Below are 219,676 nucleotides of genomic sequence, written 5' to 3' on the forward strand. Positions count from 1 at the left end.
ATATTGAGCACACTCCCATCTGCTGGCAAAAAACACGAGTCACAGTCAAAATCAATATTTCTGAGATACATAAGCTTTTCAAAAATACCATTTAGTAAATTGGGATGGTTCCGTTTTGATCAAATCGGGGAATAAAAATTTGCATATATCTCAGTTCAAATCCATCTATTTAGATCCAGCAAGGAAGACAATTTATATTAAGGGGAAAGGACAAGAAATAAAGGAGGTGATTTATTGACAACCTCTCTGTTCATTTTTTTTCCTTTGTATTTTAATTTCTGTTTAGTTGTGGTTGTCTCTCGCTATATTTTCCTTGTACATTTTATGTTAATGGATTTTGTGGACAGGTTTAAATTATGATCCTAAAAATAAGATACCAAGCAAATAATAAAAATGGCTGGGAGGGTTCAGCTTAAATAAATGAAAAATTGTGAGTGAGAGAAGTGATAAAAATAGCTGAACTACAAATACCTTAGCGATCCGGGGCAAAATGCAACAGCCACACCGATAAACATTCAGGTAGTGACTTATTAAGTTTTATTTGACAAAAAGTTTCTCCGCCCTCTCCCCTGCCACAGTACCACAACTATGTCCAGCACAAACTTTATCCTCGATCAAGGACAGTGCAGCTTCTTTTCACAGCACCGTGTGACGCAGGTAGAATTTCATGCACTCTCTCAGTTCACCCAATATGTGTGCTGTAACACAATACTTTTGGTCGCAGAGCTGAGACTCCAAGGACAGATGTTGGTGCTGACATGGGCATCAGAAGCCATATCGCCCCACTGGATGGATGATAGTAATCAGCTTAAGTAATTGTATATACTTAGATCAAGACTGCCTTAGCTTGGTTTTCTGCAAGTGTATGCAGTAGATATCTACCCACGCATCAATATATAATGACTGAAGACAAGGAAGGGGGTTCACTGCAGGGCACAGGGACAGCAGGCAGACAGCCATAAATCATCTAAAATGAATAGTTCACTTCAGTCTCACTCCACCAGAGCACTTTGGTGGCCAAAAGAGTAAGCAAGCTACTCATTCAGTTTTGTGTTGATCAGGGTTTTGGCATTGTCCATCTAAAATGTGCTGTCCCTCTGAAGGACTCATCCTATCCTGATCCTATCCATCCTCGCCACTCACAAAGAGACCTCAACATCTTCACCTCCATGACCTCCAGCTCTGCTTCCTGTCTTTTCATCATTATCACTGTCTCTACACCATTGCTGGTCTCACCACTGTCTTGTACTCCTTTCCTTTTATTTTGGCTAATACTCTTTTATCACACATTCCCCACTGACACTTTTCTCCATACATTCCAACCTGCTTGAACATGTTTCTCCCCTCCCAACAACAATCTATTCTAAGCCACCCAAACTATAGGGGATAGGGGAGAGCATTCAAATTTTCTTTAGAATAGAATACAATATAATATTCCTTGAATAATCTCACAGTAAGGAAATTCACACACAGCAGAAAGAGGTTGCTCATAATGAGCGATCACTAAGATATATAAATATGAAAAAAAATAAAAAATAAAAATAAAAACAAAAAAAAAGTAAAAACAATGAAGATAAATAATATATAATGAGCATAAACATGTGCGAATAGTGGCAACTAGCAGCGTACAACAATACGTACAGCAGCAACATCTATGGGTGTCTGCTTGAATGGATGCATGGGTGAGTGAATGAATGAATGAATAAATAAATGAAAGAATTAATGAAAAAGTGTGTTCAAAGTGGAGCTGGGTGTTAAACAGCCGAGCAGCTGGAATCTCTAGTTTAATCATCCAGAAAAACACTAATCAAAGAGATGTATTTTCAATACATATATATATATATTAGAACAATTCAATCCACTGTGGAGAGCCTGAAATACTGTGGACCTGATCGGCCCGGTTGATTTAACTTGGTTTAGAGCTTCCTCTGCTGGACAGTTTGCTGCTCTACAGTCATGCGCCCTCCTTTTATTGACCCCGGAAGTGATAGGACTCGCTGGCGGTCGATTACTTCCGGGGTCAAGTGGTTCCATGGTTTTGGAGAGAAATGGCGGATATGGATGAATTGTTCGGGAGCGATGGAGACAGCGACAACGAGCAACGAGGTACACACGCCGGCTACGAGCCGTTAAACTGCCGACTTTATGCATTTTGTTGGTATCCTCGTGAAGAAAAAGCGTTTCGTTTCACCCGATTGATTTCACGATGCTCTGCTATGAAGCCGTCAGATTCTGTCAACATCCTGCAACGCGAGGAAGTAGTTTAGTACAAGTCAAGAGGGATCGATCGTGATCTGTTGTTGGTGTTGTTCTTTAATAACCTCGGAGGTGATGAACAAAGTTAACCGGCCACTTTGTTATAAAGCTTCTGATTATGAAACATTACTCTGGATTAGGGCGCAGTCGAGGTTGAACGCAAAGCGGTTGTAGTGTGTTTTTGTCTGCAGGCAGTTTTGAAGTGTCCTCGGCGCGATGTAAACGCCTGCTTTTAATCCGATTGTTACCAGGTTGACAATTTGTTTACTGGGTCAAGATCGTGGAAGTTTATTATTAGTGTGACCTCTTGTGGCTGCAAGAACAATTGCATCCATATCGTCACCAATACATTTATTTTATTTATTTTATTATTTATTTGGTTGGGACAGTGCATGTTAATGAACACACATGAGACATGCATGTAAAAACATCACTCCGGATTGTAGCCATGGGCTAATTTGCATCTGTTGTCCCATAATTGCGCTCACAAACACACTCATTCATACTGACCTATTGTACATGTTTTTAGTGGTAGGGAAAACCGAAGTACCCGGAGAAACACAGAGAGAATATGCAAACTCCACACAGAAAGGCCCTGTCAGGCCCGGTAATCGAACCAAGGACCTTCTAGCTGTGAAGCATGTGCACTAACCGCTGCACTACTGTACTATATCACTCTGATATCAATTTGACAGATTGTTTGTTAAATATTCAGTAGGTAAAAATCCATGCTCTGTACCGCAGATAAACCCTGTCAAGGCCAAGAGCCAATTATAACATGCAGAATGACAGCCATCGTAGATGTTTGTGATATGCAGTTTCAACACTATTGAGAAAATGGATGTTTAATATACAAAGCTCATTGATTATTGCTAAGGAAAGTTATGAAACTGCCCTGAGGTTAAGGACAAGTAAAATTGAATATTCTGGGATCTGTTCCTGTTTCGGCCCTCGATTCACCCCTTATCAAGGCGTCATAAAAACGACTGCACTGTCTTAGCGTTGTGAAGGACACACTGAGAAACAGTTAATGTGAAATGTACAGAAAACCTGCGGCCTGGAATTTGATCTGCCTTAGGGTTTCCCTAATGGGTACGTTTCTGAATCCTTACAACGTTTGGCTTCATCACAGACCTTCACCCCAACTGGTGCTAGTATTTGTTGATAAACCAGTGCAGTGCAGACGCTGAGCTGGCAAACAGCCACAGAATGAGCAGGTCACAGCGGAAAGCATCCGTCATGCCGGGAACTATGGTTGACAGGCTACAGCTTGCACAGTGTACCTGGAGTACAACGGGCCGCTTTGTATTTTTCAGACTCCGGTTCCGGCTCCGGTTCCGACTCAGAGCAGGAGAGACCTCGATCTGCAAGCAACGCCTCTGCCAGCGGCAGTGACAGTGAGAGAGATCATGACGATGAGGAGGAGGAAGGCCAGGAGGGCGGAAAACCCAGCATGAATAAGGTGCGTTTGAAACAAACAACAAAATGATAAAGAAACAGCTTTAGTAAATGACAGACAATTCACAAAATGATACCACCACCCATCCTCAATCTCAGGAATCTTAAAAGTAGTCGCTATGCAGTTGGCATACATTGATTCTGGTGTGCTTTGTGTAGCATGTTTACCTTCCACTGTATTATCTCAGCCTTTCTTATAGTTGGACACAAACTGTGTGATCGTCTGTATTTGCGATCGACCTCAGCCGAGTTCTGTTCCCTCTGACCCGCCAGGAGCTGTTTGGGGACGACAGTGAGGACGAAGAGCGCAGTCAGCACAGCGGCAGCGACAACCAATCCGAGCGGTCGGGCAACCAGTCGGACGCCAGTATGCACTCGGACCAGGGCGAGAACGATCACTCGGACGCGGAGCAGCACAGCGGCTCGGAGCGCGGCCATCGGGACGACGACGAAGATGAGGAGGACGGGGGCCGCCGGTCGGACGGAGGAAGCCCGGCCGACAGCGGCATGTCTGGGGGGGCGAGCCCTCACTCTGAGAGGGGCAGCGTCCGTTCAGACAGAAGGTAACAGTGCACACTGACTGTCTGAGGGATGAGGGACCGTCCTCTTAACCTCATGTCGGATTTTTTCGGTTTGTTTTTTCCTTCTGCCAGCGTTCACAGCGACCTGGGAACCCCCCAGTCAGGACCGGGCACCCCTCACTCCGACGGCGAGGGCTCTGGCAGGGAGAACCAGTCCGATGACGAGAAGTGGGGAGGGGGTGGGAAGAGCGACCAGAGCGAGGACGAGGAGGAGAAACGCCATTACTCAGACGAAGAGCGAGAGAACTCTGACGACGAGGGGCCGAGGAACAGAAAGTCAGGTACCTCCAGGGTTCGGTATCATTAATTCGAGTGTTTTTTTGAACATGCTCTTGATCACGAGGTCCCCGTGTTAATCTGGGCACGCCAGATTTGGTGAAAGAGGATTAGAGCCATATGTGAAATATTTTATCTTGGACTCGGAGCTTAATCTCAACTCTGGAGATTAATGTGATTTTATCTGATAGACTGTGGAGGTGATCCCAGTCCCCCACCCCTCCTGGGAAGCAGAGTTAATTACCTTACGCTTAAGTTCAGCGGGGATGAGAATTAACACTTCACGTGGACAGAGTCAAAATTTGTCCGAGTAAAATGACAACACGTGTTAGTGTGTGTGTCCGTCCCTCCCTCCCATCACGGGCAGCGCAACAACAACACGTCATGTGAAATCATAACAGCTGCTTAAATGAGTGCTCCTGTGAATTCAAACAGTCTCTTATTAAGTTCTTGTTTGTGCTTGCGATTTCTCACCACGCTGCAGCTGGTGTTGTCCTTTCCTCAGACTCCGCAAAAGGCAGCGACACGGAAGACGACTTCATTCGACAGCGGAGCAAAGCCAAAGCTGCGTCGGACTCGGATTCCGACAGTGACGTCGGTTCAAAGAAAAGTAGGAAACCGCACAAGTAAACTTTTAGTCACTACGAACCTGTCGGGCCCAGACCGGGTTTATCCAAGATAAGTGTCTTGATGAAGTTTACCCTCCCACAGCAAAGAAGTCAGCGGCGGACGACTTGTTTGGGGAGGCCGATGATATCTCATCAGACAGTGATGCAGAAAAGCCCCCGACCCCGGGACAGCCCCTGGTATTCACCTTCATCTCTTTCTACCTCATTGTCTCAATTTTTTTTTTTCCCCCCGCTAAGACTCTCCCAGCTAATCCCCATTAGCATGGTTCAGTGACAACTACAGTATTCTCTGAAATGCTCTCCCTTTTTTTTTTTTCCACGTACGTGTATGTGCGCTAGGACATGGAGGATGGCATGGAGGGCGAACAAGCGGAAGAGGAACCTGCGCCAGAGACTCGTATTGAGGTGGAGATCCCCAAAGTCAGCACCGACCTGGGCTCTGACCTTTACTTTGTCAAGCTGCCCAACTTCCTGTCTGTAGAGCCCAGGTAAGACATATGTATATATAGTGGATTATAGTGCATTGTTTACAATACGATCCTTTTTAATCCCACTTGCTGTCATGGTAAAAGATAATTCACCTCTGAATATGTAAGCCCAATTTAATTCCAATTCCAATTCCACCCCCCATCCCCACCCCCCCCAAGACCCTTCGATCCCCAGTATTACGAGGATGAGTTCGAAGACGAGGAAATGCTGGACGAGGAGGGGCGCACCAGACTCAAACTGAAGGTATGCTACTGGACTTTGTTCGCGCCGTCGCCCTGCGTCTTTAGTTGAAGAGCTGATGACGTTTTGTTCGGCCCCTCAGGTGGAGAACACTATCCGGTGGAGGGTCAAGAGAGACGAGGAGGGAAACGAAATGCGGGAGAGCAATGCGCGGATTGTCAAATGGTCGGATGGCAGGTGCGATGCCTCACCGGGCGTCTTCATCCACTAATAGTGGCTTCCCTATACTGTCCCTCTAACAATTGACACTGTCTTCACAGTATGTCCCTCCACCTGGGCAATGAAGTGTTTGACGTTTACAAAGCCCCCCTTCAAGGAGATCACAACCACCTCTTCATCCGACAGGGCACTGGACTGCAGGGCCAGGCGGTGTTCAAAACCAAACTCACATTCAGGTAACATCTGCTCATGCCGTTTGAAAAAGTATTTCTGTGGGGCGACGCTTAGCGTTCCTCCTTCTCCTGGAAGACGGACTACCTGCTGGAGCCATGTGAAAATGTGACTTGATGCAGAATGGTTTCTTTTTAAGTGACCTGCAAAAAAAAAAAAAAACAATCAAATCAGTCAACAGAATAGCTGATTACAGAGAATGTGTTTTTCCCGCAGTTCTAAGAAAGTCGGATTCTCTTTGATCCAAAGGAATTAAGTTCTTGGCTTCAGACTGCTGCACAAAATGTACTGCAAAAGTCCAGGAGGAGAATGCAGGGGGGGCCCTGCTAAGTTCCAAATTTCAAGTTTGTGGGGATGCTCTTTGTCTCTCTGGCTCCCTCCGCGGGCACATACTAATTCCAAACAATAACAATAGCGGCTTTCATTCAAGCCTCAGTCCAAAATGTGCTCAAAGTCCTTGGATCACCTTGCGCACCCTGCCCAGGTTTCTCACAATAAGCGGCGTGTAAGCCTCTTATCTCACCCAGGTCCACCTAGATGTTCTGTCTTCTCAGACCACATGGGACTCGGAGGACCCCGGCCAAAGCTGCTTTAACACACGAGTAGCAGAACATTGCCACTTTCTCCTCGCTGAGCAGAGTAACCGGAGTGCAGTTTTGATCAGGATTAGGCCCGAGGCGGCTCAGAGTGCAAATGGTTCGGACACATGTTTTTAAAAGGGTATCGTAAAATGTCTCGGCTCTTTAAAAAAAAAAAAAGAAAAAAGCGTGGACACATTTTTGATTGCATCGAGTACAAATGCCTCGAACCCTCTGATCATCAGACATAATCACATGTTTTGGTAGGAAGAGCGGCCTAGGATTATTTTGCTGAATCTCCGGTAGCGCAGATGGAATTCTCCTCTGGCAGAGTTTAAAAATAAAAGGCCAGAAGGAAGAAGTGTCACCGGTGTGTGTGTTTTGTTTTTTGTCTACAGGCCCCACTCAACAGACAGCGCCACTCACAGGAAGATGACCCTGTCGTTGGCCGACCGTTGTTCCAAGACACAGAAGATCAGAATCCTTCCCATGGCGGGTCGAGATCCGGAGTCCCATCGCAATGAAATGATAAAGGTGACCAGCCTCTGCGGTCTATTTACTGCTTCGCCTGTGTCCGCGCCTACATGCGCTGCTTATCACTGCGTGTGCTAAACAGGACGACAGATGAAAGTATTATCCACAAAGACCTTGTATAATGAGGTCAAATAGTGATTGGAGTGGAAGAGAGATGGTTTCAGAGTCCAGCGGCGACGTGTGCGTCCGTATTTTCAGACGACGGACACGTGAGCTCATTTTAACAGCAACCGATCAGAACAAATAAAGCGTCAGGTTCTTCAGAAGTCCAACCAGTGCAGGTGAGAGCTGCCCACCGGCAATTTGGCAGGCAAATCTGAAGAGTGGAAGTAAACAGACGTCATAAAGATAAAGGGAGTAAAGCTTGTCGACATGAGTAAGAGCAAAGGTATTTGTGTTAAAAGTGTCTGTTAAGCAAGAGAAGACGTCGCAGCAACACCCATAAATAATTAACAACAAATCTGTAAACACTTTGAAATGTTAGCTGATGGCAGTGTTTTAGTCAGAAATTCTCAAATCGTAATTTTCTATAACTGGCCATCAGTCATTTCTTTTTGAAGATACAACTTGCTTTCCCGTACCTTTACCGAAGAACTCGCACAGTGGTTCATTTTGTTATCGTGCAAATGATGCAAATATTAAACCTCTGTCCCGGCAGAAAGAGGAAGAGCGTCTGCGCGCGTCGATCCGCAGAGAGTCCCAGCAGAGGAGGATGAGGGAGAAGCAGCACCAGCGAGGCCTGAGCAGCAGCTACCTGGAGCCGGACCGCTACGACGACGAGGAGGAGGGCGAGGAGGCCATCAGCCTGGCGGCCATCAAGAGCAAATACAAGGGGGGAGGAGGAGGCCTGAGGGGTGAGGACAAGAAACCCCATTCTGGTTTTTTTTTTCGCTCTGTCTCAAAAGCCGGTAGCCGAGGTACAATGAGCCCGTGTTTCTCTGCCATCCTCCCCCCAAATCAGAGGAGCGAGCGAGGATCTACTCATCAGATAGTGACGAAGGCTCAGATGATGACAAGGCCCAGAGGCTGATGAAGGCCAAGAAGCTCGACAGCGACGAGGTAGGTGCAGTTGGCCGCAGGGCCGAGGGGGGGCAGTGCGGTGCAGGAGGCTCGCTGGGCTAAGAACTTAAGATTTTCCCACATCACCTGCGTGGGATTTGACCAAGACAAGAAATTCTGTCATGAATGATCTCCGTTCTGTACGGACAGTCTCTGCAAAGTCAACAAATCTCAAAATTAATATATAAATAAAGAACCTCAGATCTCGACAAACCTGAGCACTGAACGTCCACTGCTGTTGGCATGCGTCTGACTGTGTGTGTGTGTGCGTGCGTGCGTGCGTGTGTGTGTGTGTGTGCGCTTTGTGCAGGAGGGCGAGGGATCGGGCAAGCGAAAGGCGGAGGATGATGATGAAATGACAACCAAGAAGGCCAAGAAATATGTCATCAGTGATGAGGAAGAAGAGGATGAAGAGGATGATGAATAATTCATTTTTTTAACATTCCACTGTATTATCAGTGCACGGCCTACACGGCACATAAACAACTCTTTTTTTTTTTTTTTTTTTGTATATTTTTAAAGCTGTGTGTATGTGTGCGTGTGTGTGTGCGTGATCATATATTTGCTTTTTTTATGTTAAGAACTGCTGAGGTGAGAAATAAAGAAGTGGTCGTCTTATGTAACCAGAGACTCCCAGGGCATGTTTATGTTTTTAACTAAGTGATTCATATGTATGAATCACACTGTTGTTATGAAACATGCTGTTTGGTCCAATTTGTAAACAAAGTGAAGGTTAATAGGATAACAGAAGGGGACAAGCAACACCTGCTATTAAGAGCTGACTCTGCCCCTTCTCTCTTTTTTTTTTTTTTTCTTGATTTAATATTGAAAAGACACTGACTAATGTTTAGCCTTGAAGATCCCTGCAGAGGTGGATTAACCCCTGCAGTCATTCATCTAATATATTTGTCGATTATCCAGCCCCTGGGTGGCGGCTGGGGCTGGGGGGTTAGAGCCCGTCCCAGCCGTAACTAGATGAGAGTTGGGGTTCACCCTGGACCGCTCGCCAGTCCATCACAGGGCCAAATTGTGCGATGCATAGAGACAAGCATCCATTCACTCCCCCACATCCTACACAGACACACATTAACCTGTTCACTCGCATTCAAACATCTGGGCAATTAAGTCTCCAATGAACTCTCGGTTGAAAGAAAGCCACCAAGATATATGGCGAACGTGCAGACAAAAAGGCTGTCAGACTCAAACAGGGACCGCCTTGCTATTCATACTTATTCATGCCAGTCAAAAATATGAATGAAGAGAAATTTGAAGAAAAAGATAGAAATACTATGTATTGGAGGGGGTACTTGGGTTTGGACTAAGTCACTTTCACTATCAATCATCAGCATGAAAAACTAGTATTGCCAAACATTCGTCCTTCTTTCGAAATGATTCACGTCTTTGTTTTAACTTTGCTTTCTAAATCAAGTGAGCCTCATTTTTTCGATCTGTCGTGCTGCATACGGAACACGTTTAAAGGTCTTCGAAAGGAGTCACCGCAATCCATCCGATTAGAAAAAAGATCCCTCGTTCCATTGGCCGACTGACATGGAACTCCACATGAAGTCAGTGTAACTTTGCCCCCGATGTCCGCTCATGCTTTGCATGGCGGTGTCACTCAGGCAGAGGCGTCTCGGGTGAAACGGCGTAACACCCGGCGCTTCAGTTGGATCACGCCACAAAAATGTCCCGCCTGTCTTTGTGTTCTTTAGTTGCGGCCGTGACAAGGAACCGCCTGAACTGGCTTAGTGAATTTGATAGTGGCGGCAGCGACAGCGGCATCTGCTTGCCACGAGTGAAAGGTGCTCGTCTTGGTGTGATTGGTGCTGACTTGAAATGAGTACTTTTTGAGAAAGGAAATGGCGTAAAAACTTGACGATTTATCATGAGGTACATTTGTTTACGCAAGGAAACCAACCCCGCTTCTGATTATGCATGAAACAATCCTTACTTAAGATACTACCTGCTCAGCCCTCGTTACATAATACAGGCCGCACCGGTTGTAATGCTAATGCGGACTGCAATTAAGGTAAAAGGCAGAGCATTTGCTGTGCAAAGAAACAGACTTACTGTAAAGAATCCTGCAAAAATAATGCCCTTGTATATGATATGACTTTGAGATATTTAACACAAGGATGTTGAAAAATCCCAAACATGCCAAGAGGCCAGGGACGTCAGGACAGCTGTGAGAGCTGTGAGAGAGCAGGACGGGTCAGATGAGGTCATGACTTGATCCCGCCCGTCGAGCCGCCGAGTGAGACGGGCTCGCAGAGGACAACGGTCCTGGTTACTGATTTCAAGTTCATCCGCCACAATGACGCACAGCGTCATACACTCCCTCACCCACACACATGCACTATTAACCGGCTTCACAGAGATAGATAACGTGTTATCAGAGGCCCCTCTGCCCCATCCAGACACAACCGCCATTGTCCAACCTGAATACAAACCAGGGTAAACACTACCTAAGTGATTAAGTAAGGGTTACATAAATTGGTTGCATTCTCTTTCCTTACAACAGCCTCTCTGTGCTACACACAAACACAGCCCACCGAGGCGTACCTAAGACCCTTCAAGTCCTCTTTGGGCCATATTTAGAAGAACTTGTGTTTTCTGATCTGTTAAGAATTGGGGAGCAATTCCCTGAAAAAAAAAAAAAAAAAAAAAAAAAAAAAGATGAAGCTGAGAAAGAGGTTTCTGTGTGACTCAACCAACCGTTGCTGAGGTCGATGTGCTCAGCAGGTTTAGCACTTTAACATCTTATCCAGAGCAGGCCCGTGTGTGTGTTTGGGTTTGTTTGCGTGTGCATTTCCTGCTACATGCTCTGCGTCTGCAACCCACTGCAGTGAGCAACGCCATGCCTTACCCCGTTTAGCACATGGTGATCTGGTGATCTATATATAGGCCGAGGCATGAATTTTTAATGCAGTTTCATGCAAATGTGAGCATGTCTGTTGTCTTGAGCACGAAGGTGTTGTCAGAAATGGTGTGCTGCGCTATCTCAGACTGCAGTGGGTTATGTAAACCCAATTCCACACAGTAAGAAGCAGGAGGGAGGGAGGGGCTGGGGCGGGAGGCTCCGCTACACAGTCAGCATGGAAGTTTGATGAGACAGAAGGGAGGGCTGCAGCATTTTACCCCCTTTTTGTGATTTGTACTCACCCCTCCTCCTGCTCTGATGTTCCTCTCTTTTCTTGCTGTACCCTCCCACTGTCCCATCTGAATGTGAACTCACCCTCACATTACCGGTACTTAGAGGAAAAAAAAAAAAAGAGCAGAGACAGTGACATGGCAAGACATGCTGAGACTCGGGGCTAGATCAGTATTAGTGCAGGTGAAGTAAACAGATGTGTTTTCATTAGCCTCGGCATCCTCACTGATTTCCGGCTAGGGTGCTGTGCGTGCATGTGTGTGTGTGTGTGTGCGCATCCACACATACGCTATCCCTGTTTTTGTAACTGTATTTCCATTGCATAATCCACCATCTCCACTTCAGATTTGCAATGGTCCGCTTCTAAAAAAACTGCGATTTAATATTGAGTTCACAATGAGCATAAAATGTCCGACCTCGGTCTAAAATCATTTTACACGAATGCTCAAGGGTAGTCATTAGATCTCTCAACTTCCTGGTTTGATTCCAGTGGCTGATGGGGTTCCCTCTATGTGGAGTACGCGTGGTTCTCCAGCTTCCCCCCAAACAGTCCACAAATGTACAATCGGACAATTTAAGACTTCTAATTGTCTGTCTGTTAAACGGAAGAGCAACTCTGGTATTCCTCTCTTTCGCCCCGTGATTGACAGGTCAGTCAGGGATGTATCCCGCTTCTTGCCAGTGTCAGCTGGGATTGACAGACACCCCCACGCCTCCCCTGCAACTCTCTCTGCAGGATACATAATGTATGACACTATTGCTGCATACTTTTTTATTTTATTTTATTTTTTAAATTTTATCTTAAAAATAATCCACTCAATCATAATATATATTATTGCAGATTTAATGTCCCTGCAGACATTAGACAAAGCAGACGTGACGCTCTATGGATGCTGTTTTCATGTGTAGCACTCTCACTTCAACACGTGCAGCCATGAAATTCAAACCTGTGTCAAATAATCTCCCCTCCACACTAAAACTCTCCATCAAGATGACCATTTCTTAATGTTACACTTTATTCAGTGTAATTCTGCAGATCCCAGCTCACTTGAAATCCAAGCCCGTGCACCCTGACTGTATTTCATTGCCTGGTGCTCTTTAGCCCTGTCTCAATATGACTCCTTCCCCTGCTGGTTGCTTACATAAGAGGCTAATAAATAAAATAGAAACACAATACTCTACTCTCACCGCAGGAACCTCAAACACTCACACATGACACTGGCCCGGAGACTGCAACCCAGCCGGGCTTAGCAGGAACATTTTCCCTTACGTACAAGCAGGTGTGCATAATTCACACGCATGGACACACAGGCACACAACATTTCAGTATCTTCTGTTTTTTGTTTTGTTTTTTTCTTTTCTTTGTGACCTTACCAAATTGGGTCAGCGTGTTCCGGGGAAAGAACAGGGATTAATCTGGAAAACAACAGGTTACCTTCAGCATTGAGCTGCTCTGTGCGCAGATTACATTTGAGTTTTCCCAAAGGCATATTCAAAAAACAAAACAAAACAACAAAAGACAAAAAAACAGAAGCAAAGTGGCCCTTGTTGATACGGCCCCTTGTGCACAATCGGCTAGTTTTAAATTAACTCAGTAGAGGAAGCAAGACCATCATCAAAGAAGCTGTTTGACAATATGTTTATGGACTTAGGTTAGTCTGTCTGCGTTAAAGATTACAAAGTATTATCATTTGAAACAACAAAGTCTGAATATACAACAGAACCAGCAGAAGTAAATTATGACGTATCGCAAGGAAAAGACGAGAAAATGAAAATCAACCATTCATTACAACACATTATCCCTTTACTTTCAAATTTCTGATCTTTTCATATACAATTATTTATTAACTAGCGATAATTTTCGGCAAGCCCTTCCAAACCTGGTTCTGAGATATAACTAAAAATGCAAAACGCAGAGTTCTCCTTTGCCACACAGCGCAGCTCAAGCATTTGTGTAAATGGTTATTAGCTTAAAGGTTCAGCTTTCCTTTCAGAAGAAGCGATTTGAGGAGAGCAGTGTTTTGTTTGGGAGGAAGGTGCCGAGTTCAGGTGTGGGCCCGGGGCTCGGCCAGTCTCCCCTGCCTGTGGTATTTCGTGGCCCGCTGCGACTCACAGCACACGGTGCTCTGCTTCTGACCTTCAGTTATCTAACCATCCTGCCAACACTTAGCCAAATCCCCCCCCACCTTCCCTTTCTTACATGTCCAATTTAATATCCGTGTCACCTATGATTCACTACCGTTGTTAGATAACTGAAGCAGGGGAACGATTGGCTAAATGGGACGGATATCACTCGAGCGATCAAATACGTAAATTGATGGTTGATTGTCTTGAAACTTGAATCTTTTCACATTGCCGTCTTAAGCTTGGAAGTCTCTCAAACCTTTTCGTGATGCAACTGGTCTCTGACCACATTTCATAACTGTCACAGTAACATTAATATCAGCTGCCATTCTAAGAACAGTGGGATCTATTCTAATACCCAGCCTAACAGTATCACATTTGTATTCCCATTTATGATCCAGGTTAATTTCAGGGACACACTCACAAACACAGGCACACACCAGCTCAGGGGTTACACCAAAAAAAGGAAAAAAAAAAAAGATCACTGCAACTGCTGTCACTGTAAAAATCCACTTGCAACTTAACTTTTTCTTGGACTTCTCCATTACCTTACTACCTCATCACACATGAGATTATTTATAATTTTTTGTTCTTCTGCATCATGGATCTTAGAGAAATGCAATTTCAATCCTCTATGTGTGAAACATATGGCAGTATTGACAGTAAAATTGATAATATTTTTATTCGGACGTTTGCTGTGATTGATGACATGGGATCTGCTGCCCTCCTTAAATACGCGCACACACATACACACACACACAGTGGAGCACTGACAGCCACTGCAGATAAAGCACCCTGTTTAGGTTGAAGCTGAGAAACTTTGGCTGATTTATGTGTGTTTTACCTGAAATCTCCACATAACACTTGTAATATTTGCTTCCAACTAATTGCCCAATTTCTCCATCCCATCCCCATCTCTCCTCCCTCTCAGCCATCTGCAGTGATACGACAGTAATACAAAAATGTACAATATCTTAAAAGTCACTGATCGCTAATCGTTTAAATATGTCAGTTTCCCTGGGTTTTCCTCGCGCTTCCTTCACAGTGTTTGCGATGTGCATCTGCAATTGCCTGGACTATAAACATCCTGTAAACAGTGCCATTAATGCTGTGGGCTGCTGGTTATATAATGTGCTGAGGAAAAGCAAGTAAAGCAAAACACAGCCGTCTAAATCATGGAGGGAATGTACAGCGACACGTTTCACTGCAAATCCAAATGACCCTTGAGGCCTGACTTGGTCTCTGTCTCCTGTCATGTCGTTGTTCACTATTCTGATTTTTTTTTCTGAAATGTTTTAATTTCAAGCTTTTTTTTTACATTGTGCATAGACAGATATGAATCCACTTATCCATCCGGTTCTTTCCAATGACTGCAAATCGGTATTGCTACAGACACAAATAGAGCATTACGTTAGCGTACATAAAAAGGAAGTGTGAGGAGCAGCTGGGCACGGGTGAGGAGTAGCGACACGACCTGGTCGAGACGAAATGGAGAGGGGCTCTAAATGACAAGCAGAGAACCCTTTACCTCCAAGGTCCCATAAAGTGCAGCTATCTGACATATCAACTCGCGGTGCTTGCAACATCGCTAACGTGCTTGAGCAATGAACTGCAGTGGTCACTTCCCAGTCAAATGTCTTCATGTCTGAACTTTGATTGCTCAGAGCCACTCCCTCGACCTATAATGTGAAAGACAAACTGTCCAGAGACGTGGACATGCAATATGCAAGTGCAAGACTATCTCATTTCAAAATCAGAGCAAACAAAATTCCCCAAAATGGCTGACTGGCGATTAGCGTTTACTTCATGCCACTGGGCTGATTAAAAAATGGCATTGATGAGTCCATGCATTTTAATCAATGGAATGAAGATTCTCATATATTTGGAATGAAATGTACTGTAACATGGCTATAAATTGACTTGTCAGCCATGGCATTACTTACATTACAATGTATAAAATGAACATTACATCATTAATATTTTTAGAGATACGCGCATGAATATTTCATATGTATTATGTTGGTATAGTTTAGCTTATTTTCAGGCAGAGTTTAGAGGTAGTCTTCTGTCTCTGCCACCTCTACTCCAGGCGTTCTACTGCCCACGACATTCTTTACTGCGCAAACACACTCAGAACTTTTCTGTAAGTTTGTTTTATTACTTTATTAAAAGAGATATATGCTGTGGGTTTTCTTTCTAGTGCTGGAGATTTGTTCTTGTTGTGTTTCAATCCATGGAAAGCTGCAGGGGGATGCAAAACTAATGTGAAAAGTAGTGCGGGAAATCACTTTCCTCTGGGAGTAAACAAGCAATGCCATGAATTACTTGGTTTTAATTGCAAAGTGTTTTTTTGAACTGACGACAACATCACTTTTCAAATGGGCAATGATTTCTGCAAAATGTGTCACTGCAGAAGCAAGAATGTCCCCATAACACGGCTGGAATACCAGACATGGGGAGGGGGGGACAATGGCCTGGTAGGTAGTCTCTTTTCAGGGCCATCACATGTGTGATCTGACCTACTTCTTGTGTCCTTAACAGTGACATAGCAAATATGTGAAGCCATTAAGGAGAGTATTTGATGAGCGAGGAGAAAGGGGTCAAAATGAGGGAAGAATTTGATGAGGGTGTTAGAAATGTTCCAAATCTATACTTTCTGTTGAAAGGGGATGCTCTTGAGAAATGATTGTCTACCACAAAATAGATTTTTTTTGCTGTGATTCCCTGGTGAAATGCAAAAAACTTCTGCATAATTTCATGCACAGAAATGCAGTCTTTTCTGTGTCTGAATTGAAACTTGAAAAAATCAGAACTGAACTGAAAAATCAGTCCAAAGTTCCTCATTTGTTTGAAACGGTTTCTCAGAAGACAACAGCAGCTGTCTTAATCAGCGCTAAAGCCACGCTTGTTGTATAACAGCATGCGGCTGACCTGTAGATGGCTGCAGGGGGTACAAACACTGGTAAAGATTTAATCAGTTAAGAGGATTGATCTGTGAGGTTACATACTTGGGTGGAGGATTTTCTATTTCAACACCATATCAACAATCAGTGCTCAGTGGAACAAACTGCAGGCTGAAGAACTTTTTCATTGGAAAACTTTCATTGCCAGAAAAAAAATATACTGAAAAATAATGCTTGATATTATTAAGTCAAAGCTAAGGAAAGGTCAAATAGATAAGTGTAAGTTTATCAAATGGCAGAATAGAAAGGAGGCTCATACTGAAACTGAAAATCTTGTAGAGCCAAATAATGCATGAGGTGCACTTTACTGATGCACTGACGTCCATTTTGCCATTACAGGCCCCCTGAATAATCTTTTCATTGCTACTCAACTTTGGTTTCTTATTAAAGACATACATTTTGTGTCTGAGGGGTTGCTTCAGATCTAAATGTTTGTGGTGGATTTTTCGGATACAAGTCGTGAGGATGGGGTGCCCAAATCTGCCCTCCGCTCAGTGTGAAAAAGTGTTGTTGGGGAACGAAGGACACTGGTTATGTCACTTGAGCAGGGGCTTAAATGGGGGTTCGCTATGTTAATGTCACGCCCCGAGTCGCCAAGTAAGAAAAGGGTCTCCAAGTGGGTGTTGGTCTATCTGGGGACGGATCCTCGACAGTTAATCTCCCACAACGATTGATCTCCTCTATATGATGCCAATCAGGTAACCTCACAGCAAAGTCCACTGACTGCACAGTGGAAGTTAAAACACAGGCCTCATGATTACGGGTGCCTTTGGTTATAGGCAAAGGTATTATGAAATAAGAAGCATCGCCATTCATGTAATTCACCATTCTCACAAAGCATCTTTTCTCTCTCCGCATTTCAAAATAACTAATTGTCCCTCTGGGCGGAAAAGAATCCTTGTTTTTTTTATGTTTTCTGTCCGCTTTTGGCTGCAGCCTGCTCTCTGTGCTATTTTCTGTCATGGTTTCATTTTAACTCCTTCCTTGGCCAGGAGCAGATCCCACCACATTCTTGGTGACCATTACATGTCTCCTTGGTTAAGACCCCCACACACACACACACACACACACACACACACTCGAAAGCCCTCATTATTTCCAACCCTTTATTTCTTTCCTGTCAACCTGTCCGCTAAATCTGCTTTACTTTATTTCTCAGAATAATTCCCTTCCCCTCACCCTTATGGTATGTAGACTAAAGGTCCTTGTAGTCAGAGTCTGCCAAGAGACCAGAACAGAAGTATAGCAGACGCAGCTATGAGACGGGGCCTGTGGAACCGTGGGAGAGGGTGGACTGAACAGAAGGCCGGTCCTGCACATGTGAGAACAAATGCACTTCTGGGGAAACAAAGAAACCGAAACAAATCTCACAGATTGTGACTCACGGGATACCAGATTTACCTGCGTCTCCCTTTCCTTGCCTTGCGCCAACACGTTTTGGCATTAGTGAAGTCTGATGGATATAATGTTCATTTACACCCTTCCACAGTCAATAATGGGTCACAGTGTAGTAGAAATAAAGTTAATAATGTACTTTGCTGCGACATTGGGAGAATAAAAGCAGGAAAAGAGAGCCAGAGGCCTGAGTCAGGGGGCACGACACCGGGGAGAGTACAGAACACCTTATTCAGATTGCACCGAGAAGGCTGAATCGGTGTTCTCGGGACATCCATGCACAATAGGACACCAGTAATTATAGTCATGACAGTATCCAAAGAACATCCGTGTCAGCCCAGGACCACACCACACTGTGGGACACTGCTGACAGAAACAGGCTGATGTGGTGGCGGCGCTTAGATACACCAATCTCTGTATGTCTACAGCTTTGAGGTTCTTAAAAGAGCCTCTCATTTAAACAAAAGCCTCACTTAAATGCACCCCACTGGCAACTCTTTTCACTTGAGGATTTTACAAAATGAGACAGATTCAATCTGCAGAGAAAAAATAAACAAAAGCCACTGAAATGTTGAGCAACAAGGCGAGAACCTGATTATTGAACTGGCTGTTCTTGACCTACTCTTATTTTGTCAGCTGAAGACATGATCACTTTTTAGGTCATCTCTCTTGGGACATATGGCAATGAATCCATCCATTTTTGTCTGCTTATTTGAGACTGGAATGTAGCAGCAGATAGAGTACATTGACCCCGGTGCCCTGCTCCCCAAACAACTCATGGGGATCTTCAAGACTAACGCAGGCTAGATGATATACCCATTCCTCTGGTGTTTTCTAGGTCAATGGCAGGGGCCTCCCGCCATTCACTTTTCCCACACAACTCATATGGGAGGCATCCAAGAGGTATCCTTACCATAGATATTGTCCCCGACGTCTATTTGACTCAAAGTAGCCGCGACAGCTGGACACCACCCGGACAGTGGATGTCTGGATCATCGCCCTGAACCATTTTGGTTCGGGAAAATGGCCCCGGGCAGTTCAGCTCACAGGGACCGACAAATTCCTCCCCATCGGGATGAGAAGTCAGTTCGAATGATGAGACAACATTACACGCATCTGCCAGTCATGTTATTTTGATATGTTTTTGTTAAACTTGTTCTTAAGCAAATATTAAATTTTGTCAGCAAAATAAAAGTGCAACAGCATACTTCAATGTTCAGAAAAAATTAGGTATTACTCAAAACTGATCCCATGTTTATATAAAATATAAACAGTAATTCAGATGGCCTGAAAGAAGGAATGATTTGCCTTGAAATTTGTGTGAAAATTACACAAAAGGTGTTGAACTAACCAGTTAATGTGTAATAAACAGTATAATATACAACCAAAGGTTTTATTACTCTTAAAAGACTTAATCTTTCGTAATATATGTTGATATCGGAGGCACAGCTCGCAGACAGTGAGATGTGATGCTTGGTGACATGAGAAGCTGCACTGTCTGTTCCAATGCTCTTATATTATATAACTGTCCAGGGAAGCCTTGAGCCAGGCGTCGCTGCATCACTATATGTCGGTCTGCAATGCATCCTGGGTAGAACGTGCATCTTGTGTTAGTGTGAGTGATTGTCTTTGTGGCTGTTAGTGTGGAGATGACACGTTATGACTGTCATTTGTGAACTGTGTGTTTGCATATGTGTGTGTGTTTAACATTTGTCAAGCTGATCAGCAGTCAATGCAGCGTCTAAACAGAGATTATTCTGTAACACACCACAATCCACAGTCTATATAACTGTGAAACCTAGAGCTCTAGATCTCAAGGTGGTGAAGCATCAACCCGTAACCCAGTCTACGTACAGGAAATCAGTGAGCCGATCGAGGAGCAGTTCAGCTACTCTTCTATCGCTCTATTCTGGCTCCTGTTACATATATATATATATATATATATATATATATATATATATGTGTGTGTGTGTGTGTGTGTGTGTGTGTGTGTGTGTGTGTGTGTGTCTGTGCATACATACTGTACACGTACACACACACACACACACATATACATGCATAGATACATACACACACACATATATATACATGTATAGATACATACATATCCATATATTTATACACACACACACATATAAATAAACAGCCATCACATCCTCATTGGTGCTCCTGACTTCCCCCCAGGACAGGATCCTTCAAGATAACCGTGACGAAAGTGTTTCATTTGTCTTTGAGCTCTTTACATTTACTTATTTAACTCTGTCTATTCAATTAATACTTCTTGTTAAAATATCAGCCTCAAGCAGGTTTTTCTTTTCTGTCTTTGATTTCTTTTTTATGTACCAGTAATATGAAATGGTTGAATTATCAATCTCAAGTAGTTCTTTTCTTTTTTATTTTACTTTGTAAGCAATTTCTTTGAACTGAAGTACTTTTCAACTCAACCAGGGCATGACTGATGCTATCTAAATAAAGTTTATCTTTATAATTAGTACTGATAAATCTATGTAAGCATTATTTACATATGTGTAAACTGTGCCACTATTGTGAGTCCCTGCTGGGACCTGTTGTAATATAATGTCTTTATTTTGCTTGACTATCAATAACTGTTGAATATTTACCTGGAGGTTTCTGTTGCCTTAATCGCATTAATATGATTATTATTTATCAGAGAAGTGTTTTCTGCTTCCAACAAGAATTCAGTAATTTCTTATTCAATACAATGCAAAATAAAAAACAAATAAAGGGAACTTTATTATTGAAATCATCAGGTGTATTTGTCCTATTTTCTACAAAAACTAAATTGCTCCTTTTTTGTGAAGCCCAGGTTTACAATTTTCATTTGTTACGCATGCAGAATCTGGGTCTCTGGCCTGGCCATCTCAATAAAGGAAAGGGAGGCAATATTTGTTCATGTACAGCCTCTGAGAAGAGCACGCACACACACACACACACACACACACACACACACACACACACACACACACGAAAGTTGGTTTTGCCAACTGAGCCCCAGGCCCTCGCCTAGAAACAGAGAAATGGGGCATGTTTGAGCTTCTTTGCCCTTTTAGACTTGCTCTTAGGAGACAAACCATATGATTTTACTTTTTAACACCTTCAAAATTCTATGAAGGCAAATCATTTGAGCGCTGTACTTCTTATCCTGACAAATAAACACACACTTGGATGATACACAGAAACACAAATAGACAGTGGTTTCATTTATCTATGGAGGAAATTATCGTCAATATATTTGCTCAGGTAATTTTCACAGAAGGTGCAAATATGGCCAAATGTGCCGGTGATACTTGTGCTTCCTAAACAAACCCAGCTGCCACTTCAACTCTCCTTTGCAGACTGAAGAATACAGCCTACAGTTAGGCTGCTCATGCATGACTAAGACAGGTTATGCAATTAAAAAAAAAACATCAATTGAGAACTCTCTTCTCTCCTGTCCTGATCCACCCCGGTGAATGTGAAGGGTTCTTGTTACCTAATAAAGTATGATTCCTTCTGTCATATACAAATACATATATTGACGAGTTGGCATCTCCTAAAAGATGCAGCTATTTAAATGATGGAACGACTCAAATTGTTTTGGATGACGACTTATCAACAGTTGTTTTACGTTTTCATCAGCAGAGCAGTTGATACATATACATTTTTTAATGTAAATGCAGAGGAAAAAAGGGAAACTGTTTGCATCCTCCTTCATTTGCATCGACCTTTTAAGCACATTCCTGAGTGTCTGAGGTGAGAAGTACAGCGGTGATAAAAATCAGAGCTGGCTGGGCACCGCAGTCTGTCTGTGGCACTCATACGGTCATCCATTCATACCAGCTATAAATAGAACATGCCCCTCTGCGCACACACACACGCACACACACACACTCAGAGAAACAGTGTGTATTGATCCATTGTATCAGTACTGGAGCGTACAGTGACATCATAGGAGGAGGTAGGTATGTTCCTTTGGACAGAAAGAGTAATAGCCGGCCAGTGGATATGGGGCAGAGGGCCGCAGGTCTTATGTAACAACCGCAGCACAACAAGGTCCCCATTTCCCAAAACCCCCGGGCTCTCTTAAAAAGATTTTTAAGCGATCTCTGCGTCACCCAATCTCCCCAAACTAATCCTTCCTGATAAGACTGGCAGGCTTCGAAGAATTGCTTGGCAGACGCTAACTATAACAGTAATCCTGTTTCAATACCATTAGAGAAAAATGAAATATATTCCTCAGCCATTCAGGGAAGCTGAGATGTCAGTGGGGGTGAACTGTAAAAACCCACTCTCCAAAACACCCTGCTCCCACCTTTCAGCCCACTACGGTAAAATACGCAGTGCAGCTGGGAAAACAAACACACACACACACACACACACACTCCAGCCTAAAGCTTAAAAACAAACACATCAGTTTGTCCAAGAGATGTAGCGTGACTGAGAATTACATATCTGCAGAAAAAAACCTGGGTTCATTGTCCGCTGGTTGGAAAAGCGTCTGTTGCGGCCAACCCATGAGCAGTAAGGTGTTTTTCCACTCTCTTTCATATTGCACCGTGTCATAGTAGCACAGGTTAATGATTGATACCTACATAGAACAATCAATAGAGCGTCGTGGGACTGGAAAATCCCATTTTCTGAGCTGTGCTATGTGGCCATTAGGGTGGAAGTCGTATTGACTTTCAAACCATGGCATGTCTTTGAAAAATTCATCCCAGATAAGAACCCTCAGCATTTCAGAGGCCTTCGGCCAGGGATGTGAAGATAACCAACTGAAGCAGAGACCTACAAAATCCTTTTATCCATAATTTGTATGCAGTGGTGGTCAGAGAGCAGTGACAGCTGGACTAGGTCAGGCCAAGACTTGCCAGACAGGCTCCCCATTAAACCTGCCACTCTGCCGATTGGACCGAACATTGTGTGCTTTTCCTCTGCCCTCGCAGTGCATCGATCTACAGTCATACACACACACACACACACACACACACACCCACACACAAACACACATACACACAAAGTCACATCGGGGAAGCAGAGAAGCTGGGTAGTGAGAACAGCTGCAGTGCAATTAACTACCTCGAGCCACATCTACAAGACGGGCTCCATCCCATGCTGGAGCTTAATACCATTGGTTTGAAAACCCCTTTTTTGCTACGCATCGCTGCACCATCTTCCTTTAGCTGGTGAGGACTCGAAGAGAGGTTCAGGTGGAACTATTGTTACGATCGGAAAAGGTGACAGAAACCCACCGAACATTCTTACATCCACCTCTGGTGGGGTGACCCTACGGGAGGTGAGAGGCTCTGTGTATTCATGAGTTGCAAATGAAAATGTGTCTGTAAGAAGAAAAGATGGAAAAGACAAGGACACCGAATCATATTATTTGCCGAGAATTAAATCCCATGGTTGTACCATCATTATGACCTTGAGATATGAAGACACATGCTCGTGTGGATCTCAAAAAGCACGAGTGTTTACATACAGACACACAATTAGCCGGTCGCTCCCAAAACAAGCAGATAACCGGCAGGAACAACAGCATGCACAGAGAAGACAAATACAAAAGTTATGAAATACGTTCAGACTGCAGAATGCTAACACTAATGACACATGATGTCCTTGAGCTTATTTGAAGCCCAAATATTATGAGTAATAAGACCTTGTCGGCAGTAAAAAGAGAGCGCGAGGACAGAGGTGCTGATTCAATACTATCAGTCATCTAAATGGCAGATAATCTTTCCCTCTCCATTGCAGCAGTGTGGACGGAGTGTTCTTGCTACAATTATCAAGGTGTTACGATCTATTTTTTATACAGTGGACAATGACGTGAACACCTGTCAGAGAAAGCTTCTTTACTTTGACCTTGTTTTCTAATCTTTCTTTTTTATGGCAGGAAAACCATAAAGTTTTAGAGCTGAAAGATATAAACTCTTTGGGTCAGATTTTTTATCTAAATTTATATTTAGGTCGGAGGTCTTCTGTCCTTTGCTTGACGGCAATACTCTGCTTGAAAAAAACGGATGTTTTTTTTCCTGGATACAAGAGAATCACGTTTGAATTGTACAATTCATCGGAGTTCATGCCACTTAATGAGATTTGAGCTGGAAGCACAACACTCTGGATCATTACCAATGTCTGCATGCGTGCAAAACAGGGCTAATTGAAATATTCCTGAATTACAACAGATAATTCACAGCGATACTGCCTAAAAGTTTTTGGGCAGAGCACATTTATTTTAAACAAAAAAGCAAGTACAGGTAACAGGTTTCCTCACTGGTCCTCTTAAGAAACCTCCAAATTCCAAAGCTGTTGATCCTCTTACATCACCGAACACCCAGTTTTATCTCTGACCCCATACAAACAAATTCAATCGCATCAAACGCACAAAGCACACGGTACACACAATGTCCCTGGCAGACAGCTTAATCGTTTTTCTCGACAAAATATCCACAGAATTGACTGTTTTTTTATCATTGGTCTGGGGACAAGGAGGAGGCAAAGCAGGTTACATTACATCAGCAAGGAGGGCAAATTCTACCCAGCACACACACACACACACACACACACACACACACACACACACACACACACACACACACACACACACGCCTTTAGGTCTTGGGATGCTTCACTCACAGATGGTGAGAGGACAGCAAAGCAAAGACAGACTGTCTCCTTTCCGCTCATCTCCATGCTCGGTTGGTAAACAAGAATCCAACGTCTTCTATACTTCCAAATCTTAAGATCGTGTAAAGTCAGACTTTAATACCATTTGATATTTTCTTTGTTTTAAGTCAAAGTTTGGATTAGACAACATGGCTATCTGCGTAAGCGATAAATTGGTATTGTCATCTCTTGAATGGTGAGGCGATGTCAGACACCAACAATATCAAGTGAAGAATTTGGGTTAATTTGGGAATAGGGTTCAAAATATCACCCGGTCTATCAATATCCAAGCTTATTAATCTCATTCATAATCTTGTCTTGGGCTATATGATGGGCTGTCGAGGAAATAGCACGATTGAAGGCCAAGACATTCAATAACAGTCTGAGTTTGTCTTGACCTAATTTACAGTATTTGGCTGTATCCTTTTGATCAAACTTGTGAACCATATGGTCACATCAAGGCTTAGAAATGCAACTGTGGGGAAATAAGGCATGTTTTAGGGGTTCCACGAAGTGTGAGGACACATGATTTGTTGGGAGGATGGGCTGGCTCCTCTCCCAGAGCAGCTACACAGGTGGGACAGGTCTGTTCACACTGCAGACCCTCCACAGGCTGGCCTCAACCCAGATCTGAAACTAAATCACCAACTCTACGTCATCGCATGTAGTGACAAAAAGAGCTAATTTCAGGCAAGTGGTACTGGGACAATTGTGGGTTAAAGCGGTCACATCCCACTCGCATTATCCTCTCATAGTGCATCCTTCAGTCCAGCTAAGTCTCATCAGTCCTGGACACACAAATGCGCTGCAGGAGTGTGCACGTTTGTTTCCTCACACACAAAAGCCTACCTTACCTTTGAGCTGCAGTGCGTGGAATTTTGCTGTGCTGACGTATGAAGAGACGTTTGCTGGAACTGAGAGCAGTGAGATGAAACGGCCAGTGTACTCTTGAGTTAATGGGCACCGGCGAAGACGCGCTCTCCAAAATCCCTGTCTGGGACTGAAGAGGTCAAGTAACACAGCCAGAAAGAATTTCTCGAGAGCACAATCATTATCACCCCTTTCTTAGATCCAATAGGCAGAGCTGGTCCCTGCCACTCGAGGACAATCACAGTGGGGGTCGAATGTTTCCAATGAGTGGGCCTCTTTCACAGCACCGTGAAATACCCGTGTTGTGTGGTACAGGACATGAGCGGGGTGTGCATGAATAACACAGTTACTGTGAGCTCAGGAATAAACGAAAGGTGCAAGAATTCTTGATGCATCTTGATTGGTTCTGCACCTTGGCTTCAGGTCCAGTGACACAGACTGTTATGTAAGAGAAAGCAATATGCTTAAACAACAGAGGCATGATAGATTGGTATCGGACGGTGTGAGCCAGTGACAGAGGTCAAGCTTTATTGCACTATATTAAGTTACACAATGATCTTTAACTGAATCTACTCTGTGTGATGGATAAATGATAGAATTGTGCATGTTTCACATTTGCATGCAAGCAAACCAGCACCAACACCCAGATTGGCATTCCAGGCGTCATCCAGTCAATCTCCTTGGGAAAAATGACAAAGAGGTGCCGGTGTGACGAAAAACAAACTGCAGCCAAAAAAATCATTTCCTCATTTGTCTATTCAAGTATTGTGATAACACACAGCTGATTTAGAGCCTGCAGTGGCCAGGTTTAGATATCAAACAAGGAATGCGTGCGCACATCTTTTTCAGTTGTGATGGCCAAGACCTGTCATACAACAAACAGGTCAAGGCAGAGTGTTGCAGACAAGGCCCCGACCCAGAGTTACCAGGCAAGAAAGCAAACAGGTCTCAAGAAGGAAAGTATTGACAGTGTTATCAAAAGAAGCAACTGATACTTTCTGTTGCATTTGCATAGTTTCCAGACTCCCCCGATACTGTCCATTACAGCAAACTCCAAAGCATCAAATAGTCAGAAGACATGGTGGAAACAGTGCTACCTTCCTGTAGAAACACTGCACAACTCTGTGAGAAATAACAAACAAAACAACAATCAAAAAAGTAATTAGTTACTTGTTAGTGTTCCAAAGCTGAGTCCCTACTCATAATTTAATCCCAGAGAAGGTGGGGTACATAATCAATGAATCACAAGAACATACTGTTCTCTATTTATTCCCATCTTTATAAATGATGGTGGCAAAATTATATAATATTTATTTCCTTCCACCCTTCCTTTTCTTTTACCCCCCCCCACACACACACAAATGAAGTTACCCTCTGATTTAGCATCTGACATGATAAAAAAAAAAAAGAAGGATAACCAGAGGTGATTAAGCAAGGCTCTTTCACACACACAGACAACCATGAAACAGGGAAAAATCAAAAAAGAGATAGGAGGCAAAACAGAGTCGGGCAGTGTTGGTGAGAGTGGACTCTAATGGTTGCCGGGCTGACACACTGACAAGCCAAGCCATAAACAGAGCAGTCTCCTCCCCTCTCCGGCCTGGCCTATATCAACTCTCTATTGAGCTCCACCTCACAACCAGAGGCACATGGAGTAGGATAACACATCACCAAAGCTCTGAGAACACAATCACAGACATACTGAGGGATATACTTGAGTGTACCGGAGCCTTTCCACTTGTCTGCCTGTTGCAGGAGCAGAGAAGGATATACAGCGAACATTCTCATCAATGGACTATTCAGTTTGATACCATGTTCACATCTCAGGAGATTTCCAGCCTTGGTGAGTGCCAATGAATGGCGGTAGGACCATTTGTGCTTTTAACTTAGGAGAGTGGCTGACAGAGAGTAGCCGTTGCCATAGAGAGACAGAGAATTGCAATGCAGATGCCATGTAGGTGTGTGGGAGAAAGTCACGCTGCCACCAGCAGCGGATGAAGGTAAACAGTGTCACACAATCTGTGCTCGACAAATAAACGCCAGGACTGGAACGGTTATGAATTTAAGCTGGCTTTGACCACAGAGCACTGGGTAAGAAGACAGACAGATGACATTGTACTTTTTTGTTGATTTTATACTCAGATGTGCATGATGCGAACTCTTTGTCCCGTGATGTATGTGGGGAGGGAGCCAAGGATGGGACAACTTTGGAGGGGAACCTATTCACAAGACAGGAGACAAATGGGGTTCTGGTATATGTGTGACGTAACATTGCAAAAGTTGAGGGGGAATCGTCTCATTAGCATAACAGTGAGGACGCATGATATGCAGCTTTCTACTCTGATATCATTTCGTTAAATCTAGCATACAGTAACCAGCAAGTGACAACACTCCTCTTCTACAAATCTGAGGCGACGTAATTAGATGTGATCAGGCAATGGGGGTTTAGATGAGACTGTTAGGAGGTAAAACATGTGCAATCATTTTGTTATGCCAGTGAAAGAAACTGCCCTGTGTTTTGGAAGCGTTTCAGCCAGCAGAGCGGCGTGGTACAACAGGGGATTTAAAACTATCTGACCACAACATTATTGTTGAAAACCTGTCCGGTGAGGTGAAACCCATTTAGTATCATCTAGTTAGAACACCAAGAAACAGAGGAAAGAAAAACTGAAATGAATGTAAACAACCTCAGATATGTACTTTTGCAACATTTGGCTTGTCTTTGGGGGAAAGCAGACACTCGTCCACATGTACCATAACATCACCCCTAACACCTGAAACAAAGGACGGGCTTCACTGGGATGGCATCACATTTCTCTGTGTGCTTACCTAAAATGCCACTATAAGCCCTCAGGCTATTATTACATAACTTTACTCTTCATGTCATGAGGCAATGCCAGCTAAAAAACCACGGATGTCCCCCTCGACATTCCGACCAGAGCTGCAAAGATAAACTCTGCGTGCCGTTCCTCCTTCTTATGAGCATCCCTCTGCAAAACCCAATAAGCCGAATGTGTCGCATCCCAGTCCGCATGCAGTGTCGCTACGGTCTGCATCGCACAGCCCATCCCGGCCTGTGGGAGGCATCTGCATTCTCGGGCACATGGTCCCTCACATGGTGTGCCTGCGGATGCTGATGTAGCCTGCTGCGGCTGTGATGCTGCCTCCTGCACGCCCACTCATTCACAGCATCCACGCAGCGAGAGAGAGAGGGAGAGAGAGAGAGAGAGCGAGAGAGAGGGGGAGACTGAAGGACCTGGCGATTGAGGACGTGGATCGCGGCGTGGACCAGGGACGTGGGAAGGGAGCGAAAAAAAAAACAAGGACTGCCTCCACCGCGACTTTGTTTTGATGGAGCATTGTGGATTTGCGATGTGAAAGCGGGCGCTAGAATAGGATATCCTGCGCATCTTGGTGCCAGATGGACTTTGTAAATCCGCAAGCTGCAGTGAGTGACCTACGAGGGGATTTAACTCATTGACACAACTAATACCACTTTCCGTAAAAACAGCATTTTAAGCCAATGATGAGCAAAAAAAAAAAATCACGGGGAGTGACAGATCGTGGGTTAAAGTGCAGCCTATTCACAAACACGAAGCCAATAACAACAACACGTAGCCGGCCTATAAATAAGAGAGGACATTCTTTTGAGGCGAAACCTTTTGTTTCCAGTCTCAGTGTGGCCGGGTTTGGAATTTCATCTTGTACTAGACAGAATTGTTGACAATTTGGGCATCGATCGAGAGGCAAACAAAGATTAAAAAAACAGATTTATTGGCATGTCATCACAACAGTTATATGAAATGAATGGTTATTTATTTACAGAACCAAACGTCACTCCCCTGCGAAATACGATACAAAATGTTTATTTCTCTAGATTCGACCGTGATCCTCCTTATTTTAAAACCATGCCATTTTATCAGGCTGCAGGCACACATGCCGTGCTCCCCTTTGACAGTATCAAAGGGGTATTTTGAGGAAATACGAGGAATCGGAGCCTTGCATCAGCAGAGGCGTTTTTCGACGTGTAAATAAAACATTTGGATTTCGAATCTACCGCGATCACGTGATCGTCAAACACGGCTTCTCTCATGGGTGCTTTCAGGGGTCACTCGAAAATTCGCAAAATGAATATGAACGTTGAATATATGATATATATGGATATGTGATAGGTATTACAAATATATAAATAAGTATATTTACAGAGAGGCGTGTGTGGAGAGAGTGGGGGGGAGAGAGAGTGTCTTTATCTAGTACTGCTGCACAGATGAACCCAGGTTCACGTCTTGCAACCAATATTTTCCATAGCATGCCAACACTCCGAGGTTTATTTTGATTTTTGGATGTGGTGCAGAACAACGGGGCGGCTAAGGAGAGAAGCTGTGATATAAGAGGAGAACGGGTGTCCCTGACAATACAAACAGATAACTCACCCAAGCAGCGGTGGAGGTGGGTCTATTTACTACGGTCCGTGAAGGAGTCACTGCGACGTCAGTACTGCCTTCGGATCAGCCCAGCCTAAATGGCGATTGCAACAGAGTCGCCTCGCTCGAAGCGCACTCAAACCCCAGCAGGGTTTGATTAATCATAATACGACACCAATGCGACGAACAAGGACTGTAAGTGATCTATATTCTCGTTATTTACCACGTAGTCGTGTCACCGTAACGGACGGCCGTCTTAACGGTTCAACCGATGTCGGCTTTGTGCTGGTTGTATTCACGGAGGAGAGCTGTACCACGTAGTCAGCCGCCTCCGCCAACAACGGCTCCTTTGTCTGTCGAAACTGCGGCTCTCGTTACAAGAAAACGTTTTTTTTCCGTGGGGGTCTCGTTTTTTGAGTTTTCAAAATGTCTAATCGGTGTACGTTCGTGGTCGGGCTAATTGACACGATTTTATCACGGAAAACGTCGACACTGGGTTTCGGCTCGCCGGAACGCCGCCGTCCGAGGCTTCTTTCTGCCAGCCGGTCACCGAGCCCAGGGAGGCCGGGGAACAGCCGTCCCTCAACGCCGAAACGAGCTCATATTCCCACCGGTCCTCGTCCGTGCGGTGTTTCGGGGATATTTCTGGGAAGTTAATATGAATACACGAAGTCTTTTCGAGTTAAGGGTTATCGTTTTTTTTTCCCATTTTAAACGATTCTCGGAAGCCGGGCGGGGGAGGGGTCTATGCTAGCCGTATTTAACGGCATAACGTTAAACTGGTGCTAATTAATTGGACTAATTGTTAGCTTGCCTACGTCTTTAGCCTCTTTGGAAACTCCCTAGTTGCCTTTGTAACAAAGGTTACCTGACAGGAAAAAAAATGTTGTCAAACTCAGCAGTTGAGCTCAAGCATTCATGTGTTATTGTATATTTTTCTTACATTGTTTTTTTTTTTCTTTCTTGTCTTTCAGGTTATAGCCAAGTAAAATGGAGGATAGTTTTGATTGCGACTGTGGCGAGCTTGAGCCACCTGATCACTGAGGGTCAAAAACATCTTTGAAGACTCAAGGCCAGGCTCCTTAATCTTTGTTTTGATCAGGTGACGCTACAGGAAAAATTACACCGCCAGATAATTGAAGAAAACACAAAAGTGCATCTTGGCACATTTCACATGAAGCTGCTCAGGACCAGTCATACACTGAATGTATCTGCACTGTGAGGATGCAACTACATGCTTTTAGAGTTTGACATAGTGCAAATGCGTTTGAATTGGCCTAAACATCATTCCATTCAATTCTAATAACACTAGTCTACCCGCATCAGTCACGTTGAATATTTCCACCCCCAGGACTGAGGTGGAATTTAATTTTGAGAATTTCTAAACCTACTCAAGATGGAAAATAAATTGAACTAGGAAGGGGAGGAGGGGGGAACTGTCGGTAGTCATCTATACAGGGGTTAGCTTTTGAAGCAGTGGGGGATCCAAGAGATAACTTCTTCTCTTGGCTTTACTATTACGTTTGATCCGGTTAGAGATCAAACATCAGATCACAAATTGTTTTAAAAAAAAAAAAAAGTCGTCATGGCAGAGAAATTTGAGTCATTAATGAACATCCATGGATTTGACCTGGGTTCTCGCTACATGGACTTGAAGCCTCTGGGCTATGGAGGGAATGGCCTGGTGTTCTCTGCAGTTGACACTGACTGCGACAAACGTGTTGCCGTGAAGAAAATTATCTTGACCGATCCCCAAAGTGTCAAACATGCCCTCCGGGAAATCAAGATTATCAGACGCCTTGACCACGACAACATTGTCAAGGTAGGTGTGCACTCCGAGCTCAAATTCCTTTTTTCAAATCCATCTGAAAAAATGAATTTGTGAATTTTGAAAATGCTTTCTGTATGAAACCTTGTCCTGCAGGTGTTTGAGACACTGGGTCCTAATGGTCGCAGGCTAACAGAGGATGTGGTTTCCCTGACCGAGGTCAACTCGGTCTACATTGTGCAGGAGTATATGGAGACGGACTTGTGTCAGCTGCTCGAGAGGGGTCTTCTGTCTGAAGGCCATGCTAGGCTCTTCATGTACCAGCTCCTCAGGGGTCTAAAATACATCCACTCCGCCAATGTTCTGCACCGTGACCTCAAGCCTGCCAACCTTTTTGTCAACACAGAGGACCTGGTACTGAAGATTGGCGACTTTGGTCTGGCCCGCATAATGGATCCGCATTACTCCCACAAGGTAGAGCATCTACTCAGACTATGCTCTGGCCAGACTTGACTATGACAAGAAAGGTTGCATCGTGACATGTTCTGAGAAAAACAGCCATAATGTTGATTGCTATCTCTGCCAAATAGTATGTGCTGTTGCTTTGACATGTGATGTTTACGTTGTCAGTAATTTGGTCCTCCCAAGGGTGTTGCAGTTTGGCAGCAGGATGTAGACAGGCAGGATGTGTTTCCTTGCGGTAATGTCTGTTTCCATTCTCAAAAGAAGTGAGGCTGTGGAAACCACAGTCCCATGGTCTATTTTTTGACATTTACAATAGTATTGAGTCTACGTGTCCAAAATGAAAGTCATAGTGCACCTTAAACTTGGGCCCTGATCAGTTCTGAGTCTTAACATGATTAAGGATTTGTATCAGACATGCTGAATTACAAATTTATTCATATCTTGGTGCCATGGTTGCCTTAAATTAGAAGCTATTTAAAGTAAGAACAGTCAAATGGTTTTGCTTGAGGCATACGCAAGTATCAGACATAAATCAATGAAACAGCAACAAGAAAAACATGTTGTTGGCCATGTTCAAAAATTGCATGTGATCATTTATATCCAGGCTATAAGCATTTGTTCTGGTGAAGTAGTGTGAAAAATATTGTCAGTATTAATCTTCACCATGTCAGTAGGATGTCTTACCCCAGGTAACTGTTGCCAGGTGGAAGGCCTGTATTGTCTGTGTGTTCCTCACCTTTTTATAAAGGGACGGGGAAGAAATTCTAGTTGAATGCCATATGGTGATGTTCATTTCTTAAAATGTAGGCTGGGAAGGGCCTCTCTTTCTCTGCAGCTGCTTGATGGCTGTGGAGCACTGAGACAGTTACACGTGTCATAGATTAGTCATCAGTGTGTCTGAAACGGGCTCACGCGATGTGATCCTTCTGGCTCGCAAAGCTTCATTCATAGCACACTTACTCAGCTAGGATCCTGCCACATCACACACACACACACCCTACTTTTACTGACTTACACTTGTTTATCGTTACAGCTCTTTTTCCAGCCCACTATTACAGTTTTAGGGAATCAGTCACATTTTATGCACTGACCTCTATGTTCTCACATGATTCATATTATGCACTGAGATAATAAGTGCAATATCAAGAGGAAGGCAATGACTCAGACGCTCAAGTCATGGTGGCCAGCCTTCTGGCATTACTGCAGTCATCCCCTATATCAGGATTTGCCATGTAGGATTCTTTCCCCCCCATATTAAAGCAGTTTTTTTTTTCTATTTGGGAGGCATGTAGGAAAGACAAGTATTGAATGGTTGTCTTGCTTAAGTCAGCTGTTTAGTGTTAGAAAAGATTGTAGATTGTAGGCTGCAGAAGTACTACAGTAGTCAACAACTATCAAAGGAGTCTCTGTCAAGGCTGCCTTTGCTTCAGTCCCGTAGTCCTTCTGACATCAACATAGCTTGACCCCGCTTTTCTGAGTTTTAGATTTGTTTTGTCTGTCTACTACAATAACTGAGTAGGTGTTGTGGGGGAGGGAAGACCGCGGATATCTTCTCTAGCTGGTTTTCCATGGCACCTTGTCATCTGATAGAAAGAGTCTCATGTTTCAGACTGAACAGGGCTTGATTTATAAATGAACCTATTGCCCCCAACAGCAGTAAGCTGCTCGCTGGAGTGTGCAAGGGTGAACAGTTTGTTTCATTGTTGGCAGGGCGTTAGGCCACAATTACTGAGTGCAAATTTGCTTTGACACACACCCTCGACGTTTCACCTCAGTTGGGGAAACCAGAGCATCCAGGTTCTTGTGTTTTTGTTGTTGTTTTTTTTTTTGTTGTTTTTTTTTAATAATGTGGCTGCTAATTAAAGAGGCACTCTTTCCAAGTTTTAGTAAGTTTCAGTAAGCTACAAGACATCTAAAGTCATAGATCAGTGCTGTAGGAAATGTCATTTATTCCAGCTTCTCTCACTTTCCTGCCCTTTGTCTTAGCTTAAAGCAAACATGCAGCTTTTGATTCTCTCCTGGCCCCAATTAATCCTGCTTGGCTTTTCCATGGTTGTTTTGTTTGAAGCTTTTCAAGATTACCCGGTTGTCTGAGCTATCTGTTCTTTGTTCTGAGAAAGCAGGGAGTTTTGCCTCTGTGAACCTTGGTTAGCCCTTGTTGTGGCCCAGGATCAAGAATGACAAGAATTCACGTGCAGTCATCCAACTTCTACACCACTGCACCCCGCCCCCCTTCTTTTTGCTCTTGTGGAGGCCCTACTCATGGCATTGTTTGAAGCAGAACTAATAACCTGTGTCCATTTATCAGTCTACCCCTTTAAATGGATGGGGGAAAAAGGATACTATGTAATTGTTTTAGGATTTTGTGATGCTTTTGGGGAGCATTTTTGCCTTAACCATTCTGGTGTCAAATGTTTACCATGACCAAGAGGTGTTGTTAGACATTCAGTGTGTAAATATTTTTAGTAGACTGGAAGTGCAAGATAGGACTTGTGCGTTATCTAGAGATGTGAATGTTAATTATTTGCAGAAGTAACCATTATTATAAAATGGTTTCTTGTATAAATGTACCATTAGCTGATTACTGTTTGCTCCACAATTCTGTTGGCAGTATTAGGTATAAGAAGACTCCAAACCAAATCAGCAAGACCACCGAAATGCAAAGTTTTGGGCCAGTTATACTGGCTTGTGTTCTAGCAGACATGAGGACCCAATGGGTTTGTTGTGGATTAAAATATTTAGTCAAGACAACTTGTTAATGTTTCTTCTCCAAAGATCCCGATATAAAATGTTAAAGCCTGTCATTAATAGTACTTTAATTGTTCTAAAAAGTAGGATGGGAATGACTGCATGAAGTAAACCCAAAACTGGTTTATCTAACAGTGAAACCTATGTGCCCTAATGTGTTTAGACCCCAGTTACCGCTATTCTTCAGTAGTTTGCATGTCCTGTAACTGCACTATAAGGAAAAAACTGAAATGTGATGTTTTTGGCCACGAGTTCTCATAGAGTATTTCTGTTTCTGATGGGAGCGGCTGGGGGTGGGTTCATTTAGTCATACCTAGTACCTAGTACTGACATCAAGCTAGAACTTCTCGTGTGGTATTGTGAGTCACTACATTTCTGCAGGGGCAGATCTAGATCAGAGGGTTTATCACTAGTGGTGCTGTATTGAATAACGGTATTGAATGAACTCTCTGCCTATTTATCATGTTTAGTGGTATATGTCCCATTTACAATGCAGCAATGGTAAATAAAATATTCATTCAGTGCTTTTTGGTTTTGGCTGGTTGGTCAGTGCACTTTGTTCACAGAATTATCCTTGAGCAATGATCTGACACCCTTTCAAGCAACTTAATTTGCATTTCTGTGGCTGTTTTTATGTATTTCATAAGTTAATGTTGCAGTGATAGCAATATTACTTCCCACCTTTCAGTGGTTATAGCTTTGTTTTTGTTCCTTTCCCCTTGACCTGTTAGTACTACCTAAGTAATGCCACTGTTGGCGTGGGACAACTTAGTTTGAAGGAGTTCTGTCTGAACTCTGTATGGCATGTCAAATGGCCATTAAGTCAGGACTGTGATGCACTCCAGCATAGTGTGTCATTACAGCTAAATTAGGGCAGAAACAGGAGCCTGTCTCGGTGGTGAGCGAACCATTTTAGTCTGGCCACAAACTGCCACAGCATGAAGGAGAGAGGGCAATGAGGGTGTTGTTTTACCACCTTCCCACCTCCAGTGTGTGTGTGTCTGTGTGTCTGTGTGTGTTTACACACACACAGGTCAGTCTCTTTTGTGCTCACTGCCCTGTCCCCGCGGCACTCTGACTGAGGAGTGCAGATTGGTGTCACTGGTGTGGCAGTCGGGGATTATCCTGCTCTCAGAGTGCTGACAGGGACTGCACATGTCTGATCACTCCCTTCCTCTGCCCCCCCAACTGTCTCTCTGGGTTCTTTGTCTTCACGGAGTACATTTGACTCACTAGGATCCAGCAAAGGGCATGGTTTTTAGAATCCACTCGAAGTCCAGCTTTGCTCTGGAAAATGTTTCTTTCGCATATACTGATTTATCAGACTTTCCGATGCATAATGATCCAGAGAAGCAGTGTGCTTTCATTGGCCGCCATAGTCCTATGAAGAATAATTGAATGCAGATCTTTTTCCAGCCTAATTTTTGGTTGAACTCCTTTACTTACAGGGCCATCTCTCTGAAGGTTTGGTCACAAAGTGGTACAGGTCTCCCCGTCTTCTGCTCTCTCCAAACAACTACACCAAAGCCATCGACATGTGGGCTGCTGGATGTATCTTTGCTGAGATGCTTACAGGGAAAACCCTCTTTGCAGGTAAATGAGGATAAAAACCTTCAAGGTAAATTGGGAAGCCATATAGAAGATGTTTGTCCTCAGTGTATCTATTATGCTGAATGGAAAGAAGCCCAGAGAATGCCTTTTACTGTCCTTAATGCCCTCTTCGGCATATCCAGCTGGAGCTGGTCAAAGCGGTGTTGCAGATTTACTGTGCTCTGTGAAACTGCCTTGAGCTCAACACAAGGCAAATATCATCTGTTCCCATGATCTGCTGTTGCACACAAACTCACTTATGCAGAGTTTGAATGTTGCGTAACTGTTTGAGGAAGGCCACTGATGTTGACTCGTCTTGTGGTTCAGGAGCTCATGAACTGGAGCAGATGCAGCTGATCCTGGAGTCGATCCCTGTGCTGAGAGAGGAAGACCGTCAGGAGCTCCACAGCGTCATACCAGTCTTTATCCGCAACGACATGTCAAAGCCTCACACACCACTGGCCAAGCTGCTGCCAGACGTCAGTCCCCAAGGTACGAGTTGATTTAGTACCGATGCGCACTGTTGAAGAATGTTTGAATTCCGTAATAAAGATTTTAGTCATGGACGCTTCGTCTGTTTTCTTACATTCTCCCCATCTTCTCTTTGCAGCCCTGGATTTTCTAGAGAAAATTCTGACCTTCAACCCCATTGACCGCTTGACTGCAGAAGAGGCTCTAGCCCACCCCTATATGGCTGACTACTCCTTCCCCCTGGATGAGCCGGTCTCTCTCCACCCCTTCCACATTGAGGATGAAGTAGATGACATCTTGCTCATGGATCAGAGCCACAGTCACACCTGGGACCGGTAATCTTCTTACAGTTTTTCCATTTCTGAAAAATCATTAGCTTAATTTCAAATCTTCATGTTCTGATGAAAGATTGCCATTGTTAACTTCATTACTCCTTACTTTTAGTAGATTCGTAGGTCACCCAGTCAGAAAGGGTGAAAAGTTTTTCTGTATTTTGAAAATATTCTTTTAGGGGCATTTAGAAGTGTTATCCTGAATATTTTTGAACTCCAGTTATCTCTTTTTCAATAGTTATCATGAAAGCCAGCTGTCAGAAGCTGATTGGCATTTGCACAGCACCCATGACCCAGAAGAAGTTCAGGTGGACCCAAGGGCTCTTTCCGACGTAACAGACGACGAGGTGGTACAGGTGTGTTAAAGCTTCTCGTTCGCACCTACTTTATTTTGACTCGGTGTTTGTCGTCAGTTTTTTTAATGGCTTTACATAATGCAAGTTTAAAATACAGTCCACGCTATGATGACGAAACATTTCCCACTGGATTTTAACATTCTTGCTCAGGACACAAGCGTTAAATGTTGTCTGGTGTGTTTGCAGGTTGACCCTCGCAAGTATGCAGATGGAGATCGTGAAAAGTTCTTGGATGAACCATCCTATGACTATTCGACACTGTTCCCACCAGAGCGATCTTGGCAGGATGACCATCATGAGAATAAATACTGTGACTTGCAGTGTAGCCACACCTGTAACTACAAGGCTGTCTCCCCCTCCTACCTTGATAATCTTATCTGGAGGGACAGTGAAGTCAACCACTACTACGAACCCAAACTCATCATCGACCTCTCCAATTGGAAGGAGCAGCAGAGCAAGGAGAAGGCAGACCGCAAAGCGAAGAGCAAATGCGAGAAGAACGGACTAGTGAAGGCCCAGATTGCTCTCCAGGAGGCCGAGAAGACTCAGAGCCCAGTGGAGAAGGATAGAGAGCAGGAGAAACACCAGACACAGCCACAAAGCCAACAAGGCTTTGACTTTGATTCCTTCATCGCCAGCACCATCAAACTGAGCCTGCAGCCGGAGCCCTGTCAGGATGTGGCTCTAAATGAGGTGGGCCTCCTGAACGAGCTTAACTCCTCCGTCTCCCAGCTGGAGGCTCCACGCTCAGGCTCTATGTCAAAATCTATAAGTCAAGAGAAGGAGGAGAAGTGCCTGGTAAATCTCGCGCAGTTAGGCGGAGGAGGTTTGGGAGTTGTTGATGATGATTGTACCTGGCCAGTTCACCCTTGGGAGAGCTTGGGTTCTGGGGATCGAGTTGGCGAGAATGGCTGTTTGATAGATGAAGCTTGCTGGGACATTCGCAAAGAGGACCACTTCCAAAAAGAGAGCACCTACACCAGCTATCTGGACCGACTTTTCAGTCGAAAGGAAGAAGGAGTCGGAGAAGGTGTGGCCTGCCCAGACACGGAGCCCTCAGAGGGTACAGAGCGAGAGATGGAAGAGAGCTTCCTTTGCAGGAACACGGAGATAGTGCTCAATATGCAGCTGGACTCTCTGGCCCTGCCTGGCTTTGACAGCACCGACGACTTGCCTCTGAAATCCATCCAGGCGTCTCTCACCCCCTGCGCTGTCAAATGCTCCCCACAGATTGCCCACAAAACATACAGCAGCATCTTCAAACACCTTAATTAAAAAAAAAAATCCAGATGCAGTTCAAAATCTCTGCAGTTTTTCAGTTATTTTTAAATGATATGGTATATTATTGTACTTGAATCATTTCATATTTTTTTTTACTATTATGGTTATTTTAAAGAAATTTTTAAGAGTTGAGATGGGTGAGTTAATATATTTAATGAGTTTTGGTCATCACTCTGAGCCTTGATCACCAGGCCTTCATGGGTTAATGTCTACGCCCTTGTTGCTAAACTGGCCTGTCACTCGCACACTTAAATACGTACTGTAGTCAAAGAGCAGAAAGCAGGCGAGAAGTAGTGTGAAAGATGGACAGAAGAGAGGATGGAAGACATTGGGCTGTTGGCTGTGAAAAGAGAGAACGGTAGGCGATAACATTGCTGTAGGTTTTTAAAGTGCTTTCAAACAGCCCTTCCTGGGATGGGATATAGAGGAAAAATCGGGATGAGTCCCCCCCCCAAACAAACAAGCAAACAAAAAAATCATTTATGACTCAAAAGCTTCCTTTGTAACCCTTTCATACTGTAAATCTGACACATGATGCCAGCAGCAACCATTATCGTAGGCGTTAATGTAAATGTGTTATCTACCTCAAGGTAACAGCCGCGAGAGACACTCGAAGCCGCACTAGTGCTTTACACACATGACCATCCTCATACCGTGAAATGAAGTGGTCGCGTAGACGAAATCTGTCTCACTTAAGCATTTAACATAGTGGGGTGTTTCAGTAATCATTTATTTATTTCTAGGAGATGTGCGATATTTATTTTATCAATGTGTTATTTCAATGTGATTATTGAAGATCTCGGAGTTGGACAGACTTCCATTTTCATTTCGGCACTATATGGGCATCTAAGTGTTCCTTTTTGTTTTATGGTAGGATGCAAATTCATTCATTGTTATAAACTAAGTTGAGGCTTTCCATTTTCCATCAATATTGTCCTAATGGATATCATTGTTTTTTATTTTTAATTTATAGGTGCATTCTGTCTTTAGTGGAAAAACTTTATGGTTCAAAGAAGCACCTAAAAGTCTTAATTTTTTTTATCTAAATGTAATGTTGAAAAAAATGCGTGCATGGAGGAAGGAGAAAGGTACATTAAAAGTAAACTTCATGGTGAGTATAATTAATGTACGTCAGTTTTAATTGTACATTTTTTCTTTTGTTAAATTTCTATGTACTTTTTCCAGGCAAGCATGATAAATTAGGTTAAGGTGTAGCATGTAGAACACATGAACTTTTTTTGTAAGCATTGGTTCCCCTGTTCTACAAAATATCTCAATAAAATTACCGGCAAAGACCTTGGTCTATGTGTCTTATTTAATTTACGAGTGTTAGTGATGACTAACCTCATGCCCCTGAGTTGAGTTATGGACAGTGAGGCCCTCGAGAGCCTTGTCGGTGTCCATGCAGGCTGACCAAAGTGCATCGAGCGGGCAGACAGCTTTTGAATCACCAGCTAAATGTAGATCTGGTTCCTGAAATTTGAGTCACCTTGGTCCCTCCATCCAGACAGGACGTCAAATATTACAGCTTACCTGTTGCACAACGTGATGTCACTCTTCAACTGAAGTATGGAAACACCATACGATGCATTCGGACGTGGGTGCGGTAAAGTGTGAGCCTGCAACTGACACACAGCTGATCCCTGTAATGACAACATACACAATTAGTGCTGAAGATAATTATATTTTTTTTTCTGGTCTTACAAATTTTAAACCGTTTGCAATGCATGCTTTAGATCCCCATAGAGCCTATCAGCTACCAACACAGACAAGTTTTTAGAACTCGCCCCTTGCACTGAAATGTTGGGGATGTCCAATAGTGAGGTGAGTTATGACAAGTTCAGTAGTTCATGTTCATTAAAGCACTATCCTGTGGGATACTAGTTTTGAATCTACTCATAAAGTTTCCAGTTTATTGATCAGTGAAAGTAATTTTACATAATATATAATTTCAAATCGGTAACTGCTATCTGACCAGCCAACTATAAGTATTGTCTTCAGGTTTGCCAGTTTATCCAGAATACCCGGGAAGCCTGATGTATAAACTGTTAGGGCTCTAAATGTGGTGCCATAAAAGTAGATTAAGCCTAAATGTGCTACTAAAATAAAGTTCAGCTGGACAGGTTAAGTGTGAATGTATTCTGTTTTCTTAATACAAGCGCCAGGGGATATTCCTTATCATTTAAAAAAAGGATAGACAGAGTTCATTTCAACAATTCGAAAAGTCTTCTATAACCTTTTCTAACAAATTGAAATCATGTGATTTGGTCATTTATGCGCGCATGATCTCAAACAAAAAAAGGCTGTAGTTCAAAGGTTGGCGCTTGGTCTTCCACAATCATTAGCCACAGCTGGCCTTTGGGTTTTTCACTACCGCTACTTCCTGCTGTGAAAAAATGAGGGCAGCTATGTGGTGTTGTTTTTTTGCTCTCTGCAACAAAGCAATCTGCTGCCGTGATTAAAACCCTATTTTTCTGCTGTGGTGGAGTAATGCTGGGCTCAATATGGGTCAAACAGTTACACAAAACGTGCAGTACCAGTACTGTCCAAATCACTCCACCCTCTCTGTACTTCCCCTGCTTCACTTGAATAAACATGAGAAGCTATTTCATTTTATTATCTGTCTGGAGATTTTTACACACTTTTTTAGTGATTGCCACTTTTCTCGCCCTCCTGGGGTCTCCCCTCCGGGTCCAGGGCCTGTCAGGTGCTGTCAGGTTTAAAATAAAACCCAGGATCGCACAGATAAGCAGCTCAACTCACCACCCATCAGCTGACACCAGCTTAACGCACCGACTCCTAATTCAAGGTCATGAATGCTGTTCTCTGTCCTACAAGGTCAGTCAGAAGCCTCTCGCTTATACATTCAAAATTAATTTGCAACAACAAAAATCCACTAAGAGGGGGTTGCTGACATGTTTGGGGTTTTTTTTCAACATGCAAGGGTCTGCCGGCCCGAGGTCATTGCATCGGTGGAGTCAATGTGGACACGGAGCTCCAGCTTCTCCCGAGGTCAGAGCTTGACGGCTGTTCACTGTCAGGAGTGTGTGTCCATATTCAGAGGTAGATTTCGCTGCCCACACGCTAATGTTAGAACACAAAGTGTGTTTTATAAATAGAACCAGCTCCAAGGGACCTGCACATCGAAAGCTTCAGTCATTGCTTAGGTTACACCCCGCTGACACCAGATCAGTGTCATTAGGTTTGACTTGTGAGCAATGTGCAGCTTCAGATCCCTCCCATCGCCTGAGGGCACACGCAACTGGCTTCCTGCAACCAACTTTGGTGTGACTTTTCACTGCATATAAGACAAATGCTCTTCAGCCTCATAAAAACAGCTGAATGCACCTCAAAGTTGCTCAAGCCCTTTACAGACTTTTCTCAATTCCAGTTCATCTTCGAGAAGGTGGCTGATCAAGAATCACTTCAAGCACCAAAACCAAACCAAAAGTATCCTGGGTCGTAACTATAGCAAGCCTTGTCACATAACATACAATAAAATACATGTGTCACGCATTTCCTTTCTCTAACTCGCATCCAGAAATATAACACCACAAGCAGTAAAATTAACTTAAAACCAGTGAGTTTTCCTCTTCCAACAGATTTGTGTGGGAAAGTTTAAAGAAAACTACCAGTGGATTTACTGTATCTCAAATACAGACGGTTTTACACCAGTAAAAAAAAAAAAAAATGAACAATTTATCAAATTTTGCATGCAATATTTTCATGCTTATATTAAGCATCATCTTAATTTTGCTCAAATTTTTTTCGCAGGAGTTAGAGTGAGAGACAGGTACCTGAATGTTTAGAAATTGTCATTTTATACACCCTTGGTTTTAACGCAATGAAAACGACTCACTGTTTATTTCACACATCCACTGATATGGGCACTATATCAAAACAAGTTTCAAACTATTTGGTTGTTAACACTAACACAGTTTCTATTTTTGCCTTGAAAAGTTAAATGTTTTGTAACTGTCTTAGTAGGCCTGGACATCAACAATATCAACACCTGACTATTGTCTATAAATTACTTGGGATTGGCAAGGATCTTGAGTTAGTGTTATATAAGATATAAGGTAAATGTAACCATATGTATATTAATGTGTGTTAAATACAGCCAACTGAATGGCTATCACTTATCGAGATTTGGACAAGCTTAAGAAGGGTAGTTGTCTGCAACTTCTGGTGATATAGACGAATGTTAAATGATACAATAAGATACATGAACTGCAAGCCTCACAATTAGAAAACGTGTCTTGTATTTCTACACGTGGTAAGAAATAAGTACATATTTGAAATATGTTGTTTTAAACAGAGATTCTGAGTTTTAGAAAAAACATTTTTCTGTTTTAATGGCTTATGACATAACTTTAAAATGAACAAAAGAGGGATTTTAATCCTCCCAGGCAGGCCAACACTCACTCATCTGTACATTGTCTTTTTATTACTTAAAAACAATGAACATCTAGGATCAGAAAAGGTTTTTCCTTTCAGGACAAAAGCAGCTCTGGGGTCAAGTGCATGAGAAAATCACTTAAGTGTTTAAAAACGATCCTCCCAGAAAGATCGGAGCAGATTTACACATTAGTCATCATCTTTGTTGAAGTTACGATTCCAGGAAGTCGGAGTAATTTCAGCACTTCAACAGTAAGTAGCCAGAATTGAAAAACAATGAATACAAGAAAATGTCAAAATGTCAGGCTGACAGACCAACGTGAGATCTGGACCACTTTGGCCTCCCACTTTCAAGCACAATAATATGGACTACCATCCACAAACTTCAAGGTATCAAAACTAAACCTTCTATTGGCTTTGTCTGGAAGTTTCATGGATTTCCGAGATACCAGAGGGGTCAGAAGGTGCTGCCACTACGGTTCGGCGTCTTAAAATGTTATGGAAAGATGTTCAGCGATGCTAACAATGTGGTTTCAGGCTCATTCTCTGATATGCTCAGATGGCTGATGATGAATTTCAAAGCATTCTTTTGAAAGAATTGGCACTATGCATTACAGACTGAAGATGTAAAGTACTCTTCAGACCAAGGCTGGAAATAAGCCCAAAAGCAGTATTTCTTGAAAAGAGGTCATGTCGGTGCCCCCAGCATCGCTAACTCACTGCAGAGTGAATAAAGATGTTTTTTTAGCATTTCAAGTTGCCCTTCAGATAAGCAACTTTTCCATGGATTACTGCACACATTACAAAGGCCATCCACTACAAAGTGGGTGTCACAAATGGGCAAAAGTTGACAACAATGTTTGATATCTAAGTAAAAGACAGCAGCTCCATTTGAATGCTGCTCAGAGCTAAAAACTATCTTCTTGAGTAAAAGGCAGGATTTGAACTCAACAGCATCTGTCTATCACAGGTCCACATAAGTGTGTTGATATCAAATACTTAATGCAAAATAAATTACTTTTGGGACTTATTTTATTTTAACATACTGAATGGTTTGTATCCATAGAGACAAAGCTGTAGATATTCACGATACCTCAGATCACCTGAGGGGAAAAAAAAGGGATGGGAGGGGAACGCACGGGACTTATCACTTGACCTCATTTTCCACTGTGTGGCCTTTTTTTTTTATTCCGAGCGGCGCTGAGAGACAGACTGGATACATTCCCACAACAATAAACCAGCCCTCCTGTTTTCCAAAACACTAACCTTTAGGCACAATATTTCCAGTCACACTCTAGCGTCCACACCTGTTTTCACATGGGGTTGGGGCTCTTCATCTTTTCAGGAGTTTCACACCAAGTGACTGATATACATTTATATATATATATATATATATATATATATATATATATATATATATATGCATATTTTATTTTTCATTCATCGTGAACTATGGAATATTCTGTTAAGACAACAGCTTGCTGGGGTGAACCTGCTGGGGTGAAGAAAACAGCGCCAGCTCAGCAGGACCTGGTAACTCCGTGTTCTCCACAATACTGCTGAGGCTTCTTTAAAGGTACCGCTGATGCAGCTGCATTTCTGCTTGATGCTCCAAAATGGATAGCTGCAGGAAGTTTTCTTTCTTTTTTTCAGCCAATGCATGTGGCGAGACGAGCTGACACTGTGCCCGTGGTGCATTCAGAGTCACCTCCCATGACATATTTACAGATAAACACAAAGGGCATGTGGGCGTGTTTGGTCCAACGACTTGCATTGCTTTCAAAGTTCAGAGGATTAACATAGAGGTTCATACACAGAAGAACTGCGGCCTATTTATCATAGCCTTCACCTGAGGATTCTCATTGATTAAATTTTCAGGGAAATTCTGTAACTTGTACACACAGTTTCACACAGATTGATCATATTCCTGTCACAAACATGAACTTAACAACTGAATTGAAGCAGTTGTAGCTTCTGGACACCTGTGACACTTTTTGTCACTACATAATGATACAAAATTACAATAATTGAATGTATCAAACTTGTCAATTAAAATAATACAAATCAGTTGGAGTAACTGTACATGAAGTTACGACTATGTCGTATTTCGACGCTAGCAAGATGGTTGCTAACCCTGAAGCGGATGTTTGCTAGCTTCGATGATGACGCTTGCTAGCTTAATAGCACAGCTCCCCAAAACTTGGTTTTGACCTCTCATTTCAGAACTAACTCAAATGAAAGATCGTTAGCCAACTAAAACAGTAAGCAGACTTGGTGTAAACTATCTCAAGCAGCATTTTGCGTACCTGCGGAGCAGCCAAAGATACTTTTCGTAGCTAGTATGCGACGCGGGCGCCATATTTATTCTGTCGTAAAACCGACCAATGCGCGCTTGACCTCGGCGCCCTCCCACCTGTGCTCGATCAAACAGCGCCCCCTAGCGGTGAGAAATAGTATCACACCACTTTTGTTGGCTGTCAAAACGAAGGTTATTTGGAAAGTTTAAGCAGGTAAGAGCGTGTTTGTGTATTAGTGTGTGTGTGTGTGTGTGTGTTTGACTTTCCCTTTATTAGAGGCCATTCTTTCAAATAACTCATACATCAAAGGCGTCAACAGTAAAATTCCCATATGAGAAGGTTTATTTTCATCTGTTCGATTTGCATATTTTCATAATGAAGCAATGAAAGACACAGAGGAAGATTAAGGAAATTTCCTCTTCAAATCCAGCCAGGCCTTCCTATATAAATTTCATGGTTAAACTTCCATCAGAGCTACGTCTGAACAAGTCGTCGCGGTCCGTCTTTCACCTGAGAATTCTCCGCACGATGAAAGAAGGTACTGCAAACAGTTACCACAAAAGGATCCTTAGATGTGTTTATTATGTGCTTCTTTTTGGGTTGATACCTTTTGTTAGAATAAAAACACACTGCTCTCTACTTCGTGTACTCTTGCTTTGACTCCCCTTTAGGAAAAAAAAAATTGCAATTAAATTTGCATTGACATCACAAGTACACTTGGATTTCACATGTTATAATAGAATTAACATGAACATTGAAGACAGGGGAAAATAGGTGTGATTAGGAATTGCAGAAATGTCAAAGGCTATTGCAACAGAATGAATGATGCCCTTTGATATTAATGGATTTGCATATTTGAGCTTGAAAAGAGGGTTTGAACAATGCAAGCGAGCTCCGCGCACCCTCGAGCTAATAGTGTGATTGTTCCAGCCCGTTGAGGCTGCAAGTTCACTCGATAAATGGTGGAAAAACACTTTGAGCTGAGCTGAGATACTGATCTATATAGTCTTTGTTTCACACAATAAAACATGACAAAGGTTGGTGTTGCATCATTCTGGCGTTGTGCTTCAAATCCCTTTTTTAAAAGATAGAAATAAAAACTAACCTTGTACCAAATGATTTCCCTTTACCTTACAAAAATACAAAGCGAGACAAGTATTTTAACATTGCCATCTAAGGGTTTTTCCACTCGTCCATTAACTGAAGTTTTAGTTTAAATATTTGTTTCATCCATAACTTCACTTGGCTCTTTTGGGAAAACAGGAAAACTGTTTCTCAGGTTTCCTGGAACATGCGAGAACCCAGAATACAAGAAAAATCCCATCACCGGTTTTGATGTACAAACGCTAGCTCCGATGTTGGGGGAATACAACGATTTGCAAATCACTCAACCTAAATTCAGTTGAATACAATGACAATATATTTAATGTTCAAACTGATTAAAGTTATTGTTTTTTTTTGGCGAATATTCAATCATTATGAACTAGATGCCAGCAATACATTCCAGGGTGTGTTACATCCACTTTCCTTTTAACAACATTCAGTAAGTGTTTTGGAACTGGGGAAACTAATTCTTTACGCTTTGTAATTGGAATTCTTCATCAAATTCAAAATGAGTGGATTTTCAAAAAAAAAAAACGTAACGTTTATCAGTTTGAAACATTAAATATATTGTCTTGCTATCTCATTGTCATCTTCTGTCTTTCCATTTCTATTTATACTCATTTTTATTTTCCTTTTTTTTTAACATGACTATTACGCTGCTGTGACAAAGAACTTTCTCCGATGGGGATCAATAAATTTTATCTCATTTTATCTTATCTTATCTTATCTTATCTTATCTTGTCTTTGGGGTGTATTCAACTGAATATAGATTGAAAGTCATTTGCGAACCATTTTATTCTGTTTTTATTTTACATTTTACATAACGTCCTAACTCTGGTGGAACTGGGGTTTGTATTTTTGTGACAAGAACCACAAATAAGTTGAAATACATTTCTGCTTTGCTTTGATAACCAGAAAAGTACAAAAACGGGAGTGATGCGTCCGCTCACGAGAGTATTCGGACTTGAGTCTGATTCCTGAAACAAACGGACAGCCTCTATTGTTGCTGTAAATGGCGCCGCTAAATGTCAAGCCAAACCCCGGAGTCATGAACTGAGCGACGAAAAAACATGCGAGGACAAAGTGCTGTTTACGGGTTGCCGAGACACAGTTGTCAAGCTGCGGAGGATCCCTGGTGACGCGCCTCAACAGTAGAAGCCCCAGCGTGTCAGAGGACACTTTTCACCTGAGAGCAAATGAAACACACACACACACACAAACGTATTTAGGTGACACTTTGCCATGCCCCCATATCGGATAAAATGTTTTGCATTATGCGTCTGATTATTTTCCCCTCTAACGGTGAATCGGACGACTCTTCAACTCTTTTCATGTCCCGGCAGTTTCAGAGCAGAGGCCTTGGCTGTGGGAAAGGCCAGAACTCACCGGCAGTTTGCTGCTTCTCAGATTGAGCAGAGGAAAGGGGGGGGGGGGTCAAGATGAAGGCCAGGGCTTTGACGGTAACCGAATGTGCCTGGATGTCAGAGGAGTGCCACCTGGTGGACGAGCTACACGGAGGCTCGCAGAAAGACGGTCTGTGTCTGCCGAACATCTTCAGGTCCAAAAAGGTGAAGCCCCTCGCCAGGAGTCGGTCGGGCCCCTCTTACCAGGTGTACTACACGGCAAGAGAGCTCCTGCTGGACGTGCTGGACCGAGGAGCTGTGCGGGAGCTGACGAGAAGAGCCGCTCGACGACCGTACGGTCAGGCCAGAGAGACGAACGCGGATCCCTCTGAGGAGGAGTACGCTGAGATGCTGACTTGGTTCTCCATCGTTCTAAAGGGCGGCCTCTCTGTTGGAGAAAATGGCCAAACCGGCTCAAAGTTGACCCTCAAGCTGGATGGATGGCAGGGGGTCCTGAAGAGAAACAGCTTCCAGACAAGCCTCATGTCTCTGACCAGACTGGAGGATGCAGACAAGTGGGAAACATTGTCTGCCTTCTGCAGCCACTTGAGCAGGCGCTACCAGGTTTTGTACACGCCTGGTCAAATCCTGGCGGTGAAGAAATACTCGCTTTGCTGTAAGCAGACTCTTTTCCCTCCGCACCTCGCCGTCCTCTGTGATATCAGCTCGGGCTTCATCTGCAACATGTACTTCTACAGTCCTGAGCAGCTGCAGAAGCAAAGCAGAAAGCCAGTAGTGGCGCAGGTGGTGTGTCATCTTCTCAGACCTTTCAGCAGCCACCGGCACCTGGTTCAGTTGGACAGCTCTGCCTGGATGGAGGGGCAACTCACAGATATCCTTTTCCAATCAGGAGTAAATATTCAGTTTGTTCCATCCGTGCAGAGGACAGACAGGAAGTTGACGTCCTTTTCGTTTCCAGCTGCTACGCCGAGGCATCGACGAGGATCCAAAGACTCGCTCCCCCATCTTGCAGCTCATCTGCAGGGCTGGACCGGACCCGCTCTGTTCCCTTGGTCGGACCCGAGGGGATCGGCGGTGGACGTGTTCCTCCCGGGCCTGTGGGTCACTCTGCACGTGATCTGCATCAATACGTTCGTGCTGCACACTCTGCAGAGCTCGGGCCGACGCGTCCGTCTCGCCGAGTTCACCAGTTCTCTGGCCTCGCAGCTTGCCGTCGACACCAGCGTCAGCGCGCCCGTCCTGCCGCGGCTGCACAGCAACTCACGCTCAGAAACAAGACATCTTTCCAAGCAGAGGTTAGTTTCACCCCTTCAACTCAAACCTCCACTACAAGCATTTTTTATTTTTCAAGATTTTATTTAGCATTATCTTTTTTGCAGTAAAAAGGGCTGTGTGCAAAATAATTGTCGGTAATTACACTACGGAATACAAGCTCCCCTAAAGAATATCAAAATTCGACTTTCTCGGTTCAAGAGTGTATCCTTCCCTCAAAGCTATTAGTGGAAAGCCATTATTCATTTCAATAAAACGACATATTTGTTCATGTGCATGAAAAAAACAAAAAAAAATATCAAAATTTTTACATTTTGTCGCTGACCCTGTGAGAGGTTGTCTCTGTTGCCTCTGCAGAAAATCAAGCCATGGTGAGACGATGGCGCGTAACCCTGCGTTTGGGCTCCAGGGGAAGGACCGACCGGGGGTGTGCGGTTTGAACAACTCGGGAAACTCCTGTTACTTCAACGCAGTCTTGCAGTGCCTCTGCTCGACGGTGCCCCTGGTGGAGCATCTCCTCCATCCGGAGACTCGCACGGAGCTGTCAGGGTGAGGCGACAGTGTGCGTCTGCTGAATATGATCAGGGTTTTTTCAGTGGTTTCGACTCGACTTGTTCACACGCACGTAGGTCAAAGTGCCGGGCGGCGCAGGCTTTCGTCACCCTGCTGGAGAAGATGTGGCTGGGAAGGAGCTCCAGCTGTGCCCCGTTGGAGGCCAGGTCTGTGCTGGGTTCCATCCTCCCCCAGTTCGACAACCATTCCCAGCAGGACGCCCAGGAGCTTCTACTCTTCGTCCTTAACGTACTCAACGATGACCTCCAGAAGGTGCTACTCAAAATTAACAATATTCAGAAATTATTTTGTTCCACTGATAGTCATATCTCAATATCTGCTGGAGAAAAGAAAAATCTCCAGCCAGGTTCAGCACACCTGGTTTCTCCATCTTTTTATGGATAAAAAGCTTCTGAAAACATCACTCAGCATCACAAGGAACCTTACAAAGCACCAGGCCTCCCCACCTGTCAATAATTACTTTCAATAATTTGAAATCATATTTGATTCAACATTTTGGTCACTATCTAAATTAAACATAGATTTAAAAATTTGTTTTCACTGTTTTTTTAGTTTTCCTTTTCATGCTGTGTTTTTGGAAACTTATTGTCTTAAGTTAAGTTTGGAAACTTATTGATGTTCACACTGGAACCATCACATTTATATATCAAAACCTCCATGATAAAATGTCAATTCCTTTATTTAAACATATATATATATATATTTATATATATATAAATATATATACACACACACACACATATATATATACATGTATATATATATATACATATACATGTAAATAGATACGCATATATATACATGTATATGTATGTATATATATGTGTGTACATATACATACGTATATCTATATACACATATTTATACATACGTTATATATATGGCTATATATATGTATGTATACATACGTATATATCTATATATGAATACATATATACACGTATGTATATATATACACATACGTATATACCGTATATGTGTATATATGTATATATATACATATAGGGTTATATACACATATGTATATATACACACATACGTATGTATATATACATATATACTGTAAATATACACAGGTGTATATACTGTACATATATATGTATATACGTGTATACATACGTATATATCTATATATATATATACACAGTATATGTAGCGGAAATCTCATAGTAACCTTGATGTTTCTGTTGGTGAGGCGGGAATGCGCTCCTCGGTGCGACAGCTCGGACAGGACCAGGGCGTGGCAGAGACCACCCTCATCTCCAGGCTGTTTGAAGGTCGTCTGAGCTACACAACGCTGTGCACGCACTGTGACCACCAGGCGCGCAGCACGCAGAGCTTCACTGCGCTGTCCCTACCCATCCCAGCGGGAGTCAAGTGCTCCATCCAGGTACGACCGAAGGCCGCAGAAAGTGAACATCCGGCACGGTGAAGACATCGGGTCGCTGTCTTTCCTCCAACAGGACTGCCTGTCCTTGTTCTTCGAGCCGACCTTCCTCACCGGAGGAGAGCGGACGCTGTGTCCAGTGTGTGAGATGAGGAGGGAAACTTCACTCCTCACCTGTTTGGACAAGTCTCCTGAAATCCTCACGCTGCATCTCAAACGGTGGGTGAGACGAAGAGACTTGTGTGTGACGAAAAACGTGCCGTGTCTCATTCAACTTGACGCGATGGTTTGCAGGTTTGGCTGCAAAGGGAGAAGCCAGGTGAAACTGACAACTAATGTCATGTTCTCCATGAAGCTCAATCTCACCCCATTTCTTTCCGGCGTGGCCCCGAACGCCTCGTGTTCCTCCTACCGTCTCTATGCAGTCGTGGTGAGCAAACACACACATCCACAGGGAGGCAAAACAAATCTAAATGTCCAGATGTAAAATCGGGGTGAGAGAGCACATTTCTCACAGAACTTGTTTAAAATAACAAAAGCGTGCGTGTCAGCTCGTTTGTGTTCATGCCTCCAGAACCACGTGGGTCATCTCCACACCGGTCACTACACAGCTCTGTGCCACAACACGCTGACCCAGACCTGGCACTGTTTCGACGACTCAGCCGTCAGAGAGGTCCAGGACGTCTGCGTGCAATCTCCGGATGCCTACATTCTGCTCTACAGCCGCAGGCCCTTCCAAAAACCAAAAATCTACGGACTTTCAACACAAAAAGCCTGATGTTTTTAAAGAGGACAGGGTGTCTTAATTTTCCTGTCACATAAAATCTTGAAATGAATGTTATTAGCCAGAAGAAAGATTGATGTTGTTTTAAAATGATTAAAAAAAAAAAAAAGGGTATTTTAGCAAAAATAAATCAGCCTGAAAGAATTCCCACTTGCCTCTCAAGACTTTGAAACTTGAGGTACATCAAGAGGGTTCTTTGCATGCAGCTGAACAGGATTTACACACAAACACAAATTCAAGACGGTTTTAATAAATAGTCATATGAGCTGGTTGAGGTTAATATATTTGTTATAGCTGAAACAAAATAGACAGCATAAAGAAATTAAAATCAAACATGTACAAGAAAAATAAATCGACTTTCTAATCTCATGCTAGGCAAGAAAAACCGGGCCGACGGTGAGTCGGGCCCTGCCAACTGTGGCCTCCGGTCCGCCTCGCGGGGGAAAAATTCTCAAGTCCGTTTTGTGCTTGGACTTGTTAATCTGCCGCACGCGCAGGAAGTGCTGACGCTCGTGTGGCGGGGGACAAAACGGAGACGTTAAACCATTTATCAGCGTCGGTGGCAGACGCGCGCCGGTTATTTCCCGTCCAAGGTGACTGGACGGGGTGTTCATCCTGGGTCAAAGACGCAACGATGCATTTACCGGCATATGTTGGACAGAGAAAACAGCAAGCCTCATAGAAGCAGGAAGGGTCACGTGTCCCCGGCAGGAACCGAGGAAGGCTGACAAGATCTCAGCTTCGGTGTCGCTTTAAAGCATTCAGAGTCGAGTATGGATGTAAGCACTTAAATGATGTGTTTTATATAAACGACTTACAGTGATTGCGTACGGTGTGGTTGCAAAAAACGTGGCTAATATGAACAAGCAACAATCTAATTTCTCTCCTACTAGGAAATATGCTAAACTCATGCTCCCATCCCTCCCGCTGATGCAGGTCTACGGCGCTCATTTTCTCCTGAATGCTCCTCATCTCAAGAGAGCTGACGTGGCTTGTCAGAAAACTATTCACAGGAGTCTGCAGGCCGGGCGTGTTCGGTCAAAGCGGTTAATTCACGGGTCGGACCTTTATTTGCAACCTTGTCAATGATTTATATGAATACTTCAAACATAGTGTGAAGGAAAAAAAATGACAAGCATATTAGGCCTCCTTTAAATATCATTAGATTGATATAGTAAACCCTTTAAACAAAATGTCTGCGTGAGTATGGCGATACTACAATGGCAGCTACTTTTAACATTATAATTATTTGGTCACTTAACAGGTTATCACTTTGCTCTCCACTATTTACAGGTTGAATGTGCAACATCAGCAGTAGAAGTATATACACGCCGTCTAACTGTTAAGCCTGGTGTACACGCAGTACAAGAAAGCCGGGGATCAGTTCGGACGTACGGCCGTCTACGCCGCGCAACGCAAATGAGCTAGGTGCATCTGATCCAGCGGTCAGCCTCACAACACATCCGTCGGGATAATGTCAAGTCCCTAAATGACCGGTTCTATGAACAGAGGGCTTGTTTTTAGCAGCTACCGGTTTCTCTAGAGCGCAGCGGGGACGCCGCCCTTTCCGCCTTTCTCAAAGGCCTGCGTCGCCTGCCGTCGCCGGCTGCTTGAGCACTTCTTCGTGTGCCCTGGCGTGCATCTTAGCTGACCCCGATCACAACCATCAGGCCCACAGAGCTTCGAATTTACCGATACCAAAAAACAAAAAACAAAAAAAAAAAAAAACCTCTAGGCCGGAGCTTGGTTGCTCTAGTGTAGCATCTTCTCTTCGCATCTCTTCATATCCTGCTCATCCATCAGAGAGTGGAGTAAAACAGGATGTAGGCAGCAGAGGACTTGACGGAGGAGGTGGAGATTTCAGACACCTCGTGGTCATCAAACTTGTACCAGCGCTGTTTGAGGATGTTCTTACAGTAGGCTGTGTAATGGCCCCCATCCAAACCTCCGTAGTGGTTCTGGTTGTGTAGAAGGGGGAGGAAAAAAAAAAAGGCAATCATTCCAGTTTATGGATGCAGTGCTCAATACCTGCTGATCAAAGGACTCAAGCATGACTTCTCCTTACAGCTTTTCTTAAATGGGTCAGTTCACCAGAAGAAATGGGTTTGTTTAAAACCTTGTGATGATTTCCATGCCTGGAAGTGCGAGTCTATTCTTAGTTTGAATGCTTAAAATCGTTTGAGAAAGAACTGGTCACAGGAACCGCACAGGATTCTCACCACTTTGACAAACCGATAACAATGAAAGGCCTCTTTTTAATCCAGCATTTCCTAGTGAGTGCTGATGTTACTGACAAACTGCTAATGAAGGCTGGGGTTTTTCTTTGCGTCTACTCACAGAAACTCCGTAAAGGTAGTATCTCTTCAGGCTCTGCTTGGGTCCGATGACATACTGGGTCAGGTCCAGGTTGTCCAGGGGAAAGTCCACGGATGTCTGCAGCTTCTGTTTCCAACGACCCTCGTAGGAGAAGCTTCACAAATTTGGGAGAAAAAAAAAAAAAAACAGTCGGGTCCGTTAGACACGCTCATGTTTTGTCGCATCTCTCTGCAGTCCAACATAGCCTCTAGTATTTTTCCCAACATTCGGCAGATTTTTTTTAAATTAAGAAAAAGAGGAAACAGGGAGCCTATTCTTTCTGTCTCATCTGTGCAGGGATAGGTTGAAAGAGGATATGGCAACTGCATTCCACTGATTACTGCAAACAAGAATTTCCATGTAAATATGTTTTTCCCCACTTGCATATTGTTTCTGTAAAATAATTTTGGACGACATAGACGTCACCTAATATTTGTTTTCAGTCCGCGTGGTTAAATGTAAACAGGAGGAAGTGAGGTGGCGCAGACCGTTTCAGGTGAACCAGGACTATGGGTGGAACCTTCCAGATCTCCAGTTTCTTGGTGGAATCTCGATGAGCTTTGCAGTGTCTGCAGAAAACCTTGTTGTTATCAGTCAGCCTCTCCTCCTTGGAGAAAAGCCTCAGACAGTCCTGCCATACAGAGGGGGAAAAAAAAAAAAGATTTGTGTCAGTCCGCTGTAACTGCGGGAACCCATTGATCTAATTTCAAGCCGTATCCAGGCTTTTTTGAATAAAGAGCAACATCTGCTAACAAACAAATCCCCTAATAGTTACATACCCTCCAATTTAACATTTGAAATAAAAAAGAAAGCAAGCTTGACAACTCCAAGCTTGCAAATCGTGACTACAATATATTAAAAGTGAAAAAAAAAACATGTTGTCAAAATCTCAATCTACTTTTAATTTCACGAGGAGAAATGGCAAAGGTATGTTATGGAAAAGACAACATATTTTCTGAAAAGAAAAACTTGATTTAGAGGGCCATAATATTTTTAGAGTAAATAAAAAAACAAAAACAAAGGGGGGCTATTGAAACAATAAAAACACACAAGTGATAGGATTTTGTTTTCAAACTTCTTTTCCTCTGTCCGGCCCGTCTGAGCGGCTAATATTACAACATTAATTCCGGCTGAGCTTTTGATTGATAAATTGAACATCCCACCGACCTGCAGGGAGCACTTGCTGGTGGAGGCCAGAGGCAGCGACAGGTACATGAAGGTCTCGAAGGTGCGGGACTTGCGGTGGCAGGTCAGACACTGCACGGTGGACTTGAACTGACCCTGGAACAAGGCTACGATGATGGACTCGTTCAGGAGCTTGTGTTTGCTCCAGGCCAGGTCAGCTGCTGTCTGATCGTCCAGGTGGTCGTTCTCTTCCTCTTTATACCGCTTTCTGTTGTCAGCCTGACGACAGCAAAGGGAAGATAATGTGACCAAACACAGGAAGGGCTTCGGTAAATTCATGTGAAGTATCCTGACGAAAAGAAGTATCCTGATTATAATTTAACTCTCTCTAAAAAACAAAGTTCGGTGACTCCGGAAATAAATCCTGAACAGTAGTGTATTGGACACAGATCTCATCTCTTTTCATACAATTCATCAGCATCCCGTTCACTTCAGAGTAAAAGCAGAACATTGTATTACTGGCGAATACCAGCCCGACTCAGCTGCAAGTAAGCCGGGGGGACAAGGCCAGCCTGATGGCAGAGAGGTCTGAATGTCACACACAAGGGGTGTGATAGGATGGAAAGTGTGTCATGAGTAATGCAAACCGGTAGCTAAAATATATCCTACCTTTTAAGGGAGACTAATTACACTAAGTGATGATGTGCAGCTAAAATAAGACAAATCTATGGAAACTTTTCCCGGTAATCTCCCAGCTGCCTGTTCCTTCCAAGATCTGCCTGCAGCGGGCTTAGCCAATTAAAATGACATGCTAGAATTGCTGTATATATATATGTATATACAAGAATAGATGTAAAGTTACCACATAGTATTTTTGTGTCTTCATTATGCGAGTCCTTTCCACATTAAAATGGACATAAAGCCAATAATCAGTTGATACAGGCGATGAGGCATGTTTTGGGTCTACATGCACAGAGGTTCGGACTGAGCATCAGACCGGACAAATGTAGACGCACACTGCACGCGTGTACACACACACACACACACACACCTGCAGGAGGGCCAAGAACACATGGCCATTTACTTACTCTCTAATTTGCCATCAAAATGAAAACCCAGTAAAAAAAAAAAAAAAAAAGAGGTACAATCATAGAAGGGCTGTTTTATGGTTTTAGATAAATTGTCAACACACATGGTAGCCTAGGCCAGAAAGTTATTTAGTCAATTGACAGTGTTTCTTTGCTCTGAACATATATTCACTTTGTTTATAAATCAAATGTCGCGCTAGTCGTCCTATCTTAGCATTCACGTGCCTACCTTGTTGAGGTCCTCGTGGAGGCCGTCCATAAGGAACAGCAGCAGCTCCTGGGAGTCTTGCTGGTCGTAGCCGGCAAACTGGTCGTTGATCTTGCTTATGGTGATCTTGAAGTCCCGTGGGCTGATGAACTTGTACAGGCCAGCCCAGAGCGCCTTCATGATCACACCAAACTCCTCCGCCACTTCCCCTTTGTGGCCAAGGACATTGTACCTGCCAGGGGAGGAGAAGAAAAAACAGACGAGATGAATTTTCTTCTCGCGTTAACCCTCTCACTGGTAAAGTTCCAATAGTCAGACGGCAGACCTGTTGATGTCCTCCAGGTAATAATTGTTGTTGAAGTAATCAGTCATGGCAGGTGTGTTACAAAGACACTGCAAAATGGAATTCATGTAGCATGTGTTGCCAAGGTTACGAAGACCAGTCAAGGATGCCCCAAGACCTCCAAATGTCGGATTGAGATTGCGGAGTTTGGCGGCTGAAGGTCGAACAATGTCCACTTTGGAATAAACTTTTGCAGTGGGGGGCCTAAAGACAGAAGGGAAGGGAAAAGGATTACCACTAGACAATGCAGTGGTAGACACTAAACATTACATTACATTTACATTACATTACAGTCATTTAGCAGACGCTTTTATCCAAAGCGACTTACAAAACACCATGAAAGCACAGATAAAAAGAGTATCTTAGAAGTCAGACATGAAAGAACTATCTTGCACCATATTGTATGCTGTGTACCTTAACACCAGCACTGGTATATGGAGTTTATGTGAATAAACAATTTAGAGAACAGCAATTCTAGAACACTGTTTTGCAGAAAAGACAGTACGACATTACAGTAATCATTACGGCACAGATGATCAATTTATATACATGAATCTACAAGCACACGCCGTCCCCTATAGCTCAGCATATGATTCGCAGATGCGACTGGAGAAACAGTAAACCGGATGATGATTAAAAAAATCGTGGGTTCCTTACTTGGTGTCTCTGTTGATGGTGGGTATGGCGGCTGCGGCGGCCGCAGCTGTGGCCGCGGCTGCAGCGGCCGCAGCTGTGGTCGAAGCGGTGGCCTTCTTCTGGGCCTCCTCTCTCAGGTCCTGGCTGATATCGGGGGAAGAATAGGAGCGTTTTAATTTGGACTGTTCCCGCTCTCGCTCCCTGTTGGGATCGGGCTCCGCTGCTGTTGCTGGTGGCGGTTTCTGCTTGGCTGTCGGTGGTGTCGACGGCGGGGTCTGAGGAACCGTGACCTCGGGTGGGTACAGGTGGACGCGGTTCGTCGGGGAATGGTAGTATCGGTAGGTCCCAGTCACAATGTCAAGAAACTAGCAGGAAAGAGGAAAGTTATCATGAGAAGTGTTGCATTTATCAATAATCATCACTCACAAGACACTTCTAAATGACATGGTTACTGCTACTCTCAATTAACTTAAGTTTGCTCCACTTGATAACACTGAGATTCATCATTTACCTTCATCCAACCGTCAGGCAGGCCTGGAACACTCCTCCCCATTTCCTCACTTCTGGCTCTGGTCAGTGGCTCCCTCTGTGCAATGAACACACACATGCACTGGAATCAGTGAGTCACCAGAGAGTGATATCAGAGCTCGCTCCTGTCTTCAGTGAGGGCTTACACGTTACTTTACACGTTACAATTTTGTGCAAATTGCATAAATTATGTTGATGTAGGGTGAGCCAAATGGAACGCTCGGTAGTGATTAGAATTGTCTGTATGTAGAATATACCTTTATTTCACTGACAATATGGTTGGGAGCAGGCGAATCCAGGGACATACTCTTGGAGGGGGTATCAGAGCTTTGCTCTTTCAGACGCTTTTCTTTATCCTCCCAAACCCTGTTTTCTTTGTCGTCCTCCTCCTCTGCCGACTGCCTTTCCAGCCTCTTCTTCTCTTGATATCTTTTCTCCTCCTCTTCTTTCTTCCTTTTCTCAGTTTCATCTTTTGTCAGTCTCTCATTCAGCTCCCTCTCACGCCTCTCCTCCTCCTGGCGACGCTCCTGGACGCGTTTCTCCTGCTGCTGCCTTGCTTTCTCCATCAGTGCCACCGTTTCAGAATGTATCTGACTTTGCTCCTCTTTGGACAGAGACATGCCGGGATTCAGCGGTGGTTTGCCTGAGCGGTCTGGGATAACAGGCCCGTTCTGACCTGCGTCCTTGTCTGAACCGTTCAGGCTGGGTTTTGGCTCCTCTGACATCTGGACGGAGGGTTTCTTGGTTCGGTCAAACTTGGACATAAACAAGATAAAATTCTCAACATTAGTTAACAATTTCAACTGTTGTACAACGCACACATGGAGTCTATTCTATTTGCATTCACCACCAGTGAACACTCCAGTACCTGTGGCAAGGCCTTAGCTGTGGCAGCTGGCTGGCTGGCTGCACTCGTCACAGGTCCCTTCTTCCCCATGTCCAGTGCAGAGTTTTTAGTGGCTGAGACTGGAGAGTCAACAGTGTCTGGTAATCCGTCAGTGCCGACAGATGTTGTCGGCATGGGTGATTCAGCTGAGGCAACCCCATTGACCAGTGAGGGAGCTGACGGTGGGTTTGGCTCAGATTTAGCCTCGGGTTCTGGCTGAGGAGGTGCAGGCTTTGGGTCCTCGAGGGATGGGTAGCTAAAGTTTACTATTCAAGAAACAAAACAAAAAAACAATGTTAAAATCCTTCCATTTCTTGGATCGACCCATGGCATGATCAGGAGACACAAAGACGGACTGTGTAAATATGTTGTCATGTAAATAAGACTGCATAATAGTAATAGAAATGAAAATGATTCCCCTCCAGGATTGCGATATTATATACCACATTTAAAGTAACCTCTTCCTCTATTTTATGCCATCTTTTCTCTCATCTTCCACTTTGCTTCGTGCTGATTTATAACAGTGCAGCTTGAATAAAACCTTTCAACTAACGGACATAGTTGATTTTGCCATTTTGATCTGCATGTGGTCCAATCTGGACCAGGAGCCACATTCAGGCTCTACTCAGCGGACAGGGGCCGTGGTGAAATAAGAGGTAGGCGATTTATTTTTTAATTTGATTGTACTTTATTAATCCCTTGCGGGAAATTCCTCTCTGCATTTAACCCATCATGGATGAACCATGAGCAGTTGGCTGACATCGATGCCAGGTGAGCTGTTAGGACCTCAGTGTCTTGCTCAAGAACACTTCAACAGGCTAGTAGGAATTGGAAATTAATCTTGGAATTTTCGGTTCCAAGGACAACTGCTCTACCCCCCGTGCAACACCGCCCCTTATAGCCTATTATTCATAATTTGTTGCTGCGGAATTATAGCTCTCAATTTTCTAACTGCCAAAATGTTTGCTTTTTTTTTCCAGTTAATGCTTTCTTGTCCCTTTTCAAGGTGTCAAATAAGTCGCTTTTTGATTTGCACCAAATAAAGTGCCAAGACAAAAGAGATATTGAACATAATAGCAGGTACAGGTAAAGAAGCACACCTGCCATGGCCCTGCCAGTGAATGAAGGAAGACCGAGGTCCTTTTAGGTTGGTTTGCCTTGTTTATCTGATTTTAAAATTTCCCAAAATATAATACAAAAATACTTGGATAACAGAAAAAAATACTCAAATGCCAGAACTGAAGAAACTAGTCAGACAAGAGATACTCACACTGCGGTATTGTGCTGATAATGGTTTGTTTAGGGGGCTGTACTTTAGCTTTCGTTGTGAACATGGGATAATACAACAGCCAGTTCTCGTAGCCCCCTTCGAGCACCAGTGGCTCGCTACGCAGGATGGTTACGCTGTCCCACTGTTGGACGTGCAAAAATCAATTAATTATTAATTCAGAATAAACAAAAAAAAGTAAAATGTATCATACATGTGCGTGCAAAACAAAACAAAAAAAAAAACCCACAAGTTACCTTGTAGAGGGCATCTTTGAGGCTCTGCAGCGTTGTGCCCAGTGCAAGGTCTGACACTGAACTGAACCAGTCTAAGAGGACTACATAATCCATGACTCCCCGCTGCTTCCAGATCTCTTTAGTCACATCCGGCAGCTTTGCCTCAATTTGATTCACAGTGATTCTGAAATAAATCAAGACCACACAATTAAATAAAAGGACACAGAAAACGTACAGGGACGAAATGGGACTTTAGGGAGATCTATTTTCTAGATTTGATGAGGTAACTGACAGCTTAAACTACTAAACTAGGGTCTGAAGATGAAATCAGAACTTTTTGCATTGTATTATCTAAATATATATGATTTTGGATTTCAATGATGTAAAAAGCTGATGTCATTTCAGTTATAGTCAGTAAAGGAATCAAAAACAACATACAGGTTAGTCTATTACAAGAAAAATACTATCATGAAAAGCACCAGAATCATAGTAACTGATATATCTAAAGACTGGTTTGGAAATGGCCTGTTCAATGGTCCGTACCCTGGGCTGATGGCCTCCTCAGGCACACTGATGCAGGCCTCAGCTGGACCATTGATGTGAGACTCCTCAAAATCCTTCTGGCTTCTGGCGTCCATGACAATTACAGTAATGGTCTTGTCCTTCATCATATGGAATAGTTTCTCAGCTGTGATTCCACCCGCTGGTGTCACTACAACCAGATGATGTCACATCGTCAACAAACAGTAAAACTGCATTGCATTTTGAGTGCCACCAAGTGAGCTGGTGGCTGAGAGAAAATATTGCAGTGATTACTTGGAGTCACTCAAAAAATGTTATTGAAAAAAGTAGGGATTTTGTTTTTATTGTTTTTGCGAACACAACTATGAACAATGGCTTCCATGTGTTTGTCTTTTCTGCTTACCTTTGGTATTCTTCATCTCATTCTGCTCTCCTTTTATCTGACATGCAGAAACAAAAATAAAGGATGAGTCTCTGCTCTGATTTAAACCATTCCAGTTAGCTGCCTAACAGGCACAAGAGAGATGACCCCAATAACTACCCACTGACCCCAAACAATTAGGGGCTAAGACTTTGAATGATTTGTCCAAGGATTGGACAAAATGACTACAAACAAAATTATTGTTTTGACCATTTTTTTGAAACACACAATTGTGAGGCATTTGGCTGGCCTATTTATGTTTCTTTTCCTGCCCTTCCATTGCACTGCAGAAACAGCAGGTGACGCCAAAGTTAAAATGCTGTAAAAATGCTCTAAAATCAGCTATAGTGTGATTTACATGATAACATATACAACACTATTTTCATTCTTCTACTTTACAGTCAACCATACCGCATTCAAATACACAAATACACAGGTATGTCTAGCTGGAAGACAATAAATTGGGATATGGATGGGATTACTTCATGCATTTTGAAGATTGTAATATCAACAAACGCAAGTGTGTGTATGCAGATATGTAGGTAAGGAACAAGATTTGGAACTAAAAGGCCTTCTCCCCACCACCATGAGCCAATAATATTGTATAATGTTGATGTAGCGGCTTAGTTCAATTGTATTCATATTTATCACTCCAGTCGTGCAAGTCATCTTTATCTGTGATCCCCAAAGTCATTAACTTGATGTTGAAATATATTTAAAAGGCACATGGATAAGATGCCTTGACCTGGAGGTGCAATTTAATGACATTCTCAGAGCTTAATCGCTAACAGATGGGACAAGAGCTTCTCTGAAGCATCAAGCTAGATTTTGAGGATTCATTCATGTCACACACCCAGGTATGTAAAATGCATGAATTACAGTAAGTCTGTGTGGATGGATATATTAGTTATGATTCATTGGTTATACAATTTAAATGAAAACATGTCATTAATTCCACTGATAAAAACCTTTTTGCTGTCCTTCTTGTTTAGGGATGATGATTTAGGAGAGCCTCGACCACCCTCTATCTGAGATAGCTCTTCTCTCCGTTTTCTCTCCTCTTGTCTCTCTTTCTCTTCCAGTTTTTTTCTGACCTCAACCTCCTCATACCTATTTGAAATTTAGAGATTAAACAGCTGACTGAGTATAAATAGAGAACATGTTGTGTAACAATTCATGCATTTATAAGTTACTAATAATCAGAGGCCGCCTTCTGACCTGAGTTTAAGGCTTTCAGAGAGTTTCTCGGCTTCTTCAATTGCTCTCTTGAAGCTGTTTGGCCCAAGCATGGTCATGAAGTAATCCTTCGCAGATGGAAAGTAACACTTTGTCAGCAATACATTACGTCTAAAGACCACACATCGTTTTTGTACGAAACAGGATTATATGTTGTCACCATACCGGTTGCTGCTTGAAATCTGGTCTTTTCTTAATGAGGTCATACACAGTGAGATACTTCATATAGAACACATAAGCTTTCTCCTCATCTTGGTCCAGGCGACATTCCTCCGCCGCCTTGAAGATTTTGCAGGCACTCTGCACATAGCTACATCGAGGGAAAGGCATAACAAACTGTCACAGCTGATGTTATGATTGACAGGGCAGTTGAACAGGCATGTTAATAGTGACTTCAAGAGTCTTCTACAATGATTTGCAGATCTGGAATGTTACCAACGAACATACCTCCTGGTGCTTATCTTGTCTGGCTTGATTTCAGCCTTCTTATTGAGGTCACCAAGAGAAGTGGATAAATACAGTTCCTTGACCCCGGTGGACACTGCAGGCATCTTGGCGGGTGTGTTGAGTCACAGCACGATATTGGGCAACCATTCACTGTCCTACACAGAATCCGGACATCTCTAGCAAACGTTAGAAACATACGATGCTCCCCCCCCCCCCCCCCCCCCACTCAATCACAACAACAATTACTTCGCAATCGCGCAGAAATGTTAAAAGGACAAGAGTTAGGACACATTAAGGTGTTAGCATAACTGTTCGTCCATTTAAGTGTCGTCTAGCAGTCAGGTGCTGACTATTCCGCCACCGTTCGCACTTCAACTGTTGTTGGTAGGTACACGAATTGTCAGCACTGTCAACATGTAACGATAACAGTTTTAAGGCTAACGTTAACCGTAAGGACAGGGTGTCCGCGGGTCTGCTAATGCTCAACTGAAACACCGTCGTCTAACGTCAAAAGAACACCACTCGTTAGCCCTAATGTGACTGTAGCGCGACGAATGTCAGCTAATTATTGACTTGACTTTGTTCCCTAGCGAAGTTAGCTTGCTAACCTAGCCATTTAGGTTAGCAAGCTAAGCTGTCAGCTCACGCACTTACTGATAGCTAATGAAAGCTGCATAACTTCAAGAAGGTAACGGCTAAAATAACAAACACCGTATTCGGGTATCCTCTGGCAATAATGTCCACACTTACAAACTGCCTGACATAATAATACATTGTTTTAATTTCAAAGGTTACCTTATTTTGATACGGTGTTTTCACTTGGGCTACTTTTTGGCAGCTGATTCCTGATTCCTTATTCCTTTTCCACTTCCTCTTCTTCTTCCTCTTCCGTGAAATTTTGCGGCAGCTTCTTCTCTCAGGAATGCTTTATCTCCCCCTGCTGGAGATCCGGAGCACCGTTTCTTATTTACAAAAGAAACAAATATATTGTCAAATAAAAAAAAAAAGAGAAAGAAATATATGTGTTTCTATATATATATTCATATACAAAGAAGTAACACCGTGCTATATATGTATATAGCATATACTGTACTCTTGTCAGTTACAATTATGTTCTATCTATCTATCTATCTATCTATCTATCTATCTATCTATCTATCTATCTATCTATCTATCTATCTATCTATCTATCTATCTATCTATCTATCTATCTATCTATCTATCTATCTATCATCTATCTATCTACATTAATAAGGATTGTTCTGATCTGAAAGTTTGAGACAGTTTCTATGTTTGAAAGTGCACACCTTGGATGACGCAGTTACATCAAAACGGTCAGTGCCATTCTTCTTTTTCGAAGATTAGCTGCAGTCATCACCCAGGGAGAAATGTCGCTGCCTATTCCCAACTCTATCGTTTCTAGTCCATCCATCCATCCATCCATCCATCCATCCATCCATCCATCCATCACTCCTTCTATCTCTGCCATCACTTAACAGCGGCAAGGTTACATCGCCCAGTGACCTCACAGCATCGCAGCTTCCTTCACAGCGAGGCGACATTGAATTGTACCTCTATGACTGACTTTATTTACTAAGATGTTCGGAGTTTTTTTTTTTGGCCTTGTTTGCTGAGCTTCTCTTAATGATACAAAAGTTCCTTGTCTGTCATAATCAAGTGGACTATTGGGGCCTATCACCCTTCCCACAGGCCCTATATACACATTTATACACATAAGGTGTGTATATATATATACTGACCTTCTCTCCTAAGTACTCACTGAGCCCATATACATATATATATATATATATATATATATATATATATATATATATATATATATATATATATTTTTTTTTGTGTGTGTTATATATGATTTATATAGTAATAAAAAAGGGAAGAAATAAATAAATGTGGTATGTGTGTGTGTGTGAGTGTGTGTGTGTAGCACCATCTTAGACATTTCATTGTCTACTATTCTGTCAGTGACAAAAATGTTTAATTTATCTATCTATCTATCTATCTATCTATCTATCTATCTATCTATCTATCTATCTATCTATCTATCTATCTATCTATCTATCTATCTATCTATCTATCTATCTATCTATCTATCTTTCTGTCTATCTATCTATCTATCTATCTATCTATCTATCTATCTATCTATCTATCTATCTATCTATCTATCTATCTATACATACATACATACATACATACATACATACATATAACTATGTTTTTCTCCTGCCTTCCACTCACATCCCAGCTCTGGTTACATCATAATCACTCAGGTTTTTTGGGGGGAAGTAGCAGCTGCGCTGAGGCATTGCTGTGGAGGACGGTGACCTTTGGCCCACTTCTGGAGTGAAAAAACTTCAGTCAATAAAGTTTTTTTGTAGAAAAACCAGATGTGCTATAATGGCAAAGTAGTTTTGAGTTATCAAACAATAAAAAGTGTTTATTGCTTCGATGAATCCCTTTTGTCAATGATGATGAGAGGCTTGTTACCATGCTATGCTTCCAAAGTATTTGGGGAGTTTAAATTAAACAAATTCATATTGTCCCCTTTGAATCATAATTTAATTTTTTTTTTTATATTTACTTATCTTATCTTATCTTATCTTATCTTATCTTATCTTATCTTATCTTATCTTTTTCATAAAACAAAAAAGTCATATGTTGAATAAGAAGTTGATTTGGGAAAAAAAACATTTGTCAAAAAATGACTTAAAAAAATTATTTTCAGAGGTTGACGATATATTAGAAAAGCTTCAGAATCACAGTCAGAATAAGGTTTTTTGAGGAAACGCTTTACTTTGACATCATATAATGAAATATATTCCACACGCTTGCCTGTTAAGTGTCGAACATGATATAAAAATATTCCATTAATGATAGACTAAATAAATAAGAATAGTAAAATTACATAATAATAATGATAATAATGATAATAATAATGATTATTATAATTATAATAATGATGATGAATTTGAGCCCAGTGTTCTTTTATTGGCCAGCTAAAGTCATGAAAACATACCAGGTTTGAGGCCCATTTGCGTAAAAAGCAGCAGATCGGGATCCATCATGCAGCACTTTAACTTTGATGTCACAATGCTGCCTCCATTTGCACAATTACGGTTAAATCTGCTTTCATCAGGGCCGGATTCACAGACCTAAAAGGCACACAAGGAGCACAATGGTCACACTGTTCTCCACTACACAGTACATAATACTTATTTTTGTATTTTTGTGCGTTATGTGCCATGCACTGTTGTTACCCACCTACTAGTCTTTTATGGGACTGTCTGGCTTCAGCGCATAGTTTGCTTGGATTTTAGATTCGCGACCTGTTTTCCCGGTTAACCTCCTTCCTGTCTGCCTCTTATAATGTGACTTTCATATCAAATGGGGTTTAAAGTTGACTTCTTTTTTCGAGGAACACTGTGTATTCTGGTGTCTTATTTAACATACCGTGACTCTGTAATGTGTAACAGAAAATACTTCACCTGGGCCTAAAATGAAGCACTTCTGTCATCCACATTTGTCCACGGATTGCAAAGAAACTGAATTAATTTTGAAATAAATGTATTTATAAATCAACTCTCCCATACATGTAGAACTAGACTCCACGGTGTAGATTTCAAAACGTAATTTCTGCAAATCTGCATAAAAAGAATAAACACCAGGGCCCACATTTTATTTCAAATGAAAAAAATAAAAATCTAAAAGTTTTCAACAGATTTTCCATTATTTTTCTGGATTCAGTGGATCTTGGAGCACAAAATCTCATAAACTCCACTACCTGGTTTTGTCATTTGTCAAATTGCAAAAGCAGTAAATCTATTTGCATGTAAAAGCAACACAGGAATTGCAAACTACAAAAAAGAAACTCATTTGAAATCAAAATATTAGATTAAACTATGCACACATACAGGGACAATTCAGGTTTTGCATCCAGAGGTTATTAAGTTGCACATAAGATGGTAAACATAGTTACGCCAGCGATACTTCTGAACCTACTATGTAAATATAGACATATTGGACCATTTTTGAATGGTCTCCAACATCCGATGGTGCTTTTGTTGGTCTGGCTGAATCCCTCCGGTGTCATGAAGTGATTATCTTTATCTGATCATTGCCCTTCTTGTGAGCCACAGACATCGGGATGACTCCGACCGCTGGTGTCGTTTGGAGCGGCGGGGTGGGCTGGGCTGCCGGACAAGAGCTGGCAAATGTCAAGAACAATCAGCGGGTAAACAGCTCAGTGTGTGACCAGTCCAGGTGCTTCTTCGGCTTTTGTTGGAATTTCAAAAGGCAGCGATAAGCTGAGCTCCACCTCGTCGTCCCAATACCCAATACTGTGTGCAGGCTCATTGTTTCATTTTCATTTATTTATGCAGAGTCAACATCCAGAACCAATTTGGCTCTGCTCTATCAGGCGTCCTCTACCTTGTAATTCGGGTTAAAACCGAAGGGTGGAAATGCCAACTGTATCCAGTCATATGTCTTTTTGTAGTTACGCGACACTTGTTTGTCGCAGTGGAATTCAGTTACAACATGACGGTTTTCTCTCTCAAAATTGGTCCCGAACATCTCGCACGGCTTCAATACTCGGCCTGATCGCAAAGCACGGAAACATCAGCCAAATTTTTGTTCGAATATTACAGGATCAAGTTCACGATCGCTGCGGGAGTCCATATCTATCATCTGTATTATTGCTGAAGACGCCCCCCAGAGGTTCAATACATTTCCATAAGAGATACAAGAGTCAATGCATATCCAAATACAGGGAAACATATTTCTACACTGTGCATGTGACAAAAAAACCTTTGAATCTTGAATCTTTAAGAGTGGAACATCATTATTCACATATGGCGATTTACTTTCAGTCATGAGAAAGAGGTTATTTTCCAGAGATGAAGATGTTGAGGTTCTCTTTGGGAGCGACGAGGAGGAGAATACAGAGAATAGGATTAGATAGAGAAGGTTGATTCGCTGTGGCGACCCCTGAAGAAAAACCCAAATCAAAGCATTGGATTATTTTTTGGATTATTCTGAACATTAACATGGATGTAGCTTTTGATCATCGAATTTCACATAGATAAAGGATAACCTCGCTACCTCACCCATTCACACATGTCATGACCTAACTCCGTGACTATTTTTATCCTCAGCCCATTCACATCCTGCTTGTTTTTCTTTATTTTTGTCATTGCTATTGTCACTGTTTATGTTCCTATCCTTGTTGTCGTTTTGGTTCTCTATTCTCACCCTTGCTGTTTTCTTTTTTCCAGTCTGTTGTCCATTCTTATCCTTGATGTTGTTGTTGCTGTTCACTCCTACTGCCTATTTGCTATCTTCTAATTGTTTATTTATATCCAGATTCATATTTATTGATACTATAACTTACACTGCTGTGACTAAGAATTTCCCCTATGGGGATAAATAGAGTTGATTTATTCTTATAATTGTTATATTTATAAGGACCATCCTGTGAGAGGAGAGGATAAATAAACTTTTATTTGCCAAACAAATGATGATGCTGTTAAAAGAAATTCTCCTGACACTATAATTACCCTAACATGTTCGAGTAATGACTGAAGTAGTGATGCCAAGGACTATTGACATGATAGATCGGACATTTGCGTCACCGGTTCGAGGCGTGTTCCTCAGTACGGTGTTTATATAGTTCTTTGATCTCGGCTGTTGGGCGCAGACGGCATCCCGGCGGCATCGTTCCACCTGTCGACAGCGAGTTTTTACACCGAAACCTCCTCTCTGGGCAAACATGCAGGCGGAGGAGTACAATCGCAGAGGTAATCGTGGCTCCTCCTGTACTAATTGATTCATCTTGCCCGCGTGGATGCTCCACTGCGCTCTGCTCCATTAACAGCATCACGCGGCGGCGATGTTAAAAACAGGTCTGACCGAACAGGTAAGGAGTTGGTGGACTACATCACGCAATACCTGGGCTCCATCAGGGAGAGACGGGTGATTCCAGATGTAAAACCAGGTTACATGAAGGAGCTTCTTCCCGACTCCGCGCCCACGGAGCCCGAGGACTGGGAGAGCATCTTCAACGACATCGAGAAGGTCATCATGCCGGGAGTAAGTCCCTGCCGCCGTCCGTAAAAGAGATCGGCAGAATCATGGTGGGATTGACTCTCAGCAGGAAGATGAGTGTTTTTTTGCGTAATTCTGCAGGTGGTCCACTGGCAGAGCCCTCACATGCACGCGTACTACCCCAGTTTGACCTCGTGGCCCTCGATGCTCGGGGACATGTTGGCCGATGCCATCAACTGTGTGGGATTCACCTGGGTAAGGGGCCAGAATGATCATTTCAGACAAGGACCTCCGACCGTCCTGATCATTGCTTTGTGATCGATGTCTTTGCGCAGGCCTCCAGTCCTGCGTGCACGGAGCTGGAAATGAATATGATGGACTGGCTCTGTAAAGCTCTGGGTCTCCCTTCCTTCTTCCTCCATTACCATCCTGACAGCAGAGGCGGGGGTATCCTCCAGGTGTGCCAGCTCAAACCGGTTTCGTCCTCCGACGCCAACACACCGCAGGACGCTCACCACCCCGTTTCTCTTGTCAGAGCACCGTCAGCGAAAGCACGTTGGTGGCCCTGCTGGCCGCCAGGAAAGACAAGATTCTGCAGGTGCGGTCCGAGCTCGACCAGGACTTGGACGACTCGGTTTTGAATTCCAGGCTGGTGGCTTACGCTTCGGATCAGGTCAGTCCCGGCTTCGCCGCTCAGACGGAGAAAAAGGAAAGAGAGCGAGGTGGTGTTTCTGCGTTCGCAGGCTCATTCCTCAGTTGAGAAGGCGGGACTGATATCGCTGGTGAAAATTCGATTCCTGCCCACCGACGAGCAGCTGTCTCTGAGAGGAGACACTTTGAAGCGAGCCGTACAAGAAGACACGAGGAGAGGACTGGTCCCTTTCCTGGTGCGTGCCTCGATATACCGCAATACTGAGCGCCATTTGGCTAAGCAACCATGCTAACTATTTAGCATTGCTGCAAATCACCGCTTGACACATCCGCATTCCACCTTAATCATTTAAAACAGCTTCCAAATGTCGTGAGTCTGCAGAAGCTGAACCGTGCAAGTTTCTCTGGCTGCTGACAACCAGCACGTTCTCCAAGAATCATGATAATATGATATTCAGCAGCCAGCTGCATTCGGTCCACTCAAAAGGTCATCATTTGTTTTTGCAAATAGATGTGGGTCTATTTTGGCACGCTCTGAACGTTTCAAAACCGATTAATCAACAAATACCAAACTGATTGCCTTCATGTTGTCGTCACTTTACTCATTCATTCATGCATCCATTCATCCATAGCTGTTTTAAATATATTTTCAGTTATTTTTTTAGGCTACTTTTTAACTTATAATGTTTATCTACTCACTGTATTTTCCAGACTGTCGAGCACACCTGAATATAAGCCGCACCGGCTAAAAATAAACAAATATATGTGTACATATATAGGCCACACTTGTTGATAAGCCGCAGGTGTCCACGTTGTAAAATTTACACCGACTTATTTTTAACTTTTAATTAAATACATAGGGTAACATCCACAAATACGTGTTGGAAATACTTTTTTTCTGAACAGTGCCTGTAACACAGTTCATGAAAAAGATTTAAAGACCGTCTTCTTCGATATCAGAATTGAACGGCCTCAGAATTTCAGTCATTTCATCGGTCCGATGTGACGAGGCTAAATGTTTTGGGATCCTATGACCACTGTCTGCTTGATGCGGTGTAAATTGAAAATTCCCCACCGTTACACAAATAAAAGGCATATTCTATTCTTTTCTATTCTAGTTTCTATTGTTGCAGCTTCAAATGTGATTGAAGGTCAAGCTCGATTTAGCTGCTGGTGCCATAATTGTGTAAAAAGGGCGATGCATTATATTAAAACATATTTAAAACACGCACAAAGACCTGGCAGTGGGGACATAAAACACGAAAAACATTTGGATTTGGTGTAAATTCATAAAATGCAGCTGTACGGAGGTGAATACTGACATGAATGTGTATTTCGTGTTTAGTTGTGCGCCACTTTGGGAACAACAGGAGTGTGTGCTTTTGATCAGCTCTCCGAACTGGGACCAGTGTGTACGTATGCGCTTTTATATTTTAACGTCTTCAGCGCCTCTTTTTTAACATTTTTTTTGGAAAACACAAATCTCTTACGATTGTTGAATCCATTTTCGCAGGTGAAGAAGAAGGACTTTGGCTTCACGTGGACGCCGCGTACGCCGGCTCGGCTTACTTCTGCCCCGAGTTGCGCTGGTCCCTCAAGGGCATCGACTTTGCCGACTCTTTCGTCTTCAACCCGTCCAAATGGATGATGGTCCACTTCGACTGCACCGCCTTTTGGTAATCCAGCGCGTCGAGGCCTACTTCAACTTTGAATCGCAATTGTGGAGTAAAACACTTTTGTTTTGCTTCAGGGTGAAGGATAAATATAAGCTCCAACAGACGTTCAGCGTTGACCCTGTTTACCTCAGGCACGAAAACTCACAAAAAGCGACCGACTTCATGGTATTAATGCCTTTACCGGAACTCAGTGTCAGTATCTCCCCTTTGCGTTTAACAACATCGTTTTTCTCCGCAGCACTGGCAGATTCCCCTCAGCCGCCGTTTCCGTTCTCTCAAGCTCTGGTTTGTCCTCCGCTCCTTCGGGCTGAAGAATCTCCAGGCTCACATCAGACATGTACGTACCGTTGTCGTCCAGATGATTTTGTGTTAAAATATCAAACGTCGAAAGAGACGAGAGCCTTCTTTCACAGTGTGTGTCGATGGCGGACAATTATTGGAGACCCTGGATTGTCCAAACGTGTGATTGACTGGGTGAACCCCGCCTTCCTTCGACGACAGCTGGGATAGACTCCATCCATGATGAATGAGTAAATAACGCAAACATTTGTTTTTGTGATTTCAGGGCATCGAGATGGCCAAGCTCCTAGAGGCTCAGATAAGAAGCGACCCGAATTTCGAGGTCCCCGCTAAGAGGCACCTCGGCCTGGTCGTCTTCTGTCTTAAAGTATGTGACGCAACCTTGACGTTGCCATTTAATTAACGATAAAATATCAGTCATCCAGGTCATGGTGAATCTTCTTGTCGTGTCAACTGGATTTGAATTTCTTCACTTGATCCGAGAGGCTTCTTCAATTCTAACCACCCGTGGGGATTTCTGAATACAACTGATTATATTCGGTAATAAACTCCCCACAGGTCATCAGAACTGAGGAAGCCTCTGGGATGAAGGGCGAAACGTCTTCAAGCGAAGAAATTCAAGTCCAATTGCCACGACAGGAAGATTTTGACAAGAATTCATCCGTGCATGGCGACGCAATTCTTAATGGCTAATGATTGTTGAGATTTATGAAGGTTTATAGTTGCGCCTTGTTCAAAGGTGAGTCGGTGAACTAGCTCGGCTAGTTTTATCGCGCACGGGCGAAGGACAGCCATGATCACAAACAGCTGTTATGTGTGCGGTGCTGAATATAAATTGAGCTTTATCTAATTCTAGGCAGGAAATGCCTTGACGCAGGAGCTGCTGAGGCGTTTGACCCGATCCGGCACCATGTACCTGATCCCCGCAGACATTTACACCAAACGTATCCTCCGATTCACAGTGACCTCACAGTACACCACCGCAGAAGACATCCTCAAAGACTGGGGAATCATCTCCAGAGTGGCTTCCACTCTGCTGGCCGAGACCCAGGCTCCAAACCGCGTAGCCCAGGGCAAGATAGTGCAAGATGAGGTGATAGGAAGAGCTGACGAAAACAAAGATGCGCCGTCAGGAGGGGCAGAGGATGCTGCCTCCAGGATGGATAGGTCTCAAGTGGAGCTGTGGATCGACAAGGCCTGGAACAGATCCAGGAGACCGATGCGCTCTCTTAGCTGCAACAGCGAGCCTCTGCCTTACAGTTACCTCTGCCCCCTCTTTAGCTACGACTCCGAAACAGACCCCGATAAAGACGAAGCGCTTGCCTTTACGATGGACCAAGGCTCGGCGGTCCAGATCAAACAGCTACCCTCAAATCTCCAGGGTAAACGGATCGTGAAGAAGCTAACAAAGTTCAACAGCGTGCCAAGCTTCTGCCACCAGTGGGTCCAGTGCGGCCGTTACCAGCCCTGCCCCGCCATCAAGGTTTCCCAGGGGCCTCAAACATTCTTGTCCTCCACCTGCAGAAGAGTGACTTGTATGTCTTCCTCACCGGTAGCCAACGCGACTCCCTCTCCTTCCCCGGTGGAAACTACCGGGGCGCCTACGCTCCTGTAAGGACCTTCGGGGCAGGTTACTGGAGTTAACCAATGGCTGGTCTTTACTGAAAAGAAAATCCGATTCCTCTAAGGAAAAAACTTTTTTTTTCTTTGAGCGGCTTGCTTATCTCCAATATTGATTATACTGCACGGCCCTCTGTTCGTCCATACAATAATTCAACTGTTAATAATCAAATTGTTTATGACTGATTATTAACTGTGACTGAGCATTTTTGCGGTGCCCTCGATTAAAGATCACCGACCGATTTAATAAACAGAGACTCGCTCGTGGCTATGTTTTCTGATCTGTTATGTTGGCTTCTTTTATTTGATCAAAAGCACCGAATGCCAAAAATGATTATCGTCAAAATATAATGATTATCACAAAAATATTTTCCAGTGAATCATTTTGCCTCATCAGGCTGCAGTAGCTTGGAGAAGGATTTTGAAATCACACGGAGCATCTGGAAACGATAAAAGTGTTTGTGGTCCACAGCCGATGGCAACGTTCAAAGCCTGATCGTTCAAAGCCTGATCGTCCCGTCTGCGATGGAGTCGTATATCTCCTGAGTCATGGGTACGTAGCCGTCGTTCTCCTCCAGGAAGAACATGGGCTCCTGAATGACAGCCGGGTTGAAACCTTCCTCTGCCAGCTTCCCCTTCAACTGCTTGTATGTCCCGGTCAACTGTAGCTCTTTCTGGAGGGATAAAGAGCGAGTCCTTACCGGCATCTAGCGACGACTTTTCTCCGGTTGTTTTTGGCGGGCCGAGCTTTACCTGGACGCGGATGAATCGCGGCCTCGCGTAGCTGGGGAGGTAGTTCTTGACGTGCTGACATGCAGCTTTGCCGTCGAAGGCCATGCTTTCCTTCAGGGTCACCGCCGCCATGCCGATCCTCCCCTCGTGTCCTGAAATGGCAAGCGAACAAGCGTTATTGCAAAGTAGGCGGATTCAAATGTCGATACACAACGCAGGCACAGATACACGGAGCAAACTTGCCAAAAAATTATTCAGGATTATTTCAAAAAGTGGGACAATTAGAAAATTATAGGACAATAACTTGTAACATGATGTTAAGGTTTAAACCTGGAACTCTTTGTTCTGCATCGCTGGACTTCTTGTTCTAACAAATTGGGGATCGTTTAGACGTTTAAACTTTATTTATTATATTTTCACCAGTTTATATATTATAATATATAATATAATACTTTTTTGTTGAGTGATAATTTTTAACGACTTGATATTTCAGGAATAAAATCCAGAAAAGAATGGACATTTCTATCTAATTTTGGTATTATACTTTGAGATGAGATGAAATGTACTTGAATGATCTCACAAGCTATAGAAGTTGTGTAAAAGTAAAAAGTATAATCTATAAAAAAAAAGCTCACCATATTTACCAATACATAGGAATAAATTATGAGCAATGTGAACACCACTAAAAATCATAACTGCTGTATATTTTTTTATTTTTGTTTTTTCGATAATTAAGTGTTTCATCTGCCCTGGGTTTTAACCATTTAATAATAAAAAAGGAAACTTCACCGAAAACACTTAAAGATCACAAATATTAATTGAGATTCAGCAATTCAAAGACCGAAAAATATCAGTATCAGAATGAACGATACCGGCCCCGTATTTACTTGGTATCAATCAATGCCAAAATATGCAAATATCGCAAAGTCACTTGGTTGTTGTGGTTGAATGTCTCTATCGTCCTGAGTTCTGGCGCCGTTACTGCAGGATGTTACGGTGCGTGGATTCGACGACGAATGATTAATGGGCTGGTTAAAGTCGAAAAAATCCCCCAAACAGACTTTCTGCATTTACAGATTTATCTTTATGTGTCCTACTGGACATGCTCTCTAGCGTGTCTTCACCTGGGACCTTCACACCGTAGACATTTGCCTCCTCAATGCAGTTGAACATGAGTAGAAGATCCACCACCTCCGTAGTTGCGACGTTTTCTCCTTTCCATCTGTGTTTAAATACAACGCACGCACTTAGTAAGCGGAATATAGGAATTACCGGTATATCCAGAGCATATATCACTCAGCGACAGTAATTTGATTACATTTCTTGTTTTTAGGCAGTCCGGAAAACAACGATGAACAAATTTCATGAACTCATGCTTCAACTTATACAGCAAATAATAACTACGATTTCTGAAAAATTTAATTCAAAATTTAATTTATGGATTGTATTTCATTTAACAGAATATATGCCATCCTGTTACGTCTATATCATTCCCTCTCACTGACACGTTTGAGCCATTTTTGGTCTCCAGTGAAGCTCCAGCATGTTTTTGTTTTTGCTATGAGGCGGACGCGCTAATCGCTTAGCAACCGTACTTCATTCCCCAACTACAGGACTTCAATAATCAAGTCTGAGAAGCTTAAATATGCATCTCCTGAGGGTAATACCACTCCTTGAAAGTCAACGTTCGAGTTTGACAAATTCATCACAAAACCAAAATAATATTTGCTTTATCAAGTCTATAAGCAGCTTGTTTGAATGGCAAACCTGAAAGTGTCTCCAATTCGGTCTTGGAAGTAGACGAAGCCTTCGCTATCGATCCTGAGCAGATCCCCGCTGTTAAAGTAGAGGTCTCCCTTTACAAAGACATCCCGTAACTTCTTCTTCTCCGTCTGTTGGTTGTTCTTGGCGTAGCCAACGAAAGGGGCCTTGTTGCTAATCTTAGCCACCAATAAACCCACCTCTCCTGCGAGGTGAGAAGAAGAGTTTGAAGACGATAAATCTGACTTGGGTGACTTGTTTTTGGGGGGAAGGAGTGGTTTCACCTCTGGGAACTTCAATGCAAAAACCCCGCGAGTCTTTGATGGGCTCCTCTTTCTCAGTGTCGTACTTTATGAGGGCGTAAGGAGTCCCCATCTGAAATATCGTGAAAGCACAAGATTGATGAAGCGGTCGTAAAATTACGAACTGAAGGAGTTACAACCTGTGTGAGAACTCTGTATGGCCGATCCAGACGGCTAATCCAAGCAAAAATTAAATAATCAGTCAAACTTGGAGGGTAAGACTTTCATTATTCTTTATCTGGCGCTGCCAGAATAGTCTTTTATTGTCATTGCATTTCAAAACACAACAAAATTGTAGTGCTGCTCCATGGTGTAGGACAGGGGTACCGGTCCGTGAAAAAAATCTTTCTTGATCCAAACGATAGTTTTTTCATTCGACCTTCTGGATCTCATTTTGAAAAACGACTTGTTTCAGCCTTTGCCATTTTCACACAACAACTAGCAAAAGCTAGCCCTTGAAAAAAAGAAGCTAGTAACAAAAGTTGCTGGAGAGTTTTTTCGGGAGGAAACAGTGAGACCACAGACGACTGCCAGCAAAAAGAAAGCTGCATTTGAAGAAAATATCAAGAATCCTACCTAAGTTACGGGTTCATCGCAACAGGTGATGCGTAAGCTCGGCACCTGCTATGCATTATTTGCGATGAACGGCTCGCTGATGAAGCTATGAAACCTTTAAAACTGTTTTGACACATTCAGAAAAAACACCTTGTGCTAAAAGATAAACTTTTTTTTTAAAGAAAAAAAGGTCAACTTGAAGAACAAAAGCGGTTAGAGGGTCACCATATTGTTGATATTATAGTGCAAAATTAATGTAATTGCCTAAAATAAAGTGTAATCGTTGAATTGAGATTTAATCTTGTGAACTAACAAAAGTTTTTATTCTAACCGGTGCACGGAAACATTTTTACGTCTAAAACTGCTCCCTGGTACAAAAAAAGTTGGGGACCACTGTTGTAGGGAATAAAAAAATCAGGGGAAGGTAAAATTCAACGATAAAATTATCAGTAATAAATTAAAAAAAAAAAAAAAACCGATGCAATAAATTCTGAAACCGGCTTTTTGAAAGTTGGCGCTACTACCGTTCCTAGATTCACCTTGTGGAGGAAGTGCTCCTTGCCGATGGCGCCGACTTTCCCAATGTAGTTGACGAAACCGATATTCCCCTCGGTCGCCCCGTAGCATTCGCAGATACGAATGTCCCCGAACCGCTGGTGGAAGTCCGCCCAGGTATCGGCCCGGATCCCGTTCCCCAGAGCCACTCTGACCTTGTGATCCCTGTCGTTGTCTCTCTGTGGGGAAGGGGGTTCGCGAGGGCAACGTGACGTCTCGACGCGTACATCCTGTCCGAGCGCGGCAAACGTTTCACGCGGCCGAGCTTCACCTTTGGCGCGTTGCAGAGGTAGCGCATTATCTCGCCGATGTACTGAATAACAGTCACGTTATACTTCCTGCAGTCGTTCCAGAAATGCGTGGCGGAGAATTTGCGCCTCAGAACCACCGTGATTCCTAGGAGTAAAAATACCCGTGTGTTAGTGATCAATAATCTCCCGTACACGTGAACTTTAGCCCTTTGAAAGACAAACAGTGGAGGTCAATTACCTGCTCGTGCGCTTTATATGAAACCAAGAAAAACAAAATGGATCCAGGCTTTTTCTGTGGCTCTGGGCGGCAATGAACGATTTCATTTCGGGAAAAAAAAAAACAACCCACCTCTCTCGATGCCGCCGCACAGCCCCATCAGGAAGGCGGCGCTGTGGTAAAGAGGCATGTGCACGTAGATGACGTCGTTGGAGTGCACGCCGGCGATGTACTGAATGAAAGACGCCATCCAGAGTCTCTCGTGACTGACAATGGCCGCCTTGGGAAGCCCTGCGAGAAGAGATGAGGTCAAGGATGGCCGTTATCTTAAAGTTCAGACATCCCCGGTTGTGAGTGTATTTCGGACGGACGTGCGTGCAGCAAAGAAAACCATCCGCGAGCAAATAACTTCAGACCAAGTTGTCTGGAACTCACCCGTGGTTCCTGAGGTGTAAATGTAGAGCGCGGGGCTCTTAATGGTGATGTTGGCCCTCAGCTGGGCGGACAACGGTTCGTCCGAAGCCTCCCGGATCTTGTCGGACAGGTTCTCGGCGCCTTCCAGCTCGCAGCCCTCGCCGAGAATGAACACGCGGACGCCCTCCTGCCGCAAAGTGGGCAGCACCTCCTCTACGGCCTCTCGGAGATCTAGGAGGCAAAAGAGACGGGTTGGTGCGGGTAGGAAACTGCGCATGAAGGTACGAATGCAAAAGAAAATTCAATATTTCTGATTGCAAACGCTCCGATGAAGTTCCCCACAGGATAGCGGTGTGGTTTATTGATATTGTGCTTATTTTTAAGATGTACTGTTAACGAACCGAACCCTAGAGGACAGCCTCAAAGAGCTGGCTCTCCGCAAACATCTTTTTCCGATTCCTACGAACAAAAAAAAACAAAACAAAAAAAAAAATGAAACATCTGTCCAAATACTTCTGAACGTTTCATCAATCTTTGGTGTTGCCGCAACAGCAACTAGCAAAGTTCCCCCTCTGACGCCATCTGGTCTGGGTCATTTAACAGAGGCCTGCAGGAAGCGTGGGGGGGTTCTGCGCAGGATCCTGGCTGCTCCCAGGATTGCGCAAGTTCTGCAGAGATTTCCGAAATCATGCGTTTTTTGTGGAATCTGAGGACGCCATTCTCCCAACTCGGGGGTTACTGCTCCAAATAACAACATATACAGTGTATCGGTCGCGTGAATGGTTGTATGTCTGTATGTGATGTGTGAATGAGAGAGTGAATGGTTTATTTTTCGACTTTTTTCGTGTTGTCCCTAAAGAGAAACAACATCCTCCTTTTCTCTCGCACCAACTAACTTCATGTCCTCTTTCTTTGCTTCTTTGAAACAATTTCCCAATCATTAATGTACATTTCATCATCTCATCCCTCCGTACATGATTCACCTCCTGCCTCCCGGTTCCAACCTCTGCATCCTTCTATCACTATCCCTCCCCCGCACACAGCCAAACCATCTCCGTCTGGCCGTTTTGATGTCATATCCAAAACATCTAACATGTGCCGTCGCTCTGATGGACTCATTCCTGATCCTATCCATCCTCTTCACTCCCAAAGAGAACATCAACACCTTCATCTCTGCATATATATGAATTCCAGAAGAGATGGAGTTCAATCATCCAGAGTTGGCCCATGCTCGAATGATCAAATAAAATTAAATTTTAAATTATTGAACTCATTACCTTGGCAACCCAAATGAATGTTGTCTTAAGAGTGTAAATATAGTGGCATTAAGTGCATTTTTACTTGAAGTGGAAAATGCAGCTAAGTAACAGAGCTATATATATTTTTAACTCCAGACTCAGTCTAATGATAAAAAAAAAAAAAATTTTTAAGAAAAATAATGAATTATCTTTGGAAAAAAATGAAAGGGCATCCAAAAGCAACAAAATAGCAACATAAAGTGCGTTATTACTCAAAATAGAAAAAGAAAAGTAACCAAGTAACAGAGCTATATATATTTTTAACTCCAGACTCAGTCTAATGATGAAAAAAAAATTAAAATTTAAAGAAAGAAGTAATGAATAATCTCTGGAAAAAAAAAAGAATGGGCATCTAAAAGTGACAAAACAGCAGCACAAAGTGCATTATTACTTGAAGTAGAAAAAGAAAAGGGGCCAAGTAACAGAGCTACATACATATATATATATATATATATATATATGTATATATATATATATTTACCTCCAGACTCAGTCTAATGATAAAAAAATCAAATTAAAGAAAAAAGTAATGAAAAAAAAACAATGAAAGGGCATCTAAAAGTGACAATATAAATAGCAGCACAAAGTGCATTATTACTTGAAGTAGAAAAATAAAAGTAGCCAAGAAACAGAGCTATATAAATTTTTAACCCCAGACTCAGAGTCTAATGATAAAAAAAAAAAAAAAAATCAAATGTTAAGAAAAATAATTAATTGTCTTTGAGAAAACAATGAAAGGGCATCTAAAAGTGACAAAACAACAGCATAAAATGCGTTATTACTTGAAGTGGAAAAAGAGTGACAGGCCCCCCGGGGGGTCCCGGAGGGGCCCCAGCGGCGACTCACCCGCCCCGGCCAGCAGCACCCGGGCCCCGCAGCAGGAGAAGCAGTGCAGCAGCGACTTGCCCCGGATGTTGCAGTTGAGCAGCGCCGCGGTACATCCCAGCTTGAAGAGACCGAGCCACAACCAGACGAACCCGGGCTCGTTGCCCATGTAGATGGCCACCGCTTCCCCCTCGCCCACCTGGCCCGCCAGGACCCGGGCCACCCGGTTGCTCTCCCGGTCCGCCTGGGCATAGGTGAAGCTGCGCTCCTCGAAGACGAGGAACGGCTTGTCAGGCTGCCGCCCCGCCCGCTCCAGGAAGCAGTCCAGCATGCTGAAGAACGGCCTCCGCTTCCAGAGCCGCCGCAGCCGCACGGCGACCCCCAGGGCGGCCGCGGCGTAGCGGAGGTCCTGCACCAGGTAGGGGTTTCTCAGGTAGAGCAGCAGCGGCAGGACGGCCGAGGCCGTGACGACGACGGACAGGACGTAGGAGATCATCGCGGTCGGTTCTGCGGGACACAGCGACGCTTTTACACTCAACGTGGACTTTGAGCATCAACTTTTAACCCACACCCTCCGCCGTGGGTGGAAATCCGTGGGAAGGACTCCGACACCAGCGCTGCAACAACAACAACAAAAATAATAACAACACTACTACTACCACTATTACGAACAACAATGATAATAATGGCACCATCAATACTACTACTACCACCACTAAAACTACTACTTCTACACCAAAATGATAATAAAAAAACTGCTACTGCCACTATTTATAACACTAAATAATTATAATAACAACACCAAAATAATGAAAAAACAGTATTGCTACTACTACTAATCAGAACAAATAGTTATGCTACCAACACAAAATAATGAAAAAATAGTATTAGTACTACTACATTACTTACCTCCTACCACTGCAAATAATAATAATAAATAATTATAGTAACACCAAAATAATAAAAAACAATATTACCACTACTACTACCACATTATACTTACTACTACTGCAAATAATAATAAATAATTATAACACCAAAATAATAAAAAAAACAATATTACAACTACTATAGCTACAACAACTACTACCACCACCAATAATAAATAATAATTATAATAATTATTTAATAATAACACCAAAACAATAAAAAAACAATATTACTACTACTACTATCAATAAATTATTATAAAGACAACACCAAAATGATAAAAAAAACAATATTACAACTACTACTACTATATTATACTTACTACTACTAATAAATAATTATAATAATCATTTAATAACAACACCAAAACAATAAAAACAATATTAGTACTACTACATTACTAACTTACTACTATTTCTACTTCTACTACTACTAATAATAATAAATGATTATAACAACATAAGAATAATAAAAAACAATATTACTACTACAACTGTTACTAACAATTACAATAGCAATAAATAATAATTAAAATAACATACTACTACAATGACTACTACTACTTCTAATAATGATGAAAATAGCACAAACAAATAAAAAAGTAACAATCACAACTCTTATACTATTACCTAATTATACTGTACTACTACTATTGTACTGTACTGTTATTAATTAAGATGATAACAACTAAAAGTAATGCTTGATCAATATGGAACTTTTTTCATTTCTTTTTCAGACTCGATGCTGATCCACATTATTGAGTTTCATCTGTTTTTGGCTGAACTTACCTTCATTAAAAAAAAAAAAAAAAAATCAAAAACAAACTGATATGACAGTGCCTTGGCACTCAGAGGGCTTTACTTCGAAAACCAAAACAGAATGATTAAAATCTGATGTCTGCTCTTCAATAGACGAGAGTACATTTAGTTCTCGCCTGTCACTCACTGGGTCTCCACTGTGATCCACAGCGAGTCAGGTCAGGGTGTGTCGGCGTGGGATGAAAACCTGATATATGGACTGGTATCAACTGATATCATCATCAAGAGAATAGCGTCTCTGTGGATTCAGAAAAATGCAAAACTACAGCTGCCTGCAGGGTGAATGAATGAATGGCTGCAGAGGTCGCTGTATGTGGGATTGCCAGACGGGACAATGAACGAATGTGAAACTGCCTGTAACATAAACCGCAAAATCCCCATACAAACGGGTTGGTTTCAATGATGTAAATGTGCACGGATACATACTGTCTTTAAGTTGCACGAAATATATTATGAACTACTTGAATGTTGAAACACAAATTAAGTTGTTATATTTGTGACACTGCTTCAAGTAATTTACCTATTTTGAAAGTACTGGCAAAGCTTGCAAGGTGTCTTTTTTTAATCAAACCTTCAGCTGTAAAATAATACATTTAATGATAGGTTACTTAATACTACTATGGGTTTTAAAGTGTGTAAAATGTGTGTATTTGTCGCCGCCTTTTGGCCATTTCATGTTCTGCACATTTTAAGCAGCATTGACAGGGCAGAAATCAGCAGTTCAACCACAGGCGAGTACTTGGGCTGACCTGAATTATCACTTTATTTTCTTAACAAGAATATTTTGTAGATATTGCCAAAGAAAATGCTTTTTTAAAAAATACATATTTGGACATTTTAAAAGTTCTTAAACTGGTATAACAACACAGACGGCAAATGAATAGCCATAAAATATGTTGGATTTAAACAAAAAGCATTGCGAATGTCTTGTCACACACACACACACACACACACACACACACACACACACACACACACACACACATACACACACACACACACACACACACATCTGCAACTGCATTTCCACAACTATAGGAATGCGTTTATTTTAAGTGCTGAGACCTGTTTATTTCATATTTACTGTTGGGTATTTTCCTTGTATTCTTTTAAACGAACACTTAATTCACACTAATTTCTTGTTGAATTAATTTCTAACAGATTCCTAATAATAATAATAATACTTTCTGGCAGATTTTTAGGTAATTCCTTCTTCTGATTTTTTTCCCATGATTTTGACTTTTGCAAATTTAGTGGTTTTCTGTTCTTATTCTCAAGTTGTTGACCCTTGATTTTTCCAGCAGAAAACATACATTTCAAGAAAAAAAGACCAAGATTTTTACCGGCACGGTCGGATACACGCAGTCAAAATATACATTACAATTTTCAACATACAATAAATCCACTAAATGGTTAAGAGTAAGTCAATGTTTGCATTATAACTATATATTAATCAGCCGGGGTGCAAAACCTTTCCTTCCTTACGACTGCGTTTAGGAATGTGTGTGTTTCTGCTGGGAAATGACGTGAGCGTGAGCTAAACACGTCCGCTCGGTCCCTTAGCGGCGTCTACGTCACTTGAAGTTCAAACTGCACGCGCAGCACAGCCGGCTGGAGCTTACAGTCTGACAGTTCCAGATACGACGGCGTCGTAGATCTCGGCCGTGAGCGGCACGTAGCGTTTCTCATCGTCGTCCAGGATGTAGAGCGGGTCCCGGATACGTCCCGGATCGAAACCCTCCTCCACCAGCTTCGCTTTCAGTTGCTTGAAAGTCGCGGTGACTTGCATTGCATTCTTGATGTAAAACAAAAACAGAAATAAATCATTCGCCAAACACGCTGTTTTTCTATTCCAGTGTTTCCCAGCCTTTTTTGAGCCACGGTGCATATTCGATATTAGAAAAGATTCAAAGTGTTCGGTTGCTGCATGCTGCCCATATAGATGGACGTACAAAGACATAATTTGCATTCAGTAAATAATTTTTGGGCCAATCATGTGAAAGTAGGCATTTTTCCACGTCACACAAATATTTGGCGGCACGGCGGCTGGGAAACAAATGCGAACGGAGGCTGCAAAATGAATTTACCTGAATCCTCATGAAGCGCGGCCGGGCGTACGACGGCAGGTAGCTGGTGACGTGATCGTGCATTCGCTTTCCATCGAACCGGGCGCCTTCCTTCACCGTAACGGCCGCCATTCCAATCCGGCCCTCGTGCCCTGCGGAACGCCATCAGACATCGTTTCTTTTATTTTAAGCGCGGCGTGATTATGCATGCGAATCGAGTGTCCGTCCATCACCTGGCACTCGGACACCATAAACGTTGGCTTCTCCGAGGACGTCGCTGATGGTCAAGATGTCGGCGACTTCGGTCGTGGCCACGTTTTCACCTTTCCACCTGAAAAAATAAAAGACATTGGGGTTTTTGACGACTGGCAGCAGGCAGGGGAGGGGGGAAAACACTGCATGACGGTGAGTCAGGGCGTGAGGGGGGAGGCCTGATGGCCTTTTCTGCTTCTGCACAACCACACTGACAGAATCCATGTAAACGTCCCTTCCCGAACATATGAATGAATGAGTGAATGGTTGTATGTCTTTAGATGAATATACATCACTGACATGTGAATGAATGAGTGGATGGCTGAGTGTCTATATACCATAAAAATGAATGAATAAGAATAAGAATAACTTTATATATCTCGAAGGAAATTGCTGTGCCAGAGTTTCCAGTAAAACATAACAATAATAAATAATAGTAGGAAATGAGTAGAAAATGAGTGAGTGAGTAGCTGTATGTCTCTATATGACATGTAAATGAATGAATGAATGAATGAGTGAATGGCTGTATGTCTTTAGATGAGTGTATATCGCTGACATGTGAATGAATGAGTGAATAGCTGACTCTATATGATATGTAAACGAATGAATGAATGAATTAATGGCTGTATGTCTCTATATAACATGTAAATGAATGAATGAGTGAATGGCTGTTTGTCTGTATATGACATGTAAATGAACGAATGGCTGTGGGTCTTTATATGACATGCAAATGACCGAACGAATGAGTGAACGGTTGTATGTAACTATATGACATGTAAATGAATGAATAGCTGTTTTTCTATTTGATGTGTAAATGAATGAGTGAATGGCTTTTTGTCTATATGAAATGTAAATGAATGAATGAGTGAATGGCTGTTTGACTATGTGATATGTAAATGAATGAATGAATGAGTGAATGACTGTCTTTATAGGACATGTAAATGATTGAACACTGTATTTCGCTATATGACGTAAATGAATGAATGAGTGAATGGTTTTATGTCTATACGAAATGTAAATGAATGAATGAATGAGCAGGCAAATGGCGGTGTGTCTCTATATGATATGTGAATGAATGAATGAGTGAATAGCTGTGTGTCTCTATATGACGTGAATGAGTGAATGGTTGTACGTCTTCATATTTGTTCAGGGTGAATCTCGCGTCTCTTCCAATAACAGCTGGAATAGGCAGGATAAGTGGATATTGAAAGAATTGTTTTCTTAAACCACTGGATTAAACAGTAATCACATCACCCAGTCAAAAAACCTGCGAAAAATAAAAACAAGCTGTCAAAATAAAATCCCGGCAGGCCGGTTACCTGAAGGTGTCACCAACACGATCCTGAAAGTAGATGTAATTATCTGTGTCGATCCTCATCAGGTCCCCGCTGTTGAAATAAAGGTCTCCCTTTCTGAAAACGTCACGGAGCCTTTTTCTCTCGGTCTGCTCCTCGTTCTGGGCGTAGCCGACGAACGGAGCGATGTCGGTGATCTTTGACACCAGCAGGCCCGTCTCACCTTCAACAAAGAGAGCGGCGTGAAAAAAAAAAAAACACCTCCGCGGGCAGTTAGAACACGCCGACGGCGTCTTTTCCCCCCCACGCTCACCTTTGGGCGCCTCCACGCAGAGGCCGCCGGCGTCTCGAACCGGCTCGTCACACTCCGTGTCGTACTTAATGAGGGAGTACGGAAACAGTTTCTACCGGGGGAAGAACATCGGTGGAGTTTTAATATCAGCAATGGGATAGAAGCAGCGACAAATACCTTGTGTAGATATTCATAAATATTCCCAGTCATATATAGCTAAGGCTAAGTAACATTGGAAAACACACACACACAATATCCATGTTTTTGCAAACGTCTGAATTATCAATACATTCATTTATTTTGCTTGTATTCACGTCTTTGCACTTCATATTTGCACCCAACTGTCCATTTAACTGAACTCTTTATTCAGCTATGACAGTCTCCACTTTTAATACCTGCATACGCATGTTATCAACTCGCACAGCCCGTGAACGCAACTGTTTACATTTTTATTTGCTCACATTTCAGTTTGCGCAACCTGCACATCCTATCAATACTGTTTACATTTGATAATAATAATATGTTTTATTAAAAGTGACTTACTCGACACTCAAGGATACTGTGCATATAGATATACAGGACTGTCTCAGAAAATTAGAATATCGTGATAAAGTTCTTTATCTTCTGTAATGCAATTACAAAAACAAAAATTACTTTTTCATGATATTCTAATATTTTGGAATATGATTTTTGAGTTTTCTTAAGATGCAAGCCATAATCAGCAATATTAAAATGATAAAAGGCATGCAATATTTCAGTTAATTTGTAATGAATCCAGAATTTATGACATTTTTGGTTTTGTAATTGCATTACAGAAGATAAAGAACTTTATCACAATATTCTAATTTTCTGAGACAGTCCTCTACACAAAACATGGAAAATAAAAACAATAAATGTGACAAAGAAAAAAAAAATCTGCATACTTTATATCGCATTGAAATAATTTGCTTATTATTAATTGTGTTTTTTTTTTGCTTACTATAACAAATTTCATTGTACAGGAAAATCCACAATAAACACTCTGAATCTTGAATTTCCCAAATTTTAGATTCTACTTTTCCTGCATTTTTAAAAGGGCGATTGATAGTTTTACTCAAACCCCAAATTTAGAAACAATTTCTGGTACGTATTTAATTCGAAGTAAAAAAAATAAAAATTCTGTGTAAATATCTCATGTTGCAACATGGACACCTGTGGCCTATATATTATTTACTTTTAGTTGGTGCGGCTTATATTCAGGTGCGCTGAATAGTCCAGAAATTACATTATATATATTTTTTTTGAGAATCCTCGTTTGATATCAGCTTTGCACATTAGGTGTGCAAAACAGAATTTCTTGGATACAATGTGATTTTCCTCATCCAATTCTTTGACCGTCTCCTCGTTGGTGCAACTGCGAAGCGTTTTGCCGTCTCGCACCTTGTGCAGGAGGTTGACCCGGCCGATGGCGCCGATCTTCCCGGTGTAGTTGACGAACCCCACGTTTCCCTCCGTGGATGCGTAGAACTCTCGGACCTGAATGTCGCCAAAGCGACGAAGGAACTCCCGCCAGATCTCTGCTCGGACGCCGTTGCCGATGGCCAGCCTCACTTTGTGGTCCTTGTCATTATCCCTCTGCATTTGGGGAAAAAAAAATTATAATCAAGAGTTTTGAATAAAGACGGTGGTCGACGTGGGATCTGAGTCACAACCAGTTGGTTGTTTTTCTAAAATGCATTTTTTTAACGTAAAAAGAAAAAAACAAAAACATTTTTGTTAGCAAGTTGTGATGCAAGCTTTCTTCAGAGTGATTATCACCTTTTATAGATTATAAATCTACCCATAATCAAGACCTGGGAATTTTTCAGCCCGCGGGCCACATCCGGCCTGTTTTGCTTTTTTAAACTATTTTCTTTGAATATTTTTACAAGTAATTTCAATCAATATGGAGACGCCTTATTTTTTCTTTTTGTTTAATTTTGTGTGGATGATTTCATACAAAATAATATCAGTACATTTATATGATCATTACTGATTTTAAAGTAAAAATAAAGTGTCAAAAAATGTAAATATTTCAATTGCAATTTTTATTTTGTTAAATTTACATGATACCCAGTTGGCCTGCCCATAAAAATTGAATAGGAAATGTGGCCCGCCAGTCAAAATAATTGCCCACCCCTGCAGTAATGTACCATATTTTCCAAACCTTTGAGCACATCCGAATATCGGCTAAAAATATATATGTGTACATATATAGGCCGAAAAACATTTTTTTCTTTTTTTATTTTTAATCAAATACACACCAGTAACTTCCACAAATATGTAATGGAAATGCTTTTTTTGCCCCCAAACAGTGCCTGTAACAGAGCTGATGAAAAAGATTAATAATAAATAAAACATTTTCCATCCCTGCTTTGTTTCCCTCTAGCTGATCGCTATTTTTGCGCACTAAAACCATTAAAGCTGTTTTCTTCAACGTCGGAATTGAACGGCCTCAGAATTTCCAGATCATTTATTTGGTCCGACGTGACGAGGCCAAATGTATTAGTGTCATGAAACTTGTTAGCCCCCCCCAAAAAAATCCATAAATTAGCTGCATCATTGTTTAAGCAGCAGTGTTCAAAGAGTGTGAAAAAGTAGCAGCTTACAGTCCGGAAATAACACTAAAGTTCTTTTTTCTTCGCTAAATGCTGGTAACGTTGAACGAGCGAATCGGGATTCGTTACGTTTCATAATCCCGCCAAAGTGAACGCTCGTTTCAGATTTCAAGGCAATACTGACAATTACTGCGAAACTGGATTTACAAAAAAAAAAAAAAATTAAAAAAAAGGAAAGTGACCCCGAAGCCTTAACCTCTGCCACAGTGACAGAGGTGGATACGGTTGCCGAGTTATTTGATCCCATCTTCCCAAGTAAAGGCCAGCATCTATTCCGAGAGGCGACCAGATACAGACAAACCAACTACACCGAGTGACACAGGGTCACGACGTAAATTGAGACCGTGCTACATGTGATGCAAGAAGATCCTATGAATGGTCACATGTGTGAGGGGAGTATTTCCACGGTTTATTCCGAAAGGCCGCAGACGCAGCTCAAAAGGCACCACGTGACTTAAGCGGGGTATTTCCAACACGGGCGCCGACGTTCGAAGCGGTAACTTTTAAAAATGGCGCCTACAGGGAAGACGCACGGAGGCCGGAACCCGATAGTCGAGATTTAACGATTTCTATCTTGGTAACGGCGAGCCAGCTGTGGCTCCGCTGCGGGGACACACACACACACACACACACACACACACACACACACACACACACGAAACGTACAGATTTGGAAAGTCGTCTCATGCAGGCATCCTGCTTCAGCCGGATGATCTGCATCTGCAGCTGTCCGGAGCTGGGGTTTAATATTTATTCTGTCTCAGCACATAGGAGTAGAAATCTCACGTGTAAATGTAAAGACTCGCTCAAACAAATCAGTTTTATTATTATTTATTATAATTATTATTTATATTATTTAAAATTCATGGGGAGTAGAAGCAAAATTGGAGTATTGTATTTTTTTATTTTATTTTGGTAATTTAAATTCTGGCCCTGAAATGAAAGACAAGCCAGGTTGTGACCTTTCAAAACTGTCTCACTGGTTTTCAGGACACTCCTCGCTGACCTTATCTGTCACTTCACCCGTGCCATTTTTCCACGGTTTCTATAGAAACCGAGCCAGCGGAGACGACCAACGCTTAACTTTACAAAATAAATTAACGTCCAGCGGGCGACACGGTGGACGGCGGAGGTTCGCGCTTCAACCTCACGGCAAGAAGGTCCCCGGTCGGCTTCCCACGTCTCCGCGTTTTTCTAGTATCTGCGAGAACTGCGCGTTCTCCGGTTTCCTCCCACAGTGCAAAGACATCGCAGGGGGTTTATTGGAGATCCTAAATTGTCCTGACAGGTGAATGGTTACATTTCTCCATATGTGAACCCGCCTCTCGCCCATCACAGCTCGGACAGGCTACAGCAAAACAATTTAGGGTCGCCGGTGAACATGTTAACTGTTTTTGATCGCGGAGGGGATCCTGGGGAGAACCCACTTTAAAAAAAAATGGATTATAAAAATATATAGGATAATATAAAAATAATGTGTTTTTTTTTTTTTGTTGCATATTATCTGGCTTTACTGTGGACAGCAAATTAGGGATTTCATTGTACAGGGAAACATGTTTCCAGATTGTATTTATCACAACAAACACTAAAAAGTTCCCAAATTTTAAATTCTATTTTCACTATAGAAAGCAAATTTCAAACTTCAATGTCAAGGCACATTTCTAGACTGGAAAATATCACAATAAACACTATGAATATTGAATTTCCAAAATAGATTCTATTTTCCCTGCATTTTTAAAAAGACAATTTACAGCTTTTCTCAAACTCTAATTTTAGATATTGATTTTTTTCTTAAATATCCCAGTTAAAGATCATTATTTCACCCAATACATTAGGTGTGTTTCATTGACGTATTCTTCTGATAAATCTCCAATGTAAATAAATGCAGCCACAACACAGCATGTTTTTGGAGGACCCTGGAGAACCCGGGAGAACCCATATTTAAAAAATGGGTTATAAAAAAATGCTTATTTTTGATTTTTTTTTTTTTTTTTGCTTATTACCTAGCTTCACTTTGGGCAGCAAAATTATGAAGTCCATTGTACAGGGAAGCACATTTCCAGACTGGAAAATATCCCAATAAACACTTTGAATCTTGAATTTCCCAAATTTTAAATTCAATTTTTCACTTTGGAAAGCAAATTTCAAATTTCATTGTGAAGGGAAACACATTTCCAGACTGGAAAATATCCCAATAAGAACTTTCAATTTTCCAAATTTTAGATTCAATTTCCCCTGCATTTCTTAAAAGGCGATTTATAGTTTATCTCAATCCCCAATTTTATATTTATATTTTTCTTAAAAATCCCAATTTGAGACCAGTATTTCACCCAATACATTAGGTGTGTTTCATTGACGTATTCTTCTGATAAATCTCAATGTAAATAAATGCAGCCACAACACAGCGTGCTTTTGGAGGAACATGGAGAACCTGGGGAGAACCCACTTTTTTAAAAAAAATCTTCACGGTCATTCTGAACTTGCACGAAGAGGGCGTTTGCGTACGGACCTTTGGGGTGCTGCACAGGTAGCGCATCACCTCCCCGATGTACTGGACCACGGTCACATTGTGTTCCCTGCAGTCGTCCCAGAACTTAGAGGCGGAAAACTTCCTCTTCAAAATAATGGTGGACCCTGAGAAGAGCCACAATAAACAAACAAATCAATAAATATGTAAATAAAAAAAAATATTAAAAAAAAACAAAACTTCACAATATATGACAAAAAATGTTAAATGAAGAAGAAGTTTTAATGGTTTTATCTTGAACACACACACAGAAAAAAATTTAAAAAATTCCTTTTACTATTATACTACTCACTTTAAGGCTCCACGTTTATCATTTTAAAATGCATTTATTTATATGCGTTTTGGGAAATCATGATAATTGTATTGCCACGCGGTAATGTTAGCCGTTGATCCATTACCAAATTTCGATGACGTAAAACACGTGTACTTGTTTTTCATTATTACTTAACCGTACGTGCAAAGTGGGGTTTTACCAGTCATACTAGCGGTGTTCAATCTGGCCTATTTAAGGAAAAAAATAAACAAATAGAAATTAGAGCTAATCCCGTCTTGGTAGAACCGGTCTGTTCAGACAGGGGAGGGGGATTACGGCTGACAAAAGCCTCATTCTTTCAGTTTTCCAGGGGCTCGGAGGGGAATAAGCCGACCCGCGAGCAGGACCCGAGGTGTTTGTATCATCGGCCGGCCCGCAAAACAATGCGTTGTCATTTTCCAGAAAAGACGATTTAATAGACGTCTTACCCGTCTCAATGGAGCCGATGAAGCCGACGATGAACCCGGCCGTGTGGTACAGAGGCAGGTTGAGGTAGATGACGTCTCCCGACGACACGCCGTTGGACGAGAGAACTGCCAGCGCCTTCAGGAGGCGGTTCTGATTCACCACCGCCGCCTTGGGAAGGCCTGAAAACAAGGCGGGAACACTATAAAACAAATACATGGAGATATATCCACAAAAAGGGCTTCCCGCTACCTGTAGTTCCCGAGGTGTAGATGTAAACCGCCGGGCTTTTGAACGTGACGTGCGACCTGAGGGAGCGGGGGAGCGCCGCGTCCGACGCCCGGTCCACTTTATCGGAGAAACTCTCCATCCCGGGCGTGTCGCAGCGCGGGGCCATCAGGAGGACGGTGACGCCTCGCTCGCTCAGCGAGGGCAGGACGTCCTCCACCGCCCCCTGCAGATCTGAGGGACGGATATTCATCAGACACGGCGGTTTAGACTGGAAAAAACGTGACATTTTTGTCGTTTTCACACATCAAAACACAAGTCGATAAATGGAAAAATACCCCGAATAAAGGCAAACGTCATCGGAGACACAATTTCACTACAAATAACAGCTGATTCGCGCGGTTATCAAATATATTGGTCAGCCGGTGTCACATGAGCCCTGGAGGCGTTTTATGTAAGGTTTGAAAAATGTTTTCCTGCAAGATGGTTGCATCGGGAACGTGTGCAGGAGAAAGATCGTCTCCGGCTGCAGGGCGCGCCGCCATCGTACGCGGGGCTTCGATCAGAAACGCGAATGAGATCGTCATTTTAACATTTCAGCGGTAATAAAAGAATTTTCGGAGTGCGGTTGTCTGCTGATGCCCTTGGGGGAAATCTGTATCATTTCCCCCACATACTCAAGCGAAATATTCCGATATTTTGAATATATAAACACAGACTAAATGAATATTAATCATAATTATATAAATAACACCTCCTGTTACAAAACACCTGAAAGTTTTTCTGTTATTTCTTTTTTACACTTCTTAATCTGTATGCGATGAACGTGGCGACGTCGAATCATAATTCATCTTTTCTTCAGCTTTTAGTGCATCTAGATTAGTTTTTACACCTTCTCGGGTCGGCGAATAACTCAAGAGAGGGTGTGACGGCAAGTTTTTCGGTTGCGTTTCACACAGATTATTGCATTTTCAAAACTGAAATTGATAAAAACCTATCGCGGTTCGACTGAGCGACCTGGCCGTTCGAAAACATTGAAGAATTTCTCACGGTTAATGGAAAAAAAAAAAAAAATCAGGTGTTTTGTGACAGGATGCATCAAAAATTTGATAAATATTCATTCGGTCTGTGCTTATATAATCAAAATATTTTCCTTTTTCAGAATATTAAACCTTTCACTTTAGTATTTAAGGCCAGTGAGAGCATCAGCTCTGCACGCCACTGGGCCCAGGTGACCCTGCAGGGCCCCAATGTCAATAACATCCTGCAGAAATGAGTGTGTGTGTGTGTTTGGGGATGGAGGAGGGGGGCTACCTGAGGCCACGATCAGCACCCTGGCCCTGCAGCAGTCGAAGCAGTGCAGCAGGGACCGGCTGCGGATGTTGGTGTTGAGAAAAGCCACCGGGCAGCCCAGTTTGGCCAGAGCCAGCCAGGCGAACAGGAAGGCCGGTTCGTTGCCCATGAGGAGCGCGACGGGGGCCCCTTCGGAGAACCCGGACTGGCCCCGCAGAGCCCGGGCCACCTTGTTGCTGCGCCTGTCCGCGTCCTCGTACGTGTACCGCTCCCCTTCGAACACGACGAACGGTCGGTCCGGATGCGACGCCGTCCGCTGCAGGAAGAGGTCCAGGACCAAGAACGGGGGCCTCCTCAGGCGCCGGGACGCGAAGCGCACCAAGATCCGCAGCAGATCCGCGTAGTAGCGCAGGTCCGCCCACAGGAGCGGCCGCAGGGTTCGGAGGGCGGCCGGCAGGACCAGCAGGGTCCAGCCGACCGACAAGACCCACAGCCACATGGTGCGTCCGGTCCAGAAGTCGGAGAAGCGCGCAAAAAAAAAAAGGGGGAGCTGCTGCTGCTGCTGCTGCTGCTGCAAACAGCGGGGAAAATGCGCTGAAAGGAGGGGGATTTGGTCCAAAGAGGCGGGGCATCCCACCCCGAGAAGGAGAACTTGGAAAACAAAAATAAATCCATGTGATCCGGTCAAAATGTAGGTACCGGAAGTCAGGGAGTTGACCACTTTTGTACACTTTGTTTATTATTGGGGGGAAATCTCTGCGTTTAACCCATCAGGGGTGCTTAGAGGTCAACAGCACTTCGGCAGAATCAGAGGGAATCCAACCGATGATGTTCGGTTTCGCTCGACGCCCCTTGCTGCAAAACTCCGAAACTGCAATTTTGGTTTCCGACCGCAAGGCCGAGACCTCCTTTTATTTGTAGGCCTTGTTTTCTGTCCACTAACCCCTCCAGCAGCCAGGTGGCGCTGTGTCAGAAAGGCGAACCCTCTGGAAAACCCTTCGCGGATGTGGGTCAGCATTGATTCGAAAGGTCCGGGTCATTTTCGAAAGCAGCTTTAAAGAAAACAAACATTAATGTGAGTCAATGTAAGTCACCAGAGAGGACGATTTATAATTGTTAAATATTCAGTTCTGCACGAAAGGAAATATCTGATCGGAGTCACGGCTGGTATCGTAGTAGTCTCATTTTATTTCATTTTACATCCAAGGGTTCTGTTTGATGAAATGCAAAAATCGATTTGGATGAAAACCCGCAAATCATCAACATCTCTAAACTATCCCGCCTTAATCAAATCAAGGATATGTTTACGTAACAGGTTCCCCTGTGACCTCTGATCGCAGTCACCTCTCGAACTAGTTCGGCTCCGTCTGCAGCCTCCAGCCCGTCTAGATGATCACATGTTCGCTTTCATTGATATTTATATTTATCGATATTGTCCTGGTTGCGCTGCGGTGACAACTAATCCCCTATGGGGGGATATCTTATTCCTGATCATTTCTTTAATTGCTGATCTGGATTTAACAATAAAATGTCCAAAGTGAGGGGTGTTTGGTGCCTGCGGGACCCCGGTGCCTTTAAAACAACATTCCTATATGTGTGTCATGGACCCTGAACTTTAGACCCGCTCTGACCCGACGTGAAACGCAAGCTGAAGATAGCGTCGCTTCGGGGAAGTCGACTAACCGCACCCGATCCTCGGACACGAAGACGGCGTTTTCAGTTTCGCCGAGTCGATAAATAAGTAAAAAAACTCACCGTGGATCAAACCGAGCAATCCGGGGCGACACAAAAGCCACCCTCCCAAAAAAAAAACATTTATGATTAAGACGAGAAATGCTGTTTGGTTCGCCGTCGCCTAGACGTCGGTGTGATGCCGATCCGATGCATCGGGTAATGTTCTGGTGGAAAAACCTCGCTGTTCCATTGGACACCCTGCATGCATTGTAGAGGGGAGTGGTTTGACGAAGTTGACATGGCGTCCAAATAACCAGATCTTTGGGTTGTTCTCGCAGGAAAAAGTCCAAAGCCCAAAGAGGTTTTAACGTCAAAGCGTTTTAACCTCAAAAGGACGACACATAAATGGTCATTGATGAGTACCCTATTTTGCAGACCATAAGGTGCACCTCATTATAAAGCCCAATATCAATGAGCGGGTCTATTTTCATATATAAGGCGCGCCTCATTATAAGGCGCATGATAAAACATATGGTATATAAAGCAAAACAAAACAGTCAAACTTTATTCAACTAGCAAACTCTAACAGGTGCCATTTTTGGGGGTCCTCAAACACAATATGCACAGTACAAACAGGTATTGGAAAAAGTGTGTTGTTCTCTGATTGGTTTATGGTTACTTGAAAGTAGAGCGATGTTGGAACAACGTCGTCCAGCTCTACATAATTAGTCATCTAACGAACGTGATATTCAACCAAGTACCAGGTGGGAACGGTCCGAAGCGGCTTGGTCGCTTACCAAAGTCACATTCAAACATTTTGACAGATGTTCAAGCGCAGTGTACTGAATCAAATTGGTCGGAGATCTTTAAGCACAACATAATATACCCATTTTGCTGTTTTTTGAGAAAACGTAAGGATTTTAAGTGCGCTTTAAGTGCGATTTTAAGTGCAAAAATTCCGGTACGTCTGTATCGTCATCCCTCAGGAGGAGAGCGATCAGTCCAACTCCTGCCACAGTGCCCTTTCTTCAATCTCCACGTTCATTGGTCCGCCGGTTCCTAACAAATCAGCGTTCAAGAGATACCGCTGTGAGAGACAATGCATCTGCGACCGCGTCAATGAAATGACGCGCGTGGTGAATTCCACGATAATGCCGCCAAAATTGGATTATAAACACGGGCCAAGACGTGATTTGATGTCTGAGATGTTTGATCAGCTGATGGGCAGCGTCAGCCTCCGACAGGACGTCAGAGTCGAGGAGAACGATTACTCAAACAGACGTCGCTTGATCATATCTCGTAACGGCTTTATCAGTCACCCGATAAGCTCAGTCTGGTGAACGCGAGGCCGTATTTCCACGGCCATGTCTGAGCAGCAGGCTTTTACACGTGAAAAGAAATGATGTCATTTCTAGATTCGCTTTTTTTTCTGCTAGCAGATAGTAAAAATTAACACTGCTCATCGCTATATGCCAAATGCTTAACAAATGGGTGAGCTTGTGTGAGACTGTTAGCAGAGGAACTTATCTCCCCCCCAACATCTTGGGGGTCGGACCCCCCGAGAGTCGATAATATTTCAATACGGCCCTTTTTTGCTGCAACGGATGACAATGTGAACGCTAAAGCGGGTTGCGAAACTCCTGTGAGCACAGTTCGTGCAGAGCATGTCGCGATACGACTCTCCGGTGGGCGTCTGTCGCTTCTGAGGGCAGGGCAATTTCAGGGTCACGTAGGTTGTGAAACTCTAGTGAGCACAGTTCATTTGGCGCTGAGACTTTTTTTTTCTTTATCACATTTTTTTTTCTTTCTTTTTACACATTTTTTGTCTTTTTTTTTCTTTTTCGCATTTTTTCCTTCTTTTTTGCAATCTTTTTCTTTTTTATCTTTTTTGCAATTTTTTTTCTTATTTTTTTCTTTTCACAATTTCGTCTTTCTTTTTCGCTATTTTGTCTTTTTTTTCTTTTTTGCCATTTTTCTTTTTTGCAATTTTTCTTTTTTTTTTCTTTTTCACATTTTTTTTCTTTCTTTTTTGCATTTTTTTCTTGTTTGCTTTTCTCTTTTGCATTTTTTTTCTTTCTCACAATTTTTTTTCTTTTCCCTTTATATATTTACAATTCAGTCTGGTTCGATTCCCAGCTTCGAAGTGTTGTTGAGCAAGACACTGAACCTGCAACTGCTCCCCTGGTGCTGACAGACGGCAGGCAGCTGCTCATGGTTCATCCATGCAGAGAAGGAATTTCCCACAAGTGATTAATAAATTATTGATTATTATTTCACTCGATGTATTGCAAATAAATAAATCCTGCAAAGGGTCTCAATAATCAATGTGTTAATCTGATTTTTTTTTTTTGAGTCACATTAGAGAGGCAAAAAAAACTCCCTGTTCTTCATTTTGGAAGTGGCTCCAACAGTCTCCCTTTTAATGCCTGAAGAATTTCCTGATGAAGGATTAATACATTATTAATTATTATTACCCCTGGTGTATTTCAAAAATAATAAAAAAATTAAATGAAAAATCACCCATGTGAAATATCACACATCATAAGGGTCTCAATAATTAATGTGTTAATCTGATTTTTTTTTTTTTTCAAGTCACATTAGAGAGTCAAAAAAAAACAAAAAACACCCTGTTCTTCATTTTGGAGGTGGCTCCAACAGTCTCCCTTTTAACACCCGGAGACCGAGTCGATAAGAATTTGCTGGCGTAAGGGATTGAGTTTCAAACGCCAACTTCTTTCTGTCTTTCTTTTCCTTTTTTTTTTTTTTTTTTTTCTAAGGTCACGTTGCCGCGCAACACAGAGGCGGCCCAATGGCCCCGGGGGCGCGCAAAAGCGCTCCTATAAATGCGGCTGACGCGCCGCGGAGCCGCTCTTCATCCCCCGTCTGCGAAACCCAGAAGAGGTGGATTCCACGCCGCTCGATCTCCCCTGACAGTCTTAAAGCCGGGTCGACGATGCTGAGAGTGAGGTGTCTGAGAGGAGGCAGCAGGGGGGCCGAAGCCGCCCATCTGATCGGAGCCATGGTTGGTATCGTGGTGGTCTGATTTTATTTTATTTTATTTTTATTTTATTTTATTTTATTTTTATTTTATTTTACATCCATAAATTACTCCATGAGGAAAAAAAAAGTGTAATATTGTAGAAAAAAAAAAATCAACACATGCAAATCAATAAAGAAAATTTGTTCACAAGTCCTTTTTTTTCCCCCCCAGTTGAATTGATGCATTGGTTTTTGGTGCTGATGAAGAGTGAAGCTACGTCATTCAAATCTGGATTTTTTTTTTTTTGTGTGTGTGTGTGTGGAAAAGTCAAATGAGAAAGAGTGTGTGTCTGCCTATGTGTGTGTGGCGGTTGGAGCGACAGCGGGCAGCTGTTGGGAACAGATGCACTCCCACACTCGGTGACACCGGAGCCCACCAGTGGGTTGGCGGGGTGGGGGTGGAGTGGGGGGGGGGGGGGGGCGCCGTCGCTCCTATCTGCTGCTGATAACGCCTCCTTACCACACGTGTACTTTGGCACCCAACCAATCTCCTTTCTCAGGGAATTCCAAGGACGTTCCTCCTTCTGATTCGGTCTCAGGACGACGGTGTGTGTTTTGCTTCTTGAATCTGACACATCGACCCCCCCCCCCCCCAAACCCTGTCTCTCCAGCTCGGCCGGGCGGTGACTGGCTGGCTGCAGAGGGGCTTCCAGAGCACCTCCAGCGCGGTGGCCGCCCAGGCCCGCGGCGCGGTTGAAGAGGAACACGTTACTGAGCCCCTGCAGCAGGAGTGTCCTGTCTGCAGCTACAACGAATGGGACCCTCTCGAGGAGGTGATCGTGGGGCGCGCCGAGAACGCCCGCGTGCCTCCCTTCACCGTGGAGGTGAAAGTAAGGTTTACCCGAGAGAAATATTTGCATGCGAGTTGAAACGGAGATGCGGGTTAACCTCTTTAAAATCACCGAAACGCGTCCGCAGGCCAACACCTATGAGAAGTACTGGTCCTTCTACCAGAAGCACGGGGGCCAACCTTTTCCCTCGGACCACTTGAAAAAAGCTGTTGCTGAGATCGAGGAAATGTGCAATATTCTCCGTCACGAGGGCGTCACCGTGAGAAGGCCCGAGCCCATCGATTGGTCCCTGGAGTACAAAACGCCTGACTTCCAGTCGTCAGGTACGCGGTCAAAACTGGACGGCGCGCTTGTATCTTTTACCCGCATCTTGTGCTCAATGTGTGCAAAATGTGTAACAGGTATGTACGCGGCCATGCCCAGGGACATCCTCATGGTGGTGGGGAACGAGATCATCGAGGCTCCCATGGCCTGGAGGGCTCGCTTCTTCGAGTACAGAGCCTACAGGCCTCTGATCAAGGAGTACTTCAGGAGAGGAGCCAAATGGACCACTGCCCCCAAACCCACCATGGCCGACGAGCTGTACGACCAGGTGGCCTTTTATCGCAGATCGTACCTCGGCTCAGGTAAACCTGAAATGGGGTCCGAGCTGAAGGCTGAGGGATTTTTCGTTCTGCTTTACTCAGGACTACCCCATCCGTACCGTGGAGGACCGACACAAGCTGGCCGCCCAGGGGAAGTTTGTCACCACGGAGCACGAGCCCTGCTTCGACGCTGCCGATTTCATCAGGGCCGGGAAAGACCTCTTCGTCCAGAGGAGTCAGGTAGAACCTGGGAGGTGTCATGGTATCAATAATGATAATAATAATAAAAATACTACTGCTACTACTAATAATAATAACAAGCAAACTGTCATTATAATAATCATAATTATAATTATAATTATTACGGCAATAATAGAAATACTGAAATAATAATAATAATTATTATTATTATTATCATTATTATTATTATTATTATTATTATTATTATAATAAAATCAAATTCCATCATAATAAAAATAAAAATAATTATTACAACAATAAAAATACTAATATAATGATAAAATAATAATAATAACAACAACAACAACTGCCATTATAATAAAAAGAACAATAATTATTACAGAAACAACAATGATAATAATAATAATAATAAAACCAACTACCATAACAGTAATTATTAGGGCAATAACAATAATACTGGTAAAATTAAATGTCCTGGCATCGCTAATAATGATAATAATAATAATGATAATAATAATAATAATACCAACTGCCATCATAATAATAGTAATTATTATGGCAATAATGAAATTACTTATAAAATAAAATGCCCTTGCATCAATAATGATAATAATGATAATAATAAAAACAGCAATAATAAAAATACCAACAAAATAATAACGATAATATACTGATTAAAAAACAATAACAGCGATAACAACAATAATAATAAAAGTAATTATAACAATGTTTGTTTGCATGATATGCTATATTAGAAATTAGCATGCACACATTGTGCACACATTATATTTATTAATGTGCACACTTTATATTTATTAAAAGTAAGGTCAGATCATTTTTCCAGAAATAGTCCACATATTGAATCTATAATAGCCAGTGCAGTAACGTAATAATCCCTAGACCTTCAGAGACGATCATCTGAGTCCGTCTCCCTCTTGCGTCTCCAGGTCACCAATTACATGGGAATTGAGTGGATGCGTCGCCACCTGGCGCCGGATTACAACATCCACATCATCTCCTTCAAGGACCCCAACCCCATGCACATCGACGCTACGTTTAACATCATCGGACCGGGGCTGGTCCTCTCCAACCCCGACCGTCCCTGTCGGCAGGTGAGACGCTCCGCATCTCTCCGAAGCCCCGGCGGCTCGAGCGTTGCTTCGCTCTTGTGGATTTATAACTCGACCTCGCTTGCGTTTCCTCCCCCTTTTCTCAGATTGACATGTTCGAGAAGGCCGGCTGGACCATCGTCAAACCCCCGACCCCCTTGATTCCTGACGGTACGTGTCTGAGCTGAACCAAAATGAACACATAATCGCCGGAATTAAACGACGTAAACACCCTTTTCTGCGCAGACCACCCGCTGTGGATGTCCTCCAAATGGCTCTCCATGAACGTCCTGATGTTGGACGAGAAACGCGTCATGGTCGAGTCCAACGAGACGACCATCCAGAAGATGTTCGAGAGCCTGGGTGAGTCTTCCGCACTTCATCCGCCACATCGTGGGCGACGTTGAGAACCAACTATTTCGTCTTCTACCGCAGGTATCAAGACCGTGAAGGTGAACATTCGCCACGCCAACTCCCTGGGCGGCGGTTTCCACTGCTGGACGACCGACGTCCGCCGCCGCGGTGCCCTGCAGTCCTACTTCCACTAGCCATGCCAGAAAAGGGGCAGTTTTTATTGAGCTTTTGAAAATGAACGTCCGATCGCGGGACTTCAGTCCCCACTGTGATCTTTATCGTCTGCTAGGTATCTTAGATAACCGACTCCGGCTAAAAGCGGGTCGGTTAAAAGCGGCGCAAAATGTCTTTCTTTCGCCGGTACATTTTGAATATTTTGCATGAGAGTCTGCGTTAAGTATTTTCTCCGGTCACGTACGGAGACGCCGACGTGGTAGCGGTTGGGGGTCACCGAGCCCCTCGTCCGAATTATATGAATTGTTTTAAGACGTTTCTGCGCATTACACTTTGCCTCGCAAGCGTGACGTACACTCACTGGCAACAACATCGACAACATCGCATTTTTCTTCCATCAATAATCTCAATATTAACTGCATTTCTGGCCTGGCTATTGCGAAAAAAGGACAAGGTACAGTTTCGGTATTTGAATGTCATCCATGTCGGGGCACGGACGGAGTGGAGATTTTGGGGGGGGGGGGGGAGAGGGGTGGGAAACCCTTGGAAAAACTCCCGAACCATTGCCCTACCTTTAGTTTTCAAAAGTATTTTTTATATTTGAATGATTGTATAAAAGTTCTTAGGTAGGTCATTAAACCATTTTAATTTGTTATTGTTGGTATATTATTTTGTAAAGATTTTATTTGATTGAAAAGGCAAAGTTATATTTATACTTTTCATACTTTTTATCAGATTTCCCAACAACTCATGTTTATATATAATATATATATATATAAAAATCTATATATAGTATATATACACCTCAGAGTGTGCTGTCCATGTCAGACATCGTATACCTGTTGCCTCTGCCGTTTTTCTTTCATTGCAAATCTGGGCCAGTAATGTGCTAGTCGTCATTCTCACTGAACTGCTCGGCTTTTTATTTGTTCGCAAAGCTAAAATGTCTTAATAAAGAGAATACGAACAAAAACGTGACGTTAACTGTGTTTACTGTGACGATATTGAGGGCTTCAGTTTGGGCCCTACTAAATACACATAAAAAAAAAATAAAATTAAGATAATAAAGGGAACACTAAAATAACGCATCCTGGATCTGAATGAATGAGATATTCTTATGAAATATTCTGTTCTTTAAATAGTTGAATGTGCTGACAACAAAATCACACAAAAATGATCAATAAGAATCAAAGTTATCTGCAGATATTAAAGCGTATATAAACCGTAAGCCGTATATAAACCATGGCCTTGAACCAGCTGCCAGAGTGTTGCAAAATGTATTATGATCTCGGCCGGCCTTGAATGCACGGCCTAATTTACATTACTGATTTTTCCATCAATTTGTGAGCAAACTTTTATTGATCTATTATCAACATCTTTTCATTTATCACCGGCCAAAGTTAAGCCTCTTCATCAAGAAGAACTTCAAACGGAAAAAAAACGCCATTATAAATTTCTTTTTAATCAGAGTTGACAAGGACATTTGTGGGGAAAAAAAGAGCCAAAGGTCAAGGAGACATCAAGTTCCAGGCTCACGTCAGTTACGTGACCCATAAAAATACGAGTTAAGAGTTTTTGTATCTTCGGTGAGTAATAATCAACTCTGAGTCAGTAAAAACAGCTGGAGGCGTGCACACACTTACATAACGAGGCTTCGACGACTCGACAAATATAACGGAGAAATAGTCATCGCGTGGATTTTTTGCAGCCGCACAAGAAGTTTACGCTGTTTAATTGAGAATTAATGCCGAATAAAAGGCATTACTTGGTATGCAAACCATTCCCACACACACAGACAATTTAAACAAACCTGCTCCAAAATGGTGACTTTTGCTGATCTTTATTTATTAATCGCTATTTTATTATTTATCTTTATTTCATAATATTTCATCAATATTCTGATTTTGCAATTAAGTAACATTTCACATTGATAGTTTTACTTTGCCACATGGTGTGTGCACTTTGTCCACCGTTGTTTGTAAATAAAAAAAAAATAAAAAAAAATTAGAAATATTTAAAAAAAAAAAAAAAAACTGTCAGATCGATGATAGAATTCCTGATATCGCCTCATTGAATTTTGGTAAAGTTGCACATACACACACACACACACACACACACCGTGACTGCTCAGACTCTGAAAATCGACACAAGCACGGCGTCTATTTAACAGCTTCACCTTTATCACAATGCGCCCCCACAATGCGCCACGAATGCTATCCGGTTACAGCACCGGCCTGCGAGAAGGCCCGGCCATCCTTTACTGACAAATGACGCTCCTCGCCGAAGGTCACCCTTCACCGGGATCGGGTCCCTTCGAGTTGAGGCGGCGGAGCTTCCTGTAATTTTCTCGCAGATGGATCGCCTATTTGTGCAGCTGCCTAATTGCAAAACACTGCAGCTGCCTCAGCGACTGTTTGCAAACAGAGGAACTGATTGGGATCCCATAATGATCGAGGGGAAACGGCAGCTCATCCAGGGCGACTCGCAATCTCGATTCCGGACGTCGTGGGAGATCTGCAGTGAGCTCGCACTGAGTATCCTGTTGTGAGGTCTGTGGAGGTTCTTCTTGTCGTTGCAACTGGAGTTGAATTTGAAGACATTTCACCCGTCATCCCAGAGGCTTCTTCAGTTCTAACAACTCGTGGGGAGTTTTTGAATTTATTACATATATCAGTTTAATTATAATATATGTGATAGATTTGGAAACTCCACACCTCTCAGATGTGGGGTGAAACATCTACAAGTGATGAAATTCAAGTCCAGTTGCCACGACAAGAAGATGTCGACAAGTATCCTATTGTTAGTGTCTCAGAAAGAAGAGTAACTATCTTCCATGAAGTTAAAACAGAGTAAATCATCAGAATAGGCGCACAGGGCCGGACTCGCACAACGTAGGGCCCCGGGGCTTGCACGTACGAAGGGCCCCTTGGTTTATTTTACACGTGAAGACTTGTTTAAATATCCAGGGCTTCTGCAACTAGCGATCAAACGGACCATCTGTGACGCGGCAACGCATCGATGCAGTGTGAGACGACCGGAAAAGGATTTCCGGTTATTTCGAAATGGATATTTAAACGACAGAGATGGACAAAAAAGTGACGTAGCGTCATGCTGCAGACAGGTGGTGCTCTCGGAGAAGAGTCCGCTGCAAATCAGGAAGCGCCGATGGGCGAAAAAAAAAACACGTGATACGGCAAATCCGGTCAAAATCAAGCGATGTGAGCCGGATTTGTAACATCACTAATTTATTAGCCAGTACCTCAACTTGGAAAATTAAAAAAAAAAAACTTGAATGCATTTGAAAAAAGTGATTATCATATTTTTTCATGCAAAATAACAGATATTATAAATTCCCTGGAGTATTTTCAAAGAGAACAAGCCCATATCTGACTAGCCAGGTGACGCAAATAACCCTTCTGTGAATATATAGAAAGAAAAATAATCCCAACTACAAATCAACAAATATTAAAAAAATTTAATACCTTTTTTATTAAAAATTAAAATATCTCATTGCAGGAAAAAAACAATCATATTCTTCTGTGCAGAAGTCTGAATATCAAATTTTTTGAATCTGCTCCTACATGTGTCTATTAAGGTCTTTTTTATTAAAAAATGATCAAACCGTGAATCCTAGTCCGCCATCCTCATCCAGCAGGGGCCGCAGGAGGAGGAAATGAAAGGTATTTCACACGTGAGCTTTAATTTACCATGAATGAGGCCTTCGTAAACGCGTGCGTGTACGTTGCAAAACACGAACATCCGGCTCAAATAAAAAAGTCATGCACCAATGAATCTCGGAAAAGAAAAACCTGACAGCAGCTGAACAATCTGTGCTCTTTTTGACACGTTAGCGCCCTTCAGTGGCAGATATTGCGGGTTCGGGTTCGCTCGAATGCAAAGAATCGCACAAAAGGAACTATTAAGATGAGGAACTATTGAGCTCTGTTTTAACCGTGATTGGATAAAGACACACTTTATTCTCCCCTCTGCAGGGATTAGACTGAGATGACATGAATCTAAAAATTTTTAATCTTTAAAAATGTCATGTCGAACCCACGGACGAGGCGATGACAAATTCGCCGTGAATTCTGGACTATAAGCCGCGACAACTTAAACAATGACGCGTCTGATTTATAGTATTATTTTGGGGCTAACGTGCTTCATGACACCAAAATATTTGCGTTCGTCACATCGGACCAGTGAAATTAACGTTAAATTTCGAGGCCGGTAACGGTTTTAGTGCACTGGAGGAAGACCAAGATATCGAATCAGCTGGAGGAGGACAAAGCAGGGATAGAAAATGGATGGATTTTTCCTTGTGCTATTATTAATCTTTTTCATCAACTGTGTTACAGGCACTGTTTGGGGAAAAAAAAAGCATTTCAAGTACATATTTGTTACTGGTATGCATTTCATTAAAAGTGAAAAAAAGAAAAAAAAAAAACAGTTTCTGTGCAAATATCTTATGTTGCAATATGGACACCTGCGGCTTATAGACAAGTATACGTACGCATATTTATTCATTTATTTTTAGCCGGTGCGCTCAATAGCCCAGAAAAAAATACGATATATAAGGATTATTTCAGGAAAAAGTGGTTAGTAAAACTACATGGAAGCCCAGCTGCCGCAACAATTTGAACAATAAACCTTCCATTGATACATATATATATAAAGAAAAACAGTAAGAATAGCAACAACAGAGTTTCAAGTAAAACATAACAATAATACATGATAGTAGGATAAAAAAAAAAAAAAAACAACAAATCAATGAATATCCAAAAATTTCCGTAAAGAATTATTCCATTTTGTCGGAGAACCAACATTCGAGAAAAGAAATATAAACCCCTGAAAATAACACAGAGAAAATCCTCTCCATATGAAGCGGACTGTGACAAAAATGGCTGTAACTTATTTTATGACTTTATCTTCTTATTAAAGTATTTATGTGATTTACCGTAATCTGGGCGGCTCACTTCATCTTCACCCGACAGCCCAAAGAAGAGTCCTTCGGTTCACTGAAGACTAAATTGTCCGCAGGTGTGAATGGGATGGCGAACGCTGTGATTGACAGGTCACCGATTAAGCTCCGCCTCTCGTCCGCACCGATTGGCTCCAGCCCGGACCCTGTGAACACAATAAACAGCATGCGAAATATAAATGAATACCGCATCCTGACAAATCTGTCTAGTTTCGATATTTTCAATATTCCTCGCTGAAAAAAATGCTTTTGTTATTTTTGCCGTATTTTAATCAAACTATGCTTTGATAGAACAGAACAGAACGTCACACCTGTCTGTCCCACCTGTGTTTTTATGCAAAAAGAATGTGCAGGAATGCTTCTCGCGAGTTGAGGGAAAGTGCAGGGTTTCTAACCCCGATCGGGTGACGACCCGCGTTGTCTCTGTTTACCGGAATGCCGAGGAATTCTTTTCCTTTACAGTAGCCAACGTGCTTTATTTGCGCAATGTGGCGGCGGTGGGTTTCTCGAGGGGGGAGGAGGGGGTTCTGGTGAACCCTGCTCTAAAGGACCACCAACATTCTGTGCAGACGCTTGTTTGCTGTGGACCAACGGAGAAACGAGAGGGTCGGTTTTAGCAGCGGCGTGCAAAGACTGCAGATGGCAGTGCAGGGATAGTGTTTTTTGGGAGTGAAGTCGCAGGGATTTGAAAAAAAAAAGTCCCTGGATAAATCCACATCCACCCCGCTGCTGCCGCTGTCAGTGAGACTGACAAGTCCACTTTAAGTTTTCTACCGTTCCCAAACCTGCGGACACGGCTCGTGTGATTTTTGGCCCGACCGCCGCTGTTTTTCTCCGCGCCCACGACCGAAAGCTGGAAGTCTGGATCGGCAGAGGCCTCGCCGATACCGTATTGAGAAGTTTAAAGTCTCGGCACGTTGCCTCTTTCTTTACTTCTTCATCCAAAAACATGTTTTTTCCGCCGGACTCTCGCTCATTTCATGCAAAACCACTGCTTATACTGCAAATAGCGGCTGCTTATACTGCAAATACTGACTGATCCGCATTGTCGGGCATGCAGGCGGCTCTCACATCGGTTCAAGCAGCATAGATATTACCAAAGATCTGGACTTTGCTGTGAGGTATTCAGACAGTGCTATATTCCGCCCCGCATTGTTTCTTTGGCCCATAATCCCGACTAATTTGGATGCAAAGTGTGACACCCGGTGGGGGGGGTCTCACATTTTTTAGGTGGCGACCCGCCAAAATAAAGGCGCCAGCAACTCACGACCCCCTGAGATACTGCAAACAAACACGGAGGTAACTCAGAATATTCAATTTTACTCTTTTAGCCAGAAAATACTTAAAAAAAAAACTGCAATTCCAGGGGGTTTACTTTTTAATTCCTGATGAATTTCCTGCCGCCTTTGCATTTGATGGCGGCCGATTTTTAACAAATCAGCAAACTGAGGAAAAGCCTTTTTTTCTTTTTCAGATGAATATTCACGAGTCACAATATCAGCTTGAAAAGCGACCCGTCCCTGCGAGATGTTTATTTGACTTTAAAAACATTTACTTTATCGTGCTAGGATAACCTAGTAAGATGGAAACTTATCTATTTATTTATATATTCCTGTATTTTGGTAAATATGGACAGACTTTTTTTAAGATTATACTTTACGCTTTTACACTCCAGTTTAGTTTTTTTTTTTTTTTTTTTTTTTTTATCTTTATTTATATTCTTATTTTTATTTTATTTTATATTTTTTGCTTTTATTTTTGGCCTTGTCCTCGTATGTCCCGATCATGAGATCATGAAAGTACATCTCATCTCAAGAGCCAAAACACAATAAACACCCATCTTTACTTTAAAATTCAATTCCATCATGCATACATGGCAACAAAAAAATCTAAAATAAGAAGATAAAATAGACAACAGGTTAAAAAACAAAGATCCGGTTTTGACTTATTCGGTGTTGGCAAAGAAGAGTAAACAGGGTAGTAGTAGTTGTAATAGTAGTTCTTCTCCACACTGGCACGTGTGAACCACAATAGGATTTTTTTTTTTTACTGCAGTGATTGTTATAATCATCGTCATCATCAAAACAAATCTTCACGATGTGTTTAAAGACGCCCCTATTTCACTCTCTTGACCTAGCAAGCAAATTATTCATTTATCAGTTTGTTTGTTTACACAAGAGTGCTAAGTGGTACTTCTACCAATAATAATAATAATAATGATAATAATAATCCACCCATCTTAGGCCACTTATCCTGCACCCAGGGTTGCGGGCGGATGCCCGAGCCGGGAAAATTTGGGGTACACCCTGGACCGCTGGCCAGTAAATCGCAGAGCAACATATGCAGACAAACAACCATTCACTCCATCACTCATTCGGGGTAATTTTTCCCCATTTTTCATTAGATTAACCTGCTGCATGTATTTGGAATGTGAGAGGAAACCAGAAAACGTGCAAACTCTACACAGAAAGATCCCCTTGTCAGAATCAGACGGAGGTCCTTCGCGCCGTGAGGGCGAAGCGCTAACAACGCACCACCCTGCCGCTCGATAATAACAGTAATAATTATTATTATAATAATAGAATATTTATGGACGTAGTGAGAGAGGATAGGGTTAGATGGAGAAGGTTGATTCACGTGGCGACCCCTGAAGGGAAAAGGAGAGGAAGATAATAATAACAATATAGAAGATTTATGGATGTAGAGAGAGGTGGATACAGAGAATAAGGTTAGACGAAGAAGGTTGATTTGCCGTGGCGCTCCTGAAAGAAAAAGCCCAAATGAGAAGATAATAATAATAATAATAATAATAATAATAATAATAAATAGCAAGGCTCACCTTTGCCCTTGTGTGTGTTGCAGCCTGCAGCCCCTGCAGGCCCCGCTGCCCCCTTTGCTCCCCCTGCCTCCCCTGCTCCCCCTGCAGCAGGATCGGTGAGCAACAGCGGGGAAAGCAACAGCAACAGCGGCGGCTCTTCCCCTCTCTTCCCTCTCTTTCCTCTCCTCCACCTCCTCCGCCTCCTCTCCGCTTTCAAAGTTCCCACGGAAAGCCGGGGACCACCCAGCGGCCGCGCCGATTAGCTGCGCCGGGCTCATTTGCATTAACGTCAGTAAAGGCTGGAGGTCAATCCTTGCGGGTGCTTTTATTGGATGTGCCGCTGTCAAGCAGCGCCGAAGAAATGGAAGGGCAAGCGCCAGGCGAGGCAGGGAAAAGACAAACATAAAAAGATCGGCCTTTCCGCGGCGGCTCCGATCCGCCGGTGTGTCTGCGCTCCGCGGCCGCCCGCCGCAGATCCGGCGTCCCACATTTTGCAGCCCGAAACTTGTGTACGCGGAGCTATTTTTTTTTTTTTTTTTTCTTCCTCTCCTCCTCCCTCCCTTTTTTTTTTCTTCCTCGATTCTCTTTTCACGTTTTTTTTTTCTCTCCTCGCATCTTCCTTTTTTTTTTTTTTTTTGAATTTATTTATTTTTATTTTTTGGATCTTGGTCCACCACCTCTACCGGAGAATGAGCGGACGCGGCGGAGCTTGCTGAACGCTGCGCCCGGGTCTGGAGCTCCTCACGCCGGGCGGATCATCCTCGGCCAGGGGGGTGGTGGTGGTGGTGGTGGTGGTGGGGAGGGACGCCCGAATGGATCCTGCAAAACCTCCGATTGCTCTCACTTTCCCGAACATCTGAATTTCTCTCCCCCACCACCACCACCCGATGCAAATGGGGAGTTTCTCGGCGTCCGCGGCGGCGTCTTCCACAACCGGGGGGGTTTGACACCGGGAGCCTCCCGGCCACGGTGACCACTCTACCGGCGTGTATACCCTCCTCCACCCCCCTTTTATTATTTTTTTCCTCTTTCCTCCTGCAGCCTGTTGATGATGAACCGCTCAGGACCGGAGAGAAGTGTCGTGAGAACCGCTTCGATCTGCAGCTGAAACGGGTTTGAGGAGGAGGAGGAGGAGGAGGAGGAGGAAGGAAGGCTGGCGGCTGAAACATCCATCTTTCTGCACAAATGCATCTTTTTTGATGGCTCCCGGGTGGGGGAAGGAAGGACGGTTTCACGCCAGAGACCGGATTGATGGATAAAAGTCTTGCATGAAAGCGGAGGGGAGGAGGAGGAAGAAGAAGAAGAAGAAGAAGAAGAAGAGGAGGCGGTGGAGGAGGAGGAGGAGGAGAGGGGGGGAGACCCCGCACGGTGCACCGCAGGGGCCTGCGTGACAACTCAAGTTGACGAGGATTTTTTTTTTTGTTTGTTTGTTTTTTTTTTGGTCATATTTTTTTTTTTCCTTAAAAAAAAAAACATGAGAAAACGGTGATGTGGTACGAAGAGGACGACGGGAAAAGGAACCGGATCGGAACCGTCCTGAGGAAATAACGGGGATCCAAGTTCCTGCGCCGGGGGGAGGAGGGGGGGCCCCGCCGCTTCCATCCCAGCTCTCCAATTAACTTCATGTGAAAAACGAGGAGGAAACCAGCTTCCTAGTCCGGGGGGGTGGGGTGGGGGGTGTTGGAGGTGGCAGGGATAGGGGTGGGGGGGTAGAAAGATCTATTATTCATGCCTTGTTTTAGAGCAATCGCTGGACCGGCTTTGCTGTGGCCTAGATGACATCTGTGTATTTATCTATTTAAATGAGAACCCAGAGGAGACAGTGGACCTTTTAGAACACACACACACACACACACACACACACACACACACAAAGAGAAGCGAATGACACTCGGGTGGCCCTCAAAGTAAAGCACTTGCGCAAAAAAAAAAAAAAAAAAAAAAAAAAAAAAAAGAGGCTGAAGTGGGTTGAAGCATGGGCTGTGCTTCAAGTATTCATATCTCTGATAGGGTGGTCTACCACAGTGGAAAAGAGTCCGAGGATTCCCACTCACCCCAGCAGACTAACACCACTCAGCATCAAGGAAATCCTGTCCCGGGACTACCCCTAAAGCCCCCCAGCTGCAAGGTGAGGGAACCCACACTCTCTCGTCGTCTCAAATCTGGTTCTGTTGTCGTTTGTGTCTTCCGCCGTTCGGTTCGTTCATCTTCTGCACGCCACTTTATTTAAATACGGAGGAGGAACTAGGCCGTAGTCGTGCTCCGTGGAAGGTCACGGGGTCACGGGCCTCCGGTCCGACCAGAGGTATTGTTCTTTTTTTTTTTTTTTTTGTAGTTCGCAGGGACCGTTAGAAGCGGGATAAAAATATATTTTCAGCGGTTTCCAGATTCTTGGCGGTAGAACCCGAAGCGTTTGGATCGTGACGAACCGAACGCCCCGCCGTGCTTTCATATCTGGTTGAAAATGTTTGGTTTCACCTCCCGGCAGAGATAGCATGAAGTTGTATCATCACGGAGAATAACGGCTTCGTTTGTGTGTCGGATCAAACGTTATCAAACTAGCGGCGGTTTGGTGAAGTGTGCACCCCACGTGCGCACGTGCAAGCAAAGAAAAAGCTAAGGATGTGACGCTTTTTCACTATTTTTTGGTATTTATGTGTTGTGTAAGAGGTTGCATACAGCATGCAGATGTGTGTTTGGCAGCAAGTGTGTTTCCACATATACCAGGACGGACACACACACACACACACATATACATACGCCTAATCCAGGTTGTAGAGATTAAGCAGCATGCAAAGCAAGAACAAATATTTACATTTAAAAAGGAAAATATATATGGGAATGTCGCTTAGCGCGACGCAGCGCTGCGTAAAGCTCTTTTTATTTAAAGGGGGGAGGGAGAAAAAAAAAAGGATCTTGTGAATTTTGTGCATGAGTGTGTATATGTGTGTGTGTGTGTGCGTTCGCCTGACAGACCGCAGGCTATTTGAAGGCTTCTGTCAAGCTGAATTTTGTGGTTAAATGTCACCGCAGGATGCAGCGAGAAGTCAGTGTGACAGATGCCCCCACGTCAAGACGCCCACTGTGCCTTTGATTGAATTAGTCCCATGATTGAGTTAGACTAATGGTACACAAATCTCCCTCAACTGGAAATGGTTAAATCCTGGATGTGTGAGGTGTCGTCTGTAGCGTCCTCTGCCGAGGTGCCGCCGGGTTAAATCTCGTCTGGAGAGCTCGGCCGTTCACCGACGTGATGCGTTGGAGGTCCATCGGTACTTTGTGCCGCCGCAGCTGCTGCTGCTGCGGGAGCTCATTGTTATTTGTTTTGTTTTTTTTATTTTCACCCCCTGCAAATAACCGGTTCCAGCTTTGTATATGAATTCATCCATTCATTTGTTATGTGTACGGCTTATCCCGCGCTCGGTGGAGCCGTCCCAGGTGTGCTGGGCGAGGGTTCATCCTGGACCGGTCGCCGGAAAATCACATTTAGAGACATGCGACCGTTCGCTCTCTCCTATTTTTCTATAATCTCCGTGCAAGACGTCTGGATTTCGTCACCGTCGTTCTCAAAACGGGCCTTTTTTTTTTTTTAAGTTTGGGTTGAATTCAGGATTATCCAGGGGATAGCGCAGATCCAGAAACGCTTTGCTGACGGATTCAGGTCTTCGCATGCTAGAGAGAAAACAATCACACGGCCTCTTTGATTTTCAGTTAAAAGTCATATTTCAAGCAACAGTTCCTAACATTTTCTGGTTCCAGTTTCCTAAATGTGAATATTTGGCAGCGGCGCAGACTCCACTATCACCGCCTGGATTCCAGTCAGACTCCGGTGACAGATTCGTCAAACTTGCCAGGTCTGAAAAAGACTCTCGGTTCGACTCTGACTCGGAGACCGTGATTTGGACCGCGGCCTTTTTGTCTTTGCTGACTGGACGCCGTCCCGGCAGCCAAAAATGTTAGAAACAAAACATCCCGGAGAAAAATCGAGCAAAAAAGTAACAATTTACATTAACAGATAAGATGTTTTTTTGAGACCTGCAGCAGCTCCGTTTGCAAAACCAACACCTGGGACCTGCAGAACGGAGGACTCGATACTTGTCCGGCTCCTGGTCGTCAGCTGGGTCGTGACCTGCTGGTTGGATTAGGAAAAAGCAATTTGGACGTTGGATGACATTAAATTTTGTTTTGGCAAATTGTGATTTACAGTAATTGTTGCTGCTCGCTCATTTGGCGGGTCTTATTCTCGTGTTTCACCGAAGTCGGTGCCCTGGTTTTTGTCAATGTGATTCTTACGAGCTCCCCCCTCCTCCTCCTCCTCCTCCTCCTCCTCCCAAAAGGCAGGCCATAATGTTCCACGGACGCGTCGTTGCGAGGGAGCAGCGCGTTTTGTGTTCTCGCTCGTTTTCAGATTGTGCAATTTTTTTTTTTGTGTGTGTGTGTGTGTGTGTGTTTTACACTCCCGAGTGAGACGGAGAAGAGGCGTCTGCAGTGTGAGACACATTCAATGGAGGTCCGGGAGTGTGACGTGAGTCTTTGTCAAGGATACGTTACCATCTGGGCTGCTCCGGGAGGTGCGGGGGGTGTGATAAGGCTCAAGTACAAGGTCCTGTGATACTTTCTTTTTTTTTTTTTTTTGAAATGTGTATATAGGGCCGGACAGACAGAGAGAGAGACCACAGCCAACCACAACACCATTTATCTTGCCTTGACTTTTCCAGTCTAACTGCCCCCCTCACACACACCCAACCCCCACTCAAGGAAAATCGAGTACACCCCCCCCAACCCACACACACACACACACACACACACACACACACACACCCCTCAGAACAGCAAGACCAGTCTCACCGTTACCTCTCACCGTCAGCGGAAAACGGCAATAAACGCCGCTAAGTATATCTGGAGAGAATAAAATCATGTTGCGTTTAACATTAATCTGTTAACGCAAGAGGTGGAATCACCCCCAACACACACACACACACACACTGGTTCCAATCCACCATTAGACGCATCTCTTGTTGCGTCCAAAAAGTGTGTGTGTGAAGTGAGCTGTGACACACCCCAGGTTCGAGCAGCTCCTCACCATTCGTCACTTTTCTCCTCCGTGCGTGTGCTCTCTTGGCCTGTGTGTGTGTGTGTGTGTGTGTGTGTGGAGTTGGGAGTCATTGGGTAATTTATTCCAGAGGAGGGCAAATGCTTAGCGTGGTGATGAATTAATCCACTGTGCCGTTTCTGACGGCCCGAGAAAGAGGAGAATCGTATCGGCTCCACGTCCTTTTTCCACTTTTAGGTTTTCTCACCAGTGATGGGTTTTACCCTCTTGATATCCATATTTGTAGAATCGGCCCATTCAAGTATTTCATATATTAACATATCAGACTACACGTGCACCCAACACGCCGTTCACACGTCGGGCTGCCTGGTGATTGAATCAAGTGTCAGATTCTGCTTATCTCTTATCTTTGGAGGAAGTCACAGGTGGACAATGGGTTCTTCTCTCGGCAGCATTTAGCATTTCGCGCACGTTATTCCACCCGAACAGTGCGTGGATGCGTCTTCTAGCAGCTCTGGAGAGGTTTTACGAGAACATCGTACCGTCTCCCGCTACAGATTTGGATGTTTTAGAGATTGAAATGTCCCGCTAGCTGGTTAGCTTAGCTTCGCCCGTATTTTTGAGTGGGCGGTTTATGCAAAGTTGCTTCGGGCCCATGCAGATTTGAATGGAGAAACATGGGGTCAGTGTTAAAGGTCGACCTGTTATCAAAACATAGAGGTGAGCTGATTCATACATTTTTTTTTTTTTATCCGTTTCGACATCCAAAAGTCCATTTTACCCACAACCTTTATTTTCGCCAGAGGTATTCAAAGCTACATAAACTAAATTAAAATACCAGCCGTTTAAATTTCCCGCAAGTTGAAGACGACTTTCTTGTCAAATCATTTATTTTTCGGCTTTCGGGCGAAACGGTTCAAAAAACGGAGCGGGGCTGAATAAGCCAACAAGTATTTCTTGACGTGACTTTTTGCAGCTCATTGTGTTTTTATGAAACCATAACGTCAGCTGCAGTTTCACGCCGTCCTCCCTTCCTGTCTACAGTGTCGGGGGAGTGGGGGGGTGATTTTTTTTTTTTTTTTTTTGTGCCATGTAATTTATCTCCAGTGACACATGGGCTGAAAAAACGAAAAGGAAGTGAGATGCATCCACCACCCACCGCCTAATGTTTTAGCTGTAAAGATATTAGTCGCCGCATCGGTCCAGCATCTGGTGCTCAAGCTAAATGCTAACAGCTGCGTTTATACATTTTATTTAGTGTTAAACTATTCACTAGCATTAAAACTGCCTGGATACTGCTGATCCCGTGCGGAAACAAAATTAGCGCGTTCACTTACGAAACAGAAGCTCCCATTGTTTTGTTTTTTTAAATAGTCCCTAACAAATAAGACGACTTTCAAAGCTCCGGCCTGCTCCCCTCCAGGTTAAGAATTTTCTATCATAAGGTCAGCATGTGATAGTTTCATGAGATTAGGAAATGGTATTCTTCAAAAACAAGCCACTGGGGAGTGTCGGCTGTGTGGCTGTGCTCTCTGTTCAGTCCGGAGGGCACGTTTTATGCTCATTTCCAGCTCCATATTTCTACTGCCGATTCCGTAAAGGAGGGAGGGGGGCGTCAAGAGCCGTTCAGAAATGAAAGACCTTCATTCTTCTACATGTGTAAGATGGGGATTTAAATTTGTTGCTCCATGATCTCCGTCCCACCTACAGGTGCATCATCGCCTCCGGTTTGTGTTAGCATTAGCTGACCCGGGATGGGTGAGATGATTTCCAAATAGGTCGCTAAAACACACTCATCTCTCTCTCTTTTTATTTTTCTGAACATCTCATCCCCGGGCCCTGATGGCAAACTGTCTTTGGAGGCGGAGGAGGGGCGGACGGCTGACTTAAACTGTTTCCTCGTTGTTCTTTTTCTCCGTGAAACCACAATTCTTTTGGATCCCGGTGATAAACTACTTAACTGTGCGCTGGTGTGCAGAGGGAACTTTGTGCAGGTCGCCGTTCCATCCGTGGATCTACAAGGAGAACAGGGCGTCCGAGGCGGGCCTCCCTTATTTTCTATGCCCGGCGGTGCATTAAGCAAGAAATGGCTCGACTTGCGAAAGGCACGTGGAATGGGCGCTCCTCCCTCTCCCTCCCGGCACACTTTTGCCACACAAGCCAGAGAATTTCCAGGATTTTCCCTCGTCCGCCTGCAAGGTGCTTCAGTCCTTCCTGACAATTGTTTTGTTTTGCACTTGAAGGATAAATCAAGGTTTTGAATTCAAAACAGGAAGGTGTAGCTCTAGTTCTGGTTTGTAACGCAAGGTGACGGTCACCTCTTGGCTGATCGATTGGTTTTATTGTATTTGCTAGCGTCACCCTGTTGAGGACCACAGTTTGAATTGACAGTGCTAATGCTAATGCTAATTCACAAGCATTGCACATTGTTACCCAGACGGACATTGCCAGGGTTTTGCTGACATGATTAATATGGAGAAAGCCACATTTTTTTTTTTGTAGATTGTATCATGTCTCTACTCCACGGCTGCTTTACATAAGTATTTCTCAGGACATGTACTGTTTTACATCCGCTTCTTCAACAACGTAGGCTCGGGGGAGGAAAAAAAAAAAACAAGGTCTTTCAGGGCCGGTGTGCACCATATGCTATACTTGTAACTGCACCATTGATCCGGGGCGCCCTGTTTCTACCTGATTCCACATCTCTAAGCAAAGCCCGACGCTCTCCGGCTGCTGGATCTCACGCGCCGTACAGATATTTGTCATATCAGCTTTGTCACTGTCAAGAAAGCCATGCTAGTCCCTCATACGCTGAAGGAGGCCAAAAACAAGCTGATTGATGAAGCTTAGCTTCAGCGCTCCCGTTGCAATAACAGAGAATCTTCGCTAACACTCGACGCCCACCCTGAAAAAAGTTTCGTTGCCTATCCGAGCCTCTCGCGGCACCGCGGAACGCAGTCCCGCAGACACAACAGTGATGTCATGCACGTACACTAAGATCTCCCGAGGTCTCGGAGTGGCTTTCCAGAGAACACCGTGTACAGAACACGCCACCGGCGTTCCTTCAAAAGAGGAGCTCGTCTGAGAGTCATCACTTGCATTGTGTCACGGTGTCAGTATCCAGAGCCGTGTTTTTTCTTTTTTAACCTGGCCTTGAAGAGATGGTGTGGTGTTTCAGGACCGCCGTAAACGCGCATGATAGCTAATAACGCTAACATCTGTGTCAACTTTTGGATCGATGTGAAACCCGGCAGGTGTTCCGCGGCAAAGTCTTGACGGTTGACATGGAGCGCGGCGTGCCCGAATGCTCTCGAGGACTTTACCGGCTGTTTATAGAAGCGCAGAGCGGCGGAGAGTCTCACTGGATACGAGCGAACAGGCTCGCGGCTCGCTGGCCGAAGTAAACAACCAGGACACGCTTTCACCTGCTCAGCCGCTCTGAGCCGCCGGCTTTTTCCTCAAAGTCTATTCCGCCTCGGGCTTCATACCCATATAGTCTTGCGGCTTTTAATTTGCAGTGTTCACTTGCTTTTCTTTGCAAAATACGTTTTTACCGTCGAGCCACCTGAAAAATAATGGTCCATAAATAACAAAGCTGTTGTCGTATTCTCCTACACTTTGAACTGTAACTAGCCAAAATCGCTTGACGTCTGTATTTGTGTTCAATTATGAAATTGAAAAATTCACAGATCCTCGTGCAGATCAGCTCAGCCGGGGCTCGAGCGAAGTTTACCAGACGTTGCCTTTTAGCGGCGCAGATGTTCGTTGAATTTAAATCCGTTGCGTTTTTCCCTGTTTTCTAACGTACATTAGAAAATGTTTTGCGCGGGCGTGGCAGACCCCTGGTACTTTATCTCACTCAAGTGTTGGGAGCTATAAGAGCGCAGGAAATGCTCTGCAGATACGACGAGGGCAAAAGTCTTATTAACAATGCTTGACCCGCAACAGTGAAAACAATGAAAGACACACAGCCGTTGGTAATGGTTTTAAACGCGCTCGCGCACTTGTGTTAATTATAACTTTTGCAGCTGTCAGATTAAATTCCTCGCAGGCCATCTGTTTTAGCCGCGGACGCTGCGACCAGCGCAGCTAGCCGTAGCTTCTGGAATAATATCAGGGATCGGTGGGAGAGATGATATTTATTTTTGTTTTTTGTTTTTTTTGTGGCGCGGCATCACAGTGGTTAGCCCTGTGTAGAAGCTAGCACTCTAGCTAGCATGATGACCCCTGTGATTAGCTCTCGCACCACCACTCCATCACATGGCTCAATTCATTTCACCGGTAATAAGTTTGTCTCCACTTGATGTCGGAGATCCGATAAATCTCCCGCGGCCGTGCTGTAGATGCGTTTTTACGTCCGAGATGGCATGAGATTAGTATACTTTCGCAATGTTTCATCAAATGTTTTCATATCGCGGCTGCATCGCTTCATTCCCCGCTTATTGTCAGTCATCTGACACACATGAGGAAATTGGAAAGATCTGCTCGAAAATAATCCCATAAGTACGTATTTCCTCGCAAACTGCCTTCTTGCATCCATATCTTCTCAGTCGACGTTTAATCTGACGGACTGTCACGAAGCGGTCGCTACTCTAAAATGCACAAAGATGTTACATTTATAATAGAATACAAGTGTACTTACGGCATGGGGCCTCAATCCAGCACTTTTCAGAAATATGACTATGGACGCTGTCATTTCTACAGAAACCGCATATGTTCATTTATGAATAATAATATATCGTTGAAATTGCATTAACAAAAACAAAGATACAATTCTGCAGAGAGCTGGATCTTAAAATATAATTTGATTCGGCGGTTAGCATAAATATCACACTATTCAAACGTCGATTGTTATACTACCCGTATTTCATTTTTTACTTATAAATATCTTTAGTGCAACATGTGGGATTTCCAGTGTATTTACAAACTTCCTCACCATTCATGTGGTGTGTGTGTGTGTGTGTGTGTGTGTGTGTCAAACGCAGGCCCGGTGTTCCAGTTCATGTCACTCACCGATGCCTCATACAGTGGTGACATCACCGTTCTTGTTTTAGCCAGTGAATTGGAGGAGGGTGTGTGTGTGTGTGTGTGTGTGTGTGTGTGTGAGGGGATGGGGGTGTTCAGCGATTACCCTATGCACTCGAAAAGCCCCACCGAAACCTCTTCTGGTCGTTTCAGAACTATCTGGGATGTGTCCCGGGGAGGTGGAGCCTCCCGGGGTTGCAGATGGAGCGGCGGTGCTGCACCGCCGTGGGTGTATTGCTAATTCTAATCCTCTCTTTAGGCTCCAAGGCCAGGGAGCTAATTAAGTTTGTACTGTTTGGTATGGCTGCAGCTACGTGATCAAAGTTATTGTAGACCAATGATCTCCCGCCCGGTCCGGACCGTCCTCCTCTCCAGTTTGTAGATCGCAACCTGCTCCGTATTGTTGTCATGCCGGGTTGAAAACAAAAAAAGAAAAGGAGGAATAGCCGTCTGCGATGCAAAGATTCACGGGAAGATTACGGTAAACTGCAGTGTGACCGGGAGAGGCGGCGTCCCACTTAGACGTCCCAATCCTCTTTAGCTCGTCCTTTTGCCTTTCTGGCCTTTGACCTTCCCTTAAATGAGCCGAGGGAGGCGGCTCCCAAAGGCGCCTGATCAACAGCTGCCCGAGGTGCAAGTGACGCTCCGACGGCAGAGGGAGCAGAACACATTCTTGAAGTCGTGACTAATGAGGATGAAGAGGAGGCCCCGTTCCAAGTGTTAATTTGGGGGGTTATCTGCGTTATTTGTCGAGGGGGTGTTTTTTTTTTTTTTTCTCGCCTTAATCATCAGGGAAAGTGTCCAGAAATCACTCCGCTGACAGTTGTGTGGATTGTTGGAGGGAGAAGAGGGTTTTAGTGAGGGGCTACTCCCGAGCCCTGGGTGGCTTAGGATTGTCCAGGTCTTACGGGGATTTCTAGGTAATCTGGATAAGGACAGAAATATCTTGAAGGTGAAGATTGGAGAAAGCGCTCAGCTTCTTGCGAATCTGCCCTCCGACTCCTTCCAGCTCTCCCGGCGTCTTTGCCAAAGGACACGCCCATGAATCATACCTCTTACGATCGGGTTTCAGGATAGTTCTCGTTACTTTAAACAAATAATTAGCCCCGTCGGCTCTTCTTTGCACTTCTGATGTACAGCAGGCTTCGCAAAAGGCCGGCATCGAGACGCACGTTGGACAGTTATTCCTAAAACGGAAGGTCTGGATATGTGTTTTCCGTACCATACAAGTCCTGCGCCACCCCGCTAGCTCGATTCATGGTGCTGAGTTGCCTGATAGGTTGAATTCGGAGCCCATTTCACTCTGTTCTCCATCATCGTCATGTCGTAACAGTGTGTCGTGAGGAGGGCGGGGTTGATGACCAGCGTTGTCTCCAGAGCCGGCGGCGCCCACCCAAGTCCGACCTCATTTTAAAGCAACACGTGCGTCACGATCTGCCCGATGTGTTAAATTGAACTCGCCACCCAATTTGGAGAGCACCAAATGGAATGATAAACCGTCACGCCCTCAGGAAACCGATTCCACGGTTCCGCTGCGTTCCCATTTTGACCAGAAACAAACGAAACCGAGTGCAATGGTACAGGTATCCCTGTAGAACTCCAGCTTGCAAATTGATCTTCACAATCAGATAACAAACAGTCAGGGTCTCAGGGCAGAGTTGGGAGTCCAGAAATCACGGGAGTTGGGAGAAATCAGAGTTGGGAGTCCCTGCGACGCGAACACGAGCGCTGCGAACGGACTCACGACTTTGAGCAAACTCTCTCCTGTGACTTGAACCTCCCACAAACTAGTTTTCTGGGCTAGTCAGGTTAGGGACTTGAAGTAGTACTTGATGCATTTTGAAGAGAAAAAGCATGACACGGCCTTTTTTGCACCCCTGAGGAGTGTATCTCTTTGTGTCTCTGGCTCCTGCTCTCCCTTCAGGGCCGGTGAGTCAGGTCCTCGTCTCCCTCTCCTCACCCCATCCCCCCATCTCGTGCACCGGCGCCGCTATTTACACGTGGTACGGCGGCCGTCGCGCTGAGGTTCTCCGTGTACTCTGATGTCAAACAATATTCAGCCGCCCGTGAAATGTAAGCAACAGAAGCCAAATACTTGCGGAAAGTAATGTTGCTACTGCGTATCCCTGAGTACAATAAGTAAACTCAAGTAGTCGTCTGTGTATTCGCCCCTCCCTGTGCTTGCATGGCGACCGTCCCGCTGGAAAAGAGCGCGATATCGCTTGCGGTGCTCTCAAGGTGCGGAAGGCGAGGAGCGAGAAACGGGGCCAGGTCATCGGGGATGACGCAGCCAGTCCATTTTCTGCAAAACTCTGTATTTTTAAACCACCGGCGTCACCCAAGGTCACTGGGAACTGGATTCCGGGACGAGTTGAGTCTCCGGTGAGCTCCTCACGCCTTCCCCTCCGCGCGCGCATTCCAGCGCGCCTCAGTTTCCGCGCTATCTGGCGGGAGGCGAGAGGGATGACACCGCAGATGGCGTAAAGGTCGGCGTGGAGGGTGGAGAAGGGGTGGTGCAGGAGAAAACTTGAGGAACGGGCATGCAGATCTACTCCTGATCGGGACAAGAGTGACGCCCTCAGTATTTAGAACAATAAGGACTACTGATTTTTGAATATTGATCTTACTCACTTCACCATTTGGGTTTGGAAAGAATCGTGCTGATCCCGATGGCCCTGTTAGCACCTTGCGTGGAAAGCGGAAAGTGATATGGAAATGGAGACCATTTGCCATTATATGCAGGATCATATCCAGAATTCGAAATTAAAATATAAACTTTTTTTTGGGGGTCATTTTCTTGTGATTGCATACTCTTGCACGGCGTCCCTCACTGCAAGGTCATCCAGATTTTTCCATTTTATTGTGTCATTGAGGCACTGTGATGGACATTTTTATTTGGCTTATTTGTGAACAATGTTGTTTAATTTGTTGTTGTTTACTGGTTACTTTTGAATGTTGGTTTGGTTTTCCAGATGGTTTCCTGTAGCTTTAAGACAATCATTTTGATCCCTTTTTAGTTCATCGGAGTTGCTCCAGTGGATGAAACGATTAGCAAGCGCTCCACCGTAGTAGCATTGATAAATTGAAGAATTATTTGAATTTTTTTTGTTTGTTTTTTTTTTATTTTTTTTTTTGTATTAATTTGTATCTTCATGATGATTTCAATACATGAATGGTCTCAAAAAAAAAAAAAAAAAAAGCTGGAGGTGAAAACTGAGTAAATTTAAATTTCCCTACAGGGATTTAAAAAAACAAAAATTAGTCACGTTATTCCAGGTCTGGAGTGCAAGTGGATTTGATTCAGCGGTTTGTTTTTGCATGATAATCTGCATTTGAAGACATTTGCACGTGCTCCATCTTGTGATGCCGCGGCGGTGTATTCGGCCGATGAAGCGTCAGGCCGAGATTTTTACCTGCAAATACAACGCATTCTTGGTGTTTCTGCAAAACGATCCTCCGCTCCGAGTTTCCTCCCCGCTGCATTCAGGCGGGGGTTCAGAGAGAACGAGGGGCAAACGGGGACCCGGTGAACGTGAGGATGTTTGGGGACTAAACTCACCCACTGTGGCCTAGTTTCTCCCCCCCCCGAGCCACGCCGGTGACTCAACCGAGCCCTTCTGCCTGGCTGATCGCGGCTCGGTCACCACGCATAAGACATGCGGACTGAGCCGCAAAACACACACACACACACATTTACAGTTGCCTTAATGAACAGATTGTGATTGTAAAAACCCATCAGATAAGTGGCTAATTATTATTTGGGTAGAGGGGTGTGTGTTTATATATGTGTGTGTGTGATAGGGGGTTACTTCATCTGCTGAGTTACTTATTTTTATTTTCTTGCAAGTGCTTACTACCGTCCAGCTGGATTTAATTTCGCACAGAGTTTTAGAGTCTACCATCAGATGATAATAATAATAATTATTGTTATTTCAAATTATTTGATGATGGGGATTCTGGATTTAGATTTTTTTTCTGTAAATAATTTGATTTTAAAAATTCCATGATATGGTGTCATGGTTAGAAAGTATCAAATGTTAGGTGTGGTAGAGTCACACAGAACCACTAGCATTCATGTGCATTTGCACAGAAGTCATTTTTCAGGTATTCGTCACTCAGCTCGTCACGTTTTAGGAAAACTATTAGAATGAAATCATAAAAGAAAAAACATCAGGCTTCCCACGGATATTCATGTTTATCGTATTTCTTTTTGGACGGTTTAGCGAGGTGGTTTTTCGTTGTTTGCCGGCACAGTCGGAGGCGGTTGAAGGTTTGAACCGCCCCCCCCTCCCCCGTCGGTGTGGATGGCCGCGGCGCAGATATCTGGGCGACGAATCTGAGCGGCCAGACATGAAAGTGAATTATTCCCTTTGAGGTAACACACTCAGCACGAGAAGCTAGTAGTACGATCTGAGTGGCTCAGTGTGCGGCGAGGTTGATGTGTCACACACTGCCATTTAGCTCTGCCCAGTCTGTCTGCTGTCTTGTCTGTCTGTCTGGTACACGGTGTGCGTCTCACACTTTGGTCCGGGGCTGCTCTCCTTAATCACACCTAATGAGGAACATTGATTCATTCCCATTTAATTCGCACCTTTAGACCCAACACACACACACTTGCATGCACGCATGCGGAGGTGAGCTAGAAACGCTGATCTCTTCTCACGTTGCTGTAATATTATGAGCCCCGCTTGCAGTACCCTCGCCGGCCACACGGGGAGGCGGGACAACGTGACGCGCTTTTGTGCAGGGAGGGAGGGAATCTGGAGGCTGTTAGCGAGCGGGGCGGCAGCGCACGTTTTCCCCTCCGTGCACGGGCAGGGCAGGCATCCCAAGATTCCCTGCATCCTGGTCCCGGCTCTTGGTTGGAGGAAGCTGTTTACTCTTTCTATCTCTCACTGCTGACGTCGGCGCACCGAACAATGTCATCCAATTTCCTGTTTTTCACTTTAGTGGAAAGCCTCTCTCCCAGTGTGTACGGCGTAGTGTGTATGAGTGTGAGACCACAGCGCTGGTGGGCCGGAGGAGAGCAGAGGAGGAGATCTATAGGGCCGGATACACAGCGAGCAGGATATAGGGTCAGAGGCAACCCTGCTATGTAAATACATTAAGTGTATTGAATGAGAGTAGCAGGAGACTGCAGAATGTACTGAAATAAGTTTTCGAATATTGCAGACAGAGGAAATCTGGACGCTCTGACCGTTTGAATAAATCAACCTCGAGCATTTCAATTTCAGTCATGCTATGGAAACATGAAGGTCAGTCTGTCGCTCCGCCATTTTTGTTTTGTTTGAAAATATACACAACTGTTGGATGCATTGAAATTCATCTATAAACATGGAAATATTGTTAGTTTTACCGATGCAGTAGATTAGCTCATAACTGCAAACATAAAGTAGCTAAATAGTTGAACCGGAGTTAAAACCATTTTCCGTCAGCCCCGACCTTTTGGCGAGCGGCACACACACATACACACACACACAAACACACACACACACACACACACACACAGTACCAGAATCCTCATTGCCAATTACCAGCTAGCGCTAGCGTTTCGCCCAAAGCACCAGGGGCTAATTGCAGCCTCTCAGAGCCTCAAGCATGACTGTCGTCCCATTGATTCCGATTTTAAATCCAAGCGGTTCTGCTTGCCGACGAGGCGAAAACGGGCAACTGTCCAATCATGATTACCATGCGTCTGCGGCCTGCGTGGACAGGAGGGGAAAAGTTACAATGAGTTCTTTCCATGTGCTTGAGAAACAATCGCCTTTTATTATTTCAGCATTGTGCAGACATGCTGCATATGCATAAATACACTCCTGCGCGGTCAGATTGATTAAACTAATTTGCTTTTCGGCGTCCAACACATACAGGCCCGGAGAAACGGGAAGGTCGACGCCGGGCCCGGAGCTCATTGGAAGCTTCGTGGGTCAGCGAGGTCAAAAAAATTGTAATTTCAGACCTTAGAGGTGGTGGGGGGTCACTGGGTTTGGAAAATTGTATATATTTAAAAGTAAATAAGTTACCTGTCGGTATCAAGCTAAATGTAAATGACAAGGTATTCTCGACTGCGTCGCGATCAGTCTGAACAGCGGAAGCTTGTCGGGGAAAAATAACAGCAAATGAAAAGATGACACGATAAAGTTTTCGCAGTTCATCACGATAACGGGTGATTAAAACGTCGTCAAACCTACGTCGGAGTCGGCGGACGCGTTTCTGCGCCACAAAAACTCGTCGGATTAACAAGTGCCCGTTATGCACGGAGAGAGACGGCTCCCGGAGTGACTGGTACGACGCGGCGTGTAGTGAGTGGGCGGGATGTGGATTACGTGAACACAAACACAAAAACACATACACAATGTCTGTATGGCCGGCCTGCCTGCCTGCCTGCCTGCCTGGCCTACATGCTCACTCACTTCCCCTGCCTTGTTTGCCTCTGGTCGAGTGCCAGGATGATGTTTGCGGGATGCAAATGCTTGGCTGGGTGATTCATTGCAGTGTGTGTGCACTGTACTAGGAGTATGTTCCCCGAAGAGGCTGGCAGACTGGTTCAGTTGTGCGTGTGCGTTTGTGTGCGTGTGTGTGTGTGTGTGTGTGTGTGTGTGTGTGTGTGTGTGTGTGTGTGTGTGTGTGTGTGTGTGTGTAACAGGCAGGCTATTCGAGTCACACGGCTGCAGCTGCAACGGTTGAGTCCGTGTCAGCCGGAGAGGGTAGCCTTCCTGGATGGAGAGGAGCTGCTGTGCTGGGCCTCGGAGAAGTGCCGGCCCCCGTGGGCCAAACTCCTTACGTCAAGGCCCTGACCTCAGCTACTCTGCTAACAAGAAGCATCACAGTGGTGTGTGTGTGTGTGTGTGTGTGTGTGTGTGTGTGTGGTGAGTTTTGGCCTCCATCTGTGACATTTATCCAGCGGTAGCCCTGCAGAAGACAGACTACTCAGTATAACCTCTTCAGCAAAAAAAAACAAAAACAACAATGAGATCCTGGATCTTTTGTTTTTTTTTTAAGTGAATAATAATAATAATTAAGCAGGAGGATTGCTTAATCTGAAATTATACCTGACAGGAAAACTACGGGCTGTGTTTGGAAAGCGTGAGTGCAGTGAGCAGGGCAGGAGGGTAGAAGCAGCCAGTGTGTGTGTGTGTGTGTGTGTGTGTGTGTGTGTGTGTGTGTGTGTGTGGGTGTGGGTGTGGGTGTGGGTGTGGGTGTGGGTGTGGGTGTTTCAAAACCCAGCAGCCACTTTTGGAATGATGAGCGCTGCAAAATATGAAAGGGCCAGTCTGGAGTCGGGCAGAAGGGCGTGACCGACGATCAATATCTGGATTATTTTAAACTTTTACAATCTATAAAGTTGAGGAAATGTCTGTGTCTGTGCTCACCGGCCACGGGTGCCGCAGTTTTTTTTTTTTTTACAAATTCCAGGATCTTTGGATCCATTTATCCGCGCAACGTCCTTCCCATCCAGCTGATTGTGGACGCTCGGCCAAGATTTGCAGATCCGCTACTAAATCGTCCCGATCGGCTCAAACTCACCGGAGACGGCCCGGTCATTTCAAACACGTCTGATATTTAAGGTCCAAAATCCAGACAAGCGGCGGCGGCCGATGGGAGAGCCGAAGCGAAGCCGACAGGAGTGAGTGACATCCCAAAGCAGGTGGCCTCCGGCGGGCTAATGTTAGCTATTGTGCTTCCCGATGACAGATTTTAGAACCGACATTTAGAATCCGACCTCCAGTTCAACTCCCGGTGACCGGTTCTCCCCGCAGCCTTCTGTTTGAGTTGCTTTTCAAATAAATGTTTTGGGTTTTTGTTTGTCATCACAGCACAAACCTTCGCTCCATCCCATCCGCTTCCCCTTGAGATTTTGCGAGATCTCACGAGTTCCTCTCAATTAAAGTAGACGTTGACGCAAGAAGAATCTCTCGATACAACTCCACTTTTAAAAATAGTCTCTTATTTTGAAAGTCCTGCGGCGAGGGCTCGGCTTATTGTTAGCGTAGTCGCTAATCCGTCATCCCAATCACATGACCCCCCTCCCCACCCTCTTCACCAAAACAGCTAAAGAATCAGAAGAAGCTATCTTTTCCAAAAATAATAACTGTATCTCTAGGATGGCGTGTTTTCTGGTTTATGAGCGTGTTGGTTTAAATGAGTAAACTACCGGGGGGAGGTTTTGAAGATGCATTTCATGCATTTCATGTTGGAAGTTATGAGTCTGATACCGTCTGCGTGTTCCGCAGAAGGACTTGTATGCTCAGGAGTAAGGGGCATCTTCGGGGGCTCCATGCTAAAGCGGCATCTGATGGTAGACAAAGGGGGCAACAAGATATCGGGCAAGAACCCCCCCCTTCCCCTCCGCTTCGGAGTCATTCGAACTGCCGGGTGACGCTTCTGTTTTAAATCACGTTAAATCTTAATGTTATTTGGGGTTTGCTCAGAGTCATGCAATCGCCACGGTGTGTTTAATCAAATTAGCGGAACTACTTTTTTACGCGTCGCTCCCATTGTTTTCAACTTAAAATACCGGCGGAGGGGTATTTCTGTGCATCTAGCGTACACACACACACACACACACACACACAGACGGACAAACTCAAACACATGCCTACTGTCTCCCCTGTGCACATGAGTCTATCATGCGACCACGTGCTCGTGCCGTGAAAGATCAGATGATCACAGAGCATCAGCTTGTAGCCATAGTACTCCGTGTTTGAGGACGCGGCAACAAACGGCCTAGTGTCATGCTGACGTCAATTTGGCTACAACCGAGGGCTAATCAGCTTTACCCCCCGCCCTCCGTCCGCCGCCCCTCAGCCCCCACCTTTGTTGTTTCATTGAGCTTGCAAAAGGCTTACAATTTAGCAAGAGGTAATTCGCCGCCGCCCGGCGTGCCTCGAGAAAATTCCTCTCTGTATTCCACCTCACATGTGTAGATTGTTTACGGAGGGGAGGAATTCTAGAGGGATGGCGGTCCACAAGGGGCTCGGTCGCTATGGTTACTAACCCCTGAGCTGGGTTCCATTTAGCAGGAAGGAAGCTAAATTATTTGGAGACAGAAAAGAGTGTGCTCATGTAGGGAAAGTGTAATGAGTTGAAAAGCCGTCCGTGTAACATCTGTTGTTTTTTGGATGGTTTTCAAAAACTTTGCGTTCTGCTGATGTCATGTTGCGCAAGAGCTGCCGTTCTTTTCTTTTCTTTTCTTTTTTCTTTATATGAGAAAATGCAAAACAGCTCCTTTCACTATGGCAACCCGTCCGGCCCCATCAACACCGGGAACGTCTCCTAAATGTTTTTTTTTTTTTTTTAATATCATTTTTGGCAGACAGTTACGTTTTAAACGGTCGTCCATGCGTGCAGTTTGGCTCGAGCATTTTTTATCAAAATTCAAAATCCATCCACTGCCCCTCTTGTAACCATAGCAACCCCGAAAGACAGCTTATCCAACTTGTGAATTGCAGTGCTTGCTTCTTCCCGAGCCCAAACACATCTGCTTCCAAGCTAGCCTCCGGCTAGGTACCCCTCCGGGCCTGGCTCAAGCCCCCCGTTCGGAGGAATCATGAGTCAAGATCGTATTTCGAAATCCCGAGCGGACGAGCGTCTTGAAAAGCCGACGTCGTGTCCGCGTCCTCGCATACATCCGGCGAGCTTCCAGGAACCGGTCCGAGACGAGACGACTCAGACGAGTGGTCACTTCCTGCCGCTGCCCCTCCCTCCCCGATCCTTTCTGCGCCGTAAACATAAACAGATTTCTGAGTGACTCTTTTCGCCTCCTCGTCACCGGTATCGTATTTTTACACGCAACTCGAGGGCGTTTTTTTTTATTTTAACCCTCAGAGTGAACCTCCAGTGCTAACACGTGAGCCCAGTGAAGCCCTCTGACCGGCTTCATGTTAGTAAACAGAAATAGAACGAAGGTCAGTTCAGCAGAACCGAGTCCTCTTTCTGATGGACTCACCAAGTGGACACGAAAAGAGCTTTTTCCGTCCCTTTTCTGGAAAACACCCTCGAAGAAGAAGCCTTTCAGCACCTTGGGTGTGTGGAGATACTTCCGAAAGATAGTTTCGGGCCTCTTGGCCCTCACTGCGACTCGCTTTCTTAAGATCCAGCTGAGATTTTGACCTTCGTCTCTGCTTCCGCTCGAAAGGCATCGCACAGAAAGACAAATCCGGGGAAAAGCCGAATCGCGGTGAGCGTCTTCCGCTCTCGAGATGGGCCGCGTAGACCGAAACCTACTGATTTGTTTGAAATGTGAACGGCACTCGGTCCGCGTACAAGCTGTGGTCGTTCCAAGCCATTTGTCTAAATCCGGTTATGAGTTGCCGCAATTAGAATTCAATGGTTTTATTAGCACAGGGCCGTGGTCTTGGAGCCAACGCTGCCAGGAACTAACATGAGGTCAACATTGATGGGCCAGTAAAACAATAAAAAACACGACTTCACTCTCGCTCTGTTGTCTAGCAACAGAAAAATCAATGTTTGTGTGTGTGTGTGTGTGTGAAAGCGACTAACTCTACGGCGAATTCTCTGTCCGGCGAGACGGGGTTAATCCTCCAGCTGAGCACAGAACTTTCTGTCATCGCTAACTTTCCACGTGAAGAGCGATTTTAAATAGATACAGCTGATTCAAAGGCGTGGGTGTCAAATGTTACCTCGTGTGTGTGTGTGTGTGTATGTATGTGTGTGTTGACTTTGTATCGACCACAAAATAACAATTCCTCAGAAGGTTATCTGTGCTCTGCAGCAGTTAACCGCAATTTGTGTTTGCCGGTGTCATCGCTAATATGACAACATCTGGGCTAGCATAGCGTGCTACGGAGTTGCAGCACGACCCAAACAAATATGCAGAGTCGAGTCGTCCGTTTAACCAATTCTCGAAACTAGTCGTAAAAAAGGCTTTTTTTTTTTTTTTTTGGGGACGTCCCCAGCAAATCAAGGTCGTGCACCGTCTTTCCGTTCAGCGCTTAGAATCCATCTGGAGGACAATATTGGCAACCTTCTCGCTTCTACGGGCCGTTTGTTTTACTAGTTCGGTCAAATCCTGGGTGATTTTAATGTTGCATCAATTTCAAATGTTTACGAGTTCAGCGTTGGGCCATTTCTTGAAGTGGCACCTTTTTACAATTTTTTGCCTTTGACAAATTATGACGCTCCCTAATTTCAAAATCCGGTCGGTCCCTCGAACCTCGACCGTTCCCTGCCGTCCAATCGTCTACGGATTCCTGTGTTTTCCATGTTGCAAACCGTATGCTAATAAAAATACAAACAGTCTATTTTGACAACGCGTTGGTTTCTTACCATTTACGGGGAATCTCAGTTTCGGGTCGAGGAAGAAGGCCGATGTTTCGCCGCTCATGGTGGGGAATGTTGGGTTTGTCTAATTCATTTTTAAATATTGACTCTATTGACAGTTGGTGCCGCATAATAAGATCAAACTTTTCAAATTTCTAGTTGGTCTCACAGTCAGGAGACGCATTCATCATGTTTTCTTTTGCAGGTACCACTTTGAGCGCCAAGTGATGGAAAGTATTTAATGTGTGAAGTGTTTATCTAACCGCTGTGTTTCTCTGGTTATCTTTCAGACCACATTAACAGAGGTGCAATTTGGACCAATGAAGTTATTTAAAGACCCACTTCAGGTACCGTACGAAAACTTAATATCTATATCATTTGAGCGCGACTGTCAATATTTTGTCGGCTGGTCCGTGTTTGCGGTCCGAGCTAATCTGAGACTTCACAAGAAGCCACACCTTGCTGAGAGATTAAAAAAAAATATCTAAAAAAAAAAAAAAACCTTCCCATGTAAACACTCAAAAAAGTAGCGAGGGGCGTTAACGGCCACATTGTGTGTGTGTGTGTGTGTGTGTGTGTGTGTGTGTGTGTGACCGAAAGAGAGAGACAGAGAACGATGCAGCCTTGAGTTGTCAAGGCAACAAGGCGAAACATTTATGACAGAACATACCATAATGAACAATGCACGTTATGGAGGATGTGCACAGAGGATCCATGGACCAGTGAAGCTGCTACAAATAGGACATTCTGTGACGCCGGGCGCTCCAAGACACAGTCGGCGCGCTTGTTCCTCCTGCTTGCGTCGCCGTCGAAAGTCAAGCTAAACAAAATCGCATCCCTCCTCTTCTCGGTCTCCTGCAGAAGTTTTCTAATTATTTACCACATCCTATAAAACGCTGGGACGTGGATAAGGGAAAGCAGAAATCTCGATTTTTAGCGCCCGTGCTACGTGTCGCGCTTCTTCATCTGAATTCAAGCTCGGATCGGAAAGAAAATAAATCCTTTTTTTTTTTTTTTTTTTTTTTTTTTTTTTTAATTTCAGCAGTTGAACTTGACAGCCTCTTCGGGATTCAAAATCGTCCCTCGGACTGGGTGAGGAGTCACGGGGAAAAGAAAAAAGAAAAAAAAAAAAAAGCGACACGCCGCACGTCCTGTAATTTAACGCGGCGTCGGAGTGCGCAGACTCAGCTTTTTATTGTGCGATGCGCCGCGGCGTGACTACAGTAGGAAAACGAGGTTCGAGATATCCCCTTCCTGTTTTTGTCACTCACACAGCTGATCCTCCCGGCTGCTCCTCCTCTTTTTCTCGTGGCTCACAGGATCTGGCCCCGGCCCTTGTATTTTCAACAATGATATTTTTTAGCCGCCGCAATTAGACCCCGAGCCCCTTTGAACTAGTTTTTAGCCGCTCCTCCGCCTCCTCCAACCTTTTGTTTTTTTTTTTTCTACATCCATGTCAAGTATGTGAGAGAGCATGTTAGCTCAAAGGTTTTGTGAGCTTTTTTTTTTTTTTGGTCCATTGTGACTGGGTGGGTTATGATGTTTAGAGGCGGGTCTATCTAGTCTCAGCTCACAGGCATCAGGGAAAAAAAAAAAAAAGGACCTTATCTCAGGCTATATTGGCATGTTTCTCCTCCGCCGCCGCCGCCGCTGCTGCTGCTCCTGCTGGAATGTTGACTTTTCTACCAACATCCCAATGTGGAATTCTGATCTAATTCCCCGTGCGTAGCAAACATAGCTGCACAACTCACTGATGTATTTATGACCAGGAAAATGTTCAATAGGTGGAATATGGTTCGCGTTAGAAATGCTTCGGGGTTGCCTGCAAATTGGTACTTCACACCCACCCGCCCTAAAAAAAAAAAAACCCTCTCCCCTAGCCAATCGGCTTGCATGTAACTAATCATTTTTTAATATCAAAATAAGCAGCCCTCTATCCCGTCACGACCCCCGGCCTTTGTGTCCTGACGTGTTTTACAGGTGCGACGCAGAAACTTAAAAAACACAACAGAACAAACTTTCCCTTCTTTACGTCCATCCTGCCCCCTCCTCCCTCCTTCCCTCCCTCCATCCCCCCGCCAACAGTTGCGGATGACGTCTGTTTGAGAGGGTGACTCATGAATCTACTCTTAGTGCAGCGCTGCTCTTGGAGGCCGGCCTAAATCTCCGGGCCAGTATTTACGCAAGCGAGGAGTTATATGAAAGTGCGCTGGCAGAGAGGGGGAACGTGCTCTCAGTGGCTGCATTGACGGTAGCGGCGGCGGCGGCGGCTTTGCGCCACGGGATTGGCAGGCGGGTGGGAGGGGACGCGGCCGGTCACGGCCACCTCGGCTAATCGTGTCATAGAGCACGGCGGCGGACAATAAAATCTCTGACGCATCCGCGAGCGGAGGCCTGATCAATGAGGGCGTATCCTCTGGAGGCCTGAGGTCACGGTCACGCCCTCGCCGCCGGCGGCCGATGAGGACGACGGGCACAAATGACGCGCCGGTGACCCGTCGAGTCGAGCGCGGAGTCGATACGCAGAGATACCGTAGCTCCCTCCGCTTGTTTGTTTCCGTATACACCTCGTCAGCCACGGTTTCCCTTCCCCTCTGCAAATATACGGTAAAAACATATAGTCGTGACTCTAGTTTTTTTTTTTTGGATCCCGTCGGTCCACCTCTGTGACGTTCCTCGTAGAAAAACACGCGCCGGTTTGATTCCTACACGGCTGCTATGCGGCAGCCGAGGGACCGCACAGGATGTTTGGCACGATTTCACACTCCGCTCCGGACACGGCGCCACCACGTGCACGCTCGTCTGAGGATGTTCTATAGGCCGCCCGTTTGGGTTCTGCTTCTCGCTGGCGGATTGCACACCGGATTTGACTTGAATACCGGCGGCTTTTACGTATTTTTGCAGCGTTTGCAGGCGATTTTCACTCAAAGTAGCGGCCATGGTTGTTACACCCATTTAACTATTCAGTTTTCATGTGCCACACACTTTTTTAAAAGCAATCTTTGCAGCTGAAAGATAATTTACTAGCAATTAATTGTAAATTATGAAATAAAAATAATAAATAAATCAATAAAATTATTAGCAATTTAAATCTTAAAATACAATACATATATGTATATAGAATATATAAAATAATGTATATATGATGTATAAATATACATTAACTTGTATAATATTACATATGTAAAATAAATACAAATGTTGCTTAAAATCAGAAAAATGGCGAATGCGCAAAAGGGATTATTTTTAAATACTGGACATGCAACAACTGAATATTGTATATTTTTTAGCATCCATACTGAAATGTATTTCTTTTTTTCAAGCCCTCCTTGAAACCCGTTGGTATAAACCTGCCAAACATCCCGCTCCTGTTTTTGAAATTGTACCTTTTTCCTTTTCGTTCCCTGTGGTTCTCATTATATTATCACATTACCGCCCATTTGCGTCGCTGCACGTGCTTCCAAACGAAGTGACATCGCGGGAATACGAGATGGCGGGAATGCGACACCGTCCACGACACCTGCTTAGTCCTCTCTCCTTCTGCAGGTACTTTTAGTTTTTGCCAAAGAGGACAGTCAGAGTAATGGCTTCTGCTGGGCGTGCGAGAAAGCCAACTTCAGGTGTAGCGTGGCGCGGACGCCTGAATCGGCCCTCGAGTGCTTCTTGGACAAGCATCACGACCTCGTCATCATCGACCACAGACATTCCAGACACTTTGACGCCGAAGCACTATGCCGGTAGGCCACATCCTCCCTCCCAGCATCTCTGTTTCTGGAAAGACGGTTGTCAGATGCCCTGGGCTCGTCACATTTTCAATGCGGGGATGAAAATCATCTGGAAACTGCATTTGTAATAGCCGACATGTACATATGGATGTAGAAAAAATGTGCTATATATGTGATATATTTCCCCCATCGCCCGGCCCAAACAGTGGCCATTAATATCTATTAATTCTATAGAATTATTTTAATCATTAGTAATTATCTAACCTGAATTTTCCCCCGAAATATGTCTCACGATCCACAGACATCTTCCCAAATGTAACTGCAGTAGTTTTTCGTTTTTTTTATTTATATATACACCGCTCCAAAAAATAAAGGGAACACTAAAAGAACACATCCTAGATCTGAACGAATGAATAGTTGAATGTGCTGACAACAAAATCACACAAAAATGATCAGTGGAAATCAATTTTATGTACTCGTGGAGGTCTGGATTTGGAATCGCCCTCCAAATAAAAGTGGAAAAACACATTGCAGGTTTATCCGACGTTGATGTAAAGTCCTTAAAACAAGTCCGCGTGAATCCGTGTTGCTTCCTAAGTGGACCGTTTGGATTTCACAGATTGACTTGGAGTTAGATTGTGTTGTTTAAGTGTTCCCTTCATTTTTTGGAGCGGTATTTTTCTTTTTAAGCGTCTCGTCGTTGCTTCCAGACATCTCAAAAAGGCGTTTCTAAATCATCATATTCAGACTTCAGCCGTCACGCCGGCGCAGACGTACACTCGCCGACCAGTTTATTAGGAACCCCCTCCCTCCATGCAACACATGCTCCCTTCATTACACACTTTTTTTTTGGGGGGGGGGGGGGGGGGCTGCAATTTATTCAATATGAGTAGCTCAGGGTTGGACCGCGACCCCGCCGCGCATGCGGTGCGACGGCGCCGGTGTCGCCGTGGCCCGCCGCGGGCTCGCGCTCGCCAGCGTCCATCATGCGCTAACTAGGGGAGTCGAATAAATGAGAAACGAGCGGTGCCTGCCCATACCGCTCTCTATCTTTAGCATCTGCCCAAACCAAAAACACATTTACAAACATTCATTTGCCCTGCCCAGCGCGTATGTTAACCCTATTCATTTTGGCCGATCCATATGTCGAGTGTACACGCACGGGCTGCGACGGGGAACTAAAGGGCCTTTATGACCACTGGCTGGGGAAAACCACAGGCGGATGAGTGGCCCTGTACACTGCATTCTTTCAGAGGCCGAGGCCCGCTCGCAGAGCTCCACCACTGGGCTCTGCCTGCCTGGGAGAATCGGAGCGTGAAAAACTGAAAAATACATTGATTTGATGCCACGGGCTTTTCCACCAGCCCCGCTCGCCGGCTAAAAGGCTCCCTCTGTTTACATTCAGGTCAATTAGAGCGGTCAACTCTTCAGAAAACACTGTGATAGTCGCCGTTGTGAAGAGGTAAGTACAACTCGCTGACCCTCTCTCTGCTCTTTCTCCGTTCTTTTCTTCGCCCGGGTTTTTTAAGAAGCCGATGATTAGGAGCGCTGTTTGAAATTAAAATGCCTGACTCAGCGGAGGTCTGGAGGCCTCCGCCGTGTCACATGGTGCAAACCTCAGATGTTCTCTAAACAAGTATTTGTCATGGTGATGGTTATGTGCAAACATGTTTTCTTTTGAAGGCCAGACAGAGAAGAAGCCTCTGTCATGCCTCTGATCAATGCCGGCTTTAATAGGGTGAGATATTCTTTGCGTGCGTTTTGTCTTTTTCGCGCGTGGTATTATTTTGATATAGTCCGATAGAGTAGATTCATTGATCGGCGTTGTGCCCTCCGACACGCAGAGATATGTGGAGAATGCCAATATGATGGCCTGCTACAACGAGCTGCTACAGCTGGAGCACGGCGAGGTGCAGGCACAGTTCAAACTGAGGTGAGTCTTTTTCGGTCGCGCCGGGAAAGAAAAACTTTATTAAAAGACGAACGCCGGTTTGAACGGTCGATAACGAGGGATTGTGTTTTTTCCGCATCCGCACAAGGGCTGGGAACGCTATTTTCACAGCTCTAGAACAAAGTCAGGAGGCCATCGAGATCACATCTGAAGATCAAGTCATTCAGGTGAGTTTGCCGGAAACCCGTCTTTGCATCGTCGCGACTCCGCCTCAGCCCCTTTTTGTCAGATGCCGAGAAACTCCTCTGCATCACGTCACCGTGTCGCATTCAACTTCTCATTTTTGCACCGTGCTAAAAATGCCTCTCCCTCTTCACAGTACGTGAATCCTGCCTACGAGTCCATCATGGGCTACCAGCAAGGCGAGCTAATAGGGAAGGAAATAATCGAAGTGCCTAAAAGCGAGAAGAATAAGCCTGATCTCCTTGAAACAATAAACTCCTGCATACGGAAAGGAAAGGTAACTGGCATTCAAAAGCCTATTCGATTATGTGCATTAAAGGCCAAATACAAATTTCATTGCGGCCTGCAAGAACACCTGTCGCTGCAATGTCGCAGTGGAAAAAAAAAAAACGTGTGTTTTGTAGATGCCGGAGGTTGATGCTTACATATAAACGGTTCTGACATTATCCGGATTTCTTTGAATTTGACAGGTACATATCATGATTAAAAAGAAATAAAAAAATCAAACTCCATATAGATAATCTAAAAGGATATGATGCTAATGTCCAATATTCTTCAATATTTTTTGAATCTGGATTAAAAAAGAAATAATGATAATAAAAAAATTAAAGAATAAAAACAACATGGCGTTCTTTGTGGCAGACGTTTTTGCTCGCTCCGCAGTTGCCCACAAAATGCACTGAGGACAGAAAAGTTAGAATTTCATCGTACGGGGAAACATGTTTTCACGCTGTACGTATGACAATAAACGCTTGGAATCTTGAATCTTTCCGTTACGGCGGACACCAGAATCAACCGAAACAAACGGCGTATTTTTACAACGTTTTTGGCTCGCGGGTTTACCTTGCCTCGTCCCCCGCCGCTGGTCGCCCGGAAGCTTTGTTTCATGTGTGCGGGGACAGCGGGACGAAGGCCGGCGCCTAATCTTACTACACAAGAGAGCGAAGGTCAATCTCAGACGGGCGAACAGCGGGGAAGGGTCTTTTTAAGCTGCCGCAGCGGGCCGCGGGCGGGCAGGGGGTGTCGGAGGACGGAGGGGGCCACATGAAACAAGTGCACGGGAGTCCGGGAAGCCCTTCTGCACGCCATTGAAGCCGCTCGGCGCTCTCTGAAAAAGCCCGACGCTCTCATGGCCTCGCCGCCGCCCGCAAACTACCCCCGGCCGCAGCCAGGCCACGCCCATCCTTTTTTTGGGATAATGTTGATTTCTGCATTTTTAGAAAGGAAAAAAAAAAAAAAAAAAAACCCAAATGACCTTATTCTGCCGTGTTGTTGTTGTTTCAGGAGTGGCAGGGGATTTATTATGCCAAAAAGAAGAACGGAGACAGCATACAGCAAAATGTGAAGATCACACCTGTGATTGGACAGGGAGGGTGAGTGGATCGCTGGCGAGCGGCGGCGGTCGCTCCCGATGACAAACGTTGCGGGTGTGTTTCGTTTTTTACTGACGAAAGTTTGTCATTCGCAGAAAAATAAGACACTATGTGTCGATCAACAGGCCTTTAAATGATAATAATAAGGTGAGATGAGTTCTCTCGAGTTTAGTTCTTTGTTTCCTTTTCCGTCGCATCTTAAACAGAACTTACATTATCTTCATTTTTTTGTTGTTGAATTTTTCATTTGGCATAGATTGTCATCAATAAGGTAAATAAATTCATAAATCGATAAATATTTCCCTCCTGTCCATGCAGAGTGAAAAATCCAATGAACGTGTGCAAGCAGAGTCTCAAACAGGTGAGAACATCTCGAAGGAGGATCTGGATTCTAATGCGCCAAGAGAAGGTATTTAGTTGTTGTAAACAGAGCGCCAGGTGGGCGGGAACAAAAACACACAAAATAAAAAAAAATAAAAAATAAAAAAAACTGGTACTCGGTTAAGCCAGATATAGAAATGCACATTTTTTCTTGATCTGGGAAAAAAATGACCCAATTTTTTGGGTCATATTTCCCCTCGATCTATATTTGATAGAATTTTTCATCTGAGTTTTTTGCACTTTCCTTTGGCGTCGTAACAAATGAACTTGTTATTTTTATTTATCCGACAAATATAGCACAATGTGCGCACCGTCCCTATTAGCCTTTTTCAAACAGATGTTTGAAGTTATGGACGTTTATGTCATAAAATAGCACTTTAAATCACATCGAGAATTAATCTTAATTTGCAGTCTTGAAGAACTTTTTGGGGGGGCGGGGGGGGTAATCATGAATGAGATGAAGTCAGAGGAAATTCGCCCAAACGTAAAACAGAATATGATTTGTATATTTTTTTTTTCTTTTCCATTGATCTGACGCTCCAAGTTTCCTCTGAAGGTCAGATTTTAATAATTACCATCATCCTGGGAAAGCGTCTCCCACGCTGAGAATCAAAATGCAAAACTCTCGTAATCAAATAAGAGTTAAAAAAAAAAAAAAACGCCAGACTGATAAAGGCTCGCCAAGGATTTTGTGCTCCGGGGCCAAGGTCGACCTCATCTCGACCTCATCGCCGCGGAAAAAAAAAACAACAAAAAAACACGCGAATATGAGTTTGTTTGTGCGTTCTCGTCTCTCCAGACATCCAATCCAGTAAGCACAAAGACCGAAGGAAAGGCTCTCTGGACGTGAGATCCACGACGTCTCGCGGGAGTGACGGTGAGCGCGAATGACGGAAATTGTACTTGTGAGACCTCCTTGGTTGTCCGTTTGTATCGAGTGTTGGTTTGAAACGCAAACAAAAACGTGCTAATTAGAAAGCGAAAAGCGGTTGGAAACGTTTTGTAGTTTTGAACACGGTTCCGTTTTTCTCCCGCACCGCTAGGGAGCTCCCAGCGAAGGCACTCCTCCATGGCCCGTATCCACTCCATGACCATAGAAGCTCCCATCACCAAGGTGGGTGCACGTCGTCCCTTCCGACAGCGCTCCATCTTTTTGCGGTTTGTCCTCTGAAGCTCGTGACTGTTATAAAACTGACGCGCCGCCGCGAGCGCTTCGTGTGCAGCTGCTAGCGCCGAGTCAACACCCTGTCAAGAGGAGACGTGGGGATAAAATACCACATTTCATGCACGAGGGATGAGAATGTACCGGACCAGATTGACCTGTTCTTTCATTGGTTTACGGAGAATGAAACCCCGGATAGACGGAAACAGAGAAAGTCCCGCGGGGACGGGCCATATGACATACTCCAGTTCCTTTGCTTTATCATTTGACTGTGCACTCGGTCCCCGTAGGCGTCATCCTCTCCAGGATAAAACCTCGGCTCGAGCCGCCGCGCTGCTGTGTGTGTGTGTGTGTGTGTGTGTGTGGGTGGGTGTGAGGACGAATGGGTGGGCGTCTGCATACGTGCATGCACGAGCGAGTAACCATCGGCGCTTGTGGAACTCTGTTCAGTGCAGGATTCTTATCTCATTTTTTTCCAAAACCTCTAAAGGGTTTGTTTCGCTCCATCTGATCCAGCATTTTTTGCTCGTTTCTTCGCCGATTTAGAGGAATTTGCAGCGTGACACCTGTTATTTGCAGCCTACGATGATGATGATGATGATGATTTTATTTGGCAGTTCCGATATTCTGGACCAACTGAGGTTTCTCTATCTTCCATCTGTGGACACGCGTGTCCGCATCCTATCATGTCCATCCTTGTTTTTTGCAGACATTTAAAAAAAAAACAACACCAAATTCCACATGACTGCAAAGATCACGTGTTCTGCACTGATATAAAATTCATAGGTGGATGAAACCCCCGACTAATAGGAGGCTTGGATTGAAAATCCAAAAGGAGTTTCATCGTGAACTCCAATGGATCCACTGCTAGCTTCTCATGTAGAAACCTGCAGGCCAAGATTTGAACGCTTGAACCAAAAAAATCGAATTTAACGACGCTTCTTCGGAAAAGAAGTCGCGCTACAAATAAAAAACTCAATTAAAAAAAATCTTGATTTTATTTCAATTTGTGACATTTCCTGACAAAGTCGGGGACAGAAGATGGCCGATGACGTTCGCCCTATGAACGGGGAAGTTCCAGCTGGTAGCCAAAAAGTAGTATGACATTCCCGCAGAGACCCTTGACGGGGGTCTGCAGAAAGAAGGTCTTTGAGTTTTTGCCTCGACAGTGCCGCTGCGAGCGTAGAACCACAATGCACTTCCAAATATGGCATTTGTATGACATCCCAGCCCCCCCCCCCCCCTCCAACGCAGCCCGTCTTCTGCAGAACTGGGAAACAAATTTAGACAATTGTGTGCCAGCACAGTTCTTACGTCCCGCGAGCATTGAAAGAACAGTTACGGGTCTCCTCCATTTCATTTAGATAAGAGCACGGGGGAATTAACAAGATGGCTTCTCGGCGGCTAAGACTTGCCTGTGGAGGAATTTGACATCGCCCCTCCCGATACTGACTCCTAGTGTCTTTCAGGATTAATTTCAAGGTTGAATTGATTAATTTCTGGACACTCTGCGGTCTGACCGATATTCCTGACGTCTAAGTTTCAAACCAGACGGCGTGTGTCCACCTAACGCAGACAGCGAGGGATGTCAGTGTCTCCGACCGGCTGATGTTTAATGATAAGTGCATTTCATTAATCATGTGATTTATTGAGATCCGCTTCTAAATGCTACTCTTTTTGCTATTTTTGTTAGCCTGGCAAGCAAACCAATCTGCTGAGCTCAAATTTAATTTCACTCCCCAGCTCCGTCCCACAAAACCCTCCCCGGCCAAACGGTCTTATCGAATACTGGACCAATCACGAGCTGCGATTGCGAGCGGATTTCTCCGTGATGCTGTATTTCATGCTACGCATGCTAACTGTAGCTCCTGGATAACCCGGGTTGTCACGGATTTAAAACAAAGCTAGCACTACAAGCTGTTGTGCGGTAACAAGTCCTCACGTTCCATTCGTTGTTCTATCATACAACCGTCCCTGATTGGTCGATGGTCATTCCTGCGCTCTGATTGGATGTCGGTTTAGCTTGTCGTGTGCCGCAAACGCCCCCTGGTTATCCAGACAGAGGGGGAAACCGGACCAACGCGCAGGGGGGCCGGTTCTTAGGTAGCCTAGCAATTCCTGGCTACCATTTTTGCTCAAGTCTGTTGTGACGAGAGGAATTCTAATTCCTGTTTTTGCTATCCAGGTGATCAACATCATCAATGCAGCGCAGGAAAGCAGCCCCATGCCTGTGGCCGAGGCCTTGGATCGGGTACTGGAGATCCTGAGGACCACGGAGCTCTACTCGCCGCAGCTGGGCACCAAGGACGAAGACCCCCACACGAATGACCTGGTCGGGGGTCTGATGACGGTAATGAGCGAACCCCCCCCGAGGAGGAGCCTCCGGGACGTCCACAACACCCAAACTGCTTCCTTCCTCTACCAATGACTCGAGCGCCATACGATAGCGCACATCAGAGCGTTCCACCGAGATAACGCGCATGTCCTCGTGAATGTCCATGAGTAAGGGTCAGGATTGTGTGTGTGTTTACAGACGTTTGTTATTTGTTGTGAGCGTTTGGGGGGGGGGGGAGGGACAGACAGCTTGGGTTAGGTACAAAAGCAGAAAGAGTGCCAAGTTGGCAGTCTTGGCAACAACCCCAGAGGAAGTGTTAGATTGTCCTTTGTGCTCCTGTATGCTGGAGAGGAAAGCCCACCCCACCCTCTATTTCTCCCTCCCTCCCTCCCTCCCTCCCTCCCTCGCTACCTCTCTCTCTCTCTTTCTCCCTCCCTGCACACACTAACACTCACATGAACCTCTTCCTCTTGACTCCACGGGCCCTGGAAACATCCTGTTCTTCTTTAGATCAGATGAGGGAGGGGAGAAAAAAAAAAGAAAGAAAGAAAAACGCGGCTTCACTCATAAACGTACACTTCGGATCGGCAGATTTTTTTACATTTAGACCCCCTGGAAAGACCCGTTCTGCATAATCGATGCCGTGTAAGCGGGAGGCGTTTTTAGATGATGTTCGCGTACGCCCGGCCCCGTTCCCTTAGTTGTCGTCGCGGCCTTGCTTTGCGCGGAGGTGTGCCGGGTCAGCGCCAGCGAAGATTAAGAGGAGTTGTCATCTTTTTTTTTTTTTTTTTCTGTGCTGAGAAAGTCTTAAAATAGCGTGTGTGTGTACAGAGGCAGCGCCACCATGAGACAATGCGAGGGTCAAAGATGAGCTCGTCTCTCTTCCTTTTTCACTGGTGAAGTAAACATTTGGCTGAGCGAAGCACGCCCGTCTACTCTCTGACGCCCAAAATACATATCTGTGTGACTGAGTCATGTGGGGGTTTGTCATTAACACAGCTGGCAAGGCTGAAGACGGAATTACCGGACACCTAAAGTGACGACACGATTTTTACTCCTCTCGATTCAAATGCGACACGCGGTTATAAATGATTTTTCCGTTTCAGAATTCTTTGGGCAGCCAACCCGTTGGAATTGGCCGGTGACAATCGTTCGCCATTCATCGAATCGTCCCATGATATGTCCGCTTACATTTTTAATATTGCCGTTTCTGTCAAGTTACAGTTCATAAATATTCTCCAACATGGTGTCATTAATTCATCCCTTGGCTCCAAGAATAAGTGACAAATGTGGAAATTGGGCAAAATCCTTGTCTTGGTGTTTCTATATCATTTGCATTTGTTCAACTCAGTGCCAGATATTGTCTTCCAACACAAAATTGACAAATCAGTCTTTCATCGGATTTGTTCACCTTAATTTCCGGACTATTGGGCGCACATGAATATAAGCCGCCAAACATAAACAAATAAATGTATAGGTACGTATTTAGGCTGCAGGTGTCCACATTGTACATGAGATATTTTCACAGTTACATTTTTTTTTACTTTTAATTAAACACATACTGGTAACATCCACAAATGCTTTTTTTTTCCAAGCAGTGTTGCGGCTTATAGCCCCGGAAATGACGGCGTTTCAGCTTTCATTGGATAACAATATCTTTATGTTATGGATGTTCGGTTATCCATCATTTAAATACTTCGAAACAATTTCTAATTCATTCTCTGTCGCTCTACTTTCCTCACAGGACGGGTTACGCAGATTGTCAGGAAACGAATACATCTTTTCCACAAAACGTGAGTACTCGCAAAAGCTCGTTACGGAGCCATACGATCTTTCCGAAGTCGCCGTTTCCTTTTCTTTCCTGTCCTGTCGATTATTCAAAACCGTCACGGTCTGAGTCGCCGTGTTCGTGTCCGTCTCCAGATCCCCATCACATCCCGAGTCACCTGACCACTCCTCTGTCGCTGACCGACATCCCCCCTCGCATCGCTCAGACCATGGAGAGCGAGGACTCTTGGGACTTCGACATATTCAACTTGGAGGCCGCGACCATGAAACGGTGAGAAACGTTCGAAATGTGGAGAAAAGGCAGAATCCGTGTTTTAAACCGTCATCTGAATCCCCTCCGTCAGGCCTTTGACATTCTTGGGCTTGAAGATCTTCTCTCGCTTTGGGGTCTGCGAGTTCCTCAACTGCCCCGAGGCCACGCTGCGCTCGTGGCTGCAAGTGATCGAAGCCAACTACCACTCCAGTAACTCCTACCACAACTCCACCCACGCGGCGGATGTCCTGCATGCCACTGCGTATTTTCTCTGCAAGGAGAGGGTGAAGGTAAATTGAGAAATGAAAACGAAAAAGTTGAAATGGAAATAAATTTCACAGGATCAGAGAAAAAGGACGCATCCGCTCCCCTGCTGCCGACTTCAGTTTCATCAAATTCTTTTCATCAATCAGCTCATTTTTGCAATTGATACGCTCGTGTTTTTCCCGAAAAGCGAAAAATAAATAGTCGTCGTCCAAGGACAGAGTAGTCTCGCGCATTTCTGATTTCTGTCCGTTGCGCCGCAGAAGACGCCTCTTGACCCAAAGAAAAGGTGACCCCCACCGCTTCCTCGAGAGTTGCTGTTTTGCCCAAGTGTGTCAGCCAGTGCCTCAGTAACTGGCCGAGGTCAGGCGCTGAGTAAGCCGATTACCAAAGTGTCTATTTCTGATCTCAGTGGAGTGGTCATTCACTGGCTTAGCCAGTCAACGCTGAAGTTACATCACCCAAGGTTAATGAATCCTTGAAAGTCAGCAGACAGGTCAGAGGTTGGAGCAAATTCAATTCCAAAGCATAAAATCACTTTGGTTATCTGAACTGTTGATTTCCATCCTTCACTCTTAGTTGATAAGTGCGCTTCTAAACACTTCTACAAGGTCCTAAAGTTATTATTTTTAAAGGAACGGCTCAAGCGGTGGCTCGGAAAACCGGCACTTGGACAAAACGTCAGTATCGGATAACAGAGATGTTTTCTCATCGTGTGTCGATCGATCGATTCAGCAGAATGCCAATAAAAGTTGGGATTATTTTGACATCCAGCGTCACCCGCTTCTCGTGTTGTCCCTCCCCACAGCAAAGTCTGGATCCCATCGACGAGGTGGCGGCCCTGATCGCCGCTACCGTGCACGACGTAGATCACCCGGGTCGCACCAACAGCTTCCTGTGCAACGCGGGAAGCGAGCTGGCCATCCTCTACAACGACACGGCCGTGCTGGAGAGCCACCACGCAGCTCTCGCCTTTCAGATCACCACCAGAGACGATAAGTGCAACATTTTCAAGAACATCGAAAGGTAGGCGGCCCGATGAGATCAGATACGGTTTCGAGGGCGCTCGAAAACGGGCCGTTTTAGCCGTAACTCCGGCGACTGCGTCACGTGGGTTTGCAGCGAACTCACGCGACCGATTTCAAAAACAGGAGAGCCACAAGAATGAGTCACAGATAAATGAAGTACCTCAAAATACTGAATAATTAAAGCTTGCTTTTGTCATCGTTCATGTTGCGCATAAAAAAAATAATGATAACCTGCAAAACAAGAGTAGTCCCAATTGCCTGTGTTTACTGGATAGAAATGTAAAGTAATCGATCAATCGCATTCTACCGTCCAAGGTAGTTGGAAACAGGTACCTGATATAGCTCTGGACTATAAAATAAACACAAAGGAATCAATAATAGAACAGGGAGCGCAACCGGAGGCCGTGATAAAACCAAGAAATGTATGACCGATCCGAATGGGGCTCCGCAACGTCTCAAAAGCAAATTTTACATGCTAAAATAAAGCTTGTAGGCAGAAAACACTTCCTAAACTATCAGCGGTCTTTAGTTTCAGTGTTAGTCCAGGAACTAAGCTACATATATGGAGTACCTGGGCGACAGTGGGAGAATATCTTAAAATTGTGGTTAAAATATCAATGACTGTATTTTTCGCGCTGTAAGGCTCACTGAAAATCCTTTGGTTTTCTCAAAAATCGGCCGTGCGCCTTATAATCCAATATGCCTCGTTTTTTTTGCTGACCTCGTATCAATGTTATGTTGAACATTGCACTAAAAAAATCCTTCAAAATGTTTTAGTGCGACTCGGGTAAGTGACAAGCCGCTCCGCTTGATTGATTCTCAGACGGTTCCCACCTGACAAGGGGACGTCGTCGGTCCTTGGTTGAATATGGGTTGCGACATCAGACAACAAGTAGATAACTAATAATGTAGTGCTGGAATACAACATTGTTCCAACCTAACTTCACTAACTTCAGGTGTCCGCCATCGTTGGTAACCACAAACCAATCAGTACGTGGCACGCTTACCTCCGCAACTTTTTGGCATGTACGCACCACCTGTACATACTGCGCTTCAACAGCATATTACTGTACATTTGTGTGTATAAGGACCCCCAAAAATGGTACTTGTTAAGAGACATACTTATGAAATGGAATTCAAACTCTAGGCTAGCAGTCTTGCAAGCGATCATGAGAATAGAGCAGCCGTGAAAGAATTCAATGTTAATGAATCAGTGGTACGGATGTAGAGGAGGCAAGCAGATGAAGTGCGCCAAGTAAAGAAGACCAAACAGTTTCCGAGGGAACAAAACGAGATGAATTAAGGTTGATTAAACTGACGTTTTATTATCCGCCTTATAACGCGGTGCGCCTTATGTATAAAAGTAGACCCGTTCATTGATATTGGGCCTTATAATGCAGTGCGCCTTACGGTCCGCAAAATATGGTACATTCCAAAGTTACGATCATATTTCAAACGCAACTGGTGTTTGTTTTTGAATCCGCACCAGCGGCCTTTTTTATATTTGATAACCGGTGCGTATAAATCACTCACCCTGTGATGCAGCTGGATCTGCAAGGTCACGGGAGCACGAGGCCAGCGACAAATGGTAGCGGCCGTCGGCGTCACATTTCTAGCTGTCACGCCGGGCAGACGCTCCCCGTGGACGCGTCACACACGAGGGTGTTTCTCCTCGGGGTAAACAGCTGCAACAAAGCCGTCTCTCCCTGAGAAAGCTTCTTTTTGACTCCTCGGCTACCCTGGCTTCGGCAGGCGCAGCATTCATCGTTTTTTTTTGTTTGTTTGTTTATCTTTTTAAAAGTGCCCACTTCTCTCCCAACCTTTTCTACAGAGCATGAGGTGTCAGGTTGATAAATCAGACCGCCTTATTGAAGCGTAATACAATAATTTTGCCATGTAAGGTCACGTGGCTACGTATTCGTAACTGAAAGTCCCCTATATTTGAAAAAAAAAATACTGAAAAATACTGTATTTTAGAATTTAGTAAAGGGGAAGGTAAAGCAGCTATTAAAGACAAATGCTGTCAACACACACACAATAAAACAACTTATCAATAAACACAGTCGACTGATAGCTTCCCCTTAAAGCAGTGATACACTCTCACAAGTGTGTTTGCAAGCTGTATCGATTATTAATTAGCATTATCCTAATTATATCTCTTCTTTGTCAGATTTTTAATAGATACTATGTATGCATGTTTGAGAAAATAATCAGAAAATAATCAATTTTTCTGACGCTGCTGAAGTGTTAAGAAAAGGAAACCTCACACACAACTGGAGATCCTCAAGAATTAAAAAAAAAAAAAAATTCAAACCATCCAAAATCAACCTCAGGACAAACCCGAGAAATACAAGCACGAAGGACGACAACATTGCAAAGTATCTGTTCTAGTATTTATTTGTGAATGGTGTCACTTATGTCCTCTCTCTCTCTTGATCAAAAGGAGTCTGGTGTTATTTTGTTACTGTAATACTGTGTGCTTGCGTGCATGCATGTGTGCGTGTGTGTGTGTGTGTGTGTGTCTGTTGACAACACAGGGGTAGTAATGTGATTTGGGTCCTAAAGCAGAATGGCTCACATGTGCTGGTCCCCTCAGAGGGGGAAGGTGAACAAAGCATCCATTCATGGCCGCTGTCACTGCAGTCAGATGCCGAAAAACTGTTCACTTGGGCTTCAGTGCTATTTACCACACTCTCATCTCGCTCTCCTTTCTCTTTTTAACCGCCCCCCCTCCTGCACCCCTCCTCCGGATTTCTCCCCTCTCTCTCTCTCTCTCTCTCTCTCTAGGAATGAATACCGAACCCTACGACAGGCCATCATCGACATGGTGCTCGCCACCGAGATGACCAAACACTTTGAGCACGTTAACAAATTCGTGAACAGCATCAACAAGCCGTTGGCTGCTCTGGAGGAGAACGGGGTGAGGTTGCACAAAACAGAAAAAAAAACAAAAATAAAAAATGTTAGCGCTCGAGCTAAAGCTAACACTTAACGTTATGAGATCACGATCACAGTGCGTCCGATCGATGCTCGGAGACGTTAAGAAACGATGGCGCCGGATCCCTGACCTGCAATCCGGTGTTCCCCGGGCTCAGATATCTTTGTAGCGAGAGAATTTTACAACTCGGTACCACCTTTCTCATCTCCATGTGGAATGCCCGACACAGACATTTAAAAGTCGTCTTGCCTTTTTAAGGCAGGAAGAGTATTAATAAATGACACAAGCTCTTATTTTGTCTTTCAGTTTAGGGAAAGATTGTGCAATTAATTGCCCGGCGTAAATCGTAATGAAAGTCAAGCGTTGGCCATAGAGGAACTCAGATGATACCACAAGAAAGCCCATTGTCCTCGGTGTGTGACATACTCATATTTTATTATAAACAATAAGACAAAAATAAAACGCGGGCCGCAATCATCGTGGCTTAGATAAATAGAGCCTCTGTACTTCTGCGTAATGCAATTATCAGTGAACTCGATCTGGAACCAAAACGCAGACTTCCAAATCATGTGACGCCGTCAAACGTGTCCTCTCGCGTGTGTGACCAGAGCTCACGACAAACCAGGAGGCGCGTTCCATCGGCGGGATTTCGCTTTTGCGCTTTGGTGTGTGCGCGGACGCGGCAGATCTGGAGGCCGGCTCTGGCTCCGTCGGTAGAGCGGGGGGTTCCTTCTTAGCGGAAGGTTGACGGTTCGGTTCCTGCGTACACGCCCGACGTGCAAGACCGCTCCCGACCGCTTGGTTAGCGCTTTGCAAGACGGCTCTGCGAGTTTGTGTCTGGATGAAAGCGGAGGCACTTACTATTCGGTTTGTGAATTTCATCGCTTTCCACGCTAACGCTCCGCTTCCCTTCGCAGGGGAACAATGACGAGGAATCCGTCAAAAGCGTTCTGACCTCCCCCGAGAATCGCATCCTGGTCAAGCGCATGCTGATCAAGTGCGCGGACATCTCCAACCCGTGCCGTCCGCAGGAGCTCTGTATAGAATGGGCCGGACGGATCTCAGAAGAGTATTTTGCACAGGTGACCGCACAAGCCGACGGAATTCCAGTGGTTCTATCATCGCATTTGGTATTTATTAAATCCGCCTGTGTTTGTTTGTGCACGCAGACCGACGAAGAGAAGAGACAAGGTCTACCAGTGGTCATGCCTGTGTTTGACCGAAACACATGTAGCATCCCAAAGTCCCAGATTTCATTCATAGACTACTTCATAACAGACATGTTTGACGCCTGGGATGGTAAGACCGCCGCTCATTGACGTCGTTCGGAAGAAAAATGTCTCCCTTCTGTAACCCAAGACACCAGAGGGAAAAACCACCGGAGGAGATAGATGCCTTTCGCTGTGCCTCCAGCCTCATGCTAGTTAGCTTAGCACAATCACTGCCGTTAATGGTCACGTTTAAGTGACCCCAAAATGCTATGATGTATATTATTGCAACCTGCGTTGCAATCACTGGACATGTGATGAATGATGTGCAACCGCTCAAGCTATGCTAAACGTATGAGATGGAGGATTTGCAGAGATGGACGTCTGTATTCTTATTGTGATAAAAAGGGGGCCCATTTTAAGAGCATATTACATTTTCCCTGACGTGCAGACCCGTGTCAGCTGGGTCGAGTGGCAGCGGGTGCCTGAGAAATCCACATTTATTACGGTTGAAATCTCAGCGCTATTATGTGATAAATAGTATAAATTGTTCCAGCTATCAGTTACACTCAGTCAATCACAACATTTCAGTCTGCGGCGTCGCAGGTGTCCGGTTTCTTCGGATGTAAGTGCTTCTAATAAGCTCCGGGTACGCAACTCGGATCAGAGGAAACGGGTCGTCAGAAAGAATTGTTATTTTATACCAGCAGATATGAAGATATTAGCCCGGTAAAGGTTACATTAGTGAATTGTGCAATTAGAGCATGAAATCTAATCTTGGATATCCCACCTGTTTTCAGCTTTTGCAGACCTTCCTAATCTTATGCAGCACTTGGACAACAACTTCAAGTACTGGAAAGGCCTGGATGAAAGGAAGCTGCACAGCCTGCGACCTCCTCCGGAGTAGGCGCCGCGCCCTCCTGCTTCTGTAGCACGCCGAGCGTCCACATGTCCGTCCGTACAGGAAACCCAGCAGTTGACTCTCTGACCGGCAGCTGCGGCCGTAGCGTGGCGATCTTCTCGACCCCGTCCTATGGAGAGGCGGGGGGGGGGGGACTGTCACGAACAGCAATGGACACGCAGCGCCCTTAGGAACTTGTCGTGCCTCTCAGGCATTTGCAGTGTAGCTGGTCAAGCGACATGACTTGCAGAGGATTCCTGACCGGCCTCCTGGCTGAGCTTCCGTCCCCTCCTCCGCCATGTGGGCTCCCAACTCCCCCTTCACCTCGTCCGCCACGGAAGCCGGCGTCACTGTCTGGGTGAAAAAAACAAACAAAAGAAAAAAACTGTTGGTTTACTAGAGGAACGCTGATACTTGGAGGAGCGAACGCGGTCTGGGATATGAAGGTGTTCGATTGCAAATCGGGCCACACGCTCACCTTCAGCCTCTGTCCTCTCGGCAAGGCAGGACTGCTCTATTTGTCCCCGGAGGCCGTAACCATGAGAGAACACTTCACCGCTTCTCTTTTCCTTCAGAAACACATCCAAGTTGACATGTAGCTGTGGTAACAGACACGCGGGAGGGGATGTTTTTCTTTCGGGTCAGGGAGCGGATCTTTATTTTGGGCCACTGCTGTGAGACGAAAACCTCAACATCATGGTCATAGATAACTAATTACAGATGATTTGGTATGTTAATTTTTTTTTTTTTCCTAGATGTTCCATATTTTCTATATTAAAAATTCATAAATGAATTAGTTGATGAATAAAACAACAGCAAAATGAAATTCAACAAGAGAGAAAAGCCAAAGCTGATGAAGACAAACACTACTATAACTCTCACAACTCTTATTCATATGAAGCATTACCATATTAAACATTTTTATTTTCTTATCAAAAGTACAGTACCAGTTTGAATGAACACTTTTGTATTGCACTGTAAACAATATTAGAAATGTCTACGTCTCAGTGATTTGTCCAGGGATGGGATGTTGCAGTGAAGAATAAGCTGTTCTAGTCGATCATCAGGAGTTCGCATGCGTGCATGTGTGTGTGCGTGTGCTTGCATGTGTGTGTGTGTGTGTGTGTGTGTGTGTGTGTGTGTGTGTGTGTGTGTGTCTGTCTGTCTGTCTGTCTGCATGAATGAGGTGGTCTCGGTTGCGGTGGTGGTGGTGTCGTCGAGTGTGTGTGCGTGCGTGGGTGCGGGTGACTTCATTGTTGCAACAATCCCTTACTCTTGGTTTAATGCTGTAAACCGCTTGACATTTGACAACAGCAGAGATATGTGAAAAAAAAAAAACATTTTGGACTTGAAAATTTTTTCTCCCAGAAATTTTTGTATCTGGTTTATCCTACTGAAAAGACTGCCTTATTTTATACAATATTTATACAGTACATCCCACTGTGCAACTGCAACAGACATCTGGAGTTTTTATTATAACATAGTCAGAAGGTTATGTTCAAGTAAATCTCAATATTTTTATAGACAATGAATTTTACACTGGATTTGCAGCAAATGAGATCAACCATTATAGCTATCTCAATACCTGTGAATTGGATGGTGACACAGAGCATGTATATAGAGAACTTAATGGTTAAGAAGGTTGTGGATTGCAGAGTTGTCTATCACTGTTGTTAAGCAGTCTCCTAGAGGCCGGCTTGCATTGATTTTTGATCAAATGTCATTCTATTTTGGCCACTTGTCCAACATCCCTACGCACAGACCCAGGGAACCGCTTTTTGTTCAAGGTTGTTTTCAGATTAGGATACTAATATATGTTAAAGATTGTTGCTTATTAAGAATATTTCCTCTTTAAACAGTATATAAATACCATAACATCTAAGCAAATGATGGTTGATAAGATGTATTGACCGCAGTTATCTTAGTTTCTCTCTTACGACAGAATTGTACACTCGATCAGGGGGCTTGTTTCTTCCTTCTGATTCACATCTTGGTCTGAGGGCACGGAAAAAAAAAACAACATAGAAACTATTCAATGAAAAATAAAATGAAATTATCAACATCTGTATTTTTTTTTCCTATTCATCTTCATTAAATCCCTCCGCTACGTTGAACGCCGGAGGTCAGGTTTCGACCGTTTTAAATCCGACCTTTCGCCGCCGTGGACGTCGGATATCCGCTTTTCCTCCAAACCTGACCGACGACCAGATTTTCACCCGTGGACGAAGCTTCCTCGTCCGGCCCGGCAACGACGTTCGAGCCATTTGTATAAAAAATAAAAACGAACCATTTCTAAAACCTATTTCGCTGGGTTACTGCGGAGATGTTTCAGCGGATGGGAGCTGATGACGCTTGATGAGAGTCACGAAGCGCTGAGTTATTTATGATCATCTGCCGGGGACCCCAGGCTTGTCTGAAGAAAATTCCATAGCAGTAAAAAGTGAGCCAAAGCTTCTGACGGGAACAGTCGGCAGTTATTATTCTCATGAATAGATCTCTTATTTCCCATCTTCTTCTTCTTCTTTCGGCTTTTCCCTTCAGGGGTCGCCACAGCGAGTCAACTTTCTCCATCCAACCCTATTCTCTGTATCCTCCTCTCTCACACCAACTACCTTCATATCCTCTCTCTCTACATCCATAAATCTTCTCTTTGGTCTTCCTCGAGACCTCCTGCCTGGCAGCTCCAGTTCCAGCATCCGTCTGCCAATATATTCACTATCCCTCCTCTGTACATGACTGAGCCATCTCAGTCTGGCTTCTCTGAGCTTCTCTCCAAAACATCTAACATGTGTTGTTCCTCTGAGACTCATTCCTGATCCTCTCCATCCTGGTCACTCCCAAAGAGAACCTCAACATCTTCATCTCTGCGTCCTCCAGCTCTGCCTCCTGTCTTTAGGTCATTTTAACTGTTTCTAGGCCGTACAGCATCGCTGGTCTCACCACTGTCTTGTACACCTTTCCTTTCATACTGGCCGATAGTCTTCTATCACATAGTACCCCTGACACTTTTCTCCACCCATTCCAACCTGCTTGGACCCGTCTCTTCACCTCGTTTCCACACTCTCCGTTACTCTGGACTGCTGACCATCAGTACCTGAATTCCTCCAACTTCTTGATCTCCACTCCCTGTAGGCTCACCGTTCCACCCGAGTTCCCCTCATTCACACACAAATAAGCTCATCCTGACCACCCGGAGCCTTTCTCAATTCCTCCCTGAAAACCATACAACCCTCCTCCCTTTTCAGCTTCCACCACTTTGTCCTCTGCTCTGTCTTTGTCCTCTTGATCTTCCTTGTCACCAGAGTCCTCCTACAAACCACCATCCTATGCTGTCTGGCTACACTCTCACCTACAACTACTTTGCAGTCACTGATCTCTTTCAGGTTACCTCATCTATATAAGATGTAGTCTACCACCGCTCTTATAAGTTACCCTATGTTCCTGTTTTTTCTGGAAAAAGGTGTTCACTACAGGCATTTCCATCCTTTTTGCAAAATCTACCACCATCTGTCCCTCTGCATTCCTATCCCGGATACCAAATCTGCCCATCACTTCTTCATCCCCTCTATTGCCTTCACCAACATGTCCATTGAAGTCTGCACCAATTACTACTCTCTCATTTCTGGGAATATTCTGCATCACTTCATCTAACTCATTCCAGAACTTCTCCTTCTCTTCAAACTCACATCCCACCTGCGGGGCAAAGCCACTTACAACATTGAGCATCACACCTTCAATTTCATACTCATTATTCTATCTGACATTCTTTCCACCTCCAGAATGTTCCTAACAAACTCCTCCTTCAAGATAACTCCTACTCCATTTCTCTTCTTATCACTACCATTATAGTACAACTTAAAGCCTGCTCCTTAACTTCTAGCCTTACTACCTTTCCACCTGGTCTCCTGGACACACAGTATATCCACTTTCCTTCTCTGCGTCATGTCGACCAACTCTCTACCTTCTCTTGCCTTTCCACTTCTGTCTCTGCTTCCAAACACACCTTCCTCCTCTCCTTCTTTGACCCACAGTAGCCCAGTTTCCATTGGTACCCTGTAGGTCATCGGTACCAATGGCGGTCGTTGTTAACCCGGGCCTCGACCGATCCAGTGTGATCAGGTTACTATGGTCGATTTGCATGTTTGGTTTTGGCAAAAGTTTTACGCAGGATTGCCCTTCCTGACGCAACCCTCTGCATTTATCCGGGCTTGGGACCGGCTCAGGGAGACACTGCTCTGTGTCCCCCCGAGGCTGTTTCGGGGAGACACCGGCCAGTGCCGCCCTGAGGCTGCATTTCTTATTTGCCATCGCTGAGGTTCATAATTAAAAATGTGAAGAACTTTGGGTTGGAAGTTATCAGAATTACTGTCGCTATGAGGTGATCTTGGTGGGTCAGCCATCACACGCTTTTAAAAGACACAAGTAAATCGGTTATTTTGTAATACTATTGGTCGAGGGCGAAGCGGTGCAATTAAATGAATCTGGAAAGTTAAAATTTAAGTGAGGAGCTGTTTATCAGGCCTCCGTCAATTACAGCGGCGATTCACGTATTACTGGATTGTGACAAAAGGTCTCAGTTGAAATATAAAGAAGTTTATTGTTATTGTGAAAAAACAACTCAAATCCTACTGTTTTTCAGATCGGGCAGAGTTGTGCTTTTCTCACAAACGATTTGCGGATCTGTGTACAAAAACTGCACTGATAAATCCTGTATTTACCATATTGTTTTGGAGTTCATGTAAACAATCTCACGAATCCCTTGCGGCTTTTCACATTTTCTATCACTTCTTTATGTTAATAACGAAACGACACGGGGAAAAAATGAGGCCCAACAGCCTTTCTATGGTAAACCGCTTTTCACGGAGAGCTGAGACAGTTTGCTTTGGTTAACTTGTAAACATAACAATTTCAAAAACACAATTTACATGTCAGATTAACTTGAATGTAAAAGTATATTTCACTATTTTGCTCGGGAGAAAGGTTTAAGAACAGAAAGGAAGTTTGGAGAGGAGATAAGGAGATGCCTGGTTCGGTTTGCACAAAGCAATGCCACGGTTATTCACATGAAAATTTAATTATTTGGGGATTATTTAATATATTTGATTTTTGATTTACTAGACATATGTATGTCTAAACGTTAAAAAGTTAAGTTTAGTGTCTGAGAGTCAAACAGAATCAGCCTATCCCAAACCAATTTGGAATTTTGCAGGCCTGATGTGTATCGTGAAATAAGTATTCTGTCTCACGGCGGGATAAGAAAACAATATATATAAAAAATGAAGAAGGGGTCTTTGCCGTGGAATGAAAACTTTAAATTCAAGTAAATAAATCGTTACATAACGAGGAGAGGCGCTTCCGCTTTGTCAGACTTCGCGACGAGACGTCGTCAGAAATCGCCGGCTGGCTAGATGGCTCCCGTCGCTCAGTGTGCAATAGCGTGATAATAAAACTGTTTTCACTTTAATACCGTGTTGGTGGAGTGGTGCTATGTCTTCGGGAATGACTGGACAAACGCCGTAAGTTCCCTTCGATGGTTTGATATGGTGAAAAAACGTAAAACGGGCCGCTTTCATTCAAAAAAAAAAATGCATAGGCGTAACGATTAGCATGCTAACCGTTAGCGTTAGCCACTTCAGAGGAATGTATCATACCCACGAAAGGAATAGTACTTGCTAGTTAAGGTGGTTTCGGCCTACTAGTAATTGTTCGCGTCCAACGATGTTTGTGATAAAGTCGTAACTAACAGCCGAGTATGCATATCTACTGTAATATTTACTTAATCGAGCGCATAAATCCCGGATTAAGTTAATAGACGTCCTGGTACAATTTTGGATTGCAACTTTCCCGGCCATCTCCTGTTTAGCACCAGTGCTAATGCTACTAAACTAGCTAACTTTGGCTGTTGTAAGCATAGCCTCCAAGTGAGTTACAAAAAAAGTAACCTGAAGAGACAACGCCTTTCAGTTGTTTTCATCAACGGAACAGGTAGAGTTGATTAACAGAAGAATGTGTAATTTTTATTAATCCACAAGTAAAGTACAGTGTAGTGGTAAAGAGTTGCTAATAAAGCGTATCTTTTTTCTGTATAGTTTAACGAACTGTGTGAGCACGTAATCGATCGCCCAAGCGATTCTCGGCTAAAACGGTGCTGCTGTTCTCACGGGCATCATACTGGTTCAATGGAACAATTAATCTAATTTATTTAAATAAACGTCCTATGAGAGAAAGGATGTATGGCGCCATCATGTAATCAGATGAGCGTGGAGTGCCAACATATTGGAAGTGGTAGGTTTCCAATAAACGTACCTCCCAGTTGATCTACAGAAGCTGAATCCATCTCTGATCAGCGTTTGACCCAGTTCATCACAATTAATTGTTGGCTTAAGAAATTCACTTAAGTTTGAATTACTCTCCACCATTTTATGTCTGTGTGCACACATTTTATATGTTCGCCTATCTTGGGATTATTAGAATGGGCCAATAACTTTTTTTATGATCCTCAGATTTATGTGTGTGGCTTACTTTGTCTTTTTGTCAGGTGCCTAACCAGCCGATGGGATCAGCCAGCCCAGCCTAATCAGAGTGTTGACGTAAAGCAACAGACAAGTAGTGAAAATGCAGCCCATCATGTGTCTTTATCCGGGGTTGTCAGCAGTGTTGGCTCAAACAGCGCAGTTTACCAACCCCTGCAAAAAGAACCGGAGTCCTTGATACATGGAGCAGAAAAGCCAGCGTCTCCGGGAGGAGTTGAAATGGCAGCAGCCATGGCTGCGAAGATAAATGCCATGTTAATGGCAAAAGGAAAGCTTCTGACACCTCCACCGTTACTTGCAAAGGTGTGGATACTAGAGATGATTATGATAGTTAGATAGATTTGAAGTGTGTAAATAAATATCTTGACAGGCCGATCACCTTCCTACAAACTTTTTTCAGGCCCCTCATAGTGTGCCGGTGTCACCCAGCACAGAAGAAGTGGTGGTCACAGAGGTAGACATAAATGATGTACCTCTGAATTGCAGGGATCTTCTTACTAAAGGAAAAACACAAGAAGAGGTAAGTTGTAAGTCACAAGTAGTATAGTGTGTATCTTGCAAGCAGTTTACAAGAAAGTGAATTGCGAAAGGGCAAAATACTATGACCGTAACATTGTATGACACCATCTTTTGCGATTTTCATGCAAATGAAGCTTGACCTAAGCAATGACATGGAGGCATTGCTAATGAAAGAGGTGCTTCAGGGTCAGAAAAGAAACACTGGGCTTTTTATTTGGGGCTGTTATATGAACTTTTGTGATGCGTTTGTAAACCAAGCAGTGCCAAATTTGTTAACCCTACTATTAATTTGTTACTTTAAAAATTGTTTGTATGTTGCAAGTTTCAGATATACTAATTCTAAAGTCTTCAGCAAATAACATTAAATATATTCTACATTTTATTGATCTATATGAATTGCACTTGTACAAAAAAATACACATATTGTGATGCCCAGTCCAACCACTAGACTCATCTGTCATTTTTATATTGTTGTTCAGTTTGAGTTGTGTATTTTTCACCCTCACTGTTCACCCTTGATGTTGCCGAACGTCATCCCTGATGTTGTTGAGGTTGCGGTCTGCTGTCTGTTTATCTGCTGTCTATTTATTTTTGGATGTAATTTGTCTTGCTCTCTTCTGTCTTCTGCCTTTTTATTTATATTTATTTTCATATTTATTTCCTTTTTTTGACATAACGGTCATGCTGCTGTAACAAAGGAATTTTCCCCTTTGGGGACCAATAAAGTTTATCTTATAAATGATACTTTGTCAATTCAGTAAGATTCTTCATCAAGCCTGGTCAAATCTTTTCTTGTCTTTTTCAGATTCGACAGTTCAGCGGAGCAGTGGTCTCAACTAAAGGTCATTATATGACTGACACTGAAAAGGGAAAAGTTGGGTATGTATTCTGACTCTTTTTTTTCTCCATTTTTTTGAGTGTTTATTCATCCCCTATTGAGGGAGCTTTTTCACAAGCAGTTCATATAAACTGAAATGTATGCATTTTTATTGGAGTTGTCATAGTTTAAATCATTTGATTTGAAATATTTCCTTCTTTGTTTTGCTAAAATGCAGGGCTTTAAGTCTCAATGAGCGGAGCTGAGAGAAGGCTAGATATAGGAGCTGTATCTTCTGTATTCTGTTCTCAGCCTTACTCCTGCGGACATCAGTAGTTTGTCTCTAGCAATGTGCTGTACTTATAATGTACTAGTTGATTTAAATTCAGATCCTAAATGCCTTTGTGTTATCTGGAAATGTAAGCCTATCTTCTGTGCTGTCTTTAGAATTTCCCATTTGCTCTCTTTTAGACAAAGACCGTTGTATTTACATGTCCAAGGAAAGTCTCAAGAACAAGTTAATAGTAAGTAACTCTTAAGTTTTCATCTGCAGTGTGTGTAGTCATTGTCTTGGTTAGAGGCTAGGGGAGAAATACAGTTCACTGGGGTATTTAAAAATAGCAACAGTGTCTCATTTCATTACCGTCATAAAGGAAAAAAAACTGCTGTGAAAGGCCCCAATTAAACTGCTTACGATCATTTTCATGATTGCGTTGGTTATACAAAGCCTCAGTTATTGGCACAATCAGTGGGGTCGGAACAACCATTCAACGCTGACTTTCATTGGCTATTGTTGGCTCAGAATCAGGCATGGAAGCTTCCATTTGCTCGAATGGTGTCGATTCAAAGGGCCATGTTTGCTTTATGGGTTTAATAAAATGTTTTGGACTTAATTTTTCCCTGGTTTGGAACATTAAGACATCTGAAATGCCTGCTGCAATTCCATCTCACAATTTTACCAATCGACCAAAAGTGTGATTTTATTTTATTGGTCTAATTAAAGTTTCAAGATTTTAATTTAAAACTTGCATTTAGTGGACTTTTGGGATGATATACTGGATATGTAATGGACATTTATCATCTCGTGTCACTTGCAAAATTTAAAACAATGTAATTGTGTGAAGGCTGAGTTATGTCTAATGAAAGATTTTATCATATGCTGATATCCTGTGAGTTTACACCGTGCATTAATTTCAGTAAAATTTTCAAATCATAGTAGTTTAAAACACAGTAATGTGTTTGCTAGCTGATGTTTGTGTAGCAGTTTTGCCAATAAAGAGTTTCATTAGCTGGCATTACCTATAAATCTTTACATTTTGCTTTGGTGAGGATGTAAACGGATTATCGTCAGCCCGGATAAACACAACATAAGTAACTATACTTTTTTTTTTTTTAAGAACTTGAAAGCCAGTGTATTGAATATGATACTGATGTCCAAAATTGGACTTTTCTGCCACAATAGAAGCAGTCTTGAGAATAAAAGAGATCATCTCAGAGGATGTGTTGAGGGCTTCAGCCGCCTCAGGAGGTCAACAGGTTCCTGTGATGCCTCCGCTCACTCTCTATCCCCAACCTCCCCGGCCCGTCACCCCAACACCTGTGCCACGGATGCCCACCTCCACCCCTACACCAGTGCCGGGGCATCGGCCTGCGGCACCTCATTCCGGGGTAGACACACATGACATGCAACTTTCTGCTGATATGTTTCTTTACCTGTTCAAGTGCAACTTTATAGAAATCATCCCTCTATATAGTCATTACTATTTCTGTAAAAATCATACAAAATAGACGTCTTACTGAGTCAAACAGATGGCATAACAACATAAAGCAGTTTTTAATTGACTTGGAAATTTAAGCTGCCACGGTGAATAATTGACAAGCTTGCAAGTTGTTCTTGATGATTTATTATGCTGATCAGGTCTACTGGGTTGTATGTTTTAATTGTCGCTTGGCATTTTATCAATGTCACAATGTTGAAAATGGAGGTAAAGAAAGTGAGGCAAATTAAGACCATGTTGTTTCACCGATACCAACCTCCAATATTAAGTAGCAGAGAGAACATCCCTGGTCTAAAGGGGAAAGCCTGGGATTTCTGCATCTGCTCACAAAGCCTGTCTAGTTCTGGTTAAATTCATAGCAGATATAACAGGCCTTAAGTTTCAGGGTTGTTAACTTAATTATTTTTTTTTTCTTCTTTATTCTTTTGTCTCCCCTTATCCTTTAGAGCTTTGTGCACACAAAGATTTTTGTTGGTCTGGACCAGACATTGCCCAATTTCAACGTGAATGAGAAGGTGGAAGGTCCCAGCGGTGCATACCTGAGTCACATCCAGACTGAGACGGGCTCTCGAGTTTTCCTCCGGGGAAAAGGTTCTGGCTACATAGAACAAGCGTCAAAACGAGAGTCTTTTGAGCCTCTTTATGTCTATATCAGGTAACATTCTGATTTTTCTTTCAACTTTGAATGTTCTCGAGATTTACAGCAGGATTTTTATTCTATTTCTTTGCTTGCAGCACATTTACGTTGGCCCTCAGTTTGTCAGAAGGTCTCCTGAACTGTATTAGATATACCTGAGCATTTAGAACATTGCCCATCTTTTTTGTTGCACAAACACCGGTAAAGGCGGTGTAGAGATTGCACTGTTTAGGATGAATTTGTTTTCCAAAACTTCTCCCGAGAGCCCCGCAAGTCGGTTCTTTGACTCTTGATACCCTGGCCTTCTTGTGTTACAGCCACCCAAATGCAGCTGGATTGGAGGCGGCGAAAAAGCTGACAGAGAGCCTGCTAGAAACTGTAAGTTGATGATCTTTTAAAGGAAATGGGGCTAAAATTGATGAGCCTGAATGGGAGGTATAAGAAGGTGAAGCTATGGAAGTGTATAGTTGTCACTGATACCCGCCTCCAAAATTGAAAATGGTAGCGTGAACCACCTGACCTCCAAAGATAGGTTTTGAGTGCTCTGCACCTACCCACATTTCATTTCATGTGTTAAAGGGATGAGGCCGCTGCCTTTGTAGAATAACATCCATCGGTTTCTCTGTTTCCTGCAGGTGAGAGCGGAACATGCCAGAATGGTGTCGATGTACACGGCCACTGGCTCAACACAGCGTGAGTACACCTTTACACTTTGTAACAGAACAGTTACCCTAGCAGCAGAGTATCAGGCTCTAGCTGAGTGTATTCGTCTTTGTGGTAATTAATCTTTTCTTGGCATCTTTAGTGGTTCAACAATATGTTGCGATAGTAGGTCACAGTTGTCAAACACCCTGTTATTGATCTATTTTCATATAAGCTATTAACTCCACGCTCTATACTTTCATTTCAGCATACGCAGCACATGGATTTCCACCTAATAGCAATTACTCTAGCCAGGGGTCCTGGTATAACTACCCAGCAAATGGGTATGCTGGAGGCTATTCAGCGTACCCAGGAGCCACTGGTTATTGGAGTAATGCAAATGGTCCCCCAAGTCATTCTAACATGTCGACAACCCCTCCATCTTCTCAGGCAATGGTTCAGTATCCAGTGTGTCCAAGGAAACAGCATCCCTATCTGGTGCAGGTAAACGCCATAGATAAAGCTTGTGTCTGTTTGGCATCTTGGGTTTTCATCCGATAGAAATGCTTTCTTTTAGACTGTAAAATATGTCTGATCAGCGACTCCTGACTTAACTATCATTTATTGATTAAATTACCTCTTACGGTATTTTCACGACCACAAGGCGCACCGTACTAAAAGGGGCAGTCTCAGTTATGTGTGCCATTATTGTATGTAACACACACATGAGGCGTACCTGATTACAGGGCGCGGGTTTTATATACAATCCATGCCCACACTTCCCCCTCTAACGTTCTCATGGTGTCCTCTACTACATCCGCCTTACAACAACAACAACACACACACAAGCATACAAGTGTGCGTATTTAAAAATAGAGCGGGAGCAAAACTGAGTTTGGTATTCACTTTTTTTTTTTTACTGGTAATCGTCATCAACCGAACCCATCGAAGTCCTCATCCTCTGTTTCTGATTTGAATAGCTGTGCTAAATCTCCGTCAAACATGCCAGGTTTACTTTCTCCACTGTCAGAGTCACTTTCCGTGCCGCGCGGCTCCGCGGAAATGATGCCGGCTTTTACGAAAGCTCGAACAACAGTGCCGGCAGACACGTTGGCCCAAGGATCTACAATCCATTCGCAAATTGTGGCATAACTCGCCCGCCGCTGCCTTCCACTCATAGTGAAACTACGTGGCTACTGCGCTGGTCCCCTTCTTCTCCACGGCGTGACTCACCGGGATGTCGAAAGTGAGCGGCACCTCGTCCATGTTAGCGATGTGGCTGGGTTGGATGTGTTTGTCGGCGATGTTTTCAGAGTTGTTAAAACAAAAATGTTCTGCATAACGCACATACCTGTTCTTTTATATACAATCAACGCCCACACTTCCCCCTTTAACGTTCTCATGGTGTTCTCTACTACGCCCGCCTTACAACAACAACACACATAGGGCGCACTGCACTATAGGGTGCGCCGCACATTTAGAAGAAAGTCTAAGACTTTTATGTGTGCCTTAGTCGTGAAAATACGGTAAGTTTTCTTATCCAGAAACTAAGCTTTCTACATTGATGCCACAGTGTCACAGAGACTTTTTTTTTGTGTGTGTGTGTGCGTGCGTGTGCGTACATGTGTTGAAGGATCCTGGTAGCAGTGATACGGTGCAGCCTGAAGGATCTTTAAACTTGCCCCCAGACTCAGGAAGCCCCAAACATTTCCAGGAAGGGGCTGAGGAAGAACAGGTGAGCTGATGACTCACACCATCGCACTTACAGGAAAAATAATTGTAGCCTCGTGGAACCGGACAGATTGCTTTAGTAAGACTTTTGTTGGAGTTAATTGCCATCAGACCTGGAGCATCTGAGGAGCAGGGTTCATTTAAGAACTTCATCTAAAACATGCACTTTTCACTGGTGCACCAGATACTTTCTGTTCTTGTTTAATGCCATCCTGAACCTTTTATGATCAGCTCTTGTTCTTTGGATCAAGGTTTCCCCCTGCTTTTGTCACCCTGTAAGGACTCTTTATAAATACCAAATAAAGTTGTCTTCATGAAGTTTTCAACGTAGCATCCTCTGTCCTTGCGTAGCCCCCCAGTGACGCTCCAGAAGGTCCAGCACATCAGGAGCCTGCATCTCCCGCTGCCGAAGTTGGAGAGGAGAAGGAGAAAGAAGTCGAGAGGTCTGTCGTTACATTTCCTCTGTGTCATTCCCTCTGTCCCCTTGTTTTGACGTCACATCCCCTCTCTTCAGGATACTGATGCCACCGCCACCTCCTCCATTCGCTGCCCCTGCGTCCGTCACACGCAAAAGACCCAGAGATGCAGTTTCAAAAGACGCGCCCAGTCTCCCGAGCTCCGCGCCAACGGGTAAGTAATATTCTTTTTGCTAGTGATCTGAGCCGGAGTGCTCCGATACGACTTGAGAGGAGTTGTCTGTTGCATGAAATGGCATTTCCCCCCACGGAGGATTGGAGGAAGAGTGGAGACCTGTGTGAATCCCTCAACTGGTAAAACCAACTAACAATCTCCTCCTGTATATGTTTTTTGTCTTTCCCTTGTTTTCTCTCTCAACATGTGTTCCCGGACCTGCCTGTTATGGATCTGTGCTCTGCTGCCGTTTCATTTGATATCTTCCCTCCCCCCCGGCCGTGGATCAAACCAACTCAAATCCACCGCTAACATGGGGCTCCTCAATGGTTTTTTTTTTTTGTTATTTATTTTATTTTATTTTGTTCTGTGGTTTTTCTCTTTCTCTCTTTGTATCTCCGCCCCTCCTTTCTTTCCGCTTCTCTGTCTCTCCATGTTTTCCTGTGCCCTAGCAGGTGCTGCCGAGGTGTGCGAGAAGAAGTCAAAAGTGGTGGAAGATGCGTCGGGGCTGGTGCCCTACGGAGGGGACTCCTCTGACGAAGATGAGGAGAGGACGCGCAGCAGTAAGACCGATAACTCATAACCCCTGCCCCCCCTCACTGTCCACAAGACCATTGCGTACAGTCCTCCAGTCTACATTAGATATTTCAAATCTCACAAAAGGAAAAATCCACCCTCGAAGGAATATTCAGCATATGGCCGTACTTTCCATATTTTATACAAGGGGCTAAGCTACCACAAAGCATTTTTAATATTCATTACCACTTTCCAAGTCTTTGCAGATTTGATTCCCTCCCCACCTCCGGTTTGGTTTCTTCTTATCAGTGCATCATGCTTGTAGACAAAGGATATTTCTGGTGTTGCTTCAGTAGGGCTTTAGGACAGCTGGTCAACATCCACAGCAGCAGAAACTCTGCTAGTCAGTCAGATATGTTTCTGATGTCTGTTCTCTGGAACGTTTTGGAAGGAATGGCTGTTCTTTTCAGTCAGGGAGAAAGTGCAGGGAACACTTTTCCCCAAGCACCAATACTGAGATATGATGACTTTGACTACAACAAATATATTCAGGCTTTTATTTTTTTAGCTCCAGCACAACCAGGGCAATCAAATGGCTGTTTGTTTTTTTCTTTAATTTAAAAACTTGTCCCAACATGTCTTATTGGGAAAAAGTGATGAAAACAACGGGTCTAAACGCAAACCCATGTTGTCAGCTCACCATCCTGTAAAACCATTTTGTTATCAAATCTGACCAAGGTACCCACCAAAAAAGGAAATGGTGTCAATCCGAGCTCATCTAAACCACTTTTATTATGGATGGATTTTTCCTTTTTAACATCTGGAAAAAAAAATGTACAATAACCACACATGGACTTTTCCCCCCTCACCAAGTGAAAACAATTTTTTAACATTTTATTTTTAAAAGATCTTTTGTTGATAGGCCCTCCTTTCATTTTTGAATTCCATCACTTAGTCTGATGCTGTTACCGATGATATGAATACACATTGTAAGAATCAGTGAAACCTTTTTTCTTATCTTGGAAAAACGGTGTATGCCTGTTCCCATGGAATAATATAATAAAAACACCTGAAATTCCACTGATTTGTTTTGATAAGCTGGCATTTCTTCCTCATATTCTAATTTTCCCCACCATCTCGACTGGATATTTTTACTTTTTGCAAGCCTCGGCTTCTGTAAACCGGTTGTAAAGATGTCATTTGAAAACATAATCCGGAGGCTCAATGCCGTTATGCACAGTCAGAGCCCCGGGGTTGTCCAGGCCAAAGCAAGGGTGGAGGTAAGTTCGAAAGTGAGAGTGGAAGGTGTGCAGGTGTTGCTCCAGATCCACGTTGAAGAAGGACAGAGTCTCCCTCTCGTAGTCCAGAGCCACCCCTATCCGGACCGGGTGCACCGTGATCCTCAGGTCAGGGCTCCAGCCGTTGTGCAGAAACTCATACTTGTGCCTGGAACATAAATCGTGATGGTGAACGCGAGCTTAACGCATCGCTCCTGGCGGGATCTCTGCCGCTCCAATGTGGGCGCAACAAACGCTGGTTCACAAGCGACAGTGGGATTCAGTAAGTGGATTAAAAGCAGTAAAATGTGTGTTGGCAGAAGCCCTAACATCCCCTCAAAGAGCACCATGTTCGGAGCCTCCGTGCCTCCTCCTGCGAGTTGCTAAATGTGACTATTCAACTCCACTCCTTTGTTCCAAGAGTTGTTGCTATAGTAACTTTTAAAGTATCATATTTTAAACTGGGCTTTTGTATTGCAGCTTTACACGCAATCAGTCAAGTTTTTTTTTTTTTTTCTTCTTGGACTAGACCTTTCAATTGGCTGAAAAATACAGAACCCCCCCTTAGGTTTTTTTAATGATCTGCCATCGCTGTCCCTCTGAAGATCAGGATTCTAATTCTGGTCTCCTCATTGAGAAGTTTCATATCTTTAATCCGGCCAGACCAACCAACAGGAATAATAACTGGAAAAAAAACAAGCATCACCGGAGGCCACTTCATCTTGTGTTCTATTTGGGATATTTGGTGTCCAGAAAAACTATATTGTTATTTTTATTATGACAGTTAATGCAGAAAAGCGTAGAAAAGACGTCAGATCCCTGAGTTAAGAAGGTGTGTGTGTGTGTACACGTATACTCACACACACACACACTAAATAAATCAACTTACTAAAAATAATTGCTGCCTTTACCTGACAGTTCCCATGTGCGTATTGTATGGTCAGAAATGAAGAAACCCCAATAAGGAATTACTTTCCCCCCCTTGGGCTTAAAGTTGCTTTTTGATCCATCTTTGATTTAGTCCCCTCCTCTCCCCTGAATAAATTCACTTGTTTTTAGAACACTGAGAAATTGTCAAGAGAGAAAATCTTGGGAAACTACAACTCACAATTCCAAAATGAGTAGGAGCAGCCTGCTCGTGCCAAGGTTTACAGAAAGGGCAGCTTTGAAGGCATCACTCCCAATACGGAGACATGAAGTCCAGAGGAAAGGATGGCCGGTGTCCTCCTACCTGGATGGGGTGAGGATGTGTCTCATGCACCAGGAGGTGGTGTTCGCTCCGAGGTAGGAGCTCCTCTCGGTGTCCTTGTACGCCACTCCGACCCTGAACTCCGTCCCATCGTCTGCCTCCACCTCCCAGTAATGCCTGCCCCGCACCGGGATCATGTCCCCCAGAACTGCTACGCATCTGATCACACACACATGTTTTTCTCATATACTATTTCTTACACGTACAGACTTTCCTAGAAGGCCCGTTCTCTCCCTACCTGGTAAATGTGTTCTCATCGAAGGCCATGGCGCTGATCGGCAGTTCCTCGTCTCCATAAAATATAGTGAATCCGTCCTCGGAGAATGACAAGCAGGGGTGGGCGGTTTCCTCCAGCAGATTGAAGAACGTCCCTGGGATGGGTTATATTTAGTTATCTTTGTCCCGGAAATACAAAATCAGCCCCTATTAGAAATCCCAGAATACATGAATATGTAAATATCTATTTTAAGCTGCAGATGATGGATACAGGGCATCCCCTATGTTTCTGTCTCATACCTGTCTGCACAGTAACGGGCAAGGATTAGCTCTGAGATGCTGCAATGTCAAATCCCCCCCACCTCTTTTCCCAATTCGATTCTCAGCGAGCAAAGAAGACGACATTAGGCCTCATCCAAAAAGTGTAAAACATTCAAAAGCTGCATCTGAGGAGATTCTGACATCCGTCCTGTTGTTAATAGAAAATGGCCCTTTTTTCCTGCAAAGAAAGATCTAGGTGGAGAAAACACAGCTGGAGCCGGTCTGTGATAATCTCTCACCTGCGGTGGATATGGTCAACTCGCCGCTTCGCTCGCTGGGCCCTCCGATGTTGACGGCTCTCACGGAGATAAGGTAGCGGCGTCCCGCCAGCAGCTGGATCAGACACTGGCAAGCGGGGACGGCCACGACGGATCTTGGGGTTCAATGGAAAGGTCAGAAGGTCAAAGTCCTTTTTTTTGTGCGTCTTTTTAGTTATTCTTAACTCTCACTAGAGCGCTTCTCACAAAATCTTGAAATACCAGGAGGATACATGGGTAGACAAAGGATTAGTTTGACATATTTGTAAAATTTTGCTTTAAATTTCTGGTACAGAGTTGAAAGAACACCTAGTCATTAAAACTGACATTTTAAAACTGCACGCCTTACTTACAGGTGCAGAAGTAATTTGATAAATCAGAACATCCCTAAAAACTCGACAGTTTGAGGAAAGAAAATAACGATCAGGGAATTTAATACCGGCCAGGAAAAATCCGTATTCTTGGGATTTTCAGATGTCGGAAAATGAGAAAATTGAATTGAAACTTGACAATCAGGAAATTGAATGTACTGGTAAAAACTTTGTCTAATAATTATATCTTTGAAGCGATGTCCTTTATCCTCCGTGGATATTCTCATGAATTGCTTCTGGGTGCAGCTTTCAAAAGCATTCAAACCAGCTTTTGAAATATTAACATTTTACATAAAAAGTCTGTACACACACCCCCAAAAGGCCACTGACTGCGATAATCTGGGCCTGTGAAAAATGGGACTCATTTAAGTGAAGAAAGTTTCCATTCGACAATGCGAAAATAAACAAACGGGGCTCTGCTGTCCTCTGAAGAAACCAGGAAAAAAAAAAAGTTAAATGACCCAAAATGTGAGGACAGCAGTCTCACCAACGCCGCTGCAGGAGCTGAAGGCTAAGAATAGATTTTCTGGGACAGTCTGTGTCTCGATCCAGCGGCCCGATAACCGTGGGGACCTCAAAAAATCCCAGGCAAGCACTAACGCCGACTTGTTTATGGATTTTACACAGCAGAGGCCGGCCAAGACAAATCTCATATCTTCTTTTTCACTTCTTCCCTTCTAGATTATCAGCCTCGAGGGAAAAGAGAAATCGTGACGTTCGTGATGGAGGGGACGCGGAGAAGGTCTTACTCGGTCGCCCCGCTCTCCGTGCCGTCGGCAGCCAGCTCACTCAGTTCCACCGTGTACGAATCAACGGGGTTGGCGTTCCCCGACTCCCAGCGGATCAGGGCGGCGTCGGAACAGCTACTGCACTCCCTCTGCTTGATCACCGGTGGCGACGGGACTGAGTGGGGCGGGTGAGGAAAAACAAAACAAAAATTTTACGAGTGATCTTTAAAATTCTCCAAAGTCAGTGGTGATCACCAAAATGAAGCAGATATGGTTTCGGATCTTGTGAGCGGCGCCGAGGCGGGGCGTCCTCTCCCGTACCGGTCACGTAGAGGGCCTTCTCGCTGGCGGGGCTGATGCCGGTGGTGTTGGTGGCCGTCACCCACAGCTCGTACTGAGCGTTGAGCAACAGATCCGTCAGGGTGCAGTGGGTGTCCTTCACTTTCAGCTTGCTCACTGGAAAGACAGAATGGGGTTTAACGGACGGGGAGGGACAGCGTTCAACGTGGAGATGTACCTTGCGGTGCACGGGCGCCGTCTGCCGGCGTGTCCTCCATCACGGGGCGGTAGTACAGCTCGTAGAACTCCACCGTGTCGTCGGAAAACAGGCTCCAGCAGACGCGCAGCGATGTCTGGGTGGCAGAGTTGGGTATTTGGGGGTTGATAACTGGGGCAGATGGAGCTGCAGATGGAGTGGAGGGGGTTTTATTAATATAAATACATATATACACCGGGGCAAAAGACAAATAGCCAATACAACGGGTACTAGCTTTGTTAGATGACAAAATCAGCAATATTTGGATTGGTGTGGCCGTCTCAAGTCAGAGTACATGCAAAGTATTTTTCTCCTTTTCCCCCTCCCTTCTGCAGTACTACACGGCCCTCTGGATATTTGCATGCTAAATTTTGAAATATCCCCTATCCAGCTCTCCCTATTCTCTCGGATACAATGGCGCTAGATTGCATTTGTGTTGCGCTTCTCAAAAAGTGCCCAAAAATAGACTTGAAAATCGTGTCCTGGTTTCTTCGTGATAATCCTTGGGATGAGATGGGAGCATTTTTCTTATTTCAAAGGAAACGGGTCCAAGATGGGCTGCTCTTTCACAGCCAAGTCGGTGGATCTTCTCAGATGATCCAGGTAGCTCTTAGTAGTGTTTTTTTTTTTTTCTCTAACTCCGAGAAACAATCCTGTGACCTCTAAAGGAGAATCCTCACCTCGTGGCTCCAGGCAGATGTTACAGACGAGCTCCATAATCATTAATGCAGGGTCCCTACCTTGCTTTCTAATAAGACGTTTTTCCTCACGCTTACATTTTCGGACCATTTAAAATGTAAAAATCAAGACTTTCTAGCAAAGGAGAGCTTAAGAGAAACAAACCTGGAATGACGTTGATGGAGTCCATCATTGTTTTCACGTCTGACAGATCGGCGAGCGGCGTACTGAACTCGAGCGGCGTCGACAGCACGAGGTCGACGTCTTCTTTGGCGAACTCTTCCATTCTGGAGAAGAACACAGCAGGACTGTTGTGTGGCTTGTAACTAAAATACAAGGGATTTTATTAATTCGTTTCATTATTTTAAAACGGCGTGCAGATTAATGCCGGGCAAGATGAAAAAGAAACACTTAATGGTTTCTTAACTGCTTTGGGAAAACATTTCCATTATTTGCAAAACAGTATAATTGAGCAAAGACTGGGGTTTGGGGATTAGTGAAGTGCAATTTTCAAAATAAAAGTATCATCTACCGCACAATATTGCGTGTATATAAAATCAAACATTTATGATTAATCTTCATTCTGTAAAAACATAGCAAGCTGGATAATATTAGCGTTTCCGTGCAAAATGCTTCACACCTCATTAGCCACACATTTCTTATTTACCTTTTAATGATGGGAACAACTGCCTGTCAAGATGCAGAGACACTTATCAGTAATTTGGTTCATATTTTTTTATGGTCTAATCTACATCAGGAGGAATAAAAAACATAAATAAATCTGCTTGACTAGGAGCCATTATGAGGCGAGGCTGAGGAAACGCTAAAACGCCTCATGCGGGGAGACCTTCAGAAAGAGCCTCTTGTCCTGGCTGCGGTAGATCTCCTTGGCTGTTTCAATGAGCTCCTTGGAGGCGTCCAGCGCGCGACCGCAGGCCAGCAGCTGGCTGTACAGGACCTCCAGCTTGCTCTTCTTCTCCTCCTCCAGCCCGGCCGCCCGCTCATCGTACCGATGCGACAACGTCTGGAGCACGTCGTTGTAGTGCTGCTCCAGGTGCTGCTCCTGGCGCCCAAAGTTCTCCTTCGGATGCACACAGCTGAATTAGGCCTATGCATTCGATTGAAACGTATATTTCTACTTTCTGTTTATTCACAACTTGATTGCTATAGGTTATTAGCTTGCATTAGATTCAACTTTATTGTTATTACTCATATACAAGAACAGGGCAATGAAATGCGGTTATTCATTTATTATCTAGTGAGATCTTCGATACCAACCTCTACAGTTAGGAAGATTTCTTCCAGGTGACCTGCAAAGTTCTCCATCTCAGAAACCTTCCCCTGCAAGCGGTTCCTGATAGTGTCGATCTTGTTTTTATAGAAAGAAAAAAACATTTTTATCATCTCCCCTCATTAATTTGAAACAAAAATATTAGTATCATCGAGGCTTTGTGCTCGCAGCTGCCGGTCTGTGTACAAGAAAAAGTTATGTGGACAGCTCCATCTTCTGGGAATTAGCTATTAAATTATTGAGAGAAAATAATTTTGCCGTTCATAGCCAGTGAGATTTTAGTGCGAGGACATGGCTTTAGAATGCTGAGATTTTTAAGCACCTATGTGTTGTATTTATGAAGCAAACCCAAACCCCCTTGGAAAAAAAAAGATAAATAAATCCCCAGACATGATCTTGGTTGAGCAAAGTCCCTGAAACGACCGAATTTAAACTCCTCACCTCGGGTTCCCCCTCATTAAACATATCATATCCATCTTCCACGCCGGTAGGAGACGGAAGACTGTCCTCGCACGATCCAAGACAAGGGGATTCGTTGGTGTCGATGGAGAACCGCTGGAGGTCCAGCCTCCCTCTCCCGTCTGACCGTTCGGCGAAGGCTTCCGGGGACGTCTGTTCCCTGCTCAGATCCTGGTGCTCGGCCTCCTCGGTAATCACGTCCAGTCTGCCTCCTCTGATCTCATACAAATCCATGAGGGAGACGCTGTAGGAGATTGGACTCATTCAATACTATACTAGAAACCGTGACCAGAGCAATAGATACATACCTGACGGTTATTTTACCTGGATAAATCAGTGTGTCAGTCCTAACCAGCCAACAGTAGCGTTGGACAAGCCAGTTTTGTGAGCCGGCCGACCAACACCCAGAGGCCGGGACAAAAATAGACAGGACTCACACTGCTCAAATGTCATAGGCATGTTGGGACTTCCACAGCAGAAGCACAGATCGTATACAAAAGCTGTGATTTATTGGGATAAAGCACATCGATGCGAGCAAATCCAAACCGTAGTTTATCGACGTAAAACGCGAGAATTAGTGTCGCTTTGGGAGTTAAGACTTGATTTCAGGAGGTGGAAATCCCCAAACATGTGATTCAAAGGCCAAAGGTGACCTCAGTGACAGGGGGATGTGGTGGTGCCTTCAGGGTCCCCAGGAAAAATCAAGACATACTGTCATGTGTGAGGCCAAACTTCTTTTATTGAACGCTTACTTCTTCCAGAGGGTGATATCTATCGACGTTTTACGATGTAGAAAATAGGAAAATATCCCGAGTGAAGCTTTTTATGACTTGAAATAAGATTATTTCCAAGACAATGCAAATTGTAATAAATAATCAGCAACGTCTAACGCAAAACTTCTGGAGTTTAAATACATAGAATGTGCTTGATTAATCGATTAATCGCCAACGGAAATATTATTTCCTAATCGATTTTATCGCGTCTTGAAAGCGTTACCTTTGGTTAGTTTTCATATTTTTCATATTTTCTAAAGGTACCAGAAGCGGCCTACGTCATACAAAATGGCGGACGGTGTAAACAGAACAGCGATGGTGAGGCGGCGAAAGTGAAAACGTCTCTCGGAAAGATGAGTACCGCGGACTGCGAGCGGCTGGACAGTCTGGAGGGCTGGGTGGCCGTTAAAAGTAACATATTTGAAGAAACCGAGACGTTTAAGCTGGGCTTCATCGTCCAGTGGAACGTCATCGAGTCCAAGTTCGCTGTCACCTGCCACAACCGAACGCTACAGCGGCAGAAGCGGAAGAGCGAAGCCGCCGACGGGGAGTCTCCGGTGAGCTGGGCCGGCCTCTTCTCCGTCGGCGACCTCAAGCACATCCACCGGCAGTTTGCGTGCGTCGCTGACGTCCTGGCCACCTGTTTCCCCGATCTGTCGGACTTCGAAGATGCCAATATCTGGGACTTAATTTTCCCCGCCCGGAGGTCGTCGGTTCCGGACGACGACCACCGGGACTTGGACGCCCCGTGCCGGAAGCTGGAGAAGTACTTCAGCGCCGCCATCGACGTGTGCGGACGGAAAATAGTGCTCGACACTTTGTTCGCCCAGGATGAGCGAGATGTCGAGGAGTACTTCGAAAACCTGCTGGAGTTCAAGAAGAAGACCATGCAGGAGGAGATGGCAAGGGTCAAAGGTCACCTGCGCCAGGTGAAGGGGCTGAGGGGGCGTGGCCTAGCATTCCACCGGAAGTGGCAACACTTCCGCCTGTCGCGTGTGTGAAGGCGGAAGTAGATTTGAAACCTGGAAGACCGCACATCAGATTGTTGACGAGATGTTGAAAACACTGATAAAATGTTGGTATTTTGCAACATTGCTAGGCTGTGTTAGTTAGTGTTCATGCTGGAGGAGATTCATTTCTAATTACTGGGTTTACAATGGCAGTAATTGGAAGAAGTATCCCGATTTTTTTTGGTTTACTTCAAGAGCCTCATTAAGTATACAGATGGTTTAAGGGCGACATTCACTGGTCCTTAATATCAAAAGTATGCGGTGCAATTTGCATCCAGCGCGTAATGTGTCATTCAAGTAGGTACCGGGAAAAACAGGGCTTTCCTATGAAACACAAACAACGATAAATAACTTCTCAATCATTTGAAATGTTTATTGATGTTAGTTTATTCATACCGTACATTCAGATAATGAGTGAGTGAATGCCTTGCATTCAAGGAGGTACTAACTGACGATAAAATTGAAATTAAGTGTCGGAAATGTTTACAAAACTCAGTATCACAACGTCAATATTTGTGACAGCACTAGTGAACCTTTGTTTTCACTTAGTGTGATTGAAGTTAAATTCTTAAAAGTAAAATTTTATTTATACTTGTAAACAAATGAAATTGTTTAGTATTGATAGTATTTGCATTTACAGTTTCCTGTTTTGCTTTATTCTCAAAGATTTGCCATAGACAGACTCGGCCTGACAGTTGTCTCTGTCTGCAGCTGCTGCAGAGTCACAACAGCACAGACCGGATGGTTGCGCTCCTCAGCATCTATGAGGAGGAGGACGAGACCTACCAGGACCTGGTCACCGTGGCAACCACCTTCTTCCAGTATCTGCTCCAGCCCTTCAGAGATATGCGGGAGCTGGCCTGCCTCTACAAGATGGAGATCTTGGTATGAAGCAGGCGCGCCACTTTGCCCGCAATGTTTTCAAAGGGAGAATGGTGCGATCTCATGACTGCAGAAAATACATTTGTTTGGGTTGAAAATCACAAGTTTGAAAGTGATGTCTTTATCCCCCTGTGACCCATTTTCTCCCGACTCCAGTGTGTTGGATGTAGTAGCGTAACCCATCAGAATCCGCACAGAAAAACGATTTTATGGCAGGAGCTTTTGCAGTGAATTAAATCAAGCAGCTGAGTTTTGCTGAAGAAGAATAAATTCTGGTTTGACACTGGAGCTGACACCCCCGGAGACAACCGGGGGGGGGGGTCGTTTTGATCCTATGCATCAGCCGGCGCTAAGCTTTCATCTCTGGAGGAATTTTTTGTCACATATAAAGGAGGTATTTATTTGAAATAAACATTTTGGTTTTGGGAGCTTTTAGTTTTTTAAAATCTCTCCAGAATCGCAGGATTTATGATTTTTTCTTGTCACTGATGAACATATTAACAGTTTCGGGGGATGAAAAAGGCAGTGTGTTTTTTTTTTTAATTTTTTTACCAATATACCGTCTCCGCAAACACCAAATGGATTCACACTTCTTGGCATCGTTACACGAAACAACACACGTCCGGTCGACTTGTGTTTTAATCCCATTGGTCCAAACAAATGAGCCACCGGTACCGTGCTAAAAACACAACCTCCTCGGCGGGATTAAATCGCCCACACGTGCACTTACCATTCTAAGTTCTTTTTTTGCAAATCTGTTCCTCATGATTGTTTTTTTTTTTTTTAGATGTGATGAACACGTGGGCTCTGGCACAAGAGATTCAGACAGCAAGTTTTTTGTTTTTTGGCGTCTTAAAGTTGAGAGAGCCTTTTGTCATCTTGGATTAGGATGATTAACTAACAGAACAGAAACGGAGGCTTTGTGCATCAACCCTCCTGCTCCCCTCCCACTGCCGGCGAAGGGTTTGTTTACAACTTATGCTAAACAGAATGCAGTGTCGTTGAAAGCTTTAGAAATCATTTAATTTCACGCCCGTCTCACCATGCCAGTTTTTCTATCACGCACTTACCGTACGCGGTAAGTGAATCAGTCACCTGTCAATCACAGTGGCGCATACAAGACAAATACAAGACGTTCAGTTGAAAGAAGTTGAACCGATGGTTTATTGATTTTTTTTTTTTTTGAGTCAATGAAAAACATAAAACAGATCAGCTTTCAAGACAATGTTTCTCTAAAACAGACTTGGGCATTTTGCTTTTTTATCCGACCCGTCTAACTATTTTCTTTGAATACTTTAATAAGTATTTTCAATCAATATTGAATTTAGAAACTTCTTTTTTATTCGTCCGTTTAATTTTGTTATGGATGATTACATACAAAATAATCCCAGTACATTCATATGATCATTAATGATTTTAAAGTTGAATTAACATGCCAAATAACTCTAACATTTAAATTGCAATTTTCATTTCGCTCAATTTACATACCAAGTTTGCCCATGCATAGAAATTAAATAAGTAATGCAGCCCGCCAGTTAAAATAATTGCATGCTCCTGCTCTAACACATCAGCGTGCTAAGTTCCAAACAAATCATTAAGTGTACATTTGAAATAACCATACCGTGTTTCCACTTTCAGCCGAGGCCAGTGTTGTGTCTTGCTCTCCCCGTCTGTCTCCAGTTTTGCCTTTACTCTTATTCTTATCGCTTAGCATTGATTTCCCGTGTTTTTTATACACACATCCTTTAAAAGTAAACTTCCGCCTAAACAGGAAGTACCAAAAATAAGCTTGCAGAACATTATTCACTTTGAAGTCACTCACAACAAGGATTCACTTTCTCGCTCACACCTGAATGGGAAAGTGTTTGGGGAGGAAGACGGAGAGCCCGTAGAGAACCAACCCAGGAAGGGGAGGAACATGGAGACTCAAACCAGAAACCTTCTTCTAGTGAGGCCACAGCGCTAAAACCCAACGTTCCCTTTCATTATGAGTCGTTGTCCGTAGTTTTAATCCACAGCATCTAATTTGGGAATTTTTTCCATGTGGGTTAAACGGCATCATCTGAACTCACCCGCTGTTTTTCTCGCTCTGTTTTTCCACAGAAGTCTTTGGAGTTTGAGGACTTGGGCCCCAGGAGGATTGCAGCTCTGGAAAAGGAGGCTGAGGAGTGGCGAACGAAAGCCGAGGACGCGGCCGCGTCGATCCAGGACATCACTGTCACCTACTTTGCGCAGACTTCAAAAGCCCTGGCTGGTATGAGGAACCATGTTTATCCGTCTTATTTGTACACAAATTCATTAATGAGTGGCTTCTCCGTCATTCCCCTGCACGCAGGAAAGATATCGTCGGGCTCCCGAGATGCATTGCAGCTGTGGGCAGGGCGCATATTTATTGCATATATTCAAATAATAAAAAACACATTTTAATATCAAACAAAAAAAGCCTGAGGACCTCTTAGAGAACCAATGCATGATGTGTCTGATGCTGCCATTAATGGACGAATGCATTTGTCAGGCTCAGAAATCATATACAGATATTTATAGGTGTACAGCCATTTACACAGATATAAAGTTTATATATAGATGCTGGAGTTTGCTTATTTCTTATAACCATATTTATATTGAGGTCAATTCATTCATAGTTTTAATTATTATTATATTTTTTATTGACCTTAATTTATTTTTATTTGATATTTATAGATTAATAAAGTAACATTAACATGTACAGTTGATTTACAGATTTTGGAGTTTACTTATCTTTCACTTCATTATAAACTTATTCATATTGAGGCTAATTCATTCATAATTTTAATGATAATTATATTTGTTATTTTATTTACCTTTATTTATTTCATATATTTGTAGATATATAAATTGACTTTAACATGTACAGTTTATTTACAGATGTTGGAGTTTACTTATTTTTCACTTTATTATAACCTTATTAATATTGAGGTTATTATTAATAATTTTAATGATAATTTTATTTGTTATCTTATTTATTTTTATTTATTTCATATATTTGTAGATTCATAAATTGACATTAACATGTACAGTTTATTTACAGATGTTGGAGTTTACTTGTTTTTCACTGTATTATAACCTTATCTATTTTGAGGCTAATTAATTCAGAATTTTAATTATTATATTAGATATATATTTTTTTAATTTACCTTTATTTATTTATTTATTTATTTATTTATTTTTGTTTGTTTGTTTGTTTGTTTGTTTGTTTTAAATTTCATAGATTTTGGACCTGCTCTGGGATGCTCTGCTACGCCGCATGGCCTCCGCGTCTCTCTGATTCCCTGATATGCTCGTTTCAGGTGTACTGAAGCAGATGGAGGAGGACAAGCGGCGCTTCGGAGCTGCGGCCTGGTCGGCGGCGGCTCCCAGACTGGAGAGGCTGCGCTTCCTCCTCGCCAAAGAGGCCCTGCAGCACATGAGAGCCTCGGAGATGTGCCTCAACCGCAAGAAAGCCAGCATCAGAGCGCAGGTGTGTGCGACGCCGTCGGCCTTCAGGCCCGTCTGACACGAGACGCTACTTTCTGTCTGAGTCTTACTCAGAGGGGGACGTAGCCGCGAGTCACCCAGATCTCCGTTCCTCGTTTCAGCGCCGCCCCTTCGGAGGGGGTTGAGTATCGAGGCCCCTCGCCTCGCTCCCGTCTTTCATTTGGTATTCCGGTCGGATCTGAATCTCCGGCTGTTTCGCCACTTTGATCTATTTATAAAGTTCTCCCTGAAAGAGTCTCCGAGACCTGCGCGCATTAACGGGTGTGTGTTCGACGTAATATCACATCATCAAAAACCGGAAAGAAAAAAAAAACTGTGTATTTATTTTATGTCTGTGTGTGTGTGTATAACAAATCAGGTTTGAGATTACTTTTAGCGCCTTAGCTGCATTATTCATACGCTTAAGCAGTTTGAACGTCAGGCGACAGAATCGACGTAAGCGGCTCAGAACGACAGCGGTGTGTGTTTGTGAGCGAGTGTGTGTGTTTATTTATGATGAAATCAGTGACGAAAACCTCCGCGAATTACCCTGCCCTCACATAATGTGTGTTTGCGTGCGCGCACACGGTCGGCCCCATTTTGAGTGGGTATTTAGTCAGGCGCCTGAAGATGCTGCTCGGCTCCAGATGTCGGCCGGTTTCAGCCCGTTTCGTCACGGCAGCAGAGTTGTTGGCAAAGAGCGGCTTACTTTCTATGTCGCCGGAAGCAGGCGGGCGACCCGGTGCTCGTTCCGCGTGGAAGCCGTGCAGGAATCTGCGGGCGGCGTCCCGCTCTCTGATGCGCTCCGTGTCCCGGCGCAGCTCGGCAGCCTGTCCGGCGAGGAGCCGACCCCCGGATCGGACCCCGGCTCCGAGAAGGAGGCGCGCCGCGACGCGGTGGACCGACTGGAGCTGCAGTTCTACGAGACCCAGCTGGAGCTGTACGACGCCAAGTTCGAGATCCTGAAGAACGAGGAGCAGCTGCTGGTGGCCCAGATAGAGACCCTGCGGCGGCAGATGAAAGGTACCCGGCCCGGTTTCTGCGAGGAATCAGCGTGAACCCGCGTGAACGTCGGCGTTTTTCCAGAACTGGACGAGGAGGTGGTGTACTACGACGTGTGCGAGGCCCCCGACGAGCTGCAGAGCCTGGCTCACCCCGCCGTGCAGCCGGCGCAGAGACAGGCTCTGGGTCACCTCAAGAGACAACTGCAGACCTTAGAGACCAAAAGAGGCGGCATCTGTGCGCGGCGGGCCTACCTCCGCAACAAGAAGGTGCCGGCGACCGTCTGTGTGTTTGTCACTTTTGCACCGTCTTTCAGAAATGACCCGAGTCTTGGGTTGTGTTGTGCAGGACCAGTGCACCGAGGCCCACCGGCAGAAGCAGCAGGCCGGCGAGCAGAGATCCGTTGTCTTCACCCAGCACCACCGGGTCCAGCTGGTACGTCACCGTGGCAACCGTGCACCCGAAGCCCCGAAGAATTGATGCACACCCCTCCCCATCTCTCTGGTTCCTTCCGGCAGAAACGCGAGAAGAAAAAGGAGGAGGAGAAGCTGAGGAAGCAGTGGGTCGACCAGGAGCGGGAGAAGACCCTGTCTCGGCTCCGCTCCTTCAGAGAGGTGGGACCACAGTTCCCAGCGCATTTACATCCAATCTTATATGTCATCGTCCCCCGGATGGATCCCCCTTTATTCTCTGTGTTTCCAGAAGCGTCAGGGCCAGTACATCCTCAAGACGCCTCAGTCCAGGGTTTCTCCAGCGGAGCCGCCGTCCCAGCCGCTGTCAATCATCAGCCTCGACCCGGCGTCCTCCCCCGAGCTCCCGCCCGTCGCCCGGCCCTCGCCCAGACGCAAAAAGGCGCCCGGGAATCAGCTCGCCGCCGACATCCCCGTGCAGATCTTCTCCGGGCCGCCGCCCCCTCCTCCTCCACCTCCTCCTCCGCCGCCGCCCCCTCCTCCGCCGCCTCCCCCCGCCTTCCTCCCCGCGTCCCTTTCCGAGGACTCGCCGCTGCCCCTCTGCGAGAAAGAGGACCCACCTTTCCCTGCCAAGCGCACGCTGAAACAGAATTTAGGTGAGAGCAGACTGCAGAATGTGGCCTGGAGTGTATTTATGTGTGTGTGTGTGTGTGTGTGTGTGTGTGTGTGTGTGTGTGTGTGTGTGTGTGTGTGTGTGTGTGTGTGTGTGTTTGTGTGTGCGCACCCTTGTCCTAAATTTGCCGTTCCCCCCCAAATGGGGCCAAAGCAGGTATCTACCTTAATTGTGCAGTGACTTCCAGGATGTTTACTTAATAGTTTTTAAATGTTTCATGTGGGGGAAGAAAAAAACGAATTTGTTTTCGTTTATGGTTGCCATAGGAACAATGGACGAGGTCCTGGCCTCCCTGCAGCGCGGGCAGACGCATCTTCGGAAGGCCCCCGTCCTCAGGGCGGCGGCGGCTCCGTCCCTGGACCCGAGAAGCAGCCTGATGTTCGCCATCCGACAGGGAGTCACGCTGAAGAAGGTCTGTTCGACAGATCCTGTCCGTGCCTTTCTTAAATGACAAGTCCTCTCGGGAAGTGGACAGAAAGTGAAACTAACTAAACCTAGAACTCAAATTGTGCATTTTTGGCGCCGCAGGTGGTCCCGGGCCCCTCGGCACCCCAGGGCGGCGCCGACAGCGAGCTGGAGCGCAGCATCAAGGCGGCCATGATGAGGATGAAGAAGGTTTCCGCCGACTCCGACTCGGACGAGAGGGGAGAGGAGACGCAGAGCGGAGACTGGGACAGCTGAGATCTCGTGCACATGCTTGTGCACACACTCAAACACACACACACACACGAACAACCTCCAGCGGGGATAAAGTGCGGGTAACATCGTGTGAATACACTTTACTTTCCTCCCAGCTGGGCTCCTCCAGAGGCTGTCATTCAGCTGGGAGAGCCAACACACTACATCAGTGACAGCAGTGTGTGTGTGTGTGTGTGTGTGTGAGTGAGAGAGAGAGAGAGACTGAGCTGTCACCAGTAATTCCATCTGGCTGCTTCCTCCAATGTCGGCTGATATCCAGATAGAAATTTACCCTCAAATCAGTCTTTCAAAGAAACAAGGGCTCCTTAATCCGCGTTCTTCTAGTTTCTGCCTTACATGTTGATCAGAGAGCCTGCGCTCGTCGTCGTCTTCCTGTTTCTAAAAAGCATCGGCGTAGCCTCTGTTGACTTAGTTATATTTCCTAACCCGACCGCACCCCGCAACAGGTTACCGACTAACTCTCTACTCACGACCCCAGACCCTGTGGCACCAAGCGCGACCTCCGTTCTGACAGAATTCTGGATAGTAAGGAGAAAAAAAAACAAACATGGCTGCACTTTGATTTTGATTGTATTGGTGTGGCGTTTACGGCGGCGCTGCCGTCGGAAGAATTAAAGACGAAAAAAAAAAAAAAAAAAATCAAACCCAGATGTGTTCTTCGAGGCGCGAAGGCGTGGGTTGGAAGCGCCGTCGCTGTTTTTTTTTGAAGCCCCTCCTCCTCCCGAAACTCCACAACCCTCTTTATGAAACCGATTTCCTGCGGCGACCTGCCAGCCCACGGGGGTGACTGCCGCTGGACGCGCCGGCGCCGAGAGGATGAGTCACGTAGCAAAATCCACCCCGGCAGCCGTCACTCTCCCCCGTCTGGCCACGTCCCCTCAGCTCGCCTTCTTCACAGGGCTGAGAGTGTGTGTGTGTGCGCGCGTGTGTGTGTGTGATAAATAATCGGTGAAATCCAGGTGACTCAGAAGGGCCCTGCACTTCGAGGAGGACGCGCACTCGCGGGTGTTTAGACGGAGCCGCCGACATGAGATTCTGCAGCCTGGTTGCTATAGCAACAGGAAGTCTTGGTGGTATGGTAGTGGCCTGCAGTGCCATCTCTCTTTCTGACATGTACGGATTCGGAGTGTCTCCAAGTGATGCTCCACCAAGTCTCCCGCTCATCAGCAGCCGCCGCCGGCGTCTTCTCTTTGGTGTTATGACGGGAAAAAGGAAAAAAAACAGCTCAGATCGTGCGGGCGATGCAGAAGCACCTCGGCCCGAAAACCAATGGCGGAGCCGTTTCTGGAGCTCTTGACCTCAGTGACGTCTCGCTCAGTTTCCCGTCCCCTGGACTTTTTCCGGACTGATAAAATGTGGAGATTTTAGCCGTTGAAATCATGAAAAATGATCCCCCTCAGCGTATAAACGCTGTCACTCCAGTCTTACGTTTTCACCCAGACTATTGAGCGTGTCCCGGACATGACTTTGTCTTGGCATTTTAGCTTAGTTTTCCTCAACACAGCTAGAAATCTTATTTCTGCGACGTCGACATTACATCGCCTCGAATCCCGACGACGGATTTATTTATTTTACCAAAACTTATCGATCAACTTATCCGGCATCCAATCATCTGCTGGGTTTATTCATTTACATCCGAGGGGGATCCGCTAACAAGGGAGTCTGATGACCGGAGTAAGACCGAGCTCAATCATTCGGCGGTATTTATCGAGGAGAAAAAAAAAACAAAAAAAAAAAACGAGTGGGATTAAGTTGCCGAGGCAACACGTCCTCTGATCCACCACCGCAGTTGTTTGTTCTGCAGCGTTCTCCCGTCCTGCAAACAAGCTGCCGCGTTTGCCTCGCTTGTTCCGGCGTCGGAGAAAATGATACCTGGTGTGATTAAAAAAAAAAAAATCCCACCTCGTTTGCTTGGGTGATGCGTCTCAGTTAGGATTACGGTCTATATTTAGAGCGATGCGGCTCTATGGGTTCGTTCCGCCTCCCATCTCATCCACGAAAGGATGCCACAACTTCTCACACGCTGTTTTTGTTCAGATTGAAATTTTTTTTTTTTTTTTTTTTTTTTTTTTTTTAAACCCTCCGGACCGGTCGTCTGTTCCCGCTCCCGGGCGAACGCGAGAGGAAGGAAACATTAACACAGCGTGGTAATTAAACTAGATTTTTAACAATTGTTATATATATTGTACAGCAATGAACAGAAAAATAACACACAAGTTTACAAGAGGCATCGGGTCGAGAGGAGAAAAAAAAAAAAAATGACTGGTTTATGAAGAAGAGGGCTCAGAAACAGAAAGTCTCCATACGGATGAAAAATAAGACTCCCAACAACGCAGTATTATTTAGCTATATGCCACTACCACATGAACCTTGTTTTAAAAATAGACTATTGTATAAATTTGGCCTTTGACGTGGTCCTGCGTGACGAGCCCTCCGAGGCCCGACAGTTTGGTATCACCAAAAGATTTTGTGTTGAGTTACTTTGTTTATTCTAGAAGTTCCAGTTGCAGAGAGGCACCAAAAAGAAATAAATAAATGAGGATTTTTTTTTTTTTTTTTTTTTTTTTTTTTTTTTAAGTGGAACCGAACCTTCGTCCACGGACGCTTGGGTTTTTTTTTTTTTTCCCCGTCAAGCTAAGCAGCACCGTGTCCCCTCATCCAAACACAACCCGCCACCGCAATGAAAAAAAACAAAAAAAAAAAAAAAAACAGGCGTGTAGGAAGCACATCAACAGGCTTGGAGATACATAATTCTTCTACAAATGGGACAGAAACACACTCACACACACACACGCGCACACATAAAGTCTTAAATGCCACACGACAAATGGGGCGCCTATTAGTTTTGGATGACTTTGAGGTGGCGGAGAAGAACTTATTGAGACCGGAGTCTGCCTTATTTTCGTTAAAGATTATCAAACGGTGGTGAAAACACCCAGAGACCCGCTCCAAGTCCTTCCTCCGAGTGTGCAAACACCCGTGTCGTCCTCGGCCTGTCTGGGTTTTCCGCCTTTCGCTCCCGCCCTCTCCGTACCCGACCGCTCCTCCTTCCCAGGCCCATTTCAAAACTGACCCGGAGGCACTTTGTGTCGCGGCCATTTTTTTTTTTTTTTTTTTCATATGTGCATATAAAGTTCATCGAATAACCGCCTCCTCACACACCTGAGATAAACAAGAGGCAACAGCCGAGACAGTCGGATTTTATCTGGATTTCTCTTGGAGGAGGGGGGGGGGGGGGGCGCAGGGATTAACACTAATTATTACTCGCGTGATGTTGGTTTTTAGCCCTTTAGAATCCCCTCTTCGAGCCTAAAGTCAGACCGTCAGGGTGCCGCAGCCTTCTGAATGAAACAAAAAAAAAAAAAAGACAGATGGACAGAATCTGAAAACCCACCACCAGTTTTGGAAAGCTGCCCCCTCCCCAGACAGAAAGACAGAAGTAAAGCTCCAAGTTCGACTTTTTATACCCAGTCATGGGGCGGTGCGCGCCAGTCCCCCCCCGTTAGTAGGCCTGCTCGTGTTTATTAGCGGCCCGGGCTGATGTTTTTGAGCGTCGCTTTGGGGGAGAAGGTGCCGCGCAGTTTTCCCCAACCCAGTAGACGTACCACAGAGAACCGGCCGCGACCGACCTCCGACCCTTCCGGCCTCTCAGTTGTCGGCGCCCAGCTTGGAGAGGCCCTGCCTGAACTCGTGCAGCTCGTCGATCTTTCCGTCCAGGATGTCCATGAACTTCTTCAGCTCGCCCTTCATGCTGCCCTGCTTCTGCTGGCTCTCCTCCACGTCCACCTGCAGGCCTTCTATCCGCTCCTCCAGCTCCTTGTTCCTCGTCTCCGCCGCCTGGGAGAGACACATCAGGTAATGCACTTCTGCTTTCACATGAGTCGAAAGAAGAGCTTTGACTTGCAAACAGGCCTGTTCCTGCAGATAATGCGTTATTGATCCCCATCGCGGAAATTCGAATGCCAAGGCAGCACGGGGTCAGAGAAAAAGAATCAAAAAGACATTAAAAGGACAAAGACAATAAATTAAAAAAAAACAATAGATAAATACATTAAATAGGAAAGAGAAAATAGATAATACATTAAATATGTTTGTGGATGTCATCTTTTTTTTGTTTTGCTATATCCTGTCTTCTGCGTTTCCATTTATATTATATTCATATTTGTTTTCTTTTCTTTGACATATAACTTATGCTGCTGTGACAAAAGAGACAACAACAAATTAAAAGATGAACTAGATTAAAAATTCTAAATAAGAACAGCAACAAAATATTACAATTTATTACATCACTGATGGATTTACTGGAACCAAATGGATATTAAACAGTTTGATGTTGCTAACCGCTATTGCTAATACTAACAAATAGGAGGTTTAATCTGGATCCATGGTAATGTTTGTAGTAAATTCATGTTTTCAAAAAAACGGTTAAAAAAAAATAAAATTGCTTTGTTAGTATTGCCAATACTTACAAATAGGAGGTTTAATCTGGCACCATAGTAATGCTTGTTGTAAATGTTTTCATTGTTTTCAAAAAATGGTTAAAAAAAAATGTAAATCACATAATAATGATGATAAATCAGTCAAAATGAAAAAAAAATTGAATGGAAAATATAACGTCAGCTTTTCAGCTAAACGCTTCAGCGGCCTTTATTATGAGAAAGTGGCAGGTAAGGTTTGCGACCTGTGATTTTTTTTGAATACCTAATCAGCTGATAATTGTGGGGTAACTGTTGGAAAACCTGTTTTTTTTTTGTGCGCACCTCTCCTCTCCTGAGGCGAAGCCGGTCCTTCAGACTGACAGGCGGCAAGAACGATAACCGGCTGAGAGGAGGGGAGGGTCGGTTTTAAAATAACAGAGCTAAATGCGTGTCCCGCCGGCGTGACCGCGCTCTCCAGCTGACTCCTGAAAGCCGACCCCCGGAGCGGGGTGTCATCTTTAAATAGAGACGCCTCCACCAACAGGGATGTGCAGCAGGTCGGCGGGTCTCTTTGTCACTAAGGAGGAGAAACTACGGAGGCTCAACTTTGCCTTGGTTAGCGTACCGCGGTTTGTTTTGATGGATGGGTGGATGGATGGCCCTCCTCCTCCTCCATCTAGATCCCTGTTAGATAAACCCCTGCGTCAAACAATGTTGTTGTCACTGTCATTCAGGCTGCGGGCGCTTTCAGAAGCTCCACGAGGCGCAGGAACTCCAGGCATGCCGCTGTTGGTTTAATTCCCCCCACCCGCCCCGCCGCCCTGCCCCGTTTTTTTTGTTTTTTTTTTCCTCCCGAAAGTCCTAAAACACCCCGTCCCGTCCCCGAGGCAACCGGCGTTGCCGTCACTACCCGGCCCGGCGCTTCAGGTTTTGCAGAAAGTCGACTTTAAAAACAACAATAACCCGGCCTGGAAGAACAGGTGAAGGGGGGGCGGGTGTGGATCCAGGTTCTCCTCTCTCCGAGCTTACGCAACTGCAAGAATTGATCCTGACGAACAGGCCTCCGGGAACGTCGCATTGAACGCAGCCCGGATCCAGTTTGACTAACTTTTCAAAAAAAGGCCGGGAGAGCCTGTTAATAATAGGTACGGCATTCACCGTGCGTCAGCGAGACACGTGAAGGGGGAATGTTGGATCGCCGCTCTTCTTCTCCGCGGTGCCTCGGCGAGGCGGCCGTTATGTGGTCACGTGCGCGCTCGGCGCTCATCCCCCGACTCCCCCCTTTCCTGCTCCGTGCTGAATCACAGGAGTGGGTTTGTGGGATTTCCAGCTCTTACCTGCAGTTTGGCGGTGATGCTCTCGCACTCGGCCATGAGCTGGGGAATAATCTCCGCCTGCTTCCTCAGGTTCTCCAGCTCCTGAGAACACACACAGTCAGTTCAGAAAATGATCATGAAAAACGAATGGTAGAATCTCAGACGCGCTTGAGGACAAAATTCCACTCATTTTGCAAAGAAAAAAAAAAAAAACTGCAAAAAATGACAATTATAAGGAATCCACCTCCGTGTCTGCGAGGGGTTCCTCCGGGTTCCTCCCACAGGTCAAAAACATGCAGGAGTTGAACTGGAGACCCAAAGTTGCCCAGATGTGTGAATGACAATGTTGTTTGTCTCTCTGGCGTCTGAATGAGCGAGTGAATTGTATTTTTCTGTTTGCGGCCCTGTGAGCGGTCCAGTCCAGAGGTCGGCAACCTTTACCACTCAAAGAGCCATTTGGACACGTTTCACAGTAAAGAGAACCACACAACCCTTTTGAAATTTAAAATGAATTAATATCGTATTTTTGCTTTGATGCAATGTGTAAAAAAATGTGTTCCTTTTTTTTTTTTTTTTTAAATCGATGAACTGTAGAGAAAGAAATTACATTTCTGCATGCAACAAAACATTTGAACTCCAAAAAAAAGCCGTTCAGTTGAAGGTTACTTTTAAGCAAAATACTCAATGTCTATTTGAGTCCTTCTTGTATTTATAGGGAAAAAAGCAGAGCAAACCAAATATGCTGTCCTCTCAAATATGCTGTCCCTTTTACTAGCACGTGCAGAAAGAGCGACAAAAATATTAACATGTTTTAAATAAAATAAATATTTACATGTTCCAAGATCGCCATAATCTTCAAATTTAAAATTTTAAAAATGAAGAAACTAAAATAAGAAACATTTTAATTTATTACTTGTTAATTACTCTCCACAGGGATAAATAAATCAGTGCTACACTGTGATTGGTTGAGAGGGTTCCCCCTGGACCAATCACAGGGCCACTTACTCACTCATTCACACGTCTGGCTGATTTTCCAATTTTTAACCAATGAACCTCCTGCATGTTTTTGGACGAGACAGAAGTGCCAACCCGTGCGTCGCCTGAGAAACTACATAAAATACCAATAAAGTACGTTGAAACTTCTAAATTCCATTAAGTTTTAAAAGAGTAAAACATTTGAAAGCAGGTCAAATGAAACCTGTATGATATATATAAGAGAGATGACGGAGCACTGAATTCAAATAAATCAGATTAAATGCTTCCCCGTCTGCAGATTGAAAAAACGCATTTCACCCGCACCTCCGCTGTTCTTGTCACATTTACCAAAAAACAAATAATTTATAAAAAAAAAAAGAAAATGATCAGAAGGGTGGACACCTCACAGGTTGGAGGCTATGAGATATTCATAAGGCTGATGCGCCTCCATTTCCTTCCTGTCACCGCAGTGAGAATCTGGCTGCCGAGAGGATGATGCATGAGATTCATCGCGCTCGTTCCCACTTCAAGCGTTTTCGGCGTCGGGGAATAATGGGCCCCGGCTCTGCACTCACCTGCAGCGCCGGCTCCGTTCCACGGGTTCACGGCTGGCCGGCGCCGGGGTCAACGCCGCAGACGCCGCTTAATAACTCATCCGCGGTTTTAATTGGAAGAGCTGCACGAGTCTGGAGGCAGCTCTGTGTATGTGTGTGTGCGTGTGTGTGTGTGTGGCAAACAATACTGCTTCCTCTCTGAGGCGTCTCGGATGTTTTCCGGGCCTTTCTGGGCTCCGAAGCCCCCCGGACATCACGCTTTTATTTGAAACCCGGAGCTTGTAAACTACATCGCTTACAGACTCGCGCGGAGAATAATCACATTTCCGCTCGACACCGAAGATGGTTCCCGCCGGGGTTGGGAGGGCTGCCCGCCGTGCACGTGTCCTCGTGGTTGTTTCCCCAACCTCGCATGGCTGAGGGAAAGGCCCCAAAAAGGGGAGCGATTCAGTCCCATTAAAATTCCCGTTCTTCAAATTTCTAAATTTTCCAGGGCGCTTTGCTGCCCTTCAGGATTTCATCCGGAGGCTGGTCCGAATCATTAGTCCATGAAGAGCCGTATTTAAGAAATAACGAGTAAAGGTCACAGGGTTGTGTGTGAGTGTGTGTGTGTGTGTGTGTGTGTGTGTGTGTGTGTGTGTGTGTGCACGGGGGCTCATCCTCATTAGGAGAACAGCAGCATTCGGCAGCGCTCGTCCTCCGGATTATAGCTGAGTGACGGAGCGGACATCAGCCAGGGCCACTAATGGTATTTGTGCCTAAATTCCCTGCTGCTCCGATTAGAGGCCGAGCCAGCGGGTCTGTTTACACACACACACACACACACACACACTTACACACCGCGGTCAAAAATGTCGGTGGACTCGCAGCCAAACGGCAGTAGCGCAGAAAAATAAGTAAAAAAAAAAAAAAAAAAAAAAAGCAGGTAGTTTGAAGGGCTCCCTGCAGACTGAAGTGATGGCGCTCACCTGCTCCTTGTCCTGCAGCTCCGTCTCCAGCTCCTGCACCCGGACGCTCAGCTGGGCGTTCCTCTGCTTCTCCTGACTGGCCTCGGCGCACTGGGCCTCCAGCTCGGCGATCTGAGGAGACACGGGAAAGAGGCCGGAAACCGGACAAATATCATGGAAACGGCGCTCTACTGGTGATGTAAATGCATGTCAGCCTGGTTTTAAGTAAATGGTCCCCACTGATGGAGAGAGGAAATATATTTTCTATCTATTTGTTTTCATCAGCGTGTGAAGTTTCCTATTACGTTCAAATGCATCGTTCTGTTAAATGGCCCCACGACAGCCAATCAGAGGCGACGGATTGGCTGGAAGATTGACTAATCTGGAATAAATGCAATCAGATTTAGATTAAAATTACCACATGCACAAGTCCGTTGCAACAGAATGCAGTTTAGCATATAGTGCTAAAAGGAAACATTTTTACATGCATTATTATGTCAATATGATTTACAGAAATGGTACGTTGAACATACTATACAGATGTATATGCACATTAAATGTAGTAGACTGGACATAATTTACAAGTAGAAATGTACAGGTGATAAATTATGTTATACAAAAACGCATTTGAAATGGATGTTAAATAGGGCATTGATAAATGAGAACAGCAGCTGCCTAGAGGTTACGAAACCAGCGTGAACCCAGATTATCTATATATTTATTTACCTGTAAATGCATATTTCACTGCCGTGACGTTTTTCTCTCGACACACTGCTGCTACTTAACGTGCACGTCCATCACCTCACCTACCTGCACTTTACTGTCACTTATATCTCCATACTGTAAGCTGATGCTTATGCAAATGAAATTTGGCTCTGTCTTCACCTGCTGTGTAAAGAATGAAAATACAGTCTAAGGGATGGCAGCTCTTCCAACTGAGCTGCAGCCGCCCCTTTTATTTATCTAAAATTAATGACTTAAAAGAAGGCTGGGGTTTAACATCCCAACCAGCTGGCCATTCAACATATTCCAGCAGCGGCGAGGAAATAGGGAGTATTTAGAGTATCTCGCTTCATGGCGCATCTCTGTTGGAACATCGCGTATAATGTACTTGGATTCTGAGTACTGGTACTGAAACTGGTATTTATAAAACCCCCGGAAAACTTTGCAGCTCAACTGCAACGCTGTTCTCCAGCCCACACCGCTTACGAAACCAAAACAAATTTTATTTTTGGTGGACTTTGAAGCGCGGGGATATAAAAGCTGATAAAGCGTGCGCTCTCTTTATTCTCGGGGCGATAACCCCCAGAGGGGTTTGCATATCTCAGACCAAATGTTTTGGTGGATGGTCAGGAGAGCCGGGACGGCGTACCTTCTCCCTGAGCCTGTCGCTCTCCTCCTTGCAGGCGCCGAGTTGTTTCTTCCAGCTTTCTACGTTAGCGGAGGACTCCTGCAGAGCGTCCACCAGCCTGGCGTTATTTTCCCTCAAAGTCTGCAGTTCCGTTTCCCACTTCTTGGCGTTGGTGTTGCTGCCGGACGACCGAGAACGAGAGCGAGAGAGAGAGAGAGAGAGAGAGAAAGAGGGGGATCCACAGGGAGAGGTTTTAATGGAGAGAGCATTTCGACAGGTCAGTGTTGAAGCGCCTGAGGGCCCGTGCCCGCTGACGTGCCACATAATGCCGCAAAATCCACCCAGTCATAACTATTTAATTAGGCCGAGTGCACGTCATCCTGTCAGATGTTTAGATAATGGGGGGGGGGGGGTTAAAAAAAGGATTTGTGCAAATGTGCATGGATGTGCACGGCCGCCGTCCTGCAGCAATCTTTTGCAGAATCTTCAGGATATGTCGGCGCTTGATGGGCTGGATTACCTGGTGGAGACCACTAGGGTGTGTGTGTGTGTGTGTGTGTGTGTGTGAGGGGGGGGGGGGATTTACTGTACAAGCCTGGAATTTCCCGTTTTTTTGTTGTTTTTTTTTTCCCCCCTTTTTTTGCCAAACCAGAACTATTTCCGGCTGACAAATTACCTCCGGTGGTTACAACTGCCATGTTCCGGGGGTCATCTTTAATATATTATCCCCCATCTGGAAGCGCATCTGCCGGCTCATGCCTTTGCCACTCTTAGATTCAAAAAATATTTTAATAATCTTCAATCCCGCAGCCTTTGAGGACGTGATATTGTTTTTACAACAACTTAAAGACATTTCAGAGGCGGTTTGAATTTCTATGGCAGCACCTTTTAAATTCTGATACTGTCACATTGGTGATTTTTTTGTATCAAAAACACTGGAATGCAGACGGGTTAGAGCGGTACCTTCATCTGCCACCAGAACCCCTGGTGCGTGCATGAGAGTGTGTGTGTGTGTGTGTGTGTGTGTGTGTGTGCAGGGAGAGAGGATCAGTAACCTCCCCCCCACCGTGTTTTTTAAGGAAGCTGCTGAAACGCCATTTGGGATGAACGCCGTGACTCTATGCTGGGAAACAAAACATTCAGCGTTCAGTGAAATTTCACTTCATTTCACGGGGGAGGAGGAAAAAAACAAAAACAAAAAAACACAGACTGCGATTCGAACAGGCATTTAAGGGAAAAAGGGTCTGTTTGGTGGATTATGGAGCTGTTTGGTGACGCAGACCCTCACCTCTGTTCCACGGCGCTCTTGAGGAGCTCGTTCTCGCTCTTCAACAGGGCCGCCTCCGGACCAACGTGGGAGATCTTCTCATCATCCGTCCCGTTGATGCTGGACGCCTGGTTGGTCGAAGGCGTCTCTCGTCCCGACTCCTGGTGAGGGTGACGTGTAATTTATTAATAAAAGTAATAATCATTTGCCGTCAGGCTGCACCACACTGCAAAAATCTATCTCAATATCTTAAAGATACTCTTTGCATACTCCTCCTTATAACCGGCTTATTTAAAGTCGCGCTTAAAAAAGAAAAAAAAAAAAAAAAAAGACAGTTTTTTTCTGGACTTTTGAGCGCACCTTAATATCAGCCGCACAGACTAAAAATAGACAAATAAATATATATGTATGCATATTGGCTGCATGTGTCTATAAGCTGCAGGTGTCCATGTTGTAGCATGAAATATTTGCACAGAAACATTTTTTTTTTTCTTTTAATTATACAGGTAACGTCCATAAACACGTACTGGAAATGCTTTTTTTTCCCGAACAGAGCCTGTAACACGGCTGATAAGAAGATTAATAATAATTAACACAAGTCGTCTTCTTCGGTGTTCGAATCCAACGGCCTCAGAATTTCACGTTTATTTCATCGATCTGATGCAACAAGCCGAAGTGTTTTTGCGGCGTGAAGCTTGTTACCCCCCCCTCAAAAAAAAAATCCATAAATTAGGCACTGTCAGCTTTGCATCTGCCAGGAGACGCACAACGGCCTGGAAAACAGTCCAATCGGTCTGAATTCGGACGGTTCACCTGGGAGTGATTGCTTAGGGTGTCCACTTTCTCCTGGGATTTGTCCCTCGCCATCTTGGCCGCCTCTTTCACCTCCTGGAATTTCTCAGCGAACTGAAAACACGCGAGAGTTGCGATGACGAGCTTTCCGGACGTCCACTCCCAGCCGTTTGCAAGAAGGTTCTCTGTGACCTCTCACCTTGGTGAGCTGCTGCTCGGAGGCGAAGCCCAGCCCGAACACGGTGTTGGCCCTGCTGTCCGCCCACTGGCCGAACTTCTGCGACGTCTTGGTGAACATCATGTTGGGCGTGATGGTGCTGTTGATGATCACCTGTCAGGGGGAGAAGTTGGCAGTTGAGTCAAAATCAGGGTTACCTATCCGATTATTTGGTGCCTCCACACCCTCTGATTGTTTCTCTGTTCACCAGGATCTGTAGAAAAAAAACGTTTCCCGGAGCGGAAGCTGAACTCTTGGTGCAAAAACGAGAGAAATTCGAGGCCGCCCTTAAAAAGAGAGGCATCTCTCCTGGCGAAGGAGGGGGTCAAAGGGGGCAACCCCGAAAAAAAACGGGACGCTTTCATCCGGCGGGGATGCAGAAACCCCACATCCTGGCAGGTTTGTGCACCGCAAAAACTTCATATGGGAATGTTTTTCTAATAATGGACACACACATGCACGCACTGGGGTGGCAACTGACCCACTAACCTCCAGGTAGTCAGATTACATTCTCCATTTTAGCTGCTCACCTGTCGCAGCAGAGCAGTATATCACAGCGTCTGACGTCTGCTGTCTAAAATTGTACGCGGGGCCGCGAGGCAGCCGCCGCGTCCAACGACACGCTTTCGCTCCGTTTCCACCCGACATACCGCGCGATCTCGTACGACAAGTTTAATCTTTCGGGCGCCCGAGCCTGAGCCCGAGCTTCGGGACGACGAGGCAGAACTTAAGAACAGCGCCTGCGAATTATCCCGACAATTAGGAAACGACAGGCGACGGTTTAATCACAGCGCAGCCTCTTGTTTCATAGCAACATGGCTCCCAACTCAGGATTTCAGAAGTCGAGCCGCTGACAGACTCGTGTCCTTTCCTTCACGCCCCCATCGGCCCGCAGGGGTGTTTGAAACGCACAACAAAAAACACAACCTTGGGATATTTGCCCTAACAGGATCATTGCGCGCTTCCACGCGAGCGACGAAAGGTGCCGATGATTTAATGTCCGTCTCCTCCCGTTGGGATGCGATGGAAGCGGCAGGTCGCGTCGCAGTCCGGTGAGATATTTAGCAGAAGGCGTCGTAGGCGCTGCGGGATAAAGATGTGGCGGCAATCGCGAAAAATAAATAAATAAATAAATCGGGTAAACGGTAATGGATTCGAGCCAAAACACAACACGCCAGGTAGGAAGATCGGTCGTCGATCAATCGGTGTTCGTCAGATGATCGATCGGGCTTTAAACGGGTTTCATCCCGTCTGCGGGAGGGATTCGATGTTCCAGGGTTGAATTGGACTGATTCTCTGGTTTGTTTTAAAACAGATTAAATCAACTCCTGTGCGTCGGGCCGCCATCCCTGTCGCCGCGGCGATAAAAGGATAATCGGCTGGAAGGCCGTGAACAAATTTGCGTAGCGGAAACTGCGTCGATGACCAGCTCTGACTGTCAAAAACAAAACTACAATCAACTGCAACTGCCAACTGAACAGCAAAGTTTTAAAAATGGACCATGATAGAGAGGACACAGCACTGCGGTAACGCTAAGCAGAAAAGAGGAAAAAAAATACCGTAATTTCCAGACTAAGCGCTCTTGAATATAAGTCGCTCCAGCTAAAAATAAAAAAAATTAATATGTGAGCACATATATCGCCCACACTTGTGTATAAGCCGCAGGTGTCCACATCGTCTTCTTCGGAGTCGGAATTTCACGGTCATTTCATTGGTCCGATGTGACGAGGCTATATGTTTTGGCGGCATGAAGCTCGTTAGCCCCCCAAATAAAATCCCAAAATTAGCCATATTGTTGTTTAACCCGCAGTGTTTAAAGCACGCGAAAATAAAGTAGCGGCTTATAGTCCAGAAATTCCGGTAGTTTTGTTTTATCTACTCCAGTTTGACGTAAAAAGTGAAACCGGCGTCTGTCGAGGTAGAAAAATTAAACTTGTCTAAAAACACAAACCCTTTAAGATCTGAGTTTCACCGTTTTAGCTCGACATCGAGCAGCGAGCTGCCATCTCTGCGTCTCTTTTGGGATCTTCACTTCCAGGCGTCGGGTCACTAACATGAATAGTTGACCTTCTGAGACCATAACTAGATCATACAACTAAGAATTATTAAAGTAACGTAACCTATTCACTGTTCAACATTGGTGTTTCTGATGTTAGCAACCCGGCTAACACAAAAGCACCCGTCTGGTAGCATCAATGAGCAACACAGCACTCTTTCTGTAGCTTTAGCTGCGCAACGTAGCAGCACAAAGTCAGATATTTCCCCATTTATGCGCGTTCATGGGATCACGGCTGTGGCGCGATCATCCCGTGAACCGCCAGCAACAAATGTATGAAAGTGTGAGTCAGTCAGCGAGCGCGGCAGTGGGAGGGATTGACAGCCGGGGGTTGAGCGGAGTGACGCTGGCAGCGCCGGCGGGGGAAGCGTGGGGCGGCTATCGAGTGGCACGGAGGTGCAGAGTGACGCTCGGTCGGTCAGCGGGCTCAGGGATCGGTTACAGTGTAAAACTGTCTGGGAGTTATTGGAGATTTCTGCCTGGGTTCGCAACGGGTCTGCAGAGCACGCCGCCTTTGGAGAGCCGGTCTGTCAACAGTTTTGTCAAAAGGCCGCAGAAGAATGTAGATGTTAAACGTCGTTTCCCGAGGCTCATTTTTTGCCTTGAATACTGCAAGGAGCCGGTTCTGTACTTCCTCTTTAGAGCATTCTGCTGCTGCAAAAAAAAAAAATCTATCCCATTAGCGCTGTCGTGATGATGAATAAAGGGGGGGGGGGGGGGCAGAAATGTGATAAACAGAATTTTAAGACCGTGGTCATCGTGTCCTGTCAGCATCACCGATCATCGCTCGCCAAGCGGAGATGTGACGGTGATCGAGAAAACGTCCTCGGACTGATTCCACCATCCCATGCATTTCCATGCAATTGATGCATCGTGAAAAAACTCTGCCGCCTTTTTATTATGGAATCCACCGTCTTCACTTTCGGATGTCAACTTTCACATCCGTCGACTGAACGAGGGACTTTTACCAGGGTCTGACAGGAGCACGGGTCAAACTCAAGGCCCGCGGGCCAAATGTGGCTCGCCACGTCCTAAAAAAAGGTCCGATTGTCTTAAAATAAATAACTCAAATGCGTGCATTGACCATAAACTACATTTCCCATGATTCATGCCGATCATGTTGCCCGCAAAGTGACGGCAACCCGCCATTAGATCGCAGTGAATCCACATCAATGTGATTTTCAACAAGTGGAATTAAGAAATACAAATGATCCCTTAAGGAAGGAAGAGAAAAGTCGATGTGGATGGAAGGCTGTTACAAGAAAGATGGCAATGCATATGTAACATTTTGGATTTGAATGAGTGAGTTATTTAACATTAAGGAGGAGTTACATGTATTTTACGTCGCATTTAGCTACATTTATACTGTTACTTGTGGCCCTTTGAGGGCAACCGTAATGCTGATGTGTGAAAATGAATTTGACACCCCTAGACTAGAGCAATTGGGGAACAATTGTTATAAAGCTGCTTAAAATGACATGTATTTTATTTTCAAAATTGCCACTTCCGCCTGGAAGCTCCCCCCCCCCCCTTTGCATCGGTAAGTCGGCGAGCTAACCCTCGCAAACAGAACCGACGATGAGACACCAGAAGGGTCTCAGAGCGCCGGAAAATGAGCTGCATTTAAAAGTAAATACCAAAAGTCCTACTTAAACCGCAGCTTCATCGCAATAGAAAAACGCACAAAAAAAAAAAAAAAAAAAAAGGTTGTAAGCACCGATCTACATTTGTCCTCTGCAGGACCGGAGGGAGCCACGGCCGCTGCCGGCTGACCCCGGACCAGAGGCAAGGTTCGCCCCGCGCAGGTCAGCATATTTCCAATCACCTGAAGCATTAAGAGCAGCCCGGAAAGTTTTCATCCTTGGCGTAATCCGAGTGCGGCAGGTTTAATAATCAGTCCGCCCCTATGTGAGGGACGCCGGTCAGGATGTGGGATGGTGGGAATAGCTGAGATGCTCCTGCATCGGCCATATCATCATCGCCCTCGTCGTCGGGCCAGCGCCGCTCTAACGGAGGGATAAATATAAGCTGACAGTCTGTCAGAGTCGGGCCCGGCAGCGGTAATGTCTACTCCTTCAGACAGACCTGCCTCACTTGCAGCGAGTGCACAAACTATATTTAACATTTATTTGATATGACTCAACGTTCCCCGGCTTTTAGCGAGTTTGCTCAGACAAAAAAAAAAATCACCGTAACTCAATCAAGGCGACCTCAGAGGTTCAATTAGCGGGGAGGGGGAGGATTTCTATTTCAAATTTGAAGTATTTTTAGTTTGCCTCACGTGTAGGAGTTGCCTGCAGACGTTTGTATTGTAAAATCAATGTTTCTTAAGGATTTGGAAAAAAAAAAAGGACCAAAAAAAAAAAAAACAGCAGCAGCAGAAAAACAGAAAACTGTTAAAAAATCTTGTTTGTTTTTTTTTTGTGCCAAAAAGATTAAATTCTGGTTACATTCCTACAAGCTATGAAACTGCAAAGAGACTCGGGGAGTCTTCTCATCACCATCATCTGCTCAATTGGTTCTGCAGCTCCACAACTGTTGTTTACAGCCATAATGGTGTGTTTTTCCACACTGTGGGACAGAACCTTTTACAGCTTTGCTTTCTAGAACAATGCAGGAGGGAGGCAGGGAGGAGGGGTGTGATATGAACCAAACACACAACCCCTAGCTATCCAATTTTTAAGATGTTCCATCTGCAAAAACTGTGAGAAAGTGTTTCGAACCTACGAGGTCGACGCAGAACGCACACTTTAACCCCTCGTCTTCCTTGCGGATCTGCAAATTTAAGCCTTGCAAGGTGACACTGCCGAAAGCGTCTTCCGGAAGCGGCCCGGTTTGAGGCGTTGATGCTTTTGTCATCTCTTAGGGATCCCCGGGTCAGGTTGGACCCGTTAAGATGTAAGAGGATTTTTCTGCTCCAAGATGAGGCATCATTAGATGAAGCCTTTGCGGGGGTTTCTGTGAGGGAGCTGCTCAACCTCTTGGATGCAGCGGTTTAAAATGAAAAATAAAAATAAGGTGAAGCTCTGAACAGTGTTGTACGCTGCTCATCTCCACCTGTTCGGATGTCGGCTGAGGCTTATCGGCCCGGGAATCCCTCAAGAGGAGTCGATCATGTGATGGTTCATGTTGTCGACAGACAGACGGTCTGGGTTCACGTTTTAAAAAAAGCCAAAAAATTCTTAAGGAAAAAGAAAGAATGCTGATGGGGAACAACTGGGACCAGCTGATCCCCCTTGTCTGGTTTCCCATCTCAGAAGTCGCCCCGGGCGATGTTAAATCTCCTCCTTTTAAGTGTCTTTATGGAGTGAAAGGAGGAGGGTTGGCTGGTGCTTGTGTCCATCTGCGCCATCCAACGGCCAGACTTTGTCTCCAAGACTTCTCCGTCCATCCGTGGGAGCGAAACGATCGCAAATGCGAAAAATGTCGGGATGTCTGGGACGGCCGTAAAGAGACAGCGAACGCCGTCCAGCTTCTTCCGTCTGACTGCCGGTGCCAAATTTGACGCTCGCTGTCTGGCATTGGAGGATCCGACCGAGGCGTCGGCTTCCGGGCGTGAGGAAAGACGCCCGCTCCTCTCCGGCAGACGATGCACGCGCCAGTCTGGCCTCGGTATCGATATACGGCAGCCTATGAGGAAGGATGACTAATCCAGTATCTTCTGACTGGAACTCTTACCTAAGCACTCCTTCCCCTGCAGGATCCCGTTAAAAGTCGAGGCCCAAATGTTGGACATCAGAAGTGTTTCATCCCCTATTTTATGACTGGAAGAAAAAAAAAAAGCCAACCATGTGGTGGAATCTAGATGCTGGGTCAGCGGTCAGACACCAAACCTCTCCAAAATGTCTGGTAACTTTGCTCAAAGGCCACTAAGAACGCAATTCAGTAGCCAAGGACGTCGACGCCACGATCGCACAATGGAGAAACGTTCAGTTCCACTGTGGAGCAGGAGTGTGGCAGACGCCATGGAAACCGTTTCTCTGTCCAAGAAGGATACCAGCTGCCCGGCAGCGGAGACGGAAGCGCCCGGAAAAGCAGAGTCAAAAAGCTACGGGGGCGGGTCGGACCTGCGGGATCTACCTGACGGAGGGATTTGCTGCAACCTGTCACTCAAAACTCATCAGGTAATGGAAGGAACCATTTTTTTTTTCGGCGGGGGGGGGGGGGGGGGGGGGGGATGTCCTAGAACAGGATGTCCCATTCTCCTTTCTCCCCAAAACATAGACTTTATATATTTGAATCTGCTTGTAGCCTCCCATCTTGTTGATCTTGCTGTGACTTATTTCACCAGGGATGTGCAACACAAACACACACACACTCACACTCATATTTGTGGATGCTCAGAAGAGCTTCTCCTTCGTGATAGTATAAAACGCTTGCTGTGCAAATACTCTATCTATGCTAGATTCCTCTACTCCCAGACCATCAGCTGTTGGATTAGTCCCCCCTCCGGCACCCACACACACACATGCGCACACACACACACACACACACACACACACAGGCAGGCTGTACCCAGAAAGAGTAGCACATGGCGAAAGAAGCAACCAGAAAGAAATCCGTAGATCCAAACAACTGTCAGCGCCACTCCGTGAGTAATCTGTGTGATTCAACACGGCCGAGAGATTGCCTGACAACGTCAGCGGTGGGATACCGCTGTCCTACCTCTCTGCCGGTTTTCACGCAGAGAGCACTCTCATCGCCATGGAAACCTAATCTACTCTTTTCCAGTAAGCAGAGGTAGAATGTGCGAATGCGAGATATTAACACGCTTTGTCGCGTGCCGGATTAATTCCCTGTACCACGGCGTTTGCGACGGTAAATCATAACGACTAATAAAATGCTAAATAACTGAATAAACCGACTGAATAAAATGCCAGTCAAAAGCAGCTTTTTTTTTTTTTTTTTTTTTAACCGATTCTCAGTCAAAGATCTCAAAAACAAATACAGGTGGATTTTGAGTTGCGCCGCAGTCCTTTCCCTTGAAAGCCTTCTATGAACCCGTGTCCATCACAAGACGTCAGTTTAGATCGGCAGCAGAGTCATTTTAAAGTTTCACGACGCGAGCAGGGAGGTGGAGGTTGTCCGGTTAGTGCATAATTCAGCAGGTCCTGATTTAGATCTTTCGTCCAAATCCTGGGTTTCTTACCGCAGACGGGAAAACACCGGGGGGATATTTTGATTTCGAACCGTCATATCGGTGAAGTCTTTCCCCTCTGTCGCTGCAGGGATTTCTTCCGGGCTTCGCTTCATGCGGATAACATGATCCAAAATGACGGATCCTTTTGAAAACATTCATTCTTTCATTCATTATCTGCACCGTTTGTCCTCCACCTTTCGGCTTTTCCCTTCAGGGGGTCATCAACCTTCTCCATCTAACCCTATTCTCTGTATCTTCCTTTCTCACGCCAACTAACTTCACAACGTCCGTAAATCTTCTTTGGTCTCCCTCTTGACCTCCAGCTTGGCAGCTCCGATTCCAGCATCCGTCAACCAATATCTTCACTATCCTTCCTTTGTACATGACCCAATCATCTGTGACCTTATCTGCAAAACATCTAACAAGTTTGGTCCCCTCCTGATTCTATCCATCCTGGTTACTCCAAAAGAGAACCTCAACATCTTAATCCCTGCGACCTCCAACTCTGTCTCGTCTTTTCGTCTCACCGCTGGCTTATAGTCGTCTATCTCATCGTACCCTTGACGCTTTTCTCCATCCATTCTTACCTGCTTGAACCCGTTTTTGGACTGTTTGAGGGGGAAACCAGAGAACCCAGACTCCAGACTCTTGTTGCGAGGCAGAAACGCCAACCGCTGCGCCACCGTGCCGTCATGGCCAGAATCGTGTTTTCTCTCGACCGCTTTCAACAAAATCAACCTGGTGACAATTTGGGCCTTAAAAAGAGCTGCTCCCACTGCACGGGCCGTGTCCAAATTCATTTCCATCTCTTTGCACATTAGAAAGGGTTTTGTTTTGCAGTACATGGAGATGTATTTGTATTAATTACAGAAATTATTCCATGTAGACCTGCCAACAACACACACATATACACACACACTTATATATATATACATACATACACACACACACCGAGGAGGCAACAGGAAGTAGAGAGAAAATGTATCTACTCCTTTTCATACCTTTGTGAAACATTTTTCGACATCCACACACACACACACACATATATAAACACACATACATATACACAAACACACATATATATATATACACACACACACATATACATACATATACATATACATGTATGTGTAAATACATGTATACACACACATATGTATATACATACATATATATGTATGTATACATAGATACATATATATACACACACACATATATACATACATACACATATATATTTACATACATACATATACACACACACACACACACACACCAAGGAGGACACAGGAAGTAGAGAGTAAATGTATCGATTCCTTTTCATACCTTTGAGAAACATTTTACCACACACACACACACACACACACACACACACACACACACACACACACACACACACACACACACTCACACACACTCACACACGCACACGCTGTCTCCTAGGAGCCGCTGAAGGTTCTGCTAAGGATGTCAGGATGTCATCTCTACACAGGCAGGAAGCGGGTGGACGTACCTTGGACCCGTCGACGCTGATGATGCGGTAGCTGTTGCGCGTGCTGTCGTAGAAATAGGAGACGGTCACGGCCTGCTTGCTGGCCGGAACCCAGTTCTTCTTGGTGGTCGGGTCGATCTGGAAGACGTGGGCCCGGGTGGTGTAGATCGGCTGCTCCCTGCGGGGGAAAGGACACGGGAGAGCGACCACATGAGTGCATCACCGTCGCATCTTGCGGTCGTTAGCCGTCGCTCGCAGCTGCATCTCGCGGCCGCCTGGGACAGGAGGCCTCGCCGAGGAACGCCACGGCGAGACGAATCCCAGGAGCGGCAGCACGCGTACGCCTCTCATAATGTAACACACGCCTCAAATCCTCACAGCTATTAGCACATCGCCACAAACTCTCCTCCCCTAGGCAACAGTAACACGCGCACGTGTGTGTGTGTGTGTGTGTTATTGTATCTGTCTAATGGAAGATTTCCCCGGCGTGCCGAACACATTCAAGACCATTACCTCCGTCGTGATGAGACCGGCAGAAACGCCAGGATTCACCGGTGTGTTGTAAATCTCATAAAATCAAGAGCGTCAAATGTTTTCGAAAGATGATTTGAGTGAGACGTCTGTTAGCTAAAAGCTAAAAGCTGAACGAGGATTACTTTACGCTCCTAATAGCCCGTCTGGGGTAGCGTTCAAAGCGATTCGTTCCCCGATACTTTTCTCTGGACCGGTTCCGTTTCCTATTGTTATTTGTCCTGATGCCGTTTTCGTCTCACTAGACATTTTTCCCCCCCATCAATTTGCAGGAGAGGAACACGTTCATGTCCGGGAAACAATACCATTGTTTCAAAGATTGATTGTCCTTCACGACATCCAATATTGCCTCTTGGCCCTCCGACGACACGAAACCTCGCCCTCCTGGAAGTGCAAAATAAAATCAACACAATCCGCGCTCATTAACTGGCTACTGGTTGACTTCTCTGGCTTTCAGGGCTAGTTTTTATTCAAATAACGGTCCGTTTCGTGAGAGTCAAAGTGACTCCTTCAAAAGCAGAGAAGTCGATATGTATTGTGTTTTGATTGTAGTCACATTACAGTAATATCCGGACGATAAGCCGTGACTTTTTTCACTTAAACAACGACGCGGCTAATATATGGATTTTTTGGGGGGGGAGCTTCACGCCGCTAAAATTTATCCTTGTCACTTGGACCGATGAAATGACCGATTTTGAGTCCGTTCAACTCCGACCCCAAAGAAGACAACTTTGACGGTTTTAGCGCGGAGGAGGAAGCTCAAGACAGCGATCGGCTAGCCGGTGCGGCTTCTATTGAAGTGCGCTGAATAGTCCGGAAATTACAGTAATTTTACATTATATGTTGTGACCGCTACATGTGGCCCTTTGAGGGCAACCATTATGCTGACGTGGCCCTCGGTGAAAATCAGTTTTTCCCCAGATTTAGGGTTTCCAAAGAACCCCCTGCATGTTTTTGACCTGGAACCCGGACATGGAGAGAACATGGAGACTCCACACAGAAAGCGACCCCTGTTGGAATCCACCCGGAAACCCGAAACCCAAAACACGTTCTTGAGATGAAACGCTAAAAGGCATCGCGGCCTTCGACCGTCACTCGAATAATGAGCGCGTTAAAAAAAGAAAAACTATAAATGAACGTCCCGGTCGTCTTTGTCTGCGTCAGCCTTGCTTCTCCTCTCTTGTGTCCCTGCGACATCTGCTTAGGTCACCAGCCTGCAGGCAGGGTGCAGCTTCTTAGCCGTGTGATTCAGAGGCGCATCATCGCAGGGACGGAGGAGGACGACGACGACTGTGGAAACCAGAAAAAGCACAACACCGTCCTCCATCGCCCATGTGAGACCATCATCATCATCTCGCCAGTCTGTCCGTCCAGTCCGGTACAATCGCGTCATTTCTGAGTTAAGGACGGGTGTGAAGACTTCACACTTAAAGGCGGATCTCGCTATCTGATATCACCCCGCGGATATTTCCAGAGTCCGAGCCCTAAAAGCAAGCGCGTGCTTCGTTTCCATTCCCCTCCCCTTCGAGACGGACCTCGGTGCACAACAGGAAGTGACAAAACTCCATCGCTTATACTTAAATTGTAGTGTTTGGAGAACACGTGTGTTTAAAGATAAGAAAAAAAAAAAATAGAAAGAAGGGGGATATCGTTTCCAAGGCGACTGCATAGGGATTTTCCATTAAAAAAGGACATGCAGCAAAAGCAGAAGCATAGATTTGGAGGATTTACATAGAGATCATTTATTTGCAGTTTTCCAAGCCTTGAGAACCACAGATTGTACTCGACCGCAGTTCGAGGAAATATTTGGAAATTAATTCGGATTAAGATTGAGAATAATACCAACTTTAGCGCCTAGCTGTATTTAGATTTTTGGAATAATCTGCTCTCTTCACCTTTACTACATTTCTTTTTAGGACTGCAACGGGAAAAAAAAAAAAAAAAAAAAAAAGGATTTCATGATGGAAACTGCCACCTTTCAACTTTCAACCACAGTCCGGTTTCACGGCTGCTGTCGCCCCCCCGGTAGGTTTCTGTTAAATTGGTTTTCTGCTCAGCATCTGTTCATGTCCGTGTGTGTGTTTATCTTTTTAATTTTGGGGCTATTTCAGTAAATTAATTTTCTGTAAATGTATTACTAATGTGTCCACGTGTCACTCGGTAAATACCAAAACACGGTTTGGTCTTGCTAATTAAATTAGCCCCCCCGCCTCTGCACTTACGTTGGTGACAGGAAAGCTTTCAGAGATATTCGTAAAATGGAAAAAGGCCCACTGAGCCGTTCATTCCACTTTACCTAGTGCATGTAAGGAAACACTGGGAATCTTGGGTTTTAGTAGCCCGAGACGCTAAACCTTAATCCTACTGATCTAGGAGCAGATTTGTAAATGACTGAAATTATTCATGGTAATGCCGTGCAAACGGAAACACATGCATCCGCTCGACGGCGAGACACCGCAGGCTGGGCCGAGGGGCGGCCATGGAGAGGACAGGAAGTCGGGTCTTGTTTAGCGTCTAATTATGATGACGACACGTCAGAGAAAACGGGGTCCGATAGGCAGCAAAAATTCATGAGCTAATAAAGCTTTCATTTCAATTGGGATTACGGTTCTCACAGAAATGAAAGCCTAATAAATTCACTGCCCCCTTTAAGCCTAATCTCGGTCTTCATCTGCTTTGGGAACAACAAAACCCATTATACAGATCACTGCTGTCACTTTACGAAAACACACACACACACACACACACGCATACGCATACGCTGACCTTTGCAGGGGCGGCGTGCAGAGCCAGCTCGCACTGGCAGGGGAGGAGAAGTGAAAGGCCACCGCTGAACACATGGTTGCACTCACACAACTGCCCGGGTGAATCCAGTGATCTGCTTTTTCGCAGATAAAAACCATTAGGGTTGATTGATTTTACTGGATAAAAATGAAGACGACATGCGGGACGTTATGTCAGCCGGATTCTTCGCCCTGCTGGCTGTGGAATGCTCCCTGTCCCCATCTGATGCTTTGAATAATTTAGTGTGTGTGCTCTCTTGCGGAGAGCAGGTTTGAGTTAGGCCGTACTTTCTGCCTACACACACCTACGAACCCACCTCGGGCCCATCCGCACGCATGAAACGACGATCGTGCACAGGCAGCAGAGCGCGTTATAAAACCGGGGGGGGCGTCCTGATGGTCAGATACCCCGATAACCGATCGTTTTTAGCCGCACCGCCGTCTGCAGTCCATGTTATTATAATAAAAAAGCTGAATGCACAAGTTAGCAGCGCCCCCGCCCCCCGAAAAACCGTCTGAAAAACACTTCCATGATTTCCACATGTCATTATCCGTGAGTAATAACTCCGGGATTAAATTACTAAACACTAAGCCTGCCCGGACTCCCGTTCTCTAAACATCCACCTGAGATTTAACCCAAAAAGAAATAAAAAATCGTATTCATCGTATTAACGTCTGAGCCCGGACGCCCCGGAGACCGGCCTGACTGACAGCAGGCAACGTCTCGCTGCGAGTTCGGAGGGTAATTTGCCCCAAGAGGTGCAGGCGTCGCGTGATGGTACGGCAAGAATTCAGACACATTTTTCCACAACAGCCTCATCCGGATACCTGGGTTCGGGGAAATCTACCCGGGGGAACATTCCTGAACAGACTCCCCCGCCCATCGGCCCGTCCCATACGGTCTCCGTTCGCTCTATTAGAATTCACGCACTGACCGGCTGGAGAGGGATCCTCGAATCAAATCTTGCATCTCAAAAACGTCAAAAGTGCTGACAGTTGACGCTTTCTTTGCTCGCTTGAAGGAAATCGGCGTCTTTAGAAAGTGTGCGCTTCAACATTCCAACCAATACACGCAATGTCACTGAACCAGTGCAAGAACTCGCACAAGGATGAGACCGCATAACTAACAAGGCTTCGTGCGCACGCACACATTATTCTTGCTCCCCGGTGGCCCAAAGTGAGCGTCCGTGTTTCGCTTTTCCCTCTTTGTGCACGGGTGTCAGGTCCTCCTCTAACTGGGTCAGCGGGGAGATAGCATCAGCAAATACATAAACACAATGCCCGGGTTTTACCGCCTTGTTTGGAGTGTTGCGCGGATGGACGGGGAGGCTGTGCGGGTGCACGAAGGAAGCCCGTGACGTTACGATACGATCTCGCCGTTCGCGGGGACGTCTCCGCCGCCGGGGTCTCATAAGGTCACCGGTCAGTTTCGACGCCTGGTCCCGTGGGAATTCTCAAAAAAAAAAAAATGCAAGAAACCGAAGTGTTTTACGCTCAGCGGGGGTGTGAAGAAGACGGGCTTCAGACTTCTTGATAATAAGCTCTTGAGAGGAATGTGTTCGCTGTCACTGTACGTGATGTGTCGGCAGGACAGCGAGAGCTTTTACTTTGGATTAGTTTTACTTTACAGGGGATTCTGAGAAAAAAAAAAAAAAAAAACGCCGTCCTCGAACCCGAGAGGTATGAGCAATTCGGCACTTTCGCGCCCGAAATGCGAACGACGACGGCCCAGCTGGGAGAGGGAGCGCGGAATTAGAGCGCTGATCCTTCCTTACTTTCTCCGCTTTGTGCCGACAACAAAGCGAGAAGCAAAAGAACACCTTCTCTAAATCTGTCACACGGAGAAAATGAGAGGCACATTTCTGGGTCGCAACGTGCACAGAAGCTGCCGCTGCATAAAATGGACTGAAAAATAAATACAGACTGCCGTGAGACGACCAAGGCCAAATTCTTCGTGAGCGTTAAATACCTGCATTGGAAAAACACTACATTTTCCTTTGCAAGGTGTAATCCTTTCTTACGTGTGCGTGTGTGTGTGAGTGTGTGTGTGCCAAGCAAGCAGCGATGAGGCTCGCTCGGGCTTTCACCTACGAGGCCCTGGCTGCTTGGCGAGAAAAGTGTGTTGTCTGACTGGATGAGCAAAGAACGCAGGAGAGCGCAGCTCTGCGGGGTCGTCACCACTACGCCATCTGGGCTTTTATGAGCCTCGCCGCGCCGCTAATGAAGGCAGGGGGTCAGAGGAGGGCTGCTCGGCCCTCAGATGATAGAAACGGATCGCCGGCGGCTTCAGAACCCCGTATTTTACAAACTGGAAAGAGAATAGCGAGCGCGTTAATTGCATCGCTGCATTGCAAATGTTCCTTTTTGAATGATTCATCATTTTTAAGTAATTTCTCTGAAATAATTCTGCAGACAGCAATGGATGAGACACACACACACGCACTTTCATTTAAAAGAGTTTTAGTAATTGTGAGTGATATTTCATTTCACCTGCAGCTGATTTGAAGCAGGTGACTTTGTATCACTGTTGCTAATAGTTTTGATTTGAGTCATTAATGTTTTGTCAGGTCTTTTTTCCGACCCCCGAGGTAGTTTGACCTTACCTGCAGATTCCTACCTGCAGCCCCTTTGCTTTCACATAATGAAGGCATTAGCCCTCAAATCAGTTCAATCCCTAAACTGATGAAGGTCATGATGAAAGACTCAGGAGCAGGAAGGAAGAGCTCTGAGAATAATTCATCTCTGGTCGTCAGCAGAGATGAACCGATGTGCTGAATTCTAATTAACTTTTTTCTTCTTTGCCTTGTACATCAACCATGTTTGGTGTTTTTATTTTTATTTTGACATGACTTAAAAGGCATCCGGCGCTGCAATATGAGCGATACAAGGACGATTAATTGCGATTTAAACGATTAATCGGACGCCGCTTTATCAATACAATCCTTCAACTCATCAAAAAGCCACGGACTACATCAGAATATTCATGGACTACCTCGACTTTACGTCTACCTCACACACTTTACACTTTTTGATTAGCGCATGATAAATTGCTAGCCACCGCATATTTCATTTACTGGCCTTGATCGAGCCTGTTATTTATTTATCGGTATGACGTCCTCACTAAACTACCTGTGTCACCTTTTATTACTGGCACTCATGACGGACAACAGAGTTAGAATTCCATTGTAGAACTAAAAACGCATTCCCCTGCCGTGCCTATGACAATAAACACTTTGAATCCCTTAACATAACGAACACAAATACAAGTCGTTCCTCAGCACAGCGGGTCATTTCTTCAAATTGCATTACGTGCCATGCTAATTGTGATTAAACATATAGCTTTTGGCTATGTAATTGGGCTACAAATTAAAAACAAATATTTGGTCCTCGTCGTGACATTTTCCAGTCTTTTCAGGCAACTTCTTGCAGACTATTATGTAACTCTGTCCTACTTTCTTGCAATGTCTTTTCTATAATTGATGTTTGAAAAGGTGGCTCGAGTCCTCGTGGCCTTTTTGAAATCAATTAAATCAATGAACCGGGAGGGGGGCCGGGCTAAGAGGGTAGAATTTGCGGATAGAGACACAGAGGCTTAACTTTAAATCTCAGAGCTCTGAGGAAAGGGAAGTGAGGAGGAAGTCTCCACAGAAGCACAGCATAGCAGCAGATGGACTCCTTGGGCTGGACCATCTGGTGAGGACACATCCAATCCACCGTCAGCCTGTTCCCTTTCATTCACCCACTCCTCGTCTACAATTCAGACCCACGGCCGCTCTCTGAATGCACTTCCTCTACCTTCCCGGAGAGCCCGCTAGGCTCAGACAGACAGAACACACACTCCGATTAGGCTTACAGTCTACTCTCCTGCCCGGGCAGCCAAGAGACCCACTACCACGTCACATGTCACCGAGCCTAATCAATGAGTGTTAAGCCCTTGGATGTCACTCTTTGGCCAGCCAGGAGATTATCATCTATCCCCGTCCGAGGGCTTCTCCCTGCACGGCTTACTTTAAATAGCAGTATGTGGATTGCGTCGCCGTCTGTGTGACTGCCTGTTCGCTAGGCAGTCCGACAGCTTTATTCTGCGAAAAAAAAAAAAAAAAAAAAAAGCCACATGTGGGGAAAGAGACGCGAGCTGCGAGACGGCACCCGAAAATAAAATCGCCGTCACTTTCCCATCCCATCCTCCACCCCTCTGGTCTGCAGGATTTATTTTGCACTGTGCTGCTGTAGGAGTCACAGAAGAAAATCACCAGCATCAAAATGGCCTGAAATCAGGGGGGAGGCGGTGACCTGTTCACACACTCCTGCAAACAGGATGTGCGAGAAAACAGTGACAGTGACAGTGTGTGTGATTTAGTTACACAATAACTTCATTATTGCTCCAGAGTTTCAGGGTCAAAGGGACACCTAAACCGCAAAAGAATACAACTTAATGAGTTTATGCTGGTTGATTTTCAAGGTGCCAATCACTGATAGATAGATAGATAGATACTTTTGCCTGGAGTGTGTGTGCATGTGTGTGCGTGTTTAAGTGAAAGTGAGCTGACGGATGGCAGTTTGCGTATCATCTATGTTGGGGTGTGTTTCACCGGCATCTAAAAGTATTTCTTCAAGACAAATGTCCTCTGGGACATTAAGATCTGCAGCTGAATGTTTAGCAAAATGTGATTGGGGAAGTTTGAGAAAAGTCCTGGTCCTGATTACTCGTAAAAATATGGATGCATGACAGCGATGTGGGAACCCACCGGCTGAGAGATACCGCCGGTCTGCAATGAACGAAACCAGGAAGGAGGAAAGAGGAGTGCTGTCTTTGTCAGGAGGTGTGACCGGCTGTCTGCCGCTGGTCCGCCAGGCCACGCTCATGGAAACAACTCTTAATTCCACCTCAAACCTGCCGGGCAAGTATGTAACTCTCTGGAGAATGAGTCAGGATTCATGCAGGCGTCGAAACCAAGTGTCTGCATTTGGGTAGGGTGGGCTGGGCCGTGGGGCCGGGGGTCGCAAGGGGGTGCAAAACTGAACTTTGCAAGACCAATTAACACTTTGTGATTGCTATTACACAAGCTGGAGCATTCGAAGCATTCACGCAAGTCGTTCAGGTGTTTGCTGGAGTCCCATGGGGAAACAAAAGCATGGGGATTATCTTTATTTTCTTAGTTCCTCAGTCAAATTATAGCCACCCATTGAAGAACAGGCTCTGCTGGTGACTTAAAAAAAAAAAAAAAACGTGCACCAAGAATTCCATCACTAAACCATGGAGGCAAAACAATATTCTCTGCCCTGTAAACAGCTGTGGGAGTGCACCTCCTCCTCCTGCAGCCCTGAGCGCCACACGCACAGCCCACTCCTCATTAGAGGGCACTGTTCCCTCCGACACCTTAGTATCATAACCCTCTCCAAGCCCATTCCCATGTACAGATAAGGAGTATTCCAGATAAGCGCCAAGAAATGCATTTTATATAAAAAATAAATAATAATAATCAATAATAATAATAAAATGGTTTGGCGCAATGGGTCAGAATCTCAGGCGCGTCAACGCGGAATCACTTGGATTTGACACATTGCGAAAAATAATCTCCGTGGAATTGAGTGAACAGGGGTCTCGCTCCGGCATCCCCCGACACATTACACACAACACACAGACAGACACACACACAAGCGTTCCGCGTGTACGGCTCTCACGGGTGGAAACGGTCAAAGTGACGGCTGCCGTGGGTGCAGGTGTCACGAGGAGCGCACCCCGGATTACTCACCCCATGGCCAAGGACTTCGCCAAAAACTCCTTTATTATCTTATTTATTTCTTTCCTCCTCTTGTTTCAGCTCTTAGGGGCTTGGCGATGGAGGAGGTGGTCTATGTGTGTGTGTGTCTGTGTGTGTGTGTGTGTGTGTGGGTGGGTGGGTGGGCGGGTGGGAGAAAATGTGTCTCTTAAAAAAAAAAAAAAAAGAAAAAGTCAAAGTCCACAGACGATAGGCAGCCCCCTTAAGAGTTCATTCCCGGTCCGCCGGCTGCGGACGAGTCCTCACGCCGCCGAGGACGCGCTTCTTTCCGGGGGAAGTGGATTCACCGGCCCGCCGGGCTCCGTCTCCCAGAACCCCCTCTCTCTCTCTTTCTCTCTCTCTCTCGCTCCGGGGGAAGTTTCTCCTGTCGTTTTTTGTTTCTTTTCTTTTCTAAATCCACCGTTTCAAATAGGATCGCTTCGTCCGAACGTCCGTCCCGATAAAAATAATAATTTAAAAAAATATTAATATTAAAAATGGGTTAATTAAAGCGTGGAGGGGGGGGGGCGACGCTCACGACTCGGCGCGCTGCGCTGCGTTCAATTCCGTCCGCCGTGGCTGGTTGCGGGTTGCGGGTTGCGTTTCGCGGGAGGAGGAGGAGGAGGAGGCGGTGCGGTTCCCACCTGCCCACGCCTGTGACAAAACCACCCACACTTTCGCCGCGACCTGCGGAATTTGACGTGGTCCCGCCACGCCACGATCCGTAGATAATATAGTAAAAAAACAACAATAAATTAAAAGAAAATAGAAATTTGAGACTTACATGCTGGGCTCTTGATGGCACTTTCTGCAATAGCGACCAACCGCGCCACTCGTCAGAAATATGTTTATTTTTTTTTATATTTGTATATAATTATATTTCTTTTGGTTTTAAGGGTTTGAAGTCAACCGTTTCGGTGCCCGGGCCGGGGAAAACGCCACCTTTTATCACGGAACAGGTGCGCCGTTTGCGCCCATCCGGAACCATTAGTGTCGAGCGGTAAAGGTACCCGGGGAAGGATTTGAGTGGAGCACCGATATTCTTGTGGCGCGCCGGTGAACCTACCGGAATCCACCCGTCAGTTGCTTTTTTTGTTTTTATAGTCAAGTCCAAAAGGGTGAAGAAGTCGGTGGACAATATTTCGGGCCACCAGTTTATAACTTTTCATTTCGTTTAAAGGTTTGTGCCCCCCCATTGCTAATTCATATTAGCATATCATTAGCCTAGCTTCCGTCAACCGTGTCGTGTGTGTATATATATATATATATAGCCTAGCTTAAGTCAGTCATATCGTATTTGTAGCCTAGCTTAAATAGTCATGTCATATTTGTAGCCTAGCTTAAATAGCCATGTCGTATTTGTAGCCTAACTCAAATCAGTTATGTTAGCAGCGATAAATTATAAAATTAAACACAGGGAATGTGGGCTGTGTACATCAACCGATAAGCTTCCGTGAAACTCTGTACTTTATGTCACTCTTGACTTGTACCTCGCAGGATGGCCGAGACGGAAGAAAAGCGTCCGAGCGACGAGGATCCGTTCGCGAACAGGTTTTCATTGGAGGACCAGGAGGACCAGCAGTTCGTGGACCGGCCGCCGGACTCCCCTCCCGCCGTGGAGGACTGGAGCGGTCTTACTGGGGGGAACCAGAGGGGCAGAGACAACAGGTGAGGGTCTTAAACACGGACGTTGAGTTGTGTTGGTAATCGTGAAAAAAATGTTTTGAGTGATTATTACACCATTGCTAGTTACTTTCTGGGGGGAAAAAAAAGGAATCAGCAAATGTACATAACAGACCAATGTACATAAGAGATCAATTATATGGAATAAGTTATAATAGTCTGTGGACTATTGTAACTATCGTCCATGGACTTTGACTTTTTCTTTTTGTTTGATTTTATTTTTAAGAGACACATTTTCTCCCACCCACCCACCCACACCTCACGCGTACATAGACCACCTCCTCCATCCCCAAGCCCCTAATAACTGAAATAAGAGGAGGCAAGAAATAAATAAGAGAATGAAGGAGTTGTTGCCAGGGTCCTCGGCTACAGGGGGAGTAATCCGGGTGCGCTCCTCGTGGCAGCCTTCAATTTGACCATTTCCACCTGTTAGAGCCGTACATGTGGAACAGTTGTGTGTGTGTGGGTGGGGTGGGGGGGTGCTGGAGCAAGACCCCTGTTCACAAAATTCCATAGAAATTATTTTTCACAATGTGTCAAATCCAAGTGATTCCACGTTGACGCACCTGAGATTCTAACCTATGGCACCAAACCATTTTATTATTATTATTTTTTATATAAATTGCATTTCTTGGTGCTTATCTGGAATACTCCTCATCTGTACTTGTGAATGAACCCGGAGAGGGTTATGATACTAAGGTGTCGGGGCGAACAGTGCCCTCTAATGAGGAGTGGGCTGTGCGTGTGGCGCTCAGGGCTGCAGGAGGAGGAGGTGCACTCCCACAGCTGTTTACAGGGCAGAGAATATTGTTTTGCCTCCATGGTTTAGTGATGGAATTTTTGATGCAGGTTTTTTTTTTTTATGCCTCCAGCAGAGCCTGTTCTTCAATGGGTGGCTATAATTTGACTGAGGAACTAAGAAAATAAAGATAATCCCCATACTTTTGTTTCCCCATGGGACTCCAGCCAACACCTGAACGACTTGCGTGAACGCTTCGAATGCTCCAGCTTGTGTAATAGCAATCACAAAGTGTTAATTGGTCTAGCAAAGTTCAGTTTTGCACCCCCTTGCGACCCCCGGCCCCACAGCCCACTTCACCCCAACCAAATACAGACACTTGGTGTTGATGCAGTGTTAAATTATAAAATATTACAAATGCAAACACAGTTAATGTGGGCTGTGTACATCAACCAATAAGCTTCCGTGAAACTCTGTACTTTATGTCACTCTTGACTTGTACCTCGCAGGATGGCCGAGACGGAAGAAAAGCGCCCAAACTACGAGGAGATGTTCGCGCACAGGTTTTCATCGGAGGACCAGGAGTACCAGCAGTATGTGAACCGGCCGCCAGACCCCCCTCCCGCTGTGAAGGACTGGAGGGGTCGTACTGGTGGGAACCAGAGGGGCAGAGACAACAGGTGAGCGTCTTAAACACGGACGTTGCGTTGTGTTGACACGTTTGTCTTTACCATGTGGGGGGGGGGGATTATCATTGCGAGATAATCGTGAAAAAATATTTTGAGTAATTATTACACCATTGCTAGTTACTTTCTGGCAGCTGTCACCCTGGATGTAACTTGTCACCTGATCTGCAGCACCCGGTTGTTGATAGTTTGTTGATCCGATATCTGTCACCCTGCAGGTACCACGACCGTCGAGGAGGTCGCGGCTGGGGTGGAGGACGGGGCTGGGGAGGAGACAGGGGCAGGAGGGAGGAGCAGCACAGGCAGCAGCACTGGCAGGACAGGGACCGGGACCGGCACTGGCAGGACCGGGACCGGCACTGGCAGGACAGGGACCGGCACTGGGGCCACGGAAGTGGGTATCGGCCGGGCTCCAACCAGGAGCACAACTCTTATCCCTCGAGGCCAAATTATGACTGCTACTGATCCATACTACTGTGTGCCAAGCACTGAAGGTATTTTGAGTGTATTTACACTTGCATTGCTGTTCCATGTGTGAATATGAGCAAACACTTGTATGTAAATCAGAGCCACACTTCCAAAAGGTCCAGGGGCTGCGCGGCATCCCGATAACTTACAGTTTTCATCATTGTTTGTATTGGATTTTTGGCCCTAAGCACTATCCCACCTCAAATACACACCTCGATAGAGTATTCGATTTATTTCATGGCTTCTTCCACAAAGACCAAGTTTGTTGATCAAGTCATAACTGAAACCCTTTTTCTCCTCAATTGGCAGAAACTCACGTATTATCTGTATTTTCTTATTTTTCCACAAATGGTCTGTCCCATTACTTGAATCAAATTAACAGATACAGATTTAGATGATAAGCTTTTACATTACAACTTAAAATTAATTGTAAAACCAGGGTTTTATCATCACTGTGTGTTTGATAACCATTCAGGAGTGGCAATAATCTTTACATCCTTGTGACTCAGACTGTTTACAGAATTACACAGTAGTAGTGTTGTTGTTGTTGTACTGGTAATAATGAAAGGAAACCTATAAACACATCCGTTATTATTAAATGGATTTTCTTAAGAATTTCTTTGCGTTTTGTTTTTGTTTTGTTTTTTGTTTGTTTTTTGGGTTTTGTGCCTTTAAACTTTATCTACATATAAAAGGGAGCGATACATAATCAGCTCAGAAGTTGTCTTGATTGTAATGACAGACTGTGCACTCAGGACTGCCTCATTGACTTGCTGGAGTTCAACAGAACATTAAGAATATATGGGTTAAACTTTCTGGAAGAAAATTGTTTCTGACTTGTTTGAAAATGCCAGACGTATACCTTTTTTTAACTTCTCAATGACGAAAAGCTTCTGTCCTGCTATTTGCTCACGATAAAATAACCACACTTAGACCATCTTTACAGGTGATTAAATCTTCTCAGAAAATAATGATCACATTCTTGTCTATCTGAGCCTTCTCTCATTTAATCGTGCTAGAATACAGAACATGTATTCCGGCCTTTGTTAAATCTCCCAGAACATCAAGTCAAGAAGATAACAGTATGAGAGTTATCCTGGAAAATAAGCATTTTAGATCACAATTCAGAGGAAAATGTTGATACTCTGGAAAATATTACTGTGTGCCGGTTTAAAGCAGAAAAGTATCATCTCTCCTTTTCTCTCAGGTAACATTGGCTGCAGTTTTCTCATTAAAGATAAAATACAGCTAAAAGAGTTTCGAAATGAAAATTGAATTACAGCAGTAAGTTAAACTAACTGAGCTCACATTTGCATCTAAACAGGTTTACAATGAAACAGATATGATTCAGAATTATTATCTTAAAGTGGCTAAAAATCTTGCTAAAAAGGATCTAATGTAGACAATAGTTGGAAATCGCAAAATAGATTTGCATCAAAGATGTGTAAATTAGAGAGGAAACATTTGGGGTAGGAAGAGGTAGAGACTCTTATCTTAATCCTCACGTTACAGATCACATGTGGAGAAACTGCATTCGAGGCAGGAGACAAAATGTACTTTTGGTTTGTTTTTTGGCTACACTGAACCTTTTAATGTCCTCATTAGCTGCCGTGGCTCGTTGGAGTTTAAAATAAACCGCCGTACAGAAAGGCATCCCCAATGCAACTGAGGCAGTGTTTTGTTATGCTACGACTTCATCACCCAGGGCCTTGTTCAGGATTTTGAAACGCACTTGCATCATTTATATATTATCTCCAAATACCCGATTTGTGTCAAGACGCCTGGATGGAACCGGCGAATTTAGATGCAGAAACCCCGCTGATCCTGTGCGTAGAGTCACTCAGCATTGTTTCTCCATTGGCTGAACGCTACTCTGGGGCTTTCTATTTCTAGCCATGATGAAGGGAGAAGGGGGGGTTAACAGTTTGGACTTCAGTGGTGCAATCAGCTGTGATATGGGAAGGGGGGAGAGGTTAGGGATATATATGTGTGTGTGTAGAAGAGGTTAAGGATCATGTGGGCGGTGGGGGTACAACTGGCACAACTAATCATTTAAGATAGCCCCTCCCCCCCCATACATTGATATGCTTTCATTGTGGGGGAATGCTGGCAAGAAATTACGACAAAAATAAATAAAAGCATATGTACTGCAATGGTATCAAAGCAAATTAGATTAGCTGTCCGCAAGGATTATATTATGAATCCCACTCTTGCTGTCATTTGCACGCCAAACTCCAGCATACATTGAATCTGCGTGGTAACCGATACACACCAGCTGATCCGTGGCTCAGTGGTATCGCACAACTCATTTTAATGCCAGATGCTGTGTAACAACTCGCTGTACCAGCTGTCACATACATCCGCCGGCCTCTCGCCCGAGGCCCTTCTGTGTAAAAGTACACTCCCTGTAATTCATACAATTTCAATGTTCTCTCCTTGCCCAGATTCTTGACTCTGTAACGACCAAAAAAAAACACACAAACAGTTGCTCCACTATCTGAGATCTAGTTTTTCGCTGCAGTCCAGAGTGAAGAACCTCAGCAGTCACAGGCCCGCTGGGAAGTCTGACCCAGAGATTGTGGTGCCCGGAAGACCGACCGTAACTGACCTTTCGCATATCTTTTTTTTCACAGAAGGATTTTGATCAGCGGCCCTGGCACTTTTTCATGGGGATGTTGTTATGCTTTTACAGAATTAATTTCTTTTGGACCCACTATTAAGTTCACTATCCCCGACAGTCCAAAAAAACATGCAGGAGGTTCGTTGGAGACCCAGATGATAGAGTGAATGGTCGTATTTCTCTCTATGTGTCCCTGTGGTGTTCTTGTGACCAGTCCAGGGTGAACACTGCTTCTCCAGGGAGAACACTGCTTCTCGCCCAGTGACAGCTGCGCCAGGCTCCGGCCCCCCCGCGACCCTGAGTGCGGGATAAGATGACAAACGTGCCCCAGACTCATTATCCGCCGAACCCAAGTTAGTTTTCTTTTTTTTTTAAATTCCTGTCTGTTTTCATATCGGTGTTCCAGTCCTTCTTTTTTGTTCTTGTGTTTCTAATGAAGCATAAGTTATTGTGATTCCAGCATGGCTAATTTTCTTAACACTGTGAGGAGAGTGAGGTACAGATATTCCCGGGTAAGGATCGGCTTTTCAAAACAGCCGCTCTTCAACCCTTCTGTCGTCGTCCGCTGTAATCAAATCCATCACCTGTTACATGCTAATGAAAGAGACAATAATCTGACGGGAGGTTTTCGAGAGCGCGACGGAGGGCGCGCAATGAAGGAGTCACAGCAAGGGGACCCGTGAGAATCCCCCTGGCCCGGGTCTGGCAGGCTGTCACACTTAATGTAGCCTGTTTGTCACGATGCGATGTGACAGCAGTGGAGACAGTGCGCTGGGGGCCATGTCCTTGATGATGAAGTCATCCACTACAATCATCATTGTATCTCTCCTCAGTTTGAGAGCACACACACATTTTAAATGTGCACGCAAAACACCACACACATACACACACATACACATCCCCCCAGCCCCTACAGCGCTCAGCGACCTACATCTGGTGTTAGAGAGTGCAGGGGCTAAGGTTGGCCCAGGCCAGCCAGCCTCCAGCAGACGCAGGAGAGTGTGAGCGTGAATGGCGGAGTACTTCTGCTCTTTCTGCTGGAAATAAAAAATAAAGAACCCCCCCCCTGCTCCCCCGCCGGGCTTAACAAGCTATCTTTACACAACTGGGGCCCCTGTCACAAGAGCGCGCACATGCAAAAGCCAAGCCAATGTGCACTTAAACAGAGGGTCCGATAAAGGCGGGATAACGGCATCTTCTCCCCCGGCAGGATGCACTTGAAGTAAATCATGCAACCAATCAGGTCATCCGTGTGGAGACAGTGATCTTGCCGCCGCCGCCGATGGGGGGGCTCGTTAGTCTGATTAACGAATCTCCACTGGGAAACGCAGACAGGCTCCAGACACGTCAGAACAACGTGTCGGCGAGTACGACCCAGCGGCGAAACACCCGGGTTACTTCCTGAACTGAGACGTTGTCCGAGGAGCTCGACTTCCCCCCCCGAACGAAGCGCTCTGCCCCGTGAGAAGGGATGAAACGCACTCGGTGATCCCAAATGAAACAGCAGCTGTCGCCTTGTTTTGTGTGTGTGTGTGTGTCAGCTCACAAAAACGCCAGAAATGATTGGCCTCCAGGTGGTGTGTGGGACTTCGCAGGGGAGGCGGCAATGTGAAGATGTCCTCCGGCGCCGTGTTTCCATCCATTCGGAAAAAGGGAAAAGGTGAAGCGTCCGCACTGTGGAGGCCTTTCAGGTGGGAAGATGCTCTGACACCCCGACTGGGAAGGAACCCCATCACCAGACACATAATCAATAGGAACCTCATTTTTATTTACATATTTGTGAAGAGAAACTCTATTTCCATGTTTGTGATGACGAATACTTGCTATCACTGACCTGTAATATTGTGATTGTTTTCAAATTCACGATTATCTTCATGTCAAGTTTCTTCTCTTCTCGTGCGTCTTCGCTTGTCTGTTTTCAAAAATTTTTGGGAAAATGTGCAGAGAAATCAAAAAAATTAAATGTTTATTCTTTTTAAAACCATTATTTTAGTTGAATAGACCTTTTCCCGGTTAGCTTTTACTCACTGTTGCTTTGGAAAATTCTGAAATTATGGTGAATTTGCTCCAAGTAAATGGGCTATTAATCTGCTGTAAATTATTCAAGCCTTCCAAAAAAAATGTAAATTAATGAATAAAAACATGAAGTAGCAAGAGATTTACAGAAACTGGAAGAAATGGATCTCAAAATCAGAAACTAATTTTTGACCAACTAAACATGAATTAATGAGACATTATGAGGATGATAAAAATGAAAGATAGATTAAGGATACTGTGAACATTTTTAAATTCAAATAAAAAAACTGCTGCTATCTGAGATCATAATCAATGTTTTTCAGGCATCACATTCTCCATTATATATTTTTGAATGTTGTTCTATTGATTTTTCTTTTTCCATATCGTCCGGCCCCTGCCATCCGCAATGCAAGCTCGACACGGACGAGTGCAGAAACCCGCGGCTCTTTCCGTCCAGACGTGGCCTAAAACACCTCAACACATCCATCTCTGCAGCGCAGAAGCTTATAGCTTCTCTCTTGCTCTGGATCTCGGAGAGGAGACGTCGCCCGACTCCGCCGTCTGCAATCAGGGAGGACTTCAGAATGTCAAGCATCGACACCCCGCAGGGCGCCTGATCAGACTACCGGAAATGCACACGGCTGAATATTCATGGCGGCGACGCCAGGAAGCCACCGGCGGCAAGGAGGCAGATGCACCTGCCCCCGGGGCTGCAGGCCCGACGGACTCCTACAGGTCATAACTCACATATTTACACCTTTAAAAAGCATACATTTACATTAAATTGGAAAGGAAACACACAGTAATGAGCTTTCTGTTTTTTTTTTCTTTTCTTTTTTTTTCTGTACTTCCTGCACATTTAAGGGAGAAAAGCATTTGTTGGCGGCCATATTGGAATGCCAAGGGAGCAAAACACGATGCATTTCCACTCAAGAACAACTGAGGAGCTTCACTGTTCGTGAACAAAACCTGCATTTACCACACTGTGTGTGTGTGTGTGTGTGTGTGTGTGCGTGCGTGTATGAAGTTCACCACAGCCTGATGGAACATGTTAATTAACTGCCCATCATTACATGGATTGCATAATTCCCACCAGCTGGCCGAGCGCATACGTACACATCTCTGCATGTTCGTGTTGCTGGGAAGTGGATCGGACACCCACCCTGGAGACACACACGCACACACACACACACACACACACACACACACACACACACACACACTAGAGCATCCTCCTTGTACATTATTAAATGACTCAGACACAGGGAGGATGTGTCATGCGTTCTGTGCACAAAGCATATTAAAACACACACACACC

At 44.5% G+C, this 219,676-nt stretch overlaps 14 protein-coding genes across 21 annotated transcripts; 9 read left to right on the plus strand and 5 right to left on the minus strand.

The window, feature by feature from the left end:
- Window positions 1–2,018: 2,018 nt before the first annotated feature.
- leo1 (LEO1 homolog, Paf1/RNA polymerase II complex component) lies at window positions 2,019–9,113 on the plus strand. 3 transcript variants are annotated; one of them, XM_086144256.1, is made up of 14 exons: window positions 2,019–2,106; window positions 3,573–3,718; window positions 3,988–4,277; window positions 4,368–4,576; window positions 5,056–5,181; window positions 5,283–5,377; window positions 5,540–5,688; window positions 5,848–5,932; window positions 6,012–6,106; window positions 6,190–6,324; window positions 7,296–7,431; window positions 8,090–8,285; window positions 8,393–8,490; window positions 8,801–9,113. In XM_086144256.1, the coding sequence occupies exons 1-14, from the start codon at window positions 2,049–2,051 to the stop codon at window positions 8,915–8,917; spliced, it is 1,935 nt and encodes a 644-aa protein (XP_086000382.1). In that variant the 5' UTR covers window positions 2,019–2,048; the 3' UTR covers window positions 8,918–9,113. The 3 variants fall into 3 exon arrangements, with proteins under 3 accessions (XP_086000382.1, XP_086000383.1, XP_086000384.1); XM_086144257.1 differs by having other exon boundaries at window positions 5,077–5,181; XM_086144258.1 differs by lacking the exons at window positions 8,090–8,285; window positions 8,393–8,490; window positions 8,801–9,113 and adding an exon at window positions 7,514–7,568.
- A 19,755-nt stretch (window positions 9,114–28,868) lies between these two features.
- mapk6 (mitogen-activated protein kinase 6) lies at window positions 28,869–40,390 on the plus strand. Of its 2 annotated transcripts, none has more exons than XM_086144260.1 (8): window positions 28,869–29,107; window positions 31,058–31,905; window positions 32,008–32,325; window positions 36,513–36,657; window positions 36,982–37,146; window positions 37,265–37,460; window positions 37,696–37,813; window positions 38,000–40,390. In XM_086144260.1, the coding sequence occupies exons 2-8, from the start codon at window positions 31,669–31,671 to the stop codon at window positions 39,086–39,088; spliced, it is 2,268 nt and encodes a 755-aa protein (XP_086000386.1). In that variant the 5' UTR covers window positions 28,869–29,107; window positions 31,058–31,668; the 3' UTR covers window positions 39,089–40,390. The 2 variants fall into 2 exon arrangements, with proteins under 2 accessions (XP_086000386.1, XP_086000385.1); XM_086144259.1 differs by lacking the exon at window positions 28,869–29,107 and adding an exon at window positions 30,157–30,278.
- A 7,942-nt stretch (window positions 40,391–48,332) lies between these two features.
- LOC147235901 (uncharacterized) lies at window positions 48,333–52,267 on the plus strand. The gene is made up of 7 exons (XM_086140465.1): window positions 48,333–49,552; window positions 49,887–50,078; window positions 50,159–50,354; window positions 51,298–51,492; window positions 51,566–51,708; window positions 51,784–51,919; window positions 52,064–52,267. Exons 1-7 carry the CDS (start codon window positions 48,333–48,335, stop codon window positions 52,265–52,267), a joined length of 2,286 nt encoding a protein of 761 aa, XP_085996591.1.
- Window positions 52,268–52,538: 271 nt separating this feature from the next.
- Window positions 52,539–64,462, minus strand: usp8 (ubiquitin specific peptidase 8). Of its 2 annotated transcripts, none has more exons than XM_086144263.1 (19): window positions 64,367–64,462; window positions 63,572–63,726; window positions 63,290–63,434; window positions 63,107–63,192; window positions 62,857–62,998; window positions 61,871–61,907; window positions 61,489–61,657; window positions 60,967–61,129; window positions 60,713–60,854; window positions 59,425–59,708; window positions 58,814–59,311; window positions 58,540–58,614; window positions 58,050–58,393; window positions 57,375–57,596; window positions 57,071–57,281; window positions 55,796–56,032; window positions 55,117–55,259; window positions 54,611–54,743; window positions 52,539–54,231 (listed from the first exon to the last, which is right to left on the minus strand). In XM_086144263.1, the coding sequence occupies exons 2-19, from the start codon at window positions 63,673–63,675 to the stop codon at window positions 54,073–54,075; spliced, it is 3,294 nt and encodes a 1,097-aa protein (XP_086000389.1). In that variant the 5' UTR covers window positions 63,676–63,726; window positions 64,367–64,462; the 3' UTR covers window positions 52,539–54,072. The 2 variants fall into 2 exon arrangements, with proteins under 2 accessions (XP_086000389.1, XP_086000390.1); XM_086144264.1 differs by having other exon boundaries at window positions 63,572–63,745; window positions 64,367–64,407.
- Window positions 64,463–69,352: 4,890 nt separating this feature from the next.
- Window positions 69,353–74,067, plus strand: hdc (histidine decarboxylase). The gene is made up of 12 exons (XM_086140011.1): window positions 69,353–69,387; window positions 69,507–69,679; window positions 69,776–69,889; window positions 69,970–70,092; window positions 70,170–70,307; window positions 70,378–70,521; window positions 71,631–71,697; window positions 71,799–71,961; window positions 72,036–72,126; window positions 72,200–72,298; window positions 72,527–72,628; window positions 73,118–74,067. The coding sequence occupies exons 1-12, from the start codon at window positions 69,360–69,362 to the stop codon at window positions 73,874–73,876; spliced, it is 2,001 nt and encodes a 666-aa protein (XP_085996137.1). The 5' UTR covers window positions 69,353–69,359; the 3' UTR covers window positions 73,877–74,067.
- Window positions 74,068–74,150: 83 nt separating this feature from the next.
- Window positions 74,151–81,395, minus strand: LOC147235904 (long-chain fatty acid transport protein 2-like). Its single transcript, XM_086144261.1, has 10 exons — window positions 80,813–81,395; window positions 78,690–78,899; window positions 78,387–78,545; window positions 78,058–78,182; window positions 77,771–77,965; window positions 76,659–76,749; window positions 76,381–76,579; window positions 75,738–75,835; window positions 74,635–74,765; window positions 74,151–74,555 (listed from the first exon to the last, which is right to left on the minus strand). The coding sequence occupies exons 1-10, from the start codon at window positions 81,285–81,287 to the stop codon at window positions 74,382–74,384; spliced, it is 1,857 nt and encodes a 618-aa protein (XP_086000387.1). The 5' UTR covers window positions 81,288–81,395; the 3' UTR covers window positions 74,151–74,381.
- A 1,892-nt stretch (window positions 81,396–83,287) lies between these two features.
- On the minus strand, window positions 83,288–94,389 carry LOC147235905 (long-chain fatty acid transport protein 2-like). The gene is made up of 10 exons (XM_086140022.1): window positions 93,868–94,389; window positions 92,578–92,787; window positions 92,349–92,507; window positions 91,590–91,714; window positions 87,864–88,058; window positions 86,466–86,556; window positions 86,177–86,375; window positions 84,839–84,936; window positions 84,627–84,757; window positions 83,288–84,334 (listed from the first exon to the last, which is right to left on the minus strand). The coding sequence occupies exons 1-10, from the start codon at window positions 94,343–94,345 to the stop codon at window positions 84,158–84,160; spliced, it is 1,863 nt and encodes a 620-aa protein (XP_085996148.1). The 5' UTR covers window positions 94,346–94,389; the 3' UTR covers window positions 83,288–84,157.
- Window positions 94,390–98,400: 4,011 nt separating this feature from the next.
- Window positions 98,401–102,260, plus strand: gatm (glycine amidinotransferase (L-arginine:glycine amidinotransferase)). The gene is made up of 9 exons (XM_086140033.1): window positions 98,401–98,542; window positions 99,171–99,389; window positions 99,478–99,673; window positions 99,752–99,942; window positions 100,037–100,174; window positions 101,083–101,247; window positions 101,352–101,415; window positions 101,491–101,607; window positions 101,680–102,260. Exons 1-9 carry the CDS (start codon window positions 98,474–98,476, stop codon window positions 101,790–101,792), a joined length of 1,272 nt encoding a protein of 423 aa, XP_085996159.1. The 5' UTR covers window positions 98,401–98,473; the 3' UTR covers window positions 101,793–102,260.
- Window positions 102,261–110,079: 7,819 nt separating this feature from the next.
- Window positions 110,080–150,486, plus strand: pde8a (phosphodiesterase 8A). The gene is made up of 22 exons (XM_086144262.1): window positions 110,080–111,696; window positions 131,220–131,276; window positions 134,476–134,666; window positions 136,060–136,116; window positions 136,338–136,392; window positions 136,499–136,587; window positions 136,694–136,772; window positions 136,925–137,065; window positions 138,073–138,161; window positions 138,257–138,308; window positions 138,480–138,522; window positions 139,342–139,419; window positions 139,586–139,656; window positions 141,890–142,054; window positions 143,784–143,832; window positions 143,963–144,098; window positions 144,172–144,370; window positions 145,153–145,370; window positions 148,160–148,292; window positions 149,228–149,392; window positions 149,480–149,609; window positions 150,319–150,486. The coding sequence occupies exons 1-22, from the start codon at window positions 111,544–111,546 to the stop codon at window positions 150,423–150,425; spliced, it is 2,457 nt and encodes an 818-aa protein (XP_086000388.1). The 5' UTR covers window positions 110,080–111,543; the 3' UTR covers window positions 150,426–150,486.
- A 5,315-nt stretch (window positions 150,487–155,801) lies between these two features.
- Window positions 155,802–164,955, plus strand: LOC147235908 (KH homology domain-containing protein 4-like). 2 transcript variants are annotated; one of them, XM_086144269.1, is made up of 14 exons: window positions 155,802–155,935; window positions 156,958–157,255; window positions 157,353–157,472; window positions 158,277–158,350; window positions 158,760–158,812; window positions 159,751–159,956; window positions 160,513–160,721; window positions 161,021–161,081; window positions 161,339–161,396; window positions 161,614–161,849; window positions 162,979–163,080; window positions 163,428–163,519; window positions 163,591–163,706; window positions 164,159–164,955. In XM_086144269.1, exons 1-14 carry the CDS (start codon window positions 155,907–155,909, stop codon window positions 164,287–164,289), a joined length of 1,785 nt encoding a protein of 594 aa, XP_086000395.1. In that variant the 5' UTR covers window positions 155,802–155,906; the 3' UTR covers window positions 164,290–164,955. The 2 variants fall into 2 exon arrangements, with proteins under 2 accessions (XP_086000395.1, XP_086000396.1); XM_086144270.1 differs by having other exon boundaries at window positions 164,162–164,955.
- fsd2 (fibronectin type III and SPRY domain containing 2) lies at window positions 163,352–172,168 on the minus strand. Of its 3 annotated transcripts, none has more exons than XM_086144267.1 (13): window positions 171,929–172,168; window positions 171,587–171,848; window positions 171,133–171,222; window positions 170,702–170,935; window positions 170,522–170,544; window positions 170,020–170,141; window positions 169,159–169,323; window positions 168,963–169,097; window positions 168,663–168,816; window positions 167,525–167,658; window positions 166,987–167,119; window positions 166,731–166,907; window positions 163,352–163,628 (listed from the first exon to the last, which is right to left on the minus strand). In XM_086144267.1, the coding sequence occupies exons 2-13, from the start codon at window positions 171,836–171,838 to the stop codon at window positions 163,544–163,546; spliced, it is 1,704 nt and encodes a 567-aa protein (XP_086000393.1). In that variant the 5' UTR covers window positions 171,839–171,848; window positions 171,929–172,168; the 3' UTR covers window positions 163,352–163,543. The 3 variants fall into 3 exon arrangements, with proteins under 3 accessions (XP_086000393.1, XP_086000392.1, XP_086000394.1); XM_086144266.1 differs by lacking the exon at window positions 163,352–163,628 and adding an exon at window positions 165,094–165,668; XM_086144268.1 differs by lacking the exon at window positions 163,352–163,628 and adding an exon at window positions 165,094–165,668 and having other exon boundaries at window positions 171,587–171,818; window positions 171,913–172,033.
- Window positions 172,169–172,599: 431 nt separating this feature from the next.
- whamm (WASP homolog associated with actin, golgi membranes and microtubules) lies at window positions 172,600–181,184 on the plus strand. The gene is made up of 11 exons (XM_086144265.1): window positions 172,600–173,306; window positions 174,099–174,272; window positions 176,373–176,523; window positions 177,596–177,765; window positions 178,583–178,784; window positions 178,848–179,032; window positions 179,112–179,198; window positions 179,282–179,377; window positions 179,466–179,829; window positions 180,113–180,258; window positions 180,375–181,184. Exons 1-11 carry the CDS (start codon window positions 172,731–172,733, stop codon window positions 180,525–180,527), a joined length of 2,304 nt encoding a protein of 767 aa, XP_086000391.1. The 5' UTR covers window positions 172,600–172,730; the 3' UTR covers window positions 180,528–181,184.
- Window positions 181,185–182,699: 1,515 nt separating this feature from the next.
- Window positions 182,700–210,754, minus strand: homer2 (homer scaffold protein 2). Its single transcript, XM_086144271.1, has 9 exons — window positions 210,141–210,754; window positions 201,092–201,248; window positions 192,365–192,496; window positions 192,187–192,279; window positions 191,395–191,534; window positions 190,128–190,284; window positions 188,777–188,887; window positions 186,301–186,381; window positions 182,700–184,382 (listed from the first exon to the last, which is right to left on the minus strand). Exons 1-9 carry the CDS (start codon window positions 210,143–210,145, stop codon window positions 184,194–184,196), a joined length of 1,065 nt encoding a protein of 354 aa, XP_086000397.1. The 5' UTR covers window positions 210,146–210,754; the 3' UTR covers window positions 182,700–184,193.
- Window positions 210,755–211,160: 406 nt separating this feature from the next.
- LOC147235912 (uncharacterized) lies at window positions 211,161–214,337 on the plus strand. Its single transcript, XM_086144273.1, has 4 exons — window positions 211,161–211,326; window positions 211,644–211,814; window positions 213,078–213,248; window positions 213,473–214,337. Exons 2-4 carry the CDS (start codon window positions 211,645–211,647, stop codon window positions 213,717–213,719), a joined length of 588 nt encoding a protein of 195 aa, XP_086000399.1. The 5' UTR covers window positions 211,161–211,326; window position 211,644; the 3' UTR covers window positions 213,720–214,337.
- Window positions 214,338–219,676: the final 5,339 nt, after the last annotated feature.

This window comes from Fistularia commersonii, chromosome 3 (genome assembly GCF_037954325.1).
Source record: "Fistularia commersonii isolate RoL2024-O1a breed Wild chromosome 3, RoL_Fcom_v1.0, whole genome shotgun sequence".
Lineage (NCBI taxonomy): Eukaryota > Metazoa > Chordata > Actinopteri > Syngnathiformes > Fistulariidae > Fistularia > Fistularia commersonii.

Excerpts from the sequence above, each read along its gene's own strand:
- leo1 (XM_086144256.1), top strand. The coding sequence starts at position 2,049 with ATGGCGGATATGGATGAATTGTTCGGGAGCGATGGAGACAGCGACAAC. Across the intron at positions 5,689-5,847 it reads TTCCTGTCTGTAGAGCCCAG|ACCCTTCGATCCCCAGTATT; the intron begins GTAAGACATATG and ends ACCCCCCCCAAG. Across the intron at positions 6,107-6,189 it reads GTCAAATGGTCGGATGGCAG|TATGTCCCTCCACCTGGGCA; the intron begins GTGCGATGCCTC and ends CTGTCTTCACAG.
- mapk6 (XM_086144260.1), top strand. The coding sequence starts at position 31,669 with ATGGCAGAGAAATTTGAGTCATTAATGAACATCCATGGATTTGACCTG. Across the intron at positions 37,147-37,264 it reads GCCAGACGTCAGTCCCCAAG|CCCTGGATTTTCTAGAGAAA; the intron begins GTACGAGTTGAT and ends TTCTCTTTGCAG. Across the intron at positions 37,461-37,695 it reads CACAGTCACACCTGGGACCG|TTATCATGAAAGCCAGCTGT; the intron begins GTAATCTTCTTA and ends CTTTTTCAATAG.
- LOC147235901 (XM_086140465.1), top strand. The coding sequence starts at position 48,333 with ATGAAGGCCAGGGCTTTGACGGTAACCGAATGTGCCTGGATGTCAGAG. Across the intron at positions 49,553-49,886 it reads AGACATCTTTCCAAGCAGAG|AAAATCAAGCCATGGTGAGA; the intron begins GTTAGTTTCACC and ends TTGCCTCTGCAG. Across the intron at positions 51,709-51,783 it reads CTCACGCTGCATCTCAAACG|GTTTGGCTGCAAAGGGAGAA; the intron begins GTGGGTGAGACG and ends GATGGTTTGCAG.
- usp8 (XM_086144263.1), bottom strand. The coding sequence starts at position 63,675 with ATGCCTGCAGTGTCCACCGGGGTCAAGGAACTGTATTTATCCACTTCT. Across the intron at positions 60,855-60,966 it reads TCAAAGATGCCCTCTACAAG|TGGGACAGCGTAACCATCCT; the intron begins GTAACTTGTGGG and ends CACGTCCAACAG. Across the intron at positions 58,615-58,813 it reads ATATTGTCAGTGAAATAAAG|AGGGAGCCACTGACCAGAGC; the intron begins GTATATTCTACA and ends TTCATTGCACAG.
- hdc (XM_086140011.1), top strand. The coding sequence starts at position 69,360 with ATGCAGGCGGAGGAGTACAATCGCAGAG. Across the intron at positions 69,388-69,506 it reads GGAGGAGTACAATCGCAGAG|GTAAGGAGTTGGTGGACTAC; the intron begins GTAATCGTGGCT and ends CTGACCGAACAG. Across the intron at positions 70,093-70,169 it reads GAGGCGGGGGTATCCTCCAG|AGCACCGTCAGCGAAAGCAC; the intron begins GTGTGCCAGCTC and ends TTCTCTTGTCAG.
- LOC147235904 (XM_086144261.1), bottom strand. The coding sequence starts at position 81,287 with ATGATCTCCTACGTCCTGTCCGTCGTCGTCACGGCCTCGGCCGTCCTG. Across the intron at positions 74,766-75,737 it reads CTACGGTGTGAAGGTCCCAG|GACACGAGGGGAGGATCGGC; the intron begins GTGAAGACACGC and ends TTGCCATTTCAG. Across the intron at positions 74,556-74,634 it reads CGCGATTCATCCGCGTCCAG|AAAGAGCTACAGTTGACCGG; the intron begins GTAAAGCTCGGC and ends TTATCCCTCCAG.
- LOC147235905 (XM_086140022.1), bottom strand. The coding sequence starts at position 94,345 with ATGTGGCTGTGGGTCTTGTCGGTCGGCTGGACCCTGCTGGTCCTGCCG. Across the intron at positions 86,557-87,863 it reads GGGTCAACCTCCTGCACAAG|AAACTGTTTCCGTACTCCCT; the intron begins GTGCGAGACGGC and ends TTCCCCCGGTAG. Across the intron at positions 84,335-84,626 it reads CGCGCTTCATGAGGATTCAG|AATGCAATGCAAGTCACCGC; the intron begins GTAAATTCATTT and ends TTTTACATCAAG.
- gatm (XM_086140033.1), top strand. The coding sequence starts at position 98,474 with ATGCTGAGAGTGAGGTGTCTGAGAGGAGGCAGCAGGGGGGCCGAAGCC. Across the intron at positions 99,674-99,751 it reads GCCTGACTTCCAGTCGTCAG|GTATGTACGCGGCCATGCCC; the intron begins GTACGCGGTCAA and ends AATGTGTAACAG. Across the intron at positions 101,416-101,490 it reads GACCCCCTTGATTCCTGACG|ACCACCCGCTGTGGATGTCC; the intron begins GTACGTGTCTGA and ends TTTTCTGCGCAG.
- pde8a (XM_086144262.1), top strand. The coding sequence starts at position 111,544 with ATGGGCTGTGCTTCAAGTATTCATATCTCTGATAGGGTGGTCTACCAC. Across the intron at positions 144,371-145,152 it reads TCTGCAAGGAGAGGGTGAAG|CAAAGTCTGGATCCCATCGA; the intron begins GTAAATTGAGAA and ends CCCTCCCCACAG. Across the intron at positions 149,610-150,318 it reads CATGTTTGACGCCTGGGATG|CTTTTGCAGACCTTCCTAAT; the intron begins GTAAGACCGCCG and ends ACCTGTTTTCAG.
- LOC147235908 (XM_086144269.1), top strand. The coding sequence starts at position 155,907 with ATGTCTTCGGGAATGACTGGACAAACGCC. Across the intron at positions 158,351-158,759 it reads ACTGAAAAGGGAAAAGTTGG|ACAAAGACCGTTGTATTTAC; the intron begins GTATGTATTCTG and ends GCTCTCTTTTAG. Across the intron at positions 161,082-161,338 it reads CAGAGAGCCTGCTAGAAACT|GTGAGAGCGGAACATGCCAG; the intron begins GTAAGTTGATGA and ends TGTTTCCTGCAG.
- fsd2 (XM_086144266.1), bottom strand. The coding sequence starts at position 171,838 with ATGGATTTGTATGAGATCAGAGGAGGCAGACTGGACGTGATTACCGAG. Across the intron at positions 171,223-171,586 it reads TTAATGAGGGGGAACCCGAG|ATCGACACTATCAGGAACCG; the intron begins GTGAGGAGTTTA and ends TATAAAAACAAG. Across the intron at positions 168,817-168,962 it reads GAAGGCCCTCTACGTGACCG|TCCCGTCGCCACCGGTGATC; the intron begins GTACGGGAGAGG and ends CGCCCCACTCAG.
- whamm (XM_086144265.1), top strand. The coding sequence starts at position 172,731 with ATGAGTACCGCGGACTGCGAGCGGCTGGACAGTCTGGAGGGCTGGGTG. Across the intron at positions 177,766-178,582 it reads AAGCCAGCATCAGAGCGCAG|CTCGGCAGCCTGTCCGGCGA; the intron begins GTGTGTGCGACG and ends GTCCCGGCGCAG. Across the intron at positions 179,199-179,281 it reads AGCACCACCGGGTCCAGCTG|AAACGCGAGAAGAAAAAGGA; the intron begins GTACGTCACCGT and ends TCCTTCCGGCAG.
- homer2 (XM_086144271.1), bottom strand. Across the intron at positions 191,535-192,186 it reads CCCTAAGCAATCACTCCCAG|GAGTCGGGACGAGAGACGCC; the intron begins GTGAACCGTCCG and ends CACCCTCACCAG. Across the intron at positions 186,382-188,776 it reads AGCTGCAGGACAAGGAGCAG|GAGCTGGAGAACCTGAGGAA; the intron begins GTGAGCGCCATC and ends GTGTGTTCTCAG.
- LOC147235912 (XM_086144273.1), top strand. The coding sequence starts at position 211,645 with ATGGCCGAGACGGAAGAAAAGCGTCCGAGCGACGAGGATCCGTTCGCG. Across the intron at positions 211,815-213,077 it reads CAGAGGGGCAGAGACAACAG|GATGGCCGAGACGGAAGAAA; the intron begins GTGAGGGTCTTA and ends TGTACCTCGCAG. Across the intron at positions 213,249-213,472 it reads CAGAGGGGCAGAGACAACAG|GTACCACGACCGTCGAGGAG; the intron begins GTGAGCGTCTTA and ends GTCACCCTGCAG.